The sequence below is a fragment of the Borostomias antarcticus genome, assembly GCF_949987555.1.
Source record: "Borostomias antarcticus genome assembly, chromosome: 6".
Taxonomy (NCBI): domain Eukaryota; kingdom Metazoa; phylum Chordata; class Actinopteri; order Stomiiformes; family Stomiidae; genus Borostomias; species Borostomias antarcticus.
Window position 1 is genome coordinate 26235608 of NC_140239.1, and position 249314 is coordinate 26484921.

At 46.8% G+C, this 249314-nt stretch overlaps 8 protein-coding genes across 12 annotated transcripts in view; 3 read left to right on the forward strand and 5 right to left on the reverse strand.

Moving 5' to 3' along the window:
* Window positions 1-95364: 95364 nt before the first annotated feature.
* opn8b (opsin 8, group member b) lies at window positions 95365-105735 on the forward strand (the record flags this gene model as incomplete). The annotated part of the gene is made up of 4 exons (XM_084440102.1): window positions 95365-95434; window positions 103009-103302; window positions 103991-104316; window positions 105355-105735. 4 exons carry the CDS (start codon window positions 95365-95367, stop codon window positions 105733-105735), a joined length of 1071 nt encoding a protein of 356 aa, XP_084296228.1.
* A 5175-nt stretch (window positions 105736-110910) lies between these two features.
* mmut (methylmalonyl CoA mutase) lies at window positions 110911-127368 on the reverse strand. Its single transcript, XM_084440238.1, has 13 exons — window positions 127313-127368; window positions 126317-126750; window positions 123427-123794; window positions 123112-123269; window positions 120116-120287; window positions 119672-119920; window positions 119354-119465; window positions 117093-117208; window positions 116418-116533; window positions 115292-115423; window positions 114877-115024; window positions 113222-113389; window positions 110911-111275 (listed from the first exon to the last, which is right to left on the reverse strand). Exons 2-13 carry the CDS (start codon window positions 126714-126716, stop codon window positions 111147-111149), a joined length of 2268 nt encoding a protein of 755 aa, XP_084296364.1. The 5' UTR covers window positions 126717-126750; window positions 127313-127368; the 3' UTR covers window positions 110911-111146.
* Window positions 127369-128583: 1215 nt separating this feature from the next.
* Window positions 128584-137197, reverse strand: fkbp1b (FKBP prolyl isomerase 1B; the record flags this gene model as incomplete). 2 transcript variants are annotated; one of them, XM_084439235.1, is made up of 4 exons in its annotated part: window positions 128584-128712; window positions 128847-128959; window positions 136136-136183; window positions 137161-137197. In XM_084439235.1, the coding sequence occupies 4 exons, from the start codon at window positions 137195-137197 to the stop codon at window positions 128584-128586; spliced, it is 327 nt and encodes a 108-aa protein (XP_084295361.1). The 2 variants fall into 2 exon arrangements, with proteins under 2 accessions (XP_084295361.1, XP_084295362.1); XM_084439236.1 differs by lacking the exon at window positions 136136-136183.
* A 524-nt stretch (window positions 137198-137721) lies between these two features.
* On the forward strand, window positions 137722-143736 carry wdcp (WD repeat and coiled coil containing). The gene is made up of 3 exons (XM_084439420.1): window positions 137722-140459; window positions 141369-141489; window positions 143096-143736. Exons 1-3 carry the CDS (start codon window positions 138459-138461, stop codon window positions 143284-143286), a joined length of 2313 nt encoding a protein of 770 aa, XP_084295546.1. The 5' UTR covers window positions 137722-138458; the 3' UTR covers window positions 143287-143736.
* A 566-nt stretch (window positions 143737-144302) lies between these two features.
* mfsd2b (MFSD2 lysolipid transporter B, sphingolipid) lies at window positions 144303-158784 on the reverse strand (the record flags this gene model as incomplete). Its single annotated transcript, XM_084440391.1, has 14 exons — window positions 144303-144381; window positions 144745-144921; window positions 145128-145271; window positions 146525-146634; window positions 146878-146961; window positions 147082-147165; window positions 147758-147879; window positions 148395-148485; window positions 149897-150078; window positions 150197-150275; window positions 151515-151638; window positions 154238-154362; window positions 154460-154585; window positions 158698-158784. 14 exons carry the CDS (start codon window positions 158782-158784, stop codon window positions 144333-144335), a joined length of 1584 nt encoding a protein of 527 aa, XP_084296517.1. The 3' UTR covers window positions 144303-144332.
* Window positions 158785-161612: 2828 nt separating this feature from the next.
* Window positions 161613-167272, reverse strand: ubxn2a (UBX domain protein 2A). 4 transcript variants are annotated; one of them, XM_084439478.1, is made up of 7 exons: window positions 167170-167272; window positions 166721-166783; window positions 166337-166451; window positions 165109-165218; window positions 163951-164088; window positions 163408-163569; window positions 161613-162539 (listed from the first exon to the last, which is right to left on the reverse strand). In XM_084439478.1, exons 2-7 carry the CDS (start codon window positions 166762-166764, stop codon window positions 162356-162358), a joined length of 753 nt encoding a protein of 250 aa, XP_084295604.1. In that variant the 5' UTR covers window positions 166765-166783; window positions 167170-167272; the 3' UTR covers window positions 161613-162355. The 4 variants fall into 4 exon arrangements, with proteins under 4 accessions (XP_084295604.1, XP_084295606.1, XP_084295605.1 ...); XM_084439480.1 differs by having other exon boundaries at window positions 166337-166458; window positions 167170-167247; XM_084439479.1 differs by having other exon boundaries at window positions 166337-166461; window positions 167170-167233.
* Window positions 167273-168418: 1146 nt separating this feature from the next.
* Window positions 168419-238976, forward strand: atad2b (ATPase family AAA domain containing 2B; the record flags this gene model as incomplete). The annotated part of the gene is made up of 28 exons (XM_084440103.1): window positions 168419-168536; window positions 171424-171590; window positions 171743-171774; window positions 171864-172011; window positions 172145-172241; window positions 172702-172828; window positions 173164-173316; window positions 173424-173499; window positions 173892-173993; window positions 174417-174528; window positions 176143-176258; window positions 176368-176542; window positions 176660-176748; window positions 177104-177263; window positions 178417-178507; window positions 178669-178980; window positions 179665-179812; window positions 180568-180754; window positions 180911-181096; window positions 189892-190027; window positions 191611-191807; window positions 193057-193216; window positions 196775-196897; window positions 200999-201121; window positions 222553-223257; window positions 224572-224696; window positions 235411-235539; window positions 238620-238976. Exons 1-28 carry the CDS (start codon window positions 168444-168446, stop codon window positions 238974-238976), a joined length of 4626 nt encoding a protein of 1541 aa, XP_084296229.1. The 5' UTR covers window positions 168419-168443.
* A 5692-nt stretch (window positions 238977-244668) lies between these two features.
* The window catches only part of klhl29 (kelch like family member 29), a gene marked incomplete at its 3' end in the record, with an annotated part of 195139 nt that continues 190493 nt past the window's right edge, over window positions 244669-249314 (reverse strand). The window contains 2 exon segments of the mRNA XM_084439232.1: window positions 244669-244852; window positions 246440-246584. Of these exon segments, the coding sequence (XP_084295358.1) occupies window positions 244669-244852; window positions 246440-246584 (329 nt within the window).

The following is a 249314-nucleotide window of genomic DNA, read 5'->3' on the forward strand; positions in this document are numbered from 1 at the left end:
TTGAAAATGGATAAAAGCAGAGAGAATCCTCCACTCAAAATATCCCCAAGATAAATATTGCTAGGACTCCACAAGGCCTATAGGCAGCACTGCATTTGGGTCAGGGATTTGGGCAGGAATAATCGATTAGCTAGCTAGTTTAGTAGTGCAGTGGACCCGTGATATGGATATGGAAACACCTCAATAAATGAAGAAAGGTGACAGTGGAATAACTGGTAAGATAGCTGTTTGAAGACAGGACCCTTTGCTGGCTGAATGGTAAGTGCCTTTAATGCACCACAGTAGCTAACGTTTGTTGGCGGTAACCACAGCGATATACGTTAGCTAGCATCAACCTCATACTTCAGATAAAGATTTTTTACTGATCATTTATTTATCTACACATCTGTACATACGGTTTGTAAAGGCTTATAAATAATTACTATAAAACATTTGGAATGTATCAAACTAATGTTGTTTTTTTCACTAAACAATCATTTTCATTTTCAAATACTCAATAATATTAGACTTATGTTAAAGAAATGAGTGAACACAGACAGAGTTGACACCACCCTTGATAATTTCCACACAATTATCCACTGATGATTAAGGCAAGTCTCTCGACTGAGAAAATGTGACTTCTTGGTTGGCTGTAATTTTCTGGTCAACAGGTGAGAGAGTCATTACTAATCAGGAGAGGCAGAGTAATTATCCACTAGACATGTCCCAGAGCAGCAGAACACGTCCCGGAGCTGCGAGACCTGCTGTACGCCTCTGGCTGCAGTCTCAGGTGGCCCCCGGACTGGCATGTCTGCTCCACTTAACAGCCCCAACATGAAACGCAATAACGCACTGCAATAAAAACACGTCACAACAGGAAGCAGGAACAGGAAACAGACTTTGGCGGTCTCTCCAGCGCCAGGTGCAGAGTTTGGCTGGAGTTCCTCCCTCCTCCAGCTCTCTCCTGGCTGAGTGCAGGCGGGTGGCTGGGCATGGTGAAGGCCTTTTCATCACCTAGCGTCTTTATCAAACCCCTGGGTCTAGTTTGTTCTACTGGAGCTCCTGCCGGGCGGGTCTCCACCGTAAATTAGCCTGGAGGAGATGCAGAAAGCTCCCCGGTGCCCGCTAGCTTGATGACTGCTCTGAGAAGGTCCTGTGAAATATTAACTGCAACCGTTCATTTTTAATTACAAGTAGCCAGCTTGTTAAAACAGAGCTCATGAGTCTGGGTGTGACGTCCCCCCCCCCTCTCTCTCTCTCTCTCTCTCATTTCTGATCCCTCTTTGCACTATCCGTCTTTCCTCCCTCCCTTTTTTCTGTGTCTTTCCTCTGCCTTTTCACAACAACCTTTAATCGCTTTCTGAATGGAAAGACCGCCTGCATTAGAACTCATTTATTTTATTTGACCCATCGGTCACTCCCTTACTGTAATGATTTCTAGAAGGTAAAACTCTTCATCCTTTCCGAGCTTACGCTTGGAAATTTACTGCTGAAGTACGCTCTCTTTATAGCGAGGGAACAAATTAATTTATGGTCATATCGACCATTTTAGAACATGATGACGTTTAGAGGAAAGAATTACTTTCAGTCGGTCCTTGAAAGACTAACTGTAAAGCGGTGTGAAAAAAATTAAATCAGATACTAAAATTGCACTTTTTGAAACGCCAAAAAACTTTTTTTTTCACCTCTTAAAGTTCCAAATGCTAGTCACTGCACTCCTAGCAACGTATGCCCAATTAATTATTTGCACCTTTGGGAAGGGGGTGTTGTTTTGTTTGTTTTTGTTTGAGTGGTTGATGGATATGTATATGTTCGTCACTCTACGCCTTTGCGGCTTTCTGGGTGGCCAGGGCTAGGGCCAAAGATGCTACCTGAGTGTTTAATCTTTTATATTTATTTATATCTATTTGTTTGCGTTCTGAATGAATATGCAGAGAGTGGAAAGACTCAGAGTCACCTTCCTTGTATCCTAGTTACAGGAGGCCGTTCATCCTGCTAGACTGTGGATGGTCAGGCAGCCTCTCCGCAGACCGATGTCCAGACACTAGCTGGCAACACTCATACTTACCAGTGTCCGGATACAAACCTGGCAACCCTATTACTGTACTGTTCCGACAGAACCTGGCAACCGCTACCCTGGCAACTCTGGCAACAGCAGCAGCCCTGGCCTCGATTGGTCCAGCCTAAGGCCATAGTTGATATGCATCATAACTGCAAATAGAGCCTAGGATTAGTCTAGCTTTGTTTCAACTATATCGTCCATGTTGAAAATAGAAGTACTGTTGCCGCACCTCCTGGGAACCAAATAGATGAAGTTCAAGAAAAACAAATCTTTACAACCTAAATATTTATAAGCTGTTTCTTGCTTCCATAGTCTTGTATGCATGTGTGTGTGTGTGCATGTGTGTGTGTCTGTACGCTTCCAAATTTACCTCAGTGAGTGTGTATGCTGCCAGCATCTTCTCCACCATGTATTTAAGTGGGTCTCGGAGAGCAGGCCTCACATCATCTGGCAGCCATTACCTGCACACATGCTCCTGTCTGAAGGTTGATCTGCTGGGTTAAACAAACCCAGCCAGCGCTGCGCTGGGCCCGAGGCCCGCAAGGAATCAGACCATACATCAGCTGTGGAACAGCCAACATGACAGGGTTAGAGCCCGCTACTGTTAGCCCCGCACTATCGTTGATCTCACGACGTGCTGCAAACATGCTAGCGAACGACAAACTGAGTTAGACGGGACCAGGTGAAGAGGTGCTGGTAGAGAGGAGAGATGTGCCCATCAGATGACGAGGATATAGGAGGTTTTGGGTGGCCGTTCTAAGCGCTGCTCTAGTTAGCTTTGACGTGTATCGTTCCAAACATATTGAATTTTTCCAAGTGTATTCATGACCAATACCTCAAATATCAACTTTGAATTTGGCGTTCTGCAAATGGAACAGAGCAATGTGCTTAATTCAGCATTTCGGTCTGAATCGAGGCGTAGATGCATGACTGTCTCTCAGTGGGGATGGCACGGAATTGTCAATTTAGCCGTGTTCCTCGAGTCTGATTCAATTCCGTTTCCAATCAAAAGCTTGAGATTCCATTTATGTTTATTACATTTCCGATTTCTCACTTCATCACATGGAGATTGAAACTGACAGCGTAATTATCGTTTCATCCCAAATTGATCCCAATCCATGTGGGCTGGCTCCAAGCATGGAGCCACGAGAGAGAGAGAGAGGGGGGGGGGGGGCGGCGAGGGCAGGAAAAGGCAGCGTTTTGGGAGCGTTTGGCGATGGTTCAGTCGTCTGGGAGACGTTCCGCTGAAGGGTGGAGGGTAGAGGATAGGGAGGGAGGGAGGGAGAGGGAGGGGAGACTCTGGGAGATTGCGTTGCGGGTGTTCCCTTGATGTCCCCTGACAGGAACCAGATTGGGAGCTGCGCGGCGTCGGGAGCTTTGGCTTTTTATTCGTCTGGCTCCGCCGGGTTTTTCCTGGCCCGGGCAGGGCCGGTTCTGAACCGTCGTGGGCCACTCACGGAGCCGGCCTATAGTTTAAGTGAGAATAACAAATGCGAGAGAAGGAAAAAAAAAAAGAGAGAAAAGGCCTCCTGAAAGAAAAAGAGAGGGGCGGCACAATCCAACTATTGTTCCTGGTAGCTGAGCAGAAAACAGAGCTGATATGCGTCTTTGGGACATTTTACTGGCTCTTATAAAGAGTGTGTGGTCCCTGTTTTGGAGGGGCCCGCCAGACTGACAGATATGCTCTGCAGTAGTACCAGAGGGTTCCGTATCATGTATTTTGGGTTGTGTTACTTGGCAGTGACAAGGCGAGACCTGTCATTTATCATGCTTTTGTCTAGCTGAAAGTAGCGCTGAGAGTTGCTTATGATGGCATGGCGTGCAATAAGCTGAATAAGTACTCATCAAGGCGCTTATGGACAGTGGACCCGGGGGGGGTAATTTCAGTTGTACTGTATCTCCCAAGCACTCCCAGATACACTAAAGGCATTCTCAAAGCGTCAGCTCAGTTCAGCCCAGGGCGGTAGTACTGAATGGATTTACACACCTCAGTACGTGAAATAATTGATATTCCCATTGGGAAGCCGTATATGGAATCATTATGTTTCATTGATTGTGGGATATATTACTGTACAGTATGTCCAAGTACAGGAAAACACAGGGAGGTACAGTACATGACGTACATTGTGTTCTCTGTGGGTTTTATTTATAGAAGGTTGTTGAACTGTTGTTTTACTCACTCTGTTTGGAGACTTCTTCACTAGACTCAGACCACCTATCAAGAGTGTGGTTGCTTTGAATAATCACCTTTGAACCATTGCTTCTCCAAACACCAGGTCAAACAATTGGACATATCAAAACCATGTCTAATGTAATGACTATGAGGGTGACGCCGACTCAGACTGTACGAAGAAAAATGCGGAGCTCAGCTTTCCAAGTTAAATTTTATACAATGTTATTCAGTGTTAATCCCTGTTGGACCTGCAGCACACACTCATCTCTCAAATAGCCTTGTGTGTGTGGCACAGAAACACAGTTTGGTCTGTGCTTAATCAGTCCTGTTTTTAAGTGTTCTCAGCTCGGTTTTCCAGCACAGCTCCGTGAAAGAAAAACGTCTGGTCGTGGGTGGCTTCACTGGGTCACTGCGCCCACAGACTGAGCATTTCATAAGAAAGCACCCACTTAATTCTGAACCATACATCCCATTAGCTGATTTACATGTGGACAGCTATCATTTTGTGAGGACCTTGACATTGATAAATGAGGTGTTTTACCTAATAGGTAATAAAAACAAATTACAGGTCTTAAGAGAAAGGATGTTCTTCATTTGGCTCTGTTTTCTGTCTCTTCTGGAGCAAAGGGCAGATTGCTTCCATATGATTGTAACGATCATTTGTTAAGACTACAGACAGAGATTAATAAGGGTGTTTTCTGATGAAAGATCTACTCTTCACCCAGGGTTATTTAGCTGACTGGGACCTAGTTTGAGACTGATTTGAGGGACTGTATCAGGATACTCTATTAGGCTAACACTATTATAAAAGACTTCTTTATATCACATGTTAATGTTTACAACAAGGGTCTCATGAACTGACATTTGAGTTCTCAGAGTCACTTAGGCTGTTCCAAGCTAAACTTGGCTGTCGCTTTATTCTTTGTGTGAGATTCCAAAAAGGATCAGGTCTGGTGAATAAATCACCATATATTAAATGTCAATGTTTACTGGATGTCCATAGAGGTGTATTTAAGGTCAGTACGAATAGAATTTCATTCATTAACAAGGACCATTATCACTCTTCATTCTCAATCATGCCTGGGTTCCTCCATGAAGCTTTTAATGAGCAGGATGTAAAGGCCGCCATGCAGTGATTATGAGGTTGATGATCTCATCTGTGTAATATTTAACAGATCCATCAAAAAGTTCTAAATCAAATTAGTGAAACCATAAACGATACTTATGTTCAGCTGGGATTCGCACCGTTATGAGAAGCGGAAAAAAGAAAACGCTGACATTCAATGAAAAATGACAAATTGCAGAGGGGAGACCAGAACAAATCAGGGCTCTGACCAGTGTTTTTTTCCCAACGAGCAAATATTAACCCAAACAGTACTTAGTAGGTGAGGGTATGTTATTCTTAACCCGTCTGAATCACTACTGGACTCGCCAAGTCCCACAGAGGTCGTATATAAGCTCTCTCGAGTTTCTGCAGCAGGGCGTGAAAAGGTTTCCCTCTGGGCTCAAGACAACCTGAACAGAGGACAACTCTGTCCCTGCTCCGGGGCCCGGCGCGGTCCGACAGAGCCCAGCAGGAGCAGACCAGGCTCCTTCACACAGAAAGAGAGGCCTTCCACAGTTTCCACCACCAAGCCAAGGGCCTATAAATGGTGAAGATTATTGAATCAGGTGCGGCCGGTGCCAGATTGTGTAGTGTGTGGGCAGGTGGGGACAAATGGACTTGTCCAGTGACAGTTCAGTACCCGAAGCCTCGCCTACACGCACAGGAGTGCTGAGTAAGAGATCTCGAAAGTTTCCCTTCTCTGAGGCCAGCGTAAAGCTTAGGAAGTCTGGAGATCGCTTTTGAACCCTGAAATTTCCCCCTAAAAAAGTTATGTTTTGTTACAGTCCCGCAATCATCACATGGAGAAACAAAAACGATACTTTCCCTGTGAATTGAATTTCGCCGTTCTGTCTTGCCTGTAAATGATGCAGGCATACATGATGACTCCCGAGTCAGGCCAAGGTAATTTTAGGTGCCACGTTCAATCAGTGCCATCACCACAAAGCATCACAGCTATACGCTACAGACGCGCTCGCTGCGACGTCCTCGACAGAGACAATCCTCGACCGCTGCTATACAATAACGGTCATCGATATCGAAACAAAAACAGTGCGTGGAGGGGAGAGGGGGGAGGAGAGGAGGAGGTGCGTGGGTGGTGGGTGGGTGGGTGGGAGGGAGGGGGAGGCCAGAAAGTCTGGGATCCTGCGGTAAGTGCCAGAGGGACACATTTCCCTGGAACACAGGCCCTGCTGAGTGATGGGGGAACGGCTACAGCAGTGTTTAGAAACACCAGTCGGCCAGTCTATTGCCTCGGAGCCTGGGTGTCTGCGCTGCGCTGCCCGCCCACCCCCCCCACACCCCCCCCCACTACCGCTCTAAGTAGGATGGTACATGCAGCCTCACTGCGCCGCTTCAGCCTGCGCGCCTCTAAAATTAGCCCCCCTCCCCCGCCCCCCTGGAACCAGATGGAATTCTAAACAGAATAAACTTTTCTTGACTTGATTATATTGAGCCTTTCCAAGCTCTCCGAACATTAAAAGAAAGGGAGAAGTCAAGAACCGGGAGGGAACCTTAGAAGCTAATTGCCGTGGGTCTGGCGCGCACATTGGCCATTGTGTTGAAGTCGAGACGCTGCAGTAATACCGGAGCCTGGCGTTTCCCTGCGGCCGTGTCTCCCACCGCGGGGGGAACTGTCACATCTTCCATGCGCCAGCGGTGGCCCGTCAGCACCACCCGGACTGCATGTGAGGCAGCAGCCGCTAATTAAAAGCAAGCGATCCGGGACCGGTCGGGATCACCCTGCCGCGCTCATCCGTGTGACCCCTCGTCGACTCGCATCGGCCCCCGTCGCCCTGACAAGACGATGGCCCGGTTCTTGGCCACGAGCCTCGGGGGGGTGGGGGGGATCGGGCGGTGTTCACGTTTGGAGCGAGAGTTCAGTGCGAGGCGACTTCACTACTTTCCTACGCATCACACAATCGGACGTGCGATAGGCGGCGTACCCGATGCGCGGCGCGGGGTGTACCGGAGGGGCCGCGCGGAGCGGTTCGTGACCTGTGGGTCTGCAGTTACAGCAGCACCTCATGCTTGGGAGCAGAGCAGGAATGAGAATCCAAATCATTCTAAACAGTCACTTTGATTGCAGAGATTTGTTTGTTCCATCAAAATGACAGCTTGAAACCCAGAGTCCCTTTAAAAACCCAAGTCTCGTTAAACTGCAAACCAGTCCCAGAAGTTGGCCACCTACAGAATGGCTAACGGGGGGGAAAAAAATAAAACTGTATCAAAGACTACCTCTAGTGGCTCTGCATTTCTTGTTTATCGGATGCTGATTTTAATGCTCCATTTTTATCACAGCGATTAGTGTTGTTTAGTACTGGGGCAAACCAAGACTTCCCCTCGTCCTAGCGAGTGTAAACAGCCCTCGCTGCTAAGCGCCATCGTTTGGATGCAGAAAGGACAGAGATGTTGGATGTGAATTCAAGAGTGTCTTGGCATTGTTTGCTAAAGCGAAAGCATATGATGCAATTCAGCGTGTGTTTATGGGGGGAAAAGAAAAAGCATAATTGTAGTATCAGTCTGGGCTGACTCATGACATACTGACCACCGTGAGTTGGACTTTCTTGCTCTCGGAAATCTGACCACCTCATCATGGAATTTTCCAGAGCTTGCAAGCTTCCATATCTGTCAAAGTATAAATACATCTAAAAAATCAGTTTACTAAAAATTTCCTTTACTTGGTACTGTATATATTCTGAATACCGGCACTTCAAATACACACACGGTGAAATGCGACACACAAGAGGTTTGATTACCGTTTTCAACTGACTTCAAAGATTTCAATGAAGAATAGCCATTCTGACAGATTAAATTTGATCACCATTTTCAACTTCAAAGATTTCAATGAAGAATACGAACCTTTAACAGCCTAAACTTGATCACCATCTTCAATGAACTTCAAAGATTTTAATGAAGAATAGCCATCCTATAATAGATTAAACTTGATCACCATTTTCAATGAACTTCAAAGATTTCAATGAAGAATAGCCGCCCTTTGACAGATTAAATTTGATCATCATTTTCAATGAATTTCACTGAACAATAGCCACTCTCTGACAGTGTAACAGTGATTGTAAGGTTCAGTATTGTGTAAGGTGTGGTGCAGTGGTAACTCATTTTAACTGGGGCTGGGAGAGTTTCCTCGACAGCAGGAAGGGAAGGTAGGAGGACGGGGGGATGGACAGGGGGAATGTTCGGGGGGGAGAGAGAGAGAGAGAGAGAGAGAGAGAGAGAGAGGGAGAGAGAGAGGGAGCGACCCAGACGATGACTTGGCTGGGGTCAGGTGTAAACACACACACAGCTGGCGTACAGATGTGCTCAGACGAGAGCCAGTGACCGTGTCTCTGGTTCCTTCCTCTATGCTCACCTGCGTTTCAGCTAATTCAGCAGCAGCAGTTGTAGTAGTGAGGGCGAACAACTGGCTGATTACACTCTTATGTTCACACGCACGCACACGCACACACACACACACACAGGTCTACTGTAATGAAGGAGCTCCCTGACCAGCAGAGGTCTTGAAATGCAAACAGTGAGAGGAATCAGAGGGAGATTCAGTGGGCTATCAAACACTATGGTTGCTCCGTCAGTGGCCTCTACACTTATGTGAGCCGAGTTAAGAGAGTGTGTGGTCGATGAGAGAGAAAGTACATTTCCCATTTTCTCTTTAACTGCAGAAGCCTGGGAGGCGCAGTGGATGGGATTTTAAAAAGACTTCCCTGTTAATTTAAGTTAAAAACAACATAGCATTCCTTTCACAGTTTTTTCTTTTGATTCGTGCCCTGGCAGAGACAATTTTGTGGATTTTTGTGGATTTTCAGAGACTCTCAAACAAATGACTTCACGATGTAATGGAGTGGAAAGAAGCGAACAACAACACAACAAAATCCCCGACTGCATTCAGAGCAATTACCAATAGCCACCCAGTAAACAATTCCAATAATTACCTTAACTTTACTAAAACAGTTGGAGATTATCCTAAATGTCTAACTGTAACAGTGAGAGATGATCCTCATAATTTCCATATTTTATACTGAGTAGCAGAGGCTGGAAACGAGGAAGGGGGTCAGATTAAAATCTCTTTGTACATAAACTGCCCATTGACTCACCGTCTTCCTGTCGGAAGAAGCAATTAGGGTTCCAGAGACAAAGATCTCAAACATGTTAAACGACTGAAGATAAATAAATGGGAGTATATATCGCCTTTAGACTTTAAGCCCTGTTTCAATTAGAGCTGAGGCTAGGCCGTGGTCTGCGTTTCTCCCTGAGTCTCTCTGTGTCTGTGGGGACTTTTTATTGCTCTGTTTTAGCCTGAGAGCGACAGAGAGAGGGGAAATGTACAGTATCCATCTTGGCCTCCCACTTTGCTCCACTCATGTAGGCCCGGGGTGATTTTTCTCTTTAACACTGCATACTGTACAGGGAGGTTCAGTCCTGCCTGGACAATGGCTTCATTCTTCACATCATGAATGGAGATTTCTTCCACAGGACTTTTTCTATCTGCATTAATTTGTGTGACAGTATTTATTATGTCCAACCCTCGCAGGTTTCAATTGAGAAGGGTGGTGATTTACACTGATATTTCTCAATCACCACACCTTTAAAACCTAAGTGCATATTTGTTATTCATCAGCAGAGCCACAGTTTGAACTTTGTTGGCATCGGTAAATGTACAGTAACAGGCCAAAATGTCGACAATGGGTCCAAATGCAAGTATTGCATTCCCTTTTAAACATTCCTAACAATCCACTTAAGATGGTACATTTTTCAGCATATCGTTCAATTTCACTCTCTTTTGTCGGTTTGCCTGTTTCATTTCGAGTCGACGGCAGTCGTGTCAACAATCAAAACCCGGAGAGCCGCTATGGAGGCTCAACCTCATGGAGACGAGCGCTGAGCTACAGCGACCAGGTCTAGCTGGGCTCATAGACGGTGAGACACGTAGGTCACACAGAGCGAGAGACCAGATATACAGCTTCTCTCTCTCCTCTGATCTCTCTCAACTCAGATGAGCTCTCCCTGTCAGCGTCTTAGACGCCCCCCCCCCCCCCACACACACACACACACACCCTCTCTCTCTCTAGCTCTCCTCTATCCTCGGGCGTCCCATCAATCATCTCCATCGCTAGCGTCAGATCCCGTCCCGACCCCAGCCGTCTCCCCTCGTCTCCGCCACGCTCGGGATGGGAACGTTTAAAGGTCCCCTTTGTCCCTCTGCGCGAGCGGGAGCCACGGCATCTTCCCCCTGTGATGCGATAATATGATGACGGTTCCGCTATTTCCTGGGACGCCGCAGTTCCCTTTTTTGGGGGGTTTCTCTCAACGCCTGTAATAAGTGCCGTGCGTCGCTCTCCTGACAGCGATGGGTCTACCTTTCAGCCACCTCCCCACACTCCTCCGCCGCCCGCACGCCATCGCGTGATTATTAAGGAGACAGCTGGTTCCAGTTTGGGCCGTCCCGGCGCGCGCTAATATCAGACATGCTTCGAATTTATCACGCATCCTAATGGTCGCCAGAGTATAGACAGGCGGGTTGAGAACGGTGCCCATATTCTACTCTCTCTCTCTGTTTATAACCGTATTTATTTGACTGGCTGTGAGGAATGGGGGAAAATCTGACCTAGAGAGAGAGAGAGAGAGACGGAGAGAGGAACAGAGAGAGAGATAGAAAGAAAGAAAGAAAGAAAGAAAGAAAGAAAGAAAGAAAGAAAGAAAGAAAGAAAGAAAGAAAGAGAGAAACTATGAGAGAGAGAAAGAGAGAGAGAGATATGGAGAGAGAGAGAGAAGCCCTGTGAAGGCCTTGCGTATCTACGAGAGCGTATGACGGTACCAAACATCTCCAGTTGAGCATTTCACGTTCAACATGTGACCCCGACAAGCAAAAAACATTATATCCCTCTGATGACTCCGTCCACTCTGGCCAACCCCGAGCACATAGCTTGGGAGGTAAAGTGGCCATTTGGGGATCACAAGGTCCCCGGTTCGATCCCAGCTCCGGGAATTGTGCCTAAGTATCCTTGAGCAAGACACTGAACCCCACAATCGCTCAGGGGCGGCCCTGTGGTGCAGTACTTAGTACTGTCACCTCACAGCAAGAAGGTCTCCCAGGCCTTTTTATGCGGAGTTTGCACGTTCTCCACGTTTCCTCCCAAAGAACCCAATACGAAAAACATGCAGGAGATCAGATGCTCTTCAGTCCGATCCCTGACCACCCTGGGGGCGGCTATATCTCAACTGGTAGAGCGGGTCGTTCAATGATCGAAGGGTCAGTGGTTCGAATCCCATCCCAGTCGAAGTGTCCTTGAGCAAGACACCCAACCCCAAATTGCTCCCAATGAGCAGGTTAGCACCTTGCATGGCAGCTACCGCCATTGGTGTGTGTGAATGGGTGAATGAAAGGCCACTGTAAAGCACTTTGAGTGCCGCTAAGGTGGAAAAGCGCTATAAGTGCAGTCCATTTACCAAGCCTTGGACTTGGTCCCCGGGCACCATGAACGATGGCTGCCCCTGGAGGAAGACAGCTTGGATAGGAGAAATGCAGGGAACAATTTCCTCAGGCTTACCAACTGGAACAAAGCGTCTCTCCTTTATCGTTCCGCTTGGTCAGGGTCTTGCAATGATTAACGATGACCCTCAGGCTGCAGCGAAGAAGCTTCTCATGTCACTCCCTGTCTGGATTTCCTTATCTCGACTTTTGAGGTCATGGGAACGCAGATATGCATAAATCAAACCTAAGCATCTTAAATTTGCTTCCTATTGTCTAGTGTGTCATCTTCTTCTCTCCGAGGTCTATCTGATTTCATGCAACCCTTGGTGATTCACTCAGAACAAGGCCACAGTAAATTTGTGGAGGAGTGCAGTTAAATAATGCTTTATCATTGAGGGTGGGTCAGGCCGACAGAGGTTTGTGGATGAGATGATGTGTTGTGATGCCTTAGCATGAAGGGAAGTTGCAGAGTGAACAAAGAGTGTGTTATGTAGAATGACCATTTGCCAGGCAGGATCAACACTCTTACTCAGGACCCCGGAATAGAGCAGAGGGCTGAGTCAGCCTTGCAGTAAACGACCCACGGACATACAGAGAGGGGGAGAGAGAGAGAGGCAGGGAGGGAGAGGCGGAGAGAGAGAGAGAGAGAGAGAGAGACAGACAGACAGAGAGGGGGTACTGTGCTATACTGAAAAGGAGAGAGAGAGAGATTGAGAGAGAGGGAGAGAGACTCAAGACCTTGTTAAAGTTGATCGTTTGAGATTCCAGCTGTGGGCTCTACTTTGTGCCGCCCACAGTGTGGCCACTCCTGACCTCATAACACATGGACACAAACAGGCCCTTGGCCTCCCGACCAGCCCCGTTGACGGGAAGCACTTCTCATTGGGGACAATAAACTCTTGTGATGCACACGAGGCTCCCGCCACCCCCTGCTGTGTCAGGCCAAAGACACACACACGCACACACAAACACACACTCACTCACACGCATACACCCACACGTGCTAGCACATACGCACTCACACACACACACTTGCGCACACACACACACACACCTCTATCACACAGACATGCAGATGGCAGACTAGTGGTGAGTGGTAACCATAGTGAGGGGTCAGGGAGGTGTTGAAGGGGCCGCAGAAGTAAACACACAGCTAGAGGAAAGAAGAAGGCTCTTTTCTCTCTCTCTCTCTCCCGTTATCTCTTTAAGTGGCAGAGGCCGTTAGCAGCACAATATCAACCCCCTCTCCATCAGTTATCGCCGAGAAAGAGAGAGTGGCTCTTATTTTGGAGGTATCACTAAATTGAGCCCCTGTTTAGAACAGCCCTAGATTGTCATCTGTATAACACTTATTATGGTGTGTGTGTGTGTGTTTGTGTGTGTGTGCGTCTGTGTGTGTGTGTGTGCGCGCGCGTGTGTGTACTGTATGTGTGTTTTCATTTGGAAGCGATCTCCTGTGTTTTTCCTGTTGCAGAGTACAGAAGCGTGTGGTGTGGAAGCTCAAAGCTCTCGCCCACATCAAGAGAAACCATTCGGCCTTGCAGCCACAAGACCCCCCGCCCCCCCCCCACCTCATCTCAGGCATAATAACAGAGCCATCAAATAGCCGTATTTATAATCTCAGAATGGGCCAATTTTAAAGTGGTCAACTCCAGGGGTATTGGAATTGTTGAGAGCAATTTGCGGTTTTCATTTTTAAAGAGGCACCATCCTCGTGGCAAATGAAATAAAGTTAATTTTCTTTTCTTTTTTTCCATTTGGCAATATAGAAGAGGCGTCTTGTTACATTGCTGATTCTAATATAATTTCAGAATGATTTATTAATTTGGTTGAGGCAAAGAAATGTTGATTTAATATTGAAATGTAGTTATATATCTGTGTGCCATACGAATTAAGAACATTTATCACTCTTGAAAAAAATATGAACGTATTGCATCTAAGTTGGCGTAGTTAGTTTTGAATGGTATGATTCATGTGAAACCAATTAGATCTTCAGTAGCTAGGCCATGTGTTTACAAAAAAGGTTTGGCTATAAAGAATCATGACTACTGTGCCTATATTTATTGCCTTCCTATGCATCTTTTATGATTCAAACTTGATATCATTTAAGAAATAATCGATATATTTGGAATACGTTTGTCAACTGGATACCATTCCCTGGAATCAAAGCTCATCACTTTCCCATGTTCCAGTTAGTCGATCGTGTGGCTGTGAACTTGTGATTTGCCTTGATGATTCATTCACCATTCACAAAAACACTCATTTTTCATGAATCAATAAAATATACATCACAATGAAAGCTGAGTTGGGTACGGGCAAATGCGTTTTGGTTTGCTGTAGATAGTGAGCATGCCAGCAGCTCTCCATTGATGAATATGTACAGTACAGTGTATTTCATCTGGTCGTTACTCTGTAGTTATGGAACAGAGTGCCGGCTGCCAGTTTCCACCCTCCTGTCACTAGCTGGTATCTGACACTGATGAAAAATACAGCGTGTTTTGATCCCGGCGAGATTAGCACTCTGTTTTCTCTATATGTAGAGATCGAATGACTCCCCAGTGTTTATCTAGAATGATAAATGTAGTGTTGCAGAACACGACGTGCTCTATAAAAGCCATGCTATTAAAAGGGCAGCTGCCAGATTGGTAATTGTGATAGTTTTGAAGTCGAGTTGCTGCAACCTTTTTTAACTGTTGGTTGTCTCCATTTGCCCTGACGGCCTGTGGTGGGCTGCTGGCCTATGATACGAGGACTCTCCCGTCAGTGAGGGAGAATGCGTATGGGTTTGAATGTCTACCTGTGTGTGGAAAGGGTGAATACAACTTAAAGGAGTAGTGAAGGGAAAATGCATGTTTAGCCCTGTTTTAAGGTTACTTGTGATCATATACAATTGTTCAGATCAAAACTTTGACAAAACTAGCACTAGAGAACTAGAGAAAGCACTAGAGAAAGTCTGATAATTGCTCTACCACCGTTTTGGTCATACAATGGATGTGGGTGGGCACCTTGAAAAATCTTTCAAAAACAAACTCTCAATTTCAAAGACAAGAAGCTCACCGAGGGGGAATTGGTGTCCGTTGGTGTTCTGACATCAAATTCGCCGCAAAGTATGAATCCTGTAGGGTTTTATTGATCATTTCATGAAATCCATTGACTTGTATTGAAGCGACCGTTGTAGATGTGTAGATCAATCCGCAGAGGGGATTCAGGAAGCGGAACTACTTACGGTAGCTATTGTTATTGTTTATGTTGCTAGGCTACCTAGTTTGCGGAAGTTTACACACGTATGTGCTGCGACTAAATAGTTCTATGCAAAATATTTAAAAAGCCTTTCCAGATGAACTAGAATCTTACTTTATGGCGAATTATATGTCAGAACGCCAACTAACACCTCAGTGAGTTTCTTGTCTTTGAAATTGAGAGATTAACATGTTTTTTTAATGATTTTTCACGGTGCCCACCCACATCCATTGTATGACCAAAACGGTGGTAGAGCAATTATCAGACTTTCTCAAAAGTGCTAGTTTTGTCAACGTTTTGATCTGAACCATTGTATATGATCATAAGTAACCTTAAAAGAGGGCTAAACATGCATTTTCCCTTTACTATTCCTTTAAGCATGTTATGGTAATGGAGGTTTCGCGCCAAGCTGTAGACTCGTGCAATGGCTGGTTTTGTCTGAGACCCAAGAAGCCAAAACAAGAAAGGAAAAAACATTTGCATGCTTTCAGAAAATGTTATTCAACAAAACTGCTCGGTACCACAAGATTGTTTAGGAGCACGAACTTCTAAATAAACTCCAACTAAACTCCAAATTTCATTCATATGCAATAAAGAGAAGTTGCATTTGATCTAAGGCGGAATTTATATATACAGCTTTTTCCTAACTTTGAAAATGATAGACTTGGAAGGTATTTTTAGATGTCTTAATCACATTGTTTACTGATGCAGTTCTTGAAGGCTTTGGACCCCTCTCCTTTGAGTTAGCGATGTGCAAAGCCAGACCCATAACCATTAGCTGGAGCCCCCTTTCATCTTCCTGTCCTTTCTTTTTGCCTGTCTGCCCCTGGAGGAGTGTGCTCACGCATGCAGCCGTTATAATCAGCCATTTTGATATTCAAATGAGAAAGGAAAAGCTTTATTCACACATGTGTAGCTGACGACCAGAATACATCTAAGGGTACAGCTGGCATCTCTCTCATTTGTCTTTTGCCTTTTTTTATTGTGGAGAATTAAAATTGATGAACTTGAGGCAGAGTGGAGGAATACTATTTATTTTTAAACACAGGGAAGAAGTGAGGTGTGGAACTGTTAATGTGTGGTTCAAATTACGCCACTGTCTGTACAGGAAGGAAACACTGCTTTATGCGATGCTCAATGACATCCTGTTTAAAATGTGCAAATCACAAACTCACAAAAGGAGGACAAGAAAATCTGGCTGGGGACCCGTGTCATCTAAACACAGGCTGTTTATTTATGCGACTCCATTCGCAGGAAGCTGACCAGTGCCAAGTCCCTTCTGTGTGTGTCTACGAGGCGTGCGCGTGCGTGTGTGTGCGCGCGACAGGTATGTGTATGTGTGTGTTCAGGAGGACGTGTGTATCATATAGAGGAAGATGTTATCAGCATGGAAGTGATGAGAGATAAATGGTGTCCCGCGAGGCCGGCCTAAGCCCCAGCACATGTGCAGCGCTCCGCCGCCCACTAAAAATACGACTCCTGGATACTTTTCCGACTTGTGGGTCTGTCCATAAATCACGGGCTCGACTGCGGGGCCTGCGCTTGGCAGAGAATCAGACGTGCCTCCAGCGACCAGCGCTGTCTGTCACTCTGCCGCTGCCGCCAGCCCCCCGGCTTAATTAATGTGCCAATTGAACGCTGCATATCATAATGAACACACAGCCCGCTCTATACGGGCCTTCCTGGGCTTGTTATTCTTGGTCGGCACTGAGGATACGTCCCTGTGTACGTTGGGATATTTATAGTTAATGGATCTATTAAAATGCATGAGAACGAATTAAAAAACAAATAAATGCGAAAGGTGCTCAAAGGAGCGAGGAATGTTTGTGCGGGGGGATTTCAGGGTTTGATGTGTTTTCAGTGCGAAACCGGTGAATTTATCACTTTCACTTTTGTTGGCGCGCGCGACCTCGTGCCGTTTCATCACTGAGGAACACACAGGCTGCTTCTGCCCGCTCGATTTTTCATTTTAATTCGTGCCCCGGCTCGCAGCAGTGTAATAAATGTACAGCCTGAAAGAGCTGAGGAAACCCTCACACCCAGCAGCCACTGCTGAAGGCCCCGAGTGCCACGAGGACACCGGCGCTGCCAGAGAGAGAGAGAGAGAGATGGCGGTTTTCTCTGGATGCGATGAAAGGCACCTCGACGGCTCCGTGGCCGCTGAGTGCTCAGATGAGTTGACCTTCACCTCTGGCTACTTTCATCATGCTTTCAATTGGAGGGACCTGCTCGAAAAACTCCCAAGGAACGCGACAGAAGCATACATCTCAACCCATTCCTCTTCTCTGAGCTTCGTGCTTGGCCCTGAGCCAAGACAAGTGCATCATCCTGACAGCCCCAGGTACACGGCGATCCCTTCCCATTTGTAACTCTTCACGGTGTGTAATGCCACTCCCCGTGCCGTAGAGACCCTATAAATCACAGAGAGAGAGAGAGAGAGAGAGAGAGAGAGAGAGAGAGGGCGAGATCTCCAGTTCTCTCTCTCTCTGGGGACAGGGGTTGATTTACGGCCCCAACGTCCAGAAGACGTCCAGCAGACGTCGCATCCCTGACCCTCCTTTATTGCCCCTCACTTGCCGCTCCACCAGAGCACCTATTCCCTTACCTCTCCTGGCCATGTCTGGCTTCTGACTTAGCGCCAGACGTCCGCGGCCAACACACACACAGGAAATGGACGTCCACTTCCAGAGACGACTAATAGGAAGTGACATCATTTATGGGTGACTGGGGCTAATATGTGACTTTTTAAACACCAGGGGTTTTTCGTTTTTTTCTTTCAAAATGAGAATTTATTCAGGCCTGCCTTATCTTTACTATGGGAGTTTTGGCAAACAAGAGTTTTGCCGTACTAGCTATCACGTACTGTATTACAGGTCTGACCTGGTGGTGAGTTTAATGTTCATGCCATATTGACAGAGTAATATGAAGGCCATCCAACCGGCGGGCCCCCATCATCCGTCCTGGGACTTGGCCCGGTGATCTCTCCTCTGCGTGGGGCTCATCCCTGCTGGCTCTGTTCCAGAGGGAGGACCTGCTGCCGGAGCTTCTACGGTCACAGCCCATATGCTTTGACTACCAGCATGAGCCTGGGACCTGGGACTGAGGCTGGGTCTAGGACCTCCGGGAGCGAGGGGGTGGGGAGGGGGCTGGGGCTAGACCTGGGGCTGGGGGCCGCGTCGGCCCCGCCACCCCAGCTCTGAGTTATGACCCGGGGCTGTCACGGGCGGGGTTGACTGCCTGAACACTGATGCACTTTCCAGACTACCGAGAGGAGCCTGTGGCAGTGGCACACAAGGTTAGGATTCATTTAAATTTCAGATCTCGGATTAATCTGGAAGAATTATGAAACGGTAAAAAAACAACCAAGAAATTTAGAGTCCCTGAAATAATAAGCATACAAATCAACGTGTTCCAGTCTCTATATGCTTCTTAGAATGTCTTGCTGTTCTCTATAGTATCTAGTACAGTGAGCCATATGCAATTACTCAAACTTCACAGTTCCTATTGTACTGAAAGACCTTTCACTGTGTTGACTTTGAACCTCAATCCAATTTCTCTGTGCAATTTAAAACCGTAAAAAGCACTTTTAAAGATCCTTTGTTTCGGCCAGTGAAAAAAAGAAAAGATGTGTGCTTGAAATAGTGGATCTTTTGTTTTAAGAGACTATTCCCTTTGTTTTGGCTTCACGTCTGTATTTATGCCTAGCCATGGCCTATGTCTCAGAGGTGGGTGGAGGTTTAGTCTTCCATGCCCCGGCTGTGTGTGTGTGTGTGTGTGCGCGCGCGTGTGTTTGCACGTGCGTGTGTGAGTTTGTGTGAAAGCAAGTTTGTGTCTTTGTGTGCGATTTTGTATGAAAACAAGTTTGTGTGTGTGTGTGCGAATTTGTGTGAAAGTGAGTCTATGGGTGCATGTGGGTAAGTGTGTGAGTGTGTGTGTGCGTGTGCGTGTGTGCGTGTGCATGTGTGCGTGTGAGTCTGTGTAAGGTGGATATAGTTTTGGTCCTCCTTGGCCTGGCTGAATGCAGAAGGGAGGAATTCCGCTAATGTTGTTTGACAGTTGGGAGCGAAGGCAATCGGGAGACGGTGTCCCACAATGCAACTGTAAAAACAAACACCATGTGAGAGTGTGGAGAGGGCCAGGAGGTGCTGTTCACCACACTCATGTGCTCTATCCTTAACCACCACATACAGCACATATTACTGCACATACACACATTACTCCATATAGACACACACACACACACACACACACACACACACACTTCTAGACATGGAGTCCAATGTAATACATGACACACACACAGTCCTGAACCTCACGCACACACAAGTGCATGCATGCATGTACGCAAGCAGAAACACACACACACACACACACACACACACACACACACACACACACACAGGGGCACTAATCCTGTTAAGACCTGTCGGGCTCATACAAAGACAGGCCTTTTTCTCTCCTTCTCCATGTCCACAGAATCAAAATGGTTGACACAGGAGAGGAGAGCGACTTGTCTCTGAAGTGGTTGCTGTCGGGCGGGACCCGAAGACCTGCCGGCAGAGCAGGAAACCTCCGCGCCGGTCGGGTTCAGATCCCTCCGTTCCCCCCCCGACGGCCCCCGTGAACTACAGGAAGGCATTAGCGAGTCGGCGCCTTCCAGAAAAGCTCCCCCCGTCATATGACGAGGACAGGTTCGTTCCAAACGCTTTCACACCACAACACCAACGTGGCGGAGACCAAACGGATACTGTAGCAGTGCCGGCGCCCCGGGATGGCTTCGTTCCAGACCGTCCCCTGCGTAACGGGGCCGGCGCCGTACAACTCGGCCCCCGCCCACAGAGGCTCGGTGGTGGTGATGTTGGGGTGGGGTGGGGGGGGGGGGCTGTGAGAACGGGGGTATCTGTGTCAATGTGCCTCGGAGCTCCAACGGCCTGCTGTGTCTGAGGTGTCAAATTTGAGGACTAAAGACCAACGCCCGGGATCACAAAGACATCGTGACGTTGTTGTTGTTGTTCATTTTCACTGAGGAGAACCCACGGCACCTCGTCAGTGCCCAGAACGTCGGCTTTCCTGCGGTCTGAGGCGGAGCTCCACAGCTCTGCTTCACACGTCGCTTTATTAGGAAGAGGGGGTCTCTTTATGACGCCCCACGCTAACAACGCGCTGGAAGAGAGGGCCTCAAGACCATAATGCTTTCAGCACGGCACAGCCCGGCCCCCCTTTAAACTGCATAGACTGTGTGTTTTTGCTTGTGTGTGTGTATGTGTGTGTGTACGTGTGTGTGTGCGCGTGTACAGTACATGCGTGCGTCTGGTCCGCCACACTAGATCTACAGAGTTGTTTGAGCCGGCCCACGAGACGAATTAAAACACACACATACTGTACATTCACACACACACACACACGCGCTCTGTGGTTTTTCCTGTGGACGCTTGGCTTGCTCAGACCCCTAACCACCAGTACCAGCAGCCCCCTGCCTCACTGGCTCCCCCTTCCCCAGAGATCACACTGTGGCGCTGGCCACTCACATCCCCGACGGTGGGCACGGATCCAACCGCCCCCGATGACTGGTGGATGTATGAGGGCCGGGGGGGCTTGGTATGGGAGAAGGGAGCACATAGAGGAAGAGGGGGGGAGGGGGGGGGGGGGGCGCAATGGGGGGAGAGGAGGAAAGGGGGAAACGTATCACATAGTTGATCATATACAGTACAGTAAGGTCAACGTCCTGCCTGTCAACCAGGGGAGCGGAGCAGCACTGAGAGCTGAAGAGTAAACGTCTTGGTGCGCCGATGATGGAGAAGGTGGGATATGCTGACATAAAACACAGTGCAGCCTTTGTATAGAAGCCTTAGAGGAATATCTCGATCAATCTGACTCGTCTGTCTCATGTCAATGAAATATATTCATGTTATGTTATTAGGTTTGGTGACGGAGGCCATTTCTTTATTTCACAAGCAAAGATACGAATCTGAGTCTGTTTATTATTGGTCCAGGGCCGGCCAATCTTTCTCCGCTATCGCGAACGACTGCTCCCGGTCCTGAGTGCTTGTTCGGAAACCGCCGGGCTGGAACTGCCGCTCTGCTAAAAACGTGCATGTGTGTCCACTATTGTTCTGGGCGCCCGTCAGAGGAAAGAGAGGAGGGCTGTGTCATCATTCAGGGGGAGAGAGAGAGAGGGGGAGAGAGAGAGAGAGAGAGAGACGTGGAACGATGAGACGGTGGGAAAACTGGCGGTTTCCCAGGCCTGCCCTCCTGGACGCACACCAGCACATCTCGGGGGGGTGAGAGGAGAGGAGAGGAGAGGAGAGGAGAGGAGAGGAGAGGAGAGGAGAGGAGAGGAGAGGAGAGGAGAGGAGAGGAGAGGAGAGGAGAGGAGAGGAGAGGAAGGAGCACGAGAGAGAGAGGGGGTGGGAGGGGGGGTGGAGGGAAGGGGCAAAAGAGAGTGAGATGGAGAGAGTACAGGCGAGTGAACATGGAGGAGCGAGAAGAGAGAGAGGAGGAGGAGAGGGGAGGACGGTAAAGGGTGAGGGAGATGGAGGGGGAGGAAAACAGAGGACAGAGAGAAAGCAGGGATCGGCATTATGACAGAGAGAGAGAGAACAAATCGAGAGGTGGTGTCATTAGAAAGAGGTAGTCGAGGGGGGGGAGTGAGAGCAATGGAGAGGTATAGAGAGAGACACACAGAGGTAGAGAGAGAGACAGAGGTAGAGAGACACACACACAGGTAGAGAGACACACAGAGGTAGAGAGAGACAGACACAGAGGAAGAGAGAGACACACACACACAGAGGTAGAGAGACACACACAGAGGTAGAAAGAGAGACACAGAGAGGTAGAGAGACAAACACACACAGAGGTAGAGACACACAGAGGTAGAGAGAGACACACACACAGAGGTAGAGACACACAGAGGTAGAGAGAGACACACACACAGAGGTAGAGACACAGAGATAGAGAGACACACACACACAGAGGTAGAGAGAGACACACACAGAGGTAGAGAGAGATACACACACAGAGGTAGAGAGAGATACACACACAGAGGTAGAGAGAGACACACACAGAGGTAGAGAGAGATACACACACAGAGGTAGAGAGAGACACACACAGAGGTAGAGAGAGATACACACACAGAGGTAGAGAGTGACACACAACAGAGGTAGAGAGAGACACACACAGGTAGAGTGAGACACACTCAGAGGTAGAGAGAGACACACACAGAGAGGTAGAGAGACACACACACAGAGGAAGAGAGACACACGGAGGTAGAGAGACACACACAGGGGTAGAAAGAGACACACAACAGAGGTAGAGAGACACACTCAGAGGTAGAGAGGGACACTCAGAGGTAGAGAGAGACACTCAGAGGTAGAGAGAGACACAGAGGTAAAGAGAGACACACACAGAGGTAGAGAGACACACAGGGGTAGAAAGAGACACACACAACAGAGGTATAGAGAGACACACAGAGGTATAGAGAGACACACTCAGGGGTAGAGAGAGACACACACAGAGGTAGAGAGAGACACACACACACACAGAGGTAGAGAGACACACACAGGGGTAGAAAGAGACACACAACAGAGGTAGAGAGACACACAGAGGTATAGAGAGACACACTCAGGGGTAGAGAGAGACAAACACAGAGGTAGGGAGCGAGACACACACAGAGGTAGAGAGATACACACAGAGGTAGAGAGAGATGCACATAGAGGTAGAGAGACACACACAGAGGTAGAGAGAGAGAGAGAGAGCGCCTCGCTCAGCAACCAGGCTGGCGTCCCCCTGTGTCCCCTTGGTCCCAGCCGTGCCAGGCCCGCATAAACACCGGGAACCTGTGGAAAGTTTCACTCCTCTCTGGAGGGTCCTCTCCTCTCCTCGCCACTTGTATTTCAGTCTATCTGGCCCGAGGCTCGGCTCCCTTGTTTTAGGAAAATTCCGCCGCTGCCGGCGTGCACCCCTGAAGCCCTAACGTCTACCATGTGATCATTATGGACGCCGGGCCCAGTTTGTGTTGGTTTAAAGGCAAACGGCTCAGTTGCCACTTCATCCATCTCGTTTACCTCTCTCTCCTCTGGAAACGGCCTCTTTTTTTTTTTTTGCTCCGTGGGGGCAAGCTCAGAGCGAAGGACCCCCCCCCCACCCCCCCCCACGTCGCCTCACTTCCTCCCCGAGCAGATCTGCACTTCATTCTCAGCATCACCAATACTCATCTGAGAGAGAGACTCTCACGTCGGTCTGGGATACCAGTTCTGTGAGATGAAGTGAGAGAGGGAATGGGACCGGGACGCGCAGGCTTGTTAAATGTCACCAATTAGGAAAAAGCCCTCACACACACACACTGGCCTGTCTGGACAGTCTGAGTCTCAAATTAGGACAACAACGCCATCTACAGGAGACCGACCGCACTTTGTACAAGACAAATGGAGTAGCCAATGCCTCAGAGCCTTCAGAACAAGATAATTAGTCCACCCGAAGTGCTGAGTGTTTGAATTCTGAATTTTTGACCGGACAACCAGAGAGAGGCTTATATAAGGGAGCTGCTAGTGGACCTCCATGGCAGTAGGGGGCACTCTAATGTATTCCCAGCCTCCGGGACTGTGGTCAGAGTTGGATCGGAGTCTTGTTTGTTTGGCCAGGCGTGTTGACGCCCACCCACAGGTGCTAGGTAGAGTGAGTACAGTGCCAGCTGTGTGCTAGCCACAGCGCTCTCTGCCTGCTCTGCCTTCCTCAACGTGACTGCCTGATCTCTCTCACAGGAAGAGAGGAAGTGGTCATGTTACCCTGCAGCAAATTTGAGGTTTATAAAGGGTGAAAGCTCTAAAAGTTTTTTTTTCTGGGGGGTAGGCTACATTTCCCAATTTAGCATCTAAGCTGGGTGAGGTGAAGCCTTTCCAAACGAGCCAATCACAGTCTTGAGTCTTGAGCTGTGACTTTATACGGCCAATGAGATTAATCTGTCTGTCGTCAATACAGCCATTCAGAGACAAGGACAATGAAATGAGATGCCACATACCCCCTTGACCGCAAAGCGCCACATACCAAATGACTCAACTCTATAGGCTTGTAACAATGTTAATTGGGGGAGAGGGCTCCTGAATACTGCTGAGTCAAGTACATCTTTAGAATAGAAACACTAATAGCGCGATGAGACGGAACTAATGAGGTCAAATATTTGAACTTTTCATCTTGTCACTTTTCTATATGGTCCATTCTCTACTCACTACTGTGCACAGAGGCGCCACACGCAGAGACCACAGGCAGGCCACACATAATGCCGAGCGCCACCCCGCTTTGCGCGGCCCTAAACGAATGCAATGCAACAGGAACAAACTTTCATTCAGGCATCGCTCTCATGAATATTACACAGCGGGTGGGATTGTAGTAGGAAATACCTGTGCATTCCTCACCCTCGCACGAAGCAGAGAGTTTTCCTGGGAGGTGAAATCAGCTAGGCATGTGTAGCATTTGGATTTCATGAATGGTTTACCTTAGCACCATCCTGTCTTTGCCAAGGAGGGAGGGGTTAGGGAGCGAGCTGGCAGTTCTGCCTCTCTTGTTTTTGCCAGCACAACGAAGCACAGTTTGCACTCAGCTGTAGCGTATTTGGAAGCCTGGAAGCCAAGCGGCAAAGAGAAGAAGAAGAAGAAGAAGAAGAAGAAGAAGGAAAAAAGAGGGAGTTTAAATCAGTTCCACCCTCCTGTAAATTACAACCCAGCATTTTTAATTCCCCCCCCCCCTCCACTTCACCCCACCAACCCCCCATACAATGTTATTCATTGGCGTCCAAAGAAAACACGGACCCCGCAGCTTGCGCTGCTCCGCAGAACAAACTGTCCTCTTTCACGCCGTCGCTACCTGTCACACACATGATGGAGCGCACACATTCCTGGATGAGGAGTTGAGAGGTACAGCGAGGGAGGGGGGGGGGGGGGGGACAACAGCAAAACAACGAGAGGAGGAAGCCCGTGGAGAGATGGGAAGATGGGGAAGACTGGGGTTTGTCTCGGGCTAAGATCTAAAATAGGCTTAGACAGTATGACACTATCTCTGAGGACACTTAATATCCATTATCCTCAATCCTGTTACGTTCAAGTAGTCTCAAGGCGCAGTGTAAGAGTGCTGCTGTAGTTTTTTTTCCCCTGCAAAGTGCCAGAGGTCTCGCTAAATGAAGGTTATGACTCCAAATTCAATTTCAACAGGAGCCTTGAAACCCAAGGCCCAAACTCCAGCCATGTTTGAATGTAAGCATTCATGTGAGTGCACATAGCTGTATTTCATGGCTATAATATAGCAATTACACGCTAAGGAGAGAATGTGCATACCCAAACATGCTTACTCCATGCCTCGGGATAAGGCCTAAGCTCCTCTAACCACTAGAAAGAGACAGACTTGGTTGCTGAAATAACATTAGGGGTCTGTTACCATAATACTACAGCCTCATTTGTTAACATTACATATCTAAATGCCATCTGAAAACCATGGCCCGCTCTGATTAAGTCAGGTCTTGTAATGGTGTAACATTTCAAACAACCGTATACCGCTCTAAGACCTATTACCTACGCTCTGGAGCCTTTCAGTGGGAAATCATCTATTTCTGAAATCCAAGCGTGTCTACAGTAGACAAGCGATATCTTGAATAGGTTGTGGCTCGGATTAAATTACCTCATCTACTCATTCAAGACCCTGTGCAAGCTGGGAATGCAGAGGGTTACAACGTTACACGCAATTTAAAAAAAAACTTAATTTGTTGGATTTGATTTAGATTCTATTTGAGACATCAGTGTTATCCGGCCACCCCACCAATGTTATCTGCACCACACAAGGCGATCATAACAAGACACCTGGCTTCAGCTCTTAACCAAGCATACAAGTATCAGTTTAACCCAGACGGCTGTAGCTAACTTAGAACGCTTCATTACGACTGACCCCAAGACAGGCAACAGCGTAATCACGCCATTACCCCGAGGCTATTGCTCCACATTGTTGTCTCGCTCAAATAAAGCCACTGGATTTGATTTCAGCAAACTGAGCTGACCCCTTCCTGGCCTGCCGCAGCGGGAGAAGTACCGCTGCCCCGTCCTCCACACTGGCACCCGGCCTGCTCAAACATTTAAACGTTCACAGACAAAAACAAAACCATTTCTCTTTTCTTTCTGCTCCGGGTTCAAAAATAATTGTTCCTCAAGCGTGAAAACGACATGTGTCAACTAACTTTTCGGGTTTCGCAATTTTTTTCTTCTTCTCTTGACGCTTTTGCGTATTCTGCCAAATTCCTCCAAAACTCCCCCTCGGTCTTTCTGCTCCAGTGTTGATTATTTTGATTATTTTGTCTTTTCTTTCCTCCCTAAATGTGTTATTCATCCTGTTCCGAGTGTCTCCAGGCACACTTTCGGAACTGGATATAAAATAAACACAGGCGTTCTCGCCCCCCTGTCATGTGGCTTCCATACCTGCAACAATAAACCCCTGGATGTTCCCAGCGTGGTTGTACACATCTCTAGCAGTTACAGGGCAGAGTCACAACAGGGACAGAGACAGACAGACAGACCGACCGACCGACAGACAGACAGACAGACAGACAGGCGGACCAGTGGCTGGACACGCTATGGCGGTCAGACGCCCAGAGGACGACCAGAGGTTTGGTGGAGAGTCTACTACTACTGGACCATGATACGGCCCTGAGCCTGCTGCCAGGTATTGCCTCTGTGGCCGAATGGATGATTTACCTTGGACCTCCACCAACTGTCTGCATGCAACCGGGAGCACATTTGCTGCCTGATGTCCAGCTAGCAAGACAAAACCCTCCGTGCGCGTGTGTGTGTGTGTGTGTGAGAGAGAGAGCTTCAGTGGTTCAGTGTAAGTAGTGAGACAGTATGAAATATCCAACTTCCTTCCTGTTAAGCAAAATGATTTAGATGATGTCATATAGCCAGACTCCAGCAGGAACCACTGTTACCACCCTGGGAGCACATCAAAGTCAGGGGTCACTTTAATTATGCAGGGGAATGCATGCTGTAATCCTGAAATACAGTCCTATTTATAACATCATGACTCAGTTGGAATAACTGTCCTCGGTGGTGTGTGTGTGTGCGCGCGTGCGTGCGTGTGTGTGGCTGGCGTGTGTCCTAAGCCGTGTTCTGGACTATGCAGGACCTAGAGCTGGCCGCATGGCTGTGACCTCTTTAACAAGGCTGTTAACCCAAACGACTATCTTGCGGTGACCTCAAGTCTCAGTCTTGTCTGTGCGCTGTGTTGATGCTATTTGGCCATGCTGAGTCCTCACAAAGGTTACGGGCGCTTTGCTCCTCTGCCAGGTACAACAGCACGCTTCAGCCCGTGTTTGGGTTGACTTGTGCTCAAGGCAAATAATTACGGCCTCAATTCTGAGAGGAAAGGTTACTGTAAACTGTCGGCAGGAGATTCCTGAACACTCTACAACTGCAGTTTTCCTCTTACCTCAGAAAACTCAGATGAAATTCCTCGCTATATGTGAATGTGTCGAGGCTTCATTTGGAAGTAATAGTGTAGAACAGATCCATGGATAGTTGGTAGATCCATACTATAGCAATGACTATAAACAGTAGGAAGTGATGGTCATTTTACATTCACCCATTTTACACTCTTCATTATTCTTCAGTGTCATTGTCTGAATCTTTCGACAAAGGAGACGTTAAGCTATGAGTGGGACCCGGCAGTGTGTGCCATAAAGCACCATGATAAAGCGTCACTCGTTAAATCTCATAGGGTTATTACCAGGCCCACACGTCAATGTTTAGTCAGGTATGCATCAACGGATTCATAAATAATCTGCTCAGCCTCTCACAATGCCGGACAGAAGCTTGAGATTCAGCTCTCAGAGAAATTAAAACCTTTATTTACCATCCAGTATTATTGCAGAGACAAACTTTTAACAACTCGGACAACTTCAGCATATAAGTCTAGTTCGACCAATCCCTAGTCGGCGTTGGGGCCCTGATAGGTTTTCCAGAAGGATGTGGGACTCATAGAAGTGTGGCAGCAGCTTAAAATAAAGTGACAATTTTTAATGGGGTTTCAAACCTCAGCGAGTCTCAGCATCCTGCCAAGCCCCCGGTAATGGCGCCCGTCCAAGCCCTCTCTTTATCGAACAGGACGTGGAGGAGTGAGCTTGTTCTCTCAGATCGCTGCCATTACAGTGTCTGGAGGCAGTCGACCATTTTCTCTGAGCTGCGTTTGCCATCGCTGGTAGCCTTTTATATGTGCCACATGTGTGGCTATACCACTGCCGTCAGCTTTAAACGATCGCACTTTTTAGAGGTGAACGTTCCCCCCCCTGACAATAAAGTGGACTGGAAACCTCTGCCAAGCTCAGCGAACACTAACAGGGTCAGGCCATTTTATACATTCATCACAAATTCACCGCAAGCTCTGATTTAGATTGGCAGAACTGCCTTCATCATTACTGGCATAATTTGAGCAAAATAAAAGGTTCCTTTGAAGGTTTTCTTCTTAATATGAGATGTGAGTGAAATGGATACACACTAATACTCGCTTTTTACTCTACTGTCTCCACCACGGTCTGCCCACCACCAGCATACAGAACAAGATAGGTCGTGTGATCAGGCTGGGCAGAGAGAGAGAGCTGCCAGGACAGAGAGGAGAGAGGGGAGAGAGGAGAGAGGGGAGAGGAGAGAGGAGAGAGGGGAGTCTGAACTCGGGAGACTAACAGGAAATGCAATTACTGTCTGTCTGGGCCCCGCATTCCTCAACAGTAGGGCCAATTGCGCCGCAATTTCAGTGAGTCAACAGCTCCTAAGTAATCGTAATGAGCGCCTTAATGTTTTCACACGACGCAGAGCACCCCTTTGTGGTTTCATCCCCTCGCCATTTGATCCCCCTAATGCTCTACAAGCTGTTTATACTGTACACTCGAGCTGTGGACTCGCACGGCTCCCAGGAGACAAGGCCCCGCCCCGGTGTTTGTCGTTTAGACGCTGTGTCAACAGGGATCGGGTTCCTCATGTCGGCGTCCCTCAGGTTCAAAGGTTGGCGTTAGTCAGCGGACGCTAGGCAGATGGGGGGGGGGGGGCTTGAGGCCCTGTGGTAGGCGGATGGGGCATGGGACTGATGGGGCTGCTGCAATAACAGGGGTTTGTGAGGTAGCTACGAGGCAGCGATGCACTCTACTAGAGTAGGCTACTCCTGTCACAAACATCCGGGGCCAATGATAATATGTCACATCAATCGTCTGCCATGGAGAGAGTACCCCCACACACATACACACACACACACACACACACCGGACCACTTGGGAGAAGTGAGGTGAAGGTAGACGGTATGACACCACAGTGCAGTATCTCCTACAGACAGAGCTTTCTTCATCTGGTGCAGATCAGCCATACTATAATACGGTATGCGGCTTATAAGAATGTTCTCTTCCATGAAAGGTGGTTGTTGACTGTAGGCTACTCTGAAAATGTTTCAAGTACCATGCTCCAACCAGCTGACATAAAGACAGAAAGAAATACAGAAAGACGGACAAACGGACGGACAGACAGACAGACAGACAGACAGACAGACAGTCTTCGAAAAGTGTGTGAACGAGGTCCAAGTTGTCTCCGCATACCGCTCTCGGTGCCAAAATGATTAAACAAATGCCCCCTTTGTGAGCAGTAGCCTTGATTAAACTGAGGCGTATGTACCCCCTGAAAAAGAAACGCAGGAAAGGGCCTTTGGTGGTGCCAAAATTCACTTGCCCTGTTAAAACATTGCTCCTGTCAAAGTTGTTTTTACTCTCTCTCTTGGAAACTAAATTTATCATGCCGCTCCTGAGATTTCTTTTTTTTTTCAGTGAATGAGCATGATTATTTATGTGAAAAATAAATATTGAAACTATATATGCGTTAGTGGTCACAGAATGCTGGCACCAATAAATTTCAACAAGAGATTATTTACAGTGCCACAATAAGAGTGAGAAAGGGGCTGTTGTGGCTTTCAAACGGACCTCTACATATCCACCAGCAGATCTCACCTACTCACACCAATTCTTATAAACAGAAGGAATTAGCCTATCATCCGCCACAATGTGGACTGCAACAAAATGCAATCATTGGGAAACTGCTTTCACTGATACAAAGTGGTCACCTATGCATTGTTAAGGTTGTGTATGGGTCTCTTTGCGTTGTGGGGCATTTGATTAGGGGTTTTAAGTGTCTTTCACAGCAAGGAAAAGACAATTCTATACGTACATCAAATCAGGTATGACATCAAATAAGGTATTCACATATCCTCCGTTGTAAGATTGGTGCATCTAGGGTAAAGGAAACTGGTATATAAAAATATTTGGACTCTTCCCAAGGTGTAAGGTCACACAGCCGCAGACAATGAGCAGAACACTAACAAAAAAGTGAGCAACACTGCCCCCTGCTGGCTAAATGTATGTGGAATCAGCAGTCCTATGTCTGCTGCTGATCAGAAAATGGAAGGTAAATAAGTTAAAGCTGACTGTGCCCCCTCTGATCAAGTGCAGGAAACCAGACAAAATTAAACTAATGATCGATTTACAGATGGGACTCAATAAGAAATGATTTGTGTCTGATTAATTGGTTGTTGGTTTAAAAACAGTCCATGCTGACCAAGCAGAGTGCAGATTAAAAAGGAGCTGGGAAGTAAAGCCATTCTTCTTCTTTTTAATGCATGAAAAGTTGTATTCGATCCCAAGCGAGCTTTAACAAAGGTCTTTGAATGTTTGGCTTGTATCTAACCAAGCACACCTGGGAGCAGGGTTCAAGTTATAATCTGAGCTTTGTAGGGGTCTCTAAAATACTAATGCAGGCGACGTAAATAAATAAATAAATAAAAGCCTAACCAGTGCGCTTTCTGTGAAAGAGAGAGAGAGAGAGAGACTTCACTGCTCATTCTGTGGTCCAACGCTTTCACACACACACACAGTGGCCGACTTTTAAAATAACCTTTTCATCCTACAGATACGGTTGCACTTGAGATATACTCATTTAAAACGGAGACAGGGGTATTGTGAAGTGTATTTTGTTAAAAAGGTTCTGTATCTCTGGGTCGGGGGCACTCGAATTTGGAGTAATTTTCCTTTCACAGCAGAAATTCACACAGCAATACATGAAGTGATCTGATAGATACATTTTTGCTTCAAATGCTTTAGAATTGTAATTATGCTAGAGGAAGGTATGCTTATGTTATTGTTTAGACAGCAACCTGTTTTAGCTTCTAGGGTTTTCAGCTTCCAGGTTTGCTTCTTTTTTTTTCTGCATAATGGCTGTTCAGGTTTAGGTTTTGGAAGTCAACATTTCTCTTGATCATTATGATTTTGCGTGTTCACGTATAATCTAAGGGGGATTGATGAATTTTGCTGATTTTCAGAGAAATCCTGTTAGCTATTTCTAATTATGATGATTAGAGTATGGCTGTCGGCCGGAGTAAGAAACTGTCTCCCTTCCATAGACTTGTCATAAATTTGACATTCTTAGGGCTGGTACATTCTGTGCCAAACAGCTATTGTTGTGGTTAGAGTTAGAGCTGGGCGCCGAGGCGGCGTAGCTTATCTTGACCCCACAAGGCCAAAGCTGCAGAAGAGACCAGACCAGTCCAGACCAGTCTTATTGGTGAAGAGGGGGGGGGGGGACACTCGAACCATAAGAGCGTTGCAACGAGACCAATGCTTTGGCTTCCGCCCAGCTCCGGTGACTTTATACCCAAAATGGGAGTGACTGATGACATTGAGGCGTACCTGCATGCTTTCAAAACCACGGCCAAAAGGCAAGCGTGGCCCAAGGAACAATGGGTTAGACTACTAGCTAGAGTCCCTGAAAGCCGACCAGGACTTGGCCCCGGACAAAGCTAATGACTACGACCAACTGAAGGGTGAAATCCTTGGCAGAAATGGGCTCACAAGGTTTGGCATGGCACAGCGCTTCCACACCTGGACGTTCCAATCCGACCAGGCCCCTCGTGCACAGATGGTTCCGTATGAATCCTTTTGTGCATAAGCAAGCTTTATAAATGAGGCCCCAGGAACTGTACCGCAGAGTCAACCTCTCATGACATCACAACGTGTATGTGTGTGTGTGAGAGAGAGAGAGAGAGAGAGAGAGAGAGTAAACAGTTGGCCAGGTAATGAGCAGTGTAAGTCTCTCAATTTAACTGAAAACGCACCTGTTAGGCTATTACTTATCTATCTATCTATCCATCCATCCGTCCGTCCGTCCGTCCGTCCGTCCATCCATCTATCTATCTGTCCAAACAGTACAACTCTAAACTAAACTGATGCTGAACTAGAAATGGTGCTCAGAGAGCACAGACCACCACCCATGAATGCATTTCGTGGCTCTGTGCGTGAGCACGTGCGTGCGGGCATGACATGTTGGATATTGCTGCATTTAGAGAGGTGAGATTTAGGTAGGGAGCTTTATACTTGTCCAAACCCCATGTCTCTGTGACTTTCCCACATCGAGATACGGTCGTTTCTATATCCCACATTGACAATGAATGGGGGGAATTTTTCACTCATGAGCGTATAAGTCCAAAATATTAATGGAAGTGAATGGGTGGCCATGTTTGTGCGGCTCTGTGGCACCCCCCCACACAAACAAACAAACACACGCCACAGAAAACATTACCTCTTGCCCTGTGCTGTCGCTGTGCCGGAGGTTCATATGTAATAATGCATATAGCAATAGCCATAAGGAATTTGTTATGAGTTATATGGGCACGTGCACTATAGTAGTCTTCACAAAGATATGAAACACATTAGAAGGAGCCTCCTTGGGCTGCAGGATTATGAAAGCAGTTTTTTTTACAGCTTGGTGTCTGATCTAGCCTCTTGATTCCGACATCATGGTCTAGTGATCCGTAGCTCATCCCCATTCAGCTCCTGATAAAGAGAATGCTGTTGTCTGAGCGTAAATTGTCACATGCATCATTGATAACAGGTGAGGCAGTGTGAACATCCCTCTGGACCTGGCCTGTTGTCCTGTTGTCGCTTCATGTGTTCATGTGTGTTCATGTGTGAAAGATATTTCTCACACCACAACGACACAATATTGGAATTTACAGAACATGGTTTGGGTTATATAGACATGTCATATAGAATAAACTCTTATTTACAGTACAGTCAATTTATATGTCTCTCCTTTAAGTGCCTATATCTTGTGTGTGATTGTGTGTGTGTGTGTGTGTGTGAGAGAGAGAGAGAGAGAGAGAGAGAGAAAGAGAGAGCGTGTGTGCATGCATGATTCAATGTGTGTGTGTGTGTGTGTGTGTGTGTGTGTGTGTGTGTGCGCGCGCATGTGCGTGTGACCAGACAAGCTCCACTATATTTCAGTCGAGATCACTTTTGTCAAATTTGAACATTTATTATACATGCGGCATAAAACATAGCATATGAATTTTGGCGGTGTGCTCTGTCCGGGGGGCCCCCTGCCTTCCACCGACGTGGAAAGCGCGTTAGCAGGGGGAGGCAATCTAGGTGTTCCCCCCCTCTGGGCCGCTTGGCCAAGAGAGCCAGAAAAGGGGGAACGGCATCTAGCCCCCTGCCTCAATGACGATCAGAGTGGGCCGCGATCGGGAAGACGCTCGGAGGTAACTCAGACCACTAAGACCGTCAAAGAGAGCCACAGGGGGACTGCTGTACATTATAGTCCCTGGCCTCCACGGGCCGACGCTTCGTGGGTTCCGAGGGAGATACAGCCTAGTGTCTCTGCCTCCATGGCGACCGGAGGGACCGCTGGATGGCCATTCGGAGACGTTTCGGCCCACGGTCACCACGGAGAGCCACAGAGACCAGCTAGCGGCTACTCTGGCATCCACTAGCCGACGCTAGTGGAATACCTGACAAACTTACCCCGGACAGAGAGCAACGATGACAACAGATGACATTGACATACGCAGGAGGAGCAGGGGAGGAGTAGGGGCGAGCATACAATGCACAACCAGCAGTAATGGCAAGCGCGAACAATGACATGTTTTGACAGCTTGAATACATGCGCTCTAGTGAGCTGACCAATGCTATGACAGCTACAGTCAGCTGGTGCTGCGTCATGCGTGACTGATTAACCTCTGCTGACCCCCCGGCCGTGACGTACGTGCCTCGGCTGAATTTGCGTCGTTGACTTCATTTCAGACGAGATCACTTTTGTCAAATTTGAACATTTATTATACAAGCAGCATAATACATGCATATTAATTTTTGGCGGTGTGCCCTGTCCGGGGGGCCCCCTGCCTTCCACCGGCGTGGAAAGCGCGTTAGCAGGGGGAGGCTATCTAGGTGTTCCCCCCCTCTGGGCCAAGCCCTTGGCCCAGAGAGCCAGGAAGGGGGAACGGCATCTAGCCCCCTGCCTCAATGACGATCAGAGTTGGCCGCGATCGGGAAGACGCTCGGAGGTAACTCAGCCCACTAAGACCGTCAAAGAGTGCCACAGGAGGACTGCTGTACATTATAGTCCCTGGTCCCCACGGGCCGACGCTTCGTGGGTTCCGCGGGAGATACAGCCTCGTGTCTCTGCGTCCATGGCGCCCGCCATGGAAAGCCACAGAGACCAGCTAGCGGCTACTCTGGCATCCACCGGCCGACGCTGGTGGAATACCTGCAAACTACCCCCCAAGAACACACCAGCAACTCCGCGGCCCGCATGCGCAGAAGGGTTGACGGAGAGCGCTCTGACTGATGAGCCAGACAACATTTAATAGTGCACCAGCCACATGACCGCCTGAATACGCAGTACCCCCCCAACCCAATGTCACAGTCCACTCATAGCTCTCTGGGCATCCAGAATGTCCTCGACTCCGGGCCGTAGGTAGCGTCCGTAAGCAGACGAGGACCATCGGCCCATGGACTTCAGGGTAGACACCGGGGCGGCGGCGGTGGTTGCCGCTCCTATACGGAGGGAGTGTGCAGTGTACCGGACCGGTGGGAGCCCGCACGCCTGGCAGAGGGCGCGGAGTCTGGCGGCAAACCAGGCTCCAGTCATGGGCTTTGCCTCTCTTATGAAGAGGGGCTCCTCCTCACCGGCCTGGGGTCTGCTCGTCAGGTAGGAGCTCATGGAGGACAGAGGACAAAACAAGGTGTTATTGCCTGATAAATAAACGGTCACGCCGGCACCAGCTCTGTCCGCCTTGAATGCTTCAGGTGCAGGACGAAATAGCGCGCGTGCAATGTGACATCTGCCCGAGTGAGGTCGTGCGCGGGGTTGAATGACAATGTGCGTGTAGAATATTCACCGACCTTAAGGAACCCATAGAAAGCTGTGAGAATGACTGTTTCTAACATTAAATACGAGTGACCACCAAAACACCCCTGCCTCAACCGTGCGATTAACCGATGAACGAGCGAAGGAGTGAAGGGAAGACGTATATCCATGCCTTGGGGATGCTCATCGGTGATGCCATTAAGGAGGAGCTGGACGGATCGGTTCCCCAGCAGAGAAACGGTGGAGGGGTCCAGGCATCGCATGTGGAATGAACACCTGCAACAATACTCTTAACCGACTGAGGCCGCAGCCGCCTAGACACGACACAATGAACTATGAATGTTGATAGTATTGAATATTCACAGGCATGACGTTTACATTGAATATGGAGCAGAACGTAGTGGACGCCGGGCCCCAGGTAGCGTTCGTATGCCGACGAAGGGGTCCAGGCAGCGCATGCGAATTTGTACGCCTGCTACGACACGTTCGACCGATCGAGGCCGCAGCCGTCAGGATCCAACACGATGGACAATAAATGCTGAGAAACCGAAACGCTAGCGGGCACGAAGGTTCATCAAATGTGGAGCAGAACGCAGCGAAAAGAGACCATGCAGTCGCATTGGTCAATGCGGTCCGGGCCAGACCAGCTCTCATGCATCGGGCAGCGGATACAGTAGGGCACGAGGCATCGCTTGGTCCAGAACCATCCGCTGAAGAGGCAGACCAGGCCGGACAGGGCCGCCCGCAGCCGGGCACAGTCTGCAGAACTCTGTAAATCAAACAGGGAAGCGAGTCTGCGATTCGATCGTTGAGCCGGGGACGAGGATGCGTGGAAAAGAATTTCCCCCTTTCCCCGGACAGCCATGCGAGCAGCGCATGAATTATTGACGAACGGAATGTACGAACGATCATAGTTGATAAATACACGGTGCACCGTTATGCAGAAGAGAAGCGTTTCCTAGACCACTGAGGGGCCCCGCAAAATATTAGCGACGATAGAGAAACTGCACGTCGCGCATAACACCCTATCCATCGTCCAGTCGACAAACCGATCATGTCATGCACGCAGCATTATAATCAGGTGATTAGTCTTTGAAATAACGCAGAGGGCTAAATGCGAAGAGCAATGCAGGATCCCAACGCAGCGTAAAATGACACATCCGACATTGAAGCGTGACCAGCGCAGCATACATCCCTTTTACATTAGAAATAAAAGTCCGTAAACCCCGCCCCAAACACCGCGGAGGAGCAGGCGACGAACGTAAATGGTGGAAGGAATAAGCACCGCGTTAAACCAAACAGCCAGGATAGTCGCGCACACGCAGCAGATTGCAGAGCATAATGGCTTGTATCAATTGATGACAACGCACAATTTACAGTACGTTGCCCTAAGGAACCATGCAGTAGCCCGATGCTACTGACCCGAACCATTTATAAAGCCAATAAACTGCAATAATTGGTAAGGCATCATCGCCGTCGTTGTCCCCGAACGAGGTTTGGACATGCCGAAGCAATCGGCCATACAAGCCAGCCTACCAGACAGGCGAGACAGCCTTAATATTATTATAATATTTATCGTTCCTTATCTCATTACTTACATTCATTAATTTATTTCTCATTTATCTTTATATTGTTTGTAGCTCCGGAAGCAATTTCGATGCGATCAACGTCAGGTCCCTACCAGAATACGTAGGGGTGGGACGTATACCCACCTCCCATGTCCTCAGGAAAGCGCATTGTGCCGCCTCAGGGCATGAAATGCGCTATAACAAGCTTAGATTCATTGAGGGGGACACAGCTAGCATTAGCCACACCGAACGGCTAACGCTAGCTGCGTGGCGGCACTCGCAATATGGGTGCTAGCGAGTAGAGAGCAGTTCAGATGGAACCCACGGGCTGCAACAATGAATTGAACGCGAGAATCATGAGCTAGTATTAGAAACATGAGCTAGTATTAGAATCATGAGCTAGTATTAGCAATCTAACATAATGAATCATGAGCTAGTATTAGCAATCTAACATAATGAATCATGAGCTAGTATTGGCAATCTAACATAATGAATCAAGAGCTAGTATTAGCAATCCAACATAATGAATCATGAGCTAGTATTAGCAATCTAACATAATGAATCATGAGCTAGTATTAGCAATCCAACATAATTAATCATGAGCTAGTATTAGCAATCCAACATAATGAATCATGAGCTAGTATAAGCAATCTAACATAATGAATCATGAGCTAGTATTAGCAATCCAACATAATGAATCACGAGCTAGTATTAGCAATCCAACATAATGAATCATGAGCTAGTATTAGCAATCTAACATAATGAATCATGAGCTAGTATTAGCAATCTAACATAATGAATCATGAGCTAGTATTAGCAATCCAACATAATGACGCCCCGACGTGCAACACGGGAACCTTGACGAACGCCAGCTAGTTAGCAACGAGCAGTATAGCCTGCCATGCAGCCAGCGAATCCACGAACGAGCCGCGAGGGGAGGACTTAGATGAACCAAATACATAGAGAATCCACACAGCACGTCCACGCCCGAAACTGCAAACATTCCAATGGTGAACGCACCCGGCGCACATCGACAGTTGAGTAATGCGGCAGACGAGGCACGGACAACCTCCGACATCAGCGGCTCATGAATGAAACCCAGTGACCGGCGCGTAGCAATGCTTAAACGGACTCCAACGCAAGTTATGCGAGCAACTGAACCATACGCAAGTATGGCACGACGGTGCTACAGGGAGACGGGCACCTCGGCCTCGGAAGCCGGCGCTCCACGACGCCACTAAACGGACCCCCAAACCACGGACCGGAGAGACGACGCGGGCAGAGAGGAACGCAAGAGCAGAGAACGCGGAAGCAGCGAGGACACCGCGGGCAGCAGGCAGCAAACGCACCAAATCACAATACGAGCACGGAACGCGAGCAAGACGCGGAGCAGCGAGCGCGCAGACACGAGCAATAGCAGGAATAGCAGGAATGGCAGCGGACGCCAGCGCAGAGAACGCGGAAGCAGCGAGCATGCAATGCACAACCAGCAGTAAAGGCAAGCGCGAACAATGACATGTTTTGACAGCTTAAATACATGCGCTCTAGTGAGCTGACCAATGCTATGACAGCTACAGTCAGCTGGTGCTGCGTCATGCGTGACTGATTAACCTCTGCTGACCCCCCGGCCGTGACGTACGTGCCTCGGCTGAATTTGCGTCGTTGACTTCATTTATGTCACAAAATTGCGGTTTGGCGATTATGTAATAATTGTTACAGGTCTACTTGTAGGTCTCTCATCTGTCAAGGTTGAATCTTCATTTTTTTGTGGACAGTCCTTTGTCCAGTGATATGTGCTTTGGCAGACTGCACAGTGGTGGGTGGGTACAGCTTTTCCATTTATCCCTGGGCAGCGGTGCATGTCCATAATTAGTAAAAAAATAATATCACATTTTTACTGTCAGGTTAAACACAAGGAGAGTAATTTGAGAACAGGAGGTGTTAGAAAAGGCTTCACACTCTCACAGCATGACGTTTCAGTTTGCTATGCAGTGTATTGGCTCAGAAAAGTTATTAAATGCAGAACATTCGACTGATTTTGATGGAACAATGTGACTTTTATGAATAATTCTAAAGCTAAGCTTTTTGTGTGATTTACCTTTCTCGTGGGAGCCAAGACCTCTTCCCCTAGTTTCACTAAATGATTGACATTTTGATCCTCAGATCTAACCCTTAAACACCATCCCTCAATGCATTCTGAATCTGAAAAACACAAACACCTGAGATAGATGATGTACTTATCCATACATCCACTCATTCACCATCTCTCTATACAGTACAGTAGAGTACAGTTCATGCATACATACATGTATACATTACTAGGGATGGGAATTTTGACTAATTTTAAAACCGAGTAACCTAACCTGATCCTACTCGAGTAACCGATTACTCAAAAAAATATTCTCTAAATATATTCTATCTTCCTCGCAGCTCGATTTATACAGTTTTTTTCATTTGCTTCAACACTCAAATTAAAAAGAACAAATAGTTAGTGAAACCTGACACTCAAGGGGCAAAACCTCAGCCCAGATGTGCAGGTAGTTTATGATTTATATGTAGGCTAATACCACAGGATCCAGGCTAAGAAAATGTATATTCTCCTAATACAGTGTTTATCTGATTTGTTTTTCATGAGTCAGATATTATTTTGTTTTACATGCATAGAAACATAAGACAATATTGAGCGTAAACAGCAAAAAAAAGGCTTATATCAAAAGCCGAATCCAGGTCGACGCATTGCAGGACTGGTACACTACCGCTCGGCCACTGGCGGTATAGGAGATCCGGCATGAGAAGTAAATATAAAGGGAAGGAACCTGGTCCAAAATTGAATGTGAATGTGTCTTGGCCCATGCTACACCCCTCCACCGAGTTTCATGAAAATCGCTCTGGTAGTTTTTGTATAATCCTGCTACTTTATGTGACCGAACGAACGAACAAACAAAATACTAAAACTAAAATGTCCTACCTCATAAAATTAAAGCTTTGGCCTACAGTAGACTAGTACTTTGCGGCTAGACACTATAGCCTACACTATGCTAGCCTACTTTGAGGGCATCAGATATAGAACAAACATTTTATCCGTCCCCAACCCTCCATCAGCCAAAAGCATTCATGTTCGTGTCTTGCTATAGCTATAGGAGATGAGATATTGAGAATGATTCAATTCCTGGAGCGGACCCTGGTGTTCTTCGTTTTTCCCATTTCGTTTTATAATCTGCAACAGGTAGGGTGACTGTGGTACTGTGCTCCACCCCCCAGATACAGCACCATGTCATCATCCCTGGGCGCCTTCCACGTCAGAGTCCCTCCCCTTTCCTTGAGAACGTCTTGAGGACTTCTGCTTGTTATGCACCAGCACAGTGTTCCCTGGCTCTCTACAGCCCTTTGACACGGAATGTGGACCGCGCAGCCTGCGGAAACAGGCACTGTGGCAGCATGGGACTTGTGGCTTAACCGTTATCCTGTAGAGGAGAGGCGTGACCACAAATATTTGTAGTTAACCACGCTGGTTTGCATGATCCATCCTCCATGTGAATTATCATTAACACCCATTAACTGTTTCAGATTAACAGTATGCAAACATGGACACACACACACATAAACACACACAGTGACATTCACACATAAAATACATTAATATTTCATTCACAGGTAGAGTACCATAAATATTTAAGCTCTCTACTTTTCCCTTTCACACCATCTGTCCTATCTGCCTAACCTCATGCCAGTGACTCTCTCTGTGACATTGAAAATTATGCTTTGGCAAAATGAGACCTACAAGGAAACAATGACAAATTGTAATAAATATGAATGGACACTATCAATGAGAGCACCATCCAAAGTACATAGGCTTTAATCAGTAATCTTTTAGTGCTTTAGAAAAACAGCGTTGACTTAGTTTTACCTACATTCAATACTAGTTAAAAGTCAATTTTGTCTGTAGCAATTCAACTCTGAAATGAAATGTATGACATACTGTACAGTACAGATACAGTAGAAGCACCTTCAGGATGCTCTGTCATTACCCCGTGCAACAAGTATGTCAGCTAAAGCATGGGCTGCCTTCTATGACTGGGCAGTACTACCTCATTCACCTGAATGCATGTTTTGAAAATAAAAAGGAGCAGGGAAAAGGCCGAAAATGGGGTAGATCGTTGCCCTGTAAAGGGATCTTCAGCTGCTTATTTAACTGCAGGAATAACAAATTAAGACGCTGAATTTGAAAAACAACTCAGCAACATCTTCAGCATGGATGATAACACTTTAAACTGCCTCTGAGTCCAAGGAGTAAAGTTCAATGGTCAGTTGATTGTGGGAGAGACCCCTCCCCAATCACAATCACACTGTTCAGATCAGAGGAGCACTAAAGCCCATTCACACAGATTCACAAGCTCTCAGGTTTGGGCCCTAGATTGTTGCATCAGGCTTGGGGATATCTCGCCTCATGTGTGGGGCTGGAAAGATCGATTGCTTGACAGAGGAATTGTTCTCCCACGAGAACACATATACATAATAGCCTGATTGCACCGGACCCACCTGGGGTGGTGAAAGGTCTGGATAATATTGCTTGTTTTCTCTTGGCCATGGGTAAATGCCAAAGGCGGCACCCTGGGAAATCTGTGTCAGGTGGCACTGAGTCATTGGAGCGGAATATCCCAGGCCTCCACCAAACACCCTGAATAAGTCGACATGATGCTCCACCAAGCCGTAAAGGAGAAATCAGTCATATATTTCAGCAGCCCTCCTCATCTCCTCCCAAGAGCATGGTAGAGATTTCCGCCCGCAAGACCTGCCTTCACACTCAATGGTTTCCTTCCAGTCTCCTCCATATTACAGCTGAGAAGTGCATTTAGAATGCAATGCGGATTTTATGTCGGGTTCACAGCGTCTTCTGGTTGCAATGTTCCTTTTGCGTTTGTTAACTCACCAGTGTATCCTCCTAATACTACTTACACTGCAGCATATATTACTGTTCAAAGTAGACCACAGACTGTTATTATTAACTGTAAATGATCTAGTTGAGGATGCATCAAACTCACACTTGTCTTTTGGCATAAGCCTACGGTAGCATCCCCCTCCCACTACGCTACGGCTACGCAGAAGTTTTGCATACGGTTGGACTTTGCTAGATTTACCGCAAGGTCGGGAATTGTAAGCATTTCCCGGTTAATGTGCACAATCCCCGACCTTGCGGGAGATGTGAGAAATACTAACCAATTTCTCCCGCAAGGTCGGGGAATGTGCACATTACCCGGGAGATGTGAGAAACGCACGTTTCTCCTACATTCCCCGCGAGGTCGGGGAATGTGCACATTAACCGGGAAAAGCTCACATTCCCCGTTTTCTCACATTCACTGTAACATATACATTTAATCTATTATTATTATTATTATTATTATTATTATTATTATTATTATTATTATTATTATTATTATTATTATTATTATTACCTCGTTCTTTCATTATTTTTTGGTCTGTTAGCAGGATTATGCATAAAAAATGCAAAAAGAAGGGTGTAGCATGGGTCAACTTAGAACCCATTCAAATTTGGAGCAGGTCCGAATCACCGGGCGGGTCCACGAGCCACCCAAACATGGCTGGGCGGGCAATTCACCTCCAATTTGGACTAGGATTACGTAAAAACTGCCAGACCGATTTTCATTATACACATACTGTAAGAGCTCACCACCCTGTATCGTAAGGACGTACTGGGTTGCATTCTATAGGAACCACTATGAGGACCAAATCTCACTTTCACTGATTAAACAGCAGATTATGTTGATTCTGAAAGCTCTTGGAAAAAACATTGACAAATAGCAGAAGAGCACAGTTCAATTAAATTTGCTGAAGCCTGGTTAGAGGTGACCGATTATGTAAACCAGATTAAATGCCAAATGCATCAATTAAATCTTAGTAATGGGAGAAACAATGTATGGAAATCAAATGGATTTTTGTTTGGCACTTTGTGTTAATTAGTAGACATAATGTAGGCAGATGATGGTGATGAGAAAGGTGAGTTAAGAACCAATGTCAAAATATAGTGTATCTATTTATGTAGCCTACTGTACTGGCTGCATCACAGCTTAACAAAATTGAATGCAACAATTGTAAGTCGTAGGAGTCTAACGCAATGTACTGTGAAAAAAAATAACACTGAATGATCCAGCTTTCCCACTTGTTCAACTATGAACAAGAGTGAGATTATTACTGTGTTATGTTCATGAAATGACCCCCAGCCCATGTGCATTATAGTGTGACCTGAGGCAATGCATACCACATACCCTCCATGGGTAAAGGGAAAGGGAAAGTCAAAACCTTGCCTTCATCACATAAACCTTTGTAAAAAGAGAAAAAAAAAAAAAATATTATCAAGTGATGAAAAGAAGGCCCGATTCTGTCAGTGAGCATGCAAATTACACTACATGCCAATTTCAGAACAAAACCTTAGCATGTAGCAACCAGCGCTGCGCTTGTTCCGGTGCCGATGAAGGCATTCATGTTAATTGGTGGGCTGTGCTTGCCTGCGGGCATTAATAATTGTCTATTGTCTTGAGTTGTGCGTTTGGGTTCACTTCCAACCAAGCCATAACTAGAGGGTTATTAGTATGAAAGAATTAGAAGATTAGTAGCTCAATCTAGCTCACCACATAAGAATGCAAAAGAGAAGAGCTGAAGAATGTCTTTGATTTCCTTCAAGTCCCCCTTAAGGTTACCAATACAGTATGCCTAATAATTATTTCAAATAAATTAGGCATGGTCAATTGTGAATATATTACTATTATAGAAATAAATGTGATGTATGACTGTGCCTCTCTCATCTTCATCTGCTTCACTAATATGATGAGAGAGCCTTATCTGTGAATGTATGTGCATGTGTGTGTGTGTGTTTTAGCTTCAGGAGACCATCAAATTGGATTCTTTGGACTCTTTGGCCAGTTTTAAAAACATGTTAAAGGAAATTGAGGTTGAGGAGTGTGCATGTTTTTAAATAATGTAGTTTATCAGTTTTAGATTCGGATTCCTTTATTGTTACATCCTTTGTACGTGTACAGGGGAATACAATTCTTGGGTTTTAGCTCCTCCTCATAACAGGGACATAATAACAACACAAGATAGTGACAGTAAGGTATAATACAGCATAATAGTAATAAAAACAATGGCTACAATAGTAATTAGAATGACATTGACATTTTCTGAAGAAAATGTGTGTGATTGCTGAATAGTACTGTAGTTTATAGCTTTAATAGTATACGATAGTAGGCTATTATTAATGCAAGTACAGTATATCAAAAATAGATTAGATTAAAATGGCATGAATGGTATTTAAATTAGACCTCACTTCCTGTTTACTTCGCATTGCGTTGTTGAGTGGTGGTCATCTTAAATTGTGTTCATTCACCCTTTAAGCATGCACATTAAGTATAATGTCAAAAGGATGATACGTTAAGCAATTAGACCTCACTTCCTGTTTACGTGCCATTGAGTGTGTTACGTTTCACTTTAGTTATTAGGCCTACAATCTATATGTTTGTCCGTTTCGTGTTTTTGTTCCCTCTTTCTTGCTCTCCTTGAGTTCTAGGCGCTCCTGTCCCCCATTGGTCGTCTGTCCTGTCCGTCATCGTTAGCTGTGCTGGCAATCATCCCTGTTCCATGTGCCGCCAGCTAATCGTCTCGTCCTGTCAGCCAATCGTATCATTGTGTCACTTTACTGTTGTCCAATCAGGGTGTTTTGCTGTTTATTTAAACCTTCGTCTCCCCTGTATGTGGAGGTAGTGGCATTTGATTTTTGTTAGGTAGGCTGTCTATTCTGTTTGTTAATCCTAGACTTCGGTTATTTACCTTACGTTCTGTTCTGTCTTTGTAGCCCCTTTTCTTTTGTTATGGGTTTATGTCTGTCCTGTTGCTCCGGTTCCCCCCCATAGTTAGTTCCAGGGGAGGGTTAGGGAGGTAGGCTAGCGGCCCATGGGTTTACATTTACACACGTAGGTAACTCGATGTCTAAATACACCAGGTAAGCTTCTTTGGTCAGGTGCTACCTTTTGTATTTTAGCGGGCTTAGTCTAGGAGGGATAGTTTAGGGATAGATAGTGAGGACGATGGTTTGTACATCTAGGTAAGTAAGTGGTTAGGGTAGTGTTCAAGGGACTAGAATAGGAACGGGTTTAGGTACTTTGTTATTTTGGCACCTGTACCGCCCCTCCCCTTAGCTTGTCCCGAGGAGAGCTTGTCCTCATGTTTTCATTGTTTAATGTTGTCTTGTTACCCGTCTCTTACAGTATCACCTTTTTGGTACCACAATAAACCTAACAAGGTTATTGTTCCTTGGTTGTCCGTCTACCTTTTTGGTTATTAGTTGTGTTGTTTGTTTTAGCCACTGCTTCCATTAGTCTGCTTTACATTACCCATACTTAGCCACACGCAGGCACCGCTTGTTGCGGTTGCCCCTCTCCCTTTACACTCCTAAACATAACAGCCTGAGAGGGGCCGTAACATGAATGGGGGCTCGTCCGGATTTGTTTTCCCGGTTTTTTGGTGTCTGTGATTCGGGTTCTGTTGGGTATGGTTAGTGTTTTGTGTTGACTTATTTTGCATTTTTTGTTGATGTGGTATTGTGGTGATGACTGCCTCCATAGTGCAGTTGTTTATTGACGCGCCGTCGGTAGCGTTGTTGGACGCGTGTCATAAAAAAGATTTGATTGCTATTGCTGAGCATTATGAGGTCCCGGTGCAAAGGCATCTAGTGAAGGCTGAGGTTAAGCAGGAAGTGCTGGCCGGGTTGGTGGGCATGAGAGTGTTGGTCTCCGGTGTGCCTGTCGTTCCGCCTCCTCCTCCTGACAAGGGTGTAGATGTGGTCCCCGTTAAGACGGGAGGGAGTGATGTGGAGTTGGGTGACGACGGTCCGACTACGGGTCCGGCGGTGGCCGTGTCTGTGGTAGGTCTGCAGTCGCCACCGCGACATCCCACCACCATGCCACGGTATGACCCACAGTCTCCTAGTATGTCGAGTTTGGGTGGGGCATCCCCAGGCGCGCGCCTGAAGGTGCGGCTGGCACGTCTCCAAATGGAGAGAGATGATCGGGCGCAGGAGATGGAGAATGCGCACCGACTTGAAGTCAAACGACTTGAGATTGAGGCGGACAAGGCGGTGAGAATTCGCCAGCTCGAGTTGGAGGCTGGGGCAGCGGCCTTGGTTCCGGCTCCTGGTTGCAATTCCACCCCTCGAGTGATTACGCCATCCGGCCAGTCAGTTGACACGTTTAACGTGAGTAAGAACATTGTTCTCGTACCTCAGTTCAGAGAGTCAGAAGTTGCATCGTATTTCTGTGCGTTCGAGCGTATTGCCACTACTCTCTGTTGGCCCTGAGATGTTTGGCCAATTCTCCTACAGTGCAAATTAGTTGGCAAGGCTCAAGAAGTTGTAGCTGCCCTTAGCCTTGATGATAGTCTAAAGTACGATGTGGTCAAAGCCGCTGTATTACGCGCTTACGAGTTAGTCCCTGAAGCCTACAGACAAAAGTTTAGGGGCCATAAAAAGGTTTCTGGGAAAACGTTTGTCGAGTTTGCTTGAGAGAAAGAAACTCTCTTTGACAGATGGTGTGCTGCCAGTAAGGCTACGGAGCCTGTTAGTTTGCGTGAGTTAATCTTGTTGGAAGAATTTAAAAACTGTCTTCCTGAGCGCTTAGCAGTTTATTTGAATGAGCAAAAGGTGACGTCCCTTGCCCAGGCGGCCGTGCTCGTGGACGAGTTTACCTTGACCCACAAGACAGTATTTTCCACCCCAGGTCGTAGTGAGACCAGTCGAAATGGTAAGAGTGTCAGTGTCCCCTCTCAGAGTAGTCAGGGTGTGTTCGTGGTGCGTAACTCGAAAGAGGAGCGTAGCTGTTTTTACTGCCATAAGCCAGGACATGTGATCGCCGATTGTCTCATTTTAAAACGTAAACAACCACCCCCTCAGACTAAGGGTGTTGGCTTGGTGAAACCAGTTAAGAGTGGTTCTAGTTTGGTTTCTAGTGTGTCGGCCCTTCCTGAGTCTAGTTATCGGCCATTCATATTTCAGGGGTTGGTCTCGCTCACTGGTGAGCCAACGAAGACGTCCATTCAGATTTCACGAGATACTGGTGCGGCGCAGTCTCTTATTTTGGCCGATGCCTTGCCGTGGTCAGACAAGTCGTACAGTGGCTCTAATGTTGTGTTGCAAGGTATTGAAATGGGTTATGTACCTGTGCCCCTCCACCAGGTTAACTTGGATTGTGAGTTGGTTAGTGGATGTTTCCGTGTCGGCGTGCAGGCTAGTCTGCCTATTCAGGGTGTGTCGATGATTTTAGGAAACGATGTAGCAGGGGGCAAAGTGACACCTACGTTGGAAGTGTTAGACACTCCCATCGAGCATTCCATCGATCATTTAGGCCAGGAGTTCCCCAAGGTATTCCCCACTTGTGCAGTGACGCGTGCCCAGGCATGTCGTTGCCCTGACGCGATTGGTCTAACCGATACCGTGTTTGCTCCTGTATTCTCAGGCGAAAAGACTCAGGTGCCTAGCTCTGGTTCGGATAAGAAAGCGGTAAATTATGAAGAGGCGGCTTTACATTTACCCGTCACCCGTACAGAGCTTATTCAGGCCCAAAAGGAGGATACTAGTCTGTCGCTGTGTTTTGCTGCTGCGGTTAGTCCAGAGGAAGCTATGTCATTGCAAGCAGCCTACTTTATCGAGGGTGATCTTCTGTTGCGCAGGTGGACTCCCCGTGTTGACGATACCTGGAGTGTGGTGGTTCAGGTTGTCGTTCCCTCCGCCCTGCGTCTGAGAGTGCTGGCCCTAGCTCATGATATCCCGTGGTCTGGTCACCTAGGGGTGACTAAGACGTATGACAGGGTCCTTCGGCATTTTTATTGGCCTGGTTTGAAAACCGATGTGACCCGCTACTGCAAAACATGTCACACTTGTCAAGTCACTGGGAAGCCGAACCAGGTAATTCCTCCGGCTCCCTTGCACCCTATTCCCGTTATGGGAGAACCTTTCGAGAGGGTGATAGTCGACTGTGTAGGCCCACTTCCGAAAACTAAGTCTGGGAATCAATATATGTTAACAATGATGTGCTCTGCTACTCGATATCCTGAAGCTGTTCCACTGCGTAATATCACGTCCAAAGCCGTGCTGAAAGCGTTGGTCAAGTTCTTTTCTACTTTCGGTCTCCCGAAAACGGTACAAATGGACCAGGGAACTAATTTTCTGTCCAAAGTGTTTGAGCAGGTTTTGAAATCTCTCTCTATTACGCACAGTGTGAGCAGTGCCTACCATCCCGAAAGCCAAGGTGCTTTGGAAAGGTGGCACCAGACTTTTAAATCTATGCTGCGTAAATATTGTATGGACACAGAGAGAGACTGGGATGAGGGCGTTCCATTGCTGCTATTTGCTGCCCGTGAGAAAGTTCAAGAGTCGTTAGGTTTTAGTCCCGCTGAGCTCGTTTTTGGGCATACGGTTCGTGGTCCGTTAAAAGTATTGAAAGACCAGATTATGTCCACCGCCGCTGGCTCGCGTAGTGTGCTGGAATATGTTAGCCAGTTTAGGGAGCGACTACATGGTGCGTGAGCGCTAGCCAGAGACGCGCTTGGTTCTTCCCAAAAGAAGATGAAGCAGCATTTTGACAGAAAAGCAGATTTTTGATTTTTCCAGCCTGGTGACAGTGTGTTAGTCTTCCTACCTATTCCGGGGTCTTCTCTCTCTGCCCGCTTTTCAGGTCCTTACCAGATAGAGAAAAAGCTTAGCGACACTGATTATGTTGTGCAGACACCGGACAGGAAGCGCGCTACCCGAATTTGTCACAATTACATGTTAAAGCGTTACCATGCCAGAGAGGTTTTATCTGTACATTCTGACCAGACAGCTGGGCCCGCTGTCTCGTCTGTGGCCTCGGCGGCACTGGTGCGTGACTTTATGGTTGATGGGGACGAGGACGGGTTGGTGCTGCGAAATGTGCCTGAGCAGTGTGCGCGTTTGAGGAACTCCGACATGCTCAGGTCTCTCTCCTCTCATTTAGAACATTTAAGTGAAGAGCAAAAATCCGATGTCATCCGCTTGATTAATGATTTCCCCTGTCTTTTCAGTGATGTTCCTAGCTGCACTAACATGCTGGAACATGACGTGGACGTGGGTGACGCGGTGCCCATTAAGCAGCACGCAACGTGACAAAACGCTAAGCTATGAAACGTGAGGTTCAGTATTTGCTGGAGAATAATTTGGCAGTGCCCAGCTCCAGCTCATGGAGTTCTCCATGCATTCTGGTTCCAAAGCCTGATGGTACAGCCAGGTTTTGTACCGACTACAGAAAGGTGAATGCTGTGACTGTACCTGACTGTTTCCCGTTGCCACGACTGGATGACTGTATTGATACCATCGGCTCAGCCCAGTTCGTGAGCAAATTAGACTTGCTCAAAGGATACTGGCAGGTCCCACTTAGTCCTCGTGCTTCTAACATCTCTGCTTTTGTGACCCCAGATAGCTTCTGTCAGTATACAGTAATGGCGTTTGGGATGCGTAATGCTCCAGCTACATTCCAGTGCCTAGTGAACATCGTGCTGGCAGATGTCCCAAACTGCACCGCCTATCTGGACGACCTAGTGGTTCACTCCGAGACCTGGTCCGAACATCTCCAATCACTGAGAACCGTGTTTGAGTGTCTAGCCAGGGCGTCCTTGACTTTGAACCTCGCTAAGTGCGAGTTCGCGAGAGCTACTGTGACCTATCTTGCAGGCAGGTAGGGCAGGGTAAGGTCCGTATGCTGGCTGATAAAGTGGCAGCTATCGTCAGGTACCCTCCTCCTGCAACCCGCCGTGAGTTGCGCAGATTCCTCGGGATGGTTGGCTATTACCGCGGGTTCTGTCGTAATTTCTCCTCTGTTGTTGCCCCATTAACATCTCTACTCAGTCCGACCGTAGCATTCCGCTGGTCCCCTGAGTGCCAGGGTGCGTTCGCAGCCGTGAAGACTCTCCTCAGCTCTTCACCAGTCCTGGCTGCGCCTGACTCCATAAGCTGGAGGTAAATGCTAGTGTGGTTGGCGCTGGTGCCGTATTACTACAAGAGGATGCTAATGGGATTGATCACCCCGTTTGTTATTTTTCTCGTAAGTTTAACGCGTGTCAGTTGCGCTACTCCACGATTGAACAGGAGACGCTAGCATTATTATTTGCTTTACAGTTTTTTGAGGTTTATGTTGGTTCATCTCCTCTCCCTGTAGTGGTGTACACGGATCATAATTGTGAATGAATTTCAAGTCTCAACAAAGTGTTCTGTTTTCCCCCTGGACTGTAAATCTAAACCTTGTAGTTCGTTCTCATAGATCAGTCTGTCAGAACTACAAATCCCTCCCTGTGTGACATCACTTCCCTGTCTTCCCCCTGAAACTGTCACTTCCTCTTTCACTGTATAAACTAAGACCCCGTCCTCCCATGAACTCACTCTTGCCTGGAATCACTTCCGGTGTGAGGGTCCGACTCTGCAGAATCGTAACATAGAATAAACTATTGAACTTTGTTTAAAACCAGCTTGATCGACCACTCAGCTTGTTCTTTGACAATCTAACTATAATAAGGATAAAAATAACTTTCACAATATGGCGACGAAAATGCTCTAATGTGAACGACTGCTCGATTTCGGTTTGTTTTGGGCTGAATTCACGGACGCGTGACGTGCTTTTCTCAAAGAACGGGGGATTTCAATCTCGGGGACGCACACATCTAGTTGGTGCGGTTTTCCCCCGAGGCCCGAGTCAGCCTGGAACTTCCTGAGAGTCTGGTACGTTGTTTGAACCTAGTTCAGAGTGGTCCCTTTGTTTGTTCAGCTGTGTGATAAACTTAGACAATAGTGTTTATTTGAGCCGGTGTCGCGCACACGTGTCCTGGGTAGAAAGTCGGTTTTTGAACCGCATGTTCGCTTAAAGACCAATATACCAGGGTTGGTTTTGTAAGTGTGCATTTTAGAACGGGTGTGTTAGTACTACACAACGTTTCACTTTCGGAAAGCCTGCTCTTTTGATTGTTTTTGGGATCCGCGTTGTGGGGGGTTGCCGCGGCACGAGAGAGCTTGTTATCTTGGGCTCATTATTTATTTTTATTTCTGTATCTCGTGTTGTGAAGGAGCACGACACGAAGATGGCTGTTTCACTTCGAAAGGTTATTTGGAATCCCCGGGGGGGTTAGCTAGGTAGTCGTACCTACGACGTAATCCTTAATTTGTTTCGTTTTGTTTTTATACTTGGATGTCTGTTTGTGCTGCGTTTTGTGTTTCATGTGAAGCTGAGGCTTCTTAAATGTTTGGTCCATTGTATGTTTGAGTCTACGCCAAGGTAGATCTGTTTTTGTTTTGGGATTTGAGGTCCTGTTTAACTGTTAAACCCAGGGTTATGTTGGGTGTTTTGGTTTTATGCAGGGTTTTGGTTTGTGTACATTTGTGATTGATTTTCATGCTAGCTGCATTCTAGCTAGGCTACTGTTCCTGTTCTGCTCCAAACTAGCTCCAAACTAGCTATCTCCTCTGTTCTATTGTTTCAATGTGCTAGCTGCCTCATCCACATGTTGATTAGCCCACGTGATTAGCTAACTTTGTGCACACGTGGTTAACTTCCTGTTTTGCTGCTTGTGTGAAAAAAAAAAAAAGAGAGACTTCCTGTTCCTCTTTTCCATTTGAGGGTCGACCATTTTGGCTTCTGATGACTGCCATCTTGGGAAAAAAAATATATATAACAGGATAAAAAAACAAACAAGTATCTCTCAGCACAGCAGTAATTTGGTTGACTAAACGTGTTTAGTTTTTTTTCTGTAACTTTTTATTACATTGTTTGTTCTCATATTTTCTTTTAAAATGGGAGTTATTTTTAGTGCACTAAAGCATGTGTGTGAGAATAGTGAAGGGACAGATAGGCCCCCTTCCTGTTCTGACCTCCTATCCAAACAAGAGTTTTGTTGTTTCAGGCCATGTCCCTTATTAAGCAGATGTAAACGGTTTCAACCAACCCCCAATACTGGCCCCCTCCTTGTTATGACACCTATCCAAACAAGAGTTTTGTTGTTACAGGCCACGTCCGTTCCTGTCCAAACGTCCCTTCCTGCTGTTCAACCAACTGTCTGACTAGATAAGATAGATATTTCAGTAGGGAAAGTCTAGGGAGAGTGAGAGTGTACGTGACATGGGGGGGGGGGGGAGGAAAGGGTAAAGGTAAGAGAAAAAAGAAAATATTCATATTTGCCAATATCTTAGTCTTATACATATTGTCTGACAACCCAATTTTGAGAATTTTGTTTGGTTTAAGATTTCATGTTCTACTGATTTCAGATGCACATTCATTGGTTTTGAGTTTTACAGAGAATTGACGTTCCTGGACTACCGGATAAATGCCAAACCGGTTGGAACCGCAAGTATTTTAATAATTTGAAATGACTGCCACTTAAAGTTGTGTTAGATGATGCTAACTTCAAACTCAATTCACTGTATTGTCATGTTAACTTAATATGCTCAGATACATATTCTTGAAAAGAAAAAAAGAAAAGACATCACTCCGATTTATCAAAACTGCGGTCTATGATTTATTTTGTTATGTTTATGTGCCTCCGGCGCATAATTTCTAAGAATTGGTGTTACCCACAAGAGTGGTGAGAAATTGAAATGTCTTTTATTTTGTCTGTCTTTTATTGTATGTAGACTGCCCTTGCAGCTCTGTCTGTGCGTCTGACGGCCCACAGAGACAGCTGCATGGTAAAACAAATGTGTCACGTATTATTTCTGAAGTTTGTTTACAGAGTAGACACAGGCACGGGACGAGAGATGGAGGCTGCTCCAAGAATTGGAATAACCGGGGTAACCGACTTCCCATTTATATGGGCTGACACCTTGGTTCGTGGGGACGCTGGTCAAACGCCTCACCCCCACGTTGCCCAACTGACTGTGGGTAAGAGATAGATATGATCTAGGCTAAATTTAAGAATAGTAACCAAGCGGTTGTCAGACCCAATGAACCATCACGTCCTAAGCGTGCTCATAACCCTCTGTCCTCAAACGCAGAAATGTGGTTATTGAAATTGAGCTCAACTTATAACACCCCTAGTGTTCTTTTGAGAGCGGTTTAGATAAATTATATTTGTTCATGGTTTGAGAACCCCATATGAAGCTATTCATTTATTGTTTTTGGTTTGAGTAATGCATTTTTTTCCATTTGTTCACCCTGATTTAAGGGAATTTTTGTTTTTATCATTAGAGGGCGCTGTTTTACATAATGTGTTGGCGCTCCCCTTTTTAAATGATTATTTTGAATAACAATTTCTTGTTAGAAACAAGGACTCATGGTTTGATGATACGAAGATGTTGTTTTATTTTAGGAAATGGCCATAAAATTTCTAAGAACTAAATCTAATTGGTGCGTGAGCAGGTTAATTACCTTGGTTACTTAATAATGATGTTTAAGACTTGACTCTGTTAAAAGGACTTGGGTCCTACTTGAAATCAGTGGCAGCTACCACTGGTGCTGTTTTAGACCTAGTAGCACTGCGCACACAGTTTTGTCCATGTCCGGCATGTTGTGTCTATTCATCTTTTACATCGCACCTACACACAGCGTGGCTGCTGCTTTAATAAGAATGAACTGTTGACCGTGCATTTCAAAGATGCACTGTTCTTAAGGCGAGACACGGCAGGTGAAAACATCGTTTTTCAAAGCTCTGGTCAAATTTGAGATTATGTGCTATTTTGCTTCCATAACATGTCTTCTTTCAGACTAGTGGAAATAAAACATCAAAAATACGCATTTAGATGTTTATTTTACTTCATTTAGTCTGTTTGCGTCTGTAGATTCTTCCTAAAATCACCAAAAGTTAGCATTTTTTCGCAACGAACCAGAGCGCGGCCGTCTTTTGGATCAGCTGATGTGATATATTGATAGAAAGATCTCTCTCTCGAGCATGATGTTATCGCAACCAAACCTGATAGTTTCATTTGTATCAGCAACCAATCGTGGAAATACAAAGGCGGGTTTGATGCTAAACGTGAAATCTCATTGGCTGTTGTTGATTTCTGAGAACGTGATTGGTTCAGATTCGTCACGTGACGTGCTATGACACTTCCTGATAGCTTTCAGCGGGACCTTTAAAAATCTCAAGATGCCGACGCCAATTACTGTAAAACGCTCACAGAAAAGACGACAACAGTTGTCACTTGCAAGGTGTAATCGGAAAAAGGGAATGGAAGAGAAGGGAAAGCAATCAAATGAAGCAGACGGTGAAATTACTTCACAAAGTGCATCGATGCGCAAGCTGTCAGCCGGACAACAGGAGAGAGATAGCGGGAGTGACCACCGCGCCGCACAGCATTGGCTAATAGTTCATGTCGCGCGTTTGAATGAACTGATCGCCGGGTTGATTTGTCCCAATTGTGCAGGGACAGGGCTTAAAATGAACATAGATCCACAGAATCGTGGGTTCTGTAGCAGTTTGCTTCTAGAGTGCAGTTTGTGTGAAAGAGATTGCTACCGCAAAAGTGTGTATACATCTCCGCGCCTTGAAGACGCAACCAGGAACGATGTCGCATTTGATGTCAATGTGCGGATGGTGCTCTTAGCACACGAGTTAGGATTGGGATATGCAGCTCTCAACAAGATCAGCAAGGTATTGGGGATTCCCAGGCTTCATCTTAAAACCTACCAGAGGCATGACAAGAAAGTGACAGGTAGGCTATGGAAACAGGACTGAGATAGATGTCTCACTTTCTCTCTCTCTCAAGGATTTGTATAGCACATTTCATACATAGCCTACTGTAATGGCAACACAATGCACTTTATAGATAGAAGGGAAGGGGTGTGTGCATACTAATCATACCCCTAATAGGGGAAAAGTAAAAAAAAAAAAAGTTCTCTCTCTCTCTCTCGCAGTAACATTTGGCTTTCCCCGCAGTGTAGGCTATTTGTCTATATTACGGCAAGGCTCTACTGTTGCGTGTTGTAGGCTATAATATGGATGAAGTAATGACCCACAGAATAATATAGTGAATAATATTTCATTCAGTATTTTGTGTATTGTGGTCAGTTCTACTTTATATCAATAAAACACAACCAGATGAAGAGTTAGTGATACACTTCATTTTAAAATGTATGAGACAAATATGACATGACGAGAGTGACGGGTAGTCTATGGAAACAGGGTTAGATAGACCTCTCTCTCTCTCTCTCTGTCTGTCTGTCTGTCTCTGTGTCTCTCAAATCAAACTTGATTTATATAGCACATTTCATACATAATGTACATAATGGCAACACAATGCACCTTAGAGAGAGAAGGGAGAGGGTAGGCTATGTACTGTATATACTTATCCTATATCAGTATATTGTTGTCTTTTTTGAATTGCATCAATAAGGCTTGGTCAGATGAAGAGAATCACTATACATTTCATTTCAGTGGCAGAAATTGAGAGAGGGCTGGAGTCACTGCACAGAACCAGGGAGCAGGTCAGCAAAAGCTGAGGCCATCACGGTCAGTGTGAAACGTAGGCGCAAGAGCATGAGCACAGCTAAGAAACTGAAAAGGCATCAGCAGGAAATGGATGAGGGGCCTACATATGGAGCAGGCATGGAAAACTAGGCTGTAGACAGGCATGGTCAACTAGGCTGTGTTATAGAGGTAGACATACAACAAACTAGGTTGGCAGTTCTACTGGTGGCAGTGTGTGTGTGTGCGCGTGTGTGTGTGAGAGAGAGACTGGTTCTATTCAGTTCATAAATGCTGTGTTATTGTAATCAGTTTTTATGTTTTAGATGTTCAATATTGTTGTTTCTAATGATTTGATTAGATATTGTGTCTGTAAATAGTGTTTTCCAACAAAATGTATGTAATCATATTTTAAAAGCCTGTTTTCTCTAAATGAGTTTTTTCTCATACTCTGAGATCAAAATCTCCACTTCAGTAGCACTTACATACACCAAACTTTCCAGTTGTACTCCTATCTATGTTCTGAAGGCTTTTACAGAAGGGTTTGTTCATATGTCATTCAAAGCCTGAATTATATAACATTTTATTCCTAAAAACATGGCGAAAATAGATTTTTCTATGGCTGTTGAACTATTTTCTGCTTTATGGAGTGATAAAAAGAGATATCAAAAATCCCCTCTGTAAAAGCCTTTGACTCTAATATGTCAACAAAATGAAACAATAATTTTTAATCTGGCTTTATCCAAACTTCAGATTTCTGTTCTGGAAAGTCATGCAAATTAGCGCATATTTGATAAGATAATGCATAATTTGCATATTTAAACATAACATTTCATAAAACTTGTAATACAAAAAAACATTGTCTTATCATAAGTAATCAACTGGGTAATTATCATGGTGATACCTATTAAATCATTTTTTTAGCCTATTCACCTGGGGTGTCTCGCCTTAACTCTGCTTCCTCCTCCAGAAGGCAGAGAGACATGACTCAACATATTGACCGAGATCAATTAAGCCACGCTCAAACCTCTCAGATATTCTCCTCTCACTCTGATTTTGAATGAATGCTCATTTCATAGTTAGCATAACCTATACTGCATATTCCATGCTTTCATTATGTTTTCAAATTAGCACACTGACCAGATCATGTTTCAAAAAAGAGGGGGAGTAAAGGATGTTATCAAGTTAACTGGTTGTTGCTAATGAAACAGACTAGAGGAAGTTGAATTGAAGGTAGTGAGGAAGTTGAATTGAAGGTAGTGAGGAAGTTGAATTGAAGGTAGTGAGGAAGTTGAATTGAAGGTAGTGAGGAGGTTGTAGTTGAAGGAAATTAGAAAGTAGTTGAAAGAACGAGATGCAGAGCTGAAGAAGAAACTTAATGTGTAATATTTTAAGATGGTGGCAAAGGCCAAGCTCCTATTGAAACCTCTGATCCTGTGTCCAGTATGGCTGCTAACTCCGCTGCTAAAAGCTGCGGTGCTGTCCTGTTTTGTCTATGCTGTCTCTCATCTGTGGATTCACAGGTCTGCCGACCTGAGAGAGCCGACCTGCATCATTTCCAACCAGGCCAATGGGTTGTGAGCAGAGACCTGAAACCAGAGTGCCCGTTGGCTGGGCCCGTACCAGTTCCTGCTGCTAACTCAGACGTAGCAGAGAGGACTTTGCGGGTACACGCCAGCCACTGCAGGCTGGTTCCAAACCAGGACGAGGCCACCCGGCCTGAGAATTCCAACAACCAAGATGCAATATCCTGTGTCACCACCAGGGCGAAAGCTCACTCTCTGGTCTCAGATGAGGAATCAGACAAAGAATAACGCCTCATTGCTGTCAGGATGACAACTCTGAGCGCCACTTCAGCAAAACACAATCATGGGCCACCACACTGTGGCTTCCTCTGAGGAGGAGCTATTGAAAGAAGTGACCTTGCCTGTCACCTCCTTCCCAGGATCGTTATGGCAACGTGGACAAGCGTTTGTCCTATTTGAATGTTGCACTCCACTTGACTGTTGAGACGAAGATGAATGGAAAATACTACATTCTGCATATATAAGATTTGAAAGCAACAGAGATTTCCAGGTTATACTGTTGAAACTGTGACTGGAGTTTAGTTTAGAGTGGGTATAGAAGTATTGAAAATTCATAATTATAAAGTTGATCTTTGTAGAAGCTGTTCCAGACTATTCTCAGGGGACTGTGTTTAACTGTGTTTAACTGCTATGCACCTAACTACATCAACCAAGTATTAAAATGAAGCCTAACAGAATTGCATCCACAGGGCTGAACTTGAAAAGCGAGTTAAACAATTTGAAGTGACCTCTTCAATATATCACAGCATGTATTAATATTTTCAGATACAACACATAGATTAGGACAAATTAATGTTTTAAGCAGATTTATGAGATGTGAAATTAAGGTTCAGAGAGCCATTCCAAATGGCGTATTTTTGAGCTATAGGGAAATAGCGTATTCAACTTTAAAGTGCAACAGTGTCATATGAATGTTATCTTGCTCACGTAATGTCCAGGATTAGGGAGGGGGATTGGGCACCCCTGGACCTAGTCCTGAACAGACGGGAGCGGAACCGCAAGGTCCCGAGGGCACGCTAAATCTTCATATAGTGCTGGGGAGAGGACTGAAGGCCCCCGTGTCTGGTGAAGTATGAATTAACATACTGCTCTGGTACCGTCTAGTCAGCACTGTGTCGCCAGTAAGGGGTTGGCACTGTGTGGTACGTGGATGACAGTCCACACCTAAGCAGAGGGGCGTAAGAGACGACCTCTGTGAATAGGCAAGGCTGGTGAAAACGGTCAAAGTTCTAATATCCATAGCACAAGTGGAATTAGGATCAGACCGTCGGTTCTGAGCTGGGTGACTAACAATCACTACGGTGTCCGGGATCGCTATCGACTGGGTCACCGGCCGGTCGGGTCGCAGATGGCAGTAAGACCACGAGATGGCCGCCGCGCTCGGCTCAATGTACAGTCAGGCCACTACAAGCCAAAAGCGAATGCGTTAGTAGGCGAGTAGTGCTTCTGTGATCGGTGGGCTTTGAAAAGAAGACACCGGGAAGCAGAAGGCTGAGCTCTCATTCCAGGGGAACCTGGCTTGAGGCCTCGGACGGAACGGGGTCTAGCCTGGGACTGCGCCCTGGATGGGAGGTCCGAAAGACTTAAGCGTAAGAAGATTGATCACACTCAAATGCAGGGAATTCATCAGCAATCAAACTAGACACCATAGAGCTGTCTCGAATTTTCAATTTAGTCTCAGTATATTATTTCTCTCATGAACGCATGACACATGATCGCACAATACCAAGTAATTTCAGCCTTAGCTACAGAAGTAAATTACATGGAAAAGATTGTGCTACAAAATAGACTTCCCTTAGAGAGAATACTGGCTATATCTGCTGTTCGGTTAGTTCAGATCCAAATGCTACATTGAGTTCCATGAAGCAAACGATAAAGGTATTCAGATCTTAGATAATGTTCCTAAATGGAATGCTTTTGCAAGTCCTGGATATTCTCAAATATGTGTGTTTTCAATTGTATGTATGTTCTTCATCGTTATTATTTTTTTAATATTCTTAAGTGTATGTTTAAATGCTGTTCCAGATATGCCTATGCTGCCTAAATAATGATAGAAAAAGTTAAATTTACTATTAATTCAATTCAAGATCTTAATGATGTCTGTGCCATTGACATTGACTATTTGGAATATTTTGATACATAATCTGTTGGTTCTAATTTGAATTTAAGGGTTTTCTTCTAAAACAAAGAGGTTTTTTCCCACTCAGTCATGAACATATGATGTCTTAGATTAATAATCATGTTATCTTTTTACCTTGCTTATGCCAAATTAAGGTGAGGAGTTTTGGTACGTGATTGCATATGAGAAGAAAATGATCTTGGTGTGTTAAATAATTGAGTTTGTTAAATCTTTATTATGCTCCACCTAGTGGAGAAATAGATTACTTCCTTTCCATATGTGTAGAATAGGGTTTTTGCCAAAGATGTTGGATTATTTTTATGATAGGCCTATTTTATAATTTGATTTCACATTGTTGATTCTTTAATTTCTATTATAGTTGTGGATATTTAATCCACAAAGTGGGGAATTGTGAATGAATTTCAAGTCTCAACAAAGTGTTCTGTTTTCCCCCTGGACTGTAAATCTAAACCTTGTAGTTCGTTCTCATAGATCAGTCTGTCAGAACTACAAATCCCTCCCTGTGTGACATCACTTCCCTGTCTTCCCCCTGAAACTGTCACTTCCTCTTTCACTGTATAAACTAAGACCCCGTCCTCCCATGAACTCACTCTTGCCTGGAATCACTTCCGGTGTGAGGGTCCGACTCTGCAGAATCGTAACATAGAATAAACTATTGAACTTTGTTTAAAACCAGCTTGATCGACCACTCAGCGTGTTCTTTGACAATCTAACTATAATAAGGATAAAAATAACTTTCACATAATCCGCTGGTTTTCTTACATCGAATGTACAACCACAACCACCGCCTCATGCGGTGGGCCTTGGTGATCCAGGGTTACAATTTGGTCATCAAGCACAAGAAAGGGTCTGAGAATGTCTTGGCGGACGCGCTGTCGCGTGCTTAGGTCCCTTTTCTGTTTTGCTTGTTTATTTTGATTGCTTTAGTTCATCCATGTAATTCATTTGGTAAAACTATTATGCATTATTTACTATGCATGTTTTTTTTGTTCATTTATGGTTTGTCACAAATCCTATAGGTTTGCTCTTTATGGGTGGGGGTGTTACGTTTCACTTTAGTTATTAGGCCTACAATCTATATGTTTGTCCGTTTCGTGTTTTTGTTCCCTCTTTCTTGCTCTCCTTGAGTTCTAGGCGCTCCTGTCCCCCATTGGTCGTCTGTCCTGTCCGTCATCGTTAACTGTGCTGGCAATCATCCCTGTTCCATGTGCCGCCAGCTAATTGTCTCGTCCTGTCAGCCAATCGTATCATTGTGTCACTTTACTGTTGTCCAATCAGGGTGTTTTGCTGTTTATTTAAACCTTCGTCTCCCCTGTATGTGGAGGTAGTGGCATTTGATTTTTGTTAGGTAGGCTGTCTATTCTGTTTGTTAATCCTAGACTTCGGTTATTTACCTTACGTTCTGTTCTGTCTTTGTAGCCCCTTTTCTTTTGTTATGGGTTTATGTCTGTCCTGTTGCTCCGGTTCCCCCCCATAGTTAGTTCCAGGGGAGGCTAGTGGCCCATGGGTTTACATTTACACACGTAGGTAACTCGATGTCTAAATACACCAGGTAAGCTTCTTTGGTCAGGTGCTACCTTTTGTATTTTAGCGGGCTTAGTCTAGGAGGGATAGTTTAGGGATAGATAGTGAGGACGATGGTTTGTACATCTAGGTAAGTAAGTGGTTAGGGTAGTGTTCAAGGGACTAGAATAGGAATGGGTTTAGGTACTGTTGTGGTTTTCTCTGTCTCTAGTTTCAGTGATCTCATTCGCTGTCATATAAAAGCTATATTAGACTGCTAGTCTCTCATACCAGTGTATATTTAGCTACGGCCAAAGGAGATACCATTGGATGAAAGGTCAGTCTAAGGGTCATAGAAGGTCAGAGGGGTCTCTCAGTTGACCATGCAGTCAGCAAAATAGCCGTCAACAGGGAACATTGCTCAATCCAGACATTGGATATAGGTCAGATCTAATCTTGACCTAGGTAATGTTTCGTCAATGCTCCTCACCATAATTAAAGAATGGTCAGCTGACAGCCTATATTAAGCTTCTCCACTGAACCGTATAAAGGAAGCACCACCAGGACTGGAGAGGAGCGCTTTACCTCGTAGCTCTGATGACTTAGGCTATCTCACGCTGGCTTTAGCTTAGCTTAGCAAGTTAGCATGTTAGCATGCTAACTCCACCTGTTGCAACATCTGCTCATCTGTTCACAGGTATGTTATATTGTCTAATCCTGTTACATAACTGTTGAACTAAGCTATGTCTGAAATCTATAATTGAACCAATGACTAAAGCATGGTTGATACTGTATGTTTTTGATACATGCTATGATGAATAAACAACAGAAAGATTATTCTCTTCTCAGCATTCATTGACCAGTAAGGTTAATCAAGGTGATCCAACATCAAAATGGCGTTGTCAGGCAAGGATTGAATATATTTCAGTCAAAAGAACCTGATATGGAACTGATTGATTGAAGGGTCAATGAATGTTGAACGGGAATAATGCCAGATTTAAGCTGTGTGAAAATTTGCATAAGTTTAATGTTGTCACTGTAACTAACAGGAAAATGATGCTTAAAATATGTATGTTTGAGCACCAACCGCCAGTCAGTGCTATTTCCCAGAAATTCGATAAATTTGGAAATGAGTGAAGTAGGCTAGTATAGATATTCCTTAGAAGTGAATGAAATACAGACGCATTGTTAAGATCTAAGGGAAAGGACCGACCGCTGGCAGCTGGCCAGGACTGACATAGTCGTTTTCCCTGCGCTGTAACCAAAAACAGCAAAAACAAGGGGCCCCAGATAGTGACTTCTCGATTGGATGTGTTGATTATAAAACTGCAGATTTTAGACGTATCACCTTGGCAGAAAAGTGGAAATATAAACGATTCCGCGGGGAAGGAATGTAGAAACGGGGCCTGATTTCATGGTAGAACGGTCGAGAAGTCATTCGGTCGTAATTGTACCGGTACCGTTAGGGAGGGGGATTGGGCACCCCTGGACCTAGCGGTAAACAGACGGGGGCGGGGCCGTAAGGTCCCGAGGACACGCTAAATCGGTACATATAGTGCTGGGGAGACGACTGAAGGCCCCCGTGTCTGATGAAGTATGAATTAACATACTGCTCTGGTACCGTCTAGTCAGCACTGTGTCGCTGTTAAGGGTGGTTGGCACGGTGTGGTACGTGGATGACAGTCCACACCTAGCAGAGGGGCGTGGTAGACGACCTCTGTGAATAGGCAAGGCTGGTGAAAACGGTCAAAGTTCTAATATCCATAGCCAAGTGGAATTAGGATCAGACCGTCGGTTCTGAGCTGGGTGACTAACAATCATTACAGTGTCCGGGATCGCTATCGACTGGGTCACCGGCCGGTCGGGTCGCAGATGGCAGTAAGACCACGAGATGGCCGCCGCGCTCGGCTCAATGTACAGTCAGGCCACTACAAGCCAAAAGCGAATGTGTTAGTAGGCAAGTAGTGCTTCTGTGATCGGTGGGCTTTGAAAAGAAGACACCGGGAAGCAGAAGGTTGAGTGCTCAATCTGGGGGAGCCCGGGCTGAGGCCTCAAAAGGGAAAGGGGTCTAGCCCAGGACTGCGCCCTGGGTGGGAGGTCTGAAAGACTCAAGCGACCTAATTTGATAATTTAACCACAAACTAACGGATACAAACACCAGAACAGGGAATTCGAAAACAAGTGACATTTGTAGGTTACGCCAGATTCCAGAAAATGTTTGTAGTTGATAAGTGTCAGGAAATACCAGAAAAAGCGAGTGACGACTAAAGAATGATGCAATGTTTATGTTTGTCATAAAAATAACTGTGACAATGCTTAAAATGCTAAGCGCTACAGCTATGCTAATGTGCTGAAACTTACTCACTAAAAAAGCCAGCTGATCTGAGTGAAGTGCTATTATAACGCTTTTGGGAGATCAGGAGAGTGTACTCATGAGAGTGAGGGTGTCTCATGAGAGACAGGCTAGAGCAGAAATCTTCAGGGTCGGTGTGTGCGTCGGTTGGGAGTTACACACAATTCTTAAAGGCACCAAGAATCTATTTATAGCAACGGCCCCGGCTCAGGCGGGCGGGCTAGCCCCCACCCCTCTCTCTCACTCCCTCTCTCTCACTGTCTCTATCTCTCCCTCTCTTTCAAAATTACAGTACCCCAAAGAATATTGAATTGAGCCAAAACTATGATTAGTTGTTAGTAAATTATGATATTAAACTATTGAAACTGCATTTTGAAATACCCTGAAGATATATATATATATATATTATTTAAAATAATAGGGAACTTGCAAATGATGATTTGAGTACTGTCTGCAATAATGGTGCTTGTCTCCCCAGACGCTTGGGACACCTATTGTCCTGAGAAAGAATGGGGAGGACAGGTCATCAGCTTACCTGGTGGTCTGCAGTACATTGTGTAGATGACTCGGTCGTCATGAACCAAGAGGAAAAAGTATTCCCCCCCCCAGCACAGCTGGAAGACACTCAGTGGCCACAACAGGTGTATATATAGTACTGTTTTAAGAATTGGCACTGTAACGTGTATGAAGTAACGTAACAATATCAAGCGATCAGAATCTACAGAACAATAGACTACTTAGGGAAATATTGCTGTAATGTGTGTACAACATAACAATAATATGACTTCCTAAGAGTATTGTTCCAGAGTAAGGAGAGACGAAGTCGTGAAGGAGAATCGATTCCTGTGCGTCTACCAACGTGGTTTGATTGGGCCAACGCCGTCACCGGTGGTGAATGACGCGCAGATTAAAGACAAATAACTGACCCAGTGATTAATTGGTTAATCGCCTGGGTGCCACCGCTCCACGTCTTCCATCTTGCAGGCTCGTAGGAAGGCACGTGATTAAGGTTTCTGATCAAACCTTTAATAATACGACGTAGCTGGGTAACATCTGTGAAGTGTATTTTTACCTGCAGGATGGACAGAGCGGCCGTGGTGAACCAGCCATTGGGTCAAGCAAATACAATATGACTACACAAGAAATGTTATCTCCACTGGAGATAAATATTTCTATTGACATACAATCTAATAACTGACTGAACTAACTTGTGAGGTGCTCTGGAGCCAAGGTCTGTTCTACAATGGGATTGTATTGTCCATCGTGACCTGACGTCCGAGAGCTGGAGACTAACCATCAAGAGTACATTGAAGAGAGGATCAGGTGAGCTGTGAGTGAGTAGCCAATTAACCAAATAACATGCTTAACCAGACTGGAAATTACTGTTAAAAAGTAATAGGGGAAGCGTAGTGACTAGAGTGACGACTTTAGTGACTACCTATCCCTGATGGGAAAGTAGGCAATGACTTATTTGAGTTATAGGGAAAGCAAGAAGCAGTAATTAAGTGAACTATTTAAACTCAGTGGCATAGGCGGGACAAAGAAAAGATTAGTGTGTACATGAGGGCAAGGAAGAGAGAGTAAATACTATTTGCTAAATTATATTCTAGACTAACTATCCCAAGCGAAAATCTCATTGGAAATCTAGTGCCCTGCAGGGGAAGAAATTAGTAATATTTTATCTTCTGCAAAGTCATTTAGCAAAGAGAATTATAAAATCATTCTTTTAATAAAAACATTGTCCCAATTAGTGTTTGCTCTTAGCCAGGGTAGTGTTAAAAAGCAGGGCAAGACATTGTTTAGAATAATTTATATTTTTTATAAGAAAATAGATGTAAAATATTAGAAATAGGTATAGAATGTTTTTTAGAATAATAGTGTTAGTTTTATAAGCTGAATTGTTGCTAGAATAATTTATATTTTTGAAAATTTTAATTGAACTGTCCAAATCATAATCAGTCGATTTTTACTCACTATTATCACCAGGAAATAATGAGAGAAAGGAATGTGGAGAGAAAATCAATGACTATATGAGAAATTGAACAAATTGTTATATTACACTGTTGTTATACAATTGTACTATTGAATAAGGAATTTGTTAATCTGTTGATAAAGTCTCTGTGTGCAGCAGAAATAAAATTGGAACCAGACCAGTCGAGCAGCAATGGAGGTCAGGAGACCAACATGAACCTCTGTATGGTAATTAAGACTTCAGCGCAATCAATTGCCATCATTGTCATTACCATTGAGAAGTGTTGTATTTTTACTTTCATCTTAGAGCTGTACTAACAAAGTATTATACTGTGGTGTTAATTTGTGTGTTTTTAATTCAATCCAAAGGAAGATAGAGCAACATGGCAGAATCAGAACAGAGCAGTACATGAATGCCAAGACAGGTGTTGAGCACACATGCGGAAATTGTCCTGGCAGACAGGAAACTAGGTCTCTTTCTAGCCTGCATTTACCACTGTGTAAAAGCCAAGTGGGATTGTTGACCAATGTTGTCTCTCTCTCCATTACAGAGAGGGGGCGGGGTCAAGGCAGTAGTGAATGGTGACAGGCCACAGCTACAGGAAGCAGGTAGAGTAGAGAGCGTCAGAGATTATCAACTGTTCATTGTTTGTGAAATCTCATCATACCCCAAAGGCCAGGTGTGACCATGAGACATGCTGAGGTCATCGCCCAAAAGAATGTGTACCCCAACGAGGCTGGCGCCAGACGGGGGAGGTGATTGACGGGTGAGCCCGGCGGTTGGACTGTGGGGTTCCGGCGGCTGGACGATAGGGTTCCGAAAGGAGGCCTATGGTTCAGGTGCGTGGAACATGGAATGTGATGCCGCACGGGGCAAAGAGAAAGGAGAATGGCACCTTACCCCCAGCCAGACCTCTGGGAGGGACACAAAGGGAAGGCCAGGGGATGGGGTTTTGAAAAATAAATAAAAATAAGATAAAATACAATAAAATGAAATAAAAATGATATAATAGAAACAGTGAAGAAAGATAGCTCTAGAACGCCAGGAGTATGGACATTAATTCTGCTATGAGTGGTCAATGCTTTGTGCTCCACTAAGGAATTAAATTATTGATTACAGTCCCCTATAGGAAAGATTTAGTTAAAACATGTTATTAATTGTCCACTGCATTATTTTGATAATTTCGTGTCCAAGGGGGGGATTGGTTTATTTAGGAGCCAGGCAGTGTAGCTGCAGGGACCCTATTGTATTTGCCTATGTTATTATTATTCTTCATCGTCCACTGAAGTCTAACTTCTCGTGGACAACACATCAGCGAAAATTGTCATAAAGGATAGATGTAGTGTGATTTCTTTCAGAATTTTATTTCAGAAATTGGATTTTTGAAAAAAGTTTCATTCTGTTCTCTGAAACCAACACTACATTACCCACAATCCAACGCAAGCTCCACCAATCGGAGACATCGCTGTTGGCAAACATACCTAGCCCCTGCCGAGGATTACAATGACTGAATTCATTGATTGGCCAAACTGAGCGACTGCTGCTGAAGTCAGACTGTCATTCACAAACTCAGTGACCAGAGTGTCATTAAGATTGAGCGACAATGCATCAAAATGTTTTACAATACAAAGTACTGTAAACAGCTGTCTCTTTAATTTGTTGAATATATTATGAAACTCTGATCACTTAGGCCACTCATCCACACTTTAAAGAGCAGACCATTAGTATATGATGCAACATCTATTGTTGTATCCTTTGTTTCAGTGTATACTTTAATCAACAACGATATTTCATGGGCTATTGCAGATACCACCAGTGTTTTATGATGACACATAGTCTATTGGTAAAACCAAACGTGAGTTGTTGTTAATTAGCTCAGTGAGATAGAGGATGTTGTTTGGTGTCAGAAGTTACAAGTTCAATCCTCAACTGATGCAAAATGAACATTGGGATGTCAACTTTCTTGTTGTCTTCATATTCTCTTGCTCATTGCTCCAAAACTTGCCTGAAATTGCCTGGCCACGCCTCACTGTGCGAAACAACTTTAGGTGTGGTTTGATTTTGGCAAGGTTGATTTAAATTCATGTTAAAGTTTTAAATAAGTTTTATTTTGATACCAACCAAGCCGCAAGTTTAAGTTAATGTACAGACAAGGCGCTGGTCCGAAATTTATCTGCACAACAAGTTTATCAGAAATGTATAATAACTTTAATTTCTAATTGGAACAAGAAAATTGCAAATGTTTTTGCTGATGGAATTGTACCCTAACTCCTACGCTATGCTGAGTTCCAGTCTCCCCTCTACCCAAAAGTGAATGTGGACATCTGTAACCTCTGCATTGTGCTGAAGTTCCACTAACAAAGGAACAAAGTGACTCTTGAGCCAAAGACCATCAAGGAAAGGCGTCTATGGAGTGCCAGTCTACCCAGTCTCCTCTACACTCTACTGGACTGATCGGACAAAGGACACTCCTATGCTAGGGAGTGTGAGTGTTAAGGATCAGACGGGTGGTAAAGGACATTCCTATGGATGCCATCAGACGAGTGGCAGAGGATTAGACGGTGACCATCAGACGGGTGGCAAAAGACTGAACGTGTGCCAATGGATCAAACGGGGGAGGAGGAAAAACAGAAGGACTTCAACGGACATCGCGAGGAGGCAGAAAAACATGTCCGTGAGGATGACTTTTCTTAATGCATAATCACTAATATATACATATTGTCATTAGTTATCTGTAACAGGACAAAGCAGTGTATTTATCTGTCAATGTACAAAATTGTGTTTGTTTTGTTTAACTGTCTTAAAAGTGTTTAATTGTCTTATGTTTTAAGAAAAAGGAAAAAAAAATGGTTAAGGACTGTGACTAACATGTGGGTTTCCTCTCCACATGTGTTCGAGAAACTCTCTCTCGCGAGATGGCTTGGCTGTGGGGTTCTGGACGAGGCAGTGGAGACTGGCGCCAACTGTCCCATGAACATTGAGGACAAAGACGCAGGACTCCGCTCCCTACTCCAACCTACAGACAAAGCTAATGTTTTCTGAATAACAAACACAATTCTTTTGAAAATTGACTGTGTGTTTTTGAGTTAGCATCTATTGTCTGAAGTTATTGTTTAATGTTAATTGTTGTTTTATTGACATTTATGAGTTAAGCTAGAAGCCAACTGTGATGTTACTGGTTTTGAGGGAAATTAATCCCTCAGACGGGGGTCTGTTGTGGTTTTCTCTGTCTCTAGTTTCAGTGATCTCATTCGCTGTCATATAAAAGCTATATTAGACTGCTAGTCTCTCATACCAGTGTATATTTAGCTACGGCCAAAGGAGATACCATTGGATGAAAGGTCAGTCTAAGGGTCATAGAAGGTCAGAGGGGTCTCTCAGTTGACCATGCAGTCAGCAAAATAGCCGTCAACAGGGAACATTGCTCAATCCAGACATTGGATATAGGTCAGATCTAATCTTGACCTAGGTAATGTTTCGTCAATGCTCCTCACCATAATTAAAGAATGGTCAGCTGACAGCCTATATTAAGCTTCTCCACTGAACCGTATAAAGGAAGCACCACCAGGACTGGAGAGGAGCGCTTTACCTCGTAGCTCTGATGACTTAGGCTATCTCACGCTGGCTTTAGCTTAGCTTAGCAAGTTAGCATGTTAGCATGCTAACTCCACCTGTTGCAACATCTGCTCATCTGTTCACAGGTATGTTATATTGTCTAATCCTGTTACATAACTGTTGAACTAAGCTATGTCTGAAATCTATAATTGAACCAATGACTAAAGCATGGTTGATACTGTATGTTTTTGATACATGCTATGATGAATAAACAACAGAAAGATTATTCTCTTCTCAGCATTCATTGACCAGTAAGGTTAATCAAGGTGATCCAACATCAGTACTTTGTTATTTTGGCACCTGTACCGCCCCTCCCCTTAGCTTGTCCCGAGGAGAGCTTGTCCTCATGTTTTCATTGTTTAATTAGGGCCCGAGCACTGGCTGTGCGAGGCCCTATTGAAACTCGAAGGATTATTATTAGGGCCCGAGCACTGGCGGTGCGAGGCCCTATTGAAACTCGAAGGATTATTATTAGGGCCCGAGCACTGGCGGTGCGAGGCCCTATTGAAACTCGAAGGATTATTATTAGGGCCCGAGCACTGGCGGTGCGAGGCCCTATTGAAACTCGAAGGATTATTAGGGCCCGAGCACTGGCGGTGCGAGGCCCTATTGTATTTCGAAGGATTATTAGGGCCCGAGCACTGGCGGTGCGAGGCCCTATTGAATTTCGAAGGATTATTATTAGGGCCCGAGCACTGGCGGTGCGAGGCCCTATTGAATTTCGAAGGATTATTAGGGCCCGAGCACTGGCGGTGCGAGGCCCTATTGAAACTCGAAGGATTATTATTCTCCTTCTTCTCCTTTACTCCAAACAAATGCCTTTTAGGCGGCCTGAACATCGATGAAAACGGATGAAACTTTGCAGATACGTCAGTCCCGGTGAAAAATTTGATAATTCATGGGTGACGGAAATGGGCGTGGCAAAACGGCTCAAGAGCGCCCCCTGGAAAGTTTAAAATGGCGAGCCCCACCTTTCAGTTTGATGTAGGCTAACGAAATTCGGTGGCCATATGTATTTCATCGAGCCACACTTAAATGTCTCTTGGAGCTATACCCAACATGCAACAGGAAGTCCGCCATTTTGCTCTTAATGTGCCATTTTGTCCTTGTTTTGACCATTTCCATGCCTCGTACTTCGACGAACTCCTCCTACAGATTTCATCCGATCAACTTCATATCGGGTCAGCTTCATCTTAAGACCTTTGTGATCAAAAGTTATCAAAAAAATTGAGTTTTCACCAAACACCCTTGCCGTGGCGCCCCGCCAAAGTTTGACATTTCGCCATAAAACACGAAGTCCTCATAACTCCTCCATACATTATCCAATTTGTCCGATATATCTCACGCTTCATGAGGGTTCTGTCCTGAACACATCTATGTGTCAGTATTGCGTCATACTTATAGCGCCACCTATTGGTGAAACAGGAAGTCCTCATAACTCCTCCATACATTATCCGATTTGTCCGATATGTCTCACGCTTCATGACGGTTCTGTCATGAACACATCTATGTGTCAGTATTGCGTCATACTTATAGCGCCACCTATTGGTGAAAAAGGAAGTCCTCATAACTCCTCCATACATTATCCAATTTGTCCGATATAGCTCACGCTTCATGACGGTTCTGTCCTGAAAACATCTATGTGTCAGTATTGCGTCATACGTATAGCGCCACCTATTGGTGAAACAGGAAGTCCTCATAACTCCTCCATACATTATCCAATTTGTCCGATATATCTCACGCTTCATGACGGTTCTGTCCTGAACACATCTATGTGTCAGTATTACGTCATACTTATAGCGCCACCTATTGGTGAAACAGGAAGTCCTCATAACTCCTCCATACATTATCCGATTTGTCCGATATATCTCACGCTTCATAACGGTTCTGTCCTGAACACATCTATGTGTCAGTATTGCGTCATACTTATAGCGCCACCTATTGGTGAAACAGGAAGTCCTCATAACTCCTCCATACATTATCCAATTTGTCCGATATATCTCACGCTTCATGACGGTTCTGTCCTGAACACATCTATGTTTCAGTATTGCGTCATACTTATAGCGCCACCTATTGGTGAAACAGGAAGTCCTCATAACTCCTCCATACATTATCCAATTTGTCCGATATAGCTCACGCTTCATGACGGTTCTGTCCTGAACACATCTATGTGTCAGTATTGCGTCATACGAATAGCGCCACCTATTGGTGAAACAGGAAGTCCTCATAACTCCTGCATACATCATCCGATTTGCACCAAATTGCTGACGGTTCATGAAGGTGGCCTTCTGAACCCATCTATGTGTCGGTATTGAGTCACACTTACAGCGCCACCTACTGGTGTAACAGGAAGTCCTCATAACTCCTACATACGTCATCCGATTTACTCAACATTTCTCACGCTTCATCAAGGTACCGTCCTGAACACATCTATGCTTCGGTATTGAGTCACGCCTAGAGCGCCACCTACTGGTGACAGGAAGTTTCTCTCAGTACTGCACACCGAAATAGCACAGCCTTTAACGGCGCAGCACCCCGACACGCATGGGGTGCGATGGCCCGCTCACTGCTGCTCGCAGCCCTAGTTAGGGCCCGAGCACTGGCGGTGCGAGGCCCTATTGAAACTCGAAGGATTATTATTATTCTCCTTATTCTCCTTCTTCTCCTTCTTCTTCCGAAACAAATGCCTTTTTGGCGGCCTAAACATCAATGAAAACGGATGAAACTTTGCAGATACATCAGTCCCGGTGAAAATCGGATATATCATTGGTGACGGAAATGGGCGTGGCAAAACGGCTCAAGAGCGCCCCCTGGAAAGTTTAAAATGGCGAGCCCCACCTTTCAGTTTGATGTAGGCGAACGAAATTCGGTGGGCATATGTATTTCATCGAGCCACACTTAAATGTCTCTTGGAGCTATACCCAACATGCAACAGGAAGTCCGCCATTTTGCTCTTAATGTGCCATTTTGTCCTTGTTTTGACCATTTCCATGCCTCGTACTTCGACGAACTCCTCCTACAGATTTCATCCGATCAACTTCATATCGGATCAGCTTCATCTTAAGACCTTTGTGATCAAAAGTTATCAAAAAAATTGAGTTTTCACCAAACACCCTTGCCGTGGCGCCCCGCCAAAGTTTGACATTTCGCCATAAAACACGAAGTCCTCATAACTCCTACATACATTATCCAATTTGTCCGATATATCTCACGCTTCATGACGGTTCTGTCCTGAACACATCTATGTGTCAGTATTGCGTCATACTTATAGCGCCACCTATTGGTGAAACAGGAAGTCCTCATAACTCCTACATACATTATCCAATTCGTCCGATATATCTCACGCTTCATGAAGGTTCTGTCCTGAACACATCTATGTGTCAGTATTGCGTCATACTTATAGCGCCACCTATTGGTGAAACAGGAAGTCCTCATAACTCCTCCATACATTATCCGATTTGTCCGATATATCTCACGCTTCATGACGGTTCTGTCCTGAACACATCTATGTGTCAGTATTGCGTCATACTTATAGCGCCACCTATTGGTGAAACAGGAAGTCCTCATAACTCCTCCATACATTATCCGATTTGTCCGATATATCTCACGCTTCATGACGGTTCTGTCCTGAACACATCTATGTGTCAGTATTGCGTCATACTTATAGCGCCACCTATTGGTGAAACAGTACGTCCTCATAACTCCTCCATACATTATCCGATTTGTCCGATATATCTCACGCTTCATGACGGTTCTGTCCTGAACACATCTATCTGTCAGTATTGCGTCATACTTATAGCGCCACCTATTGGTGAAACAGGAAGTCCTCATAACTCCTCCATACATTATCCGATTTGTCCGATATATCTCACGCTTCATGACGGTTCTGTCCTGAACACATCTATCTGTCAGTATTGCGTCATACTTATAGCGCCACCTATTGGTGAAACAGGAAGTCCTCATAACTCCTCCATACATTATCCGATTTGTCCTATTTATCTCACGCTTCATGACGGTTCTGTCCTGAACACATCTATGTGTCAGTATTGCGTCATACATATAGCGCCACCTATTGGTGAAACAGGAAGTCCTCATAACTCCTGCATACAATCATCCGATTCGCACCAAATTGCTGACGCTTCATGAAGGTCGCCTTCTGAACCCATCTATGTGTCGGTATTGAGTCACACTTACAGCGCCACCTACTGGTGAAACAGGAAGTCCTCATAACTCCTACATACGTTATCCGATTTACTCAACATTTCTCACGCTTCATCAAGGTACCGTCCTGAACACATCTATGCTTCGGTATTGAGTCACGCCTAGAGCGCCACCTACTGGTGACAGGAAGTTTCTCTCAGTACTGCACACCGAAATAGCACAGCCTTTTACGGCGCAGCACCCCGACACGCGTGGGGTGCGAGGGCCCGCTCACTGCTGCTCGCAGCCCTAGTTATTATTATTCTTCTCCTTCTTCTCCTTCTTCTTCTCCTTTACTCCAAACAAATGCCTTTTAGGCGGCCTGAACATCGATGAAAACGGATGAAACTTTGCAGATACGTCAGTCCCGGTGAAAAATTTGATAATTCATGGGTGACGGAAATGGGCGTGGCAAAACGGCTCAAGAGCGCCCCCTGGAAAATTTAAAATGGCGAGCCCCACCTTTCAGTTTGATGTAGGCGAACGAAATTCGGTGGGCTTATGTAGTTCATCGAGACACACTAAAATGTCTCTTGGAGCTATACCCAACATGCAACAGGAAGTCCGCCATTTTGCTTTTAATGTGCCATTTTGTCCTTGTTTTGACCATTTCCATGCCTCGTACTTCAACGAACTCCTCCTAGAGATTTCATCCGATCAACTTCATACTCGGTCAGCTTCATCTTAAGACCTTTGTGATCAAAAGTTATCAAAAAAATTGAGTTTTCACCAAACACCCTTGCCGTGGCGCCCCGCCAAAGTTTGACATTTCGCCATAAAACACGATGTCCTCATAACTCCTCCATACATTATCCGATTTGTCCGATATATCTCACGCTTCATGAGGGTTCTGTCCTGAACACATCTATGTGTCAGTATTGCGTCATACTTATAGCGCCACCTATTGGTGAAACAGGAAGTCCTCATAACTCCTGCATACATTATCCAATTTGTCTGATATATCTCACGCTTCATGACGGTTCTGTCCTGAACACATCTATGTGTCAGTATTGCGTCATACTTATAGCGCCACCTATTGGTGAAACAGGAAGTCCTCATAACTCCTGCATACATTATCCAATTTGTCCGATATATCTCACGCTTCATGACGGTTCTGTCCTGAACACATCTATGTGTCAGTATTGCGTCATACTTATAGCGCCACCTATTGGTGAAACAGGAAGTCCTCATAACTCCTGCATACATTATCCAATTTGTCCGATATATCTCACGCTTCATGACGGTTCTGTCCTGAACACATCTATGGGTCAGTATTGCGTCATACTTATAGCGCCACCTATTGGTGAAACAGGAAGTCCTCATAACTCCTGCATACATTATCCAATTTGTCCGATATATCTCACGCTTCATGACGGTTCTGTCCTGAACACATCTATGTGTCAGTATTGCGTCATACTTATAGCGCCATCTATTGGTGAAACAGGAAGTCCTCATAACTCCTGCATACATCATCCCATTTGCACCAAATTGCTGACGCTTCATGAAGGTCACCTTCTGAACACATCTATGCATCCGTATTGAGTCACACTTACAGCGCCACCTACTGGTGAAACAGGAAGTTCTCATAACGCCTACATATGTTATCCGATTTACGCCAAATTGCTCTGGGTTGATGAAGGTCACGTCCTGAACACATCTCTAGGTCAGTATTGAGTCATACTTATAGCGCCGCCTACAGGTCAAGCAGGAAGTCATCATAACTCCTACATACATTATCGGATTTACTCAACATTTCTCATGCTTCATTAAGGTACTGTCCTGAACACATCTATGCATCGGTATTGAGTCACGCTTAGAGCGCCACCTACTGGTGACAGGAAGTTTCTCTCAGTACTGGACACCGAAATAGCACAGCCTTTAACGGCGCCGCACCCCGACACGCGTGGGGTGCGAGGGCCCGCTCAATGCTGCTCGCAGCCCTAGTTCTCCTTCTTCTCCTTCTCCTTCTCCTTCTTCTCCCCAAACAAATGCCTTTTTGGCGGCCTAAACATCGATGAAAACGGATGAAACTTTGCAGATACATCAGTCCCGGTGTAAATCGGATATTTCATGGGTGACGGAAATGGGCGTGGCAAAACGGCTCAAGAGCGCCCCCTGGAAAGTTTAAAATGGCGAGCCCCACCTTTCAGTTTGATGTAGGCGAACGAAATTCGGTGGGCATATGTATTTCATCGAGCCACACTAAAATGTCTCTTGGAGCTATACCCAACATGCAACAGGAAGTCCGCCATTTTGCTTTTAATGTGCCATTTTGTCCTTGTTTTGACCATTTCCATGCCTCGTACTTCGACGAACTCCTCCTAGAGATTTCATCCGATCAACTTCATATCGGGTCGGCTTCATCTTAAGACCTTTGTGATCAAAAGTTATCAAAAAAATTGAGTTTTCACCACACACCCTTGCCGTGGCGCCCCGCTAAAGTTTGATATTTCGCCATAAAACACGAAGTCCTCATAACTCCTCCATACATTATCCAATTTGTCCGATATATCTCACGCTTCATGACTGTCCTGTCCTGAACACATCTATGTGTCAGTATTGCGTCATACTTATAGCGCCACCTATTGGTGAAACAGGAAGTCCTCATAACTCATCCATACATTATCCAATTTGTCCGATATATCTCACGCTTCATGACGGTCCTGTCCTGAACACATCTATGTGTTAGTATTGCGTCATACTTATAGCGCCACCTATTGGTGAAACAGGAAGTCCTCATAACTCCTCCATACATTATCCGATTTGTCCGATTTATCTCACGCTTCATGACGGTTCTGTCCTGAACACATCTATGTGTCAGTATTGCTTCATTCTTATAGCGCCACCTATTGGTGAAACAGGAAGTCCTCATAACTCCTGCATACATCATCCGATTTGCACCAAATTGCTGACGCTTCATGAAGGTCACCTTCTGAACACATCTATGCGTCGGTATTGAGTTACACTTACAGCGCCACCTACTGGTGAAACAGGAAGTACTCATAACTCCTACATACATTATCCGATTTACTCCAAATTGCTCATGCTTGATGAAGGTCGCATCTTGAACACATCTGTAGGTCAGTATTGCGTCATACCTACAGCGCCACCTACTGCTTACAGGAAGTCCTCATAACTCCTACATACTTTGTCCAATTTACACAACATTTCTCATGCTTCATCAAGGTACCGTCCTGAACACAACTATGCGTCGGTATTGAGTCACGCTTAGAGCGCCACCTACTGGTGACAGGAAGTTTCTCTCAGTACTGGACACCGACATAGCACACCCTTTAACGGCCCCGCACCCCGACACGCGTGGAGTGCGAGGGCCCGCTCAATGCTGCTCGCAGCCCTAGTTATTATTCTACCTTCTTCTTCTCCCCAAACAAATGCCTTTTTGGCGGCCTAAACATCGATGAAAACGGATGAAACTTTGCAGATACATCAGTCCCGGTGTAAATCGGATATTTCATGGGTGACGGAAATGGGCGTGGCAAAACGGCTCAAGAGCGCCCCCTGGAAAGTTTAAAATGGCGAGCCCCACCTTTCAGTTTGATGTAGGCGAACGAAATTCGGTGGGCATATGTATTTCATCGAGCCACACTAAAATGTCTCTTGGAGCTATACCCAACATGCAACAGGAAGTCCGCCATTTTGCTTTTAATGTGCCATTTTGTCCTTGTTTTGACCATTTCCATGCCTCGTACTTCGACGAACTCCTCCTAGAGATTTCATCCGATCAACTTCATATCGGGTCGGCTTCATCTTAAGACCTTTGTGATCAAAAGTTATCAAAAAAATTGAGTTTTCACCACACACCCTTGCCGTGGCGCCCCGCTAAAGTTTGACATTTCGCCATAAAACACGAAGTCCTCATAACTCCTCCATACATTATCCAATTTGTCCGATATATCTCACGCTTCATGACGGTCCTGTCCTGAACACATCTATGTGTCAGTATTGCGTCATACTTATAGCGCCACCTATTGGTGAAACAGGAAGTCCTCATAACTCATCCATACATTATCCAATTTGTCCGATATATCTCACGCTTCATGACGGTCCTGTCCTGAACACATCTATGTGTCAGTATTGCGTCATACTTATAGCGCCACCTATTGGTGAAACAGGAAGTCCTCATAACTCATCCATACATTATCCAATTTGTCCGATATATCTCACGCTTCATGACGGTCCTGTCCTGAACACATCTATGTGTTAGTATTGCGTCATACTTATAGCGCCACCTATTGGTGAAACAGGAATTCCTCATAACTCCTCCATACATTATCCGATTTGTCCAATTTATCTCACGCTTCATGACGGTTCTGTCCTGAACACATCTATGTGTCAGTATTGCTTCATACTTATAGCGCCACCTATTGGTGAAACAGGAAGTCCTCATAACTCCTGCATACATCATCCGATTTGCACCAAATTGCTGACGCTTCATGAAGGTCACCTTCTGAACACATCTATGCATCGGTATTGAGTTACACTTACAGCGCCACCTACTGGTGAAACAGGAAGTACTCATAACTCCTACATACATTATCCGATTTACTCCAAATTGCTCATGCTTGATGAAGGTCGCATCTTGAACACATCTGTAGGTCAGTATTGCGTCATACCTACAGCGCCACCTACTGCTTACAGGAAGTCCTCATAACTCCTACATACTTTGTCCGATTTACACAACATTTCTCACGCTTCATCAAGGTACTGTCCTGAACACATCTATGCCTCGGTATTGAGTCACGCTTAGAGCGCCACCTACTGGTGACAGGAAGTTTCTGTCAGTACTGGACACCGAAATAGCACACCCACTAACGGCGCCACACCCCGACCCGCGTGGGGTGCGAGGGCCCGCTCACTGCTGCTCGCAGCACTAGTTAGGGCCCGAGCACTGGCGGTGCGAGGCCCTATTGTATTTCGAAGGATTATTATTCTACCTTCTTGTTCTTCTTCTTCTTCTTCTTTACTCCAAACAAATGCCTTTTAGGCGGCCTGAACATCGATGAAAACGGATGAAACTTTGCAGATACGTCAGTCCCGGTGAAAAATTTGATAATTCATGGGTGACGGAAATGGGCGTGGCAAAACGGCTCAAGAGCGCCCCCTGGAAAGTTTCAAATGGCGAGCCCCACCTTTCAGTTTGATGTAGGCGAACGAAATTCGGAGGGCATATGTATTTCATCGAGCCACACTTAAATGTCTCTTGGAGCTATACCCAACATGCAACAGGAAGTCCGCCATTTTGCTCTTAATGTGCCATTTTGTCCTTGTTTTGACCATTTCCATGCCTCGTACTTCGACGAACTCCTCCTACAGATTTCATCCGATCAACTTCATATCGGGTCAGCTTCATCTTAAGACCTTTGTGATCAAAAGTTATCAAAAAAATTGAGTTTTCACCAAACACCCTTGCCGTGGCGCCCCGCCAAAGTTTGACATTTCGCCATAAAACACGAAGTCCTCATAACTCCTCCATACATTATCCAATTTGTCCGATATATCTCACGCTTCATGACGGTTCTGTCCTGAACACATCTATGTGTCAGTATTGCGTCATACTTATAGCGCCACCTATTGGTGAAACAGGAAGTCCTCATAACTCCTCCATACATTATCCAATTTGTCCGATATATCTCACGCTTCATGACGGTTCTGTCCTGAACACATCTATGTGTCAGTATTGCGTCATACTTATAGCGCCACCTATTGGTGAAACAGGAAGTCCTCATAACTCCTCCATACATTATCCAATTTGTCCGATATATCTCACGCTTCATGACGGTTCTGTCCTGAACACATCTATGTTTCAGTATGGCGTCATACTTATAGCGCCACCTATTGGTGAAACAGGAAGTCCTCATAACTCCTCCATACATTATCCAATTTGTCCGATATAGCTCACGCTTCATGACGGTTCTGTCCTGAACACATCTATGTGTCAGTATTGCGTCATACGAATAGCGCCACCTATTGGTGAAACAGGAAGTCCTCATAACTCCTGCATACATCATCCGATTTGCACCAAATTGCTGACGCTTCATGAAGGTGGCCTTCTGAACCCATCTATGTGTCGGTATTGAGTCACACTTACAGCGCCACCTACTGGTGAAACAGGAAGTCCTCATAACTCCTACATACGTTATCCGATTTACTCAACATTTCTCACGCTTCATCAAGGTACCGTCCTGAACACATCTATGCTTCGGTATTGAGTCACGCCTAGAGCGCCACCTACTGGTGGCAGGAAGTTTCTCTCAGTACTGCACACCGAAATAGCACAGCCTTTAACGGCGCAGCACCCCGACACGCATGGGGTGCGAGGGCCCGCTCACTGCTGCTCGCAGCCCTAGTTATTCTTCTCCTTCTCCTTCTCCTTCTCCTTCTCCTTTACTCCAAACAAATGCCTATTAGGCGGCCTGAACATCGATGAAAACGGATGAAACTTTGCAGATACGTCAGTCCCGGTGAAAAATTTGATAATTCATGGGTGACGGAAATGGGCGTGGCAAAACGGCTCAAGAGCGCCCCCTGGAAAATCTAAAATGGCGAGCCCCACCTTTCAGTTTGATGTAGGCGAATGAAATTCGGAGGGCATATGTAGTTCATCGAGACGCACTAAAATGTCTCTTGGAGCTATACCCAACATGCAACAGTAAGGCCGCCATTTTGCTTTTAATGTGCCATTTTGTCCTTGTTTTGACCATTTCCATGCCTCGTACTTCGACGAACTCCTCCTACAGATTTCATCCGATCAACTTCATATCGGGTCAGCTTCATCTTAAGGCCTTTGTGATCAAAAGTTATCAAAAAAATTGAGTTTTCACCAAACACCCTTGCCGTGGCGCCCCGCCAAACTTTGACATTTCGCCATAAAACACGAAGTCCTCATAACTCCTCCATACATTATCCAATTTGTCCGATATATCTCACGCTTCATGACGGTTCTGTCCTGAACACATCTATGTGTCAGTATTGCGTCATACTTATAGCGCCACCTATTGGTGAAACAGGAAGTCCTCATAACTCATCCATACATTATCCAATTTGTCCGATATATCTCACGCTTCATGACGGTTCTGTCCTGAACACATCTATGTGTCAGTATTGCATCATACTTATAGCGCCACCTATTGGTGAAACAGGAAGTCCTCATAACTCCTCCACACATTATCCAATTTGTCCGATATATCTCACGCTTCATGACGGTTCTGTCCTGAACACATCTATGTTTCAGTATTGCGTCATACTTATAGCGCCACCTATTGGTGAAACAGGAAGTCCTCATAACTCATCCATACATTATCCAATTTGTCCGATATATCTCACGCTTCATGACGGTTCTGTCGTGAACACATCTATGTGTCAGTATTGCGTCATACTTATAGCGCCACCTATTGGTGAAACAGGAAGTCCTCATAACTCCTCCATACATTATCCAATTTGTCCGATATATCTCACGCTTCATGACGGTTCTGTCCTGAACACATCCATGTGTCAGTATTGCGTCATACTTATAGCGCCACCTATTGGTGAAACAGGAAGTCCTCATAACTCCTCCACACATTATCCGATTTGTCCGATATATCTCACGCTTCATGACGGTTCTGTCTTGAACACATCTATGTGTCAGTATTGCTTCATACTTATAGCGCCACCTATTGGTGAAACAGGAAGTCCTCATAACTCCTCCATACATTATCCGATTTGTCCCATATATCTCACGCTTCATGACGGTTCTGTCCTGAACACATCTATGTGTCAGTATTGCGTCATACTTATAGCGCCACCTATTGGTGAAACAGGAAGTCCTCATAACTCCTACATATATTGTCCGATTTGCACCAAATTGCTAACGATTCATGAAGGTCGCATTCTGAACACATCTATGCGTCAGTATTGAGTCACACTTACAGCGCCACCTACTGGTGAAAGAGGAAGTACTCATAACTCCTACATACGTTATCCGATTTACTCCAAATTGCTCATGCTTGATGAAGGTCGTATCCTGAACACATCTGTGCGTCAGCATTGAGTCATACTTATAGCACCGCCTACAGGTCAAGCAGGAAGTAATCATAAGTCCTACATACATTTTCCGATTTACACAACATTTCTCACGCTTCATCAAGGTACCGTCCTGAACACATCTATGCTTCGGTATTGAGTCACGCTTAGAGCGCCACCTACTGGTGACAGGAAGTTTCTCTCAGTATTGCACACCGAAATAGCACACCCTTTAACGGCGCCACACCCCGACACGCGTGGGGTGCGAGGGCCCGCTCACTGCTGCTCGCAGCCCTAGTGTTGTCTTGTTACCCGTCTCTTACAGTATCACCTTTTTGGTACCACAATAAACCTAACAAGGTTATTGTTCCTTGGTTGTCCGTCTACCTTTTTGGTTATTAGTTGTGTTGTTTGTTTTAGCCACTGCTTCCATTAGTCTGCTTTACATTACCCATACTTAGCCACACGCAGGCACCGCTTGTTGCGGTTGCCCCTCTCCCTTTACACTCCTAAACATAACAGCCTGAGAGGGGCCGTAACAGAGTGGCAGCCATCTTAAACTGAGGTAAGAAGGAAGGAAGGAATGTAAGTAGGCAGGTAGGAAGGAATGTAGGTAGACAGGTAGGAAGGAAGGTATGAAGGAAGGGAGGAAGGAGTGTAGATAGGTAGCAAGGAAGGAAGGTAGGAAAAAAAGTTAGGTAGTACGGAAAGAAGGAAGGAAGGTAGGGAGGAAGGAATGTAGTTAGGAAGGAAGGAAGAAAGGAAGGAAAGAAGGAAGGAAGGAAGTACCTTTAAGAATCTTGTGTGTGTCACCAAATTCAAATCCTGTCAGCTAATTAAAATCCTGACACTCTGAACATCCCATCATTCACTTCAATAGGAGGCATGGCCGGCATCAGACAGCTAGCTCTATCACAGACGTTTAGATATAAAGAATCATGGGAACAGGCCAAACATTTTGATGTATAACATGTCAGTTTATCTTAAAAACTATAAGTGTGGCGACAAGTTAAAAAAAAAAAGAGAAAAAAAAGGGTATGAATTCAAAATGAAAAGGTTAAAAGCTAGAGTGGAGCACCATTCATTTGGATGGGGAGCATGTTCGTCAAACAAATGGTCATACCTCTAAAACTACACATCTTATATATAGATTATACAAATCAGCACATGAATATTGAACATCGTGTGAACATTTCACTCTCATATATGTCTATGAGCAGTGAAACATTTCGGTGTCATGTGTATGAGCTGTGAAAATTGGAGTGGCAGCAATTGTGGATATTTTAAAATCAACAGCTCTCATAACTCTAGCAACTGAACATTCCACACATTCCACCATCCATTTCTAATGGACAAAAAGTGGCAATAAAAGTTAAATATCTTAAAAACTATAGGTGATATCAACATAAAAAGTCAGCATAAAGAAGCATGAAGCTAAATTAAACAGTTTAAACCGTGTTTCTAGATTAAACGTTGTGAAAGTAGGTGCCAAAAAAGTGTGACAGGAATAATAAGTATGCAAGAGAACTATAGTGTGATTTGCATTCTGCAATCACACTACTACTACTACTAAATAATAATAATAATAATAATAATAATAAATATACAAGAGAACATTCTGCAATAACACTAATAACACCACAGGATAATGACAATAAAGAATTATAAAACAGCATAATAGTAATAAAAATGTCTACAATAGCAATGAAAACGGTGCAATGTGGCATAATAGAAGGCTATAGTTTGCGTAAAGTGTAACTGTAATGCATTAACTGGTAAGGTGTGCTTATTTGTAGTGTACCTGTATGTGACTGCTGGTCTTTTTCCAATCAATTATCAATGATTTTTGTTCATGTCTAATCCTGGCCATATCACTGTAAACAAATAACATTCTTAAATCAGTCAGGCAGAACAAGCCTGGTTGGTATGGGCAATTGCTAATCAAACTGGGAAATTAGATTTATGTATGTTCTTCATACTACCAGCTAGGGCTGTCAAATGTGCCATGAAATTGAGTTCGAATATATTCAAATTAATTTAGTAGAGTTCGAACGATATTCTAATTTATACATAAAAAAAAGAAGATTTTTCATGAATATAATAGCCTAATAAAATAACCCTTGACTGTATTATTGTACTGTGAACACTGTTACCCCTCGCTGAGGTGTTAACTTTCATCTTTCGATAAAGTGCTGGGTCTGGATTATTGCCCGTAAATAAATTGTAGCCTATAAATGTTCTGTTATTAATGTAAATCGCTGCATAATTTTTTATAAATAATATTATTTATTATTATTATAATATTCAAACTCTCAAATTTAGGTTCAAACTTTTTTAGTTTTTTCGAACTCCAATTTTTTTTGACAGCCCTACTACCAGCCAGACTGAATTACAGTCCCTTGCTGTTCACACATGCTGTGGATGCTTAGTAATGCTAACATGGATGACTGTAGCTGGCCTGGTACTGAAGGCGAAATGGATTACTCAAGGCAATTAAAGTGAATTATCATCCCCCTGCTCCGGGTGTGCTGACATTGAGATGCTAGTGACCTTCTGTACCTCAGATCTTCTATGTACCAACTACAGCGCTTAGAAGATCAGAACCCGCTGAAAGATTTCTGAAGCACGAGCTGCATCTACAGAGACAGTCTGATTGAATGCTCCTATTCTATCTCCTGCTGTCACACTTATGTATGTTCTAAATTAACAAAGAGAGTTTGGAAAAGGCATTTATTCTTCAGTATGGATTTCAGTAAAATATTTTTTAATACAAATGATTTATCTAGTCTGGTTGTATTCCTTTTTGAGTTTCACCATGTTATTGAACACCTAGAAATTCCAGCTCCAGTCAATCCTTAATGATGTCTTGTTGTTCTGGGACTCCAAGGCCAGGATATCATCAATACTGGCGTCAAAGGTTGCCTCTGTACAAATGTACACTGTATTAATCACACTGAGTACCAACATGCTTACACCTGTGGCATGTTTCAAGGTTTTCTATTGAAATAGCTGACTATATTAGATCACCCTCACCTTAATTCATTTATTCATTATTTCAGCCATTCATTGGCCCCAGAAGGCTCTATGCTACTGTTTATGCAGTAGGCTACTTTGGTATCTAACTGGTATGGGCTGGTTATGTGCCATGTAGGCTACCTCTATGTTCCATTAGTGTTTCAACATACAATATGCACATTGCGTACAGGGTTCATCAGATCTATATGTTCTGCAGTCCCATTTGCTCAATGAATCGGGCAGCCAGGCAAAATAGCTCCAGGGGACCTGGTCCCAGGCGAGTTGAACAGCTGTCGGGATGGGATCTCTCGCTGCGGCATGAAGTTCGCGGCTAACCCGCCGAGCTCAAAACAGAATACCACCTATTAGCAAACAAAACATGTTCAGTCACAATTATACTGTTAAAACTAAGATGCCTGGATAAAAAAATGTTTTCCAACGGATATATTTGACGAAAGTAGATTAATAAGCAAGCCGCTTTTCATTGCTAACTCAGAGCGGGGAGAGTCATGAACGCGCGTTTGCATTTCACATGAACGCAATCTGTTTGTGGACTACAAGAGCGCGTCATTGATACCTTTGACTGCACATGTCAAAGGTATCAGTGACGCGTTCTTTTCAAAGATGGCACGGTTCAATAGGGCTTCACTTCAGATTTCGAATCCTGGGGGCCTGGCTACTAGCTACCGTCAAATAGCTATATGGCGACATCCTGCGCATCATTTATTACATTACTATTTTGGTACAAACATTTACCTGCCAATGTGGCAGATAGCTTTCCGAGATTTAGTCGCCAAATGTTTTTACCCGCATTTGGCGGTTGGCGGGTGTTAATTTTCAGCCCTGTCTGTAGGCTATATCTTTTTATATCAAGGAAAGCCAAAGAGGGGATTGTAGCTCTGTAAAAGAACCTCTCACTATTGTTTAAAAGAACCTCTCACTATTTGCACACTGACATTCTTTAATTCGTACACTGAAGTTCCATGGGACTTAACTGAAACTCCATATGGGATCTTAACGTCCAATGCCATTTTCCCAAGTTAATTGATCAGTCAGCGGGCAGTGCTTCATACAGTTTTGATCCGTAATCTGGAACCTGGCAGCATAAGTTACTATGGCGATCTAGCACGGAGAAAAGTGATCCACCTTTGTGATACTGATAAACCAGGCTTGAACCTGAAGTTATCGCGCTAACCAAGTAACCCTGTTTCGGAGGGATCCTGGCATGCACAGTGAGCAAAACGGCTGCGCATGTGATTGAAAGTCAACACTGTGGGCTGATGCCATCAGGCGGACAGAGACACCACATCCTCACACAGAGGGAACACACAACCCCGGCCCTGCCACCGAGGGGGAGGCCGTTCCCTCTCTCATGAGAAGAGGAAAACGGTGCTGCCCTCCCCAGTGTACAGTAGGTACACAGCGGGAAGAGAATCAAAGATTGAGTTGGCTTGGTACTCATCGGAGGTACGCCTGGAACCGAAGCCAATTGCTTTGACGAGCACCTGGGGTGCAGTGAATCAGGGACAACAGTGGAAGTGGAACACTGGCCTCATGGGCGGAGCTAATGGTTCATTGCAGCGGGGGCGGGAACCTCATAGTGGGCCCCTATAAGCTGTATGGACATGCAAGACAGATCCCAGGGGAAATTTACATAGACGGAATGGAAAGAAATGCAGATTACAATGGGCTATATGCACAACTCCATTACTTCCTGAAATTAGACATGCTTCTCTATTTCCTGTCTTACACTATTGGATGAAATGAATTCAGGTGTGCCTGATCATTGTGCTGCAGTCAGGCACACCTGATTAATCACTTCATCCAATAGTGTAGGACAGGAAATTGTTATGGTTCGGGCCGGGTCCGCCCCAGCTCACCCCCTGCTCCCAGTCTGGACCCTCGCCCCTGCCCCAGACCCCTGGCTCGCCCTGCTCACCCCTGACCCGGACCTCTGGTCCACTCTGCTCACTCCCGGTCCAGACCCTCACCCCTGCCCCGGACCCCTGGTTAATTCTACTCGCCCCTTGCTCCCGGTCCAGACCCACGCCCCTGCCCCAGACGCCTGGCTCGCCCTGCTCACCCCCTGTTCCTGGCCTGGACTCCTGACCCTCAGCTCCTGTGCCCCCTGGACCCTCCTGGACCCTGAGCACCTCCCCTCCCAGTGACTGCCCCTGCACTACCCCTAGAGTCTTTTGCACTTTGATCACTTGTCACCAGGTTTCGTTCTGCCTCCTTGTGTGTATGGGCTTGTGTGTTCATTGTCTTGTCTTCTATGTTGGTTTGTGTCCTCCCAGCCCCAGCTCTAGACACCTGTCCCTCACTAGTCCCACGTCACTCCAGTCCCTCTCCACTCCTGGCCCTCTAGCTCCTCCCTCTAGTTTCCCCTTGTTTACTGCCCACTCCCATTCCCAGTCCCAGCCTCGTTCCCTGTTCCCTTGTGTCCTAGTTCCTCTGTCCTTGTGTTGGTGTCTTGTTGGGATCCCTCCATGTCCTTGTCTTGGTGAATGTCTGCACCTGTCTGGTTATGTCTTGTTGCACACCTGTACGTTGTTCCTTGATTATTATCCCAGAGTATATATGCCCTCCTGTTTCCTTTGTTCTCTGTCATTTCATTGCCTATGTTAGTGTGTGCTGCCCCATTTGTTCCTGTTTATTCTTTAGCCCTTTTTTGAGAATAAACCCCTGTTTTTTTTAATCCAACGCTGCCTGCTGTCTGTATTCTGGGTCCTACCTCCACCATCTCCTAACGCTAACAGAAATAGAGAAGCTTGTCTAATTTCAGGAAGTAGCCTACTGGAGTTGTGCATATTAGGTGTTCTAGTTCAGCACCATGGACAGTGCCATGGATTTATCAATAAATGGTGGCCTGCTGATATTTAAGGAAGACATCTGCTGTTATTTCAGCACCATGGTCGGCACCACGGATTTTACCCATAATTGGCTCAACCTCAGTCAGAAAGTTCTTCCTAGGGAGAAAGCTGGAGCACACCCTCTCTAGGCGAGGTGCCGACTAACGGTGGGATAACTAAAAGAAAGAAAGAAAGCCGCACACTCTAGGTATTCTTGAGTATAAATAATTGAATGCACCATGTTGATCCATAAATAAGGAATATTAAACAACTTACCAATGATGTTTTCATCCATTGGCTCATCAACAATATTTTCATCATCTGTGTCTTCATCATTTATCTCATCCAACTCTGCATTGTTTTCATAGCTAGGCCTACGGTACCTGTAGCACTCAGTTGCTAGCTGCCGCGTTCTCCATGTCCTTGCTAACATCCCTTCGGTTGCTTGGCTAATGCTATCTGTTGAGTAGTGGAAAATAAAATTGTCAGGGGAACACAGGAGGCCACCAGATTTTTCCTTTGCATTTCCTCTTTACGCTTCAGTGCACCTGAAGTGTAATTTTTGCTTTTCTTTTCAACATTTTATACACAGAATAGGGCTACTACTATCGCTAGTCTAGCCTACTACAGCTACAGCTCAAGTCTAACATCGCAGCACTGCACTTGGTCACTGGCTCACTGCTCACGAGCGTCTCAGATGGGCGGGACCCCTAGGGGTGTCAACGACAAAACAAACATTTTTATTTTTTATTTTATTATAACTTTTTAAACAAACTAAATTCAAAATATTCAACTATACAACAAAAATGCATGTTCTGTCTTGGGCCCAAAGTGGGTCACTTAGGATTGTGGGCCCGGGGCGGGCGACCCCCGCTCTCTTCACTACTGACTGGCCTGTTTGTCCACCGCGTCATGAGCAGGCACACATGACATGGTCAGAGAAATTTCCCGACAGTGAAAGAAGACTCTTGCACAACGGTATAACAGTCAGTGGTGAGTGCTTAGCGACAATAGTCACACAATGAACCATTCTCTCTAACAGAGAATGGGGGGGGGGGCGGGATAAGCCGCAGTTGACGTGTCACCTGTGGTTCTACCTGGCACCTTGGCATAGCGTGTAACTCCCCGCACACGTCACAATCTCGATTTCATGCGCCACCAGGGCCGGTGGACAACAAGAGAGGGGAGTGATCAGCATTGAGATGCTTGAGCTGCCAACACAGACTGATAAGACAGGCATCTAGTCAGTCAGAGGGGTGGACAATCGATCTTTAGCTGATGAAACTGGACATCCAGGAGCCTAATGAAGTCTTCTCATAAGCACATGGAACTAGGGTTACAACACGTACTCATCGACCGTACAGCACGTGCTCATGTCATCCACAGGTGTTAGTGGGGGTAGAAATGACAGTCTCTTGGTGCAAATGGATGGTTGTATAAGCATTAGCCTACTCAGCATGGTTTCACATTAGTCAATTAAATTACCCGAGGCAAGGATATAGAAATGGATTAATGGATAAATAGATTGAATATGCATTTTCAAATGTGACTGGTTCTCAACATGGAAGGGCTACTGGTTCCCACGTGAAGGGCTAATGTCATTGTAGCTAATCTATCATAATAAACCTTTTATATCTTTCAGTTTTATTTCTGTCAATAGGCCTATAACATTTGAAATAAAAAGCTTAAGTTAATTGGTCACAACGTTCCCTTTTAAACCTGCAAGATTATTCATTTCTGAAACACGGGTGAATTTATGAGGCTATATGACATTTTGGATTAACATAGACGACATTGAATTCAACTAATTCCACAAAAGGACGGTTTGCATTTTAAAACTAGTCTTCAGCTATAGCCTTGTCAGGAGAGCGCTGCGCAATCACGCCCTCTCCAAAAGGTGTAGGCTATCCAGCGCAATAGCTTTCTTTGCAAAATTAATTAACATTCTGTGTGCAAAAGTTATATATATATCCGCCCCGTGCAATGTTCACTGGGTAGAGCATTTTACACCGTTGACGAGTCTGGGCTTCATTGTGTTTCGTTTGCGCTCTGTGCCTCACCACTGAAGACTACTGTAGATGGTTTTGACGTTGATGAATCTGGGCTCGATCATTTACAATTAATTGGGGCGTCTATACTATCGGTCTCTGGCGTAATTACACTGGTTTTCGTGTGGATGCAATCAGACGTCTCTTCAAATTCATATAATTTATAACTTCCCTCCAAGATGGATATCTATGCATCCAAATTATCACCTGCGATGGACATCGGAGTCGGATTTTTTCTGTTAATCCTAGGTAAGTTTTGGGATGTTTGTAAGGAGTTTTTAACTGCATTTGGGAATACATTGTGTAATCTTCACAGAGTTTCATCAGTTGTGAAGGAGAACAATTTTGTCCACTATTTATGTAAATTATATCTTATATTATAGCCTAACCGATTTGCAGGTAGCCTTACAGAATTGGCGGAACTTTGATGTGGGACATTTCCTAACCATTGCCGTTTATCGAAGACAAAGAGGATTGGGGAGGGATAGGCTATGAGAAAAATATCTTTCTTAAATAGCTGTCATGTTCATTAGATGGATTCGCACACACTAGAGAGAGGGAGGAAGCTGCTGCTGGAAGCCCTGCATGCAGAATTGTGCAAAAAATATACTTAGTTCACAGACACCAGTAGCCTAATGCATTACCATTTAATGATAAAAATTCAAAAGAGAGCCATCAAATTCTACAGACATCTCCAATCAAATGGCCCCCACTCCTAAACTACAAAGCCCTTCAGTGCCAAGAGTTGAACAAAGATCAGAGTTCCCTGTCAGCTGGTCCTGAAGCTCTGCCCACTAACACCAGGGCTTGGTGGACGAACACCAATCAATCTGGCCCAACCAAATCACCTCAAAACAAAAAGAAAATTATATCAAATACTTGAATGAAACAAAAAGAAAATTATTTGACCCTAAACAAAGAGTAGCCTACACAGTGGCAGAATACCTGACTACTGTGACTGAAAACTGCGAAAGACGTTGTCAATGTACAGACTGAGTACACACAGCCTGGCCATAGAAACAAGCCGTCACGGGCAGAACCGGATAGCCAGGGAGGCCAGGCTTTGATCACTCTGTCACCCGGGAGATGTTGAGAAAGAATCTCACTTCTTACTACACAGTGAAAAATATATATCTATAAAAGATTTGTGAGATTTTATTTGATTAAATTAACTTAATTAATTAATTAATTGTATCCTGAATTTATTCATCTCCCTGATCCTCAGAAACTGTCATATCTATGTAGAGAGAAAAGTCGATGTGCAGTATTAGCTGCAAAATATGTTGATACATTAAGGGAAACATTTCTGAGTGACTACATCTTTAAACTCAAGCACAGACCTCCGCCCCTGAATGCATTTCGTGGCTCTGTGCATGCCAAAAATCAATGGGTTCTAAATTGGCCCATGCTACACCCCTCCACCGAGTTTCATGAAAAGCAGTCTGGTAGTTTTTGCGTAATCCTAGTCCAAAAAATTGGTCAATTATCTGACAGAATGGTCAAAATATTGGATTCTGTTCAGTCCACAGTGCTAGTCATGTGGTTTAAATTATGTGACCGAATAAACAATTGTATTTTTTTAAGGCAGGTTAACATGACCTTTGTGCATGTAGAGTAACAAATCCATGTTTCTCTACAAGTTTCATAAAAAACAATATGATAGTTTTTGTGTAATCCTAGTCTAAAAAATGACTGGAGGTGAAGGGGTGTCTGTATTTGGCTGGTGATGGTTATGTGTGGGCTGGTGGGTTATGCGCAACTGGATTACACCTGCTTTTCAAAGGCAGAGAAATTTCACCGCAAAACAGACATGCGCTTTATCACACAGTTTTCATACATACAACGGGATATTAATCAGTCTCTCCTTGCGCATCTCCTCCCCGTTTTGTGCGCGTTCACACCCATCTTTCCCTCGACCCTCCCATGAATGCATATGCATGAGTAGGAAAGCGCAACTTGCCCTTCTGTGGGCCTGTGCCAGGCAGAATGCAGTTTGACCCATGTGCCGTCACATTCTTGCTTCCTGCTTTCGCACAGTTCTGACGCTTTTGCTGCTTGCTCTCACCCTCGCTCGTATTTTTCTGCTGATATTCTTGCTTTCTTCTGTAAGAAACTATGAGCAGCAGCACCTGGATACACTGGGACTGTATTTTTTTGTAGCTATAGTAGTCTGTTGCCATATTTCAACATTTTATTACCTCCTCACAATAACGTGAGCGCTGCAGCAAGATGCCCTCCCTCTCCACAGAGGACTTCCGCAAACTTCTGCAGAAGATTACAGTGCTGGAAACCAAAATTAACCGGTTTGCAGTGAACGTGGAAGTCAATGGACTAACTGGGAATGACACCACCTTTCCATGGATTCAAAACAATGGACAAGAGCATGCTAATACACGGCTAAATAGCGCCAACAAGACTACCAAGACACAGGAGAGCTGTGTACCGGGTAATAAATCTACAAGTGGTAGTCCTCCCTGGAACTCTCTTGGTGCAAACCTAAGAGTAAATCACTTCCCAGGGAAGAACATGCAGGCAGAGTGCCTCTTCACCCCCTGTCCTTAGTAGGACACAGCCGTGGACAGCTGCAAAAGGGAGAGCCAGCAACAAACCTCCCCGACAACCAAGTGTACAACTGGAGAACAAATTTGCCCCACTGTTGCAGGACCCTGCATCTCTGTCTGATGACCTGGATCACATCTCATCTTCACACAGCGGGGTAAGGACTGAGAGTAAATCAGAAAGTAAAACGTTACAGAGAAAGCTAATGACTGGGCCTCAAACTCTGATTGTGGGTGACTTTACTGTAAAAGATGTAAAAAGCCTGTGCAGTAAAAACACCAAAATACTCTGCTTCCCCCCCTCACCGGCAATCGCTTATGAGGATTCACCCACTCCACCCCCCCAAGTGGGGGAGTCTCTCACTCTGGCACCCACCTGTGAGGATCCACTTCCCTCACCCCCCAGATCCCATCCAACTCACCCTTTCTCCCTCATCCTCCACAAAAAGCAGGACAAATATAATACAGGAATAAAAGTTACAGTGCACTATACTGATAAACATAACTCCTCTTAGAAAGCAGTGGCAAAAAGAAAAGTCTTCAGGCTTGTTTTAAAAGAACCAAGAGTTGCAGCAGACCTGCAGTTTTCTGGAAGTTTGTTATGTGGGGCATAAAAACTGAACGCTGCTTCTCCATGTTTTGTTTTAACTCTGGGGACAGAAAGCAGACCTGTGCCAGACGACCTGAGGGGTCTGGATGGTTCATAGCATATGAGCAGATCAGAAATATATTTTGGCCCTAAACCATTCAGTGCTTTATAAACCAACAGCAGTATTTTAAAGTCAATTCTTTGACAGACAGGAAGCCAGTGTAAAGACCTTAGAACTGGTGTGATATGCTCCACTTTCTTAGTCTTAGTGAGGACTCGAGCAGCAGCATTCTGAATCAGCTGCAGCTGTCTGATCGATTTTTTAGAGAGACCTGTATACATGCCGTTACAGTAGTCGAGTCTACTGAAGATAAACGCATGGACAAGTTTTTCCAAATCCTTCTGGGACATAAATCCTTTGATCCTTGATATATTCTTCAGGTGATAGTAGGCTGACTTTGTAATTGACTTAATGTGGCTGTTGAAATTCAGGTCTGAGTCCATGACTACACCAAGATTTCTGGCTTCGTTTGTGGTTTTTAGCATTACTGATTGAAGTTGAGCACTGACTTTTAATCGTTCTTCTTTGGCTCCAAAGACAATTACTTCAGTTTTATTTTTGTTTAGTTGGAGAAAGTTCTGGCACATCCAATCATTGATTTGTTGAATGCACTTACTCAGCGCTTGTATGGGATTATAGTCTCCTGGTGATATAGTGATATAAATTTAAGTGTCATCTGCATAGCTATGGTAACATATTTTGTTGTTTTCCATAATTTGAGTTAGTGGGAGCATGTAAATGTTGAACAGAAGAGGCCCCAGGATGAAGCCTTGGGGAACTCCACAGGTCATTTTTGTCAGCTCAGATTTGTAATTGCCTATAGACACAAAATAGTCCCTGTCCTTTAAGTAGGATTCAAACCAATCTAACACTGTACCAGAAATTCCCCACCAATTTTCCAGTCGGCCTAGTAGTATGTTGTGGTCTACCGTGTCGAACACCACCTGCGTTCAAATTTTCGACACTCTCTCTTTTCTATTCTGACCAGCATGGCGTTTCTCCATGGAGATCTTCTCTTACCAGAGACCACTTTCACCTTAGTGGGCGCAACGGCGTCAATAATGTTTGTAATTTTAACATTGAAATTATCTACAAGCTCGTTGACTGAGGCCATAGAGAGGGCAGGTGTGGACGAGAAAGCCTGAGTAAATATCTCACTGGTGTTTTCAGTGATGTGCCGTTTTGAGATAACCTCTGATTGAGAATTTGTGTGCATGGAGATAGTACTCTCAACGAAAACACAGGAATGATCAGAGAGCGCAACATCAGACACCTGAACCTTAGAAATATTCAGACCTTTGGTAATGATTAAGTCCAGAGTGTGCCCCTTGTTGTGTGTGGGCTCCGTCACATGCTGAGTCAGTCCATAGTTATCAAGGACACAACCTACAGTAGCTCTTTAGTCCCTCTGCCCTGAGGGTTGTCAACATGGATGTTAAAATCACCAACAATAGCCACGCAGATAGTAGACAACAGTTCAGCAAAGTCATCAAAGAAGTTTGGACAGTATTTGGGTGGCCTGTAGATGTTTAGAAATATGTCTCGAGAAGAGGAATTCAACTGAAGAGCCACATATTCAAAGGAACCAAAATTTCCATAACACATCTGCTTACATTGGAGGGAGTCATTAAACAAGATGGCTACTCCACCTCCTTTCTTATGTACTCTAGCCTCGCTCATAAAGCTGAAGTTGGGAGGAGTTGACTCAATAAGTACAGCTGCACTGTTACCTTGGTCTAGCCAAGTTTCAGTTAAAAACATAAAATCAAGATTGTGGTTGGTGATAAAATCATTGATTAAAAATGTCTTTCCTGCTAAAGATCTGACATTTAATAAAGCTAAGTTTAGTGTGCTGAGGGTATTATCTGCACATTTCTCTGTGATAGTTTGTGGCTGACGAGGAATAGATACTAAATTTGATACATTTGTAGAGCCGGTTGAGTGTTTTCTGTTACTTAGCAGATTCACCATTGTTTTTCTATTACCTATCAAGACAGGAATTGAGGAAGATACCATCACGTTGGGTCCTGGCTTGTCCTGGAAGGGGTCATGAGTGCCATTAGCCTTGTAGCCTGGACCCAGTACATATCAGTTAGAGCTTGCTGTATTTTGTAAACAAGTAACCAGCCTCATAAAGGCACAACACATCGAGTTACATGTTTACAAAATACAGCAAGCTCAGCTGCACTGTTACCTTGGTCTAGCCAAGTTTCAGTTAAAAACATAAAATCAAGATTGTGGTTGGTGATAAAATCATTGATTAAAAATGTCTTTCCTGCTAAAGATCTGACATTTAATAACACTAAGTTTAGTGTGTTGAGGGTATTATCTGCACATTTCTCTGTGATAGTTTGTGGCTGACAAGGAATAGATACTAAATTTGATACATTTGTAGAGCCGGTTGAGTGTTTCCTGTTACTTAGCAGATTCACCATTGTTTTTCTATTACCTATCAAGACAGGAATTGAGGAAGATACTATGGAGTCAAAATGAGGCCAGAAAGCATTGTAAACGTAAGTGAAGTATTGTAAACGTAAGTGAGGTATTGTAAACAAAAAAATATGAATTGTAAATGTAAGTGAAGTATTGTAAACGTAAGTGAAGTATTGTAAACAAAAAATATATAAATAATCACTTAATTATTAAAAAATAAAATAAAAATTGCATTTACGATACTTTTTTGCGTTTACAAAACCTTTTCTGCGTTTACAACACTTTTCTGCCTTTACAATACTTTTTCTGCATTTACAAAACTTTCTTGCGCTGCAAAACATTCTGGCCTCTCTTTGACGTGGGGGCGGGGTTAGATGAGTGGCGTGTCCAGAGAGGAAGAGGCGGGGTTTCGGGATGCCCACCGCCATATATAAATCAAAACCATAGAAGAAGTCCAAAAAACGTTGAGCAGCGCTCATATGGCGGTGGGCATCCCGAAACTCCGCCTCTTCCTCTCTGGACACGCCACTCATCTAACCCCGCCCCCACGTCAAAGAGAGGCCAGAATGTTTTGCAGCGCAAGAAATGTTTTGTAAACGCAGAAAAAGTATTGTAAAGGCAGAAAAGTTTTGTTAATGCAGAAAAGGTTTTGTAAACGCAAAAAAGTATTGTAAATGCAATTTTTATTTTATTTTTTAATAATTAAGTAATAATTTATATATTTTTTGTTTACAATACTTCACTTACGTTTACAATACTTCACTTACGTTTACAATACTTCACTTACGTTTACAATTCATATGTTTTTGTTTACAATACTTCACTTACGTTTACAATACTTCACTTACGTTTACAATGCTTTCTGGCCTCATTTTGACTCCATAAGATACCATCACGTTGGGTCCTACACCGTTGACGAGTCTGGGCTTCATCGTGTTTCGTTTGCGCTCTGTGCCCCACCACTGAAGACTACTGTAGATGGTTTTGACGTTGATGAATCTGGGCTCGATCATTTGCGCTCTGTGCCGCAAGACAATTAATGGAGCGTCTATACTATCGGTCTCTGGCGTAGTTACACTGGTTTTCGTGTGGATGCAATCAGACGTCTCTTCAAATTCATATAATTTATAACTTCCCTCCAAGATGGATATCTATGCATCCAAATTATCACCTGCGATGGACATCGGAGTCGGATTTTTTCTGTTAATCCTAGGTAAGTTTTGGGATGTTTGTAAGGAGTTTTTAACTGCATTTGGGAATACATTGTGTAATCTTCACAGAGTTTCATCAGTTGTGAAGGAGAACAATTTTGTCCACTATTTATGTAAATTATATCTTATATTATAGCCTAACCGATTTGCAGGTAGCCTTACAGAATTGGCGGAACTTTGATGTGGGACATTTCCTAACCATTGCCGTTTATCGAAGACAAAGAGGATTGGGGAGGGATAGGCTATGAGAAAAATAGCTTTCTTAAATAGCTGTCATGTTCATTAGATGGATTCGCACACACTAGAGAGAGGGGGGGAGCTGCTGCTGGAAGCCCTGCATGCAGAATTGTGCAAAAAATATACTTAGTTCACAGACACCAGTAGCCTAATGCATTACCATTTAATGATACAAATTCAAAAGAGAGCCATCAAATTCTACAGACATCTCCAATCAAATGGCCCCCACTCCTAAACTACAAAGCCCTTCAGTGCCAAGAGTTGAACAAAGATCAGAGTTCCCTGTCAGCTGGTCCTGAAGCTCTGCCCACTAACACCAGGGCTTGGTGGACGAACACCAATCAATCTGGCCCAACCAAATCACCTCAAAACAAAAAGAAAATTATATCAAATACTTGAATGAAACAAAAAGAAAATTATTTGACCCTAAACAAAGAGTAGCCTACACAGTGGCAGAATACCTGACTACTGTGACTAAAAAACTGCGAAAGACGTTGTCAATGTACAGACTGAGTACACACAGCCTGGCCATAGAAACAAGCCGTCACGGGCAGAACCGGATAGCCAGGGAGGCCAGGCTTTGATCACTCTGTCACCCGGGAGATGTTGAGAAAGAATCTCACTTCTTACTACACTGTGAAAAATATATATCTATAAAAGATTTGTGAGATTTTATTTGATTAAATTAACTTAATTAATTAATTAATTAATTGTATCCTGAATTTATTAATCTCCCTGATCCTCAGAAACTGTCATATCTATGTGGAGAGAAAAGTCGATGTGCAGTATTAGCTGCAAAATATGTTGATACATTAAGGGAAACATTTCTGAGTGACTACATCTGTAAACTCAAGCACAGACCTCCGCCCCTGAATGCATTTCGTGGCTCTGTGCATGCCAAAAATCAATGGGTTCTAAATTGGCCAATGCTACACCCCTCCACCGAGTTTCATGAAAAGCAATCTGGTAGTTTTGCGTAATCCTAGTCCAAAAAATTGGTCAATTATCTGACAGAATGGTCAAAATATTTGATTCTGTTCAGTCCACAGTGCTAGTCATGTGGTTTAAATTATGTGACCGAATAAACAATTGTATTTTTTTTAAGGCAGGTTAACATGACCTTTGTGCATGTAGAGTAACAAATCCATGATGTTGTTTTCCATAATTTGAGTTAGTGGGAGCATGTAAATGTTGAACAGAAGAGGCCCCAGGATGGAGCCTTGGGGAACTCCACAGGTCATTTTTGTCAGCTCAGATTTGTAATTGCCTATAGACACAAAATAGTCCCTGTCCTTTAAGTAGGATTCCAACCAATCTAACACTGTATCAGAAATTCCCCACCAATTTTCCAGTCGGCCTAGTAGTATGTTGTGGTCTACCGTGTCGAACGCCACCTGCGTTCAAATTTTCGACACTCTCTCTTTTCTATTCTGACCAGCATGGCGTTTCTCCATGGAGATCTTCTCTTACCAGAGACCACTTTCACCTTAGTGGGCGCAACGGCGTCAATAATGTTTGTAATTTTAACATTGAAATTATCTACAAGCTCGTTGACTGAGGCCATAGAGAGGGCAGGTGTGGACGAGAAAGCCTGAGTAAATATCTCACTGGTGTTTTCAGTGATGTGCCGTTTTGAGATAACCTCTGATTGAGAATTTGTGTGCATGGAGATAGTACTCTCAACGAAAACACAGGAATGATCAGAGAGCGCAACATCAGACACCTGAACCTTAGAAATATTCAGACCTTTGGTAATGATTAAGTCCAGAGTGTGCCCCTTGTTGTGTGTGGGCTCCGTCACATGCTGAGTCAGTCCATAGTTATCAAGGACACAACCTAGCTCTTTAGTCCCTCTGCCCTGAGGGTTGTCAACATGGATGTTAAAATCACCAACAATAGCCACACAGTCAAAGTCAATGCAGACAGTAGACAACAGTTCAGCAAAGTCATCAAAGAAGTTTGGACAGTATTTGGGTGGCCTGTAGATGTTTAGAAATATGGCTCGAGAAGAGGAATTCAACTGAAGAGCCACATATTCAAAGGAACCAAAATTTCCATAACACATCTGCTTACATTGGAGGGAGTCATTAAACAAGATGGCTACTCCACCTCCTTTCTTATGTACTCTAGCCTCGCTCATAAAGCTGAAGTTGGGAGGAGTTGACTCAATAAGTACAGCTGCACTGTTACCTTGGTCTAGCCAAGTTTCAGTTAAAAACATAAAATCAAGATTGTGGTTGGTGATAAAATCATTGATTAAAAATGTCTTTCCTGCTAAAGATCTGACATTTAATAAAGCTAAGTTAAGTGTGCTGAGGGTATTATCTGCACATTTCTCTGTGATAGTTTGTGGCTGACGAGGAATAGATACTAAATTTGATAAATTTGTAGAGCCGGTTGAGTGTTTTCTGTTACTTAGCAGATTCACCATTGTTTTTCTATTACCTATCAAGACAGGAATTGAGGAAGATACCATCAAGTTGGGTCCTGGCTTGTCCTGGAAGGGGTCATGAGTGCCATTAGCCTTGTAGCCTGGACCCAGTACATATCAGTTAGAGCTTGCTGTATTTTGTAAACAAGTAACCAGCCTCATAAAGGCACAACACATCGAGTTACTTGTTTACAAAATACAGCAAGCTCAGCTGCACTGTTACCTTGGTCTAGCCAAGTTTCAGTTAAAAACATAAAATCAAGATTGTGGTTGGTGATAAAATCATTGATTAAAAATGTCTTTCCTGCTAAAGATCTGACATTTAATAAAGCTAAGTTTAGTGTGCTGAGGGTATTATCTGCACATTTCTCTGTGATAGTTTGTGGCTGAAGAGGAATAGATACTAAATTTGATACATTTGTAGAGCCGGTTGAGTGTTTCCTGTTACCTAGCAGATTCACCATTGTTTTTCTATTACCTATCAAGACAGAAATTGAGGAAGATACCATCACGTTGGGTCCTGGCTTGTCCTGGAAGGGGTCATGAGTGCCATTAGCCTTGTAGCCTGGACCCAGTACATATCAGTTAGAGCTTGCTGTATTTTGTAAACACTGGCTGTAAATAACAATCAGACAGCAGCGATTAGTGTGACAACATGATTGCTGGACCTGAGATAGACACTCCAGATTAATGGGCACCGACAGAATGTGCTGGGAGATTAGACACCTCAGATCTAGGTTATGTATGGACATTTTTCAAGAAGCATTTTGATTTGGGCTTCTGGGCCATGAAAGAGGTCATTTCCAGACAACCTTTGGAGTCCTTAAAAGAGTTGTTGAATTACCACTACTGTAATTGAGTTTGAAATCAGGGATTAAGTATTTCGAAAGGTACTTTGGTGTTGGTACTATGATGTTGAAGGCGCTGGAGAAATCGAAAAACATGATTCTCACAGCGCCACCACCCTTATCCAGGTGGGAGTAGACCCGGTGATGGAGGTAGAGGACAGCATCTTCTACACCCAGTGCATGTTGGGTCTGTGGTCTGAGGCGACGCAGGGTCAGTCTCTCCAGTGTCTTCATGATGTGTGATGTTAATGCCACCGGCCTGAAGTCGTTGAGTTCACTGGAGCGCCCCTTCTTGGGCTCGGGGATGATGCATGACGTCTTCCACAGTGTGGGTACCTTCCCCAGTCGCAGGCTCATGTTGAAGATGTGCTGGAGGGGTTCCTAACAGCTCTAACAGAGGCCTAAAAACTTTAAAACTACGATTATGTATGCTCCCTTTCTAGTCTTAATCAGCGATTGTGAAGCTATAGTGTGGAGCTATAGTGTCATTTTGTCGTCATTGTCAGAGAGTTCTGGGCTGAGTTTCCCAGAGGCATCGTAGCGCTACGTTCATCGTAGCGCTATGATGAACGCCATAGCTTACGATGAACGTAGCGCTACGATGCCTCTGGGAAACTCAGCCCTGGTCCTCTAGGATCACCTGCAGAGAGGATCACCCAAAGACTTGACATGAAGCAGAGCCACCACCTGATCTCATAGATGAACAAAGAGCTCTATTTAGAGGGCTGTGTGTGTGTGTGTGTGTGTGTGTGTGTGTGTGTGTGTGTGTGTGTGTGTGTGTGTGTGTGTGTGTGTGTGTGTAGGGGTTGCGTGACATGTACAGTAGTCTCGCGATTTTTAGAGAGGACATTGTCTCATTGACGAAAAACCCTCTTTGGTTAGCTAGCTTTTGCATATGCCTTTTCCTGAGTGAAAGTGATGAAAGAAAGAAAGTCTCTCTCTCTCTCTCTCTCTCTCTCTCTCTCTCTCTCTCTCTCTCTCTCTCTCTGAAAAAGAGCCATCTGGTAATGCATTATTATGCTTTATTTCATCTGCTGGAGTGTTTTCAGCACTCATGCACGTGTCAAATCAGTCCTGAGGCGTTGCCTCTGGAAGGCTAGCTTTTGCATATGCCTTTTGCTGAATGAAAGTGATGAAAGAAAGAAAGTCTCTCTCTCTCTCTCTCTCTCAAAAAGAGTTACCCGGTAATGCATTATCATGTTTTGCTGCTTTCTTTCATCTGCTGGAATTCTGTTTTCAGCACTCATGCACGTGTTCAAGTTCCTAAGTAGAGTATATCTTCTACTGATAGAGTGGCCTACATGAACAGAAGGGATCGCTATTCCTCACAGCAAGAAACTATTTTTACTTCCAACCCAGCGACAGCGCTTTAGCAGTTTTTTAGAAGGATTACTCACAAACTACTAGACCGATTTTCACAAAATTCGATGGAAGGGTGTAGCAAGGTCCAATTTAGAAACCATAAAATTTTGGTGTGGATACAAATCATGGGGCAGGTCAATCAATCAATCAAAGCTTTATTTGTATAGCCCATTTCATACCCAGAGGCAACACAATGCGCTTTACAGAGAACAAGGGAGGTGGGCATACGACCCACTCTCTACATATTCCAGAGGGAAGCAAAAAAACAGTAATCACCCGGGGGCCAGATAAGTGAGCTGTAAAAATTCTTCCCTGACCCCTCTCTACAAGGCGATCGAGCAAGCTCCAGGAGTATGTTTGTCTACCGGCTAAGAACATTTATAAAGCAATACACTACATTAAATTACATTTCAGGTCCACAAGCCACCCAAACACAGCCGACCAGGATTACAAGCAAAAACATGGAACTCAGTGGAGGTAGCATGGGCCATCTTAGAAGCCATGACATTTTGGAGAATTTGAATCGATTGTACATTTACATTTGAATCACGAGGCCAGTCCACGAGACGTTTCCTGGTTTGTCCATTCACCACCATTCATTTTTTGGACTAGGAATACACAAAAACTAGCAGACCGATTTTCGTCAAATTCAGGGGGTGGGGGTGTAGCATGGGCCAACTAACAACCCATTAAATTCTGGAGCCGATCCGTTCATTTTTTTAGACTAGGATTACACAAAAACTACCACACTGATATTCATGAAACTCAGTGGGGGGGTGTAGCATGGGCCAACTTAATGGGCCAATTTAATTTTGGAGTGAATCCTAATCATGGGATGGGTCCACGAGCCGCCCAAACATTGCTGGCCATTCACTTCCATTCATTTTTTGGACTTGGGGAGCGAAAAATTCTCCCCATACATTGTCAAAAGGGGGAATTGAAACGGCCATATCTCGACATGCGTGCAAAGAGCCACGAAATGTCTTCATGGGCTGAGGTCTGTGCTCTCTGAGCACCATTTGTAGTTATATGTATTAGATGGTTTCTCACATAAGATGAAATTCAAAACCGTATCATATCTATTCAGCTTCTTCGACTATTGAACCTATTAATATTCATATCACAGAACTAATTTGGGAACACTATGTAAGCCAGTAAATCACACTCTTTGTATCCATAAATAGAGTGATTACACAAGTTGAGGCAGTTGAAACAATCCATTCACTGATGATCGTTGAATTACAGTGCAGTATGTAGGCTGCATCCCCAGTCATCACTGAATCAGAATTCAGTTTATTTGCCAAGAAGGCTACATTTTCACAAACATATGAGGAATTTGACTCGGTGAATGGTGCACAGAGGACTTATATAATTATATTATATATAAAAAAGAAGCATCAAAGAAAGTAAATTCAACAATAAAAATAGAGAATATGATTTGTGTATACAGTATATACACAATAGAAGTTATGTAGTAAGGCTATTATGAGGCAGTACATGGTTATGCATTAGGGTTAGGGTTATTATAGGCTATATGTGCGGCTATAGTATGTACATTAGGGGAAAATATATTTTATTAAGATTTCCCCAAAGGTAGACAGACTGATACAGTGTAACTTACAGCTGAGAAATTAAGGTCTTATAGCTCTAGTCTGTGTTAACAAAACTAGTTTGTGCAGCTTAGTTCCTTCAGAGGTGAATGCAACATGTCCATGTCTGCTTCTGTGGAAATCTCCATACAGAAAATTATAATTTGCCCCATCTGTTTTTACAGAGGCCACTGTAATACGGGGCGGCTGTAGCTCAGTTGGTAGAGCGGGTCGTTCAATGATCGAAGGGTCAGTGGTTCGAATCCCAGTTCCGACTGTCCACATGTCGAAATGTCCTTGAGCAAGACAACTCACCCCAAATTGCTCCCAATGAGCAGGTTAGCACCTTGCATGGCAGCTACCGCAATGTGTGTGTGAATGGGTGAATGAGAGGCCACTGTAAAGCACTTTGAGTACCGCTAAGGTGGAAAAGCACTATATAAGTTCAGTCCATTTACCATTTACCATTTAATAGATTCCATCACTGTTTACCATTAAGATAAGGTCACCGACTGTGAGTCAGTCCTCAATTTGATACAGTATACACTCCAAATTACGAAGAACAGCAATGGTGGAAAAACAGCTGCAATTTGGTAAAATGCCCGCTCTCTCTCCCTCAAATTATCTGTTCTGTACTGTATTTGTCTGGATGGAAGCTAACATGTCCATCCTCCCACCACCTCAGTGGCCTCCCATTAAAGGTCAGGCTGGCAGCTAAAATATGCTCCATGCTGCTACTGTTACTCTCTCTCTCTCTCTCTCTCTCTCTCTCTCTCTCTCTCTCTCTCAGGTGTAAGTGCTACTAGCTGGGGAAAGAAAGGGCCATCATATTTGCAACATCTCCTCTGTTTTTTAAATTGTTGCACTCTAAATCCATGTGCTGTTCACAGTGTTCGCCAACCCACACTTCTGTTTACAGAAGAACAGACTTGTCATGGAGATTAAGTTCAGATGAGGAGTCTCCCTTTACGAGACAGAGATCATACATGCTAACATGTACAGTACATGTATAATTCCAAGAGATGCAGACTGAAATGTAAATTCTCTACATATATCTAACTATTTTTCATCTTTCCCTCTCTCTCTCTCTCTCTCTCTCTACCTTCCAGCTGTGCTGTCCGCTGTGGGGAACGTGTTGGTCCTCATCGTGGCCTTTAAGAGGTCGCCCAGCATGAAGCCACCTGAGCTTCTGAGTGTGAATCTGGCGCTAACCGACCTGGGGGCAGCGGTCACCATGTACCCCCTGTCCATGGTCTCGGCCTGGAACCACCATTGGCTCGGGGGCAATGCCACCTGCATCTACTATGGCCTGGCGGGCTTCTTCTTTGGCACGGCCAGCATTATGACTCTGACAGTGATGGCTGTGGTGCGCTTCTGTGTGTCCCTCAGTGTGGTGTCTCCCAGTGAGTACTGAGACTCAGCTGACATATACAGTGGTGTAGAATTGGTTATATTACAGATATTACTATAGATATTACTATTAGTATAAGAAGTGGGTATACGGTGTGTCTGTGGATAAAGAAGTGGGTATATTCTGTATACCCTCCCCTACACTTCTGGATAAATACAACTAGGGAGCTCTCTGCTCCATCTCTACTCTATCACTCTAAATAAGCAATTTGGATATGAAAGACATACAGGCTTTTATAAATGTATCAGTTCGTGTAGGTTATCCCCGCATGTTATAGTAATCTCCCAGTGGAGTGTGTTGAATCACCTCAGCACACTTTGATAAAGTAGCAATGTAACAACCCATCTGGCTCCCAGCAAATAACTCCAATGTTATAGTTCCTGACACTTGAGGGTCTTTCACAAACAGTTACTGGCATGTATGTTAGCTAGAGCCTTGTAGGGCCTTTGGTGTAATAAGGTTCACACCGCAGCCTTAGCCAGACACAATGGCAGCGCTTGGAAAGACAACAGCTTTTTAGATTCAATCTGTTGACATTTTGAGGAGGACACCTGAACATGTAGGAATGGGACATTTGCAAGATTTTTGCATTTAGAATTGTCTTTTCAATCCTCCCACATAAATGATAAGCAGTCCATAGTCTTATCTCCACGTCTTACTTCTCACTATCTCGCCCCCAGAGAAGAAGATCAGTTGGAGGACCATAAAGCTGCTGTGTATCTGGTGCTGGGTCTGGGCCCTGGTCTGGAGTCTCTTCCCTCTGCTGGGCTGGGGAAAGTACGGGCCCGAGCCCTTCGGCCTGTCCTGCACACTGGCCTGGGTGGAGATGAAGGATCAAGGCTTCTCCTTTGTCATCTCCATGTTTACCTTCAACCTGCTGCTCCCGTCCATGGTCATCGTGTTCTGCTACATTGGAGTCGCTGTCAGACTCTACATCACCTATAAGTCCATCAACAACAGTGACCAAATCCCCAATGCTGTCAAGATGAACGGAAGGCTCATGCTGGTGAGTAGAAGCGTAGTAGTGTCACCCTCCGTCGTCATAGAATTGGACCCACTTTCAACTAGAAGGGCAATCAGAGAGCGTAAACCTCTGTCCACGATGCTTGTCGTCAGCATGTACAGTGACATTAGGGTACCAATACTTAGAGGAGACCTAATCTAACCTAACCTCTAACCCCAACCCAAAGTTACAAGAACACAGCACAGCACAATGGAGGAAGCTATCCTGTACTTTTTCAGTAAAAGAAAATGATTTGGAGGCCAATATACAATATCTAGCTAGCTACATAAAGTAAAGCAGCTAGCTTTATGTCCTGCCAGTCTCATAATGAACCGAAAAAATATTTTTTATTTCTCTCTGAGTCAGAAAAAAGTCTTCTAGCCGTCATAGCCATTAATAGTAATAATAATAATAAAAATAAAAATAAAAATAATAAAAAATAATAATAATAATAATAATAAAATGTTATGTATTAATTTATTTATAGTACCTTTCATATAAATAAATGCAGCTCAAAGTGCTTTACAACAGAGAATTTACATGCACAGTGTTTCACATAAAAATAGACATAAAAGAGCAGGAAAAATAAGGTGGAAGATAAAACACAATACAAGAAGATAGAGATAAAAAAAATCAAGTAAAATACAACCTTTTTTTATATACAACCTTTGAAAAAAATCTTAACAATTCAATATCACAAAGCACCAAAATCCCACAAGTTTGTAGAGTTTGGACGACAGTGGAGAAGCATGCTCTCTGATTTATGCAAGCATGAAATCATTTTTTTTTCTCTCCATACTGGATTTGCAATTCATTTGTACAGTATGTTATGAATAAATCTGTATTCTGTATCTAGCCCATGTTTACTGCTCTGTATACATTCTTAGCCAATAGACAAACATTTTCCAGGAGCTTGCTCGATCATCTCGTTGAGAGAGGTCAGGGTCAGACAATCCTGAATGTTTGCTGCCTACAGGTATAGGCTACTGTAGGTCTGGAACATTGATTATGTTTTGTTTTTTTAATTCTGCTCTGCTGCAGATTGCTGTTCTTCTTAGCATGGGTTTCATTGGCTCCTGGACACCCTATGGGATTGTGAGTCTCTGGTCCATTTTCCGTGATGGTGCGTCCATCTCCCCGGAGCTCTCCATGCTACCCTGCATGTTTGCCAAGGCCTCTACCTTCTACAACCCTCTCATCTACTACACCTTCAGCAAGACCTTCAAGAACGAGGTGAGGCAGTTGGGTTGTCTCTGCAAACGGCGCTCCAACGCCTGCCACGTCGCCTCTGAGAGTAACAACAACATCTATGACAGGAACGGGGGTAAGGTGCCCAACAATGAGGCTGTGTTCAATTTCCGTGTGATCAGGGTGATAGAGACGCAGCAGCCCAACTCCACGGCCAATAACAACCAACCTTGAGACTTGGTCGATACCTGTATCAATGGTGCATCTCAGGGGTTGCTGGGCTGACAAATAAGAGACAGTCGTGGTTTGGGGGAGACTTGGAGGTTGTTTAATTCCCTGTGAGTCGTGTGGGAAGTATGAATAATTGAAGACATGGCTCATCAGTGACTCTTATGCCATAAACTGAGACAATAAATCAATGACTTTTCTATCATAATTGTAAACATATTCAGGACACAGGGAAATAGCTAGTGTTACACATGATACTTTCATATCAGAATTGGTGTGTGTGGAACAAAGCTAGCAGGGTAATAATCTCATCCTTTACATATGGTTGAATGAAAATTTACACGACTAATCTATCTATTTTTAACTGTTGATGTAGAAAATATTTCAGTAACTGTACTCAGGATTCAAGTATTTTTTGGTTCTGTGCCCATTCAGTGATGTATTACGATAACAGGCCCTTTAGTATTCCCTTTAGTATTATTCTCTTTAGTATTTCCTATTAGTATTATTTCCTTTAGTATTCTGTAACCTTGGTCAACCTGGGTTTCTGGACGTACTGTATCAGGTTTTACTTGATGTTGTCATCGTTGACTGAGGGCGTATTCACATATGTTAGTGCGCACCATTGATGCGCACCAAAAGCGAAAGTGATACATTTGTTTTCATTTTTCAGCTTTCACACAGCACTTTCTTTACTCTGGTCCAAATGCAGCACCACAAGTCACATGAAAAGGCTCAGTGCTGTCATTGGTCAATATCTTTCTGGGGGTGGGTGCAAGAGTGTCATGAAAAACCTTTTTAGGTCAAACATGTGGCGTGCACAAGGTAGTTGTGTCGGTCTGAGGTCGCGCACTTTCACACCATAACTGGTGCGCACAAGAATTCGGTTGAAGCCGCTCCGAGACCACCCCTTCTGAGTGCGATTGCTGTGTTCACACAGGCCTAAACAAAGCGCTCTCAGGCCCAAAGCTCGTTTGGTGCGCACTCAATAGTGTCTGTGTGAATACACCCTGAGAGCCAGATTTCATGTAGCTCCGCCACACAGGGCTCGCTCCGATTGGCTTGTCCAATTGCAGCTAGCTATGTCCAATGAAAAGAAGAAATATACACGCAGGCAGCTCAATGGGCTGGGACGCTTACTATGTATGTACTCGAATCCGGCCCACGCCCTTTTCCCCTCTCTCTCCCACCTTTCCTGTCTGTCACCTACACTGTCCTGTCCTAATAAAGCAGAAATGCCCCCCCCCCCACCAATTTTTTTTTTTTTTAAGTTCATAGTTAGATTATGTAAGCTGAGAGGAAACCAATGATATCCACCTCATGACATTTGGTCAGTTTGGCGAGGAATCAAGTGGCGATGTCCACCTCTTGACATTTGCCCTTTATTGTGTTAGATTATATTGTGTTGTATTATATTGTGTTGTGTTATTGTGTTGATATTATACAGTATTAACGTTGAATGTTTATTTTCATGAATAGGTTCAGAATGTTTACAAATGTAGAGGCGGCAGTAGCCCTGGTCCAGGTCAGAATACTAAAACAATGTTAGATCGCCTGAAACATAAATACTAGATGACGAGCGACATTTTGTTAGGCTTTGGCTATCACACTTCAGCGACAATATGAGACAGAGTCAGTGACATTCAAAAAATCTGTTGGTGCGAAAAAAGCCCTCGGCAACACTTTTTTTTCATAAAAAGGTCTCGCCCATAACATCAAAAGTGTCAAGGAAAAATCCTAAAACATTAGGCTCAACAGCTATATATAATGATGGCTACCGCTGTTCTGCCGAATTCGGACTCTGTTTGCCTCCTCCCCGCGCAATGCATGCTGGTCAAGTAAGTCTTTCAAAATAACAGCCTATGTAACCACCACCACCACCAAATAATTAAGTTTTCTGGTTTGGTTTAAGTTCATTGTGAACAAGACACATATTACATGTGTTTAGAGGCTACACCATGATAGACTTGAATTTCCCTTTAAGCTAACAAAGCAAACTGTCTTACATCCTGTGTGGGCTGGCATAGTATTGCCATGGCAATGCCAGAAGTAATTTGTTCACACTGAAAAGCTATCGTTAGCCTACATGGAGAGCCAACATCCCGAGTTATGTGAATGGCAATGTGTTTTTCATGAAAGTTATGTTTATAATAGTAGGCTAATGCTTTTGTTGAATTGTCAGTTAGATTAGTGTTTATGTAATATGAATGGAACATTTAAATGAAGATATACAGTGTAATGTGTTTTGTTTATATGTTGTGTATTTTTTCATAAAAGTGATTCAGTTACAAGCAGCAGCCCTGTGTGTCCTGTGTCAACTGTAATTTACTTATCCTCCCTTCACCTTGCCACATTGCTAAGGGTTAGCTTTAAACCATTAAAATAATTGGAGAAGGCGTCAGGATATTATTGTCAATTGACCTTTCCTGTCCCTCCTCTGTCCAATCTTACGTTAGCAACCGTATACTGTAGGCACGGGACGTCCATCAAGATTTCAGAATAAGCCCATTATGTTTTCGGGAAGCTTTTGTTCGCTCCCCTTTAATTTGTATTGGTCATAAAGTCTAAAAGATGCAGCCTGAATAAATTCTTGTCCACGGTACTCTTCCTCTCAACCGAAGGGACAAACTGACAGACAGATTAGCTCAGACATTAGGCTACATTACAGTCAAATCAAATCAAACTTTATTTGTATAGTCATTGAGCAGACGCTTTTACCCAAAGAGATTAACAACAATTGCATAAGCCAATGTAGCCTACTACTACTTGCCAGAACTCACAAGTGCATCCATCTCCTTTCTAAAACAAGTGACTAAGAGCATAATCTAGTGCTGAAGGCAAAGTGCAAGAATAGCAATCTAAAATACAATAGGTGCTTAAGAGAGAGGATCATTGTAGTACTTCTTTAAGAGATTAGTTTTGAGCCTTCAACGAAAGATGGGCAGCGACTGTGGGTGTCAGTGGGCAGTTCGTTCCACCACTGCGGGGCCAAGACAGAGAAGAGCCGTGACCATGTCGATCGACCGCAGGGGCCTCAGAGTGACGGGGCAACCAGTCGCCCCAAGGTAGCAGAGCATAGCGGTTGGGAGGGGGTATAGGGTTTGACCATGGCCTGGAGGTCGGAGGGGGATGTTCCTTTCATTGCCCTGTAGGCTAGTGCCAGAGCTGGATGCGAGGCGCTACAGGGAGCCAGTTTAGGGAACGGAGAAGGGAGGTTCTGTGGGAGAACTTGGGGTGACTTGTGTTATTAAGTCAACATACAGCAGAACCTTACAGTACTGCGGTTGAAATACTGATGGACCTCAGGACTGTTTCAGTGGAATTTCAGACAGGTGCCTATCCGGCTTATTCCATTAATTAATGTAAAGGTAATTTTAAGAAGTGAGATCTCGCTGGAGAGACACAATGAATTACAGTATTTAGTGACCTGGATGTGTCCAAGTAATGACCAGGTCAGGTTTCACACCGCCGGGGAAAGTGGCAGCTAAGATTCACATGGTGACGGCGGCCATCTCTAGAACATCACTTATCTCTCCTTCTTAACACTTGGGCTTTTGTATCGTATTTTAATCTACTGACACAGATTTTATGAAATATTATCTTTCTCAAAGGCACGCTACACCCTCCCAATATATCTAGCAAACTGCAATCACATTAAGGTGATGTCAGGAATAGACAATTTTCACTTGCTGCTCACTACAGAAATGTCTGTATGTGTCTTGAAAAATCCTGAGCTTCTGAGCTGAGAAACCAGCTACCAAATAGTTCTGCATTTTGGATCAATAAATTAAATAATAGAATGGAATGCTGCAGAACCTCGATCGTTCGCTGTAACAAAAGAGAAAGGATGAAACTGTCTGTTACCACCCTCCCCTCTGTCATTATGTACCCCCTCCCCCTCTGTCATTATGTACCCCCTCCCCCTCTGTCCTTGGTGACACATCCACTCCTGGCCATCAAGATAGATCAGTAGGGAGATGTTGTCTCTGAATCCTATAGGCACAGAATGGTAGGTACTGTGGAGGCAGGAAGCTCAAAGCCATGCTTCACTGGGGCCTGACAGAGGGATCTGACTACTCAAACAAAGACTCTAAACCAGCAGGGACTTATCTGAACTCCCATCAAATAAGAGGGAGAGAAAGAGAGAGAGCGCTCTTTGATATAGTTACATCCCTCAAATGACACCACACCTAGATTAGAATTAAATCTCACACTTTATTCATGATCGCTGTCGCTGAACCTCTGGTCAGAACCACAGGTAGAAAAATACACTCATCTCAGAGAACGTGTCAGAGATCTGACCACAGAAAAGAACGATTCGGCCCACATGGTGACAGAGAGGCCTTGAGCACTGAAGATTTGCCAGCAGCACGGCACTTCACACAGAAATCCCATGGGCTGCACAGCAGGAGACTAAAGGCTAATTTATACTTCATAAAACGGCTCATGTCTCATGGCTCTTGGTTGCCATGGAATGGAAGCTAAAGACAATGCCCAGGCATTCCATTCCATGGCAACCAAGAGCCATGAGACATGAGCCGTTTTATGAAGTAGAAATTAGGCGTCAGTAGATATTACGCATCAGAAAGTACAGTATAGTAGGCTTATAGTTGGGAGCCTATGCAAGGCAGGGCCCAGCACAGCAAGCTCAGCCATATTAAAAAACACGTACATAAACAAGTCCAAACAGATGGAATTTAATAAGATCAAGATAAAACAAAACACTGTCCACGAGTCAAAACCAATTTGACAAAAAATATACTGGAAGTAGAAACAACCCACGGTGTTTAATCTGTTCCTTTTGCTTAAACCCAATGTCCTCTGCACTTTCACACCAAATCCTAGCTTGATCTAGAAAAGTGACTAAATTATTTGCCCCAAATCTCCCTTTGATATATTGCATGATTTGTGTAACTTCTTAGTTTTAGTTATGCTGGTTGGTGTCTTCCTCAACCAACTATGTTGTGGAGAAGTTATGACAATACATATTTCTAACTTTCCAGATATATCAACTTGGGAAATATCAAATGTTGCTTGCTTGAATATTGACATATCCAGAGGAGACCTCAGCTGTGTTCAGGGAATTGAATGTAACAGAAAACTTGATAATATAATTGAGAACATTAATTTATTTTATTCCAAACAAATCTTGACTTTACAAATCATGTTAATTACACCAGACACCCCAGGAACAGGAGTTCACCCTCTGATACGGAAAACAAATTAACATTGACACTAATCGCAACTTTATTACATCCTATAGCTTCAAGCGTGACATCTAAATTCATTCAAAAAGCCAGTATAAATACAGTATTTTCACAATATCTCATATTTCACAGCCCGTGGTTGTAGTCAAACAGCCACAATATCACACCAGAGTCCCTCAGACTATATCATTCAGAGGTTTTTGCCCATGTTCACATGGCCTGGCGGATCTTTTCCAGGCTCTTCTCGATGCTGTCGATAACCTCGACCGCAGCCTGGGGGATTCTGGTCCCTGGGCCGAAGATGCAGCACACACCACTCTGGTACAGGAACTCATAGTCCTGCCGGGGAGGACAGGACACCACACCAGTTGGAAACATTACAACCACGCAATAAAAGTTAATAGCACCCACTCAACAAGAGAACATCCTACTTAAAGACAAACACGAGATAACATAGCCTGAATCTGAAACACATTAGTAATATTCAAATACATTTAGTATACCGATGGATGGGGGGGGGAGTTTGGTTGGCAGAACATATTGAGTGGTGGGAGTATGGATTTTCCTTTCAGTTCAGATCTGTGCTGGCTACACTTGTTCTGTTAGCAAACAGGTATGAACGGACAATGAAGACAATGGGAAGTCACTAGTGGAGACAGTAAGTCTGTGTGTATCGACCTCCTGGAGATGTCATCCTGTTATAAGTGAGAAAGCCACAGCAGGGGTGGTTGCATGTGAAAAGGTGAGGGTTTGCATACAGGAGGTAGAGTGAAACTGTAAAACAAAGGACAGGGCTGAGGATAACAATTTCTATGACAGTGCGTGTCCACCGGGGAGCTGTATTTTAGAGCTGGGGCTGTTTTCTCGTTGTTTACAATTATTGGTAATGAGCTCTAGGGCACTATAGAGAGGAGACCTGTGTTCTAAAAGTTCTAATTCATTTTCATGTCTGTACAGTGCTACACATAATAACGGAAAGAAAAGAAAAAAAACAAAAACATTATCATACAATTTCACGCTCACCAACCATATTTACACATATACACATTTACACATACATTGATGATTGAGGGGTCATTATCGTGATGTCTTGTTGAGGAGAGAGATGGCAGAGGGAACAAAGCTCTTACTGAATCGGGCCCGTTTCAGTGGGCTGATGGGAGCAGGGTGAAACAGGGGTGGAGGACGTGACTGGGGTCGTGTGCTGTGGTGTGAGCATCATTCAAAGATGATGCGGATGAAGGCGGATTCAAGGAGAATGTTAATTTACTTCTCCACTTCATTTCATTAACCTTGTCACTACTGTCTCCTCAGCTGTGGTCATCGAAATAAATATTTAACAGAAGCTGTTCATAGTATTACTATTTTGCGGCATTCTCTATGAGCCTGTTCTGCCAAGTGCTTACTGTGCTTTCTTATATGATTCACTTAAAGCTATATGAAACAAAATCGGCACTGCGTTTTAAGAACCACACTGCACAATTTATCACTCACTCGCTGTAATGATGGGAAAAAAATATGATAACAAACGTGCATGGAGCAGACTGGGTTGGAAGATTGTAGCTACTTCAATGGACTTTCTGGAAGGATGGCTTCAATGCAGGGAAATACCGGTCTTCTTTCTTTTATGTAGATAAATTCGCGGGGCGAACAGTTTGTTATCTTCCTGATATTGTGACACGCAAAACGTGTCACTTCCACCACAAGATTTCCTGCCAGTGGACTAGCCAGTACACCGAAATATTAAAATAATAAATTCATAGGGTCTCATGCAGTCTCATGTCATGAAAACAATTTTTGGGGTCTTGCTAAGGCCAATTCATACAGTAAACTAATATCAAGTAAAGGTGAATATTGAACTATAAAAAAGTTATCTCATTGAACTTTAAATATCATATTAGAGACTACAGGGATAGCTAACACATAATGTATTTACACATAAACTTCTCTGTAACTATTTGTGCACTCTACTGTTAGTGATGTCTCTCTTATGAAGTATTTATCCCATATTACTGCTCTGTATATGTTCTGAGCCAATAGACAAACATTTCCAGGAGCTTGCTCGATTGTCTCATTGAGAGATGCCAGGAAATAATTTTTACAGCTCACTTTTCTGGACCCGGGTGAAACTGTTTTTTTGCTACCTTCATATCTGGCGGATACACTGCCTTCATTACAAGGCTCAAATATGTTTTGCAGCTCCACTCAGATGTTGTATTTATTTTTTGGCCAAAAATGGCTCTTTTGATAGTAAAGGTTGCCTAGGAGGTCAGAAGTTACTGCACCTGAGGTGGTATGACTCCCCCACAGATGACCAGGATATCCGGTCGGTCGAGGTTCCTTAGCTCCTTGATGAGCTCTGGGACCAAGGTCTTGTGACCGGCGGCCAGTGTGCTGACCCCCACGGAGTGCACGTCCGCGTCCACGGCCTGCTGGGCCACCTCCAGGGGGGTCTGAAAACGCACACACACACTTAGCCAACCGCCAGACACATTTCCCTGACATGATACACGTACAGTAAGCATTCCCAAGCCTAGAGGAAGGACAGACTCTTCCCATAAGAAATACATAATCGACTCAGAAAGTAATGAACAATATTAATTAACCGGGGATTTCCCTTGGTAGGCGGTGCCCGTGCACTGCCTACAATACTGAACGTCTATATTTACGTGCGATTTACAGTACTATCATGGGGAGTTCTGGTGACTGGAAGACACTGGATCGTGCACAGCCTGAACACTCATTACACACCAGATTTATTTGACACGTGAGCTGGATGAAAGACACGCTGAAATCACCTAGCCGAGCGAGGAAACAGAAGAGACCATTTCTTCTCGGTCAAATATGATTTGCATCAAAGTAATAATAAAAAATAAAAAAAACTGATTGGATCCGCTGTTGACCAAGCTTGACCAGGAGACCTCTCTGCGCTGCCACACTGTGTGTGTGTGTGTGTGTGTCTGTGTGTATGCGTGAGTGTGTGTGTGTGTGTATGCGTGAGTGTGTGTCACATTTGTCAACAGCCCTCTTCATAGTATGAGTGGGGCTGTGCTGTTTGGCAGATTCCAGGTATGCTATTATGGAGACCGCCTGACATTACAACCTACTCAGCTGCTGATGAATACATCCACACTGGAGCTCGAGAGGCTTTTCCACTGTAGGGGACTAACTAGGCCATGAACGGCCATGTGAGCCCAGAAGAGGCTCTCCAAATCTAATTAGCTAGAAGAGCTTTGCTTACTGAGCTTCGTTATATGATATCATATTAGAGACTACAGGGATAGCTAACACGTAATGGCCTACCATGTAGGCAACATCTATCATCTAACTATTTGTATACTCTACTGATAGTCATGTCTCTCCTATTAAGTATTAAGCCCATGTTTATGGCTCTGAAAATGTTCTTAGCCAATAGACAAACGTTTTCCAGGAGCCTGCTCGATCATCTCGTTGAGAGAGGTGAGGGAAGAATATTTACAGCTCACCTTTCTGGCCCCCGGGTGAAACTGTTTTTTTGCTTTCCTCTGGAATATGTAGGGGTGGGACCTATGCCCACCCCCCCCCCCATTGCTCTCTGTAAAGCGCATTGTGTTGCCTCTGTGTAAATGCGCTATGCTGTACAAATAAAGTTTGATTTAAGTTTGATTTGAAGAGAAAAAAAGGTGTGTGTGGTTAGCATCAACACAAAAACCCCTGGTGACCCAGCTAAGTGGCTAAATCATTTGCTCAGGACCCCCCCATCTCTCTAGACATCTATTCTAGATTCATATCAGCTATTTTCATTCGCAGCTATTCATTTTTACACTGGAACGACATCGGGAATAGTTGCTTTTCCTCTAAACTGCAGACAAGCGATCTAACAACCAAGAATGGATGTACTAATCACTAATGTAACCGAGACTGTCATATTGACAGATTGACAAGCAGATCCTTGACTCACCTGGAACAGTGGTCCGATGTCGACGTCAAAGCCCAGGTCAGCAAAACCTGTGGCGATGACCTTTGCCCCTCTGTCATGGCCGTCCTGCCCCATCTTAGCCACCAGCAGGCGAGGGTTCCTCCCCTCATGCTTCTTGAACTCGGTAACCCTGGGAGCCCAATGGCAGAAAAAACAGGGACAGCTGTGTTAGGTCTTACACAGCCAACGCTAGGCTGAGTCCTCCATCACAAAATGGCCGTCGTGCATCGCTTCAGGGCAACGCTTGGAGGTTGAAACACCTGTTTACAGACACCTGTACAAACAGTGCAAAAAGAAAGGCTGCAAAGGCCATCACCAACTCCGTTACAGCATGGCAACGATCCTGGGGGTGGGGGTGGGGGGTACGGTTAAGGATTGAGAAGGATTGATTTCTCACCGGTTGAGGGCCAGCGATATCTCTTCATGTTCCCCGTATTCGCTGCGGTAGGCCCCGCTCACCATCCTGGTACTGGCTTTGTGCTCCCCGAACACGCTCTTCATGGCCCCTGTGATCTCCCCCACTGAGCACCTGGCCAATGAAACAACTGCTCTTAGAACTGTCATAATGGTTAGTCAGTGCAAAACAGCACTCTGTGTTTCTGACATATGCAGATGAGGACGAGACAACGGTCAGTTAAACAGCAAGCAGTAGCCTCTGTGTGTGTACAGTGTGATAGATGGACTGCTCAGGCCGCAGGCAGTACGGTAAACCTGGCAGTAGACATAAGGATGAAGTGAAGGGAAGTATGGCTACATTTTGTTTTCTTTTAATTTGTGTATCCGCCCAGTGCTTCTGATCAGCTACAAAATTTAATTCAAGTTGGCCCAAGCTACACCCCTCCATTGAGTTTCGTGAAAATCGTAATGATTTGAAAATGTTCGTTTTTGTGTAATCCTGCTAAATAACAAACGAGCGAACGAATGAATGAACGAAATAACACAACATATGAAAGAACATGAAACATGATTAAATACAAAATTGAATAAAGCTTACTGAAAGTTAGCCTACCATTACATGTCCATCAGAGTAGTTCTCCAACAACTACATCGATATTATTTTGCTTTTGTTGTTATTGACGGCTTTACCGATGATGACTGGGATGGTTGATTCACTTACTCTCGACAGCTGTAGCCTACTTATTTTAAGTCACTTTGGATAAAAGCATCTGCCACATGAAGATGTGAATGTAATATAAATGTACTGTAAAATGTAATGTCTTCATTGTACAACTGGCTGTGGGAGCATGGCTGGATGAGCAGGGGTGCCAGAGTTGTTGGACTATAGGTCAGGTTCATAGGCTAACAACTGTTGAACTGGGAGGGGAAGGACAGAGGCGTTCTGGATGTGACCGTAACATACTGTACAATGCATCATCTAAGCTCTTGCTTAAACCCTGACACTAGATTAGTGCATTCGCACCTTTTTCTGTCCAATGACTACGCTGTCAACAAGACCTTTATTAACTGAGTGTAATGGACCGGACTACGGACGGGCTAGGAGACCGCAGGACTGTTCCCCTCACCTGGCGCGAGCTGCCTCCACAGCCAGTTCCAGAAGGTTCCCCTCCCGGGTGCGGGCGCACTCCTCAATGGCAGCCAGGCACTTCTTAGCCATTTCTGCATCCCGACTCTCTCTCACCTGTCGGGAAGAATATTAGCGTGACATTACTGTACCATGGCAGTCTTAGGGCAGTCTTGTTAGGAATGACACAGCAGTGATAACTCTGATATGCAACTCTGATATGATACACATTACAACCATTACACTATCATCAGTGCTTCCCTTACCATTGCCTTGGAGGGGATGCCAACCCCCCCAACGGAACCTCCTGAAAGACCCAAAAAGCCTAAAATAACAGACTAAGATCGCTAAAATATTTTCTGTTGCTGTAGCTGGTTACATAAGTAGTGTAACCACAGTTTAGTGCATGTCTTCTGATGTTAGGAACTATGTAGGCTAACATTAGCTAGGCTATGTGTTGGGGACGAAATGGCGTCCGTGGCGCTAACTAACTAACTAACCCTCAAGTGATCAGAATCAGATCAGATACATGCTCTCCTAACCCTGCTGGAGGCCAGATTTTGCTGATAGGCTATCCCAGCTTCCAATACTACTGCTGCTGGAGCAAAGGGCTGCTAGCTTCCTTTTTTCTTAGGTATGCGATGTTCGTTCTCTTAGACGGGTAGAGTGTGTTTACCTTTTTGAGTTTGTCAATCTGTTTGTTGCGGACAATGGTGTTGTCTATCGCCAGCACCTCCACCGTCTCCTCGGTCTCCAGGCGGTATTTGTTCACGCCCACTATCACCTCAGATCCTGGGGAAGACAAGAGACACACACACACACACACACACACACAGGATCAGAGACGCACGCTATCCGACTGTGGAAATCCCCACGAGCGTGACCGGATCTGCTTCTAAGGCGTGTCCATACCGTGTCTATACCTACCATAGAATTCATAACTGGTTCAGAAGTGCTGTTGACATTAATGGAAAAATCTGAACGTATGCATTGAGGAAAATTGAGAGGTCCTCTCCTCCCCTCCTCCTCGCCTCTCTGTCCTCCCTATCCTTTCTTCCCCTTTTCTCCTCTCCTCCTCCCCTCTCTTCTCCTCTCCTCCCATCTCCTCTCTTCCTTCTCCCCCCCCCCCCTCTCACTTCTTCCTCCAGGTCTGTGTGGTCCAGCCTGAGGAGCTCGTTCAGAGATGGAGATCAGCCTGTTATTTGTACCAGGAGGACCCATCTGTCTCCCACAGCCACAGACAGCATGCCGGCGCCTTCTGGTGGCGGAGAACCACACCACACACCGGCCCTGCCTTTAGCTAGCTATCCATCTACTATTGTGTACAATGGTAAGGTGGACAATAGAACGGCACAAATCTGACCAAATTTGCAGGACAGAACAAGACAGATTAATCTTTTGACATAGCCAGGAAGCACCTCAGCTATAGAGTGCCTAAGCGGAAGCAGGAAGAGAAAACCGTAGTGAGAAAGATATTTTCTTGATCCCAATTGAATTGTGTCATGACCATCACATATGTTTGTCAATTTACAATATACAGTTTACTAATCGCGGTTAACTCACAAGTTAGCTAATATTAGCTAGCCGACATTACACTCGTTAACACTCGCCAAAACCTTGTAAAGCCGATCTCGCATGCCAGCTCTTACAGAGCTAACTCTTATTTTCGTATTTTTTATTCCTGCAGCTCTCAACATGGCCAGACTAATAGTGATTTTCACCTCTTTAAATTATTACTTGATTTGCAAAATTTCGTTTTAAATTGACAAACATAATGTGTATGTATGTGTACAATTCAAATAGGATCATGAAATTATTTGTTTATCGCCATCAACTACCGTACATATTTTTTTTCCGAATTAGGTCCCATGGGACGGTTCTTCCTGCCTCCACTCTATTTCTGTGTAGCAGCGACATCAGCGACATGGGGTGTGTGCATCATGGGAACTGTAGTCAGTTTACACCCAGCGTTCCAAAAAATGTTGTAAAACATTTTATTCTGTCTTTAACTGCACAAACATGATTCAAATTGATAAACAATGACTCGATGTAAGTGCCTTAGTAAGGAAGTGAATAACAATGCAGCCAAAAATATATTTTTTTTATCAAAAACGTGCAATGCGTTTTACAACGGTGCGAACCATACCACTAGAGGGCCCTTCGTCACTTTACCTCCCTATATTACCAGCGAAATATTTCCTCATGTTGTTGGAACAGTAGTGGCTAGTAGTATCTAGTGCTTTCTAGTAGTTTCAGAGCAGTCGAAAAGTAGAAAAGCCCAATCCACTTACTGTACACATTCAACAACTGTACATACTGATGACATGCATCATGTTAATTTTGCCATGGAAAGTATTTACCCGTACATACCACTGGCTGGCCTTGGTGTGGGCTTTTCCTGCTGAGGAAGTGGACTTACTGAACTTCAATAATCCCCGCAGGAGCTTCCGAATATGAACCAACTGTTTATCAATGAAAACCTGATTTGAGCTGTGCGACATGCATCACGGACAGAGGTATGCGCTCTCCGAGCGACCTTTGGGAAATTGGGTTCTCTGGAGCGTAAACCCACTTGAGCACACAAACACACAGCTCCACTGAGAGAGCCAAGCCTGACTGCCCGTCGGAGCACAGAACTCCGTCAGCCCATCAACGCGTCAAAGCTCTTTTCTCAGTGGACAGAACAAACGGGGGAATTACCAGTGTCAGCGGTGTTCTGAAAAAGGCCGGCAATTAAATATGAATCCGTCTTCTGCACAACCGGGCTCAGCAGTCTAATGCCTGTAACACGCTTGGAGGGACAGTGTGGGGAGGGGAGAGGAGGAGGGGAGAGGAGGAGGACAGGAGGACGACGGGAGGAGGAGTGGAAAGGGAGACAGCTGGCAAGAGGGAGTTGTGTAGAAGGTGTGTGTGTGTGTGTGTGTGTGTTTGCAGTACCTGAGTCTATGCGGGCTTGTCTGCGGGCAGCACACTCCTCGATGCGTAGTTTAGGAATCCCCTCTGCCACAGCCCGGGCCATTCCTCCCATCTCCTCAATCTCATTAATGAACTACACACACGGACACGCACACACACACACACACGCCCACGCCCACGCGCACGCACACGCACACGCACACACACACACACACACACACACACACACACAATCAACCTCTAAATCTTCAATCTTAAAATATTCCCATATAAAACACTATAGACTACCGTCCATGGGCGGGCGGTTGACCCCGGACCCTTACACCCCACGAGCCTGACCTTGAGGGCTGCATTGTAGACGTCGTCGGTCAGGGCCTCCATCATGTGGGACCCGCCCCAGGGGTCGGCCACCTTGGGTATCCCAGACTCCTCCTGGATGATGATCTGGGTGTTGCGGGCGATGCGGGCGCTCTTGACCGTGGGCAGGCCCAGCGCCTCGTCAAACGAGTTGGTGTGGAGCGACTGGGTCCCCCCGAACACGGCCGCCATGGCCTCGATCACCGTCCTCACCACGTTGTTGTAGGGGTCCTGGTGGAGAGGGGTCGGGGGGGGGGGACAAGACATGGGCAAGACACGCTCATAATCACACAGCGACAATATCCCCCATTGGCGAGGGAGATCAGAGAAGAGGCGATGAAATCGGGTCTCCAGGCTGGACTGGCAGCGCGCCAGGACGCGCTGGGGAGGCGCCCGATCCGACGCCCGTTGGCTATTGCCATATACCTGTTCGGTGAGTGACCAGCCGGAGGTCTGACAGTGTGTCCGTAGGAGGAGTGACTTGGCGTTCTTGGGCTGGAAGTTCTTCTCGATCAGGGTGGCCCACAGTCGCCTGCCGGCCCTCAGCTTGGCGATTTCCATGTAGAAGTTCATCCCGATGCCCCAGAAAAACGACAACCTGAAAACCAGGGGGGGGACGGGGGGGGGGGGGGGCGGTTAAAAAGCTACATACATGTGCTCGAATGATGTGCTGATGACACATACTGTACAGTAATGTGTCTGTCAGATTCGACCTCTAGGCATTTCTAGAACTCCATTATGAACGGGTAGCCATCCATACTGACGGCCCAGGTGCAGGTAGCGGGTGCCATTAAAGCTAAGCTTTCTGGGCATTCTGCGGAAATGACAGCTTACAGCTCGACCGCTCCCCGCTAAGACCTCTCTGTGAGTGACATCTCTATCAGTCAATTGATTGCGTGACTTCACCCGCGATTGTCATTAGCGCTGCGGAAGCCCGTCAATAACGTGTGTCATGTCAGGTCATCCATACTCAGGCCGCCATTGTCTGTGTTTGATTGAAGGTTGTGAGTAGTGTGAAAGGGGAGATGGAGGGAGGGAGGGAGGGAGGGAGGGAGGGAGGGAGGGAGGGAGGGAGGGAGGATGGAAGGAGGAGGACAGAGGAAGGGAAGATAGGAGTTGACAGAGGAGTCATAATAGAAGGGTGAACGGTGAAAGGATTGACAATCAGCGTAAAGGTGGGAAGACCAAGGACATCAATAGAACCATCTCTGTGTGACCTTTCTTTCCTTTGTTTGTCATTTCTTTTTGATTCCTGCTTTCCTCTGAACCAGAAATTTCAAAGTTATTAGTAAGAGGCAACACTTTAGCCTTTGGACTGATAATTTGAGAAAGGGCACCGGGAGTGCGTAGGCTAAAGGTCTAAGAGGGAGTCCTAAAGACTGTATCTTATTCTCTTGAAAAGCACTAGAAGTGCTGTGTAAGATCTGCTTACAAGAGTAAGCAGGACTGTCCCCCCCCAGGGCATCCAATGTGTTTCAAATACCGTGTGCTAAATTGTGCTAAATTGAGACTCCATAAATAAAGCTAAGATAATAATTATCTTATTATTATATTATAATTGTGACGTGAAGGGGAGTGTCTTTATTCGTCCACATGTGACACACACATTGCACACACGCCATTTTTCGGGCGTAGCCGGTGAAAACTGTTCCCTGCATTTTTTCCATCCAAGCCGTCCTGCTCCAGGGGCAGCCGTCGTTCACGGCGCCCGGTCATCAAGTCCAAGTGCTCAGTCCAGGTCTTGGTCTTCTTCTGCATGTTTTTCATATTGGGTTCTTTGGGAGGAAACCCTTGCAAACACGGGGAGAACAGAAAGGCCCGGCGACCTAGGAGCCGATAAGTCCTGTTTTTAAATATAATTTATGTTATTTCTCGGGGTGATTGAATTTGATAACAGGTGGCATTACAGGTACAGAGCTCTTTTTGATTTAAGGTAACCCCAGAGTAACTAGCCCCGGATGGTCTAGGACTTGAAATTATAGTTAAGAAAGTGGTGAAAGGGAGTATGGCGCCTGAGGAGGTATCCGTTTATTTAATTTAAATAATAATCGTCTCTAGCAGTGCAGAAGCCCCCCTAGAGTGGGGATAACCCCTAGCCCTCCCCCTAGAGTGGGGATAACCCCTAGCCCTCCCCCTAGAGTGGGGATAACCCCTAGCCCTCCCCCTAGAGTGGGGATAACCCCTAGCCCTCCCCCCTAGAGTGGGGATAACCCCTAGCCCTCCCCACTAGAGTGGGGATAACCCCTAGCCCTCCCCCTAGAGTGGGGATAACCCCTAGCCCTCCCCCTAGAGTGGGGATAACCCCTAGCCCTCCCCACTAGAGTGGGGATAACCCCTAGCCCTCCCCCTAGAGTGGGGATAACCCCTAGCCCTCCCCCTAGAGTGGGGATAACTCTCAAAACACAGTGGCTAGAAAAGACTCGGACAGGTAAAGCGTACATTCCTGAAATTCCTGCTAATAAATCAGAAAGAGCTCAAGCAACAGTTTTCACTTAATACAGAATCTAAGTATCTTGAATAGTGCTATAAAACGTAGTGTAAATGCTGGTAGAGGAGCCAGCACAAAGTGGTACAGAGGTGCACACGTACGTACTACCCAGCTATTTAAAGTTGATCAGATAAATCCATATAAACAGAGAAATCTGCACAGGGCTTCCTGCTGAGCATACTGAACAACTGCTTCAGTTAAAGTGGGCCTACAGAATCCTCTGAGTCTTGGGTAAGGGGTAGGTCCTCCTGAGGTCTAAACACAGCTAATATTGTGTGATAAAGAAGCTGATATGGTGTAGTGTAGATGCCTATTAGATTCTTGGGAGACTAGGTGCACTGGTCAGTTGTCCGGTGACCACAGGTCGACAAGCTACTAGGGCTGGGTATTGCACTACAATCCTACTTTATGGTGAATTATATGCCAGAACGCCAACTAACACCTAGGTGAGTTTCTTGTCTTTGAAATCGAGAGTTTAACATGTTTTTGAATGATTTTTCAAGATGTCCATCCACATCCATTGTATGACCAAAACGGTGGTAGAGCAATTATCAACTTTCTCGAAAATGCTAGTTTTGTCAACGTTTTGATCTGAATCATTGTATATGATCATAAGTAACCTTAAAACAAGGCTAAATATGCATTTTCCCTTTACTACTCCTTTACGGGACTGATCACACAGCAGTCTCCTCCTCAGATGACTCACACATTAGGCTAATATGGTCCACTGAGAGGAACTCTCAGCAGCATGATCTTGTGACGGTACAAAACATTAACTGTTCCCAGAACACTCTAAATCACAGGGTTGGATCCATACATTAGATTCTGCCATCTCCATGAGAGCTAATCCAGTATTTTCACACCCAGATTTTTTTTTTGTGTGAAGCTGAGTATAGTCCAACTGATGGTGCTGGTTACAGAGGCGTGTTTTTACCTGGGAGCAAACTCGTCAATGGTGAGCCCAGCTTTGAGACCTGTGCGGCAGTATTCCAGGCCGTTAGCGATGGTGTAGGCCACCTCCAAGATGGCGTCTGCCCCAGCCTCCTGAAGGTGGTAGCCACTGATGGAAATGGAGTTGAACTTGGGCATGTTCTGTGAGGAGAAGACAGTTAATCAGTCAATCAATCCAATCAGGCAATGAACATTTTATTGGATCAAATTAACATTGCAAAATCTGTACTCAATCAACTTACCTGCTGAAATGAAATTAGCCTAAATAATAAACTGGAAGGAAATGGCTGATAATTACCTTGGAAGTGTAGGCGAAGATGTCAGCGATGGCGTGCATGGACGGTTCCGGGGGGAAGATATAGGTGTTGCGCACCATGAACTCCTTCAGGATGTCGTTCTGGATGGTTCCCGTCAGTTTGGCTTTGGACACGCCCTGTTCCTCCCCGGTCACAATAAACATGGCCAGGACCGGGATCACTGCCCCGTTCATCGTCATGGAAACCGACATGCGCTCCAGCGGGATTCCGTCAAACAGCATCTTCATGTCCTCGACTGTGTCTATGGCAACTCCCGCCATTCCGACATCTCCGTGGACGCGGGGGTTGTCAGAGTCGTAACCACGGTGAGTAGGGAGATCAAAGGCTACGGAGAGACCCTGCTGTCCAGCTAGAGAGAGAGAGAGAGAGAGAGAGAGAGAGAGAGAGAGTGAGAGAGAGCAGAAAGTTTACTTTTGCACCCAAGTTTAACATAAAACAACAAGAGGGAATCTCTAACATTAAACAGGACTCTCCTCTTACAGTATGTACAGTACTTGTCCCATTATTCTCAATGAGTTAACATAACACAATTATAACTGCTGCGCAGCACTGGGTCGGGACTGGGCCTTTTACAGAGGAAGAGGAAGAAGGAGACAAATGACAAATACATGAGGGTCTCTGCCCAGACCTGAATTATTTAAAACTTATTAAATTAAACATATCTTTAAAATCATGTGTCTGAAATCAAAATAGTACAATGCCTAAGTAGGCATTAGCATGTTTATTCACCCAGGGCTTGAACTCACAACCATAGACGCCTTGTTGAAAGAGAGCAGTTTGGCCTTTGCTTGACCTTCTAATAAAGCTTCTAAGGTTTTACAAAAAGTTCTCAAACAAACGTAAAATTGCACGAGGCATGTGGCAGCCGTCAAACTAGTATAAAAAATGCACAGCGACAAATTCAATTCCCAACTGCCACTATGTATGTATGTATGTATGTATCCGTCCGTCCGTCCGTCCGTCCGTCCGTCCAGTCAGTCAGTCAGTCAGTCAGTCAGTCAGTCTGTCTGTCTGTCTGTCTGTCTGTCTGTCTGTCTGTCTGCTCGATGCGTGACAAACTGGCTGGGGTTTGAAAAGTGTTTTGGCCTGATAATTGCAGATTAACTGCAGCTGTGCTCAATTAGTGGCCAATCAATCAATTTTGTCGGATGCAGTCCTAGGGAGGGGTTGGGTTGCCAACAGCGACAAAAAAATCAGAACAATTTCACACTACATCTACCATGTCATGAACATTGACATTTTTTTTCAGGAACATTGGAGATTTATTAAAGCTGCAATAACTGTTTTTCCCCCACATTATTCAAAACAAATTAAAACCGCCTGATATCAGATTGTTTTATTGAGTCATAGCGTCCCAATAGCGTCCAAGGTCAATGACTCACCCCTACCAGTTACCACGTCTTATTATTCCAGCATTTCTGCATGTTGTCGTCAAATTACTACCCATAACTTTGCTCCATCCCCATGCTTTAAACTTCCATATTACACGTTTTAGGCCTTTCTGTGAACAAGTCCCTTACTGCCATCTAGAGGTAGGAAATCGATTATTGCCGCTTTAAGCGAGAATTTGCAGTAGCTGCATACAGTACTGGTTACAGTAAAACATGCGCTGCAGGTTCAATTTTCGATTTTTTCAAAAATCTGTGTAGACTTGTTTGTGGAGGACGGTCTGAAGATGTAGTGTAGCAATTGTGGTGTCAATTGACCAAATAATGTGCGAGGGGATAGGTTTGATGAGGTTTTACAGTTGAGGACATCCCTGCTCATTTGGGCCTACATTTTGGTGGTGGTTGCAAAGTGATAGCATGTTGGTTTATAAAGCACTGAATGGTTTAGGGCCAAAATATATTTCTGATCTGCTGCTACGTTATGAACCATCCAGTCTGTCTGGCACAGGCCTGCTTTCTGTCCCCAGAGTTAAAACAAAACATGGAGAAGCAGCGTTCAGTTTTTATGCCCCACATATCTGGAACAAACTTCCAGAAAACTGCAGGTATGCTGCAACTCTCAGTTCTTTTAAATCAAGACTGAAGACTTTTCATTTTGCCGTTGCTTTTTATTAAATCAATTAATTATTTATTCATACTGTACACTGCACTGTAACTTTTATTCCTGTATTTTATTTTGCATTTTGCATTTTGTTTTAAATGTTCTGCAAAGAACAAGATAATGTTAGTAGAATGACTTGAGGGAGGAAGAGAAAGAAGGAAATGTATGTTGGAAATGGAGAAGTTGGATTTTTGGTGCAAGGTGTGGCACTGGTGAAAAGCCAGCGAGCAACTATACAGAAGGACATTGTATGTAAGTGAGTGGAGAAAGAGAAGGTTTCAGTATGTGATAAAGAAAAGAGTGTCCTTTTTTGCATTTCGTTTTATATGATCTTTTATGTGTTGCACTTTGTCTTGATGCTTTTAATGTCTCATGTAAAACACTTTGAATAGCCTTGTTGCTGAAATGTGCTATACAAATAAACTTGCCTTGCCTTGCCATGTACGGCTGATTTGTTATGATTTTTTAATCCTTAGACGGTTGCTGTAGTTCCAGGACAATTGGCCCGCAATTCCAGTTGAGGACTTTTGGCATCGGACTAGACCTATGTGCAATGTTTGGTGATTTTTTGTGCATGGGAAGTCAGACTTCCTAGGAAGAAGATTCAGATTCAAAATAATAATATAAAGTATAAATACAAGAGGGACCGGCAGCTGAGCCACCTGGCTCCTAATTACCAAAATCCAGGCTGTGGGAAAAGTTTTAAATTTTACACATGTCGAAGGGTATCCAAATCTGCCCTATGTTTAAAAATGTGTGTGTGTGTGTGTGTGTTTGTGTGTGAACAAGAGTGTGTGTTGAGGTGTTACACAGTATCTCTACCTTTGATATTATCTCTGTAGAACTTGTTGCTCTCCTCCACGGTGCTGAAGCCAGCGTACTGTCTGATGGTCCAGGGTCTGAACGTGTACATGGTGGGATAGGGCCCCCTAGTGTACGGGAAGACACCTGGCAGCTCGTCTGGGGTCGCAGCAGAGTCTGACTTGGTGTAAACAGGCTTGATGTTGATGCCTTCCGGCGTGCGCCAGACCAGATCCTCTGGGTTCTTCCCCTTCAGCTGGTTCTTGGCCAGGCTGGCCCATTCTGCGTTCAGACCCAGCTCGTCCCGGCAGGGGGTGGCGGAGTGGACCTGGCGGGAGTGTGCGTGTGTGGAGGAGGCAGCAGTGGCTCCGAGGAGTCTCCGGGCAGCCAGAGCTGCACATGTCCTCTGTGCGGTCAGCATGCTCTCTGCAGGCACTCAGTCACACATGAGACACCTGTGGATGACAGTTAAGAGTATAACGGTATAATAGAGACAAAATAATTGTATTGATAGATAGATTGATAGATACTTTAATGATGCTCCCTTGGGGGAAATTTTGCAATTGGTAGTTCTACACATTGGAGGAGTTTGATTTATTTCATTATGCATTCACAAATGGGCGTGTCTTTAAGCAGCAAACAAAACGGGTGTTTTTAGCGAGCAAGACAAGTGACACTGTCCTATTGTGTAATTTCCTACTTTACAGAATGGCCAGTAGCAGTCGTACTGTACTCTGGATGCCGTGTACGTAAGGTAGCACGTTATATTTACGAAATAGATACAGCAAACTGGCTGTCATTTCATAATGTTTATTGATATCTAGCCATAGGTAACGATGCACTAAGGTTAGCTGGGAGATAGCATAGCAGATACAGCCACAGCCTATCTCCATACTGCGTTTTAGTTTTTTTGCGAACATTAAGCATTTTAGCACACATTGCACTTCACAGAAGATTGGTTATAAGATGATATAAGTTTCAGCAAATTCAAATGGTTTTAAAATCACAAATTCTGACCTTGTATTTGTTGTGTTCTGAGTGGAGTTGTATAGAAAGGCGTGTGTTCGTCTGGCCAATAACATTTCGCAGCATTGAAAGTCGACCAATCACAATCAAGAACCGCTGGCTGCACTCTGACCTATGACACCGGATGTGAAAAACAGAAAAGATTGTTGAATCTTGCAGAGATGTACTACTCTCGCCCACTGTTCGTACTAAGAGTTTAATTAATTATATCATAGTTACAACAACACACATACTTTAGATTATTCTTGCGGCTTCATGTCACATTACTCACTGCTGATCATTCGAAGAAAGACAAATTTAGGCAGATAGGCTTGTGTTGCTCAAAAGACGAAAAGAATGGGCTGAGGTGCAGTGTTCTTATCTGGCCAGGAGAGGGAGGTGTTGCTTACACTATTTCTTTAATGCTTTTCAAAGATGCCGTTTGACGTTGATGACGTTTCCACATCGTTCATTTCCCATCATAGCAGTTTACTGTTTATATCTGATCATTCGTAATATGATTTATAATAATCATAATATTACTGTAATATGTGCAAGGGAAGACCACAATGATTTAGTGCTTTATTTTACAAACACACACCTAATTTTTCTCAAGAACAAATTTCAACGGAAAGAAATGAGACTGAGGTCAATCACAGTTCTCACCATTTTTATTAAGAGTTGATCAAAATGGTCAGCCATGGCTCATAGAAGTTCTGTACAGTGTTGTAATTTAATGACTTCTGTGTTGCATTAGTACAGTAGTTTGAGGGATACAAAATAGACTAAACACAGCAACATAATTTATAGCCTTCAGCAGGATATGTTTGTTCATCAAATTGGCAATGCAGACAGGTTGTGTTAATGCCCAGAGTATTGTACTTCAACTGTGTACCCTACTTCTGCTTTTTAGTAAGGCAGTAACGTTATGTTTCAATTGCAACACATTACAGGTTTCATCAGATTTTCATTCGCTGATTCAATAAAATGTACAACCTAAAGTGAAACAGAAAAAAACAACAAAGCTAAACGTAAAAACATTTAAGACACAAGAAAAGCCGAACTAATGGTTGCAGAGTGTAAAAAGTTTAAAAACCTTAATCTAATATGACAGAAATTGGCAATAAAGCAGTAGATTCTTTAAGTGTTGAGTGGAAGATGCTGAGGAGGGGGGGGGGGGGGGGTAGACCACTGTGGGGTGGTAGGTAGTGGCAAACAAAGCCCCAGTGACCTTTGACCCGCTGACCTTTGACCCGCTGACCCCTGAGGCATCATCACCATCATCACTCCAGCTTGAGCAGCTCCACGTCGAATATGAGAGTGGCGTTGGGGGGGATGACCCCTGGGTGGCCTGTGGCTCCGTAAGCCATGTCCGGAGTACAGGTGATCTTAGCCCGCTGGCCCAGGCTCATCTAGGGGAAGAGAGGTGAGAGAGAGAGAGAGAGAGAGAGAGAATGAATGAAGAGAGAGTTGGACTACGTATAATGTGCTGTAAATACTCGCTTGTGTGTTTATCAAAGGCTCATTGCGTGTATTATGATCTCACCTGTGCGACTCCTTCCTCCCAACCCTTGATGACCTCCTGTCGTCCGATCTTGAACTTGAAGGGCTTGTTTCTATCTCGAGAAGAGTCAAACTTCTTCCCGTTCTGCAGCATCCCTGCCAGAAAACAAAAAAGTTACATTCACCTTTACGATAATCGTTCTTGCCCGCATTCTAGCAACAGATCTCGAATGTCTGGTATCTGAAATAAAGGCAGTTTAGAAGATAAACCCACATTTCTAAATCAATCATTTATTTGCAGTGCAAAGGGGAGGGATGCATCCACTGTCGAGGGTCAGCATACTTTCACTGTCTGTGAGAATACTCTGGTCTTATACTGGAAAACATGGTTTCTCAAAACCTTCTATCTGTGTTGTGGGCTGCTCCCTATTGACCGGGCCATATCTTTGGCCTTGGTGCTGCACCTGGTTTCTCCAAGCACAGAAGACCCCTGTCTGTGGTCAACCAGGGGGGCCTGTCAGTGAGAACCAGGGGGGCCTGTCTGTGGTCAACCAGGGGGGCCTGTCAGTGAGAACCAGGGGGGCCTGTCTGTGGTCAACCAGGGGGGCCTGTCTGTGGTCAACCAGGGGGGCCTGTCAGTGAGAACCAGGGGGGCCTGTCAGTGAGAACCAGGGGGGCCTGTCAGTGAGAACCAGGGGGGCCTGTCAGTGAGAACCAGGGCCTGTCAGTGAGAACCCTTAGTGGGACAACCCTCTATTTATAACCCACAACACAGTTCTTCAATGCAGAGAAACAATACAAAGTATATCAAAGGCTACAATAGCAAGTGAACATGTCATGTTGTCCCCCACCAATTATGCGGTATAGCTCAGGAGGTAGAGCGGGTCGTTCAGTGATCGTAGGGTCGGTGGTTCGAATCCCGGCTTCTCCTGACTACCTGTCGAAGTGTCCTTGGGCAAGACACTGAACCCCAAATTTGCTCCCAATGAGCAGGCAAGTGCATTGCATGGCAGCTGCCGCCATTGGTGTGTGAATGGCGCTCCGGGCCAGTGTAACAACTGGATGGGGAGTGCAGTACCTATACCTATACCTATACTATGCAAGTTCTCTCCGCCTCACGCTGGGCCTCATTTACTAAACAAACGTACAACAGAAAACTGTCCGCACGGTCATTTCCACAACAATTTCGTCATTTATCAATTTGGACGTGAGTGGAGGCTGCCATCAAACCTCACGTCAAGTCTCAGCTCGTTTACTCAAGTTTGAGAACTGTCATGAGACTGAATCTGATTGGCATCTACAGTAAGCACAGCCACATATTCATCACTTTAAAATATGTAGCCTACCCTATGGCAAAACATTTTGTAAAGGCCTCAACTGTTAGTCATACATCCCTAACATAAATGGGTATTTTCCAACTGTTAGCAATTAATGGGGTAAACCATTAATTAATGGGGTAAACCATTAAAAACCAATGTTTTTTGGTATAAGAGTAATTTCATTTTCATTTTGATAGTCTACTTGTTAGACTATGCAGCTTACTTCTTAGACTATGCAGCCTAACAAGTATAGGCTATCTTAATTAAAAATGAAAGCTAAATTAATCTTACACTAATCAGTCAATCAATGCCATGGCTACTGGTGACATAATTACAAGCAATGAAAATTAACAAATGAAAAGCAATGGGTAGGCTTAATCAGTCACTTATTTAAATAAGAGCTTTGACAGTCATAAAACACTGGGCTCTGTAGAACACCTCTATACGTGTCCTATCTCACCGTTCAGCTGTGAGGAGTGAGTGAGTCAGGTACAGTAGGCTAGCTTCTAACCCTAACCTACCGGTCTCAGGTTCCTATAGACCTGCTGGTTGAAAGAGGATAGTTTACATTACGCATCTCCATGCCGTAAATTGCAGGGGCGAGGCCAGAAAGGAGCGTAATATTCTGTTGCTGTTGTACCCTCATTTCTCTGATTGGATCTGCGCTGGTTTCTACGTTCCATTGATAAATGAGGGCTAGTGACTCTGGGACTTCCGTTTCCCCCTCCAACACCCTACTCAATGTCTCCATCTAGTGGGCAAACAAGTCCATGTACTAGGGCTGCACGATTATGACAAAAGATAGTAATTGCGATTATTTGCTTCAAAATGGTAATTGCGATTAATAATTGTGATTAATATTTAATATATAATAACCAAAATGCTCCCAAATCACAGACGTTGATCCCTTTCTTGCTAACTCACTGACCTCGTTTTCGCTCATTTTTTTCACTCACGGCTGTGGGTACTCTTGTGACACTGGTCTTGACCTACTGCTATCTGTCTTCTCAGTGAAATTGCTGCGTACAGCACACTCAGCAGGAACGCATGTGATTGGTCAGACAGCATAAGCGCCTGTGATTCGTCCGTGTCCTAGCACACTCAATTCAAAGCAAAATTATTAATCACATTAATTGCGGCCTTTTGCGATTAGTTAATCGTGGAGGTCATAATCGCGATTTCGATTAATTCATGATTAATTGTGCAGCCCTACCATGTACCTGTATGCTCCAATATAATGAATGCTGAACCACAGACATAAGGATACTCTGCTCTCTGTGGATGTACAAAGTACGTTTTCCCGAGTAAATAAGTTTGAGACAATACTGAGACAACAAGCGTAGTTATTTATGTAAAATCAAAATGTACTTGTCAATGGAAAAATGAAAAAGCGGCCCTTTTGTGGTGGATTCTGGTACTACAGGTTTATTGAATGTTGAATTACAGACATATGCAGCGCTACTAAACACCTCAAGCTCTGCTCTCTGCGGATGTAGAAAGTACATGGTTTCCCACGTAAATATGTCTGAGACTATACTGAGACACCAAGCATTGTTTTTAATGTAAAAATCAAAATGTACTTTTCAATGTGGAAATGAATTGAAAAGACGCCCCCTTTGTGGTGGATTCTGGTACTACGGGGGGACTGACTCACTCACTGACACTGATGACGTGACACCGGCTATCTTAAAGTCCCCCGTCCCCCTTCCGCCATCACCAGGTGGGGGACAGTGAAACATAGAAAAGGTCACACAGGTTATGTTTCAGTCTCTACACTACTACTAATATCTAAAATACATAAACTGGCGAGGCTCACACAACAAGCATAGTTTCCACAGTTGTAATCAAGTATTTATCAACACACATACAGTACAGTACAGTAGATGCATGCACAGTAATGAAATATGATGCTGTGACTTCCCAGTCCCTGCAAAAAAAAAGAAGGCCTGGTTGGAACGTTTTGGAATGGCCCTGTAAGATAAGATGAACTTTAATAATCCCTGGCGGAGTGGAGGCGTTGGTGTGTTACAGCAGTGAGAATGTACAGGCTAGATCAGAATAAAGAATATAGGATACATCAGAGTATAGAATATACTGTAGAAGAGTATGTGTCAGCATCAAAGGGGGGGGGGCATCTTGCAGTAAGAAGGCCGTCCCATGCGGACTCATTCTTTCACGCTACCTGGTTCTGATCTCACGCTGGTCTCAGTAGTCCAGAGGAGCCAGGGGAATGGAGAATACAAACTGGCCTGATTCTGTAGATTATTTTCGAGATTTAAGTTAAGTAGGACATTGCTGACCCGGCGTCTGGACCACAAGGGAGAGAGGAGAAAGAATGGCGCAGCAGTGTGTATGTGCGTGTGTGTGTGTGCGTGTGTGTGTGTATGTGTGTGTACTGTACTGTTCATGCAGTTTACTACCCATTCAGGCATGCTGATATAATAACCCTCAGGCACTACAGGCACTACACTTTTTCCACTTTCACAGGAAATACATTGGGGTAAAAACAATAAAACGGACGTCACTAGGGCTGGGTAACCATGGGTAATAATGTGTCATGCTATCTCTTCAGCGAGGTAGTCTGTTGTAGACCCAGCAGTGAGCTCCCCACTCACCCATGGCATCAAATATCAGCCTGAATCCAGACGCCCCTAAAATATCATACTCGGTAAGACAATATCAGTCTATTAATTAACACACACTGATAAAGCCATGTCCATTCAGGATGTCAGATGTGGTTGTTGACAGGTCACGTATCGTCTAATGCCAGCCTACAGTAGTCCTGAAGTACAGTGGCTAACTAGTTGCACCAAGATAGTGCAATGATTCATCCGCACCACTGACAAGACACAACATCAGCGTAAATAGTTGGCAATAAAACTAGCCTAGCGTGCTAACGCAGGGTCTACAGACAGGCCTCCTCATCCACATGAATCTGTTACTGTACTGGCTGCTTCTCTCCTTACATCCCTAAACTTAGCCTAGCAGGACGCTTCCAGGAATCTCCGCTGTCTCCTAGATATCAGCTGGGCTGAGCTCCAGATGCCATAGGGTTCTCAAGACTCAGCTCTGGTCTGGGTGATAACCATCTAGTAATACTCCTTATGACCAAGTCCTCTCAAATCAAATCAAATCAAATCAAACTTTATTTGTACAGTGCATTTCATACACAAAGGAAACACAATGTGCTTTACAGAGAGCAATATAAGATAACACTAGATAACCATCTACTGTAATGACTAAGTCCTCTATTACATCCTACAAGCTACCGTCTTCAATTCCAATGAAACGACTGTTTTCTGGTTCCAGAAACAAAGAGCGATTTGAAGGGTGTAAAGAGTGTTTTAAACCGGTACTCAGGTGAAGAAGGCGCTCACTAACGAGTAGACAAAGAGCTCGCTGAGTCCGCCGAGCGACCGCCTGGCCAGCTGAGCCGGGGTGGGGCCTCGACAAATGTGCTGTGTTGAAGTAAAGCAGGGCCCTTCCTTTCCCTTCCTGCACCCCTGTCCCCGGCCCCCCCTCCAGCCCCCCCCGGACAGACTCCCCGCTAAGTAGCATGAGAGCTCAGCGGGAACTGCAGCTCCGTCTGGAAAAGCCGTTGCGCGAGGGGGGCTATTTTTACCTCGTTCACTGTATCCGCACCACAGCCCTGTTCAGAGAGACCCAGCCGGCTTTCTCTGCCTAGACCCAGACGAGGTGCACGTACTGAGCACTTATACACCCTCAACGCGCTCTTATAGACGTGTTAGTTGGCACATGTCAGCACCATGAACGACGGAAAAAGTCTGCATGGCGTTCAACTGTCAAGATAGTCAGAGTGATGTGGGTGTAGGGCACTAAGGTGTAATTGCTGCGGTATCTAATGAGCCAATACTGATAGGACTAATGGTGTGGGCGTGTGCGTTTTAGTACCTCTAAAAAATAATGGAACCTAAAATGTGTGTGTGTTTCTGTGTATGTGTGTGTACCTGCTGCGGATGGGTGCACAACCATGGATGTGTATGTGTCGTGTGTGAGAGGGACTGAGTTACAACTGCTTCAAGTTAGAATGCCAAAAATACTATCTGTCCTCCCGAGGGATGAAACATGGCCGACGGTACAGTAGGCCTATACTGTATAACTGCCTGGAACCCCTCTCCACACCTCAACAGCATAACTCCTGTGCTACAACGAGAACCTGCCATTTACTACATTCTACCCTGAAACAGGATACTTTCTGTGCAACACTCAGTGGCCCCCGAGCGGCCACTTCATCACGTTCCACGGGAGCGGAGCTCGACTCATACATGGTAAGGGAGGTCCTCATTTAGCTGTGACATCATCCTGGAGGGGGCGTGGGGAGGCGGGGACGTCCGCTTACGATGCTCTGAAGCGGAGGGACCCACGGAGATCTCTGCGTCTGAGGAAGTCCTGACAGGTCGTCAGACCTCATCAATCACCACGCTCTTGTCCCCCCCGTCCGCTCGGCTCGGCTCGGCTCTGCACACGTCGAGGATCGGCTTACCCTCCCCCCCCTGCACGTCCCAACCTTCAACCATAAATTACTTTCCTGCACTGAACTTCAGTTCAGAGTCCGAATTAAAGCCGTTTCCTTCTTCAGCGTCCCTTCCCTCTTGGGCATGGTTAGCACTGTTTCCAGCGGTGCTGACAGGCGAACGGGGAACAGAAGCTGCAGGCGTTTGAACTCCCTGTGTTTCCATGAATAGGCACGAGAGCGAGAGGGAGAGAACTAATTGATTTGTTCTGCCTCTGCTGGGTGTGTGGGCCCCTGAGAGGGGCCTGAGTTTGACCCCTGAGCTAATTTAGGCATCCGGCGCGCTGAATACGACCACTCTCTTAAACCAGGCCGGGAGACCCTGGAGCTGGGGGAATCACTACATCGTCAGAAGATTCTGATGTCTGTTTTTACTGGCTGCTATGACTTCACATTAACGCGGCAGAGAAAACATCAGGCTTGTCAAAAATAAAACAATGAGCAAGGGACCACCTTAGTGCAAGTCTGAATTACAATACCGAAGGAATTTCCTTTGCATTGTGGAATCAAGTATCTACCATATTGCTCACACTAACTCAATAGGAGTTTGGAAGAGAAAGGTAGCACGTTAGGTTAAAAGTCTCCTTCCAGTCAGTTTGACACAAAAGCGTCATTCTTCCCTGATCTGGCAGTAACACTGTAACTGAGCTGGGGGAGACTGAGAGAGAGAGAGAGAGGGCGGGGGGGAGAAAAATGGAGAGAGAGAGAGAGAGAGAGAGAGACAGTGAAAGCAGACTCTGCATTAGCACTCCCCTTAATAGGGTCAACTTCCCTGCAGAAATCAACGGCAGCACCCCAGACCTTTATATAGCCTAGGCGTGCAGAGCAGTGTGGGCGTGCGAGGCTGGAGACACAGCTAAACTGCTGAGAGAAGCCCGACTCTCTGAGCAACCAATGAAGAACAGCTACAAGAACAAAAAAATGAAGAGTAAAACACAATTTTGGGTGAGGTTGGAGACTGGTCCATCCATGGGGTTCCTTGTTTTTTGTTTGTGTGTGACAAGGGAACTTATCTGGCCTCAGTTCTGTGCAAAGCAGTGTAAAACAATTAAGAACATCTCTTCCACACACCCCATTTCAGCATGCTTTGCCTCTAATCTATATCATTTTTATGCTGCGATAAAAGCCACCAGCACCCGCTAACATCTGGGTTTTGTCTTCAGTGGGAAAGGGTACTCTCAGCATGTCATGACATGTCACGTGTCTGCAGACTCTGCAATAGGCACGGGTATTTCTTGGCTCCAGCTCTGATCAGCAGCAATGTAGACACAAACCCCGCCCCTTTTCCTGTGACACACATTGTTGTCTTGCCTCCTGCTACTTTGTAGATTGTAAGTGACAGTTTAGATTGCTAGCTGAGTATTGTTCATGATTGAATCACGTGTGGGCTGATTTAATCTAGATTCATTCAGTCAGAACCATGGCGACAAACAACATCAACAGAAGCTGTAGCCGTGAACACAGACTATGGACCTTTACCTGTGTAATGCACAACACATGTCTGGCCCTTCTTTGGAAAAGTCCTTCCTGTCAATAAGAAAACACACAGTCATTAAGCAAGCTGGATGTGTTTGCCTACAGCCTGGTACAATAATAAGATAATTGATTAACGAGGTCTGGATTAAGTCTGCCTGGACATGGGCGCCCCGGTAGCTGAATGGGTTGGGGTGCATACCATGTAAAGGCTAGTCCTTACTGCAGCGCCGTGGGTTCAAATCCGGCCCATGCCCTTTGCTGCATGTCTTCCACCCTCTCTCTCTCTCCCACCTTTCCTGTCTGTCCTTACACTGTCCTATCCTTTGCATCAATCTTTTGTGACGTGTGTGTGTGTGTATGAGAGAGAGAGAGAGAGAGAGAGAGAGAGAAAGAGAGAGAGAGAGAGAGAGAGAGAGAGAGAGAAGGAATGTGTGTCACAAGGTGGTCTATGGTCACAAGATGCAAGAGGTTAGAGAAGGACCATGGATTTAGAGAAAACTGAAGGAAGTGCAAATGTGCAGGCTATCCTGTCTTCTGCAGGAAAAAAGAAAATATGAATTTGAAACCACTAAGACTATCTGTTGTGGTTATGTTCTGACATAGTATTGCTCATTGATGTGGGCTAACCAAATGGACAAAAAGTATGTAGAATTGGATTGAAAAGAATGAACAGTAGAAAAAACAACAACTAATGGCCAACTAAATCCCCACTCAAATGCCTCCATATTCTGCTAGCCTGCTGAAAAGCCTTGGCTATAGTAGGCAAGTCTTGGCTGGTGGACACCAATGCAGTCAGCATCTTCTTGCTTGTTCGAGAGTTCTGGAAAGATTGTTGTGGGCTGGAATATCCCCGCGCACACCCCTCTACCGTTACAAGATATAAATAACGCAATAACAATGTAATTACTAACAGCTGTATCAGCCAGGCATATTTTAATATCGCATCATCATCATGATCATTTCGGATACGAGACAGTTAATGCAGCAAAACGATCCCATATCAACAAGACGCCAAAATATCAACTCACCATCTCCGGGAGATATTGTTTCGACGTCCACGCCCATTTTTTACAAAATAATAATAATTAAATGGTGACAGTTAAAGCATAGAGCTATAGCAGGTTATATGTCTATATTGGTGGCTAAAGTGCAAGTTATAGCCTACAAGCACCGGTCCACATTAGTCTGCTGCTGCTGAAAGATTGTAGACCGATGATTGGATATTCTCAGTTTTGAGATGTGTAACTTCCGTTCACTATCGTCTTAAGCCTCACACTATTTGTGCCACTCGACATTCATGATGGGCAGTAATAAAACAGAAATTAGTATACCAGTGATGCTGGTGTATCCCATGCAGAGTGAAAATTTGCATTTTATTGCCGTAATAAACATGACTATCAATGTGCTCAATGGTTTATTCACAATATAACAAGCACGTCAACGGTACAAAATCGATCCTACATCACCATCAAGTGGTCAACCCGTGGAATGCTACAGCATTAGGACAAACTTCAACTCCCACAATGCCCTGTTATTGCTAAGCTTTCAGTTCCGGGTCCACCAAAATCTTCCAACCCGGGAAAGTAAACTAAAAGTGAGAAATTGGGCTATTAGGTACCTTTCAAGTATTGGTTTGATTAGCTAGTGCTAGATATTTCCAAGCCATGTCATGCTAACTCCGTGGTTATCTAAGTATGCGGAGCATGAGCTTTGACTGTCTACGCGAGCACCTGTCAAAGTGTTTTTTTGCCTTCTTGCCCCGGTGCCAGCTACTACTACGCATGCGTTGCTGTATGCTAGCCTAGTTAGCTAACTAGCTAGTATTTGATTCTTTGAGTAGCCTTGCTATGCTAGATTTGAGTGAGTGGACGTTACATCGTTTACAAAAAGCAGAATCACTGTTACATGAAATGTACTGTAGCTAGTCTAGCTAACTTTTGTCACTTTCGTTAATGAAATATTTCTGAAAATTACGAGCTGTCACTATGTGTTTGTATACTCGAGTAATCTCCCCCTATCATCAAACTCCAGATTTGACCTAATGTACCGGTGCCCCTCAGGTAATGCCTTGCGTAGTTAAGTACAGTAAGCTGCTCAGCCCTCGTCGTTGTCTCTCCCGGGTGGAGAGGAGATTAGAGATTTCACCCTGAGAAAGACCCAGGGAAGAGGCTTTTTCTATTCTTAGTGTGAGATGGCAGTCTGGGTGGGTAGAACCGTTTAGTCCTCTGCAAGGTAACATCCACCTCGTCAGTTAGTCTCTTCGCTTTCATCAGTATGACAGATTGAGTGATCTTTTGTTGGAGATTTACCTGCCTCTCCTGTCAGTATGGATCTGGGCAAAGCCAAGCTGCTGAGGACAGGACTGAACACCCTGCACCAGGCTATCCACCCCATGCACGGGGTAGCGTGGACAGACGGGAAGCAAGTCTGCCTCACCTCCCTCTTCTACGTCGACGGGGAAGTCACGTTCGGGGACACCAATGTGATCGGGCAGTTTGAGCAGGTGCTGGGGCTCTTCTGGGGCCCGCTGTGCTGCTCCGGGTCCACGGCCCTGTTGGCGGTCCAGCACAAGAAGCACGTGACGGTGTGGCAGCTGCAGCTGAGCACCCTGGAGCAGAACAAGCTGCTGTGCACGCAGACCTGCGAGATGAGCGAGCCCTTCCCGCTCCTCTCCCAGGGCTGCGTGTGGCACCCCAAACTGGACGTCCTGGCCGTGCTGACCAAGAAGGACGTGTCCGTTCTGTTCTCGGTCCGGGTGGACAACCGCAGGGTGAAGGCGGACGTCCGGGCGAGCGGCGTCATCCACTGCTCCTGCTGGACCAAGGACGGCACGCGCCTGGTGGTGGCGATAGGCAGCGCCCTCCATTCTTACATCTGGAACGACGCCCAGAAGAGCCTGGTGGCGTGCTCCTTCTGCCCCGTCTTCGACGTGGCCGGGAACATCTGCGCCATTGAGGCCACGGGGGAAACCCAGGTGGCGGTGTCCACAGAGCTGCCCCTGGATCGGCTCTGCGGGCTGAACTCGGGCATGGCCTTCGACGTGTCCCCGCCCGACCAGGCGCCTCACGCCGTCACGCCGGACGAGGACGCTTGTTCGGACCCCCGGAGGAGGTCCTTCGACTCGGACAGGTCCTTCAACTCGGACAGGTCCTTCAACTCTTCTCACTCGGGCCCGACGGACCTCACCCACATCCTGGCCAGACACCGGAGCTCGGACCCCAGCCCCCTCTTGCACCTCCGACGTAGGGACCACCTGACCGGCTCGGGACAGGACTCCTCCCACCTCATCCTGGTCACGTACGAGCGGAAGGTCACCACCACTCGCAAGGTCTGCATCCCGGGCATCCTCGTCCCCGACATCGTGGCCTTCGACCCCCGGGGGTCCACGGTGGCGGTGGCGTCCAACTCCTGCAACATGGTGCTGGTCTACTGCGTCACGGCGTCGGCCATGCCCAACGTCCAGCAGATCTCCCTGCAGAAGAACGAGAGGCCCAAGGGCGTGTGCTTCCTCGGCGACAGGACGCTGTTGCTGATGGTGGGCCGGCAGAAGACCGCCGACCCGGCGTTCCTCCCCACCTCCAACACGGACAAGTATCTCCTGAGGATCGTGGTGAAGGAGCTAGTCTACGACGGAGACGCCCTCGCCCGCTCCGCGTCCCCCTCCCCCCTGGCCCGGGGAACCCCCGTCAGCTTCAGCCCGGGGATTAGGCGACTCTCGGAGTACGTCGGTAAGGAGGAGCGAGAGCGCGCCGGAGGGATAAAGGACCTGGTTCTGCCCGGAGGAGCTCTAATCTCCGCTCCGTCCCCGGGGAGCAGAGGTCGGCTGGTGGAGGAGGTGAGCGTGACCCCCGAGCCCAGCCCCGTCGCCGCGGCCGCCAGCTCCTCGGACCTCCCCCCCGACCGCGCCTCCTCCTCCTCCTCCACCGGCTCCTCCGTCACGCTGGAGAACTTCGACGTGGACCACGTCGGCCGCATGTCCTCGCTGTCCGCAGCCGGGAAGGCCGGCCGAGAGTCCGGCCGGCCCTGCTCCCCGCGGTACGATCCGCCGGACCCCGCGCTGCCCAAGACCCCCTGCCTCCCCAAGACCCCGGATCTCCCGAAGACCCCCTGCCTCCCCAAGACCCCCTGCCTCCCCAAGACCCCCGATCTCCCCAGGGAGCGTCCAGCGGCGGACCAGCTGAGCCACAACATGGAGGGGATCTTCTCTCGCTTCGCCGACATGCAACAGTGCTTGGCAGAGATCAGGGACTACACTCGGAACGGGAAGAAGGCCCTTGGGGGCTACCCCAACGCCTGTGAGCCCCCCTATGTCAACGTCACATGCCAGGTAGGGGTTTGCATCTGGGCTTTAGGCCAACACGAGCATCCCACCCATCCCATACAGCTGCATTTAGCCTACATTTTAATTTTTTGCATTTTAAGTTGACGTTTATTTTTTACATTTTAAAATGGAGGCTTCTCATTTAATCCTATGCGGATTAGCCTCGTGTAGCCATGACCCAAGTTGAATCAGAACCAGAAACCGGAATGAGCAGGAACGAGACAGGACAGTGCAAAGACAGGACAGTGCAAATGGCAAGCACAAAAACTAGTGCAAAAACTAGAATAAGTTAAGAAAAGAACAATGTACAAAAGTAGTGCAGTCAGTGTATATGCAGTGAGTATGCAGAGTGTGTGTGTAGGTGAGTGTGTATATGTGTATGCGGTGTGATGTGTGAGTGCGGTGCGTCCTATACATACATTCAGGTCCTATACACACACACACATTCAAGTTGGCTAGTTAGTCTAAAAATGACTTTCACAGTAAATATGTATGGGTTTCATTGTAGCCTAAATAATGGAGACTAAGGTGTCTAAGTCTAAGGTGTTGTTGAAGGGAGAGAAGGGGTGTGTGAAGGTGAATGTTTTCTGTTCCAGTTCCACTCTACATCAGAGTAGCTTAGCTATAATCTACTCATCAGATAGATTTAATTCAGGGCACAGTGATAGGAACATTAGGGAATATCATTTTACATATATGTAAATATGTCTTCCTAGATATAAACAAATATATCAGCATATTACTTCACATATTATTTGGTCAACTAAATCTAGACTAAAACTAAAACAATTCAGATTACTACAATATGATTAAAACTAAATAGCTGTAGGATAAGGCTACTGTTGTAGGATAATCTTTATTTGAATACCCTAATCCTCCCTCCCTCCCTTCCTCTCTCTCTCTGTCTCTCTGCAGAAGCAGCTGTCTGAGAATGTCTTCATAGACGAGAGGAGGCCTGTTCTGCTGTGTGAGGGGAAGCTGTGTCTGCAGGTCCTCCAGGACCTCTTCAGCCTCTCCATCGTGGAGATGATGTCTGGTACGTAGCTCAAGGTCATCGGACGCAATGTTGATGCTCCGAGCCGTAACAGTGAATGACTGTATGGATCGTATCACAGCTCCTCATGTGTTTGACCTGGCTTGGGATACTGACCCCGGCTAACCCTTGTGTCCTATGGTAGCATCTTAAGCTGCCATGATCAAATGACATCATAAGTGCAGGCCTAGCCCTCTAGGAATCACCTGGTAGGAGTTGTTTGCAGAAGTTTGCATTTGTGTGTGTTCGCGTTCATGTGTTCATGTCTGTTCATGTGTGCGTTCGTGTAAATAGGGTATTCCCTTGGCAGCCTTGAAACTATCGTGTTGAAAGACACTTCATTAAACTCGTTCTCTAGCATTTACAGATTTTAAATTCTAGCGTGCCATGTATTTTAAATGGCTATTGGCAGCAAACATTGTTCGGCAGTTAATGGACGCAGGCTAAAATTGGAAGTTATTAAAAGCCTAGATGAGATTACAAGGCCTTAAACAGAAGCAGCTTAGAGGAGTCTGTGTGAGAGAGTGCTTGTGTGCTTTTGTGTGCGTGTTCTGATAATATGTACACTATATGGGCAAAAGTATTGGGACACCTACACATTACACATACAGGAGCTTTTTTGACATCCCATTCTAAATTCATAGGCATTAATATGGAGTTGCTCCCCTCTTTGCAGCTATAACAGCTTCCACTCTTCTGGGAAGGCTTTCTACAAGATTTTGGAGTGTGTCTGAATTTTCATTCATCCAGAAGAGCATTTGTGAGGTCAGACACTGATGTTGGACGAGGGGGCCTCATTTACAATCTCTGTTCTAGTTCATCCCAAAGGTGTTTGATAGGGTTGAGCTCAGGGCTCTGCTGGCCAGTCAAGTTCTTCCACACCAACCCCACCCAACCATGCCTTTATGGACCTTGCTTTGTGCGCTGGGACACAGTCATGCTGGAGCAGAAAAGGGCCTTCCCCAAACTGTTCCCACAAAGTTGGAAGCATACAGTAGAATGTTCCAAAATGTCTTGGTAAGCTGAAGCATTTCCCTTCACTGGAACTAAGGGGCCTAGGTCAACCCCAGAAAACAACCCCAGACCATTATCCTCCTCCACCAAACTTTGCAGTCAGGCAGGTAACGTTCTCCCGGCATTCGCCGAACCCAGACTCGTCCATCAGACAGCCAGATAGAGAAGCGTGATTCGTCACTCCACAGAACACGTTTCCACTGCTCCAGAGTCGAGTGGCGACGTACTTTACAACACTCCATCCGACGCTTGACATTGGGCTTGGTGATGTAAGGCCCTCTCGTCCAACATCAGTGTCTGACCCCACAAATGCTCTTCTGGATGAATGGGCAAAAATTCCCACAGACACACTCCAAAATCTTGTAGAAAGCCTTTCCGGGAAGAGTTAATTAAGTTAAGCTAATCTCAACTGATCTCATTCGTCACTTGAGCCGTATTATTTCCAGTCAGAGGTGTTTGGTTTTCGGTCACTGTTGGCCATCGTAATGGCAAGTCTATTGAATAGTTGACTACCACAGATTGACTTTCTCTATACATTACTCAGATAAATAAAGTTGAATAAATGAGTGAGCCGGCTCTCCTGTCCTCTCTCCAGGCCCACTGTGGGTCGTCCTAGTGGCCGACGCAGAGGGCTTCGTCCCTCTGACCTTCAAGCCCAAGGAGGAACTCAGGGTTCGGAACGGGAAAAGGAAATGTCCCGTGAGGCCTACTGCGAGTCCAGAGGAATCCTGTCCGTCCAGCCCTGTCCGTCCCGACAAGGATAACCACGCAGAGACCTCAACATAGAAACCTAACACATCTCCTCCTCTGAAGAAAGACTTGAGCTCAGAGGACCTAAGAGACTCGGACGGAAACCCCGACGCTGCAGTTGCTACCTGGAATCTGCTTTTTGAATAGGACAAGGATTGCGTGGCTGCATACAAGGACTAGTTTTTTTTCGTTCCCCTGAATATCTATTTTTTTATTACGTTTTTTTAACATCTCAAATTGAATGTTACATTTAGGGAAGGGAAGATTAAAAATAAAATAAAAAAGTGCAGTTGGGAATTACTGTATGTCCAGTGGACTATGACATTTGAATCAGGGCCAGGTTTCCCAAAAGCTTCTTTCGTTAAGAAGCTCTTTAGCCCATTCAGTTGACCAATCAGAGAGCTTGCCCAGACCAGTTGACCAATCAGAACGCTCTAAATGAATGGCCCAAGAGTCTCTTAACGAAAGAAGCTTTTGGGAAACGCAGTCCAGAACTGGTAGACATGCTGTAATGTGGTATTTTGCTGCTAACTTTATAGGTTTCATTACAACTCTTGACAGATATGTCTTATGTATGAAATGACTATATTTGAAATTAAAGTATTCAAATGTTTTAAATGCTTTCTCATTAAAGACAAAAACACCATACAAGCAGACATGGTGACTAGAAGATGGTAATGTACCACAAGGGGGGGCAATAGACAAACATTAAGCTTCAATGAACCACTATCATGTGAACCCAACAAGTCCATCCTCTAACCAAGGTCAATATAATTTATTTAGTTTATATCATCAAACCTTCATAATCAGATATCAGCAATGCCAGGCTTAACACAGCAAATAGTGATAATACATTCATTTATATAAATTAGGTAATATCTGTCTATATATATTGAAGATGGCTATACATTATGGGTTCATGTGAAAATACAGAAACAAACTCAAATGTTTACATGAAAACATACTCCTTAAGATGATTTATCCAGTGTAATATACACTAATAGAGCTCATCCCAGCACCAGACTGGAATACGCCATGTGTCCTGTCAGAACCAGTCTGATCCGGTCCAGTCCAGATCCAGGTCACGCATTACTGAGATCCTCCAGTGTTCTGGAACTGATGCCTTGTTTCCTGTGGAGGGGGATTGTGGGCATGTTAGACATATTGTGCAGCTATAGCATGCTACCTTTCTGAAGCCCCGCTCGCTGCACACACTAGGAAATGAAAGTGGCGAGAGCCGTTTTGACACGGTTCCAGCAACAGGCCGTCTGACAGGCTAGAAAGCGGGGGGGGCGGGTCCCAGAGCGGCTTTCCCGGACACAGATTGAGTCTAGACTCGAACAAAGGAGCCCTGTCAACAGGGGAATCTCCAATGACATTTATTTACTCTGGGGCTATAGGACTTAGCCTGTGTCCAGGAAACTGGCTATGGTTGGAGGGGGGCGGGGTTACAGGTCTCAGGTCAGGTGAGCGGAGGCGTCTACTTCCTCTCACCGTAGCTCCTCCAGGCAGAGTTTGTTCCTCAGCCGCACGTCCTCGCTGATGGGGTAGAGCACCAGGATCATCAGCCCCGTCACGATGAAGGCCACCGGGGCGGCGCCGATGAGCAGCTTCAGGGTGTAGGCTACTGGAGCGGGCTGCCTGCATGCGCCCGTGTCGTACCCCGCGAACCTGCGGCCGCACACGCACAAACACGTTCAGTCGTCCTGACCGATGGTCAAGTTACACCAACGCTGCAGGACCAACAACGTGGGGCTGTGGTGGTTGAGTTGCATTTGCAGTGACGTGCGCGGTATTATGTGCTATGTACGTAGCTGTTGATCGTGCGTGTGTGTGTGAGTGTGTGTGTGTGTGTGTTTACAGCTTGCGTGACTCACTCCAGGCAGAGCGTGGACACGCCCAGGGAGATACCAGCGGCGAACTTGGTGAAAAAGACGTAGAAGGAGTAGAAGATGGCCTCGTGGCCTTTGGAGTAGGGGTTCGCCAGCCTGAAATCATCCACCACATCCGGCAGCATTGACCTGAGACACACACACACACACACACACACACACATACACAGAAAAGGATGAGGTCACCCCGAGACATTGATCTAGAGTCAGTCCTGCTGTTCTTCGTGAGGGAAAGTTGATCTGTCCCTAAGAGGGACAGTTACCCAAAGCGAGAGAACCCACAGCACCCCTCCTTAATCAGGCATCTCCGACAAGCAGCCAAGATGGCACCGTCTGCTGCTGCTGGTGATGAGAAGTCTACTTTGGGGGGTCATTTAGCCGGGATGTAACGACGTCCCTAATAACATGATTGGATGATGAGCTGGTTGTGTCCCAACTGGGTAAACAAACGTACCTCCCGAAATATACACGAACCCCGCTGGAGACCCTGTCATTTGGGTGAGCGAGGGAGGGAGGGAAGGAGGAAAGGAGGGAGGGAGGAAAGGAGGGAGGGAGGAAAGGAGGGGGAACAGGGACAGGGAAGGGAGGATTTGCCATACAAACTGACTGTGGAACGGGATCAAAGAGGAGAGGAGATGACTCTCTCTCTCTCTCTCTCTCTCTCTCTCTCTCTCTCTCTCTCTCTCTCTCTCTCTCTCTCTGTGGTGTGGCTTGTAGAGTTTATAGCAGAGGGCAGCTCTCGTTCATCACCATGACGAGTGACGACATGGCCCACGACCGTATCGCGCCAGGGGTGAGAGGAGGGTCAGAGGGCAGGAGAACCAGCGGACGCCACCGCCGACTGGCCGACATCACCACCGACAGCATATCACTGCCCCTATGGCTGGTGTTGTTAGGGCTGGGTATTGAATCGAATTTCAAGAATCAATTCGATTCCGATTCACAAGGTTCAGAATCGATTATCACGATTCGATTCAATATCGATTCGGTTAGTGTTACTAAAACCAGTTTTTTTTTTAGCTGTAACCTTAATTACATGACTGCCAAGTTATGCAACACATCAATATTAGGGCTGGGTATCGATACTGATTTCCAAAAATGAATGAACGAATGAATCATTGAATGAATTGATGAACTATTCATTCCTTCATTTATTCATTCATTCATTAAATAAAAGATCGATTTTGGGATTCATGAATCGATTCTGAATCATTTGATTCAGAATTGATTCATACTTTTTTTTTTAACCCAGCCCTAGATGTTGTAAATAATTGCTGTTGTCGCGCTGCTTTTTGACAGGTTTAAAAGTGACCACGACGGTGTGCGTCTTAAATGAACGTGACGCCATAACGCGAAGGAGCAGAGAGACACAGGCTCCTCACCACGGCAGCAGGAGAGAGGCGGCGACGCTGAGGCCGGAGGAGACCGCCACCACGTACGCCACCACGAGGTTTGGGATGAGAACCAGCATCGCTGTGAATGGCATGATCCACTGTGAGAGAGAGAGAGAGGGAGAGAGGGAGGGAGGGAGAGAGAGAGGGAGGGAGAGAGAGAGAGAGAGAGAATTGGATTAAGGTGGGTCTAATTTATTTGTCCACAAGATAGCACACAGTTCTATTAGCGGTTGGCGGTCTGTCAGGTAATCAGAACGGAAAAGTCGGTGAAGCACTTTAACCTCCAGTCTCTAGCAAAACAACACAAACGGTCCAGGTAGAACGAGGGCGGTGACACCTACCGTAATGCCGCAGAACGCTGCCGTCTTCTTCCCGAAGCGCTCCAGGAACCACTGCCAGAGAGGGATGCTCACCACCGCCGACATCTGAGGAAGCAGAGACACCTCTTCACCCTCGTGAACGTGTGACGGACCGAACGCAGCGTACGCCTGACCCTAACCTTGACTTCAACCTTCGAACTTGACCTTGAACACAGCGGCGCTCACCAGGATGGTCAGCACGATGTTCTGGAAGTGGTCTCGCAGATCCACGGCGTACGTGCAGAACAGAACAAAGTTGCTCTGCACCAACTGGAAATCAGAGAGGACAGATTTTAGACACATCCGGTCAGCTCAGCGCCATCTTGTTTGTCCCCCGGTCACTGTGCCGAGACACCGGGGAAGCTGCTGACACGCGCTCTCGCACGGATTCGTCCTGGCAAACGATTTTCTTTCTTTGACGAGCGGACAGGAAGTGCATCAAATATACCGTGGTCTCTGACAGTTTAGCAAGAAAAATCGTCAAGTCAAAGTCACCTCAGCCACAAGGAATTAGTCAGGTCAGATGACATACTGTAAGTAAGGACATTTTATTTATATAGCACCTTTCACAGACAGGGGTCACAAAGTGCTTCGCAAATCATCAATAAATAAAAACAATGACAAAAAGCACAAAAACAGAAAATAATGATATACGATAACGATAATGCACTCACATCCTGCGTCTATGTCATTGAATGCTGTTAGATTTGAAGGATGCTGTTGTTGTTGTTGCTGCTTCAGGTCTCTGAGCTCTGAACATGTTCTATTCCCAAACGTGTCTGAGCCCGGCAAGAACCACTCAGGCAGGCTGCGGTACGAGTGTAATGTCTGAAAGTGCTTTGTAAAATAACGCCGTGAGTACCTGGATGGCCACGGAGATGAAGAGGAAGGCAGCGGTCAGAGTGAGGTACGGCCCGTGTCTCATCACCAGGATGAAGCCCTTATGGAAGGGGATCTGCTTGTCTGTCTTCGGGGCGTAGGGATCTGAGAGGACGAAGGAGGAAACAGACACTGACCCTATACGTCAAGATAGATAGCTAGACGTGGGAAGGAGGGGGGATGCGCTCTCCAATCTGGCAACCCTAGGACTCCCCCTGCAATGCAGTGTATGCTCTTGTCAGTTCCCCTGGGGATTGCCACGTACAGAGAGCAACTGCTGACAGGTTCACATGGAGTAAGGTCAGCAGTTCACTGACAGCCTCCCTGCATATGAAAAGCTCGGGAGATATGAGCGATATATTTCATCTCATCCTCCCAGTTTTAGCTGAGTAGTCACACTGGGTCATCGTTTTGAAAGCTGTCCGTTGGGCTGCTAATATACACTACAGTATAGAAACTACTGTTAAAAACAGACGCAGTGATCCTGCGCTTTCTCTTAGGTTTCTAATGCGGTTATGGTGAAACCAGGATGGAAAGAGAATACACGCACGCACGCACACACACACACACAAACACACGTGACACGCACACAAAGCACACACACACATACTCACACTCACCGTCCCTCTCTTTGACTCCGAGGAACATTACCACGGTGCAGATGAGGAACACTCCCCCTATGCACCCGGCTGCTATCATATACACCTCCTTCTGAAAGAGAGCAGAAAGAACAAACATGAGCATCTCTCTCTGTCTCCGCCGGTCTTCCTCAGGTTACACAGACGTCTGTTCTATTCTTGGCCTTCCCCGATCCCCAGGCTGCCGAACTCAAACGCTCTCAAACGATCCCTTCCTTATCAAACCTGTCTGAAAACGACAGCTCAAACGTCAAGTCTGTGTTTTTCAAAATCCAGTCTTACCTACTTACAGCTGAGTGAAAAAGCTGAACTAGCAAACTGTCACAAACTTAACAAACTGAATCACAAACTGTGTTGTTCCTAAAATACAGCCTTGAGGGTTTTCACATTTCACCCCAAGCAGGAAGTGCTCTGCCCCAAACAACTTGAGCTTATTTGCTGTTTTTCCAATGCGGTGCAGTGGATGGAGGCGTGGTTTATTCTTATTTATTCACTTCAAACGCTAACCGTTTTTGGAGGAACTGGTGGTGAGGGCACCAAGACGATGCGCCACCCCCTTGCCTGTGGCCATTGAGGGCTTGGGGTGGTTAGAGTCCCCCCCCTTGGGGATTACCCAGAATCTTTTTGGGATGGCACAGCGCCGCCCCGAATAGCTGTGGTGTGCAACCGAGGCTGATCCGGAAGAGGATCAGGAACAGTGGGGCTTGTTTGATCTGGCTGGAAAATACGTCCCAGGACTCATGGTGGGGTTTCGAGGCCGTCTCAGTCGTGTTTGTGCACTGACCGTAATAATAATAATAATAGCTTTTATTTGTGTGTGCACTTTACATTGCAGTGAAACCTCAAAGTGCTATAAACAATAAAAAATAAATCAATACAGTGAGCTGCTAAAAGACGAGAGATCGTCGTCTCTAAAAATGTTCCGTTTCCGTTTGCATCGCGGCCAGGGTTGGGCGGGGCTGGGCTGGTTCGGGCTTGATATCGACGTTCCAGCGTTTCCGTCCATCAGTTCCTTAATTAGATTTAGAGTTAACTGATGTGTTTTCTGAATGGGATAAAAGTAGGCTTAATGACCAGCAGACGGTGGTGGGTGGGGCCTCAGATTGGGGAGGGGGGAGAGAGGGGGGGGTGTTGACAGGGCTGATGTTGAGGAGGGACCCTCTTTGAGGTTAGGACCAGGGGACTGGCTGGCGTGGTGGGGTTCAGCTTTCACCCGTGGTCTCTCCTCAAACCCATGGCTATAAAACATGCAAGGCCCCCTTTTCAACTGGAACCAGACTGCAAAAATAAGCGTAGTTCCCTAAACTAAACAGAAAGGTATTTTCACACGCCTCCTGACTGTGTTTCCTCTTGAAAGGCTCCTAACAAGCAAACAGGCGGGACAGCGTTGAGAGGAAGAGTCCGACGGTGACCGAGGACGGTCGTTATCAAACCCAAGACACCGCGGTGACGACCTCGGCACAGGTCGCCGCAGCGACACTTACAGCGTGCGACAGGAAGTCCTGCGAGTGCACGAGACTCCTGACGATCTCCGCCCCGCTGCCGTTGCCTAGGTGACCGGCGGACACGTTGTGCTGCGGGCAATGCTTCAGCGTGTGGGCGCTGGCCACGATCTGTCCCTGGATGGCCGCGCCCACCAGCGTGCCCAGCACCTCCAAAGTCATCCCTGCCATCAGACAAAACATAACGACAGAACATTTCCATTACAAGACAGCACGCGGGGGTGGGGGGGGAGGGGGGGGGAGGGGTTGGGGGAAGAGAGACTGGCATGTTTAGAGACCTACGGTAGGCGGTGGCCGAGTCCCTCTCCTTCTGGTCGGTGCTCAGGAACATGGTGAGGGCGGAGTAAGGCACGTGGAAACACTGCGGCGCCCGGAGACAAACGCAGAGAAGACGGCGTCATGCGCAGCAGGCAGCAGCAGCAGCAACAACAACAACAGGACAAAACACGGGGGGGGGGGGGTTGTCAAAGACGTGCGGCCGGAGGGGCGAATGGCGTGACAGCCTCCCGCCGCGGAAGGTGACGGTCTCCGCAAATGCATGCGATTCCCTAAGCGATGCGCCACATCCAGTTGCGCCACTGAAAACTGAGCGCGGGGACCTCGGTGGGCGCGTACGCCTGTGTTGTCCCGTACACCTCGGCTCCCCTGCTGTCCTTTCCGCTACCACTTCTTCCTCACCCTAGCAGGGCGTCAGCAAACAACCCGGGTCTCATTTTCTAATCTGCACAACAGCCCAGTCAGCGTTGTGGGGCAGCCTGCAGCGTCCGCGTGCACAGCCGCGACCGAAAATACATGCGGCCTGGAGAGACTTTCCCGGTCCCTTTTTCTTCGGCCTGTCCTCTTAGGACAGCATATCATTTGCTGGAATGATATTTATAGAACCAATCTGGCCTTATATGGGCTTACGGATATATGATACGGTAGGAATGGTAAAAGGCCCGATCAGTCTAATGGCGAGCTCGCAATCAGGTTATTACATTGGCGATGAAGAAATATCGCTGTTTGTTGGCCCTTTTAAGTGATAGCAGCTGTCCGTTCCCAGCACCACACACACTCAAAGACAATGGCGTGGCGCTAAAAGTGGCAACCGGCATTTAGCCACCCAGCGGTCACTGGCAGGCCCGACTGTGTACTTATCAAGTAGTTAGAATGACATGTCATTATGGCCAGCCGCAGTGTGGATACCATGGTCTAAGCGCTCTACTGCACATGGTGGAGAGGTTAGCCCCAGAGAGAGAGAGAGAGAGAGAGAGAAGAGAGAGAACTGGTCTGGACCCTAGTAACAAAAGGACACCAAAATAAATACACTTTCCCCTTTGAGGTCACAGTATCTAAGAGCTTTGGTTTTGGTTTTGCACCAGCTCCACCTCTCCGAGAGCAGCCTTGGCTAACCAGAGCTCAAGAGGCCTAAGGCAGTCCCGTTGATTCCTGATTGGATGCCAAGTCAGAATCGAATACAAACACCCATATGTTTTCTTCCAACTGTGAGGCACTTTGAATTGCATTCAACGTGCGATATAAATAAAGGTCCGACTGATGGAGAAGATCCCTACGCCTTTATACAAACCATAAACCAGGCGGTGAAGCAGGCGGTACTCACAGTGATGAGGGTCTGGTAGAGGCAGTAGAAGCCCAGGTACCAGATGAACCTGCCGTTGGTGAAGGGAGGCACGAACCAGAGGTAGAAGTAGGAGACCACCACGAACGGCGTGCAGCCCACCATCCTGTAGAGAGACGGGAGATGAGAAGGTTAGGGGCTCAGATGGTGGTCCTACCAAAGACTTTTAGCCATCATCTCATAGAACAAGCAGGAAGATCTGTAGAGAGTAGTGACAGGGCATTTTGATCTTAAGTCTGGTTGGGGGTTTTGCTGATTAGCTGGTGTGTTGGTGTGTCCGACAGGAGGAATCTGTCCTGGTTTTGTGTGGAGGTGACGGTCGACCAGGGAGAAACCCACCACACCATTGTCAGCCCACATGACTAAGCCAACGTTCCTACACACACACACACACATATTCAGAGCATAGGAATTCTGCTGGGTTGTGCTGTTTTCAGGATGTGGAGGGTTTATGTCGGCTATGTATAATTCATGTGAATACAACTGGTACATATCATTATGGGCTAAAGGAACATCTGGGCATTACACCCAGTAGAGAGAGGGATGGGGATGTGGACAAAGTCCGCAATGACCACAATGAGTTTCACAAACACTGCTGCGTCATCATCTACATGCAGTGCTGGCTTCTTGTGGTTTTCCATAAACATATACACATAAACACACACCTTGAGCAGTTTCTGGTCTTCAAACACAAAATGTTACACTTGTCTTGTTGATATTTTGTAAAGCAAACTGACTGGGAAGACTTGCATTTCCACTGTGACAAAGACTCCCTCTAAATGGTAAAAACATCAGTGGTGGAATTTCGGTGACAACGTCAAAATGACACACTGACGGCTCTGAACTTTGACCTTACCGGACCCCAAGGTGTTTGACCCCGCCCCCTGCGTTCTCTAAACTCCGCACCTACTGCCGGGGTCTAACCCCCTGACCCTCTCTCTGTGTTGTCGTTCAGCTCAACTCCGTATAGAGAGAAAGAGGGAGAACAAGAGAGAAAGAGAGAGAGAGAGAGGAGGGAAAAAAGGGTTGAGAGAGAACAGAGAGAAAGAGGGAGAAAGAGGTAGAGAGAGTGACAGCCAGGGAAGCAGGGGATGGTCAGTTCTGGCAGTGTCCAGCCCACCCTGTGGACACTGTGGCTTGCCTCTCTGTCTCTCTTAGTGATTGTTCAGACAGACAAAGGGGGGTGACAGGGACAGACAGCCCAGAGAGGGTGCTCACGGGAGGCATGAAAAGCCCCCCGGACTGAATGGGACAGTTAGAATGTTCCGCAAGATGGCCCACAGGACGCGCGGAGCACGGTGGAACAATCTATCGGCTGTGTTCACACAGGGAACAAAGAAGAACACACATAGGGGGTGCAGATTCCAACCCAGACTTCTTTACATGACAGCTTCGGAATTTAACATTACAGGCCATATTATAAGGTTATTTATGATCATATACAACGGCCGATATCAAAGTGTCATCAAACGGTGCACTCTCCAGATATAGCCTGTCGCCGGTAACATAGGTGCATAGACAAAATCCCTCAAAAACACCATAAACTCTCGTTTTTGAAGACAGGAAACGCATCGAGTGGTCACCGGAGTCCGTTGATGTTCTGGCAAAAAAATAGCCACAAAGGCTAACATGGCCTATAATGCTAAATTCCGTACCTGTCCTTTAAATCCCTTCACTAAGTGTACTAGATAACAGATGTGAGAGGACATTAGTGTTCCTCTCTGTTAGCACGGTCTCTCTAAGACAACAAACACAGCAGCACCCAGGGGTCTTGGTCAGCCGGGCATAGCGCCGATGTTCTACTGTAGATACTCATCACTTCCTGTCTGGCTGGTGGTGTCACTGAGACTTCCTGCTAGACAGGCCCAGGGGGATTTCCTTTAAGGGGTAAATGTTAGGGAGGGTCTGGCTTTCTCAGGGCAGACATTATACACACACACACACGCGCGCACACACACACACACCTGCATGCACTCTCTCTCTCTCTCTCTCTCACACACACACACACAATCAAACAGCTCTCTGGCACAGCGGCAATCACAATTTATGTAAAAACAGCCATCAGCATCTGTGAGCTCAGCTCAGCATTGGTCGGCCTCCAGCGCTGTCAGCCGCTGTGTAATCTATGGCTCACATACAGTAGCTCTCACTCTCACACATTACAGTCCTGCTAAGTGCTTTCTCTGTAATTACTGTAAGTGAATAGTGTCACGCCAGTGTTTTGGCCTTGTGCAAATTAGAGCTGGCACACACACACACACACACACACGCACGCGCACACGCACACACACACACACACACCACACAAAGGCCTACACAAACAAACACAAATTAGAGCTGGCACACATACACGCACACACCACACATAGGCCTACACACACACACACACCCTCACACACACATACACACCACACACATACACAAAGACAAAAACCCACCTTTGAACTAACATTTAACACCAGGTTCAGGCTGACTTTGATGTGGTAAAAGAGTAAAGAGACGTTAAATCTGCATTAAACCGAAGCTCAAGATACTCAGTCAGATCAAGAGAAGCTTTCATGAAATCCAGCGTTATTTAAAGATGTGAAGGGGTGTTGTCTACCTTCTACAGAGATCCATGGTATCACAGAGTGGTAAACCTTACAATTACCCTAAAAAACACACACACTTGGTGTGTTAGGAGACCAGGGAAGACGGAGTCTCACCATGGCATGAGTCTGCCGATCCTGGTCCATGGGGTCTTGGTGATGAAGAAGCCCACCACAGGGTCTGTCATAGCTCCCCACGCCTTCCCTATGAAGAGCACCATGGACGCCTGGAAGGGGTTGATCTGTGGGACAGACAATGGATAAAGTATAGAGTAAATCAGTACACACATGCGCGTGCGCACACACACGCACCCACACACACACACACACGTGGTGTACCTGGGCGACATCGAGCAGGTAGATCTGGAGGAAGAACGCCGTAGCGCTCCCAGCCACCTGATTGGGCGCTCCTCCGATGGCGAAACACAGCTTACTGCAGACGGACAACCTCTGGTTCAGGTCTGTCTGTGGAGAGGAGACACAGGGCAGCGGATCACATGATGGTAGATACCGCCCCTTCACTGTCCACTTACAGAAGACGCTCTGATGGACAGATGATTTGGGGAGATGTCAAGTGAGGACAGCGGGCGGCAGAATGGGGTTCAGTATTCGTGTTTCTCTTTACCCGGCAACTCCTTGGATTCAGCTTGTTAGCTTTTTAGCCTCACATCAAAGAAAAAGAAAACGCGCATACATATTTAATGGGATGATCATTGTTGGCTAACGTTAGATTGTAGCCTAGATAAGAGACTGCTGGTGGAGGGGACTTTGATATTGACGGTATTATGATGTCATAATCTTCTTTAGAGCCATAGAAATTATACAACAATCTATCATTTTTATTGTCCATTATGTAGTCACAGTCAGGAAGGAAGATAGTCATGGTTAAGATACGACTATTATATCATCTATAACCACGGCTCTGATGTAGAGGAGTCAGTGGGAGACTCTATGAAGTGCCATCATCTCACTGCTGGTGGAAGATCTAACGTGATATGCAGCACATCTGGTTCCTCTCCACCCAAGCCCACAAACCCACCCCTCCCTCCCTCAATCACATCAATCATCTAACACCCCCCCCCCCCCACCTCAACGGCAGCCTTCTCCTGTGGCGTGGTTGATGTGTGATACAGGATCAGAGAGACCCCGCCCCCCCACCCCCCACCCCTCTCCTTCCTGCGGCTTTAGGCTGTGGTTATCTGCAGACACACTGGAGCACACAGCCCAGTCTGTTCACTTCACTGAGAGATCCACAGGACTGCTTCCGTTACCACCCTCTGCTTAAACCATCTTAAGTTTGTGTAGTGTGGGATATGTATGTGTGCGTGGGTGTGTGTGTGTGCATGTGTGTGCGCGTGTGTGTGCGTGCGTGTGTGCGAGCGTGACAGAAGATGCTTTCATCCTCAGACATGAATTAGAACACAAACCACCTCCTGGGACACCCAATATTTACAACCGTCTCATGGAGACCAAAGAGCGAGACAGAGATACACACACACACACACACACACACACACACACACAAGCACACATACACACACACACACACACACACAAAGACAAACAAACACAAACAGACCTAAATACAGCAGCACCAGTTAAGATCTGAAACCTACCGTCTCCTTCTCTGTCTACTACTTCTTCTATCCACTCTCCAGCACTCTTGCTGACCTTTTGTTTTTCCCATACCTACAGACATTGGCTACACACACACACACACACGCACACACACACGCAACACATGGAGGTTAACCCACGGCTAGCCTTTTTGAGGTGTATGAAAGAAGGAAATTGCCAAAAACAACCACAGTTCAGACCGACACGCTATCATTACCGAGAGTGACTTTTTCTGCCTCCTATTTCTCTCTCAACATGAAAACATTGATGGTTTCTAGGATGACAATTACCAGGAGAAAACTGTGTAATTATTCAAACGCAAGACAAGCGGGTCAGAAGTAAGTAAAGAGCGCATGTCGGCCGACTTCAAAACTCTCTCTTTCTCTCTCTCTCTCTCTCTACTCCCTCGCTCACTGCAATTATCTCTAATTGGAGAGAAAATGCAAGTCTTTGGTCTGTGGAGAACTCTGTCTAACGTAAAACTTCTCGACGCACACGAGCTGCCCTCCATCAGCTACAGTATGGGTTCCATATCACAGACAGGGTCTGACGTGGGGTCACTGCTAATGTCCAGCAACACTTGAAGTCTAGCTCCTGTTTCATGTCATGTCTAGCAGTGTTTCAGATTCCTATCTTCTATACCTTTGGTCTATCAGTGCCAGTTGCATTTCCTCTAGCAGGTAGATGTCCCCTATACGTTTTTTACGGACCATTCAATAAGGAAATTGTCTCTCGTTTGATCTCCCATGGTTATCCATCAGTGCTGGGTTCAGATTGACGCAGGTAAAATACTGAGGCGTTTCTCTTACTCCCACTGTGTCTTATCCAGGGCTTTGTCACCGAGGCCTTATCATCTCAGACATAACAGGATATCCCCTCTACTCTCTGGGCACACATTATCTAACCCCCTCGCTGTGCGCATGCGTACGCACACACGCACGCACACACACACACGCACACACATACACACACACACTCATGCACACACATACATACTGTACAGTATACACACACACACACACACACACACACAGTGTTCAATCAATACTAAAGAAGCGAAGAAATCTTCTGTCAGCAGACTGGTGTCTGGGAGAGGTGGAGCTAATTTCCGAAGTCAATTCGATTTTAATGATGAAAAACAACCAAGTGTAAAAAGCTGATCAGCACTACGTGCCCAGGTGTTTAAAATAGGATTGAACCTAAGTGTGACGCAAACAGCAGATCAGTGCTAAAACGTGTGATGCTCTGAATGTGTATTGATCTTGATGATCTGAATGTCAGTAAATTGGATGTTCTGTTCAGCCGTAACCTCCGAGATGAGCGAATATGCGTGTGTCAGCGTAGATAAAACATAAAGCAGTTTAAAGGTTTAACGCAGGAGGGATTTCCTAAGCTATTTCTCATCCCACCCAAAGCTGATGTTTATTTTGACCTTCAGCTTGTGTCCATGTTTGTTAGTGGAAGTGTGGAGGCTTTGGAGTCTGGAAAACTAGAGTGTCTTACTGTCAAGGCTGATTTGTTCAGGATTTGTGGCAAAATGTTTTGAGCGTTAGGGAAAGGTTCCTTTTCAAGAGCCACTGTTCTCAACAGCAGGTCATCGGGGAAAAGAACGACTGGCAAGCCATCTCATCTGACCGTCTCTTCGCCTTCATCTGCACCGACAGGATATTGCACTATTGAGAGTCCTCGCTCAAACTCTCCTGCCTTGACCTGTCAGCTGTACTCTGGTGAGTGACCAGCAGGGGGCCCTTGTTGAAGACCTCACAGTGACAGGCGAGCCATTAGGGACTCAAGCCTCTGTTTTAGCATGTATAATTCACTCAAGGCAACAAAGGCATTGCTCTGAACTACACCACTCAAACACACAACTCTGATACTACACTGACAGACACTCCTCTGCATGCACACACACACACACACACACACGCACACACACACACACACACACACACACACACACACACACACACACACACACACACACAGACAGCTCAAGGTCATTTTGTAGAAGATTGTGCTGCTTCTCTTCCCTATGCACTGGAAAAAAAGAAAATCCTTCTCCCTATCTCCTAACAATAAGATGCACAAGTGTCCCACTCTTTTGAGGAATACATCTAGACTCCCTATTCAGCCTACCGTAGCACTCTTTTTTCAATAAAAACTCAAGGCGTTTTGTCTATTTACACGGACAATGCACATAGTATGAAGGTCTGACTCCATCTTTCTTTGCTGAGCCTTAACTGCCTGTGGGCATATACTCTGGAACAGCATCAATAAGTAAGTATTCCATTTATTCATCTGAGCACAAGGCTTCATACTTTACACACGCACGCACACGCACGCACACACACACACACACACACACACACACACACACACACACACACACACACACACACACACAGACACACACCGTTTCACATGCTTTCCTAGATTCAGCTCCTGCTGCAGTTCTACTGATACCTAAGTCTTTGAAGGTGAACGGTCAGCAAAGTCACCACAACAACCACAGCCAAACCAAGAGAACCAAACAGCCTCATCCCTCTATAGTCACCACCTGAGACCGATCCAGCCATCGTATCAATGGACACTTTCTCAGAGAAACGGTTGTCAATCGAGCCAGACAATTCACAACCAAACAATGTCATTCACTGCCAAAGCGATGCACGCGCCTCTGACTGTTTTGGGCTTTCTTTAACCCTTTGAATATGACCGTCTCGCCGGCAAAAATTAAAAAAAGAAAAAAAAACAATCCCCCCAAAATATCTTAAAAAGAAAAAGAAATCCAACATTCCAACACTTCCTGAAAGTTGAGAAACTGCGCTTTCTAGTAATATAGGAAAATTAATCCAATCCAATCAATATTCGAAATGTTGCCACTGTACTCCCTGGGTTAACCTCAGTATTATGCTGTTCCCTGTCTCAGGGTTGGACCTAGCAGAGGAAGAGCAAGTTCTTACCTGGTGAGGAGCTTTGGTGAATGCCGGCCCCGGGGGCTTGATGAGCCTTGCTGCTGGGTTCTGTGGCACCCTCTCTCCCCTGGCCATGGCTGGGTGGCTGTCCGCGGGTCTCTGACCGGGCTTCTCCGTGTGTGCGTGTCCCTGAGCGTACGTGTGGATGTGTGTGTGACTGTGGCTTCTAGTGTCGCCGAGGGTGTGTGTGTGCCCCTGCGTGTATCTCCCAGGCTGGGCTTGGTCGTGACTGTGACTCTGGCTCCGGGTGAGTGTGTGTTTGTGGGCGAGCGGGGAGCCCTGACGGTGGGGGCGCGGGTGTGTTTGGGTGGAGGGGCGAGGGCCGGCAGGAGCAGGGAGGTCCTGTGCCTCTGTGACAGCTCTGCTGCTCCCCGTTGACATTCACATGCTGGGCTGGTCTGGAACAACACCAGAGAGAGAGGGGCAGTCAGGCAAGGGGGTGGCACAGCCTCACACACACACACACACACACACACACACACACACACACACACACACACACACACACATGTACAGATTCATCCATCCTCCCTTACAGTAGGCTATAGATCTTGCTCTAATCCTCTGCCAAATTCATTTTTTCACATACATCATTATGCCATCTATGCTTATAACTAAAACGAAATATGCAGTGTACATATTTATATGTATAGGGGTCAATGACGTATATGTTTTCAGTGTAATGCTGAGTGTTTTAAAAAAATGTGTTATATTTGTGCCAGTCTACGCATGGATGTATACAGTAAACTTGTGACTATGAAAATATTTACATTTTTCGAGGGGGCAGTTAGCATTGTAGGCTACTGAATGACATGGGACACCTTTGCATTATTGACCCATATCATATCAATACTTATGTCTATATTATTATTCATTTATTTATATACATATAGCATATTTCTTTTTAGTTATATACATACATATATACATACATGTATACATCTACCTATTTGTGTGTGAGGGAGACAGTGGAGACAACATGTGTCTGTCGATATCTAATATAAATCTCGTATCTGGAAAGGGTTGGATCAAAGAAGAGCTGACTTACACGAGTGTTGAGAGAAGAGTCGAGGCGCTGTCCCCGGGGCAGTCAGTCGGTTGGAGGGTGAGTCGAGCAGACCCGGGTGCTCATCCCAGCAGAGCAGAAGGAGACTGCGGAGGACAGTGTCAGTGCGGTTCCACTTCACTCAGCTGCCTCGCTCTGAGTAGGCCCTATGCGCTGCGCCCTTCAGCGGTGGCGACCAGACATCACAGAAGAAAAACAGACTTATTATCAGCAACATGACTTGATTCTTAGCAAATATGGCTGTTCTTTAATTATAGGCTAGAGAAAACTAGAACCTATTTTCAGTTCATCAAAGCCATTTTACATTATTCACTTTTTCATCCAAAATATATTTTGGATGAAATGTTTTTTTGTTTTGTATGTCTGTCGGTGAGTGACAATAAACATGTCATGAGCCATTTTATGTCCGCTTTTTCGCATTGATTTGTGACAGTACCAGTCAACCTTCAAACAACACCCTGCTGGAGCAGTTTCACAGGTCTCTGTTGTGCCGCGTGGGGACGAGTGAAATGCAGTTGTTTTCTTGTAGGCTATGGGATAGGCTAGGTATGTGTTTCTGACACGAGCAGGTGCTGTCATTGCGTGACAATAACTATCGGAGACAGCGGTGTGACTGTCCTGCTGCGGGTTCCACATCTACACCTCCATGATCTACACAAGTAAATGTCTAGGCTGATAATAGGGCAATTCATGCATCCAATTAATCCGGTATAGGCACGGCCCCTAAATCGTCATTATGATTGTCGAGATATAGCCTAGAACTACGTTTTGCACTGACTCTAAATATTTTGAATACCTTTAGGACCATTAAAACCACAATACGTTCAATCCTGAAGCCAAGAAAAGTTATGCTATTACATTTGATGATTGAGATATGGATCGAAGATCATAACACTCACCGGTGCAGTGGCTGCGCTTCTTCTAATACTTCCCTGTCTGTAGGCTGTAGTACCTCCCATCCCCTCTACAGCAGCATCCCACCCAGATAAGACAGCAAAGCAGCCGCCAAGAGTCAGGACGCCAACGGCCAAGTCCAAGCGACCTGGATCAGAGACTGCCAAAACCCCTAGATTTCCTCACACATTCCTAACATTCAGACAACTGAGCGTTATGACTACCCCAAAATATCAGGCATACGACACGCATTATTCGTGCACGTTTCAGGTAATGCCGAATAATGCGTGAAGAGGAATGCGCAATGAAAGGCTGGTTGCAGCTCAGGTAAAAGGGTCAGTTTTGAAAGATGTGGGAGATAAACAGAGTAATTCCGTACGTGCTTAGTCTTATTAAATATGTAGCAGAAAGGAAATGTGTTCTATTCTACTCTAAAGCAGCTGGCTACCTCACCAGGTCAAGCAAGCAAAGTAGCCTATACTAAAGTAAAAACCCAGATACGCAAAGTAGGGGCATATTATGTGGTTTGATTTTACAGTAAAATAAAATAAAATATTGTATGTCATGCACCATTCATTCTCCCTACCCTAACACTGACCAACCCCGAGGCTCACATCTGTTCTCCTGTGTAGTAGTTCAGCATGGCTCCTTGTCCCTCCCTTCCTCCTGTAGCTTTAAATATTGAACATGGATAATGGCTTTCGGCTTCCCGAGGCCAGGCGCGCATATTTAACCGCACATTACTCACTCAGCTAGAATTAAAATAAAATAAAAATCCAGTGTTTATGAAGCACCGACCTCAATTTCAACCTATTTTCTCTCAGTTGTCTCAAGACTGTCTTGTCAGTTAGTCAGATCCTCCACATATTCAGTGATTCAGCAGGCTATAAAACACACAAGGTTGGCTAGTCTGCAGGCAAAGACACAATGCTGTTAATTGACATAAGTAATTTATTGTGGATCATGAGATGTTTCCTCTCTGAAATAAAAGGTGCATATTTAAACCAGAGAGTTGCAGAAGCTTTATGGATATTAGGCTGGGTCCCTGTTATTACAAACAAAGGTTTTCTTTCATCAAATGCAGACAACTGTGGGTCTATGACAATCAGAAACAGCCTAGTAAACCATTGTTGATGAATGACATAGCCTACTTGGTTCTTTCCATTGCACCTGTTCCATGGCATGAAGACACTGAAAACAGAATGACATCATCACCAGTTAGCATTACCACTCCTCCTATCAGCACGCTTACTCATTACAACACATTCAAAATAGTAGCGCATATGCAGGCACGTGCACTCGTCGCTGGTGGGTGTAACGGCATAGGAAGACTTAAGTCAGCTGAGGAGGCTGATTTGTGATATTTTCCTCAAGAGCTGGTGGTGCTGTTCTGGTGGTTTGTGCATGATTAAATAGGCGTACAGATCTGTATATGTGTTTCTGGTGATCTCTACTCTGGTCTGATCAGAGGAGGGCGTTGTGCAGGCTTTGTTTTCACCCTGGCTGCTATGAATGCAGAAGGGTTTTCTTTTCTTTTTTAGGATATATTTTATTTTTTATTTTTTTTATGCAGAAGGGTTTTCAATGCATTTTCCTCAGGTGTTCCTCGGTCGGGTGAGACTACGGGTGTTGGGGTGGCTCAGGCCGACTGTGTATATTGAGGGTCTCTGTGAGCCTCCTGATTGGTCAGGAGTGTCCGAAGGGGTGCTCTGTGCTCAGGGGTCTCTGGACGATGACGGCGTTGGTCAGGTCGGCCTCCTCCAGACTCAGCTCCTCTTCCTGGAGCTCTCGGAAGGGAAGTGATGTCGTCAGGACGAAAGGAGAGCAGTTCCTCTGGCAGCGTGACACAAAGTTCTGAACATCGCTGATTCTGAGGAAGATACGTGTTTAGCACACTCAACTCATATCAGCAAAACGAACATCTGAATAGAGTAAAAAAAAAAAAAAAGTAGCCTAATTTAACAATAATAATACTCTACAGAGCTATTTTGTATAGGTGCAAAATGAATATCGTGTAGCAATATTGCACTCGGTCAGCTCCACAGAATTCCTCTAAACCTCAACACTGGTAAGGTCATGAATTATTGACTCCACCCCAAGCCATCCTTCAGTAGCTCCACTCACACATCCACCAGCTGTGCGTTCAGGGCTGTGCGTTCAGGGCCCTTTTCCCTCCACTAACCCTCTTACATAAATGCTGCATCTGAGGTACGCAATCCCTCTCTGGGGATTTTATAGATCCAACCTGTCGTCATTCTCAGATTAGGTTTTGTTCAGGCCTGTGTAGCGCAGGCTAACGCACACCGTGCTGCACACCCAGACCCCCTGCCACGCTGGGATCAACCATTACATCATCACCATTACATCATCACCAACTGGCCGTGTTGGCTCTAGCCTCAGAGGTCTGTACCATAATCCCACTGTCAGAGCCCTGGCTTGGACCACACTACGAGAATCTACCGGTCATACTGATGAAATATAATGCAACAGATGCATACTAGTACTATAGTAAGTAGTACATCTTATATTTCAAGTGTACCAGTCACTCAGCAAATTGTACATAGCCTACTTGTTAGGCAAAACACTGCCATTGTGAAAATCAGTGCTCATCGGGAGGATGCAGCTACTAGCATGAAAAAATATCTGTTTATCACGGTTATTTAAGTGTCTAGTGTCGATATCGACAGACTTCATTAAATTCAACCAATTTATGAGTAGTTGGGTATTGTGGGACTGACCTGTGTGACAAGTTGAATCTCTGCACCAGTCTTCTGCCGTCAGCCAACCAGATCTGCAGGGAGGTGACAGGGAGGGTGTGGTCGAGTGTTACCATAGGAACAGGTGGGGACTCCCCGTCCTCATGGATGGATGGAGACCGGGCCAATACTCTGGGAGCAACACTGGAGAACAGAACATCAGGTCAGACACACTCACGCACACACACACTGCAGCTGTTAGGACTCGTAGAACTAGAGGGACACCTGGTGGTGGGAAATAGAATGACATGGAATAAGATAACCTTTGAGATAGGAAATTGTTCCTCCTCTAATGTGTTCTGACAAGGGGAGTGTGTGAGATCTGATATGACTGGGTAGGTGTAAAACACTATCCCCTAATATGTCCAGTCACCTTAAATCTGCAAAAGGATGTAAACAAGCACAGGAGGAGGGAAATGGAATGTGTCCCTCCCTACTGTAGTGTTAAAAACATCCTTCCTGAAATCTCTCTCTCCGTCTGTGGATCTTCCCTGTAACCCATCATTCCCTCTGTGGATCGCTCACCTGCCAAGTCTGTACCCCCGGCCACTGAACGGGTGAAAGGCCTTCTTCTTGGGGACGTACATCTCCTCTGTCAGGTCCTCCACGTTGATCTCCAGCTCCTCCTCCTCTGCCCTGCTCTCCAGCTCTACTGGCAGCTCCCTGGAACACAGGACGAACACAGGAAATGGCCAATTACTGATTGCTCCAACGGGTATCAAGACTAGCAGGCAAGTTATTTGGATGGGCTAAGCTGGAGTGATAGCAGATGTACAGTATTTAGTTGGTGTCCATAGTGCTCCAACGGGGTATCAGGACTAGTGTCCTATAAATGGTCAGTGAAACGATCCTAATTTACATTCATCCATATTGACTGCATGATGAAAATTATGTCAGATCCCGACAGAAAGACTCTGGGCCGGTCATCCACTGGGCCGATCGCGCACTGGGCCGATCGGGCACTGGGCCGGTAAATCAGGCTTACAGGTCAAAAGTTGTGTGCACAAACGCACCTCCAACTTTGACACGTTGGTGGCGCTAGAGGGTTCGAGGTGTGGACATGAGTCTTGGTGAAAAGATTCAGGGGACAGGGAACTGTCAGAATGTCCCCCTGCACTAGGGACTATCATTGTTTTTTGCACTATGCACTGTCTGCACTCTGGCTTGTGCCTCCTGCGCCAAGCACTTCATGGACTGATTATACTTGAAAATTGAACTGCATTATGTGTTGTTTTTTGTTATGTATTGATGTCTGTTTGTGGTATATAGTTGTCTGTATATGGTATACAGTATGTGAACACACACCAAAATACATTCCTATCAACTGTATTGTTGAAATGGCTAAATAAACATTCATCTTGAATGAATGAGTGTGCCAAATTTCACAACTTTTTGCCGTAAGGTTCTATGGGCTGCCATAGACTCCCATGGCGGAAGAAGAGGAAGAAGAAAATGTACAAGAACAATGGAGGCCTTCGCAGCTTCACTGCTTGGCCCCCAATAATAATAATAATAATAATTATTATGACTGTGATTGGTTTACAGAAAATGTCCCCCCCCCCAGATCCCCAAATGGTAATGAGTCCAGCCAGACATTTCTCCAACGCTAGCCCAGCGTAAACGAAGTGTGGAGAAAGGTCTGGCTATGAGCTTTCAGAGGAGTGAGGTCTTGTCCGAGCTCACCCTCGTTTAATAGCTTCCAGGAAGTCCTGGTTCTCTTGTATGGAGTAACTGCGGAACTCTTGGTCGTTGACAGTGAAGCCATCCTTCCACAGCCTCACAACCATCTCTACCTGAAACACAGACCTACACAGTGATGCCAAATATAGATGTTCTCAAATTCCATGTGCCTTCACAAATTCTAAGGTCCACTTGCAGGCAGAACTATTTTTGAGTGTATAAGACAAGGGTCACCAGTCCTGGAGAGCTACTGTATGTGCAGGCTTTCCAGCCAACACCTTGGGAACAAACCTAATTCAGCTTAAGCCTACGGTATACTTGCTTTAAACTACACGTACGAGTACAAAAGATGGCTACCATGCGTTTCCTGCGTTCCATGGGAGCATTGGCTGCGGTTGGGAAGTGCACCTCCTCAGAAATTACCGCGCTGGCAAATATGCGCTTGTCTATGCGTATGCATTGTTATACAATTATAATTACAGGACCTCAAGGGTTTTTTATTAGCCATACAGCAGTGATATTCACAAATACAAACGTGAATGAGCGGCGACACACTACACACACATGCATCTGTGGTCGCCGGTGGAATTTATCCTCTGCATTTCTACCATCCGTGCTGTCCTCCTCCAGGGGCAGCCAGGAGCATTGGGCAGCCTCATCAGGGGCGCCCGGGGACCAAGTCAAAGTGCTTAGTTTAAGTCCTGGTCAGGGACAGGACTGAAGAGCATCTGTTCTTTTGCATGTTTTCATATTGGGGTGCTATGTGGAGGGAGGGAACCCAAGTGAGCACGGGGAGAACACAGAAAGTACAGTATATCGTATATTCGGGTTTAATTAAGGACCCAGCAAGCAGCTAATTACAAGAATCAGGGCTGAGTTCAGCCAAAACATTGCAAAACGGTTACTGAAATGAAAACGGTGGTGCGTTGAACACCCTGTGTGTTGTGCAAGCGTTGCACCAGTGGCAGCTTAGAAGATGCACAATGTTTTCAGATTGAACTCACCCCAGGTTTACTAGTTTGGTAGCTCTCTAGGACCAGAGTTGGCAACCTGTGATCTAGGAGCTACTGTAAATTGTATGTGTACTGAACAGAAAAAGCAGGTAGACTTTTCATCTTGAATAAAGAGCTAAATCTTTTCTTTTTTCACATCTAACAGTTGAGGTTTGGATTAAAGTGTAATACTGTAGCACCCTAGATCTGTAGTCATTGGCAAAATGCTTCCTCCTAACCTTTGAACTCCCTGAGGCAACGTTGCTGATCTTCTCCACCTCATCCAGAAGATCCTCCACTGAGAAGCTGCGTCTTATTGGTGCCTCCTCCTCCTCCTTGCTCTCTCCATCAGCCCTAGAAACTACTGTCCATTAGGAGGCTGTTTACAAGTTAATTTGATAAAGACCATTTTAGCAAAGTATGCCTGTACCATTATGGTACTATGCATTTCATGATCACTCTTTCCAAATATGTCCCTCTAGGATAATAGGTCCATCCTAGCCTATATGCTTTGCCCCAATTATCACTCCTACAATCACAATTGGACTGCTCACCGTGTACTGTGATCATGATTTAATTACTTCTGTAAAAGGACATGGATCTCACAATCACACAATACTCACCAATTTCCATTTTTCTTACTCTCTTTCGTGTCAATGTCTTTCATTAGATATGTTGTCTTCCATCTGAAATAATTGATCAAGGGAAAGATATGACACCTAAGCTCACATAAGCAACCTATAGGCCTACAACTGGTTTCATTCAATAACAAACATTTTACATTGGAAAGTCGAGTAACCCCACAAACATTACAGTAATAATAGATGTCCAATAAATATTGCCATCAATTAGGCTATAAGCTACTCAATATATATCGGCTAAATATAGGTTATAACATCTTTATGATCACGATTGATTTTGCTGCGTCAAAATTATATAAGGCACGCCTGACTCCAGACCATTCACGAAAACGCAGCCTAAATGCTTGATGCCGCGATGACTGAAGAGGACCTTTCGCATATATTTAAGCGTTCGCATATAAATATAAAAACTAAAAAGCCTACAAATTTACCTGACCGTGTGGCGTGTTTATATCCCTTCCACGGGCTACAGATGCAGCCATAAGTTTTTGGTTTGCAAGCGATTTTCTGCTGGCGACGTAGAGTCGTTTACCACGCAAACTGGTGACGTAGAGCCGTTTACCACACAAACTGCTGCCGTGATCTCGACACTTCTGATTGGGGCTTCGAAACGTAACTTGATCAAAACCAATTCTCTGGTGTGATATTCTTTATTCTAAAATAGCCAGTATAATTCTGTGTAATAGCAACATTGACATTGGATAGCCTAGTGTATATTATACATGGAATGTACGAAATACACACAATGGCCTGGTGTATTACTTTATCTTGATTACTATGCAGAGATAATGTAGTCTTTATCACACTATCTCACAATATAGATGATCAGCTCATATTGGGCGGGCGCACGCACGCGCACAGCTGCCCAGGTTAGCACTGCCAGTGCCCGCGCGCCTCTATGAATTTAGTATCAATGATATGAATCGAAATATGTCAACCTGCTAGCAGGCGCCCTCCTGTGCGTTTCTAATCAGCTGATTTACATTGATTCTTCTCGAATAATCGGCTGATTCATGCTGTATCGGATGTTACTATATGAGAATGAGAAGACTCGTGATGGGTAGTCTGGGGTTGCCGTCCTCCAGGCTTGATGGAGTTCATAGACCCAAGATGCCAAAACGTAAACAAAACGTCCTCTTGGGCGCACGTGGTTGAGGCTATCCCCGATTGGCTGACATAATCACAAATTTGTCAGTGTTAGGCTTCACGGGTCACGACCAATCACAGTGCACAATTTGTAGTTATCTATTTTCAATATAGATTTGTTTGTTGACTTGATCATATTCTTTTCCATTCCAGTCTTCAGGACTAGACTACTGCCCAGTCTGCTAACTATTCCTCCTACAGAACAAAGCCTAATCCGATACAACTGATTGAGAAGCTGTAGGGACCAGCAGAATATCTCCTCCAAAGTCAAGTGACAAGTGCAATAAACATGAGACATGATAAGTAAAGAAATAAAAGAAACGTTTTATCATCAAGTGAATTAGCAGTCCGCAAAGCCTAGTGTCACATTGTGGTCATTGTGCCGCTACTCGCCAGCTGGTTTAGCTGGGAAAGCGGAAGAGGGTGACCAAGTTCAGCCTGCCTGCTGACAAGAGCGAGTGAGAGAGAAAGAGAAATGGCGCCTCGATGCTGTGCTCACTGAGGCAGTGTGTAAGACAAATGTATAGACGTTAACAACGGTACAGACAAAGAAAAAATCATGGTGAACACAAGAAAGAGGAATCGATATGAGCCAAGTATTTCATCCAGGACCAGGTCGTCCGCCAGGAACCCCCCGAACTCCGAGGAACATGTAAGAGCCGGGTTCTGTTCTCTAGCCAGCTGGCGCTAGCTAGCCAGCTAGCCGTGGCCTCTGCTCCAGCCGTCGATATTCGTAAGAAACACGATTTGCAACATTTGACACCTACCGGATTAATTAAATAAACTATAAAGGCATTCAATGCATTGATTCAATATCTTCCCTGTCGCACCGACTGCATTGCACGGCCGACGCCTTGGCACGCTACCAAGCTAGCTCATTGCTCCAAGTTCAGTTCCCTTTGTGTTAGCTAGACTACAGCTAGCACAATCGGATGGAGGGGGGGATTGCCTCTATCAAAAAAACGAAACAAAGACCCGTGTAGATGTTGCCAGCTTCTAGATATTGAAGTGTTGACATACATCTCAGTCGTGTCGTTTGAAAAGAGAAGCCGGATAGTTGCTCTAAACTAGCAGTGGGGGAAGGGAGTCCAGACGAACCCTTGTGGTTCTTACGCTAACAACAGTTGGCTGGCAAGCTAACATCAGCTAACGTCCCCAATCTAGCCCCTCTGCTAGAAAGTTGAACTCGATGAACTTGGATGTTTATATAGAGAGGCCGTTGACCTCATGGATTTAGAATACTTGGGGTTTAATTGAACGTTATTGGTATATTGGCCAATTTAGCTACATTGCAATCTAAGGATAGCTAGCTAGCCAGGTTAATGTTGGTCATAATGCTTTAATAATGCCATGAATTTACGCCATAGCTAACGTTACTTTACATGCATAGCTAACCTGACTACCGAGGACAGGTAGCGAGCTAGTGATAATCATTAGCTGGTTAGGCTAGCTCGTAGTAACTAGCTAGGTAGCGGCTACATAACAAGCTGTCACTGATTGACAAGCTAGCCGGTTAGCTTTTCATAACACCTGACCGAAATCAGACAATAGGCCTATATAATGTAGCCAGCTAATTAATGCAGTAACGTTAACTAAATGTAGCTATCTCCCGACCATATATTTGGCTTAATTAAGCTAACGATAGTGGTAGATCATATGAAATGAGATCAATTTTAATTTAGTCGTGGTGGAATTGAACGCAACCCAGAGTAGCGGAGTCGGATATACGGATGCCACACGGAGCAATGAGTATTAGCGTTAGATGATTGGGAACGGATTCTAAGGAGCATACGTGGAACGCTAAGTGCTTGGATGAACTGTGAGGCAGGCTTATGTCAATAGAAAGCGAGGTGACCTGAAGCCATCTCAGAACTGTCTTTGGTATGTGTGTTTGGTATGTATGCGGATTTTGCTGTCTGTCCTGGCTCTCTGCAGACTGGCAGTGTCCTATCAGTAAGGAGCTGATGCTTATACATACTTTGAAGGACAAGGGCATGGTATCTATCATCAGTGTTCCTTGGAGGAGCCAAGAAGTCTAGCTGTCTCTTATAATCTCCTTCTCATGCTGTGCCAGTTTTCACCTGGAGGTGTGAATTCATAAATGCATCCTCAAATTCCCCTATATTGGCAGAGACTATTGCAAAGTCAATGTATTGCTTGATATCACAAAACAACTGATACCATAACCTTTGATAGGGAAACTCATTATTTGATAAAGGCAGCCACCCAGGCTATGGACTGTTCTCGCTATTTCCCACAGAGCATCCAGACAGAGTACCAGACTCACAAACAGTTTATTCCCCCAGGCTATCAGGCTTCTCAAACCGGCAACATTCATTTCCGTGATCGTATTGATCACATGATCACTGCAATGTGTGCTCCAGTCACTTCATATGTACATTCAATGTACATCACTTATTATTATCATTATCATATTGTTATTATGACCTCTGCCCCAGCGACAGCGTCGCAGGGCAATAGGTAATGTTTTCGATGGCATGTGTTTGTATGTCCGTACGTCCGTTAGCAGAATTACGCAAAAAGTACCTGACTGATTTTCATGGAACTCAGTGGAAGGGTGTAGCATGGTCCAACTTAGAGCCCATTACATTGAGCAGATCCGAATCCACAGGCCACCCAAACCCTTCCGTCCATTAGCATGGGCCAACATAGAACCTTGCTTTTTGGACTGGATCCGAATCACGGGGCGGATCCACAAGCCGTTTCTTGGTTTGCTTGTTTGTTAGCAGGATTACACAAGAACTACCAGATGGATTTTCATGAAACTCAGTGGAGGGGTGCAGCATGGGCCAATTTAGAACCCATAACATTTTGGAGCTGATCCGAATCACAGGGTGGGTCCACGAGCCGCCCAAACATGGCTCGCCTTTTACCTCCATTCATTTTTGGGATTTGGAAGCGAAAAATTCCCCCCATTCATTGTCATTGGTAAGGTCACAGAGATGCAGGGTGGTTTGGACTGGCATAAAGCTCTTGACCTAACGAATGCAGCAATCCCAGACGTGTCCTGCTTCATGCACTTACATGCACACAGAGCCACAACATGCATTCATGAGCGTAGGTCTGTGCCCTCTGGACACCATTTCTAGTTACTATAATAATAATTATTCTGATCATTATTGTTGTTATTATCCTCCATCGCATCAGCGCTCCCACACTTTTTATAATATTTAAAGCTCTTATTCTTACTGTCCATATTCCCCATCTTTCCTGGCTCTGGAACTGCTGCTAGTAATTTTACTGCTACATATATTTGCTATTCTTGCCTTATTTGTGACTGTTTTTTTTAAACCAATTTATATATATTTGTATGCCTTCCTTGTAGTTATTGCTTTCAATGTCCTTACCAAGAATTTCATTGTTCAGAATGACCTTGTGTTATACTGTGCACTTTATAAATAAAACACTTTGACTAGTTGCAATCTCTCGCTATTATGGGTACATTTTGTCTGTTTCCTATTGTAAGTTGGTCTCTCTCTCCCTCTCTCTGCATCATCTCTGTATTTGTCTCACCTCAGAAGGAGCCTGGCAGTGATGTCAGCTGTCGCAGCAGCCCACGGCTGTCCCCGCCCATGAAACGAACGCGCGGGCAGACCACACCCAACCCCAGCTCCAGCGACACCTCCCCCTCTCCACAGACCAAGGGCCAGAGGGTCAGCTGGGACATGCCCACCTATTGCACCAGGTGAGAGGGACACGTTGCCTGTCATTCCTGGGCTCAAGACCTGCATCTCAAATGGACTGTGTGTGTGTGTGTTGGTCTGTGTGTTGATATGTCATCGGATGAGTATTTCTCTTATAAATTTTCTTTACATTATTTGTATTATCTCAATGCAGATTGTCCTCTCGTACCCTGCAAAATGGACATGGTAAGTCATGAAGTCATTTGAGGTATCTTTAAAAAAAATTGAATGAGTTGTGAATTGACCTTTGACCTGTTGTGGGGTTGTCCCTGCAGCTCATAAGAACCAGCGTGAGGAGGAGGCTGGAGGGGGAGACCACTCCCACATGAACGGTCACTCAGAGCGGCAAAGGAGCTGCCGGGAGAGGAAGAGCCGCTTCGAACACCTCAACCAGAAACTGCTGTTTGACCAGCTCGTCAACAGGTAACACACCCCCTACCCAGACACACACACACACACACCCTACCTATGTCTGCATCGTGACTGCTAGAGAGCAAAATAGTTTTCCTGGAGAATGTCTGTCCTCACACCCCCCCCTTGCGTCTCTGTGCCTCAGCACGGCGGAGGCCGTCCTCCAGGAGATGGACAACATCAGCAGCATCAGGCAGAACCGTGAGGTGGAGAGACTCCGCATGTGGACCAACACCGAGGTGGTGAGTCTGGCCCAGACCGGCTGGCAAGACCTTCCTCCCATCTCACCCACCCCCCGAATGCCCCCCCCCCCCTAACCTTATCAAGACCTTCCTCCCACCCTCACCCACCCCCCCAATGACCCCCCCCCCAACTTATCTAGTCATACTGGCCCAGACCGGCTGGCAAGACCTTCCTCCCATCTCACCCACCCCCCGAATGACTACCCCCCCCCCCCCCACCTTATCTGGTCATACTGGCACAGACCGGCTGGCAAGACCTTCCTACCTTCTCACCCACCCCCCGAATAACTCCCCCCCCCCCCACTTATGTAGTCATACTGGCCCAGACTGGCTGGCAAGACCTTCCTCCCATCTCACCCACCCCCCGAATTACTTCCCCCCCCCCCCACCTTATCTAGTCATACTTCATGGATCAGATATGGCTGCACCCGAAGCCATACCTAAAGACCTGTCCTTTCAGGAAAACATGGACATGTATTCCCGGGTGAAGAGGAGGAAGGCGATGCGCAGGAACACCTTCGGCATGCAGACGCACCACCTGGGCAAGACGGAGGAGGAAGAGGGGGAGGAGGAAGAGGGCACGGAAGGTTGGTCTTATGTTAGTCTGTCATAACCCAGACCTTTCTCCACACTTTGTTCTGCAGCTGCTCCAGCATTGGAGAAGGGTCTGGCTGCACCCCATTATAATGCTTAGAGGGGGGGGGGGGGTCTTTAAACCAATCACAATCGTCTTGGGCGGCGCTAAGCTTGTTGTTGTTTTTTCAACAGTGTCCTTTGCAAAAAAAATAAATAAAATAAAATAAAATAAAATCTCAACCTGCATCTGTCAGTCATGTTCACGACGATGACATGATGATTGCGTCTCATTTCCACCGGTGTGTAAAGATGACCCTCTTCACTGTCTTTTGTTCCGGTGTCTCAGAGTCTCACGAGGAGGAAGAGGAGGAGGAGGAGGCGGAGGACGACGAGGACGACGATGAAGAGGATGAAGCCGAGGAGGCCGGAGAGGAGAACGACAGGCCCTACAACCTCCGGCAGCGCAAGACTGTGCAGCGATACGAGGCGCCACCTATTGGTAACGACGGACCGAGCGGTTTTCTCTTTGACTGACTCTAGATGAGATAATGAACTCCTGATGTGTGCATAATGATGTCACTAAATCCTACTGTGATTGCTCTTCAGAGCCAGTGAACAGGAAGCAGACCAACCCCTCTCTGTTCGACACACACAGATCCCCTGCTAGAAGAAGCCATATAAGGTAACAGTTTATCGGTGGAATTTAAACCATAGTGGCGTTCTAATGGTGCGTTCGTTTATTACTGGGAGGTGGCAAATTGCGACTTGCTACTAGGAATGATTAAATAAAATGCCGCATGAACTCGCACTTCCTCGTCGCAAATTCGGATATGTTTCTCAGCCCCCAGTTGCCGGCTGACGTCAATATCATATCATCATCATATCATTCGCTATAGCTCGAATGCACACAGGTCGGAGGTAGGTATTTTGCCACTTGCGACTTGCCACCTCCGACCACAAACGAACGCACCATAACTCTGCGAGAACGACGTCACTCTCGTATCGATGTGAAACGGCGTGATGTTGGGATGGGCGTTATTGAGGGATGACGTCTGTAAATTCCTCGTCCTCCAGAGTGAAGAAGCACGCCATCCACAGCAGTGACACCACCTCCTCCTCTGACGAGGAGAGGTTTGAGAGGAGGAAAGGCAAGAGCATGACCCGGGCCAGGAACAGGTGATTCCTCTCCTCCTGACTCTGTCCCTTTCCGTGTCTCTCCTTCCCTCTCTCTCTCTCTCTCTCTCTCTCTCTCTCTTCCTCTTTCTCCCTTTCTCTCTCTCTCTCTCTCTCTCTCGCTCCGCCTCTTTCTCTCTTTCTCTCTCTCTCTCGCTCTGCCTCTTTCTCCTTCTCTCCCTCTCTCCCTCTCTCTCTCTCGCTCTGCCTCTTTCTCCCTTTCTCTCTCTATCTCTCTACCTCTTTCTCCCTTTCTCTCTCTCTCGCTATGCCTCTTTCTCCTTCTCTCCCTCTCTCGCTCTGCCGCTTTCTCCCTTTCTCTCTCTCTATCTCTGCCTCTTTCTTTCTCTCTCTCTCTCTCTCTCTCTCTCTCTCTCTCGCTCTTTCTCTCAGTAAAGCTCTCCGGCGCTGTCTGTCACATGGCAGGTGTTTACCTATGAACCTGCGGGCGGAGGACCTGGCCAGCGGGGTGCTGCGCGACCGCGTGAAAGTGGGCGCCAGCCTGGCCGACGTGGACCCCATGAACCTGGACAGCTCGGTGAGAACACGGGGTCCTCGTCCACACAACGTCTCTCCAAATAGGGCTGTTATCACAGGAGAACCATGTCCTCTGATTGTGTGTGCGTTTAGCCTGTAGAACCCCAATAATAATAATAATAAATTAAATGTATCTAGCGCCTTTCACAAGACCCAAGGACGCTTTACATAGTCACAGAAAGAGACAAGACAGATAGACAGCAAACAGGCCAGAACAAGCAAGAGACTAACTGGCTAACTAAACTAACTAACTAACTGACTAGTTAACAAACAAACAGACAACTAACTAACTAACTAACTACTGAAACTAACTGGCTGACTAATTACTAACCAACTACAGGCCAAAGGCCTAAGCGCGGTCGTATCTGGCAGACTTATCTGAGGACAGACTTGTGACTCCTGCTTTCAACACAGTTAAACACAGGCTTGCCTGTATCAGATTGGTACATCCAATACACCAACAAATGAGAAAAACCGCAGCCACAACACCAAAAGCATTTTTATCTCTGGTGAACACAGTTTACATGGCAAGATATTTTATAAGCACACCACAAACGAAAAATGTAATCTAAGCGATTTAATATAGCTCTGTGAGTCTTTGATTTGACTTCTGTTTCGACGTGACATTCATCACCACTGACATCATATTGACCGAAGCCTTGATTCTATTGGCTCTGACGCTTCAAATGAGGGATCAGTTATCATAATTGACAAATGGGTTCCAGAGATATCGGCATGTGTAAGCAGCAAGCGCATATCTGTCCGGATTAGACACGTGCTGATTGGCTGTGATGGGAACAGAGGTCGTGTTTAGTTTAGTTCTTTTTCAGTAATTGTCTTGCTAAAGGACAGAAAATAATGACAGGCAGGAAAAAAAGTTTACTACAGAAAAGGTTCTGGAGTTACAAAGCCAGAGTTGTCTCCCTTCTCCTCTCTGTCATTCTGTCGCTCGCCGTATCCTTTGAGACGCACACGGGCATTTCCCCCATAGAAATCCATTGTAGTAGAAGCTGCAACTCCAACCCATTGACATATCATTGTCGGCCGAAGAATTGTGCATGAATTCCCGGTAGGGCCTAGTGTATGGGCCAGTGAAGTGATATATTTCTTTATTTCACAATTTGGATGGAATTTATACCTGTAGTGGTATGTCAGTGAAATATTATTAGTTTTACAGTGTATAATAGCACTGGCACTGATGATGGTGCCAAAAGGTATCCAAATGGCACACAGGCCTGGACATACCTGTAATAAAACCTCTCCAAATTTGCACTGACTCACATCACTAGCATCTAATTTGGGAATACATACATTGGAATAATAATTTCTAGATTATTTGGGTTACTAATCTCATGTTTCCAAGCTGATATTCACTCTAAAAAACTGTTTTTCGGCGATGATTGTCATTTAATTTTAGATTTATTTGACAATGTTCTGGCTCTATTTGCTCTGACACAGTAACATCTATTTTGATCACAGGGTGTTAACTTTCATTTGATGCCAAGATACAGAGAAACCCTTGTGGTTGTGGAGATATTCTATACAGTGGGCATGTCATTTTGAGCAGGAAAATTGAGAAACAGGCCTGGATATGATGAGTGTCATGTCTCCCCAGGTGAAGTTTGATAGTGTGGGTGGCCTGAGCAGCCACATCCAGTCGCTGAAGGAAATGGTGGTGTTTCCCCTGCTCTACCCAGAGGTCTTTGAGAAGTTCAAGATCCAGCCTCCCAGGTGAGAAGACCACACCCCGTCGTTCCCTTCAACACATGAAGACCCAGGCGTATTGAAGCTGTCTTGCGATGTCCTTGTTTTTCACATACCCCCCCCCCCCACCCTTTAGAGGGTGTCTGTTCTATGGCCCCCCAGGTACAGGGAAGACCCTGGTAGCGCGGGCGCTGGCTAACGAGTGCAGCCAGGGAGACAAGAAGGTTTCCTTCTTCATGAGGAAAGGAGCCGACTGCCTCAGCAAGTGGGTCGGCGAATCAGAACGACAGCTGCGTCTTCTCTTTGACCAGGTTAGCCAATCGGGTAACTCTGGGGGGGGGGGTGGGTGGGGGGTGATTACTGGACAGGATACATCCTCAGTGTTGATTGCGAGGGTTTGTGATGGCTGTGGGTTGGTCTCTCTCCAGGCCTACCTAATGAGACCCTCCATCATCTTCTTCGATGAGATAGACGGGCTGGCCCCAGTGCGCTCCAGCAGACAGGACCAGATACACAGGTGAGGCCCGTCTCTCACGGAGCCACACCTCCTCGCTCGGGGCTCTCTGGTGTAACTCGGTTCTCCAGCTCGTCCGCATCCTTGAGCGCGACGTTGTTGTTGTTGATTATGGGCGATTGAAACTCAACTAACCACGCATCGCGTTTTGTCCTCAGTTGAATGCCTGTGCTTGACCGTAGCACTCTTCCGTTCTGTTCCTCCTCATTCCTCTCTCCCTCTCCCTCTCCCTCTCCCTCTCCCTCTCCCTCTCTCTCTCTCTCTCTCTCCCTCTCTCTCCCTCTCCCTCTCCCTCTCTCTCTCTCTCTCTCTCTCTCTCTCTCTCTCTCTCCCCCTCTCCCCCTCCGTCTCTCTCCAGCTCTATCGTGTCCACTCTGCTGGCGCTGATGGACGGGTTGGACAGCCGAGGGGAGATAGTGGTCATCGGTGCTACTAACAGACTTGACTCTATCGACCCCGCACTCAGGAGGCCCGGACGTTTCGACCGGGAGTTTCTGTTCAACCTGCCCGACAAGAAGGTGAGGGAGACGGAGCAGGGGAGATGTCAACTACTGCCTCCTGCTGGTAGCAGGTGGCATGGGCGCTCCTGGCCCAGGCAGGCACACACACACACACACATACATATGACCTACCTTGGCTAAGCTAGTCCCCAGACTCCTGGGAGATTAGCTCCTAAATGAGCTAAGGGAGATTTTAATAAACAAACTACACACGGTTGTGGAGTAGTTTATTTCTGTGTGAAAGTGCCACAGGTTTAAAAAAAAAAAAAAAAAGATTAACTGCTATGTATGGTTAAAAAAAACAACAACAACAAAAAAAAACAGGTATACAGGAAGTCCAACAGTGCAGCAGCTAATACGGAGCTTCAGGGGGGCTGAGTTGTGTCTTCTGTTGGGTAGCCGATAATTCTGTTCGCTTCGGGCTTCTCAACAGAGCGCCGTTTACCGGGAACACATACATTCACACTCACAGCTGGAGCCATATTGAAGCAATTCAGAATAGGAGGCGCTGTGCTCATCGACACACAGCGGTGTCGCTGCAAAGACATTGGTTTTCACAGCCCTCCAGCCATCAGCCGGGCCTCCGGGACACTGGGTTTGGGGTTTGTTTTCGGATTGGAGAAAAAACAAACGGGGGGTTTGCGGGAGACTTTCTGAACAGGATTTTCACTGTTTTGTGAGAAATGATTTCTGTGCTGTAAGTTGACCCAGCAAAAGTGTGTGTATGTGCGCGTGTGTGTGTTTGTGCAGGAGAGAGAATCAGCCACAGACCAGCGGTGCATTGCGAGTTGCTCCTCCCATGGAGTCTGTCTAATTGCTTGCCTCCTGTAGTTTGTCCTCACAGCGGGATTGTGGGTAATCAAAGCCCAATGTCTGTGTTGCCGTCAGCTCATCTCCCCAGCAGAGAGCCGTGGTTGATCACAAGCATGCTGTGCTGGGGTCTGGAGCTGAGATTACTCAACCTAGGCCAGCAGGTTGCAGGCTTGAATCCCACCTTGGCAGCGACTCGGTGTTCAGCAGCAGTAACTCGGGTGTTCAGCTGAACACTTTGGCTGGCTGACTGGAAGCTGACTATATGAAGAAGAGTGGAGAAAGGCTTGTAGTGGTCCGTGGGTTGGTGTGGCCGCTCTGTAACCTGCCTGTGCCCCCCCCACTCCCCCCCCCCCCCCAGGCCAGAAAGCACATCTTAGAGATCCACACACGGGACTGGAGCCCGAGACTGGCTGAGCCGTTCGTGGACGAGCTGGCAGAGAAATGTGTCGGTAAGATGGGGAGAGAGGAGATGGAGGTAGTGGGGGGGGGTGTTTAATGTTTTGATTGGGGACAAATACACCTGAAAATTCACAACAAGAGATTTCACCTGACCTTGTCTAGTCTAGGTGCGATTTACTGCCCTGACCTCTAACCCCTCCCCTGCCCCCAGGCTACTGCGGAGCGGACATCAAAGCACTTTGCACGGAGGCGGCCCTGGCGTCGCTGCGCCGCCGCTACCCCCAGATCTACGGCAGCAGCGTCAAGCTGCAGCTGGACGTGTCCTCCATCGTCCTGGGGCCCCGGGACTTCAGCAGGGCCCTGACCACCATCGTCCCGGCATCCCAGAGGGCCCTGGCGCCCCCGGGCCGAGCCCTGAGCCCCGCCCTGCGCCCCCTGCTGACCAGCGCCCTGGCCCAGGTCCTGGAGGTCCTGCTCCGAGTCTTCCCCCACGCCGAGCAACACGACGGGCACGGCGCTCACGGTAAGCCCCGGGGGGTGTGGACCGAACCGAGCGAATGAACGGTCCGCTTGTCTTCGCCCTGTCGCCTCTGTCATTCGTGCCTCTTTAGTCATCGGAAGACCATTTTCTCGTTCGCCACCTGACATTTATCTCGAGTACTCTCCCGGGCTCATCTCTCGCGGCGTCTCTCATCGTGCCATCGGGCGCTCGGTCTCTCCGGCGGAGCTGGCGGCCGGGCGATAAGGCCTGTGAGGCGATAACGCCGGCAAGCTCTGCGGTGCCGCACTTTTGGCACGGAGCTAACTCAACTCCCACTCCCCGTCTATGGGGGAGACGCTACGGTAGATTAGCCGCGGAACGACTCTTGGCCTGTGGGAGATTTCTCTCGGGAGTTCTATCACTCCTGCTCCTTTTAATGACTTCAATTTACCACACCGGCATATCTCTAATAGGCCACTGGCCTCTACTGCTAATAACACCCCATTATCTTTTTTTTCTTTTTCTCTGGAGTAATTGCAGCACTAAAACTAGTTAAAATAAAAAAGATTTTTCTCCAGAGAGAGTCTGGATGATGCGTGACACACCTTCTCAGATGGGAATTGCATGGCTGATGTGGAGTGACGAGTTCGTGACGCACACACACACACACACACACACACACACACACCCCCCTAGAGATGCCTAATGCGTTTCCTCCCCTGGCAGGCAGAGACAATCAGCTGGTAGAGGAGGATTTGTACAGCGACGAGGACAACGAGGGAGGGCCTTCGTCCATCTACGACGTCCAACCAGGATCCCCAAAAAGACACGCCTCCTCTACGGCCACTCACAGGCCCTTCCTGCACTTCACCACGTGAGTCAGCTGACTCACTGAGCACCGGACCAACAACAACAACCCAGACAAACCACAACACTGGATTGATACATTTTACATTCTTACATTTTAGTCATTTAGCAGACGCGCTTATCCAGAGCTACTTATAGGAGCCATTAGAATGCATTAGCATTAGCCATTAGCCATAAGTGCCGTTCTCAAGGTGAAGCTAGCTGCCGATCAGAACCAGTCGTCAGGGCTTGGCCGAAACAAATAAAAAAGTCACGCACAGGACCAGACATGTTCATAACACCCAACTCTTACACAGTGAAGATCTGAACGTAGTACTTATAGTGGGGCTTCAGTGCCACCTTGTGGACACGATTGAAATGGCGAAATTTTGAGTGATTCCCTAATCAATTAATTTATCTTTGAAGGACGGTCACCAATGTAGAAAAGGGGAAGATGAATGTTTCTCATCAAATCCACATCAATGTAAAAGGCTCCTTATCTTATCTACACCACATTAGGGGCCAATATAATTAAATGGCACAATGGAGGGATAATCATAGTTATCAGACATCAATCATCAATAGACGACAGGAAAATGGTGGAAATATGGAACTGGACCATTTATTCGAAGCAATCATTCTTGAATCGATGTGAACAGCAGACAGTTTGTCAGGGTTATTATATTGAGTGAGCAGCCGAGCCCAAAGGGAGTCAATCACACACTAACCTTGTTGTGTCATCAGGATGATGATGATGATGATGTCCCCCCAAACCCCCCCTAGGTCAGCCCTCCTCCAGCCCACGTCGTACCGGCCTCGCCTGCTCCTCTCCGGCCCCCCGGGCTCGGGTCAGAGTTCCCACCTGGCCCCCGCCCTGCTGCACCACCTGGACAAGCTCCCGGTCCACCTCCTCGACCTGCCCACACTGTACTCCATCAGCACCAAGACCCCCGAGGAGTCCTGCGCTCAGGTACAGCACGCACACACACACACACACGCGCGCACGCACACACAATAATCACAATAGGTGTCTGATATTAGTAGTGATTTTAGTTTTTCGTCTTTCTGGTAACTGTGTGCGTGTGCGTGTACGTGTGTGCGTGTGCGTGTGTGTGTGTGGTCCCAGGTGTTCCGCGAGGCTCGTCGGAGTGTACCCAGCGTGGTGTTCATGCCGCACATCTCTGATTGGTGGGAGGCAGTCAGCGACACGGTGAAGAGCACCTTCCTCTCCCTGCTCCGGGACGTGCCCTCCTTCAGCCCCATCCTCATCCTCGCTACCACCGAGACCCACTACACACAGCTGCCAGTGGAGGTAGGCACGCGCACACACACACACGCACGCACACACACACGCGCACACCCACGCACGCACGCACAAATACACACACACACACACACACACACACACACAAACACGGCTCACTTCAGACTACATCCCTCTATCCTCCTCCTCAGCTTTGCTCCCTCCCCCCATCTCTTATCCTCCTCCTCTCTGGTGTGTATCACTCCTTTCTTCTCCTGCTCCAGAAGCAGCCCTGGGGGTCAGCCGGGGGGGGGGGGGGGATAGCAGGGCTGGGACTGGGGGGTCAGGGGGGGGCATAGCAGGGCTGGGACTGGAGAGTCAGGGGGGGGGAATAGCAGGGCTGGGACTGGGGGGTCAGGGGGGGGCATAGCAGGGCTGGGACTGGGGGGTCAGGGGGGGGGCATAGCAGGGCTGGGACTGGAGGGTCAGGGGGGGGCATAGCAGGGCTGGGACTGGGGGGTTTAGGGTGAAAGCTGCGCCACGGCAGAACCGCAACCCTGTTATTCCCACGACCGTCCGTTCCCGCGCCACGCTTTTGACATATGAATGATTTTACAGAAAACTGAAATGAGACTTGTTTATTTGTTTTAAATCAACAAATCAAACTATTTACTAAACGAAAAGGCCAGTTATTAAAGGATTGAAACTTTTTTTTGTACTATTTTGTACGAAATAGCCTGTACAATGTGTGTCGTGGTGGCCAGACACTCAAATTATTTTCTAATTCCATTTTGCCCTGTAAAATAAGTAAAACCGAATAATAATGAGTTTGGATTTTTTTTGCCTCTGGCAATGTAAGTCTACTTCCAGCGTCTGTTTACAATAAAACTTGTTCTAAAGTAGAAAGAGAATTAAACTTTTTATGATGGGACATGGAAATAGGCCTAAAGGAAAGAATTGTGATTATACTTTATCAGCAGCAAACCGTCAAAATGTTGGACAGATAGAAGTGTAATAGTTGTGGGTGTGAATTGTATTGCAGAAATAACCACTAAGGGAAACTGCTGGGTTCTTTCTCATAACTTTGGTGAAGGCACATTGTTGTATTACTGTCTAGGGCTGTCCCCGACTGAATTTTGTGAGTCGAATCCGATTCGCCTATTCAAACCAGATATTCGACGATTCTTTCCTCCGTTTTCCCCCCATATGTCTAACGCTGAGGGGAGACCGCTGAGGTCGGGGCAGCTGTCAAACTAACTCAAACTCGTAATCAGCGCAATAAAATACGCCTGTTTTTCTTGCTGAACATGAATCATCTAGCCCATATTGTCCATCTACTTCCGATGCCTACATGTTTTTATGCCGCGTTTACCATAGCCCGCATTAGGGTTGGGCGATTTGACGACAGTCTCCTGCGCATTGGAAAGCGTGTGTGTGTGAATAGGCTCATGCACTGAGCAGCAGTCAACAAGGAAATGTTTTGGCTGTCACTTTTGCGGACGCTAGAGCTCAATCTGTCTATGGGAAAAACATATTTTTTTCCCAGTGGATATCTTAGTAATACAAGAAGATTGATCTTGGAAAGCAGTTATGTGTTGTGATATTCCGTTTGGGAAATGCACATGGTTGCTGGCACACAGTAGGCTGGGCTCATAGCAGAGGGGAGAGGGGTTCCCTGCCTTCTTTCCTCACTCTATCAGTCTTAAGTCTCCTTTTACTGCACAACTAATAGCTACAGTAATAGCCTAGGTCTAAAACAAATGATTGGCCTGTCCTATATTAATCACCAGGCAGCTGAGTCGTCTTTACCCACCAGCGCATCTTGACAGTGGAGCGAAAAAACGACCGCTCGACTTCAAGAATCTGTCGACTTAAGGGTCTCCGACTGATGATTCGACTCGTCAACTGTCAGGGTGCAGCCCTGTTACAGTCAGTGTGGTCTTTCAGTATGAGGTAGGCTGCTCAATGCTGCAGGTTGAAGGAATAAGCAATTTACAGGACCATCCAACATTCATTTGATATAACGTTAGAATGGCCGGATTAACGTATCCCTATGAACGATTAAAGGTATTAACCCTCCCTATAAACCTTTAAAGGCATTCGGCGATTTCAATGGCATTAACATATATTTAAAGTAGTATTTACAGGACAATATGACCGTTTGGCGCAGCTTTGAGAGGAGATCGTCAGGACTGGGGAGAGAGGAGGAGAGAGGAGAGGGGGAGAGGGGAGGGGGAGGGAGAGTGGGAACGAGCCAGAGTATAGAGACGGCTCATCTCTTAAGTCTGACAACAAAAGGGGTTTTTAACAATCTCTTGGGGTTGTCAGTCAGCATGTTCACCCCAGGATATGTTCGTGCACACACACACACACACCTCTCTCCACTTAGAGATGCGTGCTGCCAACCGAGTATGCTCTCTTGGGCTCTTTTCAGGGGGTAGTGTGTGTGTGCGTGGGTGTACGCGTGGGTGTATGCGTGGGTGTATTTGTGTGTGTGTTAGTTTGGTCGAGTCCTTGATGGTAGGCCAGCTCCAGGGTGAGAGGCTCCTGACCTGCTCTGTGGGTCTGCTTATCATCAGCACTTCTCTGACTCGCTGGGAAGATTCCCATCGTCCTTCTTTATCTCTGCCTTTCTTTGTTCGTCGGTGTAATCCACTATTCACCATTTGAGCTCTCGGTTCATTTGAAGAGCCCAGCGCCTCCCTATCAACGCACACCGCAAAACTACAAACTCGCACGCATGCGCGCACACAACTACGAGACGTCTGTAATTCTCCGCGTCGCCCCAGGGACGTTGAAATCCTCGCCCCGGCAAGACAGACATGCCCACGGCGCCGTAGGCGTCCCCCACCGCTGGCGCGCCGGCCACCTCGGCATGTCGACTTACGGCCGGCGACTCTTAAAAGTGTACTTTGAAGGGATTAAACTTTAAAGGAACCGGACCCTTCTCTCAGGTCGTCCAGCCCCGACACGATCTCTCCGGCACTGCCCGGTGCGGCCCGGAGGACCTCCCCCCGAGCTCCGTGACGACGCCTCACATCTCTGCCCTCGCACGGTTCTGGCGGCTCTCCGGGATTAAGGCTGGAAATCCGATCAACCCTTCACCCGACCGCGTCTAACCTCAAACGTACGCGGGCATCCATTTTAAAATGTAGTGAAGATTTTCTTTCTTTTGAACTGAGCAAAGACCTTCTGTGAACTGACCGAGGTGGCTTCAAACCAGCCTTGAATGTGGAGGAGGTTGTACTGAAACATTGATTCCGCCTCCTAGAGTGAGGTGTCTGTTCAGTCTGCAGGTCCTGTGTGTGTGTGTGTGTGTGTGTGTGTGTGTGTGTGTGTGTGTGTGTGTGTGTGTGTGTGTGTGTGTGTGTGTGTGTGTGTGTGTGTGTGTGTGTGTGTGTGTGTGTGTGTGTGTGTGTGTGTGTGTGTGTGTGTGTGTGTGTGTGTGTGCGCGCGCGTGTGTGTGCGTGCGCGTGGCCTTATGTGCCCTGCTTGCTTGTAGAAACATTGTGATCAAACACATTCTCCACTCTGCTAGAGCAGCAGGATCAATGTGAGCATGGAGCGTACACACACACACACACACGATACACACAGGCACAACAATGTACTACCCGCTCACGTGCACACGCGATACATTACACACACATTAATACGTACCCATGCACACATACAAAGAATATTTACGTATACACACACACACATTGATATGATACACACATATATGAGTCACGTACGCACACACACACACACACAGGGGGGGGGTTTGCACATGCACTCACACACAGCAAGGGGTCACTGTGGCGCTGTGGAGAGCCAGATCAATGACATAACTCCATTAGAGAGAGAGAGAGGGGTTTAACAGCAGTTCAGCTTCCAGGAGATTTGTAGAAGAGGGTTTGGGGGATTGAAGGGATTGGTTAGAATGCAGAGATGGGGAAATTCTAGAGCCATCTGTTGAACATAGAAGTTTGGAGATCGTACCAGTGGGTAGGCTCTGAAAGTTGTATGGTTCGGAGGATACCTGCAAGACAATCGCAGCTGGAAGGATAATTGTTTGTTACCATGTTCTGAGGTGCGACGAAACAGAAGTGCTGGCGGCATCGTCTTGGAGATAACGCTTTCAAAACAAAGCCTGAGGCCCTGTTTTGAAAACACATCTCGGGGAAGATGGCGCCACGAGAGCAGCAGCCGGTTATATAGCGGCTCTGTATTCGTGTTTTTGTTCTGCTCTCTTCGCCCCCTCTGTCCTCTCTCTCATCAAATCTTTACGGGGCAACCTCAGTGTATCAGCTGCAGTATAGTAAATATAGAATGGATGACACGAAGATTGTTTACTCAAGGAAAAATGGATTTCAAAATCTTGGAATCTTGTTATATGGAGAGAGGGGAATCGCCTAAGGAGCTGCAGAAATGCAGTCGTGAATCCATAGCAGGACTAAGTGGGGAGGCCTGCCTCGCTAGTGAATAACAAGGGTCGCGACCCCGGATGTGTGCCGGTTAAGGAACAGACCCGTGACCCAGACATCGAGCTGCTGGCGGTCGCCGTGCATCCTTACTAGACCCAGGGAGGTTTCCTACGCCATTGTTCTCGTATATCCCGGCGTCAGCTGATGCGGGAGCAGTGTGTGACATCACTTCAGTCACGGCGAGACTACAGTACAGACCAGGTGCACCAGCAGAGAGAACAGGACTTTGGACTCGGATGTATTTAAATGGCGACGCCTTGAGGGGATTTATTCAAATACGGCCTAAATGTCCACTTGGACTCAAGGAAGAACTGATTACATTTTGGGGGTCGAGGTCAGTGTGACCTCACATCCGTCCCATTCTCGTGAACGTGATATCAGGAACGCCTTGAGGGAAACATCCACTTGGATTCAAGGATGAACTAATTCGATTTTGGTAGTCGAATGTCAAGGTCAATCTAATAATCACATTCATTATATGTTCAATAAATAAAGCTACCCTACCCCTGATAAAGCAAAATTATTCATTTAATGTTCATTGTTTGTTTTTTGTAGAATCCCCTCAGTCTCCACTAGTGCATAATATGTTATGAGTCTGGACAGGCATGGATGTGAACTGCAGCTTGGCCATACAACCCTGAGGCGGTATTTCTAGTTTATTTCTATCTATGTCACAACGTAGGCTGCATGAACTTCGCTACCTGGTGGTTGGTGGTTAAATAGGCCTACCCTGGTGGTTTAACCTCCTACCTTGGTGGTTAAATAGGCCTACCCTGGTGGTTTAACCTCCTACCTTGGTGGTTAAATAGACCTACCCTGGTGGTTTAACCTCCTACCTTGGTGGTTAAATAGACCTACCCTGGTGGTTTAACCTCCTACCTTGGTGGTTAAATAGGCCTAGTGCCTAATTGTGGGTAGGTTACAGTACTTGTGGAGAAAACGTGCTGACGGAACAGAGCGCTCATTACGGATGGAGATGGAGGTCTGGTTTATTCCTCCTTGTGGACCGGCCGGGGCTCCAGAACACGTCTGTTTAAACTGTCCTTGTCGTTCTGGCAACGACGCTGGTGACAGCTGTCGTCACGGCGAGCGGCAGGGAGCGTTGTCCCTCGCCTGCCAAATCATCTCACCAGGCCCTATCGACAACACGGCACCCCCCCTATCCTACGACTGTCACCCCTCCCCCACCCTCTCTCTCACTCCTCTCTCTCTCCCTCTCTCGATCTCTCGCTCCCTCTCTCTCTCCCTCTCTCTCCCTCTCTCTCGATCTCTCGCTCCCTCTCACTCCACTCTCTCTCGCTCCCTCTCTCTCCCTCTCACTCCACTCTCTCTCTCGCTCCCTCTCTCTCCCTCTCTCTCTCTCACTCCTCTCTCTCTCGCTCCCTCTCTCTCTCTCTCTCTCCCTCCCTCCCTCCCTCTCTCTCACTCCCTCCCTCCCTCTCTCCCGTCTGCCCACGTATCCCCACAGGGACAGACAGCGGGCGAGCGAGGTGTAGAAAGTGAGAGGAGAGAGCAGGTGGCTCCAGGTATCAGTCAGTAACACCGGTGCACATCAGGGATCGTTGTACCCTGGAAAACAGCTCCTGTGCTGCGTCGCAGGTAGGGGGCGCTCTGGTACCTGTTGGGACTCCCTGAACCCCGTCAGAGTGGACTTCTGCTGGACTCTAAAGTAGGGCTGGGTATTGGCAAGGACCTCACGATACAATACATAACACGATTCTTTGTGATACGATACAATACATATTGTGATACAACAAAATTGTAAAATACGACTGAAAATACAACTCCATCGCCCGCTCCTGTCTCGGATAAACGTTTTCATGGTCTGCTTGCATACATTTAGATTAAGGTTGTCCTTAACTGATGAACAGGTCCTCCAAATATTAGGCTATTCAGTATATCAGATTCAATTTCAGTATACAGTATATCATTCGGACCAATGCCTCGTGCCCCCTCCGTTTTTTGGGGTTGCATGACGCCCCTGAGTATTGGGACCAACCTGTACACATTATCCCTCCAGGAGCTTTTCTGACATCCCGTTCTAAATTCAGACCGACCCCTGGGTGTGGTCAGGATCTGTCAGTACGTTCTGCCAGGACTCCTTTGTGGAACCAGTCCCACACACACACACACACACACACACACACACACCCACACACACACCGCTCCCCTTTGCCAGCACAATGGGCAGGGGATTAGTTGTACGGAAATGGCTCCATGTGTGTTAGACCTCAGGGTGTGTTCAGAGAAGTCTATTATTAAGTATTCAAACTGGTTGAACCCAAACGTCACTGGCTACACAATTTCTACACTGATGAGAAAATGCAGCCAAATGTAATAGACATTGAATGATCTAATCAATAATTCCTATCAGCTTCTGAATGGCCATTACATAGTTGTCTAGTCTAGTGGGCCTCGGCTGTCACCGGTGACGATGTCCATCACACAGACGGTTTCGTTGTTTTGTCCGCGTCCGTAAGGCTTGTGAAAAGAAGAGCCCCTTTTTGGGTTGTACGAAAGCCTCGGCGCTTTCCGGACACGGTGGACGTGATTCGGGAAGGAGTTCTTAAAGAATCGCCCGGTCTCGGGGGCAGATAAAAGATCGAATTCAATCAAGCAATGACTCAGAGCCGCTTTTCGCCTCACCGTACCGCTCCTTCAAAGAGCGAATGTTTTTCCGTTTTCTTTCATTCGTTTAGGGATCCGTCTGTCCGTCCTCAGTCCAGGCCCCTGCTTGTATCTGTACTGGGAGAGAGAGATTGAGAGAGAGAGATTGAGAGAGAGATTGAGAGAGAGAGATTGAGAGAGGAGTGAGAGAGAGAGGGAGAGAGGGCGGGAGGGAGGGAGAGCGAGAGAGAGGGAGAGAGGGGGAGAGAGAGCGAGGGATAGAGAGAGTTTTTATTTCGGCGTGTTTATCTGCCCCTCCCTCCCTGCTGACCGGTAGATTTATTATTCTTCCAGCGCAGCGGAGCTCCAGTTTGGCTTTGCTGCTGCGCCTCCGAGCCCCACTGATCCCCGGCCAGGCGGCCTGCGCCTCCCTCCGGCTACCTGCTCCTTCATCCCTGCATCCATCCATCAATCCCTCCGTCTATCCTCGCCCCCCTCATCCCTCCCTCCCTCCTTCCTTCCTTTAGCTCCCCGGGTCTCGTTCAGGACAGAGGAAATCATTCGACGCCGTGCGCCGACACGAAGCTCTTTTTTTTCCTCTTCCTCCCTCCATCCATCGTTTTCCATCACACCCCCGGAGCAAATCTGCGCCATTAGCGTTACCCGGCCGTTGCGTCGTCAAAGCCTTTCGGCTCAGTTGTTGGATGTTAAATTCCGTGGGTTCTTAGCCGGTCACCCTGCCCCCGTCCCCAAAAATCCTCTCCGAAAGGCTCGTTCACATCTCAACAAACATCTGCACAGCTTGATTCCTCTCTTATCACAGCGTTTGAATCCTGCGTTCACACAAACAGCCCTTTGGATGTGGAGACACACACGCTTAGTCTCTCTCTCTCTCTCTCTCTCTCTCTCTCTCTCTCTCTCTCACACACACACACACACACACACACACACACGCAGCATGTGCTCTGCAGGGATGTGTGTCTAGACAAGAACTGGAGAGATGAAGAGTCCAAGACTTCTAGCTCAGCGCAGAATATATCAGAAACTAAAAGTAATTTGTAGCAGGGAGACAGTCTGTTCTCTGTTCAATAATAGAGTTTAGACACCAAAGTCCACTAAAAGTTTCGCACAACTTCTCCATCTTGGGTAGACATATGGGAGAGTGGATGGTAGCAGACGTACATCACTCCTGTGAGTTAGCAGACAGGAATGGGCACCTGAGGAGTACAGCTAACACACACACACACACACACGGACAGGCAAGGTCGATATCAGAACCCAATCGATCTGCTTCACGGAACACTGCTTTGTTTTTTAACACTTATCCCTCATCTGAAATTCAGCATCTTTCATGGTGTCAGAATATCGATGGTGAAGTTAGGTCAGAGAACAAGACACTGTCCTCGGATGTCGGTCTGAACGGAGGAGAGTAAATAACTGCCCCCCCCCTCTCTCTCCCCCTCTCTCTCTCTCCCTCTCTCCCCCCTCTCTCTCTCTCCCTCCCTCTCTCTCTCTCCCCCTCTCTCCCTCTCTCTCCCTCTCCCTCTCTCCCCCCCCTCTCTCTCTCTCTCTCCCCCTCTCTCTCCCTCTCTCTCTCTCCCCCCCCCCCTCCTCTCTCTCTCTCTCTCTCTCTCCGAGGGAGATGGATTGAAGCCACAGTGTACTGTTATACTGTCACCCTCTAGTTTAACTGGAACTTACCAACATGTGCTCTTCAGGGGTCATTCTTGTTGACAGACTGTGGGGCTGTGCTGTTGACTGATGTTGTTGTTGTTGTTTGTTCTCCAGGTGAGGAGTATGTTCCAGAGGACCTACGGGGAGGTGGTGAGTCTGTCTCCTCCTGGAGAGGAGGAGAGGAGGAAGTTCTTCACTGACCTGCTGCTGGTCCAGGCTGCAAGAGCGCCCCCCCACAGGAGAAACACAGGTACTACAACACAAACACACACCAAGGTGTAGATGCTTGCACACACACGCACGCTCATGGGCACACAAACACTCACACACTTGCACATGCATGGACTCACAGACACGTGTAGACACATTCCTACACTAGATAGGTAGCCCCACATCTACCAATTACACTGGTCAGCAAGCACCTTGATGAAGCACATTGTCGCGCCTAGCAACAAGGCCAGCCCCACCCCTTTGTCTTAGCTAAAGAGCTCATCACACTCCTTAGTAAAAGTTGGTCTGAGCAACTGTGTGAATTGCTTTTTAAGGGAAGCTCCTAGCGCCCCAGGAGGTGTTAACCAGGGTTACGGAATCCCATCTGGCACACTACCCCAGCGGGCAAGAAAAGCGCCGTTCATCCATTATTCTATTTCATCTCCCCTCCTCTGCGACGGCTCACCTGAACGTATACATCGACTGTTAGATTTCCCGTCTCTCCGAGAGAGGAGCCGACTGCTTCACCACCAGGCTGCGGAGCTCCAGAGACCAGGCCCTGGGGAGGGGGGGTGGGGGGGCTGACGCAACGTGACGCCGGTAGCCTCCCGTAGTTCTCTACCCCCGGTCTGAACTCCTCCTCCTCCTCCCAGACCTCCGCACTTCCTTTCCTCCCCCATCTATCCCCTGCTTCTCTCTCTTTCTCTCTCTCTCTCCTTTCTTCCACCCTCCCCCACCCAACTCGCTCCTTCCATCCCTACCTACCCCCCCCATCCCTGCCTCTCCCTCGTCCTCTGTCCCTACCCACATCCCCGTACCCCCTCTCCATCCCCCCCTCTCTCTCCCTCCATCCCTAGCCATCTCCTCCATCCTCTCTCTTTCTCCACTCCCCTCCCCCAGCCCCTCTCTCTCTCTCTCTCTCTCTCTCTCTCTCCCCCCCTCCCCCTCTCTCCCCCCCCCCCACCCCCACCCCGCCCTCCCCCAGCCTCAGTGTATCTGTGGCTACCAGCCCAGTGTGGGAGCGAGCTGTCGGCCGATGCCTGGACAGCAGCAGCCTTTCAAATGGAAATGCTTCTCCGGCAACGCCTCGGATCCAGGATCCCTCATTGATGTGAAGCAGGGGGTCCCCGCTTGCCCGGCTCCGCGCCCGTCGGGGGTCCCCCCGCTGAATAAAACAGCAGCTCAGCAGCTTCCGTCAGGGCTACTGGTGGGGGGGGGGAGCCGGGAGACGCGAGGCAGGCGCTAGCTAGCTCTCACGCCATTAGCTGTAATTAGACTCACCGCTAGCCAGTCGGCGAGCTGCGTTGTGGCTACCGCTAATGTGGTTCTGAGGCTAAAGATGTTGACAGGCGCCTGGGGCTTGGCGGTGGGGGGGGGAAGGAAGAAGGAGATCTATAAGCCACGCGGAGCCGAGAATTTATTTCCAAAATATGGATTTAGTCCGTGTGGTTGTGTGTGCGCGTGTGTGTGTGTGCGTGTGTATATACTTACTCTCACCTCTGACCCACGTTTCTCCCCCTCTCTCTGTCTTGTCACGTGCTCGGCGCGCGGAGGCCTCGAGCCACGGCTTCTTGTGTTTCCACGAGATAATGACCACCACGCGCCTCCCCCTGTGTCCGGCAGGTGTGTGCAGCGAGGAGGCTCTGCCGGTAGCGGAGGCCCCGGCCCCCAGGGTCCTCTCCGCCGAGGAGCGCCGGCGCCTGGCCGAGCAGGAGGAGAACACGCTCCGAGAGCTGCGCCTTTTCCTCAGGGACGTCACCAAGCGCCTGGCTACCGACAAGCGCTTCAACATCTTCAGCAAACCTGTCGACATCGAGGAGGTGGGCTCGGAGGATGCTCGCGTGCGCGCACAGGGCTGGACGCTTGGCTTTTCTCCAAGTAGCACTGTGCTACCATGCTGAAAGATTTAGTAGCACACAACATTTTTTAGTAGGACAATTAAAATTCAGCAATTTTCATAAAGGGGACATTTTCAAACAAATAGTGCTTATTTAGCCTAATCCTAACCAGGGGTGAAAGCAGGATTAAGTTATTGCAGGCACTACTACTCCAACCTTCAACATCCTTGTTCAACAACCAATCACACACCCTTCCGAGGATGTGTTTACGGAAGCATCGAGCACTCGACTGTGTCATTCATGATTTAGGTTGTTGATCGTGAAACATCACAACTTATTACTTGTTTTAATTTATTTATTTTGTTTTGTTTTGTTTTGTGCAAAAACGACTGCTCACTGCTGTCTGCCAAAACCCACAGCACTCGAGTCTACAATGCAGACTGCCGTGCAACATAGTACGACAAGCGAATGTAAACTACTGATGGGAAATGCGAGTTACAGAAATGCGCCTCAACACGGGACACATTCTGTTGATGGAATACCACAGAGATTTTAATGTAGCTGAAATTGACATTGATTTAGGAGAAATGCGCTTGAAAATTGTGTGGATAAAGGGCCTGTTTTGCGTGACGGGCAGATGTTGCGTCCCCTAAAAACACAAAACAAAAAACATGTTCCTTGCTGCGTACCGGCTCTAAATCTTTTAGCGGTATGGCGAACCGGACCGTTCCGGCCTACTTTCACCCCTGCTTAACGCCCCATCCTCCTCTTCGTCCAAGTCACTCTCGTTTCTGTCTCCTGCTCTGTATCAGATCTGATTACGTAGCTAAATGCTGCGCTTTATTGATCGATTCAGAAGATTCAACCAGCCTATTACGTTAGTCTAAACATTCGCTTGAAAAAAAGGAGAAAAAAAATAGTGCTCACGTTAAACAGCACATGTACCAATGTTTGTCGGACTCGCACTGATGCGACAATGTAATTTTCTAGTTGCATTGGAAATTATCCACTCGCAAATGCGAGCAAAACAGTCGCACTGTCCAGCCCCACACACACACACACACACACACACACACACACACACACATACACATACACACACCCTCCCTGACTGTTTTTTTGGATGGATAACCTTGCCTTGTCAGTGGAAACCACATGGAATGGTTGAAATAGATAAATAGATGACTCTTGAATTGTGCCTCTCCCCTATCCGCTCCCCTCTGTTTGTCAGGTGTCAGATTATCTGGAGGTGATTGGCCAGCCCATGGACCTATCCACTGTCATGACCAAAATCGACACCCACAGGTACCTGACAGCCAAGGACTTCCTGTTTGACATTGACCTGATTGCGAGCAACGCGCTGGAGTACAATCCTGACAAGGACCCCAGTGGTAAGGACACCCACGCTCGCACTCACACACACACACACACACACACACAAGAGGGGAAGGGGGGGGGGGGGCTTGGGGGGCTGCCTGTTTTGTATTTTCAGACTTAATATACTTCCACGTGCCCAGAGCTGGTGAACTGGAAACGCCAGACCCCCTTCGTAGATTTGATTAGTGTGCCAGTTCAAACTAATTAGACAGAGCGAGAGTTTCATAATATGATTCCTAGAAAGTGCTCCTGGGCAGCAGAATTACTGAACTGAACCAATCAGATTTCTTTCAACTTATAAAGCATTACCTTGACGCAGTCCTGCCCTGCTCCTTGGCAGAGCTCTGCATTAATCTGTATCCCGCTAGATTCTATCATCCTCTTCCCTCACAAATAACCAACTCTACCCTAGAGTGCTTTAGAGTTGGTTGCTGCTTATGATGAAGATCATTTAGAATAATCAGTCAATATCATAATCAATAATCATAACCGCCAAGGGCGCTGCCAGGAATTTTTAGCCCCATGAAAAGATATGAAATCACGACCCACCAGTGTTGGAGGTGTCATTTGAACATTGGGCAGGGGCACAAAGCCCCCCCCCACCCCCCCCCTGAAAATTTTAAGCATCAAACACTTAATTTTCTGCATTCTGGGTTATTCCGATGTACCAATTTGTGCCTTTTCTGCATCAATTTATGGTGCGAATGGCTTATGTAAAGAAAAACACAAAATTAAGGCACCAGGTGACGATTCCAAATATAATGGAATAATAATGCACTAAGGCTCCCAGGCATTCTGTATGTAGATCAACCTGTCTCATTTAATATTGTCCCTGCTCAGTCAACACACAGGCATGGATCATAGCCAACCAGCTAGCTAGACAGCAGCCAGCCAGCTTGGCCATAGGCTGAAGTTAGGGCAACATTATTCAATATTCAAGGTTTTTTCTTGAGGAAGCTGAGATATGAGGCTCCACACCAGCTCTCCTCTTCACTTGCAATTCACTGCTAGCGAGTTCCGTTTGGCGCCTGGGGGCAGGACCGAACCATTTCTTGAAATACAGAGGAGGGGTAAATTGGGTCTCTGTATCTTTACTTTTCACCAAAAACAAGAAAGGAAAAAATAAAGCCATTCGTTTTATTAGTATATTGTAAAATAAATAATGTATTAATGGAGATGTGTTAATCATTTAATATTGAAAAAAATTGCCTAATGTTTAAATATTTTTTTAGGGCCCCTGTCAGTCACAGGCCCTTAGAATCATCCTAACTTTGCTTCCCCTGACACCCTGGCTAGTGTTCTTGTTTACATGAACGTGGATGAGTCTGTATACTGGTCTGTGCACCCAAACCCATGAATATATCACTGTCCTCTCGGACCACAGGAGGGAGATTAAAAGAACATTTGCGCTTTTTCTGTCTGAATTGATTAACACAAGTCATTGCATTAATAAAGCCATAGAGAGAACTTGATCCAATTAAAAAAAAAACATTTATTTCTCAGCGTGCCGCTCCCGCACACTCTCTCTCTCTTCTCCCTCTCTCCCTCCCAGCCGCTCCGCTCCCTCCCTCCCTCCATCTCTCTCTCCTCCCTCTCTCTGCCTCTCTCTCTCTCCAGGATACAACAGTCGTTACAGGGGAGATCAGTAAATGCATCGTTTCACAGCCAGCACAAATGACTACATCATATCTGCGGGTTTGCAGGCAGAGGCCTGCATCATTTGGCTGAATGCAGGCTCCACAAGTGAAGCTCCAAAGGGAAGAAATGCAATTAACCAGCATAATAAGAGGGAAGACTAGCATCGCCCCACCCTGCCTGTCCCTCAATAGAAGCCAGGTCCAGCACAATGCCCCGTTCCTCTCCTCTCAACGTTGTCTCTCTCTCTCTCTCTCTCTCCCAGAGCTGCTACATTAAAAGGCGACTCTCTCTGTGCAACCAAAGAAAAATGCCAAAGACCCCTCTCTCTGACAGACGGGTGCATGCACTCACCCACACAAAAGAGAGAGAGACACACACACACACACAAAAAAAATAAAAAATCACAGTGCTGCATAATTAGGCCCATCCGCCAGTTAAGCCTGTGAAGCTGACAGATTGGCTAGTCATCTTGGGCTGAACCCCCACTGAGTGTGTGGAGTAACGACTGACGGTCTCTCTCTCCTCTCCTCTCCTCTCCTCTCCTCTCCTCTCCTCTCCTCTCCTCTCCTCTCCTCTCCTCTCCTCTCCTCTCCTCTCCTCTCCTCTCCTCTAACCTCCTGTCTGTCCTGTCCTGTCCTCTCCTCTCCCCTCTCTCCTCCCTCCTCTTCGCGTTGTCTCGCTCTCCCCAAACCCATGTTGAAAGGGCAAATGTCTCTGTGCGACACTCGAGAGAAAAATGGCCGGAACGCCCTTAAACTGCGAGGAAACAGACATCAGCCGGCGATTCCTTGTCTGCTCTTGACAGGTTAGCCAGCCAGGGACAGGGAGATCACTGACCCCCCCCCCCACCCCTCTGCACTCACCCTGTCCTCTCTCTCGCGGATGTGCGCACACAAACACACACACACACACACACACAAATCCACAGTGCTGGATAATTAGGCCCATCCTCAAGTTAAGCCTGGGAAGCTGGCAGATTGGCTGGGCTTCTTAGGCTGCACCCCCTCTGAGTGTGGAGTAATGAGAGACGACCTGATTACAGGCACTCGCCTCCTCTCCACCTCCTCTCCTCCTCTTCTCTTTCTTCCTCTCTTCCCTCCTGTCCTCTCCTCGCCATTGTGTGTGTGGGCGTGTGAGAGCTCTCTGCCCTCCTGTCCTCTCCTCGCCATTGTGTGTGTGGGCGTGTGAGAGATTGGCGAGGCGGTGTTGACACCGCTGGTATGCTAGAGGTTTGTCCTGACGATTACCACCTAAAGGCAACTCCTAATGCTACGGCGGTGCACTTAACCCTTTTCTCCGTCAGAAATGGAGAAACGGTGTGTGATTTGCCCAGAGGACGCTGCGTCTGAGGGGCCAGGGGCCAAGCTCACTATTAAGCTCTTACTCCTGCCGCAGTAACGGCTTTTCCCCTATTTGATGACTAGGGAATGTGCCCTATCGCCTAACATCTCAGATAATCTGGCACCCAGCCAACGTCATCAAAATCATCTGGCACCTAGCCTATTACCCCCCATCTCTCTCTCTCTCTCTCTCTCTCTCTCTCTCTCACCCCCCCCCCCCCCTCTCTCTCTCTCTCTCTCTCGCTCTCTCGTCGTTGCGTAAGTGGCTTTCCACTTAGGTTATGAGTAGAACTGGTTCTTGTCGTTTTAATAGCGGATTGTATAATTGTTTCTGCACAAATGTCCTTGCTGTTTTTGCGCCCAACTTACATACCAGAAGAGGACCACGAAGTAAATAAGTCGCTAGACTTTGTGTTTGTGTTTTTAATCCTCGTCAAAGGGGTTTTAATGGATGGTATTGTTGCCTGATTGGTGTACAGCTCTAATACCATCAGTTAATTAATACACCCACAAACACACCCTCTCATCAGGGCCACACTTAATTCACGTGCATTTTTCACGAATGTCTTGCATGTATGTGTCTCCCCCCCACAGACAAGATCATCAGGCACCGAGCGTGCAGTTTAAAGGACACGGCCCACGCCATGCTGGCCTCTGAGTTGGACCCCGAGTTCGATCGCATGTGTGAAGAGATCAAGGAGTCACGCAGGAAGAGGGGTAGGCACACACGACTATTACCCACCCAGATCTGCGACTTCTGTTCAGAACATTTAGAATCCAGAACACGGAAGTTGGTACCCGTGTTCCCGGAATGTTCTCCAGCATTTCCGCCAGACACACCCAGGCAGTCTGTGACGGACTCAAAGGCAGGCATGTTGACGACTTGAGTCGCTTTCACGTTCACACAAGCTGTGTTAGGATACATGTAGCCAAATAGTCAGCACACACACACACACACACACACACACACAGACACACACACAGACCAGTGCATCGGCACTATGCAGCTGCCCACTTGGGAACAGCGTTCGAGTCCTGATCTTGCCAGAGCCAAGTCTGGCCGGATCGCCATAGGGAGCGACGCATTGGACAGTCGCTCACTTAAGCCTCATTTACATTACATTAGTCATTCAGCTGACGCTTTTATCCAAAGCGACTTAGAATAATTGCATTTAACGTAGGAAGAGCCAATGTACCACTACTTCACAGAACTCACAAGTGCATCTCCTTTCTAAAACAAGTGACTAAGAGCATAATCTAGTGCTGAAGGCAAAGTGCAAGAATAGCAAACTAAAAATACAATAGGTGCTTATCAGGGAGGATCGCGGTAATACTTCTTGAAGAGGTGAGTGTTGAGCATGTGGCGAAAAACTGGCAGTGGCTTTGCTGTACTGACATCAGTGGGCATTCGTTCTACCACCGCGGGGCCAGGACAGAGAAGAGCCGTGACCACTTGTGTATCAGAAAAGGTAAATGACAGGACCAGTTGGGTGTCATCGGCCTAGCAGTGATAGGAGAAGCCATGCGAGCGAATGACAGAACCCAAAGATGTAGTGTAGAGGGAAAAAAGGAGAGGACCCAGGACAGACCCTTGTGGAACCCCCGTAGTCAGACTTTGTGGCCCGTCTGGTAGGATGCAAACAGGGAACGTGCAGAGCCAGTGACGCCTTTCTCCTCGAGGGTGGAGTGGAGGATCTGGTGGTCTACCGTATCAAATGCTGCTGGTCTAGGAGTATCAGGATGGAAGAGGGAGCGTTCGCTCTCGTGGCATGGAGTGACTCACTGCAAGGAGGGCGGCCTCTGTTGAGTTGCCAGCCTTGAACCTGGACTGGTGGGGGTACAGAAGGTTGTCCTGGTGGAGATGCAAAGATAGTTGGTTACAGATACAGGTACAAGTGTTTTCGATAGAAAGGATAGAAGGGAAACCGGTCTGTAGTTTTTGACGTCAGAGGGGCCGAGAGATTTTTTTTCAGGAGGGGGGTGACTCTGGTAGTCTTCGTTAGGAAGGAAAGGAATTCTGGCGCAACAGACTTGAGGAGAGTGGAGGGGACAAGTTCCAGGGAGCATGTGGTGGGGCTAGATGTAACAAGTTTGAGGACCTCCTTAAGGGACAAAAGTGGGATAAGGTGGGACGTGGAGAGGAGGGGGGGGAGCAGAGAGGCAAGAGAGGGTGGGGGAGGACAGGTGAGGTTGGTGCATGGCGTGTCGACTTGGGGATTGGGGAAAGAGGATCTGATATTGTTAACTTTCTTGTCAAAGAAGTTGGCGAAATCATCAGGGAGAAGGAAGGAGTTGGGAGTAGGAGGCGGTGATTGGAGTAGTGAAAAGAAAGTTTCAAAGAGTTTTTAGGATTGGAAGCAGAGACTAGAATTTTTGAGCGGAAGAAAGGAGCTTTAGCAGCAGATAGGGAGGAGAAGAATGCGGAAAGAATAGATTGGAAGTTAAGTAGGTCTTCTTGAAGTCGGCCTATTCTCCATTTATGCTCAGCTATTCTTAGGCTCCATCAATCAGTGTGCACTGAGTAAGAACATATTTTTGATTTGAGCTTTGGAGGGGACATTAAATGCGAAGCCGCGTAGCGGTCGAGCAGAATGTTTTTTGCACTTTATAGGCTATAAAATAAAAAAGCATACTTTTGAGCTACAGTCAGATATGATTATCCTGATGGCTGGTTCTTTAACCTCCAGAACTGATCATGCATTTGGCCCTTGTTTCATACACAAGCGATAGGGTAAAAAAAAAAAGTACCTTAACATTGTCTGGTTTGTTTACTAACTTAAGTAGGTGAGTGAGCCTCATGGCTCAAATCTTGCCGCTTTTGCAAACGTAGGCAAGTTGTTGTCGTTAATACGGGATTGTCGGGATGCGTGGATGTACTGAGGAGGGACGCAAGAGTGGAGAGTTCTGCGGAACTGGCTGGATGTATGGACGACCGAGAGGATTAGAGACTTCGCTGTCAAGCTCGTCTGAGGACGACCTAATGAACTGTGGTGTTGACGGAGGCTCTGAGCTTTGTAGCCGTGCAACCAAATTCAACCAGATACTACGGCCAGCCTCTCATGCGTTAGTAAGAAACAACAAACCAATCAGCGATATTGGGCTAGGGAGGTGGGACTAGTAGAGAAGGAGATATGTTAAGCGTTTGTGTACCAAATTATTGCTGGGGACAATTCAGTAGTCTCTGAATATTGATGGGGACATGTCCCCACTTCCCAGGGCCCCCCCCTAAATTCTACGCCCATGGCACTGTGTCCGACAGCCATGGGGCAGGTGGAGTTGGCCATGCTGGCCTGGAGGTAAGGGGACAGAGATTGTCCAGAGAAGAGGAAAGAGTAACCAGGAGAAGATCAGTAGCAGTATCAGAGGTAGGAGAGAGAAGGATTCAGGGGTGGGGAGGGCAGAGGTAACGAAACAGGAAAGTCAGTAGGGGAAAGCGAGCGGAGGTGGCTACAGGTAGTAACCATGTGGGTAGGAGGAGGAATTATGGGGGAAGAGGGGAGGGAGTAGGACATGAAATAGTGGTCAGAGATGGCGGGGAGTGACAGGTTAGGGGTGGAGCAGTGTCTAGTGAGATCCAGCTGGTTGCCGGCATTGTGAGTAGGAGGAGAGAGAGGGAGAGCCACTGCTGGGAACTGGGCTTTTGTCTCCAGGGCACATCTGGGCCCAGGTGCACCCAATCATGCATGCAGACCGCTGCAACACCTCGTTGGGGTTCTGTTTACACCGTCTGTAGTTGGAGGACGCAGCTGTTGATGTCATAGCGCAGAGGGCACGCGGACTAGTAGGTGCGGTCCCCCCCCCAAAAAAAGGGAGGCATGCATGCCTACACCCTCTGATGACGACATTTATGTCGCGCAGACCATCGCGCGGAAAGGATAGCCAAGGATTTAGGGTGGTCAGTTTAACTCGGCTTGGACTCGTGAGCCCTGCGGGTGTCATAGTTACGTCAACGGGCACCGAGTCAAGAAACTGTCGCCTTCTTTCGGGTCACCGACCGACAGGCGGGTTGTGCGTCAGGTTTGGCTACCAAAATGGGTGGAAAAAAATCGGAGAAATGTCTTACCAATTGGTAAAGAGCCGTTCTAGTCCAAGTGCTGGTTAGCTTCCGCCATTTTGATTCCGCCGTCCTCATGTATCGTGCCGGTCCTTCTTGGAGCAAGCAGGGGAGTTTGAGGGGCCAGGACCTCGGCAGCCCGTCTCCACGCCGTTGTCTCCCGAGTAGGGAACCGAGAGGGGGAGGTCTTTCGCGGGGGCCTAGCCGCCACTCCCCGTTTCGTAAATTAGCGGCAAACGGGGTGCAGCTCGCCAGATGGATACTGCAGGAGGAGAAGCCAATTACCTGAAAGGCAATACAGCTGTAAATATTTCATGCGCCAGCAGAAAGATGCTAAAGGTATCAATTTGTTCAGTTAGGCTGTGTGGGTGTCGGGTGGCGTCAGCAAACCGCAGCTGGGATGTGCCCGAGATAAGGGAAGGGCTTGGGTGGGGGGGGGGGGAGGGGGTGGGGTGCAGGCTCCGAATTTAGCAGGAAGCTAAATATCATTTTGCACTGGAATTTAAATGTCCGCTCCCTGGGGGACATGTTGGTTTGCTCTAGTTCAATCGTTGATGCTCGTAAGCTGGAGGGACCCAGATACACACACGCAGACACACACAGTATATCTGTCCGTCTTGCCTGTATGCACGTCTAGCTCAGCGTCTGCCTTGATGTGATTATCAGTCTGTTTGCTGTCTTCTCACACACAGACCCACACACACTACTGTATTGTGTGTGTGTGTGTGTCATGGTTGGTAACTGATCTTCTCTGGCGCCTGCAGACCTCCAGACACCAGCCCAGCCGACTGCAGCAGCTCCGGGCGCCGTGGTAACCAGGAAGCCCGCGGGAGAGGAGCATGCTGGGAGTAGCACTCAGGGCGAGGGAGTCGACAAACACTGCAGCAGTGAGTACAATCGCGCGCGCGCACACACAACCACATACACACACACACACACACACACACACACACACACTGCTACTGCCACTACTACCCCATGCTTCGACACATGACACCATTTTGTGTGGACCATGAACCATTGATATTCACTCTATGTAGCCTACCTCTGTGTGTTCAGCGGTGTGTAGATGTGTGTGTGTTTGTGTGAGGTGCGTGTGTGAGACTCGGACCACTTCATTAGCTGCTGAGGGGCCCGAGTTCACAGCATTTTAGAGCCGAGTCTGTTTAGCTGATTACAGCTCTGCTTTCCTGCTGAGAAGCTGCCTTGCTGCTTTAGCTTAAAACACACACACACACACACACACACACACACACACACACACTACAGCAAACTTACTGCAATATTGTGCCATGGCCAGATGTAAGAGATGACACACACACACACACAAAGTGTCTCCTCTCAGCGGTGTGGGCGCAGCACAGTCGGCAGGCTCATTAAAGATGCTTGGCTCTCCTCTCCTCTCAGAGCGTGACCAAGCCACGGAGCAATTACAAGGCCACCTGCAGCTGCCGGCTGGCGCCCAGGGAAACGGGGAGGCCAGGTGTGGCCGGGGGGTGGGGGGGGGGGGGGGGGGGGGGGGGCAGACAGACAGACGAGGTCGTTACCTGGATACGATGGCTGCCGACGGGTGTGTGTGTGTGTCCGTAATTGGCGCTGACACCTGAGGCGTCTCACTTCCAAGTGAGTTAAGGCTTTTCTGAAACGGTAGATACCGGAGTAGGATTCAACTAACCGACCTGTAAAAACTTGCGAGTCGGGCGTAGAGCACAGCCCTGTTGGCCCTCGCGAGCTGGAGACGAGAAACCCAGTCTGCCTACATCTCCCCGCGCGCGCTGCAGTACCGCGTCTCGCCACTCGATGGCGCCTGCCTCTCAGGAGAGCAGCCTCAGTGGACACCCTGCGGAGTGAACCATCTCTTCCCAGTGAGGATGCAGGCGGCCTTGAGAGATGAGAGGCCCTCTTTGCCAGCATAAATACTATAAGAGGCTGCGGATGTCTTAGCTCCCAGCGGACTGGTATTCATCTTGGCCGGGCTAGGCAGCTGCAGAAGCCGCGTGCTAGCGTGGCACATATCTGGCTTTGGGGTTATCCGCTAACTCCCATCCTAATCCGAGCCCAGGATACAGCACGGGAATCTGTCCAGTTGTTGTTGATAGAGCAGCTTTAAATGTTTGCTCGTGTCACGAGTATAACAGGGTTCCCACGGTACCTGGAAACCATGGAAAACATGGAATTTATTTTTTCATTTTCCAGGTTTGGAAAAGTCATGGAAACTGAGCAAAAGTGAACACTTACATGGAAATTGAAACAGTTGTCCTGGAAATTTTCATTGGATGATGTGTAAAATAGTAATAAAATGAAACTATTGAGCACAGAATTAAGATAAGTTTATAAAAACCCTTTACATGTGAACAGCTTTTACTGTAGAGTTAAAGTATAGTTTCGGATTGGTGGACTTCGGGAATAATAACCGAGAAACGTTACTCGCAATCTCAATAGAAGGGTCAGATACATGCATTTCCCAGCCAACACGGGAGCCTTGACATCCACATCTTATGCATGTTTATCCTCAAATGTAAGTAGCTGTGTTTTAACTGTGTGGTAAACCTGGGTTTATCAATGTTAGTTAGTAAGCAGTGCAATCTTGCTAACTAGCTAGCGAGCTAGGTAATTTTTACCTTGCTTTTAAAATACTAGAACTATGTTTGATCCCCATATGTATTTCACTCATTGACTTTTCCTAAAACCGTGTTATTCACCACATTTAGGGGTGTTTGTTTTGAATTTGTATTCATTAATGATGGTTAGCAAGCACATGCAGTGCAATCTTGCTAGCCAACATTCAGCTTGCTAACTAACTATCTAGTGTTGGCTAGCTTGCATTGCTAGCTAACTACCAATACATTTTCACATTAGGCTGTGACATTACTTCTATACTAGTTGACATGACCAGTCTAGTCTTGATCAATTTTGTAACATTCATTCTTATATCTACTTGATATAAGAAAGAAAGAAAAATTATACTACTAAATAGGAACATTTGGGGAAAAATGATACCACTAAATAGGAACATTTGGGGAAAAATGATACCACTAAATAGGAACATTTGGGGTGAGACATTTTTTTAAATCATTGATCATGACCAGACTTATTCTATACATCTATACTGTTAAGCTAAGCTTACTAGTGAGGTTGCTGTACTGAGGAACCACAGGGGAACCAGCCTTATGTTTTCCCTTTTAGGTTCATTAGTTTGATTTACAAAAGCTTTTACAGAGTAAGAGTAGGCATACTACCCCTTCTACGTAAGACTCATAATCTCAAATGTGTGATGCATTACAGGAGTGAGTGACAATGAAAGTGAAAAGCTTGTTGCATTATTTCATGCATTGATATTATTAATAAGACAATCTCTAAGCATTTACAATGTAGACTTGACTGGCACATCTTTTAAATCAGGTAAGTAGTCAGGTGTGTGTGTGAGGAGAGGGGGGCGCGGATGGGGGCGGAAAGCTTCAGGGGCCTATAGATCATCACTTAATATGGTACCTGGAAAATCAAGAGGTAGCATGGAAATTTTTTTCAAGGCAAGCGTGGGAACCCTGTATAAGTTACAGCAACCAAGCACAGGCACATTAAACCTCCGTTTGACCGGCAAGGCACTTGTGGTTGTCGTTAACAGTAAGTAGTCGAGCAGATGTTCCCTCCCTCCTCTCGGCGGTTTGGCTCCCTCCATAACTCCTCACCTTTATCCAAGTAGCCTAGTGGTCACAGTTGACATAGTGGTCACTACCTCTTTGGGGGGGGGGGGGGACCTCCATTTATCGCCCTCTCCCAAGGTCTCGTTACTTCGCTCAGGTAATTAATTACTGGCAAAGTCATCGGCAACCAATTCTCACCTGGAGCAGCACAGCAGGGCGACCTGGAGTGGCTGATGAATCGGTCACCGGGAATCAATTACGTGTAGAGAGGTTACAGGGTCCTGCGCCCCCACATCCGGTGTCGAGTTGGCGGCCGATCAAAGTGACTGGACAGCTGCAGCTACTTTTGATGACGTCCCCTAGCAACTTATCTGAGGTCAGGTGTGTGTGTGTGTATGCATGTGTGTGTGTTTTCCTCCTTCAAGGCCAGGGGTAAAGGTTAGGATACGAGGAGGGGCAGCCAATCCCAGTGCAGTGCTCTGGAAAAGAGAGTAATCTTACAGCCCTTTAAGTGACTACGGTTTCTACAGGATTGCTGTCTTTTTTCCACCTCTCTCTCTCTCTCTCTCTCTCTCTCTCTTTCTCTCCCTCTCTCTCTCTCTCTCTCTCTCTCTCCCTCTCTCTCTCCCCCCTACCCCTCCTCTAGGTACTGTAGTTCACATACAGTATCTTTACCTCATCTATTATTCACTCCGCTTTCTTGGCTATGGCATCGTTACTATACACACAATGTCTCTCACCTTCACTTTTCAGTAGCCTTTATGTCTATGGCTTTCTTCCGGAACATTCATTTTAGACGAAAAGATATTGATAGTTTGAACAATACTCCTAGACGGCGTGGTTTGTCGGGTGTTTACACGCGTACGATTCACGGGCGCCTTCTTTGTTCTCGCCACAAGAACGTCCTCCGCGTCAATCAATCCGACGGCCAGGGCGGCCGCCTAGGAGGCTGCGTTCACGTGGAGGAGCACTGCCGTTCCCCGCCTCTCCTCCTCCTCCTCCTCTTGCGTCATCGTAAACACCCCCTCCCCACACACACACCTTTTCTCCTCCTCTCTGCCGTCGATCCATCAGCAGACCTTGGCGGAGACCAAAGAGTTTCTTCTTTCACAAAACGCTCCAGCTGCATTTCTCAGGGCGGCGTGGGCGCTTGAATAGAAGCTGACCTGGATCTCGCCTGCGGTGGCGTCTTTCGGTGAAATGTTTCTCTCCGCCACCCCCCCACCCCCACCCACCATTGTCACGGCCAAGGGGACTTAATAAAAACACTCGGAGCAGAAAGTAATTTTCCGTTTCAGAGACCGGCTCTCCAGCGCCTGACCGCCGACTTCCTGGACGCCCTGCGGTTCGCGTACCGGGTCCGAATCACGGAGACGCTTTCAGAAATGCGGGTAGACCGTGACACGGTGGCCAACGCGTTCTGTAGACTGCTTTTGCACAGGGAAGACGTTCATATTTGACTTGATCAAAGTTCAGCGGACTGAAGCCCAGACCGCGGTGTGCTTCTCCTCCATCCACAGTTCACGCGGGCTGATTGAAACTTATGTTTTCCCACGGTAGAACAACGCAAATGCCATCCGTCAGGAACAAAGCTAGCACCTGTTTGTGAGTGGAGGAAGGCCAGGACCGTTAGTGTTATTATTAGCTATTAGAAACGGACCTGAAGATTCTCACCCACAGCTGCGTCTCCATCAGGAAACAACGAGGCGCGCACGTGCCGACCCCCCGTGGCGCTCGCTAATGAAACACCCCCTCCTTACCCGAGCCATCAGCCAATGAGCTCTTAGCAAAAGCTGCCATTTTGTAGGCACAGATGCCTACTGGAACATTGTGGCACCAAGCGTGAAATGAATGTAAAATCAACCACAATGCCTTTCCTTTCTGTTTATTGTTTTAGGGTGCAGATGAGCCAGCAACAGAGGGAACAACTCTCAGAGGGCGCTCGCTCGCTCTCTCTCTCCCTCCCTCTCTCTCTCTGCACCCCCCCCCCCCCCCCCCTTCTCTTTCTCCACAGTCTAATTCCGAGCACGTCACGTTGCCTGGTCGTTTGTCTTGTTGACGTGTGTTAAGTGTACACTTGGCAAAGTTGCCGCCTATACTCCCGGGTTTAATATCTGTTGTTTATTATCTGGCTATGCAGATCTCTGCGAATATCACTGTAAATGCCTCATGGCCTCCCCCTCCCCCCCGCTCGGAGTGCGGCGTCAGAATGATGGAACGCCTCCGCTCGGCGCCCGCTCGCGTCCCCGATGGGGGCCGGGGAACGTGGAAGGACAGCATCCAGGGGACGAGGGGGTCGGCTAGAGATGCGTCCGAGCTACGCCGGCGCTTTTCCGAAATGGATAAGACTGCGATTTGAGATTATTTTGGCCTTCTGAAGGGAGTCTCAATCGGTTTGAGCGTTCGCCTTGGAAGAGAACTACAGTTTTTGTCCGTGTGAAAGGTAGCGCCAGAGCCCTCATTAGACTGACAGCAGCGCGGTGGTCAGAGAAACGCGCCAAGCGTCTTAAGGAGGATTCATTGTGTTGAAACCTGACGCGCGTCCCAAAGTACCCTAATTAACTTAAGTGCGTTAGAACTCTCTGTCCTACCATTTCGTCAGATAGTCTGTGCGATTAATTAAGGCAGTTGCATTACCAAATTTGATGTTTTGTGAGCTTCTTCTTTTTTTCTTCTTTGGACGAGTTTAGGGAAATCACCATCGGCTCCAAATTGCATTTGAGAAGCTCAGCTGTCACGGTCCGCGGCTTGTCAGTTTTCCAATAAGGATTTGCTGCGATTGTAATTATGTGAGCCTTCCAGGGCAGCGCGTGGGATAAACAACCTCCCGTGCACTTTAAGCTCACCCCGGAGCGCCCACACACCGCCCTGCTCCTCCCGGGCCTTCGCCCTCTCCGCCGGGTGATCCGGGATCATGCAGCCAGTTAGGACCGGTTCTGACCGGATCGATCACGATCACGCCGGCGCGACCCGGCGCATCGGGCGGACTTGCATGGGGTTTGTTTTTCTTCCCGTCTCGAGCCCAAACTCATATCGAGTCTGGCGGATGCAGTGTCTCGCTCCCAGACTGTCAAACAAATTTGCGGATAACTGAACCCGTGTCCTCCTTACGTGACCCGTGTAACCTTCTCTCTCTCTGTTAGTGAAATACAGTTGGCAGTTTCAAAAGTCGTCATACCTGGTAGCCGTTATGTGGAAGACTTGACCTTAAATATTTGAAGGCCTGTGGAAATGGGACGGGGGGCTATTGATCGCTATTAGCTAATCTCGGTCGCACCGCTAGTGTCGAGAGAGCAAATAAGGAAACCGCCCTGGTTATTGACGCCGTGTCTGCGACTAGAAGTGTGTCCTCCATTGCTCTCATTTGCCATGTCTGAATAGCTATGAAGCTAATGTCTCTGTGTTCCATGGAGCATATTCCTAAACCATGCATTCACACGCGCGCACGCACACACACACACACACACACACACACACACGCGCGCACGCCACAGCTCCATGGTTGTCGGAGAGGCACATTACCCCGACCTTGCATTAAGCCTCTGAAATAACCGGAGCACAGACAGACACTTTTTAATTATATTTAATGACTCATGCAGCCGCACTCAACAAGAATAAACGAACGCCATATCTCCATTAGTGAGAGGAAAGATACCTTTGCTCTAACGGCAGCATTTCCAACTAACCACTTCTTAAGCCAGTCATCTGTGTGTGTGTGTGTGTGTCTGTGTCTGTCTGTCTGTGTGAGAGAGTGTGTGCGAGAGTGTGTGCGAGAGAGAGAGAGCGTCAATGGATTTATTTATCCACTCATCTCCTCTGTAATACTGCATGACAGACGGCTACTAGTTACCGCGGCCCCCCGAGCGTTCCTCTGAGGAACGAGCACGAGAGCCTTTTAATACTTTCACGAGGGCCTCTCTGTCTCGCCACTTGTCTCGCCAGCACAGCCCATCGCAACGCTCTTCCGGGGGCGTCTGGCCACTTCGTCACGGACAAGTGCCCCGTAAATCGTTTCGCACTGGCGTCCTCATGCAGGCGACCTCTGTGGGGGAAAGACCCGGCGCCCGTGATCCATGGAGGTCCAGCCCTGCCTCTGTCATCCCCCCCCTCAACCCCCAAGTCTACTTGATGTTCAAGTAGCTCCTTCCCACCTAGCCTTGAAAGTTCACTTTGGGTGCTCCAACTCTTAGGGCGTTAGCAGCAGGACGTCCTGCGGTCCTGGGTCCGCCATTTTATTTGTGGGGTGGGGAGGGAGGAGCAGGATGCAGCCCCAGCGTACGACGGGAAGAAGGGAAGAAGCACGAGTCAGATCCGCCGTGCCGTGGCGGAAAATCCCCTTTTGGTTCCGGAGCGTTTATCTCCCAGCGCCCGGCCTCGGTACCACGCGGGGCCCAGGCGCAGCAGCCCCGGCCAGACAGACGAGGCGAGCAGCAGCAGCGGCGCCGCCCGCCACGGGGAGGCCTCGAGAGTAACGCCTTCCCGACTCGCTCCATCCCGCCGGGTTCTGGCGGGCGTAGCCGCGCGTCAAACGGGGGAAGATTTGAGAGGTTCTGGTGTCGGGCGAAGGGTAGGGGACCGGGCTCGATGGCAAGTGTCCTACTGGAGACACTCAGGATTCAGGTTGAATTGGAACTAGAATGTCCCCGAGGGGCAATTCGTTTTGCAGCAATAAAATGCATACCGACACAAAATGTTATGTTACACAATCTGTGTGGTACAGGCCACTCTCAGAGCGTTATGACACGCTAGCCAGCTAAACTACCCACCATCCCGATCAGCCTTATCACCCCCCTCTCCTCTCCTCTCCATGCCGGTCCGTCCTGACCCAATCTGGAATCCTCTGTGTGCGTGTGTGTGCGTGCGTGCGTTTGCGCGTGTGTGTGCGCGCGCGCATAACTGTCCTTTGAGGAAAGGGCACCCGAGGCGCTGTCCTCCCACTGGGCTTTTACAGAGCAGCCTGCTGGGATTGAGAGGTTGGGATTTAGTCACTCTGTGTGTGTGTGTGTGTGTGTTTATACAAGCCGCGGACCGTGTGTTTCTATCGCCGTGTGTGAGTGCTGTGTGCCCTTCCAGAATCTTATGAAGTCAGCTTTAGGCTAAAATATCCATTAGATGCGAGTGTGGTTAGCTAGCTAGCTCGCTAGCCCCCAGTGGACAGTTTGCCTTGCGGGAAGCCAGGCTGTCCCCTGTTGCTCGTCCTGACCAATCCCAGGCCCCGGCTGGAGCAGCGCCACAGGCCTCCTACCTGTCCCCCCTGACCAATCCCAGGCCCCGGCTGGAGCAGCGCCACAGGCCTCCTACCTGTCCCCCCTGACCAATCCCAGGCCCCGGCTGGAGCAGCGCCACAGGCCTCCTACCTGTCCCCCCTGTCACCGCTCTCTCTGCCGGGGGAATCGACTGCTCTGGCCTGCATTACAGCATTACCCACAATTCCTTCCATTTTTTATCTGGGAGGCTCTGTCTTCCTTTCTCTCTTTCTCACTCACTCTCTCACACACACACACACACACTTACACACACACACTTTTGTCTGGATATGCATCAGTAGTTTCCCATGAAGACTCACATTAATGCGGGGTGGCGTCCTGTGTGTGTGCACTCGCGCGTGCGTGTGAGCGTGCGTGCGCGTGCGTGTGTGTGTGTGTGTAGAGAGAGGGAGTGACTGATCTTCATCTCCTGGAGCACGGACGTGGGATCATTTATTGATCGGGACGTTTCATTAAGCGTCAGCGCGCAGTGACACGTGAGGTGACAAACGGCTGTCTCCCTTTCATCACCACGACGCCCAGAGGCCTGCTGACGTGACAACGACCTCTCTCTGTCTCTGCTCCTCCTCCTGCTTTCTCTCTGCTCTCTCTCTCTCTCTGCTCTCTCTCTGCTCTCTCTCTCTCTCTCTCTCTCCCTCTCTCGCCCTCTCTCCCGCCCTCTCTGTCAACAGCAGCTGAGTCCACTTTAGGCCAAAGCTTATTTCCACTGTACTTCAGCTTCTTGTGATGCGCTCCCATTATTTTCCTTCTTTATTAATTAAACTATGAATATTTATGAAATACAAATATATGTAAATTGGACTTTGTGGAATTAAAGTTCACCCTTCTCCTGACCTTAAGTCATTTCCGACGTCCCCACAATATTCTCTACAAGGTAGCCTACTGTACATGAACCGTGTCGACCAGTCGTTCTCTTTGGCATACGTGCAGTGTGTCATGGACGAACTAGCACTAGCAATACTTTTAGGTTTCTCTGAGTTTCTCTCAAACTCTTGAGCCCAGCAGAGCCCAAATGATGAGTTGGTTTTGAAAATGCCATACAGTGCCCTGACCTCTGACCCTTAGCCTGTCTTCTTTCTGAGGCAGTGAGGAGAGAGGACCACCGAGGATCAATACTTCATTAATGTAACACGATGGAGGCAGCCACCCCAGTCGATTCCAATGAACCTCTGTCTGGAGTGTGTGTGTGTGTGCATATCTGAGAGTGTGTACGTGTCTGTGTGTTTGTCTGCCTGTGTATGACAGCATGTGAGTGAGAGTGTGTGTGTGTGTGTGTGAGAGAGGGAAAGAGTGTTAGAGAGACAGAGAGAGTGTGTGTGTGTGTGTGAGAGAGAGTGAGAGTGTGAGTTGGTGTTTGTGAGTGTGTGTTTGAGAGAGAGAGTGAGAAAAGAGTGTGTGTGTGTGTGTAAGAGAAAGTTCACACATATAATGTTACCACAGCCTCAAGATGGAATCTATTTTCAGCAGAGCGGCTCCCTGCTGTGTGTGCTTTGCTAGGTGATAAACTACAGTTTGGAGTTTTTGGTAGATTGACCTACATTTGTAATGAAAAGGACTGCTGTGACAGCGTCCTCTTGGAGACGACTTAACTTGAATTTGTATTGGTCCCATGTTCACGCTACATGCACAAACACACACAAATACACACTGGCACACACACGCACACACATACACACACACACACCTCCTTCCGGCTCCAAATGTGTAATATAATTCCCAGCATGGGTCCACAATGGCTGTTGCCCAAAGTCACGCTTCTTAGAGAAACCACGGAAGGGAATTGGGGAGGGCAACTCTACTGCAGGCGAAGACAGCAGTTCTTAGCTGCAGCAACGCACGCACACACACACACACGCGCACACACACACACACACACAAAAGGACGCACACAAAGGGCGTACACAAATAGTCTGCATCTATCTCGCGTTGGCACTTGCGCACACACACACACACAGGAGGTGGTAAGGAGGTTAGTTAGCGATGGGGGGTCTGTTTGTTGTGCGCCGAGGGGCGGCGCGGTGTTTTACCGACGGGGCCGCGGTGGCTGGAGCTGGAGTAGCCGTCAGGTAGTCTCATCTCCAGAGCTGGGAGAAACGATCACTTTCTAGGACTTTACTTTCTTCCCTCCGTGTGTATTTTTGAGAGAGAGACGGGGAGAGAGAGCGTCAGAGCGGGAGCGCAAAACCCACTACCGAGCGTTTCGTCTCGTCGTACGCGCCACGGCCAGGGGTCAGAGGGGTCAGAGACCTCTGCCGGTCGGACTATATGGGCATCGGGTATCAGGTTCCAGTGGCTAAACTGGAAAAGACGGTAGCCGACAGACAGAGAGCGCCACACAACGAGTTACAATTTACAACTCGGCCATTTTAGCAGACGCTCTTATCCAAAGCGCTCGCTGTGTTTTGAGCTAGTGTTGGGGCTCAGTACCCAACTCAGGGGCCCATTGGTGGGAGACCCACCGCCAAGAGGCTCGGGGGTCCGGTCTTGGAACAGCGACCTGTCCGTCGCTGCTCAGGTGCTCTGACCACTGGGCTGCCGCCGAGGTTGTTGGGATTGGGGTTTTTTAGACGGAACGCTCTTGGCCGCTAGTGTGTGAAAGTGTGAAAGCAGCTGTCTCCATTCGTCATGTGAGCACATCTAGGATAGCACAGCGGGGGGGTCGTCCATACGACTCTATTTCGACACAATCTTTTTATAAATACAGCTCCTTTCATTTAGAGGGGACGCACACGCCGGTCGACCTCCCCGGTAAAAATAGAGGTCATGATATCCAGTCTGCTCCCCTCCGGTGGCCTGCGTACGCCGAGGAGGGGACGGGGCTGTCCCCGCGGTAGAGAGAGAGGACACGTCGACGGGTACGTCAGCTCCAACTCTCCGCGTGGAATTCCCTCTCATGGCTCCTCTCACTGCGGATGAGTTGCACAGAAATGGTGGAGAGAGAGCCTGAACACTGCCGTGTTGAGGCGGGGGTGTCCCGCTGTCGAGCAGAGGCCTGAACACTGGCGTGTTGAGGCGGGGGTGTCCCGCTGTGGAGCAGAGGCCTGAACACTGCCGTGTTGAGGCGGGGGTGACCCGCTGTGGAGCAGAGGCCTGAACACTGGCGTGTTGAGGCGGGGGTGTCCCGCTGTCGAGCAGAGGCCTGAACACTGCCGTGTTGAGGCGGGGGTGTCCCGCTGTGGAGCAGAGGCCTGAACACTGCCGTGTTGAGGCGGGGGTGTCCCGCTGTGGAGCAGAGGCCTGAACACTGGCGTGTTGAGGCGGGGGTGTCCCGCTGTGGAGCAGAGGCCTGAACACTGCCGTGTTGAGGCGGGGGTGTCCCGCTGTGGAGCAGAGGCCTGAACACTGGCGTGTTGAGGCGGGGGTGTCCTGCTGTGGAGCAGAGGCCTGAACACTGGCGTGTTGAGGCGGGGGTGTCCCGCTGTGGATCAGAGGCCTGTCAGTCTGTGACTGAGCCTCCCCGCCACCAGGGGCTCAAGCATTTACCGGCCATTACTTTTACTTACCAGTGTTGCTTAGCTGATTTATTCATTTAGATTTGCTGATACGACACTCTGGAGAGCGTTTTCCTGGGGCCATTTGATTTCTGACTTTGATTTATGTTATTTAGTGTGCGTGCGAGCGTGTGTGAGCGTGTGTGTGCGTGTGTGTGTGTGTGTGTGTTCGTTCATCGGTGAGGCGGGGATGGCACTCTGACAGGTAGGCGGCGGGGGAGGGGCAGCTCTAAACACTCCTGCCTCCACGAATCACGCACGCATTGGTGATTTTAATTATCAGGAAGACGATGCGCTATTCCAAGCAGAGGGCTCTCTTTCCTGTCCCTCCCTCCCTCCCTCCCTCCCTCCCTCCCTCCCTCCCTCCCTCCCTCCATCTCCCGTCCGCGGCTGGTCGTTTATGCTCCAACAACTCCCATGCATTATTGAGGAGCCCGAGATGACGACTCATTTGCCGCCTCTCCATCTCACCTGGCCTCCCCCAGGAGCGGGCGCCGCCGCCGTGCCGGGCAGAGTTGACCCCGCAGTCACTCCCGCCTCGCTAAACGGCTCCTGTGCACATGTGTGTGCGTGTGTGCATGCGTGTGTGTGTGCGGAGATTGACCCAAACGAGCAAAAGAGGGATCACGGATGAGGAAAACAGACTGTGCTGCTTTAGGATTATTTTTGACCTGTACGACCGCCCCCCCCATACACACACACCCCCCCCCCAACTATCTGTAGCTCTCGCTTCTTCCACAGACGCGATTGATGAAAAAGAGGAAAATTAATTCCATACCTTTTTTTTTTTTTGGCTGAGAATCGGGAGTCGGAGGAAAGGTTGGCTGAAGTTCCCTGTACTGTAGCGCGGAGCGGAGCCATGACGAATCACTGTACTCCGGAATGTGACGTTGATAAATGAAATCTAAATCCTGAAGGGTAAATACACCTGGTGAAAGGGCCCGGGCCCCACTCCAGGAAGAAATACGCACATTTAGAGACGTACACACATTTAGAAACACATGTCGCCCTAACGGTTGGATGCCAGGCTTGGGGGGGTGGGGTGGGGGGGGGGGGGGGAATCAAAGAGGGCTCTGAGCCATCTTGGGTCCTGGCGCACTCCTCCTCCTCCTCTCTCCTCACCTCTTTTTCTCCCTTTTCCTCCGCCAGCTCTCTCTCTCCTCACCTCCATCTCCCCCACCTCCTCCTCCTCCAGCTGTGTGTGTGTGTCGTGCTCCAGTCGGGCGTGAAGGGGGGAGAGAGGCTTTGCTCGTACCCTGTTCTGGAGGGAGAGGGAGAGGGGGGGGGGGGTGATGGGGAGTGTAACAGCCCGAGTCACTCCCCGCCTGGACCTTCATCACTCTACCAGCGGCCGGCCACGCCCGCACGGGACCGGTGCGCGCGCGGTCACCATGGGCGCCGCCGCCTCCCCCAGTCGCCATGGCGAGCCTGGCGTCGGACCCGGCCGCTCTCCCGCCTCGCCGGTGCGAGTCCTCCGGCGCCGGGTCTGGCGTGGGAAGATAAGTGGCCGTAGACTTTAGTTTGGGCGCCCGCGCTCGGCAGATGAGAGGAGATAAGTGGCGGTGGTCTTCAGTCTGGCCTCCTTCGCTCGGCAGATGAAAGAAGTCTGTCTCTGTGTCCCGAGGAGGCCTAAGAACCCCCCCCCCCCCCCTCCCCCTCGTCCGCCTCTTATCTCTCCGAGATGACCGACGAGCTGATGATTATCTTTATTTATTTATTTTTGCAGCGGAGAAGGAGGGACACTCTGCCCGCTCCGTTTGTCTGATTGCGGGTTTGGCTTTGTCCCCGTACGGCTCGTTTGGGCGTGGTAATGACTCCACTGTCTGCGGAATTGTGCCGAACGCCTGCGTAATGACATTTGCTGTTCTTTCACTCCGCAGCGTTTCCAACTGCCAGCTGCTCTGCTTTCAAGCGCCGTGACCTTAGCTACATCATCCCCCTTTTCTTTTCTTAGCTACGTACCTCATCCCCCTTTTCTTTTCTTAGCTACATCATCCCCCTTTTCTTTTCTTAGCTACATCATCCCCCTTTTCTTTTCTTAGCTACATCATCCCCCTTTTCTTTTCTTAGCTACGTACATCATCCCCCTTTTCTTTTCTTAGCTACATCATCCCCCTTTTCTTTTCTTAGCTACATCATCCCCCTTTTCTTAGCTACATCATCCCCCTTTTCTTTTCTTAGCTACATCATCCCCCTTTTCTTTTCTTAGCTACATCATCCCCCTTTTCTTTTCTTAGCTACGTACATCATCCCCCTTTTCTTTTCTTAGCTACATCATTAGGGCCCGAGCACACTGGCGGTGCGAGGCCCTATTGTATTTCGAAGGATTATTCTCCTCCTTCTCCTTCTTCCAAAACAAATGCCTTTTTGGCGGCCTAAACATCGATGAAAACGGATGAAACTTTGCAGATACGTCAGTCCCGGTGAAAAATTTGATAATTCATGGGTGACGGAAATGGGCGTGGCAAAACGGCTCAAGAGCGCCCCCTGGAAAGTTTCAAATGGCGAGCCCCACCTTTCAGTTTGATGTAGGCGAACGAAATTCGGAGGGCATATGTATTTCATCGAGCCACACTAAAATGTCTCTTAGAGCTGTACCCAACATGCAACAGGAAGGCCGCCATTTTGCTTTTAATGTGCCATTTTGTCCTTGTTTTGACCATTTCCATGCCTCGTATTTCAACGAACTCCTCCTACAGATTTCATCCGATCAACTTCATACTCGGTCAGCTTCATCTTAAGCCCTTTGTGATCAAAAGTTATCAAGAAAATTGAGTTTTCACCAAACACCCTTGCCGTGGCGCCCCGCCAAAGTTTGACATTTCGCCATAAAACACGATGTCCTCATAACTTCTCCATACATTATCCGATTTGTCCGATATATCTCACGCTTCATGACGGTTCTGTCCTGAACACATCTATGTGTCAGTATTGCGTCATACTTATAGCGCCACCTATTGGTGAAACAGGAAGTCCTCATAACTCCTCCATACATTATCCAATTTGTCCGATATAGCTCACGCTTCATGACGGTTCTGTCCTGAACACATCTATGTGTCAGTATTGCGTCATACGTATAGCGCCACCTATTGGTGAAACAGGAAGTCCCCATAACTCCTCCATACATTATCGGATTTGTCCGATATATCTCAGGCTTCATGACGGTTCTGTCCTGAACACATCTATGTGTCAGTATTGCATCATACTTATAGCGCCACCTATTGGTGAAACAGGAAGTCCTCATAACTCCTCCATACATTATCCGATTTGTCCGATTTATCTCACGCTTCATGACGGTTCTGTCCTGAACACATCTATGTGTCAGTATTGCGTCATACTTATAGCGCCACCTATTGGTGAAACAGGAAGTCCTCATAACTCCTGCATACATCATCCGATTTGCACCAAATTGCTGACGCTTCATGAAGGTCACCTTCTGAACACATCTATGCGTCGGTATTGAGTAACACTTACAGCGCCACCTACTGGTGAAACAGGAAGTACTCATAACTCCTACATACATTATCCGATTTACTCCAAATTGCTCATGCTTGATGAAGGTCGCATCTTGAACACATCTGTAGGTCAGTATTGCGTCATACTTACAGCGCCACCTACTGCTTACAGGAAGTCCTCATAACTCCTACATACTTTGTCCGATTTACACAACATTTCTCACACTTCATCAAGGTACTGTCCTGAACACATCTATGCGTCGGTATTGAGTCACGCTTAGAGCGCCACCTACTGGTGACAGGAAGTTTCTGTCAGTACTGTACACCGAAATAGCACACCCTTTAACGGCGCCACACCCCGACCCGCGTGGGGTGCGAGGGCCCGCTCACTGCTGCTCGCAGCACTAGTTCCCCTTTTCTTTTCTTAGCTACATCATCCCCCTTTTCTTAGCTACATCATCCCCCTTTTCTTAGCTACATCATCCCCCTTTTCTTAGCTACATCATCCCCCTTTTCTTTTCTTAGCTACATCATCCCCCTTTTCTTTTCTTAGCTACATCATCCCCCTTTTCTTTTCTTAGCTACATCATCCCCCTTTTCTTAGCTACATCATCCCCCTTTTCTGTTCTTAGCTACATCATCCCCCTTTTCTGTTCTTAGCTACATCATCCCCCTTTTCTTTTCTTAGCTACATCATCCCCCTTTTCTTTTCTTAGCTACATCATCCCCCTTTTCTGTTCTTAGCTACATCATCCCCCTTTTCTTAGCTACATCATCCCCCTTTTCTTTGCTTGGCTACATCATCCCCCTTTTCTTTTCTTAGCTACATCATCCCCCTTCTCTTTTCTTAGCTACATCATCCCCCTTTTCTTAGCTACATCATCCCCCTTTTCTTCGCTACATCATCCCCCTTTTCTTTTCTTAGCTACATCATCCCCCTTTTCTTTTCTTAGCTACATCATCCCCCTTTTCTTTTCTTAGCTACATCATCCCCCTTTTCTGCGCCGTGATGGGAATCCTATTTAACTTGTAAAGAATAGTGTCGAATTCTGTGTAAACTTAAGTCAGCATTGGTTTTTCGTGCGTCTGTTACTGATGATACCGGCTGTGTGTGTATGTCTGTGTTCAGTGTGTGTGTTCAGTGTGTGTGTGTTCAGTGTGTGTGTGCGTCTGTGTGTGTGTGTGTGTGTGTGTGTGTTCAGTGAGATGCTGTGTGTGTGTTCGTTCGGTGAGATGGTGTGTAGTGTGTGTGTGTGTGTGTGTGCGACCAACCAAAGGATGTCTGGGCTGTTGGCTTGGCCGGCAGCTCGGTTACCCTGGGAAAAAAGCTTAGGAATGAAGATTCAAACTCACAGCATAGGACCAGACGAGCAGTCTGCTCTTTACATTCATTCTAGACTAATATGAAGTTTTTGTTGTCAAGCAGTCCAGCCCCCCCCCCCCCGCCCCCCCCCCCTCCCCTCTGAGGTTACAGGTGTGACCTTGCTTGTTTGGTAGAATAATGTAACAGTCAAAGCTGATAACCTGCAGCCCTTTCCTCTGTCTATTGATTCCATTCATATTTGAACAGACCATAGGAGCAAATATACAACCTGGGACTTTATTCAAATGGACTTGTTTCCTGACGGGCTTGTGCTTTAGGGGAGGTGGGCAACTTTTACCTTTTTTTTTTAATTTGCTAACAAACACTGCAATCAATTTGTCCTCCAACTCTTTAATTATTATTTTTGATTTCAAGGCTTAAGGTTATGTTGTCCGTGTCGTATTTATCTTACAAGTGGTGATTTTATAAAGGCGCGTGCATTTCAGATTGCTGTGCTTGGTGAACTGTGCCATGTTTTCGGTTGAACACACACACACACACTCACGAACACACACACACACACACGCATACATGCTTCTTGGTGGCCGTGGCAGTGATTGCATGTTATTAGCTGGCGATGAGGCTGAGAGAGGTCTTGGGTGTGATGTGTTGTGACTGGGAGGAAAGCTGCTCTGGGCTTTCTGTCCTAACAGGAGCCCTAAAGAGGACGAGCGGCTCGGCCCACGCTGTGTCCGTCTCCGTCTACTCCCCCGCTCACAGTCCCCGTCCTCTCAGTATCACTGTCCTCTCACTCTCACTGTCCTCATTCTCCCTGTCCTCCCATTCTCCCTGTCCTCTCATTATCACTGTCCTCCCATTCTCCCTGTCCTCTCATTCTCACTGTCCTCTCATTCTCCTTGTCCTCTCATTCTCACTGTCCTCTCATTCTCACTGTCCTCTCATTCTCACTGTCCCCTCATTCTCACTGTCCTCTCATTCTCACTGTCTTATCACAGTCCCTGTCCTCTCATTCTCACTGTCCTATCACAGTCCCCGTCCTCTCATTATCACTGTCCTCTCATTCTCACTGTCTTATCACAGTCCCTGTCCTCTCATTCTCCTTGTCCTCTCATTCTCACTGTCCTCTCATTCTCACTGTCCTATCACAGTCCCTGTCCGCTCATTCTCCTTGTCCTCTCATTCTCACTGTCCTCTCATTCTCTGTCCTCTCATTCTCACTGTCCTCTCATTCTCCTTGTCCTCTCATTGTCTCTGTCCTCTCACAGTCCCTGTCCTCAGTCTGTCTTTGGTAGTCTTGTCCCTCAGTCTACCTCCCAGAAGTCCCTGTTCTCCCAGAAGTCCCTGTCCCCCAGTCTCTCTGTCATAGTCCCCGTGCTTCGGTCTTTCCTGAGAGGCGGATGTCCTGTAGTCCACCGTTCCACTGTGTTTCTCATTAAAGTCCGGCTGAAACGGACGTTTGAGATCATCTAACTTCCGTAGGTTGACGTATTTCCGACTCAAACAGGCTATTGGGGCGGGACATAACGTTTAGAGGAATTTGATTGGAACATTGACAAGTGGATGGGTTATAACAACTTTAGACCGATTCGATAGACGGATAGCGTTGATTGACAGGTGGATGTCGTGAGATTATTGGTTGACCTTGCTCTTGCGTTGCTGACGTAAGCACTCGGGAGATTTTGTTTTACAGGACGAAAAAAAATCATAGGATTTGATATAAGATTACAACAAAACTGACATTTTGAAAAATATTTGGCATATATATTGTTAAATAGGTACACACTATGACCAAGGATATGATCTCAAATCAGGAAAAAATACATTTTTGATTTCATAGCATTTTTAAATGTCAACGTTTCTCGTCCGCGGCTCTCAACACCCTCCGAGGCGCCGCGTCCCCACGCCGCCTCCCAACGAGAGAAGACCACAGATGAGAAATGAGATGAGAAGAACAGATTTCACACACACACGCCGCGGTGTTGTGACGTCTCATTGGGTTTGCACACACACACACACACACACACACACACACACACTTCAGTAGCCGGGGTAGTGTGGATCATGTAGAATCGATGCAGTGCGTATGTGGCGTTGAGACAGAGCGGGGCTCTCTGAAGCATCCTTAGGTACACGGCGCACAGTAAATAATGTAATGTGGCCCAATTCATGGACTCCTATGAGGGCCGGTCTGGTGTGGAGGATCGATTGTGCATCGGCCCGCTCAGCTGTGCAGGTGGGTCTTGGCGCTCCGTTAATGGGCCCGGGAGGGTATCGGGTATAACGAGAGTCTGAGGGCTCATCTTAAACGGAGCAGACCGGGATGAGTGTACTGTCTCTCTATCACACACAACGCGCACACACACACACACACATACACGTACACGTACACCAGGATGAATGGAGACACTCTTGGGGCCTTTTACACAGCCTTCTCACGACGGCATTGTTGCACCTTTGTTCTGTGTACCGACATGGAACGGGGGATTATTTTATTTCCGCCTCCAGGCCGGCAGCGGGGGTAGTCGCAGAGCCGAATCGACGTCTGCGTAAAAGTGACAAAGCACATCTTCAGGATCGGCCAATGAGAAGAGAGTTGGGAGAAACGACGGGCTCTTTTCCGGACGGCTAACGTCAAACTCAAACTCGCAGGCAGCAGAAAAACGTCTTGCTTAACATTCCCTCATTGTCCATCTGTTTCTGATGCCCATGTTTTTATCATTGCAGTGTTTCCCCTATAGTCTGTGCATTATAACATTATAACATTATAACATTGTAACCTTAAACCTTCCAGGCTATCTGGCCAAGGTGGCCATATTTGTTGCTTTGAAACCAGCAACCGTGGAACAATCTTGTTGCTATCGTTCTACAGCTATCCAAAGTTAATTATTTTTCTATGTTATTAGATCATTGTTCGTTGTAGGCTATTCAGTAATCCTGCAGATAATTCTGAACAGAATTTTGTCTTTCAAACAACTAGGAATTGGTTTACTTATAAACAACCAATTTACTATGACAGTTTGGGGTTGACACACACACACACACACACAAATGCTGTGCCTGTCTAGCTACTACAGCTTCTTGTCTCATTGGCAGTAAGCGAACGTTGCGTGTAAAAAGGGTCATACCTCTCTGATTCTGCAACGGCATATACAATAATACACTGGGCGGCATTTTACAGTCTTTGGTTCAGTGTGAACAAGTCGGCATAATGAGGTTTCTTATTTACGGCAATGTAGTATGATCTCTGTGTAAAAATGGATTTTGTCCACCCCCCCTCCCCCTACACACACACACACACACACACACACACACTGTCAGAGTCACTCAAGCAGTCATGCAAGTACCCACCCATTCATTTTAGTTAGCTAGCATGTGAGAGAAGTAAAAAAGACGAATGGTCGTTGAAGCGCACAGTGTGCATAATAATGGTGAGTTCTTCGTCAGGCTGACGTGTCCCAGAGGAGGGTTCTGGGAAGGCCCTCGTGTTCTTAAACCAAAAGAGGCTCTTTGCTGGCTTGGAGTAGCCGGCCGACGAGTCACGACAATTCCACTGATTGCCGGGTTAAAACTCTCGTCTGAACAGGGTACCTGCTCAGACACGCACTCACACACTCTCTCTGTCTCTCTCTCCCTCTCTCTCTCTCTCTCTCTCCCTCTCTCTCTGTCTGTCTCTCTCTCTCTCTCTGTCTCTCCCTCTCTCTGTCTCTCCCCCTCTCCCCCTCTCCCTCTCTCTCTCTCTCTCTCTCTCTGTCTCTCCCTCTCTCCCCCTCTCCCTCTCTCTCTCGCTCGCCTCTGTCTCGGACCCCGTTGGCTTCCTGCGTCTGCGGTATTGAAAGGGAGCGCGTAGACTTGACCCTGTTGAGATTTCACTGTGCAAAACTCTCGTCTGAACAGGGTACCTGCTCAGACACGCACTCACACTCTCTCTCTCTCTCACACACTCACTCACTCAATTCAATTTTACATGTTTTTCTTGTAGGCCTTCGTGTAATTTAATTTTGGGCTGAGTCAAATCCCTAGAAACCTCCCACCAGGGCATGCTTTGCAAGCGCACCCCCCTAAAACAAGAAAAAAATCACTAAATCACACAGGTGCATTACGTCCTCTACTCAACGTACAAAGAAAAAAAAAACTCATTTTTTGACAATTATGTTACTAATCGCTATTATTTCTGAGACAATTTTAATCGTCTAGCAAAATTTGTAATCGTTACAGCCCTACTCCTTCCTCTCTCCTCCCTCCTTCCTCTCTCCTCCCTCCTTCCTTCTCTCCCTCGCTCTCTCCTTCCTCCCTTCCTTCCTCTCTTCTCCATCCCTTCCTCTCTCCTCCCTCTCTCTCTCCTTCCCCTCTCCTCCCTCCCTCTCTCCTTCCTCTCTCCTCCCTCTCTCCCTCTCTCCTTCCTCTCTTCCCCCTCCCTCTCTCCTCCCTCTCTCTCTCTCTCCCTCCCTCCCTGCCTCTTCCTCGCCTGTGCTTTCTGATTATGGCCAAAATGGTCACAGAGGGCGATGCAATCAACCTTCTCCAGACAGTTTCCAGCCTGGCCTGAGCGCCGTAGCTAGCGGGAGAGGGGGGCCGGCCAGTCCGTTATAGCAGACCTTTAGACTGATAGGTGAGCAAATCCAGCTTTGCTCTGATTTATGGTGCACATCTGGAGCCGCTTTCAATTGTTTTCAATTAGAGGTTTTTCATCTCACTCCCTCTCTCTCTCCATCTCTCCCTCCCTCCATCTCTCCCCCCCTGCCTCCGTCTCTCCGTGGACTGTCGTGCACGCGCACAGACACACACTGATTCATACACAGATACACACATGCACATGCATGGTGGAAACTACACCACCCCATTAAAGTGGAGATTTGATGTCACCCTGGCATTTGATCTGGGTCAAGAGGCATCAGGCAACTCAATTGCTACAGTAGGTGTTAGATGTCTTGTACGTTCGGTTCAGTGAACTTGCAGATAAAGACCGCTTGCCTTGACTCTGTAGTGTGGGTGAAACACAGCTCTGGACCCTCTCTGGGCTGTGACGACAATATCCTAGAATTGAACTGATCCTGTTCATTTTTTTAATTAATTAATTTGTTTGTTTACATTTTGCTATTGAAGCTTGAACTAATCAAGAATCTTCCCCTCTTTCCAGATCACATGAAACGCAAAGTACGTCGGCGTCCCTCCTGGGGGCGGGGCATAATCAGGAAGAAGAAGAGCTACAAGAAGGGAGCGGGGGAAGAGGAGGAGGAGGAAGGCGGCGAGGCCGAGGCGGCCGGGCCCAGCGACTCGTGTTTGACCCTGGACGAGGAGTCCTCCTGCGACACCACGGGGCCCCGGCAGCCCAACGGACACCACGCCCCCTCGCAGCCCCCCACGGAGGAGGAGAGCTCCAGCGAGCCTCCGGGCCCCGCGGGGCCCCGCCCCAAGGAGGAAGCAGCCCAGCCCGAGGACAGAGAGGAGCAACGGTCAGAGTCCCAGCCCGAGGCCGAGGAGGCCGCCGACCCCAAGCCGGACGACGACCCCCAGCTTAAGGAAGAGGCCGCTCAGCCCGCGGCTGTGGCGGAGGTCCAGCCCCGGGACGAAGAGCCCGGGACCGAGAGCCAGGCCCAGCGGGCCCCGGGCCCCCAGCTGGAGTGCGTCAACGGGGACGAGTCCATGGACAGCCTGGACTCCCACACCCTCAGGATCAGCTCCGAGGCCGAGGAAGGCTCGTCGGAGGTCAGGGGCGAGGGGTCGGACCCGGGTCAGGAAGAGGAGGCGGCGGTGGCTGCGGAGGGCGGGGGGACTCAGGAGCGCCCCCCTCAGGACGGGAGGACGGCAGCAGAGCCGGCAGAGGAGGAGCAGGACAGAGAAGGTACTGAGCCGTAGAAATAGCCGTGTAACTAACCACAGCCCTAGGATCAGATTACCTACACTCCACCATTAGCGCGCTAATGAAGAGCAACTGAACACAGACCAGTGTCCAGGGCCAAGTCAGCTCCACAGAGAGATCTTCAACTTGGAGTTTAGCTCATTAATTATATTTGCGTGGGAATCTGTGCCCCCCAAGTGCATTAGGATAAATATTGAGCTGGTGCAATAGTGTTTTATAATAGGTAACAGTAGCACAGGCAGCCAGTCTGGCTCCAAAGTTGTCAAGGCCGGGCTTTTATTTTTCATATGATAATCCTAATGAATTATTTTGTTGATCATAATCCGAGAGAGTCTCACTGGCGCGGCTCGTTAAATAAGAGCACATGAATAATGAAAGACGCGAAGACTGGAATATGAAATTCTATCCACCCTAGTCTCAAAGACGGCATATATTTCAATACAGACCCAGAGGTGGTGTGTGTGTGTGTGTGTGTGTGTGTGTTTGTTTACTGTACCTTTGTGGGGTATCCAACCCTTGGAGAATTTTTCTCCCTATGCAAAACCTTTTTTTCTTTTTTTTCTTTTTTTTTTACATTGCAAAAATCCTCACAGTAGCCCAAGTCAACATTCACTCTCTCTACCCTGTATTTCTCTTGGCATTTCAATTCTTGCCATTGGCGTGTAGGATGTGGAACAAGCCAATAGGGTCTGGGTGTTTGATTAATGGCCCTGGCCTGGCGGCAGGGTTATCGGAGGCCAGCTGGAGTCCTGCAGAAGAGGCCGAGGGAGCGGCTAACAGAGGCCGACGCCACTAAACCAACCAGCCGGCCTCAAGAGACCCTCCAGCTGCTTAAAGGGACACGCCAAGGTTGGGGGGGAATTAGCTTATTTGCCATCTTCCACAGAGTCCGATGAGAAGATACATACCCGTTACATTTTACATTATTAAATACCCTTCTCTTTTCTCTTTCTGCTTCTTCGCTGAGAAGAGAGGGGTGTGTATCTTCTCATCTGACTTTGGGGAAGATGGTAAATTAGCTCATTTCCTCAGATCTCGGCGTGTTCCTTTAAATGGCCGGCTGCTCTATGGGTAGCAGTTGGGATCTACTGTCGCCTGTCTCCTTCTGCTTGTTCCCAGCCCTCTGTAGCCTCTGAATGGAATAAATCTGTAGATATAAATAAGTTGTGGAGGGTACACACTTCACCCAAGTGGCTGCCTCTAAATTGTCTAAAGCCTCTAAAGCACCACTGAGAGCAGTGGGAGATAATCGTTTGAATTATAGATAATATTCATCTGTCTGTCTTCCTCCTCTAGGCGGGGCCAAGGTGAGGAAGTGCAGAAAGAGCCAATCGGAACAGGCGAAGGGCTCAGCTGATGGGACAGAAGAGGAGCAGATCCCTCCCCCACCCCCGTTAGTGGTCGACCACCAGCGATTAACGGTAAGGAGGAGTGATGTGTGCGTGTGTGCGTGTGTGTGTGCGTGCGTGCACGCGCGCACGTGTTTTGTTTTTTTTGGGCTCTTTCTTTTCTTTAACTTTCATCCGACTCCCTAATCGGTATCAGACCAGACAAGTGGTGTTCTTGTCTCTCTCAACACCAGTCGTTCCATGTTATCTTCAGTGAGCCAGTTTAGGTGGTGCTTGTCTTGTAGCAATTTCCCCGCCGACATTATAACCGCCAATGTCCCCTCCCTAATCCCAGTCACACACAGTGCACACTCATCCCATAGGCTTCCTGGCACACTGCTGCTTTAATCCACCCCCTCTAAAGCCTCCATTCCTCAGCCCGCAGTCCCACAACACCGCTGACCCAATCAGCCAATCCTAGATCTCGGGCCGGGAGAGAACCCAACGCGTCATTTTAATGGGGCCTCGGTCAGTGTTATGGGCCGGCTGATGAGGTGGAGGTCGGGGCGAGGGGGGTGAGGGATGTGGGCGGTACGGGCGGAGGATGGCGGGCAGGGTTTGAAGTTGCGAGCGTCTCGGTCGCGTACGCTCCAGAAATCTGTGTGACCTCGAAATATAATTGGGAGCATTTGTGCGAGTAGCAAGTGCAAATAATTGTTCTGCTTCAACCTTCCTTTTTTCTTTTTTTTCTCCGGTCAGAATCAGAATTAGTTGATAACATTGGACAGGGTGCAGGAACGAGACAGTGCAAAGACAGGACAGTACAGAATGCTGGTGCAAACGATACGCTAAGAACAACATACGAAAAGTAGTGCAGTCAGTGTACCTGTACATATATGTATATACAGTGAGTGTGCAGAGTATGAGTATGTGTGTGTGTGTGTGTGTGTACATTACATGTGCACATACACACGTTAACTAGTAAAGTTAGCTAGGCTACAATTTAGATATACAATTCATTTTCATACGTTTATTGCCAAGGTGATTGTAGAAAGAAAAGCAATATCGCCGGACATCACTAGATTAGCATCAAACCTGAACCCAGTAGAACATCTGTCCTCCTCTGAATCAGTCTAGTCCTCCTCTGAATCAGTCTAGTCCTCCTCTGAATCAGTCTAGTCCTCCTCTGAATCAGTCTAGTCCTCCTCTGAATCAGTCTAGTCCTCCTCTGAATCAGTCTAGTCCTCCTCTGAATCAGTCTAGTCCTCCTCTGAATCAGTCTAGTCCTCCTCTGAATCAGTCTAGTCCTCCTCTGAATCAGTCTAGTCCTCCTCTGAATCAGTCTAGTCCTCCTCTGAATCAGTCTAGTCTTCCTCTGAATCAGTCTAGTCCTCCTCTGAATCAGTCTAGTCCTCCTCTGAATCAGTCTAGTCCTCCTGAATCAGTCTAGTCCTCCTCTGAATCAGTCTAGTCCTCCTCTGAATCAGTCTAGTCCTCCTCTGAATCAGTCTTCCTCTGAATCAGTCTACTCCTCCTCTGAATCAGTCTAGTCCTCCTCTGAATCAGTCTAGTCCTCCTCTGAATCAGTCTAGTCCTCCTCTGAATCAGTCTAGTCCTCCTCTGAATCAGTCTAGTCCTCCTCTGAATCAGTCTAGTCCTCCTCTGAATCAGTCTAGTCCTCCTCTGAATCAGTCTAGTCCTCCTCTGAATCAGTCTAGTCCTCCTCTGAATCAGTCTAGTCCTCCTCTGAATCAGTCTAGTCCTCCTCTGAATCAGTCTAGTCCTCCTCTGAATCAGTCTAGTCCTCCTCTGAATCAGTCTAGTCCTCCTCTGAATCAGTCTAGTCCTCCTCTGAATCAGTCTAGTCCTCCTCTGGAGACGCTCAACGCCTCGGTCTCAATTGAGATTGATGGTAGAGGGATGGAGAGCCAGGAGACCACATTTGAAATCCTGGCCCCAGGATAATGCATAAAGCCAGGCCTACCTATGTGTTTTTAAGGCTACTTTCAATTTTATTTTCATTATGTTACTTGTAAACCTTTATTGTCATTTTTTATCAATGAAAAAATAATTAACATAATATATTGTTTTGGTGGATGCTCCTACATTTCTGCTGGTGCTCCTAACTTTTTGAAGTTGGGAGGCAGTCGGAGTACCAGAGCTACCAAGTAATAAAGTTTATTTTGTGCGGGGGGGGCGGATCATGGGAGACTTCTCCTTAGGTGCCCTGGGCTCCATAACCCTTCTCTGGGGGCGGGGGGGGCTGGTGTCATTTGACCTTTCTCAGATGGATGCTTCAGAGTTTCCAGGCTGATACCCCCCCCCTCTCCCAATGAGCCCCTCTCTCTACAGCGCTTCCGTCCCAAAGGGGCAGCCCGTTTAAGCGGCGGTGCGTCTCCCCCTCTCCCCCCCCCCTCCTCCCTCGGGCTCTCGGTCAACTAGTGTGGTTCTCCCGGGGGCCGTGGGCGCAGCCGCGCCACTAACTCAGACACCAGCCTCTCGCTTCACAGGCCGCCACCAGATTGATTGACAAGATCGTGAAGAAAAGGAATATCCAGAGTGCTTTGCGTGGTCACGCTGAGGGACTCCACCCAACACCCCGGGCTGCAAATTGGCTCGGGGGCTCTTGGCTCCCTCGCCTGCGACCGTGAGAGGTTAGAGAACCGGTCCGAGAGGAGCAGCGGCTGTTTGGTCTAATTGGTGTAAAAGTAGTTCTCCTCTGACGCACGCTCACCACCCCCCTCCCCCCCCGTTCCACGGTGCCGACCCGCCATTATCTCGTCAGCGTCACCCGACACCCCCGTCTGATTGACAGGCCTCGTCTCTGGCGTGCTCCGTCTGGCAGCCTCAGGACGGCCGGCCCCGTGAACCCCGCGCCCGCCGCGCTAATCCCAAAGCCTATTTGTTAGCAGGGAGGAGAAGGAGAAAATAGAGAGGCCGGTATCTTTAAGAAACAGATCGTGAAAAGAGGGGACTGTGAATAATTGCTTTTTCAACCCTGGCTTAAGGAACAAATTGAATTTCCGGTGTGCGGAGTGCGAGCCAGCGGCGTGTAGGCAGATATCCTCTAGCCGGTGTGGAGAGGCCCGACGCCATTATAGGCCAAAGCGCCGTGTCATTCTCCCTCCACTCATTCAGTCGTATTCATTGATTGTGGACGTCTCATTTTTTGATGATATTTAACCTCGATGGCAGCGCTCGGGAGATCCCTTTTGGCGCGAAACACGTCAGGGACACTTGGGGTTCGTTCACACGCGGACCTCCCGGGGGGGGGGGAGGGGGGGAGGTCAACACACGCCGGCTCATCGCTCTCCGGTCTAGGGGGGAACCATGTGAGAAGCTGGGGGGGTCTTTTCCCACCCGCTGCAGGGGTACACGTGTTTCAACAGTGATTGTGTAGACCGGCATTGTATACTACGGTGGTGGCAACAACGAGAAACGACAGGAAGTTTCTCTCTCTGCTCTCCAAGCTGTCGTCTTGGGCGGATAATCACAATCAGCCACTTTGTCCGCAGATGAAGTTGAAGGACCCCCTCGCGACTGTTGCGGATTGCAGACGGAATATCACTTCAAGGAACCAAATCTAGTTCCCATTATTTACAGCCGCCTCGCGGAGGAACACACTTCACGGACGGGTTCGCAATTTTCTCCAGATTTGTTCCACGCAGCCGTAAAAGCGCAGGGCGTGCGTTCAGACGCCGGCGCGTAGAAGAGTCCTCCCCCCTGAGGCGGGCTTTTACAGCGCGTCAGGATTCCTCTGAGCAGCCGGTCTACAGAAATAGCCTGTTTTTTTTTTGTTTGTCCTCTTCTCCCAACCCCAGCCCCATATTATGCTAATAACGGCGCCATATTTACGGTAATAACAGCATCATATTTACGGTAATAATAGCCCCATATTTACGGTAATAACAGCCCCATATTTACGGTAATAACATACCCTTATTTACGGTAATAACAGCCCCATATTTATGGTAATAACATACCCTTATTTACGGTAATAACAGCCCCATATTTACGGTAATAACAGACCCTTATTTACGGTAATAACAGACCCTTATTTACGGTAATAACAGACCCTTATTTACGGTAATAACAGACCCTTATTTACGGTAATAACAGCCCCTTATTTACGGTAATAACAGACCCTTATTTACGGTAATAACAGACCCTTATTTACGGTAATAACAGACCCTTATTTACGGGCCCTTCCCACGCGACGTGCCGAGGAGCAGAGCCTCTTAATGGTCAGGCCATGGCCAGCGCCCCATCGTCAATAAGAGTAAATAACTTTTAGAGTGCTCCTTTCATTTTCTTTGGCTCATCCCGGCTAATGTCCCCTGCAGTCTGGCCATTTGCATGTGATTACAGCGCTCTGTCTGAAAGGCCTCCGTCCACCACAGCAGCGTCAGCAGATCCCTCGCTCCTCGTTCCTAAAACCACTTCTCCTCCAGTGATTTACATGTCTTAATCTCCCCCCCCCCCACACACACACACACTTTGTCAAGAATGTTTCAGTCTGGAAACGGTTTGAGTGGCATAATGCATTCGAAGTCAGCACCCCCCTTTCACCTCCTCCATGTTTTATTACATCGCAGACTTATTCTACAATAGACTGAGTTCAGGTCTCAGCAGTATCAGTGGAAACTGATGTTTCAACTGAATGCACCTCGGCTCACTTTTGGGTGTCTTATCAAAGGGTGTGCATGCTTGTGTACATATGATATTTTACATTTTGATTTTTTATAAATTGGCACAAATGTCTAAAAACCTGTTTTCACTTTGTCATTATGGGCTATTTTGTGTAGAATTTTCAGACAAAAAATGAAATCGTTTGTAGAATAAGTCTGTAACGTAATAAAACGTGGAGAAGGTGAGAGGGGTGTGCAGACTTTCGGGCTAGGCTGTATGTCCCCCCCCCCCCCCACATTTTTTTTGTCTGTCAGGCTCTAACTGTCTGCGTCTGGCAGGGAGAGAACGCGATGTTTTTCTCTTTTGACCAAAGACTGGCGATGGAAGAGCAGTAGGCAGGATAGATTGGAGTCTGTGCTCTCAGATACCTCAGAAATTACAGATGCTTAGCACCTCCACAAACAGGCTAGTTGCTGAAACTTACGGAAAGGCACCAGAGGATTGAGAGCGCCCCCCGCAGGCTGTCAGACCCGGCGCTTGGCTGGCCCGCGCCTCGCCGCCAAGCGTTACATCAGCGCAGCGGAGGGAAGCGGTATTATTTGACCTTGACGGGGGAGAGACCCAAGTGCTCGATACCAGACACCCAAGTGTTGCATTACCGGCTGCATATCTCTCCCTAGTACCCAGGTGTCTGCTACGCGCAAACCTCTCTGTTCCACTTTCGTCTCTTTCTCTTCTTGCAGAGGGTTGAGATGCAGTGTTGATGAAATATCACCAGCGAGGCAAGCATGGGTGTTGGCATCCTTGATATCACACCGCCCCCCCCCCCCCCCCCCCCCCCCACCGCCCCCCTCCCCCCATTCTGGCTCCAACATCGAACACCTGTTTATCATTTACTAACCGCATCAGACAACCGGCCCACCACTCCGTCACATCCAATAAGCGAGAGCTCACCGCGTGTCCCAGAGTTGGCCGCCATGGCTGTTTTGTCTGAAAAGAAATGAACCACACCTTTCCTTAATTCAGGAGTTCTGCACTGCACCCCCACTCGGGGTGGTTCTTCTCCACCGGGGGGAGGGGGGGTAAGAGCCAGCACCGTGGCTTTTCACTCCGCCATGACGGCACTTGAGTTCCTAACGCTCTGCAGAATTTGATTCCCCGCTCAGCATTTGTCATGACGGCCCGGGAGGCCAGCAGTCTGTCATCCCTGCGGTACTCGGCGTTGCATAACCGCACGGGTCCCCGTCGCTAATCCCCGGGACTTGACACCAATGTCCTCTCGAGCGTTCCGCTCGGTTTTGGAGCCGGTGTCGCAGCAGTTGCTGCCCCCGCCCCCCCATCATCACCATGGTCACCGTCAGACCCAACCCCCAGCCTTCCTCTGTGTTGATCTCTGAGCTAGCGACTCTTAACCCGCCAACGCTCAGAGCGTTTATAATCTGTCCCTTCTGTAACGTTGGCGAGAAAGATTAACATAACATTTTCACAATTTTTTTATTTTATTTTTAAGGTGGATTGAATTTCTCTCTTTTAGAGGAGGCTTTTTGAGAGCTTAATAGCGTCCGTGGTGATGGTTGGTGTGGAGCCTACAGCCCCTCTCTCTCCGCGCCGTAAGCACGCCAGAAAAGACGTCGTCTTCGTTTTTAAGGTGCATCATTGAGAGAGAACTCATAACAAAAGAGATGCTCAGGTCTCCTCCTTGGGCGCGTAGATGACCTCAGCCTTGTAGAACAGACCGGCCAAAACAGTTGGTTCTCCACCTGATTGGACTTCTCTCCACCTGATTGGATCTTCTCAAGTGTGTGTTCACTGATCACATGATGCCAACACGAAAGAGTGTTGGACACTAGTACCTTAATACCAGTTTAGCGTTTCACTGGTTAAAGCCAGTTTCCCCAATAAGGCCTCAGCACCGCTCTGGGGACGGACATCACGTCTCAACGCTAACATTTATACACCCGTAACCACCCGTCGTGTGACGTGCGGCATTTACGCTGAGGTAGCCGCTAACATGATTTTAAGTCGTCGGTGCCGCAGTTCAAAGCGTCCGCAGTCGGGCCGTGGCTATTTCTGTCCCCCCCCTGCCCCCGGCGATAAGCCGTACCCTGGTCTCCGTTTCATGGGAGGCCGGGGTGGTCTGGAGCAGGACGGGCCCGTGTCCAGGATGAAGACGTCCGTGGCGGCGGCGGGCATGACTGCCACTCTGCAGATCGGGTTTAGATTGTCACCATCACCGGGCACGTCTGTCAGCGGTCTGGTTAGCCTCTGCATTACTGGCAAAAGTGTGTGGGGAATGCGGGCGTGATAACACTGTGTGTGTGTGTTTACAGTTGGCGGCATCTGTGTTTGTGTGTGTGTGTGTGTGTGTGTGTGTGCACTCGTGCAAAGGTCGATTCGCATGCTGAGGATGTGTGTGTGTGTGCGCGCGCAGAGGTTTGCTGGCACGCCGTGGGAGTCATTCGCCTCAGAGGTCAAAGGTCGATTTTTCACGCTGAGGGTCTGTGGGCCGGCCTGCCTGTGTGTGCGTGCGCACAGAGGTTTGCTGGCAGTCACGCCGAGGGACACATCTGCCTCAGAGGTCGCGGTTGTGACCTCTCTGAAGCGTCCCGTCCTGTCCTCCACCCGGCCAGCGTCCCCAGCGGCGCTCTTTAGTAGCGCAGAGTGATAGAGATGTGATTTGGGACAGGGGGACGAGAGGAGGGGGGGGGGCGAGAGGAGAGGGGGGGCCGAGGGGGGGTTAAATGGGCCGTGTCACTAGCACCCTTTTAGCGGGAGGGATTATGGCTCCATTGTGTGCTGTGAGCTCACTCACTCAATGGGTCTACTTACACAGCCCCCTACACACACTCACACACACTCACACACTCACACACACTCACACACACTACTTACCCCCGTCAGTCACCTCGACCAGAGTACGTTTGAGTTTAATAATCCTGACTTGCAATACAATGACGGAATTATGCAGAATGTACACTTTGGAATAAAAGACAATACCTATTATACATGATTATACATACAAAATGTAAAACCAAATCCTATCATCAGTACAGTATACATTCTCAAAATTACAAATGATTTAAAAAGCCTGATGCCGCACCGGTGGTGGAGTTTCTCAGTCTATACGTTCTTGTTTTTGACAGTGACAACAGCAGAAGCTGGCCAGTCCTTTCTCCCTTATTAGGAGGGAAGATGCTGACCTGGAGTGGACAGACAGTCAGGCTGGTGGTGCACGTCCTTGATCAGCCTCAGTAGCCCGTCCTCTTTATGTCTGTAGACCAGGAAGATGCCAAGGGATGTTCTTGAACCCTGTCATGATTCAGACAGCCCGTTCCTGAACCCTGTCCACGGTGACTCGCTGTGTCTCCGTACGGTAGAGCCCAACAGGCCGTGCGCCGCCATGTTCTGGACGTGGTCTAATCAGTGTGTTACAGGCCTTCGACAAGAAGCCCACGGCTGCAGTCAGCTGGTACAGGGAGAGATGGAAGGAGGGAGAGGGCCAGGAAGGGGAAAGGTGGAGGATGTGAGAGAGAGAGAAAGTGAGGGGGAGGATGGGAGAGAGAGGAGAAAATAGAGGAGGTGAAGAGATGGCGAGATGGGTCCTGCCACAAAACTCTGAACGTTTGTGTGCGCCCAGGCTGTCTAAAAAGTGATTTCACCCATTCATTGTCTGTCAAGGTCATCTGGAAAACTGCATAGTTTATTGTATTTTTAGTACAGTGCTCGATAAAGCGCCGTCTAACAATTCAGTGAGGGCCATCTGAAGCTGTGACCCAACCGCCAGCGTCTCATGGCCTGAGGGAGGGAAGCCCCGCCTCCACCGATCAAGCTACTGTTCAGAACGCTGAGAGCGCTGGAGGGAAGGAAGCATGGATCTTCATAGTGGGCTATTCCGGGACCACCCCTCTCGAATTGCAGAAGGATTCATGCTGTCGTCTGATCCGTTATTAGTATATTTCCAGTCCTTTGTCTTTCTTTTTTAGCCTTCCTACCGTAATAGGAACCATATTGTTTCCCTACTATTATTTTCTTGAACTATTCTTTTCCTGGAAGTGGTCAAATAACTCAAAGTCCTGGACTCAAAATGCTATAAATCACCAGGTTGAACCTACAGACCATGAGTAACTATGCCACAAAGAATCGCCGTGATTGGTCCATAGGTAGTGCTACAGTTGCCGATTCACACTAATTTCCAAACAGGCATTATCACCCCTTTGTTGAAAATTTATGAAACATGGTATACTTGTGTCTTGCCTCATCAACAAATTTTCCTCAAGAACCCATACGGTCTTGATCTTGAATTTGGCGAAACTTAGTAAGTAATTTCTAATAAACCATAAGTCCAATTGGTCCGAAAGTGCACATGTACGGTGCATATTCCAAGATGGCAGAAAAAAATGGCATATCAAAAAAGAAAAAGATTTTCAAGTGTTTAACTTTTTGCCGCAATAAGCTAGGAGGGACTTGAACCAGACTGCGCGTGAAGAGGGCTCTACCAAATTGTACCATGTTGGCTCAGGTGTTAGCAATAAAAAAAAAAAAAACATGGAAACTACAGGCCTTTGAAATTTGACAATTTTGGTTGTATGCTAACTCTAAAATAACACTTTAAAAATAGTCATATTTCTCATGAACCGTAAGTTGAATTATCTCATGCGGATGTACATTCTCCAAAATGATGTCAATGCGTATTTGACAGAAAAAGCGCCAGGACCACAATACAGGCTAGATGGCGCTGTCATATAATCAGGTCTGTAACCAGGGCCGGCTCTAGACATTTTTGCACCCTAGGGCGAGATTAGGATTTAGTGCCCCCACACACACACACACACACACACACCACCACCACAACATACCTCATACCATTTGGAGCCCTTGGCTCCTTTGTTCACTGTCATATAATGTCTGTGATTGAACAGTGTCTATGTCAATAAATGGCCATGCCATGCTATGCTTGCAGAATATAGTGTAAGCTCATTATAACTAATGAACTGTATATTATGCATAGTGTGTGAGGCGAGCAACTTAACCCCTATTAGCTGAGTGATGGTGTACCACAAAAACCGCAAGCATCTTTATTTGTCGACGGACAGCGTTAGCGATCTGTTCTTCTGCGTGTTTTGCATATTAGGTTCTTTATGGGGGGGAAACCCTTGCGAACGCGCAAACTACGCACAGAAAGGCCCGGAGACCTTCTTGCTGTGAGGCAGCAGTACAAGGTACTGCGCCACCGTGCCACACGTGAGCGATTTTGGGGCTCAGTGTCTTGCTCAAGGACACTTCGGCACACTCTGCAAGCTGGGATCGAACCGGGGACCTTGCGATCCCAATGCAGTAGTATTTCAGGAGTCCAACGTGGCCAGTATTAGGTGACTGGTCCCATGGCAAGTGGTGCGGTTTAAGACCTCGGGCTGCGTGTGGTTACCTCCTATGTCCTGACTTCTGTCGCTTGGACTCTTCCGACTCTCCTTCGCACGCCATTACCCAGCCTGGGCGTGCTTGAGGGACCCTGTCGCATTGCTGCTTGCAGTTATATTTTATTTTTTTACTCAGACGCAGCTCTCTAAACGCTCTTCAGTTTTATCCTCTCTTTATTGAGTGCTGAAAGAAGCTATTAATAATCCCAACGTTTCCAGTGTCCCGCGTCTTGTTCCTCTAAGCCACGTATGTACATCCGTACACACGCACACAAATACACACGCCAGCGCAAGCATGAAACGTTCCTCGTATTTCTGTGTGCTTGGCCTCTAATGACTGTGACTCTATTCAGGTGTGATAGCCGTTTCAGGCTGTGTTTTTTGATGAGCCCTTGGGGCGCCGCGCCGACACAGCGACACACACACAGTTGGTAAACTGAGAGGAACAGGTCAATTGAAAAGGCCTCTGACTGTCCAGAGCGTTTTAATTAAAGTAGCAGTGAAATGTAAACTCATAGCTAATTATGATTAGCCTTAATTAGCTGTCAAACTGATCGTAATTGCTTTTGAATATGGCTGACCTCCACGTGCTCTGCCTGTGCATTTGTGTCTGTCTCTGTTGAGAGAGTTGTGAAGTAATTTCCAATAACTAACGTGTGTGTGTGTGTGTTCGTGTGTGTGTGTGTGTGTGTGTGTGTGTGTGTGTGTGTGTGTGTGTGTGTGTGTGTGTGTGTGTTGTGTGTGTGTGTGTTCTCTTGCAGGCCCTCCTGGAGGTGGTGGTGACCATGAGTGAGGGTTGCAGTGTGGCTCAGCTAGAGAGGCTCTTCTCCCTACTCAGCCAGTGCATCTACCAGCACCGCAAAGACTACGACAAGACACGGCTACTGGAGGTACCGACACACACACACACACACACACACACACACACACACACACACACACACACACACACACACAGAGCACTCTCTCCATCTCTCCTGCCCTTTAACCTGACACTCCAGCCCTGAGTTTACAGGCCGAGACCAGGGAGAGATAGCTTCCCTACGCTGTATGTCTTAATTAGGGATGCACCGATTGCAAAATTCTGGGCCGATGCCGATGTTTAAAATAACAATCCGGCCGATGTTTATTTTATTTAATTTTTATTCCCCCTTTTGTGCCAGGGAAACAAAGAAATGAAGTGTTTGGTTCCAATACGCTGATTTTTATTTCACTTTAATTTGAAAGCAAACTGCACATGCGTTTGCGGCGTTACGTCACGGATCTTCTCCGAATCTGCAGCTTGGTAGGCTACGTTTTGCAACAAAAAAAGACGTAATTGTTGCGACATAACATCGGCCACTACCATCGGTGAATGTCATTTTATTTGCCGATGGGCCGATGGCAGTCAACATGGACAACATCGGCCGATGCCGATGCACCGGTGCATCCCTAGTCTTAATGGGTCGGTGTTTCCACCTGTGTGTGTGTGTGTGTGTGTGTGTCTCAGTGGAGGAGCAGCGAGGGTGGACTCTGGAGTCTGCTGTGAGGGGTGAGGGGGGTTAGACACGTGTTAGACACACAGCCCGCCTCTATGGCACTCCAGCCTCTTTTTTCAGCCTCGTTCAGAGCACACAGACTTGAACATACAGTACACACTCACAGTGAATGACGGCTAAAGCTTTTTTTTTTTCTCCCATCCTCATATTAGAGGCCATTGGGGCCTGACTCCAAGGGCAGATTAGGGCCAGGCTTGTGGCGATGTTTTAGTGCATAGTTAGGGTTCGGGTTATTGCATTGTGAATATTTAGTCGTAGGTTAATGTAGCCACTACATTGTAGTCTTTGCGTGTGTGTGTGTGTGTGTGTGTGTGTGTGTGTGTGTGTGTGTGTGTGTGCGTGTGTGTGTGTGCGTGTGTGTGTGTGTGTGTGTGTGCGTGTGAGATATTGGCTTCGGGCTTAAGTCGGGCTCGGGCTGAGTAATTGCGTAACTCGTTGGGCTGGGGTCGGGTCGGGCCTGAACGCCACGGGCTTGGGCCGACATTTCAGACCCACTCAGCCCTCCAGAGAGGTTTCCACATCTGCATTATAGCCCTTATAACCCCCCCCCTCCTCCTGGTCTCCCCTGGGGGGCCCAGCCCAGCTCTGCTCTGCATGCCTGACCTTCCTGGAGCCCCAGTGTTTGCTCCCTGGTTTTAAAGCCACAGTAACCCCCGTGTTCAAGCACATCCGGGGTGTTTTACTGTACTGTGGTTCAGGCAGGCCTGTATGGACAGTACAAGGCTATCCGTCTTTGTTTTCCATCTTTCTTTTGATTTTGCGAAGCTTTGTCTTTTTTGTTTCTACCCACACAATATAACAAAAATCCACGTGTATACACATACAGTTGCAATCAAAATTATTCAACCCCCGTTGCATATTAAGCGTATTGGCAAAATTCCTCAGCTGTTTGCAATAAACAAAGCAGACGAACAGTTTAAACTGTTCAATAAAACTAATATTACAATGGTTTTTATCCAATTTCAACACACATGCTACTTTGAATCACTACTGCAGTCTCAAAATTATGCAACCCCCTGTGTCAATAGTATTCTACCCCCTGTTTCAAGCACACCTGATGCAACCAATTAGTTCAAGTGTGCTTGAGATAGAACATATACATGTATACCTGGACTGGCAAGGGGTTTGTTGAGAGTGATATTTGATTGCATGTTAGAAGTATGGCTAAGTCGAAAGAATTGCCTTGCACAAACAAGGAAAGGGATACAAAAAGATAGCAAAAGCACTGACTGTTCCTAGAGATACAGTTGGAAGCCTAGTTCGCAAGTTCAAAGTTAAAGGAACAGTGGTTACACTACCTGGACGTGGCAGAAAGAGGAAGCTGTCAGCGGAGCCACCAGATTCCTGAGGAGGCAAGTGGTCAGAAACCCTCGAGAGACTGCACAACGCCTGCAGCAAGACTTGGTGGCAGCAAGCACCGAGGTTTCAGTTCGCACAGTAAGGCGCATACTGAACACCGAAGGGCTCCATGCCCGGACTCCCAAGACGTACACCACTACTGACCCAAAAGCACAAGAAAAGTGGGCTCCAGTATGCTCAAGACCATATAAATAAGGCACAGAAGTTTTGGTATTCTGTTCTGTGGAGCGATGAAACAAGGACATGGAACTTTTCAGGCCTTTGGATCAGCGGCATGTCTGGAGGAAGAAGAATGACGCATTGCTGAAAAGAAAAAAGAACACCCTGCCTACAGTGAAGCATGACTCTGCCTCAGTGATGCTCTGGGCTGCTTTGATGCCTCTGGCACTGAAACCTGCATCGTTTGGAGGGCACGATGGATTCAGTCAAGTATCAGGGAATCTTAGGGAAAAACGTCATGCCGTCTGTGATGAAGCTGAAGCTTCGGCGTCGTTAGCCCTTCCAACAGGACAAGGATCCCAAGCACACCTTAAGCCCACCAAGTCTTGGTTTCAGAAGAAGAAATGGAAGATTCTAGAGTGGCCGTCACAGTCGCCTGGCTTGAACCCAAATCTCTGGTGGGATTTGAAGAAGGCGGTTGCAAAACGCACACCCAAGAATATCACTGAACTGGAGGCCATTGCCCATGAGGAATGGGCTAAGATTCCTCAGGAACGCTGTCAGAAGCTGGTGTCTGGCTATGCACCGCATTTGCAGTAGGTCATAACAGCAAAAGGGTGCTCTACTAAGTACTGAAGATGCTTGTCACGAAGGGGTTGAATACGATTTTGAGACTGCAGTAGTCATTAAAAGTAGCCTTTTGTTGAATTTGGATAAAAACCCTTGTAATATTAGTTTCATTGAACTACTTAAACTGTTGTGTAATTTGTTTATAACAAACAGCTGAGAAATTGTATATTTTGCCAATTAACCTAATGTGTAATGGGGGTTGAATCATTTTGATTGCAACTGTATCTATATATTTGGGCCGGCGTTGTTAACGGCTCTGCCGTGAGTCTTGGGCGTCACGGGAGGCGGAGGTGACTGCAGCTCCAGTGACAGTAGCTCCGGTCCACGTCAGCGAGGCCCAGAGTCAGCGAGGCCCAGAGTCAGCGAGGCCCAGAGTCAGCGAGGCCCAGAGTCAGCGAGGCCCAGAGTCAGCGAGGCCCAGAGTCAGCGAGGCCCAGAGTCAGCGAGGCCCAGAGTCAGCGAGGCCCAGAGTCAGCGAGGCCCAGAGTCAGCGAGGCCCAGAGTCAGCGAGGCCCAGAGTCAGCGAGGCCCAGAGTCAGCGAGGCCCAGAGTCAGCGAGGCCCAGAGTCAGCGAGGCCCAGAGTCAGCGAGGCCCAGAGGCAGCGAGGCCCAGAGGCAGCGAGGCCCAGAGGCTACGCTAGAGCCCAGCTCAGAGAGGCCCCGTGGCGGAGTGTGTTCGTTTCGAGGTGTGGGTGTGAGCTGAGTACAGACAGGGGGGCGTTAAGGGGGGGTTGTTGGGGGGTTGTGGGTGTGAAGAACTGGGGTCTACAGTGCTGAGTAGAGTGCATCATATTGGGCCGTCCCACTCTGCCACCTGCCATTCAGAGACAGCTGCCAAGTCCCCCAGACGGTTTCATATTGTCTAGGCCTACCTTGCTCTCTGTCTCTCTCTTTCTCTTATTGCCGTCTCCCACACACACACACACACACACACACACACACACACGGTGTCACACAGAAACAGTAACACAGAACGTGTTATCGCATCCTGGTGATTGGTGTGAACTATGTTGGGTGAACTGACCTGTCCCCTTTTTTTTTGGTCTGTGTGTGTCCTGCAGGAGATGGAGAGGAGCGTCCAACATTTCCAAACATTCCTGTGACACACACATACACACACACACACACACACACACACACACACACACACACACACACACACAGCAGATCCAGAACCCTGGTCTTCAGGAGGAGAGCTGGAGAACACAGAGGAGGTGCGGATCCTTCTAGAGACATTCTATGGTGCTATCGTCTCAGGTACCTGGACAGACCCAGACCAAGTCTACAGAACCAAACTCGGACTCCTGGAGTAGGCGTTGTCAGTGTCACACACGCCAATGACGACGGGCGACCCTGGTGCTATTCTGGATCCTGGATCCTTATCCCCGTGCTGCTCATTGGGAGTTGACTCAGATATACTTTACAATGAACCAACCAACAGATTGGGTGATGTCATATCGCAACCTGGCCACGCCCCGTGTGGAACTGGCCGCGCACACTTATGAGCGCACGCCACAGTGGCGCACACACAGAAACTCTCTCACACACACACACACACACACACACACACACAGAAATAACAGGCACACACCGATCCTCACCAGCAGTAGTACTACAGTGTGAATGCATGCAGTGCGCAGCTAAGCAGGTGGACGACGTCGTCGAGCCCATCTCACCCATGTCTCGGTGCAGTACTTCATCATAGGCCAGTCGTCTCATCGCCTTCACAAAGGGGCTCTTCCTTCCTTCTTTCCTTCCTTCCTTCCTTCCTCCCCTTCCTTCCTTCCTTCCTCCCCTTCCTTCACTCCTTCCCATCCTTCATTCCTTCTCTTCCTTCCTCTCTCCCTTCCTTCCTCGCAACCCTTTGGAGCCTGTTAAATTTGAGGGGTATCTTGTTCTAGGCTACACCCCCCCGCCCCCAAGCGTTGTCATCCAGAGATATCAATACCACATAGTTTTTTTTTTTGTGAAGATTAAGAGTTGCGTTGAACAACCAGAATCTCACAGCTCAGAAGCTGTTTACTGAACTACGGCGTCGCGTAGGCGAGGGGTAGTGTGTGTGAAAGCAAACCGTTTCACAAAAAGAAAAAAGAAAAATCCCGGAAACGAGCGTTCACACTCTTAGTGGATTGACCGGTGCTGAATTCACAATGTAGTGTTTCCTCTAACTTACAAGCTGCCCTACTCGTTTCTTTATATCTATTGCCGCCTCGCTGGAGTTAACTGGAAGCAGTACAAATTTTGGAGAACGTCTGTAGTTTGCACTGCCTAGCATGTGCCTTAATTAAACCTCAAATCAACTCCCTATTTCTTATTGGATGTAGTCTCTAGCTAGAACTTGTTCAATGTGATGTGTAGACAGTACATAGCGGTGGTAGGCTCAAGTAGAGGATTCTCCCTTATATGCAGATCCCAGATCAGAGTACCACAAATCAACCCAAACCCGCCTCGTCCCAATCCTCACTTTCGGGACGACAGGTGATACCTGGTGCTGGACTGGTGCTGGCGGTGCCGTGCATACCGTAGAGCCCCGTCTCTCCTCACACAGACGGTCTCTCCTCTCACAGACAGGATCCAGCGGGGGGATGAGTCGGACCACGGCAGGGGGTCTGTGCTGCGTTCAAGTGGACGAGAGTTTCAAATCAAGTCGCGGCAAGTCCTTGTGCCAATATCCCCCACTCGTTCAAATCGGTGCTGAGACTCTGACGCGGCTGTGCCCTGCGCCCGAGTCGACAGATTCGCAGGAATACATCAGTTCTACGCAAAACGTTGTTTGATAAGCATACAGTTGTTTATTAATATGTTTTACATTTGTTTTGTTTTTTTAATGCATTTTTAATTTTTATACGATGCTTCAGAAATGATGTGCAGGTCATCGTATGATTGTGAATCCTGTTGAAGAACAAGGCCACTCCAGGCAGTGCCCATTGCTACAGTGTAAACAGCATTAACTTTGTTTTCCTGCTATGCCTGGAGAGTGGGGAAGAGTTTCTGCTCATTTATGGTCACTCGACATGCACCGTGAAACGATGTACGCGTTTTAGCTTTTGAACTTTTCTGGGTGGTTTGGTTTGGCCCGGGGGGTCACACCATGTTTAGGCATCAGAAACCTCCTCCACTCTCACTTCCCTCTCCTCAAACGCTGATCCAAACTCTCTCACAAGCCCACCTCACCTCCGCCTTCTCCTAGATTCTGGGTAGCCTATAAAACAGGAAAGAGTAAAAACAAATAATCTTAAAAATGCAAAATAGCTTTTTGATGAGTTAGAGTTTGACTACTGCAGAGATAAACAGAAGCTACCTCAGCTTTATTTATTTTAAGACTAATAAACCGTTTACTGGATACAAAACAGTATTGACATGTTCCAAAATATCCACTCACGACAGCTAAGGTTACCGGGTCATTAACATGGTAAGGTTACCGGGTCATTAACATGTTAAGGTTACCGGGTCATTAACATGTTAAGGTTACCGGGTCATTAACATGGTAAGGTTACCGGGTCATTAACATGGTAAGGTTACCGGGTCATTAACATGGTAAGGTTACCGGGTCATTAACATGGTAAGGTTACCGGGTCATTAACATGGTAAGGTTACCGGGTCATTAACATGGTAAGGTTACCGGGTCATTAACATGGTAAGGTTACCGGGTCATTAACATGGTAAGGTTACCGGGTCATTAACATGGTAAGGTTACCGGGTCATTAACACGCGTCCAGTGACTGCAGAGTTTGTTTTCCTTCTTTTCTGTGACATTTATTTGCATTTGAGCCGGACGAAAAATACATCATTTGATTTTCAAGGAAATTTCATGTGTATTTTAGTTGAATATAGTTGGTTGGATATAGTTTTCTTCCTTTTGTTTTTCAATAGACGTCCTACAAGTGCTTTTCTTTCAGAGGGCGCTACATTTTCTCCCAGGCTATGGCACTGTTGGTCAGTCTGAACCATCCATAATCCCCTCTCAGTTTGTGTTAATAGGATTGGGTGTTTGCAGACTTTCATCTCTTTATCTTGTGGTGCTCTTTCATTTTTTATTTATTAACATACTTATACAACTTGTTTTACATTTAATATCCAATCGACTGTCTTTTTGTACATTTAGACATTGGGAAAGGTTGTCGATCATGTTTTGAGATGTGTGCTTAAACACGATGTAGCGCTTGTGTAGCAGGGCTGGTTTTTGTTTTTATTGCGTGTGAAGGGGAAATAAAGGGTTTACAGGTCTCTCAGGTTCTACACGCAACACAAATGACCTTTGAACTTTTCTATTTATTCCATTGTGATGTTCGTTTCCTTTTATTTTGTGGTTATTGACTGTGGCATACTGGACGAGAAATAATTTCACACCAGAATACAGGTTTCTGATCACATCAAATGGTGTTTGTCTTGATAGGAAAAACATTAGTGAAGTTTGTCAGCATTTTCTTTGTTCATGTCAGTCTGCATCCACTTTCTGCCAAAAAAAAAAGATTTTTTTGTACGATTTGTAGAATTGGGGAATAAAAGATTGGTAGTGAAATGTCATACATTGTGAACTCTCTTATTATTCTTACTTTCAATAAATATGGACAAACAACCAGTTTTTGTCTGGTAGACGATTTAGTCCAGTATGCAAAACGAATCACAGCTTGTTTTTCTTATGTTTACTTAAAACATTCAATGGAATTAATTTAGTAGACATTGTTTTGGTAGGTTCGCCATGTTTTTTTGATATGATTTTGGATTCTGAAAGTGTATTTAACCCCCTCCCCCCACACAACATTTCTGTGTTACTTTAGTGTAAGTTATATTTGAAATGAAACATTTACTGTATTTCTGAAATAAACTGCTGTGATATACTTGAATAAAGGTGCACATTGTACTTTTTTGTTCTGTCCATTTCTGCAGGACCAAGAGTCCTTAGTTTGAGCAGCTTTCTCAGAATTTATGTGAGTAAGTTAAGCTTTGAAACATCTTCCATTTATTTAGCTGAAGGGTGTCACCTTAATCAGAGTAAGGCGTGTTAAATGTGTGCGTTCGTGCTACCTGTAGTTCAAACAGCCTTCCCGATCACAAAATGGCTCAGACAATGTGATTGACATCTCCAGCATCTTATTTCTTAATATCATTTTCATTTCACTTTGAAAGAAAGAGACTGCACAAACCTGCTGTCATATTCTGGTATATGTATTATGTTTCAATAATAACAATTGTTAATTTGTCCTTTTGCGTACAGATTTACAGACATACCATTTTAATTCCAACCTATCCAGATTTCGTTTTACTAAAAACATTTATACAGAATCACCTTTAGGTTTTAAAATATACATTTCTCCTTCACTTATTTACAGAATGCCCCCCCTCCCGCCCCATACCCAACCCAACACAGTCACTTGTGGGTTACCAGGCAGGGAAATACATGTTTTAGAAAATAAAATGGTGAGAGAAAGCCAAGATTGAGAACAATCCAACTGAAGTGGATCAGGAGCCACAGGGGATTCTTGTGCTTTAGCTGTGTGTAGTACGGGTGGCTCCTGACCCGAGGGTCTGGGACGCCCCGCCTCCACCTGACCCACAGATGGCCCTCCTGCCGGGACAAGTCCAGGGACGGAACCGTCTGTCTCTGACCCCGAAAGAGACGGAGAATCCAACGCCGTCTTCCGAATCAAGGGAATACATTAAGACAAAAAAGGAGGCACCTCAGCCGTAAGCTGCTATCTGATCCCCCCCCTATCTAAATTAGATTCCTGATTTCCATGACCCTACCGGCTTCATGCTCCTCCTCCAGGAAACAGTTCCATCCAATCCTCCAGTCCTGTAGGTGTCACTAGTCAGCTCAGGAACCAAGAGGAAGGTGTGTTTCTTTCCCTAGTACAGCTACCAGCTACATGACTGACAGATACCACAGGAATGGGGGAAGGGCAGCTGAACGAGGTGTGATGGCTTTTACTGTACCTGTTGAGGAAAATATCAAAAGTGGGGCTGCCAGGCAGAATTTGAAAGGACGTAATGGAAAATGACGTAATCAATCAAACCAAGGGAGCTAGTGTTGAGTCTTGAGTCACTAGCTGTAGGGGGTCAGCTACACCGTGGGACAGACAGTGTCTTAGGAGTCGGTCACCGCCCGACGTGGCCCACTAGACCAGGACGTTTACATTCTGCGGTTGTAGGGGTGGGACGGTGGATGGACGGACGGACGGACAGGCGGGACGGACGCTGGCGTCGAAGACTCGGGGATGATGCTGCTGCTGCTGACCAACCCCCAAAGCTGCACTCAAGAGTGTCCCTCAAAACTGGAGCTGGCAGGTGCCGAGACCGGCCGCGTCCGGTTTGAGCCGGTCTCAGCCGGTCTCAGCCGCTCTGGATGTACTTCTTGATGACCACGCAGCCGTGCCTGAAGAGCGGGCAGGGCAGTGACTGGAGCAGCGTCCAGCTGTTGGTGCAAGGGTCGAAGGTCTCCATGTTGCCCAGCGCTGGACCCTCACTGCTCACGATCCCTCCGGTGACGTAGATCTTCCCGTCCAGGATCACCGCACTGCGTAGGACACACACACACACACACACATTCATTCTGATGTTTCAGTGTGTTTTGATTTTACATATAAATATAGGTATGTGTGTATTTTTCTGGTGACGATAAGCTGAATGGTTGTCATGGTTTTACGCTATATTAAGTGTGTCGTCCGTGTCCATCCAAGATAATTGTGAATCATTTTGACAGACTGAGGCTTGGGACACATGGCCACATATTTCAGTCTGTTTTTGCTGCTACTGATCATGCTATGTGGTATTGTGTGCTATTATGCCTTGTAGATGTGTACATGTGCCCTGTTGGTGTTTTGATGGTGTGTGCTAATGCTTTGCTGTGTTTTTATGTGCTTTTAATGTTTGTTGAATTGTCTGTTTGTGGCTGTCCTGGCCAGGGCTCCTTTGTAAAAGAGACCTCTTTCTCAAGAGGACTTCCCTGCTAAAATAAAGGTTTAATAAAAATATTTGTAACCAGGCAGAAGGCCAAACGAGGCTGACTCTGCTGTGCCTGACTCTACTTAACACAACAGTCACACTCGACGAAAATGCCAAAACCACACGGGAAGGCAGAAAATAATTAAAATTATTTCTGTAAGGAGGGAAAAGTAATGAAGAATATCTTTACAAATGTGCTCATTTGAGATTAAGAGAAACAGGCGTTTGTATGCAGGGGGGATTAAAACTTTTGCTGTAAGCTGATTACTTCTTTGTAACCCTGTTGGGGTTTGTAGCAATCTCTATTTACATAAGATACACACACACACACACACAGCCCTCCAACACAGCACTGATGGGTCCCGTGAGATTATTACATAAAAGCTAAATCCACTCTGGGAGAACGAACAGCTGATCCACAAGGGAAATGGTGCTGATGAAGACTGCTTTTACTGATGAAGAGAGAAGGACAGCCATGTGGGCCGAGGAAGGAGAGAGCGTCTGCTCTAGTCCACAATGACAGCTTGCGACCTTCTATCCCCCATTTACAGAGCACAATGTACAGTATGTGTGTGTGGCTGTGTCCTTAATGTAGCGGAACAGCTGCCTAGTGTGGGTGGGAGTAGTTTATCAATAATTCTGACAACATGATTTATGTAATACATTTTGCACAGAGCGCTCAGATCCCTGTTCAGAACTGCCTCCTAAATGTACGACCGTTCTTCTCTGGTGGCTTGTATACAACCATCTCCGTTTGGGGGGGGAAACACTCCGTCATATTACACCTCTTAAAATCTCCTCAGTCACTGAGACTGAGACTGAGAATGATGTCAGAACACAGAGAGTTCCCCCAGGTGAACACAGAGAGTTCCCCAGGTGAACACAGAGAGTTCCCCCAGGTGAACACAGAGAGTTCCCCCAGGTGAACACATAGAGTTCCCCCAGGTGAACACAGAGAGTTCCCCCAGGTGAACACAGAGAGTTCCCCAGGTGAACTTGTTCTGGAGCAGAACACAGAGAGTTCCCCCAGGTGAACACAGAGAGTTCCCCCAGGTGAACACAGAGAGTTCCCCCAGGTGAACACAGAGAGTTCCCCCAGGTGAACACAGAGAGTTCCCCAGGTGAACTTGTTCTGGAGCAGAGAGCGCTGTTTTTGAACCTGCAGAACTGTCTTGAGTGGTTCATGTTGGGCCCGGCCTTGATGTTGCCTTTGTCCGGGTCGTAGATGGTGGTGGCTCTGGCGTAGGCCCCGCCCAGGATGAAGATGAAGCCATTCAGACTGACCGCTGGGGCGTACTTGTTATCTACAGAGAGAGAGAGAGAGAGAGAGAGAGGGGAGGGAGGGAAAAACAGGAGAGAGATAGAGGGAGAGAGAGAAAGAGAGTTTAACTGTAGACAGAGTGAAAACTGTTTCGGTGCTATTCTCCTCACACCACAATCTCCATCCACAATAACAACATCATTCCCCCCCCCCCCAGTCTCACACCGCATGCAAAACCCACATCTACATTCTAGTTATCACTTTCAGGGAGTTGGGTCTGGAGACGAGAACGCTTTTGGCAAATGGATTCTTTTTTTTATTTTCTTTTTTTTACCGTGAATGGACAGCAGCTGAAAAAGTGGAGCTCATAAATCAGCAGTTTATTGTGTTATGCTTCAAATGTGTTCCGACTAGGTTCCAATATAAAGGAGTTAAGTCTCAATAATTTACAATTGGATTGGGCCCTATGGCAACTGAAGAAATACAAGGTAAGAGATGGAAGAAATGTAGGAGGAATATTGCATACAGTCTAATTCAATCTGATATTATGGAAGGAGAATGGCGAAAACAAAGCTCCTGGAGATACGCCGGCTGCTGCTGCAGGATTCTAGGTGATTTCATGCCCAATAAAAGCGGGCTTGGTACTGGATGTGCCCGTCCAACCCCGCGGTGCTCCCCCAAATAACAAAAAGGTGTTCTGGTATCCGTGCTCCAGACTGCCTCCCGATGGACCGGCGGGGACTCGCATGAATAATGCAGCGCCATGGCTCCCTGTCCCGGGGGTCGTGCTCGTGTTCACAGAAGTCTGGCTTGAGACCTGGGCCCTTTCTCAATATGCGCTCTTGTCCGTACTTGTGTCCTTGTGAACTTGTGAAACGTCATCAGTCGGAGCCCAAGTAGCCTACTATTCCAATTCAAAAGTACACAAGTCCCAAGTCCGGATCAAATGCCAGGATGTGTTCTTGCTCCGCCCATTTTATCGAGGATGCATCGGAGCAGACTTGTGTGGACTTGAGACAGCCAGATATCCCAGAAATCATTTCACATCAAGAGAACGGTTAGGGCAACACCATTGAGAATGCCTATCTAAATAATCTATCTAAACTAGTAGAAACAGCTTTCAATTGTGGTAATTATCCGCATGAAAAGCAATGAAAACGTAAAGACATTTACTTTAAAACAGTTTAAAATGCTTTTCAAAATCCTAGCAATGGCGGCTGCCGGTGTCCACACAAAACAAGCCGAGAAGGTGACATCAACAAGGACGCTGCTGTTCCAACTGCTGAATGACTGAACTTGCGTCCTCCCGTCCTTGGAAGTTCATACTCTGATGCAAACTTCCCAAGTCCAGACTAGCAAGGACGCAAGTCCGAACTTGGGCGTACTTGGTATTGAGAAACAGCCATGGAGCGGAGTGGATGTGAGACAACCCCCGTATGAAGACCGGTGGGTGGCCCAGTGGTCAGAGCGCCTGACCGGCGACCGTAAGAAAGGTTGCTGGTTCAAGACCGGGGCTAAATGGCTTGGCGAGTGATTTCCCATCAATCACGGCGCACCGTCGTGCCTTTGACAGGGCGCTTCACCAGCTCTCTATCAGATCACAGACTCACTGTGTGTGTGTGTGTGTGTGTGTGTGTGTGTGTGTGTGTGTGTGTGTGTGTGTGTGTGTGTGTGTGTGTGACACAGAGAGACTCATATAAAGTTGTCCTTCTCCAGAGGCAGAATAAAAATAACTTTGAAAGGAGAGCTGTTGTTCTTTCTCAGTAGCCCTCTCTCTTCCATCACTAAGCCTGAGTAGTGAACTAATACAGAACCGGCTTTTCAGAGAAGCTCTCTGTATCCCTTTCATATACAACGCAGACAGACTCACAGAGCCATCAGTGGTACGGAAATCTGCTCCCAATCCTCTGTCCTGCTTTCTTCCTCTATCTCTTTCTTCTCTTTTCTGATCACAGGCTGACACACACACACACACACACACACACACACACACACACACACACACAGCGGGGGGTGTTCCAGAAAGCAGGATTAAATAATTACCAGGGTCATAAATCAAATTTGAATTCTCGGTATTCCTGAAAGAGAATAAGGTGAAGCTGGATCAAAGTATGGTGGCAACAGATCCCTCATGTCTAACCTGCTATCAGGCAGGCTAACGATCCCGCCTGGGCAGACACATCCCAGCCTCTCAGCGAATCAAATTACATTTCTTGCTCCTTCTGTGCTGAACACCGTGAGATGTAATGTTTAAGCCGCTGTTTCATTAAATCCTACTGCTACCTGTAGTTCACCAAGATAAAATAAAGATATGCATAAGGATGATTAAATTTAACAATTCAGTATTAATTATACTGTTACTTAGATTTACTAGTTTGAGATGGCTGATATTCTGATGGCTTTATCTACAATTTATGATTAAATAATGGATTCACTGGAGGCCTACGTTCTGATCTGTGTTTAGTTTGGTCGCAAGAAAAAAGTGGGGCCTCGCATGAATAATGCTGCGCCATGGTTCCCTGTCCGGGGGTCGTGCTCGTGTTCACAGAAGTCTGGCTTGAGACCTGGGCCCTTTCTCAATATGCGTTCTTGTCCGTACTTGCGTCCTTGTGAAACGTCATCAGTCGGAGCCCAAGTACTATTCCAATTCAAAAGTACACAAGTCCCAAGTCCGCATCAAATGCCAGGATGTGTTCTTGCTCCGCCCATTTTATCGAGGATGCATCGGAGCAGACTGTGCTAACGGTTGTTAGGGCAACACCATTGAAAACTA

What these genes read in the sequence shown, in the direction of transcription:
- mmut (XM_084440238.1), bottom strand. Translation starts at nt 126,716, where the DNA reads ATGCTGACCGCACAGAGGACATGTGCAGCTCTGGCTGCCCGGAGACTC. An exon ending in ACAAGCCCGCATAGACTCAG is followed by an intron (nt 117,209 to 119,353) that starts GTACTGCAAACA and finishes TGTCTTCCCCAG; the next exon opens with GATCTGAGGTGATAGTGGGC. An exon ending in ACATCGGACCACTGTTCCAG is followed by an intron (nt 113,390 to 114,876) that starts GTGAGTCAAGGA and finishes GTGCGTTTTCAG; the next exon opens with ACCCCCCTGGAGGTGGCCCA.
- wdcp (XM_084439420.1), top strand. Translation starts at nt 138,459, where the DNA reads ATGGATCTGGGCAAAGCCAAGCTGCTGAGGACAGGACTGAACACCCTG. An exon ending in ATGTCAACGTCACATGCCAG is followed by an intron (nt 140,460 to 141,368) that starts GTAGGGGTTTGC and finishes GTCTCTCTGCAG; the next exon opens with AAGCAGCTGTCTGAGAATGT. An exon ending in CATCGTGGAGATGATGTCTG is followed by an intron (nt 141,490 to 143,095) that starts GTACGTAGCTCA and finishes TCCTCTCTCCAG; the next exon opens with GCCCACTGTGGGTCGTCCTA.
- ubxn2a (XM_084439478.1), bottom strand. Translation starts at nt 166,764, where the DNA reads ATGAAAGACATTGACACGAAAGAGAGTAAGAAAAATGGAAATTG. An exon ending in TTGCCTCAGGGAGTTCAAAG is followed by an intron (nt 165,219 to 166,336) that starts GTTAGGAGGAAG and finishes TCTGTGTTTCAG; the next exon opens with GTAGAGATGGTTGTGAGGCT. An exon ending in CGGGGGTACAGACTTGGCAG is followed by an intron (nt 163,570 to 163,950) that starts GTGAGCGATCCA and finishes TCTGTTCTCCAG; the next exon opens with TGTTGCTCCCAGAGTATTGG.